At 49.4% G+C, this 253,143-nt stretch overlaps 8 protein-coding genes and 1 long non-coding RNA gene across 16 annotated transcripts; 4 read left to right on the top strand and 5 right to left on the bottom strand.

The window, feature by feature from the left end:
- Positions 1 to 14,889: 14,889 nt before the first annotated feature.
- Positions 14,890 to 21,629, top strand: LOC310692219 (thialysine N-epsilon-acetyltransferase-like). The gene is made up of 6 exons (XM_083472901.1): positions 14,890 to 15,193; positions 16,581 to 16,632; positions 17,355 to 17,438; positions 17,902 to 18,000; positions 19,976 to 20,016; positions 21,202 to 21,629. Exons 1-6 carry the CDS (start codon positions 15,131 to 15,133, stop codon positions 21,388 to 21,390), a joined length of 528 nt encoding a protein of 175 aa, XP_083329027.1. The 5' UTR covers positions 14,890 to 15,130; the 3' UTR covers positions 21,391 to 21,629.
- A 12,038-nt stretch (positions 21,630 to 33,667) lies between these two features.
- TRIP6 (thyroid hormone receptor interactor 6) lies at positions 33,668 to 53,073 on the bottom strand. 2 transcript variants are annotated; one of them, XM_083472677.1, is made up of 10 exons: positions 52,403 to 53,073; positions 47,940 to 48,146; positions 46,272 to 46,384; positions 41,325 to 41,441; positions 39,435 to 40,091; positions 37,516 to 37,606; positions 37,057 to 37,226; positions 35,825 to 36,003; positions 35,350 to 35,470; positions 33,668 to 34,818 (listed from the first exon to the last, which is right to left on the bottom strand). In XM_083472677.1, the coding sequence occupies exons 2-10, from the start codon at positions 48,133 to 48,135 to the stop codon at positions 34,687 to 34,689; spliced, it is 1,776 nt and encodes a 591-aa protein (XP_083328803.1). In that variant the 5' UTR covers positions 48,136 to 48,146; positions 52,403 to 53,073; the 3' UTR covers positions 33,668 to 34,686. The 2 variants fall into 2 exon arrangements, with proteins under 2 accessions (XP_083328803.1, XP_083328804.1); XM_083472678.1 differs by having other exon boundaries at positions 46,272 to 46,330; positions 52,403 to 52,616.
- Positions 53,074 to 59,996: 6,923 nt separating this feature from the next.
- Positions 59,997 to 78,989, top strand: BCL6B (BCL6B transcription repressor). 3 transcript variants are annotated; one of them, XM_083472712.1, is made up of 10 exons: positions 59,997 to 60,134; positions 63,923 to 64,094; positions 64,830 to 65,051; positions 66,715 to 67,134; positions 68,923 to 69,032; positions 70,325 to 70,516; positions 72,604 to 72,734; positions 73,816 to 73,953; positions 75,746 to 77,755; positions 78,128 to 78,989. In XM_083472712.1, exons 2-9 carry the CDS (start codon positions 63,928 to 63,930, stop codon positions 75,875 to 75,877), a joined length of 1,512 nt encoding a protein of 503 aa, XP_083328838.1. In that variant the 5' UTR covers positions 59,997 to 60,134; positions 63,923 to 63,927; the 3' UTR covers positions 75,878 to 77,755; positions 78,128 to 78,989. The 3 variants fall into 3 exon arrangements, with proteins under 3 accessions (XP_083328838.1, XP_083328839.1, XP_083328840.1); XM_083472713.1 differs by having other exon boundaries at positions 59,997 to 60,188; XM_083472714.1 differs by lacking the exons at positions 63,923 to 64,094; positions 78,128 to 78,989 and having other exon boundaries at positions 75,746 to 76,174.
- Positions 78,990 to 81,685: 2,696 nt separating this feature from the next.
- On the bottom strand, positions 81,686 to 152,807 carry LOC310692270. The gene is made up of 2 exons (XR_014518700.1): positions 152,656 to 152,807; positions 81,686 to 81,974 (listed from the first exon to the last, which is right to left on the bottom strand). It is a non-coding gene; the product is annotated as an uncharacterized lncRNA (long non-coding RNA).
- On the top strand, positions 97,407 to 109,247 carry LOC310692129 (monocarboxylate transporter 13-like). Of its 3 annotated transcripts, none has more exons than XM_083472725.1 (6): positions 97,407 to 97,529; positions 98,100 to 98,195; positions 99,727 to 99,942; positions 100,414 to 100,557; positions 105,693 to 106,466; positions 107,931 to 109,247. In XM_083472725.1, the coding sequence occupies exons 3-6, from the start codon at positions 99,732 to 99,734 to the stop codon at positions 108,197 to 108,199; spliced, it is 1,398 nt and encodes a 465-aa protein (XP_083328851.1). In that variant the 5' UTR covers positions 97,407 to 97,529; positions 98,100 to 98,195; positions 99,727 to 99,731; the 3' UTR covers positions 108,200 to 109,247. The 3 variants fall into 3 exon arrangements, with proteins under 3 accessions (XP_083328851.1, XP_083328853.1, XP_083328852.1); XM_083472727.1 differs by having other exon boundaries at positions 97,457 to 97,529; positions 98,070 to 98,195; XM_083472726.1 differs by lacking the exon at positions 97,407 to 97,529 and having other exon boundaries at positions 97,700 to 98,195.
- Positions 131,317 to 144,824, top strand: LOC310692134 (monocarboxylate transporter 13-like). 3 transcript variants are annotated; one of them, XM_083472735.1, is made up of 5 exons: positions 131,320 to 131,852; positions 136,084 to 136,213; positions 138,203 to 138,346; positions 139,389 to 140,162; positions 144,003 to 144,824. In XM_083472735.1, the coding sequence occupies exons 2-5, from the start codon at positions 136,138 to 136,140 to the stop codon at positions 144,203 to 144,205; spliced, it is 1,197 nt and encodes a 398-aa protein (XP_083328861.1). In that variant the 5' UTR covers positions 131,320 to 131,852; positions 136,084 to 136,137; the 3' UTR covers positions 144,206 to 144,824. The 3 variants fall into 3 exon arrangements, with proteins under 3 accessions (XP_083328860.1, XP_083328861.1, XP_083328859.1); XM_083472734.1 differs by lacking the exon at positions 136,084 to 136,213 and having other exon boundaries at positions 131,317 to 131,852; XM_083472733.1 differs by lacking the exon at positions 131,320 to 131,852 and having other exon boundaries at positions 135,388 to 136,213.
- On the bottom strand, positions 144,940 to 151,685 carry SLC16A11 (solute carrier family 16 member 11). Its single transcript, XM_083472742.1, has 4 exons — positions 151,469 to 151,685; positions 150,218 to 150,361; positions 148,437 to 149,171; positions 144,940 to 145,412 (listed from the first exon to the last, which is right to left on the bottom strand). The coding sequence occupies exons 1-4, from the start codon at positions 151,668 to 151,670 to the stop codon at positions 145,204 to 145,206; spliced, it is 1,290 nt and encodes a 429-aa protein (XP_083328868.1). The 5' UTR covers positions 151,671 to 151,685; the 3' UTR covers positions 144,940 to 145,203.
- A 9,276-nt stretch (positions 152,808 to 162,083) lies between the features above and the next one.
- Positions 162,084 to 208,193, bottom strand: ACAP1 (ArfGAP with coiled-coil, ankyrin repeat and PH domains 1). Its single transcript, XM_083472586.1, has 23 exons — positions 207,778 to 208,193; positions 200,242 to 200,299; positions 197,279 to 197,398; positions 193,319 to 193,372; positions 192,861 to 192,919; positions 191,185 to 191,368; positions 189,423 to 189,467; positions 188,496 to 188,591; positions 186,912 to 186,986; positions 186,357 to 186,466; positions 183,784 to 183,835; positions 181,324 to 181,424; positions 179,732 to 179,843; positions 177,780 to 177,988; positions 176,082 to 176,151; positions 175,145 to 175,239; positions 173,727 to 173,893; positions 172,719 to 172,751; positions 169,364 to 169,557; positions 168,334 to 168,443; positions 166,881 to 166,991; positions 166,209 to 166,258; positions 162,084 to 162,910 (listed from the first exon to the last, which is right to left on the bottom strand). Exons 1-23 carry the CDS (start codon positions 208,041 to 208,043, stop codon positions 162,804 to 162,806), a joined length of 2,478 nt encoding a protein of 825 aa, XP_083328712.1. The 5' UTR covers positions 208,044 to 208,193; the 3' UTR covers positions 162,084 to 162,803.
- Positions 208,194 to 213,149: 4,956 nt separating this feature from the next.
- CLDN7 (claudin 7) lies at positions 213,150 to 240,083 on the bottom strand. Its single transcript, XM_083472885.1, has 4 exons — positions 239,605 to 240,083; positions 220,091 to 220,255; positions 216,571 to 216,655; positions 213,150 to 214,719 (listed from the first exon to the last, which is right to left on the bottom strand). Exons 1-4 carry the CDS (start codon positions 239,825 to 239,827, stop codon positions 214,551 to 214,553), a joined length of 642 nt encoding a protein of 213 aa, XP_083329011.1. The 5' UTR covers positions 239,828 to 240,083; the 3' UTR covers positions 213,150 to 214,550.
- Between the last annotated feature and the right edge of the window lie 13,060 nt (positions 240,084 to 253,143).

Here is a 253,143-nt window from a genome sequence, read left to right as displayed (position 1 = left end):
TGGAGGAGGACTGGAAAAAATTTAAGAACTATTTGCAAAAATTTTACAAGTTATATGAACTATAAAATGACATATAATTTGAAATGCTAGCCCCAGTAATGAGAGTTTAACATTTATGAAATTGGATAATATTATTGAAAGAATCAAAGTTTAAATGCTAAAAATGATAATATGTTTTGTTTTCAGAGTAAATGGACAATAAGGGATTTAAACTTAAACTGCAATTGAAAGTACAAAAGAAACACATGAAACAAGGTTATAATTTGTTGATAAATTTATTGTTAAGAATGCATTGTGCGGGAGATGTGGGGAAGTTTGATAGAAAGTTGAAATAAGCTGTTGAAAGGTTATGATTCTTTTTATCTTCTTTTTGTCTTTTTTCTTTTTTTTCTTCTTTCTTCTGTCTATGTCTGAAAAAATGCAATAAAAATTACTTAAAAAAAAAAAAAGAAGACAGGAGGGCCTGGCGTGCTCTGGTCCAGGGGGCCATGAAGAGTCGGACACGACTAAACAACAACAACATCCCCACACTCAGCCCTCTAGATCAGGGGTCAGCAAACTTTTTCAGCAGGGGGCCGATCCACTGTCCCTCAGACCATGTCGGGGGGAGGACTATATTTTTGGGGGGGAATGAATTCCTATGCCCCACAAATAACCCAGAGATGCATTTTAAATAAAAGGACACATTCTACTCATGTAAAAACACGCTGATTCCCGGACCGTCTGTGGGCCAGATTTGGAAGGCGATTGGGCCGGATCCGGCCCCCGGGCCTTAGTTTGCCTACCCATGCCCTGGGGGTCCCTTGCAATTCAACATGTCTATGATCCTATCACCAAATTGGTCCAGGAGGGCTCATCTTACACGCTTAAGTATCCCAGCAATTAGGGACGCGGGTGGCGCTGTGGGTTAAACCACAGAGCCTAGGACTTGCTGATCAGAATGTCAGCGGTTCGAATCCCCGAGACGGGGTGAGCTCCCGTTGCTCGGTTCCTGCTCCTGGCAACCTACCAGTTTGAAAGCACCTCAAAGTGCAAATAGATCAATAGGTACCACTCTGGCGGGAGGGTAAACGGCGTTTCCGTGCGCTGCTCTGGTTCGCCAGGAGCGGCTTAGTCATGCTGGCCACATGACCCGGAAGCTGTACGCCCCCTCCCTCGGCCAGTAAAGCGAGATGAGCGCCGCAACCCCAGAGTCGGCCACGACTGGACCTAATGGTCAGGGGTCCCTTTACCTTTACCTATCCCAGCAATTGCAAATTTGCCCCTCGCTGAACTACAGTTCCCAGCACCCTTAGCAAACTAAAGATCCCAGGCTTATTTGCAGGAAGCTTTCAATGTATGATTCTACGTGGTGTGAATAGGGTTCGTAAAATCGCAGATCCGTCAAATCCTGCACTGATGCAGAGCTCAAGGTGGGAAGAGGCGAGAGAGAGCCGACGCCTGCCTGGATTTGCCAGAAAATGTAAACTTTGGGCAAGGAAGGGAGGCGTTTGGACCTGCTTCTGGAATTTGTGCCCAGCGGCCGTTGGGTGTCAAACCAGTTTTGCCCTCACACGCAGGGGTTGGCGTGGGTGGGGTGTGAGCGCCTGTACCAAAGGGTTTATTGTATGAACCAAAAGCCGTAACAATTTCATTGCAATTTGCCAAACCGCAAAACGTACCGTTGCTCACAGCGAGGGCACAAAGCAAGGCATCGATGATTTAAAGGAATGCCGCCGGAATCCATAAGTACCATCAGCTACCAGTTCATACCCAGCTTCACTTCTGTTAGGCCTCCAAATCTCCAGCCCCCCCCCAATCGTAGAGTTGCAAGGGACCTGAGGGTCATCTAGTCCAACCCCCTTGCAGTTCACTGATTTTTTTGCAACATTAGGGTTGCCATACGTCCAGGAAATCCTGGACACGTCTTCTTTTTCGGGGCTGACATGCCCATCTGGGGGGACGTTGACATTTGATAGCAAATGTCCATTTGGGTGTTTTTTGGGGGGGAGTCAGGTTTAGGCGACAACTTTTTCTGTCCCGATATTTACCTCTTGAAATATAGCAACCCTACCTCTCTGTTTCCTGTCTTCCTTGCAGCCAGAGCATCTATTTTATATATATATATATATATATATATATATATATATATATATATATATATGCTTTCGTAGATTTTCACGGGTACAGGAATATATATAAATCTACATCCTTGTTTCGCTCCATTTAACGTTTTAAAGGCTTCAGCCAAGTCTCCCTTTACACCAACTCTGACCCTCATCTCTGTATTGCTATGGAATCCTTGAATCAATTCCTCCCGCAAATCCTGATTGTTTTTCTTGTGAATGATTCAGTTAGTTTGCAAGTAGTCTAGTAAGGTAAAGGTAAAGGGACCCCTGACCATTAGGTCCAGTCGTGGCCGACTCTGGGGTTGCGGTGCTCATCTCGCTTTATTGGCCGAGGGAGCCGGCGTACAGCTTCCGGGTCATGTGGCCAGCAGGACTAAGCCACTTCTGGTGAACCAGAGCAGCTCACGGAAATGCCGTTTACCGCCGGAGCGGTACCTATTTATCTACTTGCACTTTGATGTGCTTTCGAACTGCTAGGTTGGCAGGAGCAGGGACCGAGCAACGGGAGCTCACCCCGTCGCGGGGATTCGAACCGCCGACCTTCTGATCGGCAAGTCCCAGGCTCTGTGGTTTAGCCCACAGTGCCACCCGCGTCCCTCTCAAGTAGTCTAAAAGTGGATCATTTATTTAGCAGGTGCAAAACATAAAACATGGGTAGGCAATCTAAGACCCCGGGGGCCGGATCCGGCCCAATCGCCTTCTGAATCCGGCCCGTGGATGGTCCGGGAATCAGCGTGTTTTTCCATGAGTAGAATGTGTCCTTTTCTTTAAAACGCATCTCTGGGTGATTTGTGGGGCATAGGAATTTGTTCATTATTTCCCCCCAAAATATAGTCCAGCCCCCCACAAGGTCTGTGGGACAGTGGACCAGCCCCCTGCTGAAAAAGTCTGCTGACCCCTGACATAAAGCAAGGTGGAAATAGCTCATTCAGTGGAGCACAATACTCTTAATCTCTGGGTTGTGTGTTCGAGCCCCATCTTGGGCGAAACATTTCTGCGTTGCAGGGAGTTGGTTTAGACGGCCCTGTGCTCCCTTTCCAACTTTACAAATTCTTTCAAGAAATATCTAGCAAGACAATTGGAGATAGTTAAGAGGATGGTACATTGCCCCTTCTTAAAAAATCTGGGGAAAGGATGCTCAGTTTCCAGCTCTGTGTGTTTTGTTGCTGCATGACTCATTTTTTTTTCTTCCAGGTACTTTCCCAGTTTAGAAGCATAACAAAAGCCCTTTGTGCTTGGTCAGGTGTCCCAGCATCCTGTCTCCAGCAGAGAGAAGCTCTCTGTCAGCTCCCAGCCTGGTGTCTGGAATTCAGAGTTAACCCTTTTCTTTAAAAAAAGTTGTGGATTTGTTTACAAACCAACAGAATAAAGGTTCTATATGGCCTTGGTTCAAAATTGGGAAAGGAGTACGACAAGGCTGTATATTGTCTCCCTGCTTATTTAACTTATATGCAGAATTCATCATGCGAAAGGCTTACAGCAACAATCCAAATTATTTAGATCGAAAGTCTTTCAGGATTTGGAGATGGTAAGATGGAGGTTTTGGTGTTCCCCAAATCACGGTGGGCTCTCCTTCCTTGCAGGTTTCTAAGCAGAAGTCGGATGGTCAGTGTAGAGACAATACTGAGCTTTTCCTTTGGGAATTAGAGGGACAGAACTACCTAAATTGTATAGGAATTTATTTATGTTTGCGACAACAGCAGCAAGAATGGAAAAGAGCAGAAATCCCAGCAAAGGAAGAACGGATGCAAAAACTTGTGGCATATGCAGAAACGGCAAAAATCACTGGAAGAATAAGAAATCAAGACAACAAACTTTTTAAATAAAAGAATGGAGACGGCTTATTGAATATTTACAGATAAATTGCAAACAGATAAACACATTGGCAGGATTATTGTAATAACCTGCAGTTTTATAAGAGTATATATTTATAGTAGATAATCAAATGAATTTGGATATGCAGAAGATATTAGAAAATAAATTTAAGGAACCTCAGAAAGGGGGAAGGGAGTCGGATTTTGAAATGTTGACTTGATTGTAAAACAAATGAAAATGTATAAATTTGAAAAGCATAAATAAAAAACTAAAAAAAGAGGGAGACAATACTGAGCTTAATGGACCAATGATCTGGCTCATTATAAGGCAGATTCCACTGTTTTCTCCCTGCCCTCCCTATTGTGATGAAGTGTTCTGTAGAACCTGGAAGCTTCCTAGTGACTCAGTAATATTTTGGTTGGCCCTAAGGTACTTTCCCAATTTTGATCCAACCAGTTGTTCCATATCCAGTTCTAACTGTAGCTTCTTGTCCCGCATAGAGATTTCTCAGGAGACAGATGAGGTGATCAGGCACTCCCATTTCTTTAAGAACTTGCCATAGTTTGCTGTGGTCGACACAGTCAAAGGCTTTTGCATAGTCAATGAAGCAGAAGTAGATGTTTTTCTGCAACTCTCTAGCTTTCTCCACAATCCAGCGCATGTTTGCAATTTGGTCTCTGGTTCCTCTGCTTCTTCTAAATCCAGCTTGCACTTATGGGATTTCTCGGTCCACATACTGCTTAAGCCTGCCTTGTAGAATTTTAAGCATAACCTTCCTAGCGTGTGAAATGAGCACAATTGTGCAGTAGTTGGAGCATTCTTTGGCACTGCCCTTTTTTGGGATTGGGATGTAGACCGATTTTCCCCAATCCTCCGGCCACTGCTGAGTTTTCCAAACTTGCTGGCATATTGAGTGAAGCACCTTAACAGCATCATCTTTTACTATTTTAGATAGTTCAGCTGGAATATCATCACTTCCACTGACCTTGTTATTAGCAGTGCTTTCTAAATATCTTTGCAGAAGCTTACGAAAAGCTTGGCCTATCACTCAACATCCAAAAAAACCAAAGTGCTGCACCAACAAGCACAAAATAACCCTCTGCAGCGCCACAAATCCAACTCAATGGTGCAATGTTGGAAAATATCAATCACTTCTCCTACCTGGGCAGTTATCTTTCCACAAGGGCCGACATTGATGCCGAAATCCAGCATCGCCTGAGCTCTGGAAGTGCGGCTTTTTCCCAACTGAAGTGCAGAGTGTTTGAGAACAGGGACCTTCGCAAGGAAACCAAAATGCTCGTTTACAAAGCTATTGTACTACCAACCTTACTGTATGCTTGTGAAACATGGACCCAGTTATAAACGCCATCTCCAACTCCTTGAAAGATTCCATCAATGGTGTCTCCAAAAAAATTTCACATCACTTGGGAAGACAGGCGAACTAATACCAGTGTACTGGAAGAAGCAAAGATCACCAGTGTTGAAGCAACGATTCTTCAACATCAACTTCGCTGAACTGGTCATGTTGTGCGGATGCCTGATGATCGTCTTTCAAAGCAACTACTCTATTCTGAATTTAAAAATGGAAAGCGTAATGCTGGTGGTCAACAAAAGAGGTTTAAAGACTGTCTCAAGGCAAATCTTAAAAAATGTAGTATGAACACTGAAAACTGGGAAACACTGGCCTGCGAGCGCTCCAGTTGGAGAACAGCCTTTACCAAAGGTGTCGTGGGCTTTGAAGACACTCGAACTCAGGACGCAAGGGAGAAACGTGCTAAGAGGAAGGCACGCTTGGCAAATCCATACCGTGATCAACTCCCGCCCGGGAACCAATGTCCCCGCTGTGGAAGGACATGTGGATCCAGAATTGGCCTCCACCGTCACTTACGAGTCATTGTTAAAACTGTGTTTATGGAAGATAATCTTACTCGGCTACGAGGGATCGCCGAAGAAGAAGCTTTCTAAGGCCCATTTGACTTCACTCTCCAGGATGTCTGACTCAAGGTCAGCAACCACACTGCCTGGGGTCTTTCTGGTATACCGCATTTTTCGCTCTATAAGACGCACCAGACCACAAGACACACCTAGTTTTTGGAGGTGGAAAACAAGAAAAAAAATATTCTGAATCTCAGAAGCCAGAACAGCAAGAGGGATCGCTACGCAGTGAAAGCAGCGATCTCTCTTGCTGTTCTGGCTTCTAGGATAGCTGCGCAGCCTGCATTCGCTCCATAAGACGCACACACATTTCCCCTTACTTTTTAGGAGGGGAAAAATGAGTCTTATAGAGCAAAAAATACAGTAATTCTTCTGTGTATTCTTGCCACCTATTCTTGACGTCTTCTGCTTCTGTTAGGTCCTTACCACTTTCGTCCTTTATTATGTTAATCGTTGCAAGAAGAGTTGAACACGACTAAACGACAAAAACATCAAAAGGTAGGGCAGATTTGAGGGTAAACCATATACAGCACGGGTCTGCCCTTGTGGCTCGTTGGAAGTTGAAACTGCTCTACACATACTATTACGTTGTCGTCTTTATGAGGCTATAAGTTTGACTTTTATTACACCTGTTTTGCAAAATTCCAGGAAAGAATCGGAACTCCATAGTTTAAAACTACTGCTAGAGGATAAGAATCCCAAGACTACATTAAATGTAGCCAAATTCTATGTGTCTGCAATCAATCGCAGGAAGCAAGTGGTATCCCATAATGACCAAACCCCCAAATGTTAACTACAGGGAGCACGCTAATAATTAATTTTAATTTTTATATTTAAATCCTTGTTATACTCATACTGTCCTTTGTATTTCTGATATTTTTATGATCTGTGATATTGTGTGTGTTGACGCTGGTCTGTGACCGTATTAATAAATTCATTCATTCAACATCAAAAGGTATTGCAGGACAGTTTGCAGATTTCTCTCTCTCCTGACAAACCAAACACAGCTTCCCTGTCCTTTTCCCCTCCTTGACCACAAGGTGCCACCAGACTCCAGACCATAAGGACGAAAAGTAGTTTTGTTCTGAAATACAAGTGGAAGCTGGAACTGTTTGCGGAATTGGTGGGAGGGGGACGGGAATGGGGGGAGGCAACGGCAGCAGCTTCCAAACTGGACTTGATAGATAGATAGATAGATAGATAGATAGATAGATAGATAGATAATACTTTATTCGGCTATAAGCCCACCAGGCAAAACCAATCAGTAAATAAAATAGCATTTTACATTCTAAAATATCAACTAAAATATTTCAACGCATACTCTCCTTCACATTACATACAATCTCTAGATGTACCATATTGTGGCCTTGAATATAAAGATGGTGGATAGAGTTTACTAGATTTTAATAGTCATGCAGCATTCCATAAAGTCTTTTATATGAAAGAACAGAATTCAGGAATCTTGCAACCTGTAATGTTCTATAAGAGTCAATGTCCTGGAGTAGATAGGCTAGATGTAATTCAGGTGGTTTAGCAACAGTTTCCAAAATGATTGAACTCGGAATCCTTGATCGGGGAACAATATATAAAGGACAATTAAACAAGATATGATGAAGGGATTCTATTGATTTGTTGTCACATGCGCATAAAACAGAGGTTTTACCGTTAGAAAATCTATTGTTCACCACATTTGAGGGGAACACATTAAATCTGGCTCTAACAAAAGCGAATCTATGCGACTCAACCGATAAGGTAGACAGATATCGAGGTATCTGGGACATAAATGTAATGCCCTGGTTTATCGGACTTGTTCTGCTGGACTTGTTCTGCTGCTCACAGGTTCCGCACCCGTGGCCTCGCCCGCCTTGCAAGGTTGTTGTGACGATCAGATGGGGAGAGGGGGGAAACCATGCATGCCAACTTCAGCTGGAAAAGCAGGATGGAAACGGAAGAACTACTAAATAAACTGCAGCCAGTCCTGTTTTCCTCTGCAAAAAAATCCCCTCCACAAACCGTTCTCTTTTATCTAAACCAGGGGTCCCCAAACTATGGCCCGCGGGCTGGGTAAGACTTGAGGGACTCGGTTATCCGGGCCACGGTGACCCCTGCCGCCTCCTGCTCTTACCGGCGCTGCGCTGCGCAGCTGCCCACTTCTGGGTCAGAGGAGCACCAGAAATAGCTTGTGCACATGCACAAGCGTTATTTGTGCATGTGCAAGCGTTATTTGCACATGCGCAAGCGTTACTTGTGCATGTGTTGGTACTGACCTTGAAAGCCCTAAACGGCCTCAGTCCAGTATACCTGTAGGAGCATCTCCACTCCCATCGTTCTGCCCGGACACTGAGGTCCAGCTCCGAGGGCCTTCTGGTAGTTCCCTCGCTGCGAGAAGCCAAGCTACAGGGAACCAGGCAGAGGGCCTTCTCAGTGGTGGCACCCGCCCTGTGGAACGCCCTCCCACCAGATGTCAAAGAGAACAACTACCAGACTTTTAGAAGACATCTGAAGGCAGCCCTGTTTAGGGAAGATTTAAATGTTAAATTGGTTATTGTATTTTAGTGTTTTGTTGGAAGCCGCCCAGAGTGGCTGGGGAAGCCGAGCCAGATGGGCGGGGTATAAATAATAAATTATTATTATTGTTGTTGTTGTTATTATTATTATTATTATTATTATTATTATTATTATTATTATTATTACTATTAGCAAGCATTATTTGTGTATGCGCAAATGTTATTTCCGATGCACATCCGGGTTGTAGGAGGCCCATGCACATGCGCACAAGCTATTTCCGGTGCTCCTCCGACCCGGAAGTGCGCCGGAAATAGTGTGCGCGCATGCGTATGGGCACGCGCCCTCCGGCCCGCCGTGTGATCAGCACTGGAGACACTGGCCTGTGGCGCGATAAGTTTGCTGACCCCTGATCTAAACCTTCCTTCCTAGTGAAGGCAGACTTCAACCCTCGCCCTCTGTTCCAAGGTGCACCCATCTGAAATTTCGCCTCTCGCTGCTCGGAAGGCAGGTACGGGCACCTGCGGACGCCTTGAACCTCCGCTGCTCAAAGGTCTCCGTTGTGCGACAGCCATCGCCCCCTCGCCTCCTCCTTTGTTCCTTTCTTTCTGCGCAAATGCTGCCTCAGTCAAGTGTTGAGAAACGCGGTTATCAAGACGGGCACCGTTCCCCAGAGATGAAAGCGCTGGGTGTGCAGAAAGGGGATCGGACCCCTATGCTGCCTTCTCTTTTTTCAAATTTTTCAAATTAATTTTCCATTTTTAACACAACACAAAACAACAAATAACAAACATATAAAAAAGAAAAACAAACAAACATACATTCAAAATTTCTTACAGTTAAAAATTCATTCCATTTTAGGTGACTTCCTCAAATCCTTCCTAACTGACTTTCATTACATTTCATTTTGGCAATTTTCCAATATCCACGTCTAATAAAATTAACTTGTTCAGATTACTAACTTCCTTTCTTTTCACAATATTCTCAATCGATCATCTTATACATTCAACATAATTTAGTGTTGAATGTATAATGTCCAGAGGGCAGGATCACACTTCAAAACGACCTTGACAGATTAGAGAACTGGGCCAAAACAAACAAGATGAATTTTAACAGGGAGAAATGTAAAGTATTGCACCTGGGCAAAAAAAAAATGAGAGGCACAAATACAAGCTGGGTGACACCTGGCTTGAGAGCAGTACATGTGAAAAGGATCTAGGAGTCTTGGTTGACCACAAACTTGACATGAGCCAACAGTGTGACGCGGCAGCTAAAAAAGCCAATGCAGTTCTGGGCTGCATCAATAGGAGTACAACATCTAGATCAAGGGAAGTAATAGTGCCACTGTATTCTGCTCTGGTCAGACCTCACCTGGAGTACTGTGTCCAGTTCTGGGCACCACAGTTCAAGAAGGACACTGACCAACTGGAACGTGTCCAGAGGAGGGCAACCAAAATGGTCAAAGGCCTGGAAACGATGCCTTATGAGGAACGGCTAAGGGAGCTGGGCATGTTTAGCCTGGAGAAGAGGAGGTTAAGGGGTGATATGATAGCCATGTTCAAATATATAAAAGGATGTCACATAGAGGAGGGAGAAAGGTTGTTTTCCGCTGCTCCAGAGAAGCGGACACGGAGCAATGGATCCACACTACAAGAAAGAAGATTCCACCTAAACATTAGGAAGAACTTCCTGACAGTAAGAGCTGTTTGACAGTGGAATTTGCTGCCAAGGAGTGTGGTGGAGTCTCCTACTTTGGAGGTCTTTAAGCAGAGGCTTGACAACCATATGTCAGGAGTGCTCTGATGGTGTTTCCTGCTTGGCAGGGGGTTGGACTCGATGGCCCTTGTGGTCTCTTCCAACTCTAGGATTCTATGATTCTAATCCTAAACTAAATTTAGTACTTGCAAGTATTTCCTCTTATGTGATATTATTGTATTTTACTAAATGTTCCTTAAATTTCATCCACTCTTCTTGATGTTCCTCCTCTCTCTGGTAAGGTCGGCCAGCTCTAAAAAGTCCAACTATGGTGCCTTCTCCAGCATCTTTGATCTGAAAGGAGGTGGGAGTGTTTTCATGCGGGTTGGTCTGGATGACCCTCGGGTCTATGCTTTATTTCACAAAATTCTATGCTTTATTTCACAAACTCTTATGCACTGCTTGATTGTAAAGTGGACACACACACCCCTCGAAGCAGCTTACGAAAAGAATAAGACAGTGATGTTCTCGGGACGATTGCATCGGTCTCCCATCTTTTTCTCCAAGTAGCTCAACGTTACACAGCTCTCTTCCGCTCCTGAATTCACCCCCCACAACAACCCAGCGAGGTAGGCTAGGCTGAGAGAGGCAGCAACCGGCCCCCAAGGTCACCCAGGGAGCTTCGTGGCAAGAGTGGGAATTTGAACCCAGGTCTCTCCCTGGTCCTAAAGGTAAAGGGACCCCTGACCATTAAGTCCAGTCGTGGCCGACTCTGGGGTTGCGGCGCTCATCTCGCTTTACTGGCCGAGGGAGCCGGCGTACAGCTTCCGGGTCCTGTGGCCAGCATGACTAAGCCGCTTCTGGCGAACCAGAGCAGTGCACGGAAACGCCGTTCACCTTCCCACTGGAGCGGTACCTATTTATCTACTTGCACTTTGACGTGCTTTCGAACTGCTAGGTTGGCAGGAGCTGGGACTGAGCAACGGGAGCTCACCCCGTCGCGGGGATTTGAACCGCCAACCTTCTGATCAGCAAGTCCTAGGCTCTGTGGTTTAACCCACAGCGCCACCCACGTCTCATACACTTTGTGTGTATAGTTCATAATATTTTGAGTTTATTGTAGTTACCATGCATATGCAGGTCATTGTTTTAGTATTCTTTTATAGTTTATGAAGCAATTCTGTATCCTTCTGCTGTGCTGAAGAAGAATTCCACCAAACAGTGGGTATATCCGGAATCACTGTTCACAACGTCTGTTTGCGAACCATTTTGGCAGCGTTGGACACCATAAACAAAGCTTTACAGCTTCTTTTCACCAGATAAGAATCTGATACATTGCTTCTTTCAGAGACCTATAAGACTTATGTTTATTTGGTTTTATATTTTCAAGAGAATCCATTAAGAGTGCATATTATGTGACTTTCAGAGATTCATATGTTTTCTGTTTAAATATATTTCATATTATATAAAGAGTGTATATTGATATCGTATCATTGAATTTGGTCACTGTGGTGCCTTGGATATTACTACAGAACCTTTTCCTTGAGAATGGGGAGGCGGCGGCCACTGACCCACAATTTCTCCTAACTCAGCAACTAGGTTCTCTGACGCATATAAAAGGGAAAACGCTGCCAAGGCAAAGTTGGTTTAGATACCCGTTTGCAGATAACATATCAGAAACAGAGGCACAATGTGCATGTAATCTGTAATTATGTAAGAATTCGTAAAGGGGAGATCACAGAGTTCACGCAGAGCAGAATCCCGTTGACCCAGAGACAAACAAACTCCAGGGGCATCTTAAAGACTGACATATTTTTGTGTGTGTCAGGAGAGTGTCATGGGCTTCGGCCGTATTAAATGTACTTGGCTATAAGATTGAGGGGGTTGGGTTTGCATGCATTAAAAACCCCTGATGGCAGTTGCAAGTAAGCTAGGCTAGCATGTGATTGATAACAACAACCACAACCACAACAACAATTTATTACTTATACCCCGTCCATCTGGCCGGGCCTCCCCAGCTACTCTGGGCAGCTCCCAACAGAATAGGAAAAACACGATAAAACATCAAACATTAAAAGCTCCCTAAACAGGGCTGCCTTCAGATGTCCTCTAAAAGTCAGGTAGTTGTTTATTTCCTTGACATCTGGTGGGAGGGAGTTCCACAGGGTGGGTGCCACCACTGAGAAGGCCCTCTGCCTGGTTCCCTGTAACCTCACTTTTCGCCAGGAGGCCCTCGGAGCTGGACCTCAGTGTCTGGGCTGAACAATGGGGGTGGAGACACTCCTTCAGGTCTACTGGGCCTTTGAAGCTGTTTAGGGTTTTCAAGGTCAGCACCAACACTTTGAATTGTGCTCGGAAATGTACTGGCAGCCAAATGTAGGTCTTTCAGGAACGGGTACAACTCTCATCCTCTCTAATTGTCAATCATGCTGGCTGTTAACAGCTGTAGCCTGTGAACATCTGGAGGAACATAGATGATGTTCTCTACCCAAGTCTCAACCCTGAATTCTGTGTCTCGTACCTTTCTGATAAAAAAAACCCAAAAACTATCCATTGGTCAGGACTCGAACCCACAGCCTCAGGTTACGATGCTGCTTCAGGTCTCCTGTGCCTTTGAGGCCATTTAGGGTTTTCAAGGTCAGCACCAACACTTTGAATTGTGCTCGGAAACATATTGGGAGCCAGTGCAGGTCTTTCAGGACCTGTGTTATATGGTCTCGGCGGCCACTCCCAGATTGATTGATTGATTGATAATACATTTCTATGTTGCTTTCCATTCAGATGAATCCTAAAGAATATATAACGGGGGCACAACCAAATGTCACAAGTACAGCATAAATTATATGTGATGTGATTAACAAATCATCGAAAGGAACATAAAGACATAAGAGTAGATTGCTGGACCAGACAAAGATCCCATCGAGACCAACATTCTCACAGTGGCCAAAAAAAGATGCCCATTATGGGAAACCTCCAAGCAGGATTCGAACACAAGAGCAACAACCACATCTCCCGTAGTTTCCCACAACTGGCATTCAGAAGCGTTGCTCCCCCTGACCACGGAGGAAAAGTATAGCCCCTGTGGCTGGTAGCCATCGATAGCCCCCTCCTCCTCCAGGAATTTGCCCACTCCTTTTTTAAAGCCATCCAGATTGGTGGCCATCACTGTCTCTTGTGGCGGGGAGTTCCACAGTTTAACTCTGCACCGCACAAATAAATCCTTTCTTTTCTCTGTCCTGAATTTCCTGACATTTGGCTCCCTCCATGTTCCAGGGTTATGGAAGGGAGAAAAACTTTTAGAAACTTTGATCGTGTCGCCTCTTCCTCGTCTAAAGCAATTACAACCTCCTTCTTGGCCATTTCCAGGGTGTGTCTGCTGTTGCATTTGACCTGGTCTGACTACGATGCTGCTTGTGAATGAACGAAACTTTCTTTGCGCCAGCCGTCGGCCATAGCAACAAAAGAACATTGCAACATACACAGAACAAAATAAAAAGTTGATTATATAAAACACAGTTTAGGGTCTTGAACCAGCAGTCAAATAGCGGACCTTATACAAGATTCTGCTTGTGTGTGAAGTGTGTGGCATTAAGGGGGGGGAGAGTAAAGGACCCCTGGATAGTAGTTGTTGTTTAGTTGTTTAGTCATGTCTGACTCTTTGTGGCCCCCTGGACCAGAGCACGCCAGGCCCTCCTGTCTTCCAGAAAGAGAGGAGGAATTAAAAAACCTTTTAATGAGGGTGAAAGAGGAGAGCGCAAAATATGGTCTGAAGCTCAACATCAAAAAAACGAAGATCATGGCCACTGGGCCCATCACCTCCTGGCAAATAGAAGGGGAAGAAATGGAGGCAGGGAGAGATTTTACTTTCTTGGGCTCCATGATGGTGACAGCAGCCACGAAATTAAAAGACGCCTGCTTCTTGGGAGAAAAGCAATGACAAACCTAGACAGCATCTTAAAAAGCAGAGACATCACCTTGCCGACAAAGGTCCGTATAGTTTTCCCAGTAGCGATGTATGGAAGTGAGAGCTGGACCACAAAGAAGGCTGATCGCTGAAGAATGGATGCTTTTGAATTCTGGTGCTGGAGGAGACTCTGGAGAATCCCATGGACTGCAAGAAGATCAAACCTCTCCATTCTGAAGGAAATCAGCCCTGAGTGCTCACTGGAAGGACAGATCCTGAAGCTGAGGCTCCAAGACTTTGGCCTCCTCATGAGAAGAGAAGACTCCCTGGAAAAGACCCTGATGTTGGGGAAGATGGAGGGCACAAGGAGAAGGGGACGACAGAGGACGAGATGGTGGGACAGTGTTCTCGAAGCGACCAGCATGAGTTTGACCAAACTGCGGGAGGCAGTGGAAGACAAGAGGGCCTGGCGTGCTCTGGTCCAGGGGGCCACGAAGAGGCGGACACGACTAAACGACTAAACAACAACAAGTTGCCAGGATGATGCCCGCCCCACCCGCAACGTGAAACTACTTTGCTGGTGCCCGGGAGCAGCCCGGATGCATGGAGGTAGCCAGGACGGGGGTTTTTTTGGGGGGGGGACTTTTTGGGGGGTGCAGAACCGACGTGATTGGTCAGTTAGAGAAGTATTTTTACTGTCTTGATCTGGCGGGGGGGGGCGCAGCTGCCCCCCCACGGCAAGTCCAATGCTCGGACGCACAGTTGGCGCATCCCCCCACAGGCTCGGATCTGGGGAGGGGGGTGGCAGAAGGGCGCAACAGACACCCCCCCCCCGCTCAGGTGGGGGCTGCCTGTCGTTCTCCCTTTATTCTCTACCGCTTGCCCCGCCCCTTTTGCGTGGGCGGGCGCCCCCTCCCGCCCTAGGCGACTTAGAGACGCGCTCCTCCGCTGGTGTTAAAAACTCCCACGCTTTGCGCCTCTACTGCGGAGTCGCACTTTTCCACCTCTCGCCTGCACGAATCTTCCCAGGTGGGAAAAGATCTCACTTTTTCACGAGGGATCGGGAAGGCTGCGCCTGCCACGGGTGGCGTGGGGCGTATAATAAAAAACGCAGGTTACTGGTAACGCAAAGGGAGGCTTTGGAGACGCGCGTCGCCGGCGGAGGAGGATGGAGTGTGTCATCCGAGAAGCCACCGTCGAGGATTGCGAGAATCTCATGAGCTTGATACACGTGAGTGCGGTCTTGAGTTCGAATCCCGCTGACAGGTTTCTCGCCACTGTGAGAACAGGGTGGTGGGCAGTGCCAGGTTGACGCATAAGCTAAACAAGCTATAGCTCAAGGCTCCACACTCTTGCCACCCCCATTAAAAAAAAAAATTATTAAAAGTTTTCAATCAAACCAAATTATATATTCCAAATTATACAAATTATGGGGGCCCCAAAATTTTTAAAAGGAAACAACAACTGGATGTACATTTCCAAAATATAAGATAAAAAACGAATAAAATAAACCTACATACAGCAACATTGTTTTGTGTTATGTAGGCTCCTATTTGTTATGTGCAAATGGCTTTAAAGGTAAAGGGACCCCTGACCGTTAGGTCCAGTCGTGACCAACTCTGGGGTTGCGGCGCTCATCTTGCTTTACTGGCCGAGGGAGCTGGCGTACAGCTTCCGGGTCATGTGGCCAGCAGGACTAAGCCGCTTCTGGCAAACCAGAGCAGCGCATGGAAACGCCATTCACCTTCCTGTCGGAGCGGTACCTATTTATCTACTTGCACTTTGACATGCTTTCGAACTGCTAGGTTGGCAGGAGCAGGGACTGAGCAACGGGAGCTCACCCCGTCATTGCGGGGATTTGAACTGCTGACCTTCTGATCGGCAAGCCCTAGGCTCTGTGGTTTAACCCACAGCGCCACCTGCGTCCCTTGCAAATGGCTTTAGATAGCTCTTTAAAAGGTAAAGGTAAAGGGACCCCTGACCGTTAAGTCCAGTCGCGGACGACTCTGGGGTTGCGGCGCTCATCTCGCTTTACAGGCCAAGGGAGCTGGCGTTTGTCCACAGCTTTTCCGGGTCATGCGGCCAGCCGTTTCTGGCGAACCAGAGCAGCGCACGGAAACGCCGTTTACCTTCCCGCTGGAGTGGTACCTATTTATCTACTTGCACTTTGACGTACTTTCAAACTGCTATACCTATTAGTTCCATAAATGACCATATAGCATATATTCAACACACAAAAAACAGCGACAATTTGTTGTTGACAAAGGACAGCTGGACATAGAAAGGGCCTCATTACCTTGCTTAGGGCCTCATCAAACCTAAAAACGGCCCTGGTGCTGGGCTCAAGTCGGTAGAGCACAAGACGCTTCATCTTAGGGTCACGGGTTCGAGTTCCGCATCAGGCTAAAGATTCCTGCATTGCGCGGGCCAGGGTTCAGCTAGATGTCCCTTGGGGGTCCCGTCCAACTCTACCGTTCTGTGATTCTACACCACTCATAGTAGATCACTACTCTGAAGAAGTCTGGCACACAGAGGACCCTGGGCGAGGCCTGGCCCAGCGCCAGGGAGCTTTTGAACGTTGACCTGAACGCCTGCTCTCTGTTTTTCATTCCGCCCAGGAGATTGCTGACTTTCACCACTTATTGGAGGACGTGACGATCAATTCTCAAGGTAAGGCTGGAGGTGTTGCACTAGGTGTGCCGGGTGCGAATCCATCATCTCTTTCCACGCCAAGAAAGAGTTCCAGGAAGTTTTGCTGCAAACTGCCTTTAAACTTGTTACCCCAAAAAGTTGCAAATACAAATTAGCCCATCGCTCTTAAGCAAGTGGCGATGCAGTCCAGAGTTTTTCTTTTAAGTTCTTACTTGTTAATATAGTTAATATAGCATACTGGGACTTTTCTGTTTCATATTTATTTATTTGATCAGTTTTGTACACCTCTTGATTGTAAAACAAAACACCCTCAAAACTGCTCCCCCCCAAAAGATGAAGGAATAAAATCATCAATCAGAAGGCTCTTCTTGAGTTCCCTCTAACCACTGCACCACACTACCACAATTTGTTGACTCTGCCTCTTTCGTTGGTTGCGGCTCCAGCCAAACCGACGGCAAAACGGGAGAGTCCAACTAAACATTAGCAAGAATTTTAGGGTGGTGAAAGCGGTTTGAAACTGGAACGGACTCCTTTGGGAAATGGTGGACTCTTTCAGAGGTTTTTAAACAGGTTTGATAGCCATCTGTTGGGGATTCTTGAATCCCGATTCCGGCATTGCAGGGGGTTGAATGTGATGACGCTCAGGGTCCCTTCCAACTCTGCAATTCTGTTTGGCCAGGTCCAGAGTGGACTCGGCCTAAAACACTTTTTCCTTCCTTGTTTTCCTTCCCGGCACACAGTTTTAAAAGTGGACGGCTTTGGCAAGGACCCCTTCTTCAAATGCCTCCTGGCCGAACAGCCTGTGGAAAATGGGTGCAAGCCAGGTAAGGGCACCCCCACCCTAGGCTCAGCTCCTTGGTGTCAATTACTCCAAGGTGTAAAGTGCTAGTAAGTTGAAGAGGCAGAGCAAGAGGAATAATTTCTCTCCTACTGCCGTTTACTCTATTGCATGAAGACCTATCCTTTGCTATTTCCCCCAATGCTCCCCCACCCTAAGCTCAGCTTCTCAGTGTAAATTACTCAAAGGTGTAAAGTGCTAGTTGAAGGGTCAGAGCAAGAGGAAGAATTTTTCTCTCTCCTACCGCCATTTACTCCGTTGCATGAAGATCTATTCTTTGCTATTTCCCCCAATGCACCCCTACCCTAAGCTCAGCTCCTCGGTGTAAATTACTCCAAGGTGTAAAGTGCGAGTAAGTTGAAAGGACAGAGCAAGAGGAATAATATTTTCTCCTACCACCGTTTACTCAATTGCACGAAGACCTATCTTTGCTATTTTCCCCACTGCAGCTCGTCCTGTTGGCCATGCCCTGTACTTCTTTGGGTACAATGTCAACCACGGGAGAATGGTGTACCTGGAAAACCTCTACGTGGTGGCAGAATTCAGAGGTACGTGAGGGCATCATCTGGGAGCATCCGGCCAAGTTACAGCAGCGTCAGGGGCTGTGACTCACCTGGGGGATTCTGTCGACCCATCGAGAGCCTCCTCTCTCCTTCCTCGGAGAAGATGCTGCAACTCAGCTTTTGAGCTGGGTATATAGAATCGTACAACTGGAAAGGGACCTCACTGGGTCATCTAGCCCAACCCTCGCAAATAATAATAATTTATTATTTATACCCCACCCATCTGGCTGAGTTTCCCCAGCCACTCTGGGCGGCTTCCAACAAAACATTAAAATACAACACAGTGGTACCTTGGTTTAAGAACAGCTTACTTTATGAACAACTTGGATTAAGAAAGCTGCAAACCCGGGGATAAAATCGGGATATGGAATTATGAAAATGTTGATGATGAGAGGCAGGACTGTGATTTGGAAAATGCTTCGGAATTCAGACCGTGGGAAGTCAACAAAAAAAATTAAGATTATAATTTGGAAGACAATTGGACTTTTTTATTTTAGTTTTTTATCTTTACTGGATTGGATAGGATATGTTAATTGGATGTTCTTATTGGAAAATTAATAAACGCTCTAACAAAAAAGAAAAGAAAAGAAAGAAAGCTGCAAACCCGGAAGTAGGTGTTTTGGTTTGTGAACTTTGCCTTGGAAGCTGAACATGTTTGACTTCCTGTTGAGTGTGTTCTGTTTGTAAATTGAGTCCTCCGCTGTGATGGGAAAGCACGCCTTGGTTTAAGAACGGACTTCCGGAACGGATTAGGTTCGTCAACCAAGGTACCACTGTAATTCACCAAACATTAAAAACTTCTCTAAAGAGGAGTAATGGCGCAAACAGACCCTTAACTTGGAAGTGAGTAAGGAGGCTTAAAAACTAGCCTTCCCCAACCCGGTGCCCTTCCAGATGTTTTTGGACTACCACTCCCACCGTCCAAAACATCTGGCGGGCACCTGGGTCAATTCATTCTAAAATCAATTCAAAATCAAATTAATGGCAACCACTAATTATTCTCCCAGTTAACTACTGAGTGGCACACCGCGGGTCAGGCTAGATGACCCCCAGGTCCCTTCCAACTTTCCAGTTCTGTGATTCTTAAAAAACTAGGCTGTGTGTGTTTGGGCAGAAAGATTATCCACAGCTACTCTAGGTCACCGGACTATGGACCTGGGAGAAAGTGTGTGGAGTTAGAACAAAATCACTTACAAAGGTGTTGGCAATTGGACGAGAATCTATAATATAGATAAAGGATTTCGAAAGAGGTTGTGGGCCGAACCGAAGGAGAAGGAGCCCTTTCAAAAGTGAAGTTGCTCCTGTTTTTAAAAGAAGTTACACCTCAGAGTAAGACTGGTGTAATTGTGCAACGCCCTCCTATTTAACTGCCTTTTATATAAGTGAAAACACGCATTATTATGGTCGTTTTCCTTACAACTCAGCACAAGGAAGAGCGACACAGCCTGCGAAAATTGTTCCCATCCTTTCTCCTCCTTTTGTAAATAAAGAGTAACTTCGGTGGTGTAAAATGGTTCGATTCTCGCTTATCTCTTATACTGCGGTTTAAAAAGCAACTTTGGACTCCGACGCCCGGACCTTTCTCTCACAGCCCAGTGAGAGAGTTGGGAATTGTAGAGTCAGAACCCGCTGCAATGAGGATCTGGCAAATGCCTGAAGAATCACACCAATAATAGTTCAAAAATTGGATTCTTCTGGTTCCCCCCTTGCTATGGTCTATGTATAATGTTTTACAGTCCAGTGTTTATTAATCTATGTGCTTTTTAAGGAATCCCCTAGTTTTTTGGGCGGAGTTCTTATTCGGAAGCTGGCGCCCTCCAGCTGTTTTGCGCTACAACTCCCATCGGCGCCGCGGCTGGTGGGAGTTGTAGTTCCAAATGGCCGGCGGGCGCCAAGTTGGGGAAGGCTGTTTTTGTTGCGGTTCATACCGACTCCTCTTTCTGTCCACCTTCTCCGCCAGGCAAAGGAATCGGGAAGCAGTTACTGAGCAAAGTAGCAGAGGTGAGTTGGAAGCCTGAAATCCTGGTCATATTTTGATCATTACCTGGGATCTGTAGTTTGCAGCCGCCTCCTGCTCCCCGAAAAGGCGTTCCAATTTCTGGGGCCCCCCACCTCCAGCCCAGAATACAGCCCCTACATCAGAAAGAGTAATAGGGTTGCCATCCTTATGGAATCGTTGAGTTGGAAGGGACCACCAAAGGTCATCTATCCCAACCCCTGCGCTTCCTGCAGCCCAAAACATCTGGAGGGTCCCAGATTGGGAAAACACAGTTTCCAAACAGTGCTCACTATCCTTAGTGGACTACAGTTCCCAGGATCCTTTTGGGCAGAGGGAGGGATTTATTTATTTATTTATTTATTTATTTATTTATTTATTTATTTATTTATTCATACCCCGCCCATTTGGCCAGGTTTTCCCAGCCACTCTGGGCAGCTCCCAACAGAATATTAAGCACATGATAAAACATCAAACTTCCCTAAACAAGGCTGCCTTCAGATGTCTTCTAAAAGTCAGATAGCTGTTTATTTCCTTGACATCTGCTGGGAGGGTGTTCCACAGGGCGGGTGCCACCACCAAGAAGGCCCTCTGCCTGGTTCCCTGTAACTTGGCTTCTCGCAGGGAGGGAACCGCCAGAAGGCCCTCGGAGCTGGACCTCAGTGTCCAGGCTGAACGATGGGGGTGGAGATGCTCCTTCAGCATCTGTATCATATTGTATATCTAGAAAGGAGCAAACCAGTGATATTTTAGGGAGCAGGCTAGCAGGCGGGGCCCATGACTTACATCTAGGAACCTACACAACACAAAACGCTGTTGCTGTAGGTAGGTTTTATTTCATTTGTTTTTTTATCTTATATTTTGGATTTTTTGGGCCCCCCCCAAGAGAGTGGTGCCCTAAGCTATACAGTCATACCTCGGGTTACAGACACTTCAGGTTGCGTTTTTTCAGGTTACAGACCGCCGAAACCCGGAAGTTCCACAATGGGTTACTTCCGGGTTTCGGCGGTCGAAGTGCTAAATCGCTCTTTGCACATGCACAGATGCGCCAAATTGCAGTGTGCACAGACGCGCCGCTGCAGGTTGCGAATGTGCATCCCGCACGGATCCACTGTAGCTTGTTTAGCTTATACGTAAATCCAGCGGATCTTTGTTCTATGTCCATTCTCTGTCGTCCTCCTCGGATGTAGATTGCCCTGGAGGCCGGCTGCGTGGAGATGAAATTTGTCGCCATGGAATGGAACCGGCCGGCCAAGGAGTTTTATGTCCGCCTGGGGGCTCACGACACCACCGACTCCGAAGATCTGCACTGCATGGTTCTGGATCTGGACGCCTTACAAAGGCTGCGGCAACACGGGAAAGAGAAAATCACTCGCTGAACTCCCTGTTAAATGGGAAGGCCAAGGAGCGCCCCCTGCTGCTATCCATAACAGAGTTTATACTGTACATAAAGAGTTTATTTCACTCGCCTAACCTGGCTGGGAAAAGGGAGAGGAAGGAAAAAAATTCGCAGGAGACTATACCTTACGCAGATTTCTTCCTGTGAAACTTTAGAGGATTCCATAGCGAAATATAGACTATACCTTTAAATAAAAGCCTGTAGGAGTTTTGTAAGCCTGTTTTTGTTTCGTTTTGTGTGTTTTTTAAATTAAATTTCAATTTTTACAAATATCATTTCCATTCAAATATAATCAACTTTAAACAATTATAGGATTCATTGAATCCTTGGACCTCTCTCCAATCCCTCGTGGTTTCCATTGCAACTCTTTCCTAGGTAAAGGGATCCCTGACCATTAGGTCCAGTCACGGACGACTCTGGGGTTGCGGCGCTCATCTCGCTTTATTGGCCAAGGGAGCCGGCGTACAGCTTCCGGGTCATGTGGCCAGCATAATTAGCCCCTTCTGGCGAACCAGAGCAGCGCACGGAAATGCCGTTTACCTTCCCGCCGGAGCGGTACCTATTTATCTACTTGCACTTTGATGTGCTTTCTAACTGCTAGGTTGGCAGGAGCAGGGACCGAGCAACGGGAGCTCACCCCGTCACGGGGATTCGAACCGCCGACCTTCTGATCGGCAAGCCCTAGGCTCTGTGGTTTAACCCACAGCACCACCCACGTCCCTTAAATCTTTTCCTACTGCATCTTAAAACTTAAAAGGTCAAGGACCCCTGGACGGTTAAGTCCAGTCAAAGGCGACTATGGGGCGCTCATCTCACTTTCAGGCCGAGGGAGCCGGCGCACAGCTTCCGGGTCATGTGGCTAGCATGACTAAACCGCTTCTGGCGCAACGGGACACCGTGACGGAAACCAGAGCATACGGAAATGCCGTTTACCTTCCCACGGCAGCGGTACCTATTTATCTACTTGCACTTTTGACATGCTTTCGAACTGCTAGGTGGGCAGGAGCTGGGACCGAACAACGGGAGCTCACCCCGTCATGGGGATTCGAACCGCCGACCTTCTGATCGGCAAGTCCTAGGCTCTGTGGTTTAACCCACAGCACCACCCGCCAGCTGTCCTTTTTGCCCAATGTCCTGTTCTCACAGTGATGCTTGTGCAAAGCCCAAATAGATATCTAAATAAATAGATCCAGTAAGCAAATAAATAGGTTTTTTTCAGGGTCTGCATTGGCATACCCACCCACGGCCCATGGCTTTCCTGACCCAGAGCTGCAGAACTGCGGGAAGTATAGCCATTTCGCTGCCCCCGCTGGGAACTGTCGAGAGCAATTGCAACCTTTAATGGGGATCCCTCTGGGATGCAGCCCCTTATCTCTGAGACGTTCTCCCCAGGGAAATCCGTAAAATGCTTCAGTTGGAGCCTTCAGAAGAAAAACACCCTGTGACCTTTTTAAAATTGCTGTCTGCTTTTTGGTACACGAGAACATCAGCGCCAGCTGCATCCGGCCAATGTCTGTGGCCAACCTGTCTGAAACCTGCTAGCAGGATTCGAATACAAGACCAGTACTCTCGCTGCCTGTGGTTTCCAGAAACTGGTACCCAGATGCATTAAAGGCCACCAAACGCTAATAATAATAATAATAATTAATAATAATTTATTATTTATACCCCGCCCATCTGGCTGGATTTCCCCAGCCACTCTGGGCGGCTTCCAACAAAACACTAAAATTCAATAACCAATTAATCATTAAACGCTTCCCTAAACAGGGCTGCCTTCAGATGTCTTCTAAAAGTTTGGTAGTTGTTTTTCTCTTTGACATCTGGTGGGAGGGAGTTCCACAGGGCGGGTGCCACCACCAAGAAGGCCCTCTGCCTGGTTCCCTGTAACTTGGCTTCTCGCAGCGAGGGAACCGCGAGAAGGCCCTCGGAGCTGGACCTCAGTGTCCGGGCAGAACGATGGGGGTGGAGACGCTCCTTCAGGTCTACTGGGCCTTTGAGGCCATTTAGGGCTTTCAAGGTCAGCACTAACGCTTTGAATTGTGCTCGGAAACGTACTGGGAGCCGATGGAGGTCTTTCAAGACCGGTGTTATGTGGTCTCGGTGGCCGCTCCCAGTCCCCAGTCTAGCTGCCGCATTCTGGATTAGTTGTAGTTTCCGGGTCACCTTCAAAGGTAGCCCCACGTAGAGCGTGTTGCAGTAGTCCAAGCGGGAGATAACCAGAGCATGCACCACTCTGGCCGGACAGTCTGCGGGCAGGGAGGGTCTCATCCTGCATACCAGATGGAGCTGGTAGACAGCTGCCCTGGACACAGAACTGACCTGCACCTCCATGGACAGCGGTGAGTCCTAAATGACTCCCAGGCTGTGCACCTGGTCCTTCGGGGGCAGAGTTGCCCCATTCATGACCAGGGAGTCCTCCACCCCCGCCTGCCTCCTGTCCCCCCAAAACAGCACTTCTGTCTTGTCAGGATTCAACCTCAGTCTGTTAGCCCCCATCCATCCTCCAACCGCCTCCAGGCACTCACATAGAAGGATTAGTGCAGGCATCCCCAACCTTTGGCCCTCCAGAGGTTTTGAGACTACAATTCCCATCATCCCTGACCACGGGTCCTCTTCGCTAGGGATCATGGGAGTTGTAGGCCAAAACATCTGGAGGGCCAAAGGTTGGGGGTGCCTGGATTAGAGTAGTTCATCACGGGAGCACAGTCCCGAGGCAGCAGTGCCTGCAGATACCAGTTCGAATCCTGCTGGTGGGTTTTCCTATTGTGGTTGGCCACTGCAAGAACAGGAGGCTGGGCTCAATGGGCCCTTCGTGGCCTGATCCTGCGGACTCTTACATCCACAGCAACCTTTCACTTCCTTGCCCCAGAGGAGACCCTCTCCGCTCATTATGGGATGGAAGGAGGAGGTGTAGTTTGTTTTTCCCCACCTCTAGCCCCAAAACACCTTGGACCTTAGCGTCCGTTAAGGACAGGATCCGACGGAATCGACAAACCCGGATGACTCTCTGGGGAGCTTTCCAGACCAGCAGTTCCCATTAGCAGAATATTAGGGTGACCGCTGGCCTGTCCGGCCACCCTGCGCAGTTGGCTCCCATCTCTGCCTCGTCTTCCCGCTTCTCTTGACGTGCCCATGCTCTCCTTCCTCCCAGGGGGTAATTAAAACCCTTTTTACATAAAAACCTCCATCAGGTTTAATCTCCATCAAAGGGAAAGGTTATTAGAAAAGCGTGGAGATAACCCAGGCGCGTCTCACGCTTCCTTCGCAGACCCAGAGGAGACCTGTGGGTTTCTGGAGGTGGAATGGGGTTCTGGAGGAGGGGTGGGGAACGTCAAGCCTGCAGAATCCTACAAGGGAACCCCAGAGGTCATCTATCCCAGCCCCCTTGCAATGCAGGAATCTCAGCTAAAATCTCCCTGGCAGATGGCCACTCGGCCTCTGCTTAAAATCCCCAAAGGAAGGAGACCGTTCCGCTGTCGAATGGCTCTTACTGCCGGTAAGTTCTTCCTGATGTTTAGCTGGAATCTCCTTCCTCGTAACCTGAAGCTGTGGGTTCGAGTCCTGCCCCCTGGAGAGTTTTTGTTTTTTTTTATCAGAAAGGTACAAGACACAGAATTCAGGGTTGAGACTTGGGTAGAGAACATCATCTATGTTCCTCCAGATGTTCACAGGCTACAGCTGTTAACAGCCAGCATGATTGACGATTAGAGAGGATGAGAGTTGTATCCGTTCCTGAAAGACCTACATTTGGCTGCCAGTACATTTCCGAGCACAAGTCAAAGTGTTGGTGCTGACCTTGAAAACCCTAAACAGCTTCAAAGGCCCAGGAGACCTGAAGGAGCGTCTCCACCCCCCATTGTTCTGCCCGGACACTGAGGTCCAGCTCCGAGGGCCTTTTGGCGGTTCCCTCCCTGCAGGAAATGAAGCTACAGGGGACCAGGCAGAGGGCCTTCTCGGTGGTGGCACCCACCCTGTGGAACTCCCTCCCACCAGATGTCAAGGAAATAAACAACTACCTGACTTTTAGAAGACATCTGAAGGCAGCCCTGTTCAGGGAAGTTTTGAATGTTTGATGTTTTATCGTGTTTTCCATATTCTGTTGTGAGCCACCCAGAGTGGCTGGGGAAACCCAGCCAGATGGACGGGGTATAAGTAATAAATTATTATTGTTGTTGTTGTTGTTGTTATCAATTACATGCTATCCAACTTACTTGCAGCTGCCATCAGGCATTTTTCCTGCATGCAAACCCAAACCTCCTCAATCTTATAGCCAAGTACATTTAATACGGCCGAAGCCATATAAACAACTATCTGACTTTTAGAAGACAACTGAAGGCAGCCCTGTTCATGGAAGTTTTAAATGTTTGATGTTTTATCGTGTTTTTAATATTCTGTTGGGAGCCACCCAATATATTATTATTATTTATCCCGGAAACCTCTAGATGCCGACCAGGTTTTTTGGGGAGGTGAGTAATGGCTCTTCCATATTGAAGGGAGCGGGTAGATTGAGAGATGGGATTCCTGGGCCCTTAAGGAAGTGAGCGAAGTATAGAATAATGGAATTGCAGAGCGGAAGAGTTGGAAGGGATCTGCAGGGGTCATCTAGTCAAACTCACCTTCAGTGCACCAACTGGAAACGAATAATCAGCGGCGTAGCGTGGGTTGTCAGCACCCGGGGCAAGGCAAGTAATTTGCGCCCCCTAACCCCTAACCTGCCGTCGCCGCCAGCTTCTTCTTGCTGCTGCCTGGGCTGGTCTGGTGTGGTTCTCTCCCGCGCTCAGCGCTGCGCTGGGCGGCCGCTGCACTGTCCCTCCCCCAGATAGTCCCTCGCTCTCTCTCCGCACCGCACGCCTGGCACCCCCCCCTCCACAGTGGGCGGCGACCCGGCGGCTCGGATCGGATTCGCACAGCCAGCACTGCAGTGAGAGAGAGAGAGTGAGCCAGGTAGGGGCAGAGAGCTGAGAGTGCGAGCGCGCGCCCCCCCCCAGATGTTGCGCCCGGTGCGGCTGGCCCCCCCTGCACCCCCCACGCTACGCCACTGTGAATAATTATGTCTGCCTCAAAACTTTCACAAACACAACTGAATGTGGAATCATGTCCAATTGTCTACATCATCAATGCACAATTCATGCAGCAGGATAGCTCAGTTGGTTAGAGTGCGGTGCGGATAACGCCAAGGTTGCAGGTTTGATCCCCGTAAAGGACAGCTGCGTATTCCTGCATCGCAGGGGGGCTGGACTGGATTATTTTCAGGGGGTCCCTTCCAAGCTCTACAATTCTATGATCCCTGTGTAGAAAGGGCCACGGCCGCCGAGGCAACTGGCCCTACCCACGATTAGCAAAAGGACGAAACAGCCATGAAACAGCCAGAAAACAGGTGCTTTATTGCAAAGCATCGACACGTTACAATATCAAAAAAAAGGGGGAGAGAGAGTTTATTTCACAAGCGGCAACAGAGAAAGAGGGAAGCTACAGGGGTCCTGATCCGGACTGAGGGTGGAGGGAGGCAAATAGGTCCTGCAAACCACTACACACCCATTAGCACAGACAGGCCCGTCGTACCCATAGAGGCGAGTGGCGCGGGACGCCAGGGCGCCACTTTCTGCCGGGCGCCAGGCGAGAGTCCGGGAAACACCGAACGAGCATGCTGAGCATAGCTGTCAACCGTCCTGTATTTGACGGGAAACTCCCTTATCCCAGCGCCGTGTCCCGCTGCTGTCCCTTATTGATGATGTCCCTTAAATTTCACAGGTTTCATGCTCGCCCGGCTCGGGGGGGAAGCAGCGGCTCAGGGTCCTCTGCTGCGTGTGCACGAGTTGCCGCGTCTCCGTCTCTCCCTTTCCCCCTCAGGGGCGCGTCGTGAGGAGACGGGTGGCAGTGGGCAGGCAGGCAGCCCCTCTCTTGCGAGACTTTCGCCATGCTGCCAGGGGAAGCCGGAGGCGGCAGTGGCAGCGGAGGTGGCCTGAGGGAGGAGGAAGAGGAGGGGATGGGGAGGGACGCAGAAGGGCGGCGCTTCAGCGGCCACGGTGGCACCGCAACCGCCTCATGCCGGGCTCGCGGGCAGCGTGGGCGAGAATCTCTCTCCCTGCCTCCCTCTCTCTCAGGCGGGGAAGGGCCGATGGAACTCCTTGCACCAGGACGATGGCAGCCCCGACGTGCTGCTTAGCATCCCCTCCAACCAGTGCAGCATCTTAATGTAGTGATTTCCCCCTCTGCATCCCTTACATAACTCTATTTTTATAAATCATTTGTCCATCCATAGTTCAAATTTTTACTACAAGTTTTCTGTCCATCCTACCAATGCATGTAACTCTTTACAATAGCTTTTCAACTAAATTATAAACTTCCCCCATTCTTTATTAAAGAGGTCCTCTTCCTGGTTTCTAATTCTGCCTGTAAGCTTTGCCATCGCAACGTCGTTCATCAGTTTTGTCTGCCACTCTTCTTTGGTGGGAGTTGTAGACCCTTAGGATCATCCAGTCCAACCCCCTGCAAAACACAGTCAGTCGCAGCCAAAGCAGCAGGGCTCCATCAGTGCCGGATTTCTGTATAAGTTAAGCAAAATCCCTTATTTTGGCTGCTGATCCCTTATTTTCAAGGCTGCAGGTCCCTTATTTTGGCTGCTGGTCCCTTATTTTCAAATCTGTAAGTTGACAGCTATGGTGCTGAGCGAGCGAGGGCGCGTACGCCGCTCCCGCTGAGCGCCAGCTCGGTTTTTTCCCTTCTAGCCTGCAGGCACCAAATTCTGCCGGGCACCAGAAGGCTAAAAGGGGAAAAACCGAGCCAACATTCGGCGGGAGCGGCACATGTGCACTCGCTCGCTCAGCGCAGGCCTGCTCACTTGGCGTGCTGCCTGCCATGGCCACCGTGGCACAAAGCGATCAGCTGAGGCAGGAGGCGCTGCGTCCAGACTTCACCCCTTCCCCGCCGGAGGAGCCACCCTCCAGCCGCTGCCCGCCACAATCTTTGCGCCACGGCACCAGATATGCTTAAGACAGCCCTGAGCACAGATTTGCTAGCACATCGCATTGAAAGCTAACTCGGAGGGGTTGGGTTAGGGGTCCCACATAGATCTGGGTAAAGTTGAAGGCTGAAGAAGAGGAAACAGAGGCAGGCAGATTTTCAAGCGCTGTTGCCAAACCTGGCACCCTCCAGACGTTACGGACTACAAATCCCATCGTCCTGAGCCAGCTTCGCCGATTGACTCACGGACGATGGGAGTCGCAGTCTGACGATGTCTGGGGAAGACCCCAAGGCTGAAGAACGCCGGCTTGGAGCGGCCTTCGTCAACCTCGCCCCTCCCAGGGAAAAAAAGGACTACAAATCCCATCATCCTGAGTCGGTTTAGCCAGTCACCATGGATGATGGGAATCGTAGTCCGAAACATCGGGTGCACACGACGAGGTCACAGTAACACACGCAGCCCTGGAGGCGATGCTCTAGCAGGAGGTGAGCGTTTTCCAGTAGAAAGTCTTGCAGCCGGCTTTCCGCTCCCGGGGAGGCTGCCAGGGGGCAGGCGGGCGGGCAGAGTGGTGGGGGCCGGGGTGGTGGGCTCGCCGGAGTCCGGAGATGGCTCGCAGGACGAGGTGGTCCGAGGAGTCCTGGTTGTGTGGGAAAGGAAGCAAATTGGGGGAGATTCCCCCCCCCTCAAAATAAAGAACACGCTATAAATATACACATATGCAGTCAAGAAATAAATATACACGTTATTATATAAAGAACACGTCATATATTACATACATACACCCCACTGCAATCCATGCAAGTCTGCAAATTACCCACGATGCCTGCCTGGCAGGGGGTTGGACTAGATGACCCCTGGGTCCCTTTCGACTCCACGGAGCTATGATCAGCCTGGGTAAAGAGGGGCATCTGCAACATTACTTGGAAGCTGAAAATGGAGGCCTCTGTGGGGAGGAAGTTCCTCAGTTTAGCAGCCGCCACAGAGGCGTTTGTTGGAGGGCAGTGTGGTGTAGTGGTTAGAGTTTTGGGGCTAAGACCTTGGAGACCCGGGTTCGAATCCCGGCTGGACCATAAAGCTTTGTGATGACTTCGAGCCGGTCACTCTCTCTCAGACTAACCTATCTAGCAAGATTATTGTGTGGGGATTAAATGAGAGAGCCAGGCACAAGCTACCTTAAGCTCCTTGTGGGGGGAAAGGGGGATACAAAGGAATAAATAAAAACGTGTTTTTTCTACTCGCGGTCCCAAGCCAGGCTACAAAATTAAATCTGTAGGTCTTCAGAGGTCTAATGTAATCTAGCCTACAAAGTTTGGAAGGGAACTGAAGATCACCCATCAATTCTCTCACCTCCAAAAGGAAAAAGTGTGTTGCTTAACTCCTCTGGAAGAATTTCCATCCCAGATTTAGGACTTCCTTTCCTCCAAGTCTGTCGAACTTCTCCCCGCCTCCCACCAGGCAAACTCACACTTGTCTCCCTGAATTTGGGAGCAAACCCAGAAATCGCCCACTCCCTAAACAATATTCTCTGCTTTGCATAATTTTCTTGTGTTTTTTTTTAAATGTTGTGGACCAGATAATGTCAAACAGGCAAGCTATTCCTTCACTTCTGTATCTCTCAAACATATATCCCGACTCTACAATTCTATGGAATAAAATAAAATAATTAAAATTTAGGGAGGGGTGTTCACTACCCCCTACTCCCTGCAATAATTCTTTCCAGGGATTGTGAACGAAACGGCCCAAATTGGCACAAATTATAAAATTGGTTGTTTGTTTGGATTACAATTTTAATTCAGCTGAAGCGCATGCCCTTTCTTAAATAAAAAAAAACAACATTTAAAAACACACATACCCTGATTTCCCTAGAAACTTACCATCCTGCCCCCTGATATTTGGGGAAAATAAAAAATAAAATCTGCACAATTGCTCTCCACTCCTATTTTTGAGAATCCCAAACGTAACAGCCTAGTTGTCTATTTTGGGGGTTTACAACTAGGAAGACCTCCCCCCTAGTTTCTCCCCAAACCTTACCTGGCTCTCAGGGGGTAGGAATTTCGGGGGGCTGGCATGGAGGGTTGCCCTGGGCATCATGCAAACAGCTAGCAGGAAGAGACACAGCTGGGGAGACGACCTCATGGTTGCAGCCGTGGGCAAGCTGGCACACCTGAGTGGGCAGCAGGTGCCAGGAACACCCCTTTTATAAATCTCTTCCCCCTCCCCTGCAAGGAGGCAGCCAATGGAATCGCAGGGGGAGGCTGGCAGCAGACAATGGGCAGGAGGGCAGGAGTCGAAAAACAGACACATTCCATTTCCAAGAGAAGTTCTTCCTGATGTTCAGCTGGTATCGAATCTCTCTTGCAGTTTGAATATCCATTGGTGGTTTGGGTCCACGCTCGGTCCATCTTCCACGGGGCAGCCCATGAGATATTTGAAGATGGCTAGGGATGTGGGTGGCGCTGTGGGTTAAACCACAGAGCCTAGGACTTGCCGGTCAGAAGGTCGGTGGTTCGAATCCCCGTGATGGGGTGAGCTCCCGTTGCTCGGTCCCTGCTCCTGCCAACCTAGCAGTTTGAAAGCACCACTCCGGCGGGAAGGTAAACGGCGTTTCCGTGCGCTGCTCTGGTTCGCCAGAAGCGGCTTAGTCCTGCTGACCACATGACCCGGAAGCTGTACGCCGGCTCCCTCGGCCAATAAAGCGAGATGAGCACTGCAACCCCAGAGTCGGCCACGACTAAACTTAATGGTCAGGGGTCCCTTTACCGTTATCCTATTATTATTATTATCAGTGCTTTTTTTCTTTAAAAAAAATGTTTAGGAGTACAGTGGTACCTCGGGTTACATACGCTTCAGGTTACAGACTCCGCTAACCCAGAAATAGTACCTTGGGTTAAGAACTTTGCTTCAGGATGAGAACAGAAATCGTACTCCGGTGGCGCGGCAGCAGTGGGAGGCCCCTTTAGCTAAAGTGGTGCTTCAGATTAAGAACAGTTTCAGGTTAAGAACACACCTACAGAACGAATTAAGTACTTAACCCGAGGTACCACTGTACTCTCATTTTGACTCAAGAAAATCACTGTTTTGTATTTCAAATTGGGAAAAATAAATGTGAAGATTCATAAAAAGTTTAGGGGTATGCGTACCTTGGCATCCACCCAGAAAAAAGCACATTATTATTATTATTATTATTATTATTATTATTATTAAACGTATACTGCCCTTTACCCATTGATCGTAGGACAGTTCACATCTCTTCCTCCAGCAAAACATACCTAACTCCCTCCACCATTCCCTCCTAAGGTTTGGTTTCCAGACCCTTGATCGTCCTCCTCTGCACACCTTCCACTTTGTCGACACCCTCCTGAAAGTGGGGTACCCAGAACAGGACACAGGGCTCCTTGCAGGGTTTGATCCGAGGCAGAAAAGAGCAGTACAGTGGTCCCTCGGGTAACATACACTTCAGGTTACAGACCCGCTAACCCAGAAATAGTGCTTCAGGTTAAGAACTTTGCTTCAGGATGAGAAATTGTGCTCCGGCGGCGCGGCGGCAGCAGGAGGCCCCATTAGCTAAAGTGGTGCTTCAGGTTAAGAACAGTTTCAGGTTAAGAACGGACCTCCGGAACGAATTAAGTACTTAACCTGAGGTACCACTGTACTGTGGCTTCTCTGGCTCTGGACACTAGATTTCTGTCGACGCAGACTGGAATCGACTTTCCTCGCACCGTTCTTTCGATACGGAAGCACATTGGGCTTTTTCTGTGTTCCTGAGCGCTTAGTTGTGATGCAAGCAGAAGACCTTCTCCTTGCTATACTTCTCCAGAGTGACCCCAGGAGCCTATTCTCAGTGGCCGGCATGTCTCCTCGAACGGCGATTGGCTCCAATCAGCCCGAAGGTGAGGAGAATTATATATAATTTATTATTTATACCCCGCCCATCTGGCTGGGTTTCCCCAGCCACTCTGGGCGGCTTCCAACAGAATATTAAAATACAATAGTCTATTAAACATTAAAAGCTTCCCTAGACAGGGCTGCCTTCAGATGTCTTTTAAAAGTCTGGCAGTTGTTTTTCTCTTTGACATCTGGTGGGAGGGCGGGTTCCACAGGGCGGGTGCCACTACCAAGAAGGCCCTCTGCCTGGTTCCCTGTAACTTGGCTTCTTGCAGCGAGGGAACTGCCAGAAGGCCCTCGGAGCTGGACCTCAGTGTCCGGGCTGAACGATGGAGGTGGAGATGCTCCTTCAGGTATACTGGGCCGAGGCTGTTTAGGGCTTTAAAGGTCAGCACCAACACTATGAATTGTGCTCGGAAACGTACTGGGAGCCAATGTAGGTCTTTCAAGACCGGTGTTATGTGGTCTCTGTGGCCGCTCCCAGTCCCCAGTCCGGCTGCCGCATTCTGGATTAGTTGCAGTTTCCGGGTCACCTTCAAAGGTAGCCCCACGTAGAGTGCATTGCAGTAGTCCAAGCGGGAGATAACCAGAGCATGCACCACTCTGGCGAGACAGTCTGCGGGCAGGAGGGGTCTCATCCTGTGTACCAGATGGAGCTGATAAACAGCTGCCCTGGACACAGAATTGACTTCCTTCTCAAGCGCTAAAAAAAGGTCAGCTTTCATGCCAATCGATTGGCTTTGGGGTGCTGGAGGTGGGAACCCTGCTGAAGATATATGGGTCTCTGACACCCCCATATCCGGACCTCAACACCTCTGCTTGCAGTATATCCCACCTCCACTGTCCAGGCCCAGCTGAATCACCACGTCTGTCCCCAACCTGATGGGAATAATTTACCTGCGAGATCACAGCGAGAGCTGCTACAGATCCGAAATTTGCAAAAGATCGGTCCTTTTCACTTTGGAACTCCCTGCTTATTGATATCAGGCAAGAAACTTTGCCGTGCTCTTTTCAGTGCTTCACAAACGATTCTCGTTTCGCCAAGGCTAGCCAGAGATGCGGAACGCTTACATGTGTTTTAATCCGGATTCCAGTTTGCTGCCGATTTCATCACTTGAATGTTTGAAAGAGTTGTTTCGACTGATCCGTTTCATTCCCTCGGTAAACCCAAAGTGGCTGAGGCCACCCAGGCAGATGGGCAGGGTACAAATAATAAAGCTATCAAAATTATTATTAGCTCATTGTTGTTTTCCAACACAATCAAGTGGAGTAAAATTTTTTATGAAATAAGTAAATAATCTGCCGGCTGCTGCAATCCGAGCCCAGGTAACAGCTCTCCCGGTCCCCTGGGTTGGGTTCGGGGGGCAGTTCAGCAAAAGTCCCCCCCCCCAAATTAGCAGACACAAGGTGAAGTTTGACACATCTTTAATTAAATTCTGACACATAACGCACATGAACGCAATGCCCCACACCCTGGGGGAAGACGCTTGTGGGGTGGGGAGTTTAATGTATTTTTAAAAAATACCCATCCTTTAAAAAAAACACTCACACACAGAGAAGGAACTTGAGGAATTATTAAAACAAATAAAACAAATAAAACCAAGAGCTAGGGATATAGACCCAGATGTTGATATCCCATTTCCCTCAGTTAGTGGCAATGGTGGAGGAGCGAGGAAGGGTATTTTAGTAAAATTCACCCTTTTTCTAAGCTGCTGCTGCTGCCCTCCAGTGTTCTGGATTCCAATCCAACCAACCCCCAGCCAGCACAGCTGACTGGAGGCTGATGGGAGTTGTAGGCCAAAGCATTTAGACGGCACCTGCTTGGTTAAGGCTGCTGTAACTGACGGGGGGGGGGAGAGGGGAGATGGCACATAGCTAAGACCAGCTTATAAGTTTGGGGGAGCCCTCAAGGCAGGGAAATGGTGGGGCTGGTGGTGGAGAGAAGACAGAGGCGTGCAAAGAGAAGACAGAGATATGCAGAGCGAAGACAGTTATATACAGAGCGAAGACAGACACAATCCGCTTCCGATTTGAGAAATGCAGGGTTGCTGTTCGAAGCCGCCAACCCGCAGAGGAGAATTGGGGTGGGGGTAGGGGGGGAAGGAGGGAGGGAGGCAGCCAGGGCAGGACAGGAAAGTGGGGCAGCAGGGAGAAAAAGTTAGGGAGAGTTAGGGGCTTGAGATGCACTGCTGCTGCCCCCGAGACACACACAGCAGGGTTTCTATGGCCAAAGGAAAAGAGGGCTGAAATGAACGTCAAGAAATTCCTAGAAGAGAAGGGTTGGAAAGGTCCCAACGTGTTGTCTATCGCAACCGCCTGCAACTCCGTGATAAAGGCAGCAGGAAGTGGGGTGCAAAATGTGGAGCGGTTGAGGAGGCGGAAACCCATAGAGAAAACCAACAAGGAGACGGGGGGAGGCAGAAGCCATCAGCAGTCCGTGGTGATCTTGGAGGAGAGCTCCTGGATCCGCCGAGCGCTGCAGCTCTTGCAAAGGATGTGGCCGTCCAGCGGGTAGCAGCCTCGGCCTTCGCCCTCGGAGGAGAGGAGCAGCCCACACTCCTGGCAGGGGAGAGAGAAGAGAATTGGTGGCTGGTATCCGTCCGTCTCGAGAGACAACGGAGTGCGCCTCCAGGGGGAAAGTCAAACCTCTGCATCAGCAGCACTGAAGTGACCCCCCCCTCCGCAGGCGCAAGTGTGTCTGGGGGTCCTGGGCTGCCCAGATGACCAGACCCCCCTCTCGGCCTCACAGGTGTGGCCCAAAGGAAAGCATGGGTTTGAGACCCATCAGCTCCTCTCACCTTGTTTAGCCGGCCAGTCAAAGCCGTTTCCCGGTATTGCGGCCGCCGTCGCACGCTGAAGCTTCTAGAAGCCCCAGGTGAGTGCGGAGTGCAGGTGGTGACCAAAAGGGAACAAACTACCCAAGAAGGAACACAGGTGTCCTCCAACCAGAGGTCCTCCTCCTCCTCTCCAACAGAGCATAATGTTAACCTGCGGAACACCCTCCCACAAGAGACAGGGATGGCCTCTAACCTGGATGGCCTCAGAAGAGGACTGGCAAAGAGACCGGGAGCCCGGCCAAAGTGGTCTCACCTCACATTTGTAGCAGCCTATGTGAAAACTGCGGTCCAGGGCGACGATTCGCACGGTCTCCTCCTTTCCAGGCTCTGGCATGATGGCATTACCACAAACTGAGCACCGGGGGGCAAACTTCCTGCCGGGGGAGGGGGGGGGAGAGACAAGGATTAAGGTGTTCAGAAGCGAATTTTCTCCTGCTTTTAGCTCAGATGTGCTAGAAGAGGGAGAATATCCACAGGTCGTCAAAACTGCAGAACTCCCTGCCACAGAAGACGGGAGATGCCTGCCAACGTGGACAGGGTTAAAAGAGGACGAGACAAACTCCGTGAAGATAGGGCAATTCGCAGGTTTTAACAGGTGAATTTCAAATGGATGTAAAACTTTGGACTTTAGGGAGAAGTGTGGGCGTGCTCATGAACCCCCCCCCTCCCCATCCAAGAAAGTTCCATTTAGCAGAAACTTGGGGGGGGGGGCGGAGAGAGAGATTTACCGGTGGAAGTCTTCGATGCAGTGAATTTGGCTGGTGGCATCGACCGTGAATGGGACGCCATCGAGGCAGCGATGGCAAACCACGCAGGTGAAGCACTGTGGGTGGTAGGCTTTCCCCATCGCTCGCAGGATCCGGTCCATGATGGGTTTGGAGCACATAGAACATTTTTCCAAGGTCACCTGGCGAGAGGAGGGAAAGAGGGAAAGGGGGCTTCAACCTACAGACCGTGCAGAATAATCAGAATTCTGAATAATCAGAATAATCAGAATAATAATTTATTATTTACAGTGGTACCTCAAGTTAAGTACTTAATTCATTCTGGAGGCCCATTCTTAACCTGAAACTGTTCTTAACCTGAAGCACCACTTTAGCTAATGGGGCCTCCTGCTGCTGCCGCGCCGCCGGAGCATGATTTCTGTTCTCATCCTGAAGAAAAGTTCTTAACCTGAAGCACTATTTCTGGGTTAGCGGAGTATGTAACCTGAAGCGTATGTAACCTGAGGTACCACTGTATACCCTGCCCATCTGCGGTATAGCCCCAGCCACTCTGGGCAGCTTCCAACAAAGTATTAAAATACAGTAGTCTGTTAAACATTAAAAGCTTCCCTAAACAGGGCTGCCTTCCGATGTCTTCTAAAAGTCTGGTAGTTGTTCTTCGCTTTGACATCTGGTGGGAGGGCGTTCCACAGAGCGGGCACCACCACCAAGAAGGCCTTCTGCCTGGTTCCCTGTAACTTGGCTTCTCGCAGGGAGGGAACCGCAGAAGGCCCTCGGTGCTGGACCTCAATGTTTGGGTAGAACGATGGGAGTGGAGACACTCCTTCAGGTCTACTGGGCCTTTGAGGCCCTTTAGGGCTTTCAAGGTCAGCACCAACACTTTGAATTGTTTTTCGGAAACATACTGGGAGCCAATGCAGATCTCTCAGGACCGGTGTTATATGGTCTCGGCAGCCGCAGTCTAGCTGCCACATTCTGGATTAGTTGTAGTTTCCGGGTCACCTTCAAAGGTAGCCCCACATAGAGCGCATGGCAGTAGTCCAAGAGAGAGATAACCAGAGCATGCGCCACTCTGGCCAGACAGTCTGCGGGCAGGGAGGGTCTCATCCTGCGTACCAGATGGAGCTGGTAGACAGCTGCCCTGGACACAGAATTCACTTCCTTCTCAAGGCCACTCTGGCGAGACTGCACCCCCCCACCTGCCAGGACCCCCTAACCCCCCCTGCCCCACTCACGACGTAGCAGGATTCACAGAAGGAGCGGCGGTCGATGGCGTAGAACGGCTGCCCGCGCAGGCGGCATCGGCAGGTGGCGCAGGTGAAGCACTCCACGTGGAAGACCTGGTCCATGGCCACGCAGCCCGTCCCGTCGCCAACCACGTTCTCCCCGCAGCGGGCGCAGCGGCCTGTCAGGGAGGAAGGAGCGCGTTCAGAGGCCTTTTCCGGGGTCCCCGCTCCCCCAAAATGCCCCTGCCAGCAACTTTCTACAACCCAGCCTGACTTCAGGCAAGGGAAGGGTTCCCCAGGTCCCATCTGCAGATAGACTGCTCCTTGCCGTGGAGGCTTCACCGACAGCCGAGATGGACATAGCTGCCGACCGGACCGCCCCCTCCCCTCTCGGCCTCTGCGGACCCCGGTTCTGAAGCCACGCCACCGAGCGGTTGTCATCTCTTGGGGTGCCCAAAAAAGCCTCACCGAAATACTCGCCCGACGGAGGGTTGTTCATGTCGTACACCAGCTTCTTCGTCAGCCGGTCCAGCTCCTCTTCAGGGCGGCTGGGGGGAACCTGGTGGGTCGAGATGGAGGGCAGAGAGAAAGAACCATGAGCCCCTCCCTTCTCAAGCCATCCATAGGCCTCTCCTCCTCCGTGAATCTGCCTAATCCTCTTTTCAAGCTATCCAGGTTGGTGCCCATTCCTGTGGCAGGGAGTTCCGCCGTCTAACTACGCCCAGCACAAAGGAGGAGCATCTTCTATCTGCTCCGAATCTCCCAACATCCAGCTTCGCTGCTTGCCCACCAGTCCTAGAGCTATGAGAGAGAAGGAGGGAACTTTCCCGCTTCCTCCAGGGTACGGTCACTTTTATAAAAACTCTTAATGTGTCTCTCCTTACATGACTTTGGTCCAAACTAAAAAAATATTGCAAACGCTGCAGTCCTTTCTTCCTAGGGGAGTCGCTCCCTCCGCTTGATCCTTCCGGCTCTGCCCTTTGCGGAACCTTTCCCAGCTCGACAATACTGCAGAATCGTTGAGTAAGGAAGGGTCCCCCAAAGGTCATCCAGCCCAACCCGCCTGCAACGCGGCAATCGCAGCTAAAGAATTAAAGAATCGCTAATGGGGGGAGGCCAGCCAGCCTCTGCTGGAGAACCTCCAATAAAGATAAGATACCGTATTTTGCGCCCCATAGGACGCTCCGGCCCATAGGACGCACCTAGTTTTTTGGGGGGGAAATAAAGGAAAAAAAATTTATTTCCCCCCCAGGTGCGGGGCTGGAAGAACCAGGTCGGGGAACAGTGGGAAGGCACGCTCTGCCTCCCCGTTGTCCCCGAGCTTGTGGGGCTGGCGATGGGGAGAAGTGCTCCCGGTGGCCGCGCAGAGCTGTGCTGAGCCGGGGACTGCAGGCAGCTCTGCGCAACCCTCGGAGCCGGTCTCCCGAGGGTTGCGCAGAGCTTCCTGAAGCCTGGAGAGCGAGAGGGGTCGGTGCGCACTGACCCCCCCCTCGCTCTCCAGGCTTCAGCGAAAGCCTGCATTCGCCCCATAGGACGCACACACATTTCCCCTTCATTTTTGGAGGGGGAAAAGTGCGTCCTATAGGGCGAAAAATATGGTAGATAGATAGATAGATAGATAGATAGATAGATAGATAGATAGAGATTATTATTGATTAAATCTGTATACTGCCCTTCACCCAAAGAACCCCAGGGCAGTTCAGACATGGACAGATAATAATAATAATAGTAATAAAAAATAATTATTAATTACATTTGTATGCTGCCCTTCATGCAAAGAACCCCAGGGTTGTTCAAATGCAGACTAATCATTTATTATTATTATTATTATAAATTAAATTTGTATACTGCCCTCCATCCAAAGATCCCCAAGGCAGTTCAGATATAGACAGATAATAATAATAATTATTGATTAAATCTGTATACTGCCATTCACCCAAAGAACCCCAGGGCAGTTCAGACATGGACAGATAATAATAATAATAACAGTAATAAAAAATAATTATTAATTAAATTTGTATGCTGCCTTCATCCAAAGAACCCTAGGGCAGTTCAGACATAGACAGATGATGATGATGATGATTCTATATTGTCCCTCATCCAAAAACCCCCAGGGCAGTTCAGATACAGACAGATAGATAATGATTGTTTATTAAATTTGCATTCCCCACCTTCCTCTGAAGTTCCCCAGGGCGGTTCAGAAACGGAAGCTTCTTGTTCCTCTAACCGTCGACCACAGAAACATTCCCGCCCTCTGCAATACCCCCTCTCTCCTCTTGACGGGAAAACAAAATAAAACCTGCCGGAATCTCTTGTAACTCGGACACAGGACCCCCCCCCCCGTACAAATGGCCCTCGCCCGCCTCCCTCCAGGGCCCTCCTCTTACCTGGTGCTGAAACCTCAGTCCTCCGCCCGCCGCCGGCGGCATCTGCGAAGCCACCGCCATCTCCTCCTTGCCCGGTTTCGCCAACCCGGGGTGGTACTGCCCCACCGGCGCCCCGGCCTGGCCAGGCCCCGGGTAGAACTCCCCTTCGGCCATCCGCCGGCCGTACGACGGTGGCTCCGGGTACCAGGGCTCGGCGTCATGGCCCCGGGGCCGGCCGCCCACCTCCGAGGCATACTGAGGGGGCGGTTTCGCCCGGTAGCCCAGCCGGGGGGACGGCGGGCCGTAGGCCTGCTCCGCCCGGCACTGGGGCTGGTTGTACCCGGCGACCGGCTGCGCCACCTTGACCTGGACGTTGAAGGGCGGGCCGGCGGACGAGGAAGCCGTGGCGTACGAGGCGGGCATGGGCTGAGGGTACGGTTTGGCGACCGCGCCCGGCCGGTGGTAGCCAGCGGTGTAGGGGTCTCCGGAGACGGCGGCACCGCCGTATGGGGCAGGGGCCGGATGCCCGCCGTAAGCTGTGCTCTTGGCGTAGGCGTCGAAACCCGGAGGCTTGGCGGGGGCGGAGAAGGTTCCGGAAGGGCCAGGTTTGTAGGCAGAGGCGGGCTTGGCGATGCCAGCCTGAGGGAGGCTGTGGGAGAAGGGAGCAGGCTCCAAATTCTGTGGGAGGGAAGAAGGGGCATGGATCAGGGACCAGGACAAAACTGGCGAATGATACGAGCAATGCCGGTAGCTGTGCTACAGGTAAACCCAGGGAGGAGGCTCTGAATCTCCAGGTTGCGAGTTCGAGACCCACACTGGGCAAAAGATTCCCGCCGCTGGGAGAGATCATCAGGGGGTTTGGGCTGGGAGTCCATCAGTATGCAGATACCCAGGTCTACCTCTCCTTTGAATCAGAACCAGTGAAGGCGGTGAAGGTCCTGTGTGAGTGTCTGGAAGCGGTTGGAGGATGGATGGCGGCTAATGTATTGAAGCTGAATCCTGACAAGACAGAAGTACTCTTCTTGGGGGACAGGGGAAGGGCAGGTGTGGAGGACTCCCTGGTCCTGAATGGGGCAACTGTGCCCCTGAAGGACCAGGTGCACAGTCTGGGAGTCATTTTGGACTCACAGCTGTCCATGGAGGCGCAGGTCAGTTCTGTGTCCAGGACAGCTGTCCACCAGCTCCATCTGGAACACAGGATGAGACCCTCCCTGCCCGCAGACTGTCTGGCCAGAGTGGCGCATGCTCTGGTTATCTCCCGCTTGGACTACTGCAATGTGCTCCATGTGGGGCTACCTTTGAAGGTGACCCGGAAACTGCAATTAATGCAGAATGCAGCAGCTAGACTGGGGACTGGGAGCAGCCTCCAAGACCACATAACACTTGAGAGATCTGCATTGGCTCCCACGACGTTTCCAAGCAGAATTCCAAGTGTTGGTGCTGACCTTGAAAACCCTAAACGGCCTCAAGGGCCCAGTAGACTTGAAGGAGCATCTCCACCCCCATCGTTCTTCCCGGACACTGAGGTCCAGCTCTGAGGGCCTTCTGGTTGTTCCCTCATTGCGAGAAATGAGGTTACAGGGAACCAGGCAGAGGGCCTTCTCGGTGGTGGCGCCCGCCCTGTGGAATGCCCTCCCTTCAGATATGAAAGAGATAAGCAGCTAACCTATCTGTAAAAGACATCTGAAGGCAGCCCTGTTTAGGGAAGTTTTTTTATATTTAATGCTGTATTGTTTGTAACACTTGATTGGAAGCCGCCCAGAGTGGCTGGGGAAACTCAGCCAGATGGGCGGAGTATAAATAATATATATTATTATTATTATTATTATTCTACGAGGGTGGGTAGGCACAGCGGGTAGGTATCGCCTCTGACCGCCCCGCCCCCCCGAATTCCCGGATGGTGTCTCTCACCTGCCTTTCGCCGCGGCGCTGCCGGGCACTCTCCAAATCAGCCAGCATGCTGGTGAGGGAGTCTATCTGGACGTCGATGCTGGAGGGGCGGGGAGGACCTTGCTCAAGAGGCGCCCCCTGTTGGCAGAAAGAGAAGGGTGAGCGAGGGGCAGGTGGGATGCCCCCTTCTGGAAAAATCCGGGGCTTCGGAGGTGGGGTGGTCTCTTGACGCCGATTGGCCGATGGGTGGCGAGAGAAACCGCTCTGAAGCCTGGGAGACCCCTCCTAAACCCCCCCAAATCTCCCCTACTGTTGGGTTAATAATAATAATAATAATAATATTTTATTTATATCCCACCCTCCCTGGCGGAAGCCAGGCTCAGAGCGGCTAACAACAGTAAAAGTAACACACTTTACATAAAATCACAATCAATTAATTAAAATACATTCTAAAATCAAATCATTCTAGAGTCAATTCAGAATCAAACTCATGACAACCATTGGGTTAGAGCTCTATAAGGATTACAGAAGGAGAGAGGGGGTCAGGCTGTGCCTTGGCCAAAGGCTTGGTGGAACAGCTCTGTCTTGCAGGCCCTGCAGAAAGATGTCAAGTCCCGCAGGGCCCTGGTCTCTTGTGACAGAGCGTTCCACCAGATCGGAGCCACAGCCGAAAAAGCCCTGGCTCTGGTTGAGGCCAGCCTAACCTCTCTGTGGCCAGGGACCTCCAAGATGTTTTTATTTGAAGACCGTAAGGTCCTCCGTGGGACATACCAGTAGAGGCGGTCCTGTAGGTACGAGGGTCCTAGGCCATATAGGGCTTTAAAGGTTAAAACCAGCGACTTAAACCTGATCCTGCACTCTATGGAAAAATGGAAAGATGGAAAAATGCCACCTTTGTTATAGCTGCGAGCGGTGCCTCCATGGAAAGGGAGGCATCGAAGATTACACCCAAACTCTTAATGGACGGCGCTGGCACTAATCGCTCTCCAGGCTTCCAATGTAGCCGCCTGAAGGCAACTGAACCATAGCTGTCAACTTACAGATTTGAAAATAAGGGACCAGCAGCCTCAAAAATAAGGGATCAGCAGCCAAAATAAGGGGTTTTCCAAGCACAGGTATGTTCAACTTCTGAGCCCCTCCGAGCCAAAGGCAGAAAGCCCAGCCAGCAGCCAAACGAAGCCTCAAGCGGTGGTTCCCACAGCGCAGCAACCCGGCAAAGGGGATGCAGCAGGGAAAACCACCGTCCCCTCTCCGCTGGGAAGCGCTGAGCAAAGGCGAGTCCCCAGGCAAGGCGGCCAATTTGATCGGCACAAGGCATGCAAGCTCCACCCCCCAGTCGTTCTCAGACTCCTTATTGGGTGAGCAACGCAGCCAAGCAACACAGCTGGAGCCTCCCTCCTCCCTGGCCGGCAGGGAGGGAGGGAGAGGAGCTGCTTCCTTTGAAAGCCGGGAAATTTAAGGGACATTATCCATAAGGGACAGCAGCGGGACACGGCGCTGGGATGAGGGACTGTCCCGCCAAATAAGGGACGGTTGCCCCCCCCCCCATCCCATATCGTCCTGACCCAGCCAAGAATCTTTTAAACCAAGGGGGGTGAACGTATGCTAGACTCTCACCTGAGCGTAGCCAGGGGTCAAACACCTTTCTCCCTTTCTGTGAGGCAGAAACGGCGGCCAAGTAAAAAAAAAAAATACTGTATTTTTCCGCTTATAAGACTATATTTTCCCGCAATTTTTTAAAGTTTAAAATTGCAGGGTCGTCATATACACGGAATGCTGCAATTCTTTATTTCTTAATTTGGGGATCAAAAAATAGGGGTCGTCTTATACGTGGGGGTGGAAAAATAGGGTAATTTTATAAGTCGTGTGTCCTTGTTTCTCAATTTCATCCTTTACCCGGTTTTGTATGTTTTGTGGTATTTTATGCACCGCGACTTATTTTTACTGATTGTAGCTTAGTAATTTTTATTGTAACGGATGAGTGTAAACTGTTTAACTATTATTTGCTGATATTTCACTTTAAGGTTTACTGTTATATTCTAGTGGATGGTTGAATATTTGATATCAGTTGTTTATTTTAAACAACTATCCGACTTTTAGAAGACTCCTGACGGCAGCCCTGTTTAGGGAAGTTTTGAATGTTTGATGTTTTATCGTGTTTTTTATATTCTGTCCGGAGCTGCCCAGAGTGGCTAGGGAAACCCAGCCAGATGGGCGGGGTATAAATTATAAATTATTATTAATACTAATATTATTAAAGTTATTGTGACTTTTTTGTATCGGGTCAGATTGTTATTAGGTGTGTGATCTTTGCTGTCTATTTTGCTGTTTCTACACCTTGCAAACCACCTTGTGGAGAGTAATATAGAAAGGCAATATACAAATTGAAATTAAAACACCCATCTATTTTGAAGCAGGCCTTGCCAGACTTGTAAGATTGATTGCACTGCTCTATTTTGCTATTTATTGATATTTAACTGAATGTTTCATTAGTAGTTTCTCTAGTTTCTTGCCAACGTGTTCCTTCGTCATTTTGGGTTCCTTTTCCCCCCAATTATCTTACTTGTGTTTTACGTAAACCGCTTGGGGGGTTTTTTTTGTATACGAAGCGATAGATATACAGCTATTATTCTTGCACAGTTTCTGTGCACACCGCAAGCAGATTCCACAGCGACGGCTGACACACCTTTACCTGCCGCTCACCTGACAGCAGGGCTGGGGCATATGGGTTAAACAGACTCCACTGTCGTGGGGCATTTATTTAACTATAAAACTGTTTATGTACTGCCACATCCTAAAGATATATACTTCAAAGTGGTTTGTGGCAATAAAAGAATAAAGCCATGCGATAAAACCATAAAATAAAAACCCTAGCTGCCCAGAGTGGCTGGGGAAACCCAGCCAGATGGGCGGGGTATGAATAAATTATTATTATTATTATTATTTTAAAAATGGGTTTTAAACATGGATCAGTTAAGCCTTGCAGGAGGAAGTGTTCCTAAACGCCTGCACAGGCCTGGAGAAATAGAAGCGTTTTCGGCCGGTGTTTAAAAGAAGGTGCCCACTGAATCTCCAGTGGCAGAGAGTCCCACAGGACCAGGCCAATGACACAAAGAGCTTGGGTTATCGTTGTTGTCAAACGAGCCTCGCCAACTCATCCCTGCAGATGATGCCAGGGACTGAGCTGGGATGTAAGGGAGCAGACAAAATATGGGCTTTAACTGAGTGGATTGCGGCTTTCCACAGCCAGAGCTGCACCATGTGGATTTCTGCCTGGCAAACAAAAATTGGTCAAGGGACTCAGGAATGCTGGCCCCTTTGCAGTACAGTGGTACCTTAGTTCTCAAACGCCTTGGTGGTTCTCAAACGCTGAAAACCCAGAAGTGTTCCAGTTTCCGAATGTTTTTCTGAAGCCGAACATCCGATGTGGCTGTCGGCTATTGTTTCTGGGGCCCCTGCACCAATCAGAAGCTGCGCCTTGGTTTTCAAACATTTCAGAAGTCAAACAGACTTCTAGAACGGATTAAGTTTGGCGCTTTAGTTTTTGCTATTTATTTTGTGTTTTTGTTTTTGAGGCTTTTTCGATGACCGTATTTTTTGCGCCATAGGACGCACCGAACAATAGGACGCACTTTGTTTTAGAGGGGGGAGAACAAGAAAAAAAAATTCTCCCCCTCTCTGCCCAGCGCCCCTTCAGTGAAGCGGCAGGAGGCGCTGCACAGAGAGGGGGAGAACTTTCCCCCTCTTGTTTACCCGCTCTAAAACAAGGTGCCGTTTAAGGTGCGTTCAGGCGGCTACCTTGGAAGCCTGGAGAGCGAGAGGGGTCGGTGTGCACTGACCCCTCTCGCTCTCCAGGCTTCAGGTTCCTTTCGACCTGCTCTTTGGGGCTGGCGGGGGGAAGCCCACCACCAGCCCCAAAGAGCAGGTCAGGGAGCAGCGGAAAGGCGCAGCGGAGAGGCTCCTCTCTCCAGCCGGGAGAGGATCGCGGGGCTATGACGTCTTCGCTCCATAGGACGCACACACATACCCCCTTCATTTTTGAAGGGGAAAAAGTGCATCCTATAGAGCGAAAAATACGGTAATTTGGGGGGGGGGGGTTGCGACTGTGTGGAACCCAGTTCAGCTAGTGACTGATTGACTGACACTTGCCCATGAGCAAATAACACTTGCGCATGCGCGCAAGCTATTTCCGGTGCTCCTCTGACCCGGAGGTGGGCAGACGCGCAGCGCAGCGCCAGTAAGAGCGGGCGGCGGCAGCGGGCCGGATAAACGAGTCCCTTGGGCCTTATCCGGCCCGCGGGCCTTAGTAATAATAATAATAATAATAATAATAATAATAATATCTTTATTGTCATTGCCCCCTTTGGGGGCAACGGAATTACTTGACTGCTCCATAAAAACACTAATTAAACAATACAATATAATACAGCAAGGTAGATTAGATGACTTTCAAAGTCCGGGCTTCCCATTCAGGGCCGAGATCGCTCTGGAGAAGAAGCTGTTCTTAAGACGGCTTGTTCTTGTCTTCATCGTCCTGTATCTCCGTCCCGACGGCAAGAGCTCGAAGAGACAGTGACCAGGATGCGATGGATCTTTTACTATGTCCAGTGCCTTCCTATGGCACCTTGTGGCATAAATCTGCTCTAAGGTGGAGAGTGGGCAGCCAACAATGCTCTCTGCTGCCTTAACAACCCTGCACAACCCCATCCTGTCCCGGGTAGTACAGCTTTCGTACCACACCCATAAGCCATAAGTGAGCACGCTCTCAATGGCACAGGGATAGAAGGCAAGCAGCAATTTCTGCGGAAGATGGTTTTTCCTTAGAATTCTCAAAAAGTACAGTCTCTGCTGCGCCTTCTTCACAAGCCCCCTTGTGTTGACACTCCAGGACAGATCCTCTTGTAATTCAATGCCCAGAAATCTGAAACCTGGTGTTACTGCGCAAACCCACCTGTAAGCCCAGCTTACCTGCAAGGGGTACCTAGGAGGAGATGCGCTGCCCCAGGAACCCCCAGATCCTCTCTCGCCTGCAGAAGAGTAATGATGGTCGCCGGTGGGGTCGTGAACATGGGGCAGAGGGCCTGGAGAAAAAGATTTTGGGAGAAGAAACCAAGAGGGAGGTTTATTATTTTTCATCTATTAAATAAAACTTACACACCCCTTAGGGACGCGGGTGGCGCTGTGGTCTAAACCACAGAGCCCAGGGCTTGCCGATCAGAAGGTCGGCGGTTCGAATCCCCACGACAGGGTGAGCTCCCGTTGCTCGGTCCCAGCTCCTGCCAACCTAGCAGTTTGAAAACATGAAGTGCAAGTAGATAAATAGGTACCACTCCGGCGGGAAGGTAAACAGTGTTTCCGTGCGCTGCTCTGGTTCGCCAGAAGCGGCTTAGTCATGCTGGCCACATGACCCGGAAGCTGTACTCCGGCTCCCTCAGCCAGTAAAGCAAGATGAGCACCGCAACCCCAGAGTCGGCCACAACTGGACCTTATGGTCAGGGGTCCCTTTGCCTTTACTTTACACACCCCTTAGGGACACAGGTGGCGCTGTGGTCTAAACCACAGAGCCTAGGACTTGTCGATCGGAAGGTCGGCGGTTCGAATCCCCGCGACGGGGTGAGCTCCCATTGCTCGGTCCCTGCTCCTGCCCACCTAGCAGTTCGAAAGCACGTCAAAGTGCAAGTAGATAAATAGGTACCGCTCTGGCAGGAAGGTAAACGGCGTTTCCGTGCGCTGCTCTGGTTTGCCAGAAGCGGCTTAGTCATGCTGGCCACTTGACCTGGAAAAACTGTCTGCAGACAAACGCCGGCTCCCTTGGCCTATAGAGCAAGATTAGTGCCGCAATCCCATAGTCGTCCGCAACTGGACCTAATGGTCAGGGGTACCTTTACCTTACACACACCTTGACTGCCTAAGAGAAGCAGCGCCTCAAAGAGGTTTCAGAAAATACACAATTTTATTATTATACAAATACACACATTATTATTTTTCGCCTATTAAGTAAAACGTTACACACCCCTTGCCTGCATAAGAGAAGGAACGCCTCAAATTGGTTTGGGAAAAGATTCGCAATTTGCAACGACGGTTTAAAAACACGCAAAAAAAGGCCCAGAAAGGTTAAGATTCACAAGTGTTTGGGGCGGCTTGCCCGAACATGAATGTTTTTTTTAGCAGGTACCAGAAGGAAGACTGTGGAGGAAACTGCTTGTTATCAAGAGTCAGGGAGTTCCAAAGGTTCAGTAGGAATAAGAATTTTTCCAGCCTCCGGCCAGTTAGGATCTGCTCAAAGCAGATTTTTTCTAAACATTGCTAGGTGGGCTTTCCCAAGTCCCCCCTATCTAATTTTCATTTTACCTCATCTTTAGCAGAATACATATATCATAATTTCTAACCATTTTTTAAAAAAAAATCCCGCTTACTTCAACCATAAAAATCTTCGCATTTTATCATTTACAAATAATACTATTTTAAAATGCACTATCTTCTACTCCTAACCCTACAGCCTATACCCACTCCCAAAGCTATTCTAAGATTTAAATATGGTAATCCTGGAATTGTTGTTAGGGACACCCCAAAGGTCATCCATCCCAACCCGCTGCCAAGCAAAGAATCCATTGGCGTTCTCCGCCGCCACCTTACCTGGCACGGGGGGTAGGTACTGCGTTGGCACACTCATCGTCCCGTTGGCCTCCTGAGACCCATAGGTGGGTTGGGGGGCACCGGGAGAAGAAGCAAAACTCTTCTGGGGCTTGAAGGCGGCCGGAGCAGAAACTGTGACCCCAGCCTGTCCCGGGACCCCCACCTGTTTCGGGGGGAGCCAGGTGGGGCCAGACATCACGTGGGGGGCTAGGAATGAACGAAGAGAGAGAATTTTGTATTTTATTTTTAAAGGAGCAAGAAATCCGGGTTTCGGAAGTTGCCGCGGAGAGATTTTCCTTTTCTCGTTTTTAAAATTTAGTTTTAAATACAGTGGTAAGGTAGACGTAAAGGTAAAGGGACCCCTGACTGTTAGGACCAGTCGTGGCTAACTCTGGAGTTGCAGCGCTCATCTCGCTTTACTGGCCGAGGGAGCCGGCGTCCAGCTTCCGGGTCATGTGGCCAGCAGGACTAAGCCGCTTCTGGTGAACCAGAGCAGCGCACTGAAACGCTGTGTACCTTCCCGCCAGAGTGGTACCTATTTATCTACTTGCACTTTGACGTGCTTTCGAACTGCTAGGTTGGCAGGAGCAGGGACCGAGCAACGGGAGCTCACCCCGTCACGGGGATTCGAACCGGCGACCTTCTGATCGGCAAGCCCAAGAGGCTCTGTGGTTTAGAGTCGGCCACGACTGGACCTAATGGTCAGGGGTGCCTCTCATTTTGACTCAAGAAAACCACCATTTTATAGTTCAAACCGGGGGGGGGAATCAAGCAAATGGACAAAAGTACAAAGATTCACAACATGTTTAGGGGGATGCGTACAGCCCAGGAAAGAAAGCACTGGGTGGAACGAATTGTTCTCCTCACTAATTCTCTACAACAACCCTGCGAGGCAGAATTTCAACACTCATTTCAGGATAGCGAGTGGGTCAAATATGCACCCCTCATCAGCATCATTCGCCAGTTTTTGGGATTTTAGTTTAATCACAGCAGAGATGCCCCTTGAAGCTAGGAAACTAACTACCGTATTTTCCGCTCTATAGGACTCATCTGTCCATAGGACGCACCTTGTTTATAGGGGGAGAACAACAAAAAAAAATCTCCCCCTCTCTGCCCAGCGCCCCCTCAGCGAAGCGGCAGGAGGCGCTGCGCAGAGAGGGGGAGATTTTTTCCCCTTTGTTCTCCCCCTCTAAAACAAGGTGCCGTTCAAGGTGCGTTCAGTCCATAGCTGTCAACCGTCCCTTATTTGGCGGGACAGTCCCTCATCCCAGCGCCGTGTCCCGCTGCTGTCCCTTATGGATGATGTCCCTTCAATTTCCCGGGTTTCAAAGGAAGCAGCTCCTCTCCCTCCCTCCCTGCCAGCCAGGGAGGAGGGAGGCTCCAACTGTGTTGCTTGGCTGCGTTGCTCACCCAATAAGGAGTCTGAGAACGACTGGGGGGTGGAGCTTGCATGCCTTGTGCCAATCAAATCGGCCGCCTTGCCTGGGGACTCGCCTTTGCTCAGCGCTTCCCAGCGGAGAGGGGACGGTGGTTTTCCTTGCTGCATCCCCTTTGCCGGGTTGCTACACTGTGGGAACCACCGCTTGAGGCTTCCTTTGGCTGCTGGTTGACTAAAATCCCTTATTTTGGCTGCTGATCCCTTATTTTCGAGGCTGCTGGTCCCTTATTTTCAAATCTGTAAGTTGACAGCTATGGTTCAGTCGCCTTCAGGCGGCTACCTTGGAAGCCTGGAGAGCGAGAGGGGTCGGTGCACACCAACCCCTCTCGCTCTCCAGGCTTCAGTGAAGGCAACCCGAACCCTCCGGAGCGCAGCGGGAACACCCGCCGCCCTCTGGAGGCTTCGGGTTCTTTCGACCTGCTCTTTGGGGCTGGTGGGGGCAAGCTTCTCGGGGCTGCCGGGGAAGCCCGGGTTCCCCCCCCCCCAGCCCCAAAGAGCAAACAAGCCTTCTGCCATAAGGTAAAAGGTAAAGGGACCCCTGACCGTTGGGTCCAGTCGTGGCTGACTCTGGGGTTGCGGTGCTCATCTCGCTTTATTGGCCGAGGGAGCCGGCGTACAGCTTCCGGGTCATGTGGCCAGCATGACTCAGCCGCTTCTGGCGAACCAGAGCAGTGCACGGAAACGCCGTTTACCTTCCCGCCAGAGTGGTACCCATTTATCTACTTGCGCTTTGACGTGCTTTCGAACTGCTAGGTGGGCAGGAGCAGGGACTGAGCAACGGGAGCTCACCCCGTCGCGGGGATTCGAACCGCCGACCTTCTGATCGGCAAGCCCTAGGCTCTGTGGTTTAACCCACAGCGCCACCTGCGTCCCTTGGATTCTGCCATAGCTGTGCGCAACCTCTCCAGCCGGGAGGGGCTGCGTGCGGCTATGGCAATACCCCCACCTCCCGCAAAAGCCCACAGGAGCCGCGCACCCTTTATGGAGTGTGTGGCTCCTGCGGGCTTTTCTACGAGGAGGGAGAAGGGACTGACTGGCCGCGTCAGTCCCTTCTCCCTCCTGGGGAAAAGCCCATAAGAGCCACACAGAGATTGTATGCAGCTTTTGGGGGCTTTTCCCACCTGCCTCCCCCCTGCATTCGCTCCATAAGACGCACACACATTTCCCCTTACTTTTTAGGAGGGGGAAAGTGCGTCTTATGGAGCAGAAAATACAGTACCCTTCCCCAAAATGGTACCCTCCCATCTCAGGCTACCTAGAGGGCACCTGGTTGGGGAAGGTGGTTTCAACCTCAGATGTTCAGAAAATCCACAGCTTCTTAAGAACACACACCAAAAAACCGAGGCCAACTGCGAAAAGCTGGTGGTGCCGTGGTTGGAGTGCCAGACCAATGAATCTCGCTCCCCCTCTTTCTTTTTTCCTTTCTCCTCCTGTTATGAGGCTGCATTTTAATGTTTTAAAGTTGCATTTTAATCTTGTTTTTTTTTAAGTTGTATTCGTTCAACTTGTTTTTATTATTGGTTGTTGGCCGCCCTGAGCCCGGCCTTGGCTGGGGAGGGCGAGGCATAAATAAAAATTATTATTATTATTATTATTATTATTATTATTATTATTATTATTATGTGTGTGGCCTCGGGGGCCGGTCCCAGCCTCTCAGCCTGGCCCCCGCCTCCCTCGCAAGGCTGTTGTGAGGATGGAAGGAGGAGAAGAAGGGGGGAAACACCTTCTCCTATGAAAAAAGATGGCCTGCGGATGCAATAAGGAGAATCATCAAAGGAGGTCCAAATCGGGAGGATGACTTCTAGGTTTCAGTAAAAAAATAAAATATAAATCCTATTTCGCTGGGGAAGTTTAGATGAGGAGTTTCTGGAGCAACCAAGGTGGAATATAAATAATAAAATTGTTATCATTATTCCTTCTGCAAATGCCGTCCAAAAAGGACTTCAGCAAGGAGATTTTTTTTGGGGGGGGTGTGTGGAAGGGAAACACTTGCTGTAATTGCACAAATGTGGGTTCCAGCAGCACCCTCACGCCACGCCACAGAGTGGGCTAGCAGATTTTTAAGGGGGGGGGGTCATAGGAACGAACCCCCTTTTCTTGGTCAAAGCCAGATCTGACATTCCCCCACCCCTTCCCCAAATCGCCCAGCTTCTCAGTCCCCCCCCCTTAAAATCATGTCAGGGTCTGCTCCAAAGCCACACCCAGACCCTCTTGGTGGCAGTTATGGGTCGGGCCCCATAGGCCAGATTTTTAAGGCACTTTGCACATGCCCTGCGCTCAAGGGGTTGTCCGGGCCGGCCCCCCCGGCTCAGGACGAGGCCTACTAGTGCACCCCCTCCTTGCAAGAACCCAGGCGTCCGGGCCCCCAAACCCTCCGACCCACTCAAGATCCCCAAGGCGGCTGCCGCCGCCCCACAACTCTGGGTTGCAGCAAGGAGGAACCCAGGCGTCCGAGCTCTCCCCCTCCATCTCCAAAGGGGCTCTCTGTCGCCCCCAAAGTGGGAGCGGGGAGCCCCCTATTAGCCCCCCATGTACAGGGGGTGGGGGTGGAGGGAGAGGGGGTCCTGGAGGGGCCAGCCAACTTTCACCCTAGAGAATATATGGGGACCCCCTCCTTGCAAGAACCCAGGCGTCCGGGCCTCCAAGCCCCCCGGACCCACCCAAGATCCCCAAGGCTGCTGCTGCCGCCCCACAACTCTGGGTTGCAGCAAGGAGGAACCCAGGCGTCCGAGCTCTCCCCCTCCATCTCTATCGCCCCCGAAGTGGGAGCGGGGAGCCCCCTATTAGTCCCCATGCACTGGGGTGGGGTGGGGGGAGAGGGGGTCCTGGGGGGCCAGCCAACTTTCACCCTAGAGAATATATGGGGAGGAAAAAGGAGGAAAGGGGAAGAGGGCAAGGGACGCGCCCAGCTTAGAAAGAGGGGGCCGATTTCCCCACCCTAAAAACTGCATCAGGCTTGAATGCAATGGGTGGGGTGGCGGGGGGGGGCGTCTCCTGCAGCCTCTCCCCCCCCCAGGGGGCTCACCTGATCCCAGGATCTGGCAGCTTGTGGGGTCGATCTTCCTTGCGCCCCAGCTCGATCCCCTCCCGGGCCGAGGCTTCCTTGCAAACTTTCTTCCGTCCCGCAGAAAACTTTCCTTCCCTTTCTCTCTCTCTCCCCCCCCCCGCGCCTCCCACGCAACACTTTTTTTTTCTTAATGGACCCCCCCGGGGGTGACGTCACCGCATTCCAGAGCGTCACGTGGAGCCTGGGAATTCCTGCCACTTCCGGTGGGAGGAGGGCGAGGGGTGGGGTGGGGGGTCTGGGAGGGGGCGGGGCGGAGGGTCCCCTCCCCTCCCCCCAATTGCCTCTCTCGGACTCCTGGGTTCCTCTTGGAAGAGGAGGTCTTCCTCTGTAGGGGTTTTTTTTAAAGTAAAGGGCTTGGGGGGGGCTCCCCTGGGGGGCAAGGGTGGGGGTGGGGGTGGGGAAGGCGCAGGACGCCTGGGTCCTCCAGGGAAGGATTGCGCCTCTAGGTGGGTCCTTTGGGAGGAAGTGTGTCAGGAATTTTTTTTTGGGGGGGGGGGGAGAAGGACTCCTGAGTCCTCTAAAAAAGGGGTCTGTCTCTAGTGGGGGGCGCCAGCTCAAGGGGCGGAGCAGGACTCCTGGGTCCTCTTTGTTTCATATGGTCAGAGTGGTTTGAATTTTGCCTTTAGTTTAAAAGTTAAAAGTTTCTTAAAATCGTAATAAAAGTGGTTTTTCCTGCGGGGGGGGGGGGGGGATACCAGCAGGGCAGGACTCCTGGGCCCTCTTGGGAAAGAAGGCCTGGTGGGAAGCCAGGATTCCTGACCTTGCTTGGGAGGGCAGTTGGGCCTAGTGGGCGGAGGCAGGCTTGGAAAAGGAGAGGGGCTGGCGCTCTTTCTCGTCCCGTCCCCCCCACCTCGCCTAGGGAGCTGTGATGCAGAGTTGCGCGTCTGAGACAGGGACTGGGTGTGCCAGGCTCCCAGTCGGCCGGCGGGGTCTACATGTCCTGGCACGCCTGGCAGGGGAGCGGATTGTATCCTGCCTCTGCCGCTGTCTGAGGAATCCGCACTCAGAGCTCTTGCGCCAGCCTTCCAGGCGCACTCGGACTACAAATCCCATCGGCGGAGGGGTGGGCTGGATGGCCTTTGGGTGCCACCTCCTTAAGAAGGCGTGGGATTTCGAGGCCGTCGCAAGGGGGGGGGTCCGAGCTCACCCTTCCCCAGATGAGGACCCTCCAGGTGGCCTGGACTACGAATCCCATCAGGGAAGGCTGGTGTGGTGTTAAAGTGCTGGACTAATAATAATAATAATAATAATAATAATATATAATAATACATTCTTATTTATACCCCGCCCTCCCCAGCCAGAGCCTGACTCAGGGCGGCTAACACCAAATAATAATAATAATAATAATAATAATAATAATAATAATAATTTATTATTTATACCCCGCCCATCTGGCTGGGCTTCCCCAGCCACTCTGGGCGGCTTCCAAAAAATATTAAAATACTGTGATACATCAAACAATAAGACGTAATTGGGGGGGTGGAACTAAATCAGTTAATTAAAATATGGCTTAAAACTCTCAGCTTAACCCACCTCGCAGGACTGTTGTGAGTATTAAATGAGAACCATGTGCGGCATTGTTTAGTTCCGTGGAGGAAAATGGTGGGGCTGCAATGCAATGCAATACCATTAAGTGCAATAAAATAAAATAAAATAAAATAAAATAAAATAAAATAACTAAATTAAATTAAATTAAATTAAATTAAATTAAATGGTTGTAACTAAACTAGAATCCCAAAACTGTTCGGTGATTCTAATGAGCTTTGCGTAAATATGACCTGCTACCCTGAATTGAGAGTCGACAGCTTCCCCTATTACATTTTTTCACCTTGGGGGGCGATGTGTGGGGTCCCCATTAACTTTAGAACAACAACCCTGTGCGGTAGGTCAGGCTGCCTGATATATTTCGCGGCAGAGTCGGGATCTGAACCCGGATCCTTGGTGGTTTTGTTTTCGTTTGCCGTGGATGAAATTGGTGGCGGCGTCTCATTCCTACAGCATAGGTGGCGCATTGGGTCAGTGCGCCAGAAGGATGGTGATTTGAGCCCACCCAGGGGCGACTGAGGGGGGGCAGGATTCCTGCATAGAAGCGGGTTGGACTAGATGACCCTTGGGGTCATTCCCGTGGGCTGATGGGAGTTGTAGTCCAAAACATCTGGACGTCACCAGGTTGGGAAAAGAGTGTCTTAGCTCGCCAAGGAAGGTCCCCAGAACCCATTTTCTGCTTCTAACGCCAGAACTAAGCATTTAGACGCCGGAACTAGGTATAAAGAAACCAGGGCATGCGCAGAGTGCAAAAGACCCTAAGAAATCCTGGTGGTAAGAGCCGTTTTATAGCAGAATGGACTCCCTTGTGGTGGACTCTCCTTCATTGGAGGTTTTTCAAGGCTGCCTGCCAGGGATTTTTTGAGCTCCGATTCCTGCCTTGCAGCGGGGCTGGACTGGATGACCGCTGGGTGCCCCTCCCAATTTGCAAGGCTACGATTCACGTTCATATATACGCCTGAAGGTGATCGGGAGAGGCTTCTGAGGAAGGAGGCGGGGATTTGACCTGCCGAGCGAGCTCACATATGCCCCCCCCCAAGGGAAACGGACGTGAATCACTGTCTCGTTCTCCCTGGCACATTCCCAACCTTATAGGGCCCTCTTTATCAATCTTGGCCGTGGCTCAAATGCTTTAATAGACACCAGAGAGCCGGAAAGAGCAAATATTGCCGCAGCTCTGTGTGTGGGATGAGTCGGGGAGGGAACGGTGGGATGGTGCAGTGGTTAGAGCGCAGGTCGGTCCTTTCCGTCAGGCCAAAGAAGCCTTGGAGGGGGGGTGAGGGGTGGAGAGAAGGCTATAGATCAGGAAAAACAAGCATCTGGCAAAGAAAGGGTGGTTCTTCAGCCGGCTGCCACATTGGCACTCTGGCGGTCTGGACTGAGGCCTGTCCACAATCATCTTCCGCCCAAGGCAAGCAAGCGTCTATTTTTAAGGCTGGACACGCCCCCCCTGCTGACCGCTGCAGCGTCCTGTGAAATCCGAAATCTAAATATAATACGAATCAGCAGGAGCATCTCAGAGTCCTTTTGCTATTTCGGACCTGGGAACTTCTTCCAACAGTCTCCCCAAACTACACAGCTGCCTCCAGGACCTCAATTCTGCCTTCTCAGGTTTTCCAGACACCCCACTCACAGGTGGGACGCGGGTGGCGCTGTGGGTTAAACCACAGAGCCTAGGGCTTGCCGATCAGAAAGTCAGTGGTTCGAATCCCCGCGACGGGGTGTGCTCCCGTTGCTCGGTCCCTGCTCCTGCCAACCTAGCAGTTCGGAAGCACCTCAAAGTGCAAGTAGATAAATAGGTACCGCTCCGGCGGGAAGGTAAACGGTGTTTCTGTGCGCTGCTCTGGTTCACCAGAAGCAGCTTAGTCGTGCTGGCCACATGATCCAGAAGCTGTACGCTGGCTCCCTCAGCCAATAAAGCGAGATGAGCGCCGCAACCCCAGAGTTGGCCATCACTGGACCTGATGGTCGGGGTATCTTTACCTTTACCTAGCCATGTAAGGGACGCAGGTGGCGCTGTGGGTTAAACCACAGAGCCTAGGGCTTGCTGATCAGAAGGTCAGTGGTTCGAATCCCCGCGACGGGGTGAGCTCCCATTGCTCGGTCCCTGCTCCTGCCAACCTAGCAGTTCGAAATCACGTCAAAGTGCAAGTAGATAAATAGGTACCACTCCGGCGAGAAGGTAAACAGCATTTCCGTGCGCTGCTCTGGTTCGCCAGAAGCGGCTTAGTCATGCTGGCCACATGACCCGGAAGCTGTACGCCGGCTCCCTTGGCCAATAAAGCGAGATGAGCGCTGCAACCCCAGAGTTGGCCACGACTGGACCCAATGGTCAGGGGTCCCTTTACCCTTTACCTTTACCTAGGTTTTCCAGACACACCACCCAAAAGCTTCCCATTTATTTCATCTCAACCCTGCGAAGTAGATGAGGCCGAGAGAAGCAGGGACTGGCCCTAACACTAATGAGTCTCATGGGTCCAGTGAGGGAATTCGAACCCGACTCCAGTGCTCTAACCACTGTGACAAACTGGCTCTCAATAGAGAGGGCCGTTTATTTGCTCATTTCGTTTTGAACCGACCAACGAGCAGAAGGGGTTGTGCATGGCTCTCTTCCTTCGTCCTGATATCCTCGTGTGGTAGGCCAGGCTGAGAGATGGTAGCCAAGGCAGAATTCGAACCCAGATCCCAGTCCAGCCCTCTACCATGGGTAGGCAAACTAAGGCCCGGGGGCCGGATCCGGTTCAGTTGCCTTCTCAACCCAGCCTGTGTACGGTCCGGGCATCAGTGTGTTTTTACATGAGTAGAATGTGTCGTTTTATTTAAAATGCATCTCTGGGTTATTTGTGGGGCATAGGAATTCATTCTTTCTCTTTTCCCCCCAAAATATAGTCCGGCCCCCCACAAGGTCTGAGGGACAGGGGACCAGCCCCCTGCTGAAAACGTTTGCTGACCCCTGCGCTAAGCTATGGCTTGTTTAAAAAGTAAAGGCAAAGTTCGGAAGAGAACTTTAAAGGGTGCCTCTGGAACCGTGCAGAATTCGCACTCGTCTCAAGCCAGCTCTGGGATCCAGCATGCCCGTTTCTGCACGGCTAAGTCTCTCCAGCGGCATGTTTTCCCGACACAATGTAGGAGGAAGACTCAAGTGTGAGGATAACTCAGTCCGTGGCAGATGGCAAGGCCTTATTGGTGTTGGCACCCCAGTTATGGCTGTTCACATTGCAATCACTGAATGCTCTTCTGCATGGAACTGGAACAATATCCTCTCACCTAGAAAGCTAGTCTGTCAGCAACGAGGGTGAAACCAAGTCCCCTCCCTGACACTGCGGTGGGTTGAGATAGAGGACCCTTTGGTGTCCCCATCAAACTGCGTGGCTCTGTGATTTTATAACAGGCCAGTTTTCAGCGCATGAGAACCACCCTCCTGCTATATAACAGTCCAGAAACGGGTCAGCAAACTTTTTCAGCAGGGGGCCGGTCCACTGTCCCTCAGACCTTGTGAGGGCCGGACTATATTTGGGGGGGGGAAATAAAAAATGAACTAATTCCTATGCCCCACAAATGACCCAGAGATGCATTTTAAATAAAAGGACACATTCTACTCACGCTGATTCCTGGACCGTCTGCAGGGTGATTGGGCCGGATCCGGCCCCTGGGCCTTAGTTTGCCTACCCATGGTCCAGAGAGACAGGTTTGCTATCACACCTGCTGTTTGGAAGAACTGGAACACAAGAAGAGCAGAGGTTACAAGGAAGGAAGGGTGTTTGGGCTGGGTGTCCATCAATATGCGGATGATACCCAGCTCTACCTCTCTTTCAAATCAGAACCAGTGAAGGCGGTGAAGGTCCTGTGTGAGTGCCTGGAGGCGGTTGGAGGATGGATGGCGGCTAACAGATTGAGGTTGAATCCTGACAAGACAGAAGTGCTGTTTTGGGGGGACAGGGGGCGGGCAGGTGTGGAGGACTCCCTGGTCCTGAATGGAGTAACTGTGCCCCTGAAGGACCAGGTGTGCAGCCTGGGAGTCATTCTGGACTCACCGCTGTCCATGGAGGCGCAGGTCAGTTCTGTGTCCAGGGCAGCTGTCTACCAGCTCCATCTGGTACGCAGGATGAGACCCTCCCTGCCCGCAGACTGTCTGGCCAGAGTGGTACAGGCTCTGGTTATCTCCTGCTTGGACTACTGCCATGCGCTCTATGTGGGGCTACCTTTGAAGGTGACCCGGAAACTACAACTAATCCAGAATGCGGCAGCCAGACTGATGACTGGGAGCGGCCACCGAGACCACATAACACCAGTCTTGAAAGACCTACACTGGCTCCCAGTATGTTTCTGAGCACAATTCAAAGTGTTGGTGCTGACCTTGAAAGCCCTAAATGGCCTCAAAGGCCCAGTAGACCTGAAGGAGCGTCTCCACCCCCATTGTTCTGCCCTGACACTGAGGTCCAGTTCCAAGGGCCTTCTGGCGGTTCCCTCACTGTGCGAAGGGAGCTTACATGGGAACCAGGCAGAGGGTCTTCTCGGTGGTGGCCCCCGCTCTGTGGAACGCCCTCCCACCAGATGTCAAAAAGAAAAACAACTACCAGACTTGTAGAAGACATCTGAAGGCAGCCCTGTTTAGGGAAGCTTTTAATTTTTGATACATTACTGTATTTTAATATTTTGTTGGAAGCTGCCCAGAATGGCTGGGGAAGCCCAGCCAGATGGGCGGGGTATAAATGGTAAATTATTATTATTATTATTATTATTATTATTATTATTATTATTCCCACATATACACAGAGTGCTCTCACCGCCTTCATTGAGCAAGTAGTGCAGACTGCTCCACATAATCACCCCCGTGAATCTGAGATTGATGGTTCAGGAATTCGAAGGCAAGAGATTAGGAGTCCACGCGAGGCAGACACCTGCTGTCCAATATATTGTAGTAAAGGAGAGACGCAGGATGAGGCCAGCTCCTCTGTTTGAGCCTGGCGTCAGAGGAAGCAAGTCTCTGGGTTTTGCAAAAACCACACAGGCAGGCGCCAGAAAAAAACTCTGCCCTCCTGTGGAGACCGCGCGTAGCCATGGCCTGGCTAGCAGCCGTCTAGATTGGTGGCCATCGCTGCTTCTTGTGGCGGGGAGTTCCGCAGATTAACCGTGCGCCGCGGGAAGAAGTCCTCCTTTCCCCGCTGTCCCAAATCTTCCAACACTCACTGGAGTTAGGAGAGAAGGGGAAATCGACTTTTTCTCCGTCCACAATCTCCATGCAGCGCCCCTTTCCATTCCCACCTGCGTGGAGTTGGGGGGGGGGAGAGAGAAATGCGCTCGGCACATGCTCAGAGGCACTGTGCCTCTGTTGCGGCTTCGGATATTCCACTGCTGGGGGAACTGGGGACTCCCCCCCCCCCCCGCCGCCGCCGCGCTCTTCCCTCCGTCCTTTGGCTCCGTTTGAACTCCGGACCAAAAACTCAGGAAAAGCTGGGGGGGGGGGGAGGAAGAGGGGAGGAAATTGTCTCATGCAAACAGGTGCTTCCTCTCTCCGGCCTTCGCCCACCCCCAAAATAAAAAAGAACAAAACCTTACTAACCCCTCCGACGCGCGCCTTCTGCTTGCGAGAAATCTCACAATGTAAGGAAGCCTGAAACAAAGTCTAGAAAAAGCCTTAGGGGTCGGGGAGGGGGCTTTGAAGCAGGGAACCCCCCCCCCCCGCCGCCATTCAGTGCGTTTGGCAAGATATCAAGATTTGGGGAACTGAAAGAAGACAGTCAGGGTTTTTTTTGGGGGGGTCATGCTTCCATCTTTGGGGTTGTGCGCTAAGACGCGGAGCTTCCCTGAGTTGTAAGCGCCCCCCTCTTTTTCCTGAAAGTGCTATAAATACACCCACTCCTGCCCCCCCCAAAAACACACAGAGACACACCTCTCTCTCCTTCGCAGTACAGCTGAGCCAAACTCTGAAAGGAAGGATGTGTGACTTAACGCCGTTTCCTCTGCGACGTTATAAAAAGGCCACACCGGCCCGTCGGTCCTCTGAGGCTGGTTCTCGGGGCGCCGCGGCTTCAGGGGGGGGGTGAAAGGGGGTTCAGCTGGCTTTCTGGCCCCCTCCCCACCTGAAGCGGGCAGGGACAGCACCTTGCAGGCGGCTCCAAGAAGGACCCTGCGGGACAGGGCGGTAAGCGCTCAAAGCCAGGCGTTCCCAAGGACGCGCAAAAGGGGTGAAGGGCGGGTGGGGTTTTTTCCACTTGGGGGGGGGGAACGGGGTTCAAGGGGTGAAGGAGAGGCTACCCGTGGCTACTACCACTAGCCAAGAGGGCTATGATCTGCGCCGTCCCCTGTCGGAGGCAGTAAATGCGTCTGGATGATAGCTGCGGGGAGAGTTCCTCGTGCGCGCGGGTCCCGGTTGCGGGTTTCTCCGTCGTGGGTACCAGCTTGGCCCACCGGGAAAAGAGGGTGGGGGGGCCTGGATGAGTCCAGGGTCTTCTTAGGTTCTTAGCAGCGGGCTGGGAGGAAAAGGGACCCCCGGGGGTGGTTTGGTGGGGGGAGAGGCGGCGGTCTCGGTTTCCATGGTCTCATGCGCTCGCCTTGCGCTTTTCTCCCCCAAAGGCGCAGAACAATAGAGGCATCTCCGCACATCGCGCAGGTAAAGGGCACTCCGTTAAAAATAAAAATGTATTTGGAACACAGTGGTACCTCGGGTTAAGTCCTCTTAGGTAAATCTGAGGTTGCCAGCGCTCGCTGCCTCCAGTGGCAGTGAGTTCCACAGCTGACCTCATCTCTCGGCTGCAAGAATGGGAAGGGATAGATAGATAAACTTTACAGTGGTACCTCTGGTTACGTACTTAATTCGTTCCGGAGGTCTGTTCTTAACCTGAAACTGTTCTTAACCTGAAGCACCACTTTAGCTAATGGGGCCTCCTGCTGCTGCCACGCCGCCGGGGCACGATTTCTGTTCTCATTCTGAAGTTCTTAACCCGAGGTACTATTTCTGGGTTAGCCGAGTCTGTAACCTGAAGCGTATGTAACCGGAAGCGTATGTAACCCGAGGCACCACTGTATCGATATAAATGTATATTTGTGACATCAAATGAAAATGATTTCAAAAAATCAAATCAAAATCCTGGGAATTGTAGTTTCCCCCTCGGGGTGCGATGATTCCAAGGAGCTTTGGAGAGCTACAGTTCCCAGGACTCTTAAGTGGCTTTGAACGCATAGTGCGTGGGCAAATCTGAGATCCCGTTGCGGTTTAAGAACCCTGGCGACTGAAGTTGAAGCCTTCGCGGAGCTACAATTCCCAGCACCCTTAATCAGCTACAGCGCCCGAGATTCTCTTGAGGAAAAGGAAATGCGCTTCGGATGTACGGCGCGTACGCACGGGACCGGGACGCGGGAAAGACCTGAGTTCGAATCCCCCCTCGGCCGTGAAGCTCCCTGTCACTGGCTCTCCGCTTCACCTGCCTCGCAGGGTTGTCGTGGGGATTAAATGAGGGGGGGGGTTAGAGAACCATGCGCGCCCCTTTGTGCAAACTGGAGAAAAAGGCGAGATTTAAATGCAATCGGTTGATCCATCAAAATACTTGCAGGTGCCTTGAATCCCGACTCGGGAAGAAGGCAGGATATAAATGCATTAAATAAATACAGAAAATTTGGTGCAGGGACCTTTGGATCGTGGGAACTAGGGACTGCAGATTTGGTGCAAGGGATCGTGGGAACTAGGGACTCCGGGGAGGGGTTTTCCGTGACTTCTTGGAGCTGCGTGCGGCCGCAAAAGGCAGGGCGCCAGGACTTCTGCGTTCTTCAGTAAATGAATGGGCGGGAGGATCAAAGAGGCGGCAGGCGGCCAGGACTCCTGGGTTCCCTCCTCCGGCTCTGAGTTAAGTCCCTGGCATGAGAAGGCTGTCCTGTGTGCGGTGGACTCCCCTTTGATGGATGTCTCTAAACAGAGCTCAGGTGGCCATCTGTCAGGGATTCTTCAGCTATGATCCTTGCATTGCAGGGGGTGGACTGGATGGCCGCTGGGTACCCCTTCCGACTCTCCAGTTCTCTATATGACTCCAGGACAGCCGAGCTCATGGCAGCTCAGTCCAGTGGCGTAGTGTGGGGGGTGCAGGGGGGGGGCGGCCGCATCCGGGCGCAACATCTGGGGGTTAGGGTTAGGGGGTGCAAATCCACGGGTTAGGGGGCGCAAATCCACGGGTTAGGGGGTGCAAATTACTTGCCTTGCCCCGGGTGCTGACAACCCACGCTACGCCACTGGCTCAGTCGGCAGAGTGTGAGGCGCTCGCGCGCGCTCTCTCTCTCTCTCTCTCTCATTTTCTAATTTACATTTCAAAATATTCATTTAAGCAACCTTAAATCAAAGATTTCCTTTCTTCTCTTTCCGTGGTTCATTTTGCATACCAAACATCCCTGCATGTTTTACATGAACGAAACTATCAGTAAGCCATTGTTACATCCATCAAAACTTATTTACACTGCTAGATTTATCTTAATGCTACCAGCATTTTTAGGGACGCGGGTGGCGCTGTGGGTTAAACCACAGAGCCTAGGACTTGCTGATCAGAAGGTCGGCGGTTCGAATCCCTGCGACGGGGTGAGCTCCCGTTGCTCGGTCCCTGCCAACCTAGCCGATCGAAAGCACACCAGTGCAAGTAGATAAATAGGTAAAGGCGGGAAGGTAAACGGCGTTTCCGTGCGCTGCTCTGGTTTGCCAGAAGTGGCTTAGTCATGCTGGCCACATGACCCAGAAGTTGTACGCCAGCTCCCTCAGCCAATAAAGCGAGATGAGCACCGCAACCCCAGAGTCATCTGCGACTGGACCTAACGGTCAGGGGTCCCTTTACCTTTACCTTTTTACCAGCATTTTTAAAGGAACACAATTTTCACCCATATATTCAGTAAACGTTTTCCAATCTTCTCTAAACGTATGTTCTTCTTGTTCTCTTATGCTATATGTTAAATCTGCAATTGCGTGTATTCCGTCAGTTTAAGTTTTCTTTGCTTGGGACCTCGCTCGTTTTCCATTTTGGGGCTAACAAAACACGGGCCGCAGTAGTGGCGTACATAAATAGTCTTTTTTGACACCCTCTGAATTATCCCCAGCAAAGAGGACTCTGTGGGGGTTTTTTTGGAAAGGTACTTTTAAACATTTTTTTCCCCCAATTCATTATATATCATTTCCCAATACTCTTTTACCCTTTTACAAGTCCACCACATGTGATAAAACGTAACCTCATTTCATCTCCAGCACTTACCCGATTATGACTTAAACATTTTAGCAAGTCTACTCAGAGTTAAATACCATCTATAAATCATTTTCAGGTAGATCTCCTTCAATGAATAACATGCTGTGAACTTCGAATCACTCTTCCAAAGTTTTTCCCAGAGATTCAAATCTATATGTTTTGTGTGTGTGTGGATATCTCTCTCTCTCTCTAATTTTCGTGATCTTTTAGGTTTTCCTGCTTTTGGTGTAACTGTATATGCTTTTAATTTCTTTTCTTTCTTTTCTTTTTATAGATCATCTTTATTGCATTAAGAAATTTACAAAAATGAGAACAAATTAATCCTTACACCCGCTTGTACCAAAAAGAATACGATACATAAAAGAAAATATAAAAAGTGTAAAGGGAAAAAGAATACTTGTCAAGTTCACAATGTTATTTAAGGAGTACAAACCATCGTTTAAATATTTGATACACAAACTTCATAGCAACACATTACCTTCATATTTTCTCTTTCTTTTCCCCCCTTTTACCATCGCATTCTTCCTATTCCTCTAAACTGGTTTGAGTCCCTTGGGTCTTAACTGACTTCCCTCTCTATATTATGTCCTGTATCTATTGCCCAGCAGACTGGCAGGCTCTTCGTCTCAGGGCTGCGGGTTCGAGTTCTGCAACGGCGGGTTGGGCTAGATGACCTTTGGTGGTCTCCGCGATTCTAAGGCTCTTCCCGCTCCTGTAGGTGTGATGGCCGGGCCACGCGACCAGAGCGACGTGCGCGAATTCACGCGCCACTCCGGCGATGTCCTGATGAACCTGAACGAGCTCCGGAAAAGGCACTTCCTCACGGACGTCACCTTGAGAGTGGGGGGCTGCCCCCTGCAGGCCCACAAAGCCGTCCTCACCGCCTGCAGGTGAGCGTCCCACCCTACCTGTGTGTGTCTGTGCCACGCGTGGCCAAGGGGGTCCGCAGGAGGGCAGCGGCGGCTTGTGAAAGTGCAAGAGGGAGCGACAAGAGCATGTGGCTGAGGAACGCTTGGTTGAGTACTGAATTTGAGACCTTGGGCTCGTCTGGAGAGATGGGACATTAGCCAGCTGTGTGGTTAACATTTATCCAATGAAAATAGGGGCACCCTATTCCATGGTAATTAGGGACGCGGGTGGTGCTGTGGGTTAAACCACAGAGCCTCTTGGGCTTGCCGATCAGAAGGTCAGTGGTTCGAATCCCCGCGACGGGGTGAGCTCCCGTTGCTCGGTCCCTGCTCCTGCCAACCTAGCAGTTCAAAAGCATGTCAAAGTGCAAGTAGATAAATAGGTACCACTCCGGCGGGAAGGTAAACAGCATTTCCGTGTGCTACTCTGGAATTCGTTCTTCTTCCTTTTTTTCGAAAATATAGTCTGGCCCCCCACAAGGTCTGAGGGACAGTGGACCTGCCCCCTGCTGAAAACCAGGGTGCTCCAGAACCATGGTCTTGCAAAGGAAACCATGGTTTGCCCTGTGTGAGTGTCCCACATTCCATCATAGAACGTGGCCGCAACTAGAGCATGCTGGGAACTGCGGTCCCTTCTCCTCTGCTTGCGGGAGCAATGCATGCTGGGACTTGCGGTCCTCTTGTCCTGACCCCTCTCCTTCTCTGTGCCCTTTGCAGCGGGTTTTTCTACTCCATCTTCCTGGGCCAGGGGGGCCACGAGGTCAGCGTACTCACTTTGCCCAGTTCCATCGAGCCCGCCGGCTTCCAGGCCCTCCTTGACTTCATGTACACGTCCCGCCTGGTCCTCACGCCGGGCACGGTGCCCGCGGTCCTGGCTGCCGCCTCTTACCTGCAGATGGAACACGTGGTGGAGAGTTGCCATCGCTTCATCCAGGCCAGGTACGCGGGTGGGGAGGGCAAGAGGGGTGCCCCCAGAGAACATAGCTGTCAACTGTCCCTTATTTGGCAGGACAGTCCCTTATCCCAGCGCTCTGTCCCGCTGCGGTCCCTTATTGATGATGTCCCTTAAATTTCCCGGGTTTCAAAGGAAGCAGCTCCTCTCCCTCCCTCCCTCCCTGCCGGCCAGGGAAGAAGGAGGCTCCAGCTGTGTTGCTTGGCTGCGTTGCTCACCCAATAAGGAGTCTGAGAACGACAGGGGGTGGAGCTTGCATGCCTTGTGCAAATCAAATCGGCCGCGTTGCCTGGGGACTCGCCTTTGCTCAGCGCTTCCCAGCGGAGAGGGGACGGTGGTTTTCCTTGCTGCATCCCCTTTGCTGGGTTGCTGCGCTGTGGGAACCACCGCTTGAGGCTTCGTTTGGCTGCTGGCTGGGCTTTCTGCCTTTGGCTCAGAGGGGCTCAGAAGTTGAACATACCTGTGTTTGGAAAATCCCTTATTTTGGCTGCTGATCCCTTATTTTCGAGGCTGCTGGTCCCTTATTTTCAAATCTGTAAGTTGACAGCTATGCCAGAGAACAAACCACAGAGAAACGGGTTGGAAGATTCGAGGCAGGCGCAACGAAGCGCTTTTTCAGGCAGAGGAACAGCGGAACTCCCTGCCACTTGAGGCAGCGACCGCAGCCAACTTGGATGGCTTTGAAAGAAGACTGGACCCATTCGAAAAGGCTATTTGGGGGAGGGCTATTAGCCAGAACAGCTATTCTCTGCCTCCATAATCAGAGGCAGCAAGTGCTTCTGTGTCCCAGTTGATGGAAAACGCAGAAAGGGAGTGGGGTCTTGTGTTCGAATCCTCCCTGGGGGTTTCTCATCGTGGGAATCTTTGAGAGCAGGACGCTGCCGAACCAGAGGGGGGCCAGTGAAATCAAATGTGGGAGGCAAGTCGATGTGACATTCGTCAAAATATCAGCACTCCACCGTTCTTAAAACATATCTGGTACTCTTGCCTAAGGAAATAAGCTCTGAACAGGTGCCAGGACCAGTCTGGATAGTAAGCCTTGGTGAAGACTTGACATTTTTATCCCCCCAAAAGTTTTTGATTGAGTTTCCACTGAAATGAGGCTGCATTTTAATGTTTCAATGTTGTATTTTAATCTTGTTTTTAAAGTTGTATTTCAATCAATTGTTTTTATATTTGGTGTCAGCTGCCCTGAGCCCGTTCTTGGCTGGGGAGGGCGGGGTATAAATGAAATTTTATTATTATTATTATTATTATTATTATTATTATTATTATTATTATTGAAGCAGACCGGAGAAGGGCCCTTCCTCGTCTTAATGGCAGCCGTGGAAATTTGGGAAGATGACAACAAAGGCTTCTTTAATTCAGAAGTCCAATCCCACTTCTCTGGTTCAGGGCAGACAAAGCATTTTTTCCACGCAGCCCAGTGGAACTCACTGCCACAGGACGGCTTAAAAAGAGGTTCAGGCAGATACACGGAGCAGCCAGCTATTGAAGGCAACTAGCCAGAACGGCTAAGCTCTGCCGTCGCAGTTGGGGGGCGGCAAATGCTTCTGAATAATCCAAGTTGCTGGAAATCAGAGGTCCTGGGTTCGAATTCTGACTGTGGGTTGGAATCTGACTTTCTTCTGTTCTGATGTTCTTACGCAGCTACGACCGGGTGACCTTCTTCCTGACCCCCCCAGCGCCCACCTTCCTCCGCCACAGACCCCTAGAAGACGCCGGGGGGTCCCTTGCCCCCAGTTTCCCAAGGCAGGGCCAAGAAGAACCCCCCACCGTCGCTGAGGCCTCCGGCTGCCCTCTGCCGGCGCCCTACTGCCCAAAGGACAAGGAATTGGGGTCTGCGATGTCGCCGGGGGCCGGGGACCAGTCCCCCCCGGGCCAGCCGGCCTCCCCCCGCGAGTCCAGCGGCTGTGCCCCCCCAGGCGCGGACCCCAAAACCTGCCACTGGAAGAAGTATCGCTTCATCGTCCTCAATTCCATGCTGTGCGAGGGGAGGCCGGACCCCCCCGAATTGCACGGCCAGGCCGGCCGGGATGGAGACCCCGGGGACGGAAGCCGCCTTCACAGGTCAGGGAGCAGGTGGGGACTTTACAGATGAACTGCGGCCTGCACGTTGGGAAAATGGTGTTTAGTTTCCTCTTGGGGGCGTAGGACAGCGGGCGGAGGTCAGCTGGGTGCAGTATAAGCTAAACAAGCTCCAGCTTAGCGCCCCACTCATTTGGGAGCTCCCCCAAAATTTAAAGGGATAAAAAACTGGATGTACATTTCCAAAATTTAAGATACGGTTCCGCCGCTGCGAGAAGCCAAGTTACAGGGAACCAGGCAGAGGGCCTTCTCGGTGGTGGCGCCCGCCCTGTGGAACTCCCTCCCACCAGATGTCAAAGAGATAAACAGCTATCTGACTTTTAGAAGACATCTGAAGGCAGCCCTGTCTAGGGAAGCTTTTAATGTTTAATAGGTTATTGTATTTTAGTGTTCTGTTGGAAGCTGCCCAGAGTGGCTGGGGAAACCCAGCCAGATGGGCGGGGTATAAATAAGAAATTATTACAGTGGTACCTCGGGTTAAGTACTTAATTTGTTCCAGAGGTCCATACTTAACCTGAAACTGTTCTTAACCTGAAGCACCACTTTAGCTAATGGGGCCTCCTGCCACCGCTGCGCCTGCTGTGAGACCTGTGATGAAAGACTGTGAAAATCCCAGAAACGAGAAGGAATTGACTAGAAATATTATCTTATAGAATTAAACTAAATAACAAAAAGTTTAAGGAAATAAATTAGAAAAACCTAGAACTGAACAAAGCCTTAACGGGATGCTGGCTACAAATCTTGTTTCACTGGACTATTCAGTTTCCTCAGAAGGAAATCGAGAAATCGTAAACCTTAAATGATTTTAAACAAATGCAATAACAGGGCTGAAACGCTCCCCTGCGTTTACAAAAAGGGTTTGAAAACCTAAATGGCAAGTTTTAGACATGTTGTTGTTTAGTCGTGTCCGCCTCTTCGTGACCCCCTGGACCAGAGCACGCCAGGCCCTCCTGTCTTCCACTGCCTCCCGCAGTTTGGTCAAACTCATGCTGGTAGCTTCGAGAACACTGTCCCACCATCTCGTCCTCCATCGTCCCCTTCTCCTTGTGCCCTCCATCTTTCCCAACATCAGGGTCTTTTCCAGGGAGTCTTCTCTTCTCAGGAGGTGGCCAAAGTCTTGGAGCCTCAGCTTCAGGATCTGTCCTTCCAGTGAGCACTCAGGGCTGATTCCCTTCAGAATGGAGAGGTTGGATCTTCTTGCAGTCCATGGGACTCTCCAGAGTCTCCTCCAGCACCAGAATTCAAAAGCATCCATTCTTCGGCGATCAGCCTTCTTGATGGTCCAGCTCTCACTTCCATACATCACTACTGGGAAAACCAGAGCTTGAACTATATGGACTTTTGTTGGCAAGGTGATAGCGCAAATTCAGAGAAAGGAATACAAGATAAGCTGTTTTAGATTTTAAAACAAACTCAATAACAGGGCTGATACGCTCCTTTGGTCTAGGTGTTACTGCTGATGTTTAAAGACTTATTTCTAGTTGATTACTTCTTGTTTCAGGGATTTTCACGCTATTTCACGCTATTGACACGCTATTGACAACCATATGTCAGGAGTGCTCTGATGGTGTTTCCTGCTTGGCAGGGGGTTGGACTCGATGGCCCTTGTGGTCTCTTCCAACTCTATGATTCTATGATTCTATGATTCCATGATTCATTTGTTTTGTGTAATTTCTCGGTTCCTTGACTGTATTTTTTCTACTGTGATGAAAGATAGGAAGGACGTTTTCTGCCTGGCTCTGACCCTTCCTTCCTTCCGCTCTTGCCCAGGCTGCCGTCCTCTCAGCCCCACTGCTCCGCCTGCAACCAGCCAGCCCCCCTGCTTTGCTCCCACCCTCCAGAAGACGCTTCCATGGGGCAGGGAGACCCCTGTGGTTCTGGTGAGTAGAAAGGGGTGGTTTCTGTTTCTCTCTTTTCCAATCTGCCCCCGTAGGAACTGAACCCGGACCCTGTGGTCGCCACTGAGTGCCTGTCTTCGTGTGCCCCCTCGTTGCGAGGGCCGGAGGGCCGCAACACGAGGACGGGGCCTTTTTGGTGGTGGCTCCCCACTTGTGGAACGCTGTCCTCAGGGAGGCTTGCCTGGCACCATCATTAGACATTTCTTTTCTGCCAGGTTTTGGGCTTTGAATTATCTGTAGCCTCCTTGAATGGGTGGGATGTTTCAACCCTGCTTTTTTCCAAAGCGAGATCGCAGAGGGCCTTCTCGGTGGTGGCGCCCACCCTGTGGAACGCCCTCCTGTCAGATGTCAAGGAAATAAATAGCTATCAGACTTTTAGAAGACATCTGAAGGCAGCCCTGTTTAGGGAAGTTTTGAATGTTTGATGTTTTATCATGTTTTTAATATCCTGTTGGAAGCTGTCCAGAGTGGCTGGGGAGGCCCGGCCAGATGGGCAGGGTATAAGTATTAAATTATTATTATTATTATTATTATTATTATTATTATTATTATTATTATTACTATTAAAAGTTATTAATAACATAACACCTAAAAACATAAAAATAGAAGTAAACACACCATCATATTTCACTTATCTCCTAAACATTTTCTAATGTTGATAATGTAAATGTTTGTTTAAATCCTGTTAAATCTATTGACTTTCTTTGTTTCTGAAAATATAATATAATATGAGTGGTTCCCAATCTTTTTCAAAGTCTCTGTTGCCTTTTTCTCTTCGTCTTTCTGTCATTTTTGCCAGTTCTGCATAGTTCAGCAACTTCTCTTGCCATTGTTCTTTAGTGACTGATAAATTTAATCAATGAATAAGTCTCCATCTCTCCGCATCAGTTCGCAATTCATTTATTTTTCTAAAAGGGTCTCGTGAAAATCCACCAGGATTCTAGTGCGAATTTCTCGTAACGTGCACAAGGTCAAACGCCGTTTTGCCTCGTTTTCACATTTTTGGCAGAGCGATGTTGCATATCGCAACACCTTTTTAACATTAATCATAATAATAGATGAGTCAGTTGGTTAGAGCATGGTGCTGATAACGCCAAGTTGCGGGTTCGAATCCCGTACGATATTCCTGAATTGCAGCGGGTTGGACTAGATGACACCCTAACCTCTTGCAACTCTACAATTCCATGAGTCTATGAAAAAGGGATTTCGGGGCAGAGAGTGTGTTTTTGCACGGACTGGGCAGGCCCAAACTCCTCGCACTTGTGACTCCCCAGGGGCTGGCCCTTACGACTGCAGTGCCTGCGACTTAGGATACCTGGAGGAAGATGAAGAAGAGGGGGGAGGAGGAGGAAGGAGCCCCCCAGACTCAGGAAGCGCCTTCGAGGAAAAGCCGTACAAATGCCATTTCTGCAACTCGGCCTTCCGCTACAAAGGGAACCTTGCAAGCCACAGATCTCTGCATACCGGTTGGTTTTCCTTTACTTTGAACAATGTCTAAACTGGGCTTTCATCCAGAACATGGGCTTATGCATATAAAACTCAAATGTCTATACAGTGGGTGACGGGTTGCGAATGTGATCCATGCGGGAGGCACGTCCGCAACCCGCAGTGTTCGCAACCCGCAGTGGCGCGTCTGTGCACGTGCGGGTTGCGATTCGGTGTTTCTGCACACGCGCAAAGTGCAATTTAGCGCTTCTGCGCATGTTCAACTGCTGAAACCCGGAAGTAACCCGTTCCAGTACTTCCGGGTTTTGGCGGTCCGGGTGGCGCTGTGGGTAAAACCTCAGCGCCTAGGATTTGCCGATCGTCAGGTCGGCGGTTCGAATCCCCGCGGCAGGGTGCGCTCCCGTCGTTCGGTCCAAGCGCCTGCCAACCTAGCAGTTCGAAAGCACCACCGGGTGCAAGTAGATAAATAGGGACCGCTTTATAGCGGGAAGGTAAACGGCGTTTCTGTGTGCTGCGCTGGCTCGCCAGATGTAGCTTGTCACGCTGGCCACGTGACCCGGAAGTGTCTTTGGACAGCGCTGGCCCCCGGCCTCTTAAGTGAGATGGGCGCACAACCCTAGAGTCGGACACGACTGGTCCGTATGGGCAGGGGTACCTTTACCGTAACCCGAAAAAACACAACCTGAAGCGTCTGTAACCCGAGGTATGACTGTATATCTATATATCGATATGGATAATCAAAACAATAAATTAAACTTCAACAGGGACAAATGTCAGGTTCTGTACTTAGGCAGAAAGAACCAGAATGACAAATATAAGATGGGGGACACCTGGCTTGCTAGCAGTACATGCGGCCTAGGACCCTCGTACCTACGGGACTGCCTTTCCTGGTATGCCCCGCGGAGGACCTACCGTATTTTTCGCCCTATAGGACGTACTTTTCCCCCTCCAAAAATGAAGGGGAAATGTGTGTGCGTCCTATGGGACGAATGCAGGCTTTCGCTGAAGCCTGGAGAGCATGAGGAGTCGGTGCGCACTGACCCCTTTCGCTCTCCAGGCTTCAGGAAGCTATCCACAAGCCTTGGGAGCCCGCGGGAGTTCCCACCGGGCTCCCAAGGCTTGCGGACAGCAGCCTGCAGCCGAAAACCCGGTGAGTGCAGCGGAGCACGCCTCAGGCTTCGGGCAGCTCTCCGCAACCCTTGGGAGCCTGGCGCGACTTACCGCCGGGCTCCCTAGGCTTGCGGATAGCAGCTTGTTCTGGGGGCTGGGGTCGGCTGGGGGGGAAATAATTTTTTTTTTATTTGGGCTGGTGCGCCCTATGGGGCGAAAAATACGGTAAATAACAACACTTTGGAAGTCCCGAGCCCCAGGGGCAGGGTCTTTTCAGCTCTGGCCCCGGCCTGGTGGAACACCCAGCAAAAGAAGCTAATGGTATTCTAATCTGCATCTGCAGAAGTCTAGTGCCCAGATCAAGGGAAGGAATAGTCCGGCTCTTCTCTTCCTTGGTTAGAGCCCACCTGGAGTCCACTTTCCAGTTTGGGACACCATCATTTAAGGATATTGACAAGCTGTAAGGTGTGCCGAGGAGGGTGAAGAAGATGGTCAAGGGTCTGGAAACCAAGCCATATGAGGAATGGTTGAAGTAACTGGGTATGTTTAGCCAGGAGAAGAGGAGCCATGAAAGCCATCTTCAAATATCTGAAGGGCTGTCCCATGGAGGAGGAAGCAAGCTTGTTTTCTCCTGCTCTGGAGGGTAAGACTCGAACCCGTGGCTTCAATTTTCAAGAAAGGAGATTCTGACTAAATATTAGGAAGAACGTTCTGACAGCAAGAGCTGTTCGACAGGGGAACGGACTCCCTTGGAAAGTGGTGGACTCTCCTTCCTTGGAGGTTTTTAAGCAGAGGTTGGACGGCCATCTGCCAGGGATGCTTTAGTTGAGATGCCTGCATCGCAGGGGGTTAGGCTGGATGACCTTTGGGGGTCCCTTCCAGGAGTCTATTCAGAATGGGGAGATGGAGTCCCTTATCGGTGGGTGAGGGGGGCATTCAGAATAGTGTGACCGGCCCCTGAAGCCTCACCTGTGCCACTGCTACCTGTCACGCTTAGGAGAGAAGCCGTACCACTGCGGGATTTGCGGCGCCCAGTTCAACCGCCCGGCGAATCTCAAGACTCACCTGCGTATTCACTCCGGGGAGAAGCCCTACAAGTGTGAGACCTGCGGATCTCGTTTTGTGCAGGTAAACAAAAAAGTGGGGGGAGATACCTGGCAGGTGTGGGGGACTCCCTGGTCCTGAATGGGGCAACTGTGCCCCTGAAGGACCAGGTGCGCAGCCTGGGAGTCATTCTGGACTCACAGCTGTCCATGGAGGGGCAGGTCAGTTCTGTGTCCAGGGCAGCTGTCTGCCAGCTCCATCTGGTACGCAGGATGAGACCCTCCCTGCCCGCAGACTGTCTGGCCAGAGTGGTGCATGCTCTGGTTATCTCCCGCTTGGACTGCTGCAATGCGCTCTACATGGGGCTACCTTTGAAGGTGACCCAGAAACTACAACTAATCCAGAGTGAGGCAGCTAGACTGGTGACTGGGAGCGGCCGCCGAGACCACATAACACCGGTCTTGAAAGACCTACACTGGCTCCCAGTACGTTTCTGAGCACAATTCAAAGTGTTGGTGCTGACCTTGAAAGCCCTAAATGGCCTCGGTCCAGTATACCTGAAGGAGCGTCTCCATCCCCATCGTTCTGCCCGGACACTGAGATCCAGCGCCAAGGGCCTTCTGGCGGTTCCCTCATTGCGAGAAGTGAGGTTACAGGGAACCAGGCAGAGGGCCTTCTCGGTGGTGGCCTTCTCGGGGGTTGGACTCGATGGCCCTTGTGGTCTATTCCAACTCTATGATTCTATGATTCTATGTGGCGCCCACCGTGTGGAACGCCCTCCCACCAGATGTCAAAGAGAAAAATAACTACCAAACTTTTAGAAGACATCTGAGGGCAGCCCTGTTTAGGGAAGCTTTTAATGTTTAATAGGTTATTGTATTTTAGTGTTTTGTTGGAAGCTGCCCAGAGTGGCTGGGGAAACCCAGCCAGATGGGCAGGGTATAAATAATAAATTATTATTATTATATTATTATTATATTATTATTATTATAAACATAGCCCTATTAAGAAATTGAGGTTTTAAGTTTCAGGCAGACTCAAAAACAGGGCTGAAGCGCTCCTGACTGCTGATGTTAAAGAATGCGCTATCCTGGAGGCTGAAGGTATGCAATCGCGGAACCGCAGAGGTGTCCACCCACCAGTCATTCCTCCTTCCTTCTCCCAGGTCGCTCACTTGAGAGCCCATGTCCTGATCCACACCGGGGAGAAGCCCTACCCCTGCGGGACGTGCGGGACTCGATTTCGGCATCTGCAGACCCTAAAGAGTCACCTCCGTATCCACACAGGAGAGAAGCCTTATCATGTGAGTGGAGAGGGAACTTTATATATATATAAAATATATATATACTGCTATGTTGTACAGTCATACCTCAGGTTACAGACGCTTCGGGTTGCGCACTGCGCCAAACCTGGAATGTCCCCCAGAGGAACTTATGGTCTTCAAACAAAAACATCTTGGAGGTTAGGCTGGCCTCAACCAGAGCCAGGGCCTTTTCGGCCGTGGCCCCGATCTGGTGGAACGCCCTGTCCCAAGAGACGAGGGCCCTGTGGGACTTGACATCTTTCCTGCAAGACTCAGCTGTTCCACCAGGCCTTTGGCCAGGGCACAGCCTGACTCCCTCTTTTGGCAATCTTCACAGAACTCTAGCCCAATGGTTGCTATTAACCTGATTTGAATTAATTTTATAATGAAATGATTTTAGAATGTTGTATTATTTTACTCTTGTTAGCCGCCCTGAGCCCGGCTTAGGCTGGGGAGTGCGGGATATAAATAAAATATTATTATTATTATTATTATTATTATTATTATTAATGGTGTGTTTGATGTGGCGGACAAGAAACGGGTCTTGGTGACCAGGGGCGTAGGAAGGGGGGGCAGAGGGCAGTGCGCCCCACGTTCCATCATGGGGGGGGGGACGACAAATTATCAAGGAACAGTTACTGCCCTACTAGGGCGGTTCATAATTTATTTATTTTTAAATGTCTGCTCCAAATTTCTTACTACACTAGGGATTATATAGCTATATATGAAATTTCATGCATATCAGTTAAAATCCTGACCCTCCTCCACGACAATACAGTGGATGCTTGGGTTGCGAACATGATCCGTGCGGGATGCACATTCGCAACTCGCAGCGTTCACAAGCTGCAGCACCGCGTCTGCGCACGTGCGGGTCGTGATTCGGCATTTCTGCGCATGTGAAAAGGTCGATATAGTGGTTCTGCGCATGTGCGAACGCCGAAACCCAGAAGTAACTCGTTCCGGGTTTGGTGCGGTGCGCAACCCGAAATCGCGCAACCCGAAGCGTCTGTAACCCGAGGTATGACTGTACAACATAGCCGCAGCATAAAAGACAGTATAAAATCATGAATGACAATAAAATTCAAAGCTCAGAAACCAATATGGGGAAAATCCATCTAATAAGTTCAGTGGTACCTTGGGTTACATATGCTTCAGGTTACAGACTCTACTAAGAAATAGTGCTTCAGGTTAAGAACTTTGCTTCAGGGTGAGAACAGAAATTTTGCTCCGGCAGCGCGGCAGCAGCAGGAGGCCCCATTAGCTAAAGTGGTGCTTCAGGTTAAGAACAGTTTCAGGTTAAGAACGGACCTCCGGAACGAATTAAGTACTTAACCCCCCGAGGTACCACTGTATTAGATAGTCACCAGGGCTAGCTGGCTGAATTGGTCCTACTTGGGCCAGCGATGAGACCAGGGGAGAATTAGCTGTGGGGTCTCAGAGCGGGTAATCTTCATAAAAGGGGAGGGGGAGGGAAAAGAAGGGAAATAAAAGATCAGGCTGAATTCAAATTAAAGGCCAGGAGGAATAGCTCTGTCTTACAGGCCCCGCGGAAGGAGGTTAAATCCTGCAGGGCCCTGGTCTCCCGGGACAGAACATTCCACCAGGTCGGAGCCACCACTGAGAAGGCCCTGGCCCTGGCGGAGGATAGTCTGCCTTCCTTAGGGCCCGGGACTCCTAAACTATGGTTATCCATGGACCTTAAGGTCCTCTGCGGGGCACCGGTTTGGGGAAAGCCGCCCTGCAGCACTCTGAGACGTAGGCGCCCGCCTTGACACCTGTCTGCTCTCCGCAGTGCGAGAAATGCGACGTCCGCTTCCGCCACAAGAGCCAGTTGCGGCTGCACCTGCGACAGAAACACGGCGCCATCACCAACACAAAGATCCGCTACAAAGTCCTTGAAGGGCCTTACGCTGGTCTCTGCTGAGCAGGGAGCGTATTGCGCAGTTTCGGCCGGATCCACAAATCCGCCGACTGGCGGATTCTGCGCTCAGGTATCTGAGTGGAATCTTCCGTATCCTGCACCTGAGAGCTGGACCTCTTCGGTGTCTGAAACGCAGAATATCCGACGCCCTAAATGGCGCGCGTCACATTCTTGCATAGCTGTCAACTTTTCTCGCGAGGAATCCTATTCGGAATAAGGGAATTTAAAAAAAGGAAAACATTGGCAGCTATGCATTCTGGGCGACTGCATTTTTTCATTATTTAAAGAGGTTCCTGCAAAGAATGATATATAAAAAAAGAACCATTCAGACGTCTGCCAGATCCAAACCCCGAATTTAGATAATTCGGTGAGTTTCGAATGTTTAAATTGAGAGCTAATTATTATTCAGAATCAGGGCGGGGGAAATATTGAGCAACCATTCTTGCTTCATGCCCCCACTCCCAAGATATAAACCCACTAGGCGCTACTCCCTTCTTGGGGGTTAGAGAAGAAACCCCAAAAACTGATGTACGGCTCTGCAGGCAGAGCTGTGATAGTAAAAGCAGAATTTCCAAGCCACGGCTAGTCTCTTGCCTTCTTTGTTTATATGTTCCTTTTTGTGTCGCCTGGGAAGCGGCGCAAAAATTCGGGAGAGGTGTAAGGCAGGCGAGAAAGTCTGCGAATTAGGAGCAGAAAAAGCTGTTACGCCTGCTATACACCTCTTGGGCTGCATAAATGCACTGTCCCTTTAAGGCACACCCTTTCCCCCAAAGGATTCTGGGAACTGTAGTTTGCTGAGGCCGCGAGGAGTTAAAAACTACAGCGCCCAGAATTATTTGGGGAAAAGAATTTGCTTCCGATGTGCTTTATGGGGTGGTCTTAATACCAAAGGGTGTAATTTGTTAGGGGCTGCTGGGAGTTGTAGCGTGGCTCATTAGCAATGATCAAACCCTGGAAAACTAGAGTTCCCTCCCATAATTCACTGGAGGGAGGCCACGGCTATGGATCTCCAAGATGCTTTGGGGAGTGGAAGTTGTGACTGTGGATTCCCAGAATCCTCTGGGGCACATTCATCCCAGAACTTGACTCCTTTAACCAGCAGAGTCTCTCAGGCAGACTTTTCCCTGCTCCTGGCAGCCGGAGATTCGAACCCAGAACCTTCTGCGTGCAAAGCAGGGGTCCCTGCTACTGACCCCCGCCCCACCCTAGCTATGGACTCTGCTTTTCTCCTCCACAGGACATAAGCTAGACGTTAAGAGGAGTTTATTAGAATCATTGTTTGACTTCATTTTGTTTTTTTAACGTTCTGTGTAGTGTACTTTGCTCTTTCTAAATGTGTTATTTTGCTGGCCAAATCTGTCTTGTCTGTTCTTAGTGCTCCATTGTTATTCTTGATTATTATTATTATTATTATTGCTGCTGCTGTTTCCTTCTTCCGACTGCGATGCTGCGTTGTTTGCCGATCTTCCTCTTAACATCGAAGAGACGTTGCGGGTCACGTGGGCCGATTCCACCTCATACCATTAAAGCGCTGTGCAATACCACTTTAAACAGCCACGGCTTCCCCCAGAGAATCATGGGAACTGTAGTTTGTTCATGGTGCCGAGAGGGGAGCCTTCTATTCTCCCCACAGAGCAACAGTTCCCAGAATTCCCTGGGAGGTGGGATTGACTCTCATGGGAGTCCTGGGAGCTATAGTTTGCTAAGAGTGTTGAGGGGAGACCCCCCCATCTGCCCCTCCTAGTACTATAGTTCCCAGAGTGCTTTAACCATCGATGCCTCTTCCCGGGGGATTCTGGGAATTGTGCCTCTGCAGGGGGGGCGGGGCGGCGGGTAAGGCAGGGTCCCATATTTCAAGAAGTAAAAATCTGGACACAAAAAGCTTTTTTATTTTTTATTTTTTTATAATATTTTATTAGGTTTTATCAATAGAGAAGTTTAGAAAAATACAAAAACAAAAAAAGATACAAAATTACAAAATACAAAAACACAGACATTAAACACAAAGAAAGAAAAAGAAAAAACACATATAAAAGAAAACAAAAATTCCCTCTTTCTTAATTTCTCATCTTTAGTTAACTTATTTTCCTGACTTCCTCACGTCTCCCATTTTTGTATCCCTTTTAAAAATTGGTTCAGCAAATTCATGTCCTGTTAGTTTATCTATTATTAATCCCATCTTACATTTTACCTTGTTGCTAGAACCCCTTCAATTCATTTCAATGTCATCAGCATTCAAAAATTTACAAAAAGCTTTTTTAAAGGAAAGTCGCTGAGCCCAGATTTGCCCGGACACTTAATTTCGTCATTGGAATCCCGGGAAAGTCCGGGTGCACGGCCTTCTCAGCACCCTTGGGTGTCAGTTCCCATAATTCCTTGGGGGAAGCGCCAGCTGTTTAAAGTGGAATCAAAGCGCTTTGAAAGGATGGTGTGGCCGAAGCCACATTCAGAGAACCTTATCCGGAATTGGGCCTGGCAGGAGCAGAAAGTGGGGAAGGGGGACACAGTGAGGTCTGGAACCGCAGCCTAAGAACTTTCCAGAAGTTTCTAGAAGAGGTCTGGAACCTCAGAAAGAGAGGAAAAAGCTAATGAACAATAGGAAACGCCTTGAGAAAGCACCAGCCTGCCTCCTCCAGATTTTTCTTTTTTCTTTTTCTTTGCATGCATGCATCAGTTTTCAGGAAATGAGACGATTTCCATTTTTAAAGGGAGTTATTAGGAAAAGGCCTCCCCTCCGGTGAGAGAGGAAGGAAGGTTCTGCGTTGACATGGGGCTGAAGACGACACCCCCCCAAGTGGAAAATGAATGTCGGTGCCTGATCCCCGAAGACCTGGGTTCGAAAGGTGCGCTTTTTGAAGGCGCCCCTGGTGTCTGGGCAAAGGGGCATGTTGTGGAATTGTGGCTTTCAATGCCAGGAATTGGATCAATCGGGCTGGTTCCCTTTTGGTCTGGGTAAAGTTTGGAGGGGGGCGCAGAAAGATACCAAGGGTCTGTCTGGGTTTTGAAATATATCTATATGTATTTATTCACGCACGCCTGCAACAAAACAATCTCTTTGTAAGGTCGCCAAACTTTATATCCTTGCGTTGTTTCAATAAAGCTAAAGTTGTCCGGCGATCGTTTGTCGTTTCTCGAACATCTTGAATGGGGACTTTAAAATAAAAAACCTGTCTTGTTTGGGTAGGCCATATATATATGACCTTAAATTACCGTATTTTTTGCACCATAACACTCACTTTTTTCCTCCTAGAAAGTAAGGGGAAATGTCTGTGCGTGTTATGGAGCGAATGCCTGCGGGTGGCGGGGGGGATCTGCTGCAGTCGTGAGCAGAGGATCCATGGTTCCCCTTCCTTCCCTCCTCCGTGGCTCGCTTTGAAACAGCAAAGCGGGAGAAGAGCCGCTGAGTGGGGAGGAGAGAGAGAGACAGAGAGCCTGCTTGCTTTAAAGGAGCAAAGTGGGAGAGGAGAGGAGAGGAGAGGAGAGGAGAGGAGAGGAGAGGAGAGGAGAGGAGCCGCTTACACGAGTGTAAGCGGCTCCTGTCCGGTTGGCTCCTTTAAAGCAAGCAGGCTCTCTGTCCCTCTCTCCTCCCCACTTGCTAAATAGCAGCAAAGTTTTTCCGCAAGCAGGCTCTCTGTCTCTCTCTCCTCCCCACTCCTCTTATAAGAGCCTTCTCCTCTTATACCCCTCTTCTGCATTATTAACAGCATCCTTCTCCACCCACCCCACACGTGTTCCTTGTCCCTTGAGTGCTTTTCCTTCCCTCCCCACTTAAAACATGGTTACAAAGCACGGATCCACATGGATCCTCAGGATTTTTGCACTGGGTCACCCCAAATTCACCATCAGATCACATAGCATGTCCATGGCTACATCTTGCACCAAAATAATAACACACCCACTTTTGCCTGGGGCCGCAGTGGTGCAAAAACGTGGTTACAAAGCACGGATCCACATGGATCCTCAGGATTTTTGCATTGGGCTACCCCAAACTCACCGTCAGATCACATGTCTGTGGCCACAGCATGAACCACAAAAATCATACACCCACTGTTTCGTTTAGAATATTTTTTTTCTTGTTTTCCTCCTCTAAAAACTAGGTGCGTGTTATGGTTGGGAGCGTGTTATAGAGCGAAAAATACGGTATTATTTCAACAATGAGGGTACCTGAGCGGCCAGCTAAGGCCATTTTCTTGCGAAGAAACTTTTCGGACTGGTTCAGCAACCACCTCTCTTTGATGCTGGCTTAGAACGTATGTCAGAGTGCACTGGATGAGGCCCACGGCCTCAATGAGAGACCCGCAAGCAGAATCCGATCACAAGAACCTTCTCTCCTTCCTGCGATTCCCAGCGCCTGGCACGGAGAAGCGATCCTTCCCCCCCCCCTCAACCTGCGGAGACTGAGCCGTCGATAGCCCTCTCTCCTCCGTTAATTTGTCCAGTCCTCTTATGTAAATCTAAGGTTGCCAGCGCTCGCTGCCTCCAGTGGCAGTGAGTTCCACAGCTGACCTCAGCTCTCGGCTGCAAGAATGGGAAGGGATAGATAGATGAACTTTACAGTGGTACCTCTGGTTACGTACTGAATTCGTTCCAGAGGTCCGTTCTTAACCTGAAGCACCGCTTTAGCTAATGGGGCCTCCTGCTGCTGCCGGGGCACGATTTCTGTTCTCATCCTGAAGCAAAGTTCTTAACCCAAGGTAATATTTCTGGGCTAGCGAAGTCTGTAACCTGAAGCATCTGTAACCTGAAGCGTATGTAACCCGAGGTACCACTGTATTTGCATTAGGCAATGGCCATGGCAACATAAAACAAGCAATATATACAGATAAAAAGACAGCAATGGGTAAAAAGGGCACTCAAATGACCAAGATTATTGTTCAGATAGTGGTCCTTAATCTCATTGCACCCTCAATAAACCACAGCTGACCTCACCTCTTGGGCTGCAAGAATGGGAAGGGAACCCAGGGCATCATCCAGACTGACCCGCTCCCCACTAAACCCACCGCAGTATAACACAGATAGGGCCTGCTTTTGGCGGCAGCTGGCGCCCCGAGTAGGGCGTTCCCGCATGCACCAATAGCCAAACACACACACACACAAACGAACTCAGAAGTGCCCAAGCCAGCTGCAAGCCCAACTTTCTGCCCATCCGAAAGACTTCTGCTTTCTCCGAAAAAAGAATGGTTAAGGGAACCCACCCTGCTCTGTTTCCTGGCCTAACAAAGCCTCTCAGGGCAGCTGCATCCTGGTGATGAATCTGTACCACCGTGTCTCATGCGCCAAACCATCCAATTTTTCCTCCCTTGGGGGGAGCTGAACATGGATGGGGTGGGAGTTGAATTTGCAAGGCCCGAGTCTCAGATCCGGAACTTGCCTCTACACTTTCCCTTTGCAGAGGGTAGGCAAGGGGTTTCGAAGTCACAATTTGCTCATCTTTCACAGGAAAGCGACTCCCCACCCCACCCCTTGCCGTTTTTTTCATATCAAAGGTGCCGGGATTAAGCAAACTTTTACTACGGATACCGGGAGTCTATCCTGTTTTGGTAGAGGTTTTCCTGGCGCTGGGTTCTCCCTCAACCAGGGACGGATGTGTGCATTACGCGATTTCTCCCGGAAACTCTCCGCTCAGGGACAAATAAGGATTAAAAAACTGTACTCCGGAACGGCTGCGAAGTTCCGGGCGGGTTTGCTAGGTTACCTTTCGGAGAGGAAGGTCTGGGCAGAAAGTTTCTGCAGACAGAAAACTGTGGGTCATGGCACAGTTGGGCCCAGCAGGCTGGGGGTCAATAATAATAATAATAATAATAATAATAATAATAATAATAATAATAATTTATTTATACCCCGCCCATCTGGCTGGGCTTCCCCAGCCACTCTGGGTGGCTTCCAACAAAATATTAAAATACTGTAATGCATCAAACATTAAAAGCTTCCCTAAACAGGGCTGCCTTCAGATGTCTTCTAAAAGTCTGGTAGTTGTTGTTCTCTTTGACATCTGGTGGGAGGGCGCCACCACCGAGAAGGCCCTCTGCCTGGTTCCCTGTAACTTGGCTTCTCGCAGGGAGGGAACCGCCAGAAGGCCCTCGGAGCTGGACCTCAGTGTCTGGGCAGAACGATGGGGGTGGAGACGCTCCTTCAGGTCTACTGGGCCTTTGAGGCCATTTAGGGCTTTCAAGGTCAGCACCAACACTTTGAATTGTGCTCAGAAACGTACTGGGAGCCAATGTAGGTCTTTCAAGACTGGTGTTATGTGGTCTCCCAGTCCCCAGTCTGGCTGCTACATTCTGGATTAGTTGTAGTTTCCGGGTCACCTTCAAAGGTAGTCCCATGTAGAGCGCATTGCAGTAGTCCAAGCGGGAGATAACCAGAGCATGCACCACTCTGGTGAGACAGTCTGCGGGCAGGGAGGGTCTCATCCTGTGTACCAGATGGAGCTGGCAGAGAGCTGCCCTGGACACAGATTTGACCTGCGCCTCCATGGACAGCTGTGAGTCTAGAATGACTCCCAGGCTGCGCACCTGGTCCTTCAGGGGCACATTCAGGACCAGGGAGTCCCCCACACCTGCCCGCCCCCTGTCCCCCCAAAACAGCACTTCTGTCTTGTCAGGATTCAACCTCAATCTGCGCAAGTCTCATGGAAGCAGGCAGGAGGTGAGTTTGGCCCAGCAGGAACCGGCAGCCGCTGCTGGTCTCTGAGCACAGCTGCCGTACGCCGACAAGGCCTCCCTGCTGTCAGCAATCGTGCTGCAGCATTCTGCTCTAACCGCAGCTTCAGGATCAAGTGCGAGGGAAGCCCCACGTAGAGCGCATGGCAGTAGTCCAGCCTCGAAGCACCTCATGAAGCTGGGTGGGGTGGGTCACCCCCCCAGAAAAAAGCCCCGTGGAGCCCCAATCCGCCCCCCAGCACCCCACACCAGATACTATTCAACTCTAGCTTCAGTCCTCTCTCCTGTGCCCCACGCATTCTGCTCCCGAAAGCCCTCTTATTGTTCTCGAACCCACCACACCTGGCTTGGCAGGAAAGTCGGGTGAGTCACTTGCTCAGAAGTGGCCCTTCTGGAAGAGGCTCCAGCCAGCTTGAATTTTGCTCGTGTGAGGGATTCACACTCTAAGCACTGTGACACCCCTTTAAACAGCCGCAGCTCTTCTCCTCCCAGAGAATTCTGGGATATGTAGTTTGTTGAAGGTGCTGAGAGTTGATGTAAAGGTAAAGGGACCCCTGACCGTTAGGTCCAGTCGTGGACAACTCTGGGGTTGCGGCGCTCATCTCGCTTTACTGGCCAAGGGAGCCGGCGTACAGCTTCCGGGTCATGTGGCCAGCAGGACTAAGCCGCTTCTGGCGAACCAGAGCAGCGCATGGAAACGCCGTTTACCTTCCCGCCAGAGCGGTACCTATTTATCTACTTGCACTTTGACGTGCTTTCGAACTGCTAGGTTGGCAGGAGCAGAGACCGAGCAACGGGAGCTCACCCCTTCGCGGGGATTCGAACCGCCAACCTTCTGATCGGCAAGTCCTAGGCTCTGTGGTTTAGGAATGTGCTCTGGTCCAGGGGGTCACGAAGAGTCGGACATGACTAAACGACTAAACAACAACAATTTATGGATCTAATAGGTATCTAAAGCCATTTGCGCATAGCAAAATATGTATTTTATCAAAGTAATTGTTGAACTGAAATACAATTCAGAAGAAGTATATTTGTTGTTGTTTAGTCGTTTAGTCGTGTCCGACTCTTATTTAAAGAAACAACAAAAACGAATTGGACTCCTTGGCAGGTTTTGAAGAAACATACACACATTTATTTGTTAACACAATAGATGGATTGAATTGAATTGATATTTATTACGGCCATTGGCCCGTCACACGACAGTTTCCCATACCAACATAATGTACTTAAACCTCCAAATTTAAAACCGCCAAAACTTACAAAAACAAACAAGAACCAAAGCAAAACAAAAAGAAAAGACCACATCATACATTACAATAAATTTGCAACCTAAACATCGCCCTCTGCTCATAAATTAATAAAAGACATCAATGGTGATATCACCTAATTACATCCTAAAACATAGATCATGGTTTAAAAGGGGTTATCCGAGCCGCACAGGAGTCCGTTTTTCTTCTTTAGGGATAGGACGCTGATCAAGAATCTGGCAACCGTGAGTGATCTTAGGGGGGTCTTCATCATTTAATAGATATCTCAGTTTGGCTTCATTCGTATCATCGGCGATTCCCTTTAGATATTGAGCAAGAAACTTGCTCCTGGCCGATGAGTGAAAAGCACAATCAAGAATTATGTGATGCAACGATTCCGGTGCCCCACAATTACAATCACATAAGAGCATATCTGTCCATTGGGAAATCTATTTCTCAGCACGTTCGATGGGAAGGTGTTGAATCTTGCCTTTATAAAGTCATATCTATGAGCCGAAGAAGTTAAGGAATTCAAATAATTTGGGAGCCTTAAGAGGGGTAATAAACCAAGGTTTAGAGGAGAGCAGGTACCATTGCCCAAGACCATTTTCTGCTGCAAGTCCATCTCCTCTAGTTTACAGGTTACTGTTCTTTTAGCTGGAACTATATCCTGCTCTAGTAATTTGGATGGGGAGATTCCCATTGCCGTAATTTTCAACAATAGATGGATAGTTTAGAGGTTTTTACATTTTTGTAATATGCAGAGAACAATATATGTTAACAAATCAGAAAGTGGAACAGAGGGAAGTCGTAGGGGGGGGGGAATACAATTGTTGGAATAATTTGTTATGTGAAAATAGTTAATAATAATAATAATAAAAAGTTTTGGTGTGGATGTGGCCACAGGCTGCCACAGGCTGCCTTGGGCTGCTGGGAGTTCGAGGGCACCCGGATGGCGAAGACCGGATTAAGGCCTCGGATGGGGCCTCCTGGCCTTTTTGCACTACAGCCCCGCTGTCTCTCGCTTCCACCCACGCGGCGCAGGAGGTCTGAGGCAAGGGAAGCAGCCTCTGGCCCTTTTGTTCAGATTCCTGCCGGACGCCTGCAGTCATTTTTCCTCCTGGGATATTTTTAGCGCCGCGCCGCAGCAACCCACTTCCTGCGGAGAAAGGATTTGGAAGGGGAGGGAAAGGATGAGGTCCCAATCCATTATCTTCCTAGCCCCTGACACACCATGACAGCGCAGGCACCACAATCACAACATTGGCATACCATTTTTTCATACATATATAATTTTTGTTAAATTTTTCTGCTTCACAATTTAAAATATTCATTTAGACAACCTTAAAATATCCACACCTTCCCTTCTTCTCTTTCCGTGGTTCGTTTTGCATATCATAAATCCCTGCATAAAAAACGAAGATCATGGCCACTGGGTCCATCACCTCCTGGCAAATAGAAGGGGAAGAAATGGAGGCAGTGAGAGATTTTACTTTCTTGGGCTCCATGATCACTGCAGATGGTGACAGCAGCCACGAAATTAAAAGACGCCTGCTTCTTGGGAGAAAAGCAATGACAAACCTAGACAGCATCTTAAAAAGAAGAGACATCACCTTGCCAACAAAGGTCCGTATAGTAAAAGCTCTGGTTTTCCCAGTAGTGATGTATGGAAGTGAGAGCTGGACCATAAAGAAGGCTGATCGCCGAAGAATGGATGCTTTTGCATTATGGTGCTGGAGGAGACTCTTGAGAGTCCCATGGACTGCAAGAAGATCCAACCTCTCCATTCTGAAGGAAATCAGCCCTGAGTGCTCACTGGAAGGACAGATCCTGAAGCTGAGGCTCCAAGACTTGGGCCACTTCATGAGAAGAGAAGACTCCCTGGAAAAGACCCTGATGTTGGGAAAAATGGAGGGCACAAGGAGAAGGGGACGACGGAGGACGAGATGGTGGGACAGTGTTCTTGAAGCTACCAACATGAGTTTGACCAAACTGCGGGAGGCAGTGGAAGACAGGAGGCCTGGCGTGCTCTGGTCCAGGGGGTCATGAAGAGTCGGACACGACTTAAACGACTAAACAACAACAACGAACCATTCAGCATTCCCTTATTGCATCCATCAAAGCTTCTTTAGCTTATACGTAAATCCGGCACTGGAGTCACCCTATTTGTGGATTTCCACTGCTTTGAAACGATTCGTGCCTTGATATGACTTCCATGTCTGGAAACCATTTCTGCAAAAGGTGATTTTTTGGTGTGTCCGCCCCGATGAAACCGCGACGGTGCTTACACAGAACAAGCGAGATGAACAGGAAGGAAAAGGGCCTTGTGCCAGGGTGACGATGGGCGCTGGCGGCCCATTCTGCCCTGGGATGACTCACCAGCGGAGAAGGCGGTTCTGCTGGCTTGGAGAGAGGCCTGGGCACCTGTTTCCTGCGGCCGCGGGACTCAAGGAAGGAGCTTGAGGAGTGTGTGTGTGTGTTTGTGTGTGTTTGAGCAAGGTCTCGTTTCCCACCCACCCACCCCGACTTGCCTCTGTTGCAGGAATTTATGTATAGGTTGGCCCCTCTGGCAGATATCATGCACATGCAGCCCACTACCAAAACCAGCACAATCACTTTTGTGGCTTTTGTGATTTGTCCCCACAAAACACTTTCATCACAGTTTCTTCCGATCTATTCAAAGGGCCTTTGCTGCACGATACCAAATGTAACAATTCACTGATAACTGTATCTATGTACTGGGACGTGGTGGCGCTGTGGGTTAAACCACAGAGCCTAGGACTTGCCGATCAGAAGGTCAGCGGTTCGAATCCCCACGACGGGGTGAGCTCCCGTTGCTCGGTCCCTGCTCCTGCGAACCTAGCGGTTCGAAAGCACGTAAAGTGCAAGTAGATAGATAGGTACCGCTCCGGCGGGAAGGTAAACGGCGTTTCCGTGCGCTGCTCTGGTTCGCCAGAAGCGGCTTAATCATGCTGGCCACATGACCTGGAAGCTGTACGCCAGCTGGCCATGTGACACGGAAGCTGTACGCCGGCTCCCTCAAAAGTCCAGAGGAACTGGGCTCCAGCCAGGCTGATCTAGCAATATAGATAGATAGACAATACTTTATTCGGCTATAAGCCCACCAGGTAAAACCAATCGGTAAATAAAATAGCATTTTACATTCTAAAATATCAACTAAAATATTTCAGCGCATAGTCTCGTTCACATTACATACAGTCTCTAGATGTACCATATTGTGGCCTTGAATATAAAGATGGTGGGTAGAGTTTACTAGATTTTAATAGTCATGCAGCATTCCATGAAGTCTTTTATATGAAAGAACAGAATTCAGGAATCTTGCAAACTGTAATGTTCTATAAGAGTCAATGTCCTGAAGTAGATAGGCTAGATTCAGGTGGTTTAGCAACAGTTTCCAAAATGATTGAACTCAGAATCCTTGATCGGGGAACAATATATAAAGGACAATTAAACAAGATATGATGAAGGGATTCTATTGATTTGTTGTCACATGCGCATAAAACAGAGGTTTTACCGTTAGAAAATCTATTGTTCAGCACATTGGAGGGGAACACATTAAATCTGGCTCTAACAAAAGCGAATCTATGCGACGCAGCCGATAAGGTAGACAGATATCAAGTCTGATCTAGCAAGCAGGCCAACTGACCTCCTGGTACAGCAGCTGCTAAAAATGTACCGGTGTGCTAGGCGCTGCACAGAACGTGACGCATGGATAGGGTGGCCAGGTCTCGAGCATCCCAGACCCTGTGGTTTCAGGGTCCAGGGCCGAGACCTAGGGGCCGCCAGGATGCTCTCAGCGGCTCCCAGCTGGTTGCCCAGGAAAGTATAAAGACAAGGGAAGGTTTCTGACGGTCCTTTTTTATTCAATACAGTGGTACCTCGGGTTACATACGCTTCAGGTTACATACGCTTCAGGTTACAGACTCCGCTAACCCAGAAATAGTACCTCGAGTTAAGAACTTTGCTTCAGGATGAGAACAGAAATCGTGCTCCAGCGGCAGCAGGAGGCCCCATTAGCTAAAGTGGTGCTTCAGGTTAAGAACAGTTTCAGGTTAAGAATGGACCTCCGGAACAACCATATTTTTCGCTCTATAAGACGCACCAGACCACAAGATGCACCTAGTTTTTGAAGGAGGAAAACAAGAAAAAAAATATTCTGAATCTCAGAAGCCAGAACAGCAAGAGAGATCGCTGCGCAGTGAAAGCAGCAATCCCTCTTGCTGTTCTGGCTTCTGGGATAGCTGCGCAGCCTGCATTCGCTCCATAAGACGCACACACATTTCCCCTTACTTTTTAGGAGGGAAAAAGTGAGTCTTATAGAGCAAAAAATACGGTAATTAAGTTCTTAACCCGAGGTACCACTGTTTTACAGAGAGAGGCTATAGGACCCAGCCTCTTGGATAATGGTCTTGTCCCGAGTGAATGTCTGACGCTGTGTTGTTTTTAATATTCGGTTGGAAGCCCCCCAGAGTGGCTGGGGAAACCCAGCCAGATGGGCGGGGTATAAATAATAATAATAATAATAATAATAATAATAATAATAATAATAATAATAAATCTTCATCACACCACCCCGTCTCTCCCACTTCCTCATTCGTCACTTCTATGGGTGCTGCTATGTGCCCTCTGTCTTTGAGCTCTTTGCTCTCCCACCCTCATTTTTTTAAAAAAATGTTTTTTTTCAGATTAAAGTTTTACAGTCACATATCCAACGCACAACATAAACACAAGATCCCAAGGAATCTCTTGGGCTCCCCTGCTCCCCTTTGTGCTCTCCTGCTTTCAAGGCTCGCGTTCCGGTCCCGCTTCATCCGTTCCCATTGTTTCCTAACTTTCCCTCTCAGTTAAAAATATTTATTAAATCTCGATCACTAAAATATAACCTAAAACTGTCATTTAAAACCTTAATCATTTTGGTAGTACAGCTTGATCCTTAAGTTTTATGGACTTGGAAGGATCCAGTATCGCCTGAGCTCTGTGAGTGCGGCTTTTTACTGATTGAAGTAATATAATAATAATAATTTATTATTTGTACCCCGCCCATCTGGCTGGGTTTCCCCAGCCACTCTGGGCGGCTTCCATAGAAACCAAAAATACAGTAAAATATCACAGATTAAAAACTTCCCTGAACAGGGCTGCCTTAAGATGTCTTCTAAATGTCAGGTAGTTATTTATCGCTTTGACATCTGATGGGAGGGCGTTCCACAGGGCGGGCGCCACTACCGAAAAGGCCCTCTGCCTGGTTCCCTGTAGCTTTGCTTCTCGCAATGAGGGAACCGCCAGAAGGCCCTCGGCGCTGGACCTCAGCGTCCGGGTAGAATGATGGGGGTGGAGACGCTCCTTCAGGTATCCAGGACCGAGGCCGTTTAGGGCTTTAAAGGTCAACACCAGCACTTTGAATTGTGCTCGGAAACGTACTGGGAGCCAATGTAGGTCTTTCAAGACCGGTGTTATGTGGTCTCGGCGGCCGCCCCCAGTCACCAGTCTAGCTGCCGCATTCTAGATTAGTTATAGTTTCCGAGTCACCTTCAAAGGTAGCCCCACGTAGAGCGCATTGCAGTAGTCCAAGCGGGAGATAACCAGAGCATGCGCCACTCTGGCGAGACAGTCCGCGGGCAGGTAGGGTCTCATCCTGCGTACCAGATGGAGCTGGTAGACAGGTGCCCTGGACACAGAATTGACCTGCGCCTCCATGGACAGCGGTGAGTCCAGAATGACTCCCAGGCTGCACACCTGGTCCTTCGGGGGCATACTTACCCTATTCAGGACCAGGGAGTCTTCCACACCTGCCCGCCCCCTGTCCCCCAAAAACAGTACTTCTGTCTTGTCAGGATGTGACAAGTACAGAGTGTTTGAGGACCAGGACATTTGCAGGGAAACCAAAATGTTTGTTTACAAAACTATTGTACTGCCAACCTTACTGTCTGCTTGTGAAACATGGACCACTTATAAACGCCATGTCCACTTCCTTAAAAGATTCCATCAACGGAGTCTCCAAAATTTTTTACACATCACTTGGGAAGACAGGCGAACTAATACCAGGGTGCTGGAAGAAGCAAAGATCACCCGTGTCAAAGCGATGAAGAAGAAGGAGGAGGAGGAGGAGGCCAAAGGTGGACAGATTATCCAATAATAATAACAATAATAATTTTTTAAAAAATATTTATACCATTAAAATACAGCCTCATTTCAGTGGAACTCAATCAAAAACTTTTTGGGGGATAAAAACATCAAGTCTTCACCAAGGCTAACTATCCAGACTGGTCCTACATGGGCCAGAAAAAAGCCAGGGAAGTCCCCAAATACGAGTTCCAACACAGAAGGAGAAAGGGAAAAAGAAGAGGGGGAGGGGATTGAGTTGATTCCAAGCCAAAGGCCAGGCGGAACAACTCTGTCTTACAGGCCCTGCAGAAAGAAATCAGATCCTGCAAAAGAAGCATAATATGCCCCCCACTCACCCTTTCTTAACAAATGAATAAATGAATGAAAAGGGAAGTGCTAGCAATTAATAAAAATAAGCATGTCTCCACCAGCTGCCCCAGGAAGATTCACACACAGCGCATACACAGCACCAACATTTGTGCCGTCTTATATCAAGCGCCTTTGGATAAAGGTTTCGTGGCAAGGAAAAGTCGGCCTGGGGGAAACCGCACCTGTTGAATTTCTGGCTGACCTACAACGAGGCCGTCCTAAACATACGTGACCTCAACCCAAGTTGCAACCTTCGAAATAAACCCTCCATCCATCCTGTTAAATGGACACAAGTTTCCTTCCAGTATCTTGTAGTGTTATGCCTCCCCCTGTGGGTCAGAACTGATGTTGCCTATTTGGAAATAGGAGCTATGAGACAGGACCCACACGCCCCACTGGCAGCTGCACTTTGGGTTGTTAATGGAGAAATCTGAGGGCTCCCTTGGACAAAAAACAAGGGCACCAGCCAGGAATACCAGAGCAAAACAGCAGCCAGTAGGCTTGGTCTTTATTGAAGACTGTCGTGACAGGACTCCCACCTGCCACAAGGTGGAACAAGATGGAAGCCCCGAACAAGAGAGGACCCAAACTTTTATTAGCTGCTAATCCCCATGTTAGGTAAAGGTAAAGGGACCCCTGACCATTAGGTTCAGTCGCAGATGACTCTGGGGTTGCGGCGCTCATCTCGCTTTATTGGCAAAGGGAGCCGGCGTCCAGCTTCCGGGTCATGTGGCCAGCAGGACTAAGCCGCTTCTGGCAGACCAGAGCAGCGCATGGAAACGCTGTTTACCTTCCCGCCGGAGCCGTACCTATTTATCTACTTGCACTTTGAGATGCTTTCAAACTGCTAGGTTGGCAGGAGCAGGGACCGAGCAACGGGAGCTCGCCCCGTCGTGGGGATTTGAATCATTGACCTGATCAGCAAGTCCTAGGCTCTGTGGTTTAGACCACAGTGGTACCCGCATCCCTAATCCCCATGTTACACCCCCCCCCAAACTACATCACAGTTACATCATGAAAGGGGAGGTCTGGTGGCAGGAATCTGAGCATCCTGGACCCTGCCCCATGGTTCCCCTTGCCCTCCACCAAACACCCATCAAGTGTAACAAAAAAGATATTTACATTTCCCTTTTTCCCAGCCAAGTTCATCACACCCTCTTGTCTTCATCTGGGTTTGGTATTTCTGGAATGGCTACCTGTCTGGCACTCAGGTATCAGGATGCCAGGGATGATCACTCAGGCAGAGGGGCTGCTGAGGAGCTGAGCTCACATGTCTATATAAATTTCTGAAGTTTTCCCAGTGAGCCAGTGCATAGATACATTTATCAGTGAATTCTTACATTTGGTATCGTGCAGCAGAGGCCCTTTGAATAGATAGGAAGAAACTGTGATGGGGTGTTTTGTGGGGACAAATCACAAAAGCCACAAAAGTGATTGTGCTGGTTTTGGTAGTGGGCTGCATGTGCATGATATCTGCTGGAGGGGCAACACACACACCCCACAACCTATACATAAATTCCTGCAACAGGGTCAAGGGTTGTGGGGGGGGGGGGAGACTGCCTGCCATTCCTCTAAGTCTGTGTCGAGTTTCTGCCTGCTTTTCCTCTGGCTTCCTCTACCTGCGTAGGGTTCTGGTCGCCTCTTCCCAAAAAGGATATTTTAGAGTTGCAAAAAAATTTTGGGAAGCCAAAATGACTTGAAGGGATGGATAGCTCTTGTTTTCTGCGTTCTTCTCCTTCTGCTATTGCAAATTAGATAAAGAATGCCTTGTTCTGCACATGATAAGGCGTTAGGAGTTTTTCTCAACTTTGCAACATCAGGTTGCTGCCTCTGCCCAGGACTAATATTGTTCCCACATTATTCTGGCTGCAAACTGCAAACTTTGTTGTTGTTGTTTAGCCGTTTAGTCGTGTCCGCCTCTTTGTGACCCCCTGGACCAGAGCACGCCAGGCACTCCTGTCTTCCACTGCCTCCCGCAGTTTGGTCAAACTCATGCTGGTAGCTTCGAGAACACTGTCCCACCATCTCGCCCTCTGTCGTCCCCTTCTCCTTCTGCCCTCCATCTTGCCCAACATCAGGGTCTTTTCCAGGGAGTCTTCTCTTCTCATGAGGTGGCCAAAGTATTGGAGCCTCAGCTTCAGGATCTGTCCGTCCAGTGAGCACTCAGGGCTGATTTCCCGAAGAATGGAGAGGTTTGATCTTCTTGCAGTCCATGGGACTCTCAAGAGTCTCCTCCAGCACCAGAATTCAAAAGCATCCATTCTTCAGCGATCTGCCTTCTTTATGGTCCAGCTCTCACTTCCATACATCACTACTGGGAAAACCATAGATTTAACTATATGGACCTTTGTCGGCAAGGTGATGTCTCTGTTTTTTAAGATGCTGTCTAGGTTTGTCATTGCTTTTCTCCCAAGAAGCAGGCGTCTTTTAATTTTGTGACTGCTGTCACCATCTGCAGTGATCATGGAGCCCAAGAAAGTAAAACCTCTCACTGCCTCCATTTCTTCCCCTTCTATTTGCCAGGAGGTGATGGGCCCGGTGGCCATGATCTTCGTTTTTTTGATGTTGAGCTTCAGACCATATTTTGCGCTCTCCTCTTTCACCCTCAATAAAAGGTTCTTTAATTCCTCCTCACTTTCTGCCATCAAGGTTATGTCATCTGCATATCTGAGGTTGTTGATATTTCTTCCAGCAATCTTAATTCCGGCTAGGGATTCATCCAGCCTGGCATAGGGATTGCCTGGCATAGGCCTAGTCAAGTTTTCAGCAGGCATTTAAAAGTTGAAACAGTGCTGCTGAATCTAGTGGCAGAGAGTTCCACAGGACCCAAAGTCTCCATTCAGTTCTCAAAGGAGCGTGCACCAAATAGGACACCAGGCTTCCCTGTGGCTTAAACAGTCGCTGACCAGGAGAGATCATTCATCGTTCCGGCTGAGTCTCTTAACTCCGAAGCCAAAGAGCTGAAAGACACCGCAGAATTTAAGAATGTCCGACTTGCTGCTGGTTTGGGGCATATTATTATCATTCTTAAAACTTCAGGAGGGCAACGGCACCAGGAGATCGTAATGCAATACAAGAAAACACAGAAGAAAAAAGATAAACAAGTCAAGTTGCTGGAATGGCTTCGTAGAAAACAAAGATAACCTCTGCAGAGGTTATATTTTCTGAGAATCCTCCGGAAAAACCATCTCTCAAAGGACCTGTTGACGGCATTTTACCATTGTACTGTGGAGAGTGTATTAGCTTATGGTCTGTGTGTGTGGTTTGGGAGCTGCACGGTCAGGGGAAAAACAATGCTGTCCAGGGTTGTAAAGACTGCGGAGAGAATAATTGGGCGCACTCTTCCCACCTTGGATCAAATCTATGCTTCCAGGTGCCATAAGAAAGCTGTAGAGATAGCGCAGGATAGTGCGCAGCCCAGAAATGATCTCTTTCAGCTTCTGCCTTCTGGAAGGAGGTACAGGGTTATATAGACTAGGACTAGCTGCCTGAGAAACAGTTTCTATCCAAATGTGATTGGTTTTAAACGCAGTGTACGGCAGTCTCTGTGGGAGTATATTGTATTTAAAAATTGGGTATAAGAGTTTTTAGGGGGCTAACCAGGCTGGGATAGCTGGGATAGTAGGCTTGTTGGGTTTTGAATATTTTATGTAGATTTTTCAATTTTGTTGTTCTGTATGGGACAGAGGACGAGATGGTGGGACAGTGTTCTCGAGGCGACCAGCATGAGTTTGACCAAACTGTGGGAGGCAGTGGAAGACAGGAGGGCCTGGCATGCTCTGGTCCAGGGGGTCACGAAGAGGCGGACACTACTAAACAACAACAACATGCCAGGCAATGAAGAATACTTTCCACAAGGGTTAACTGGTGCCTGTTTTTTACTTTATGCATATGTGTGTGTTTAGTTTATGGTTTTCCTAGAATTTTAGCGTTGGGAGGGGACCCAACGGTCATCTAGCTCAACCCCCTGCGATGCAGGAAGGTTTACAGAGCCAGTGCCACCGGCACAGAGCGTCAAGTCAGGGATGAGCCATAAATAACACTGATGACTTCTTGCACGCCTGAAAAAACAAGACAGTGCAGAGTATCAAAACATCAAATTTAGAAGAATGCTAAATTGCTGTAGTCAGGCGGAGGGGAAGAACAACATCAGCAGCAATCTGCCTGCAGGCTTACAAGCTAAATAAACTGGCCCTGGATGGAAAGAGGGAGAATTGGGGACACCAGAGAGGAGACAAACTGAATCAAAACACAGTGGTACCTTGGTTCTGAAACGCCTTGGTACTCAAACAACTTGGAACCCAAACACTGCAAACCCGGAAGTAAGTGTTCCGGTTTGTGGATTTTTTTCGGAAGCCGAACGTGCTCCGTTTTGAGTGCAACGCTTCCGTTTTGAGAGTCTGTCTGTTTTCGCTATTTATTTTGTGTTTGTTTTTGTGGCTCTTTTTGTGTGTGTGTGTGACTGTGTGGAACCCAGTTCAGCTACTGATTGATTGATTGATTGATTGATTGAATGATTGATTGTGTGACCGCAGTACATTGTTCATTGCTTTCAGTTTATGCATCAAGGGTCTCATCAGATAGTAAAATTCATGTCAAATTGCTGTTTTTTTAAGGGGTTGTTTTTAAAAGTCTGGAACGGATTAATCCGTTTATTGGAAAGCGTGCCTTGGTTTTGGAACACGCTTTGGTTTTGGAACGGACTTCGGGAGCGGATGAAGTCTGAGAACCAAGGTACTGCTGTATCGCCATTAGCAGAAACATAAGAAGCTGTCTTATGTAGGAAGATTCAGGGCAAAAGTTCTTTTTCACACAATGCAGAATGTACTCTATGGAACTCCCTGCCACAGGAGGGCACCAGTCTAGTTGGCTTTAAAAGAGGATTAGACCTCCAGTACATGGGTGGCGCTGTTAAACCACAGAGCCTAGAGCTTGCCGATCAGAAGGTCGGCGGTTTGAATCCCCGCAACGGGGTGAGCTCCCATTGCTCGGTCCCTGCTCCTGCCAACCTGGCAGTTTGAGAGCACGTCAAAGTGCAAGTAGATAAATAGGTACCACTCCGGCGGGAAGGTAAACGGCGTTTCCGTGCGCTGCGCTGGTTCGCCAGAAGCGGCTTAGTCCTGCTGGCCACATGACCCAGAAGCTGTACGCCGGCTCCCTCGGCCAATAAAGCGAGATGAGCGCCGCAACCCCAGAGTCGGTCACGACTGGACCTAATGGTCAGGGGTCCCTTTACCTTTACCTTACTGAAGGAAGGTGAGGACAGGTGACCTCACCTAGGCCCAAAGTCACACACCCCCCCAGCAGGCTCAAAGCTTCTCAAAGCTTTTCAAAATCATTTTCTCAGCAGCTAAGCATCAGAAACATTCCGCTTGCTGTAACTAAAAAGATTGCAAGAAGGTAGAGAACAGAGCCCATTGTCTTCTCAGGCCTTTCTCAGAACCACATTGCAACTTGCTTTCTGTCCGGGAACCATGCCAAAGCGCAAGAATGAAACAACGGGAACACTCTGAAAACCCCCTCACCCCCTTTCCTGCCAAGAGTCCACAATAGTCCCTAGACAGCTTTCTGTACATGCTCAGGAACCTCAACATGGGGCAGGACTCCTGAGGGAGGAGAAAGGAGGAGGGAACTGGAAAGGGGTATATATGTTTGTGCACATCACTGTGAACTCGTGCACGCTTTTTTGTGACTTATCACACTTGCTCCTTCTACCAGTTCATGGATGGTAGAAATAAGACCTTTTTCTCCGAAACTATTCCTTGAGTGTCTGTTGACTCCCACTTCCCTTTCCCGGGCGCAATATTTTTCCCACCCGGGGGCAAAGCCTCATAAGGCTACATTACCACTGTAATTAAAAAAAATGTAGAATTGTAGAAGTTGGAAGGGACCACGAGGGTCATCTAGTCCAACCCCCTGCAATGCAGAATTCTACCCAAGAGGCCTGACCCAGGCAGGGCACCTTTCCATGTTCCTAGATTCATAGAGTTGGAAGAGACCACAAGGGCCATCGAGTCCAACCCCCTGCCAAGCAGGAAACACCATCAGAGCACTCCTGACATATGGTTGTCAAGCCTCTGCTTAAAGACCTCCAAAGTAGGAGACTCCATCACACTCCTTGGCAGCAAATTCCACTGTCAAACAGCTCTTACTGTCAGGAAGTTCTTCCTAATGTTTAGGTGGAATCTTCTTTCTTGTAGTTTGGATCCATTGCTCCGTGTCCGCTTCTCTGGAGCAGCAGAAAACAACCTTTCTCCCTCCTCTATGTGACATCCTTTTATATATTTGAACATGGCTATCATATCACCCCTTCACCTCCTCTTCTCCAGGCTAAACATGCCCAGCTCCCTTAGCCGTTCCTCATAAGGCATCGTTTCCAGGCCTTTGACCATTTTGCTTGCCCTCCTCTGGACACGTTCCAGTTTGTCCGTGTCCTTCTTGAACTGTGGTGCCCAGAACTGGACACAGTACTCCAGGTGAGGTCTGACCAGAGCAGAATACAGTGGCACTATTACTTCCCTTGATCTAGATGCTATACTCCTATTGATGCAGCCCAGAATTGCATTGGCTTTTTTAGCTGCCGCGTCACACAGTTGGCTCATGTCAAGTTTGTGGTCAACCAAGACTCCTAGATCCTTTTCACATGTACTGCTCTCAGCCAGGTGTCCCCCATCTTGTATTTGTGCCTCTCATTTTTTTTGCCCAAGTGCAATACTTTACATTTCTCCCTGTTACATTTCCAAGTGCAATACTTTACATTTCTTCCTAGCGCAGCAGCATCCCCTTTCCGAAGTGGGCATCCGCAATGGGCCTTCCCGGTGTCTAGCTGTCAACTTTCCCCTTTTCTTGCGAGGAATCCTATTCGGAATAAGGGAATTTCCCTTTTTTTAAAAAAGGGAAAAGTTGACAGCTATGTGGACCCGGGGGTAGACTGCGCCCAGCCTTGGAGGCTCGCCCTTCCGGCCACCGCAGGTCCAGATCCCGCCCCAAGCCGAGGATCGCTCTGCGCCTTGCTTTCCCTCCGCGCGGGATTTGCACCCGATCCCCACAAGATGCTCAGCCGGATCAACCTGCTCTCGGCCGTCGCCACTGCGCCTGCGCGCCCTCGCCACCCACCGACACCTCCATAGCGAAGCCCTTTCGGGAGCAGGAGAGAGGCGGGGGGCGTGGCTTCCCGACCCGGGCCCCGCCCCCTTCGAATCCTGCAACATTGTAGCCGCTCACGCGGAGGCTCCCGGCTTCCCCCCTCCCCCGGTAGGAACGAAACGGCGGTGGGGGGGGGAGGAAAGGGGGGGTGTTCTCTGGGAGGGGGAGCCCCCAAAAGAAGATCACCCCATGTTTCATTTATTTATTTTAAATTGGGCGGCGGGGGAGGTGTCCCTATAGGACTCTGGATTGGGCGGGGATTCCAGCAGGTTTTTTTTTGGGGGGGGGTGATCAGGAATTCTTATGGGGGGAAGTACCAGGAGGCCTGTAAGCCCCCCCTAAAAAAAAACCTGGGTCGTCTTCTTATCATGCGATTTCACGTAATTTTGTTTCCAAATGCGCCCCCCCCCATGGAAAACGTTTATTTAGAGGTCGCGCTTTTCTGCAAGGCGCCTGGCTCTCCAAAATGCCCCCCCCCCGTTAGTGGAGACACTATTGGGAATTAAGACCCCTATTATTATAATCATCATTATTATTAACCTTGCACCGATTTATCAGCTCTGTGTGTGTCTCTTTGCAAATCCCTTTCTGTGGTTTCCCCATCTCTCTTCCCCCATCGCTTCCTCTCCTCTCTCTCCACCTTGAAAGCTCTTTCTAAAAGCACCCCCCCTTCCCCAGATCGCTGACACCTCCCTCTAGGATCCAGGGAACCCCCCCATGGCCCACCTGTTTGAAGAAGGCCGGGAAAAAGGTTTTCTGGGAGCAGACTGAGGGGTGAGTAGCTCCCAGGTGGAATACAGGTAGCAAAGGCATCCAGGAATTTCCACTTTCTCAGGTGGATCTGCAGACCCCCAAGGGGTTTGCAGGGGAAGAGAAAACCCAGCAGCGTTAGGGTCTGGAATTCTGCTGGTGGGTGGCGGCAGACTCTGCACGTGCTCAGAGGTACCCTGGTTTTTGCATATTTATTTATTTGGCGGCAGGCACGGTTTTCGCTGCTCTCCGTTCTATCCTCACGACAACCCTGTGAAGTAAGTGGGGCTGAGAGGCTGGCCCAAGGTCATTTTTGGAGGGATTTGAATTCTCGTCTTCCTGGTCCTATTCTGACACGCTAAACCCAGATGGGATTACCTACTGGGTGCTAAGAGGCATGGCGGGCTAGTCTCAGTGGATCAAGTTCATCAGCTTTGTTCAGTTGAACTAAATGGCTCCAACAGGACTGGAATAAATATGCAATTAATTGTGTACTGTTTTGGATTTTATTGTTATCTGCCTTAGTGGGTCAAGCAAGCCACTGTTCTGAACAATGCTTTTTTGTAGGGTAGGGGGGCCACTGGGGGTGACCGGAAAAGTCCGCGACCAGAAGGAGGTGGAGTATCAGGAAGAATAGATGGAATTTAAAAACTATTTAGCTAAATATGTTAAGATACAGTGGTGCCTCGCAAGACGAAAGAATCCGTTCTGTGATTCTCTTCGTCTAGCGGTTTTTTCGTCTTGCGAAGCAAGCCCATTGAAGGATTAGCGGATTAGCGCTTTTAGTGGCTTATCTGCTGATCGGATCAGCTGATAAGCGGCTTAGCAAAGGGGAGGGGAGGAAAAAAACCCAGCAGGAACTCGCAAGACATTTTCGTCTTGCGAAGCAAGCCCATAGGAAATTCGTTTTGCAAAGCACCTCCAAAACAGAAAACTCTTTCGTCTAGCGAGTTTTCCGTCTTGCGAGGCATTCGTCTTGCGGGGCACCACTGTAACTCAATTGGAAAATCTTCCAAATAATAGATAGGCTTAGTATTTAAATATGTAAGGATAAGACTTAAGATGTTTAAAGCTAAATTAGAAAGAATGAAAGATGTTAAGTCATCAAGTTAATGTTTTGAGAAAATCGATTTGGAAAACTGTTAAAATGATATAGAATGAAATTCAACCAAGGGGATTTGAGGAAGTCACTTAATAATGCTACCAAGATTTAAACAGGATGTATGTATGTTTGTTTGTATGTTTGTTTGTTTGTTTTGAATTTTTGAAAATTAATTAAAAAAATTGGAAAAAAACAAAACAAAAGTTTGGTAACTACTGCTCTAACCACTGCACCACATTGCCTCTCTTGCATGTGGGAATCTAGAGATCAGATGCTTCCCAGTCCTTCTAATGATGCCTGGGGGGGAGCAGAAAATAATTTAATCTCGTGCCAGGAAAAAGTTGGGTGGGTGTTACTGGAAGAAGCGGCTTGAGCAATAATTAGGAAATCTAAGCTTCAGTCATAATTAGGGTTTTCTTTTCCCCCGGACCGTCTCCCTCGCTCCCCAAACAGGATCCATGTTGGGCCCGGTCGTGGTTCACCCTGAAGCCCCGGACGGAGGCTGGGGGTGGATTATCGTCCTCTCGGCCTTCCTCCAATCCGCGTTGGTCTTTGGCGTGATCCGTTCCTTCGGCGTCTTCTTTGTGGAGTTTGTGACGTACTTTGATGAGCTGTCCGGGCGGATCTCCTGGATCACCTCGATTGGGATCGCGGTGCAGCAGTTTGCGAGTGAGTGGAGTGGCGGCGGGGGTGTGTGTGTGTGGGACACATGCTATGGGCTGCCTGCCTGCGCTCAGCGCGAAATCCTTGCCCCACATGCGCTGGGAAACCGCCTTCCGCGTCCTTCCTCGCCATTGGCCGGGGTGCTGTGACGTCACAGAAGCACTCGCGAACATTCTGCAGCTCAGGCAGAAGGACTGAAAAATCAGAAACTGGTCCTAATATATCTATTAAAAATAAATATTATAATAATTAATACATGGTGCTATGGGGGGGGTCTGCTCCATATTTCTGAATTGCAATGGGGTTGGGACAGATGACCCTTTGGGTCCCACTCCTTCCAACCCTGCCAACCAATTCTGTGGTTCTAATAGCCCATAGCAGCGCCGGGTGCGAATTCCTGTTCAGAACTGGGGAAGGAAGATTCTGCTCCTTGCATCAGCAATGCAGTGACCGGCATCCCTTTCTCTTCCTTGGCAGGTCCGGTGGGCAGCGCTTTGAGCTCTCGCTATGGGGCCCGCCCTGTCGTCATGGCCGGCGGGTTTTTCTCGGGCCTGGGCTTCCTGCTGGCCTCCTTTGCCACCTGCCTGGCTCACCTGTACCTCTGCATCGGACTCCTCTCAGGTGCGTCGAAACTGCGCGACCTGCGTTGCTATCGTTTGCAAGAAACCAATCTTTCAGTGTGGACTTTGGAACTCCTTGCCTCTTGACACCAGGCAAGGTCCCTTCAAAGTGCTCTTTTCGGCACCTGCTAAAAACACCTCCAGCGGTGCAATGGGTCTCTGGCTGTTAACCTTGAGCCCACCCAAGGGGCAGGATTCTTGCATTGCAGGGGGTTGGACTAGATGACCCTCAGGGGTCCCTTCCAACTCTACATTTCTCATTGCTTAAGCAAGGCCTGTCCCCGATGCTTACAAAGCCGATGCAATTTTAAATCTTTTTTTAAAGCATTTTTTTCAACTTTTCAAAAGTCCTTCATTTTTCCTATTGATCAATTTATTGTTTGATCATTTTTGCAAACCACCTTGGGGTCTTTAAACGATCAAACAGCATCTACATGTCATGAAATAACAAATAATCAACGTACAAATCCGCTTGCCCCCCAAACTATCCACTCTTGTCGGAGTTTTACCCTGCAAGATGTTAGTTTTCCATCTTTTTGCTTGACGGGCATAATTATTATTTTTTTGCTCAATATAGATCTCAATATATTTATTTGGCGGTCCTTTTTTTTTTAGCAAAGGCTGAGGTAACAGAGAGATGAGGGGAGGAGAGCGTTGGTGGGCGAGAGCCAGTCTTTGAAGAAAATGGCCGTCATTTTTAAAGGCAGCCTCCTCCGAGCCAATGCCCTCCAGATGTTTCGAACCACAGCAGATACCCTCCAGATGTTTCGGTCCAAAATGTTTCGGTCCGAAACATCTGGAGGGCACCAGGCCAGAGAAGGAGAAGCCATATATCCAAGGGGATACTTGGATATCTAAGGAAGAAGCAAAGTTACGCTCTGGTTCAAGATGGCTGCCGTTCCCCTGAGGAAATAGCCATGATACACAATGGGTTATTTGTTCATTTTAGATTTATGTTTTGGTTTTGCAAACTCCTTTTTTCTCTTCCAATTTTTTTCATTAATTTTCCAAATTTATAACAAACAGATAAGAAAAAGAAAATCCAAACAAACAAACATTTATCCTGATTATAATAATTCCACTTTTGTTAACATTGTTAGGTGACTTCCTCAAATCCCCCTGGCTGAGTTTCCATATAAATCATTGCAACAGTTTTCCAAAACTATTTTCCCATAAAATTTACTTGGTCAATAAACATCTTACTTTCTTTTCATTTTTAACTTTAACATAATATTTTGCACATCACATTTTCAAATCCTAGGCCTGTTTTGGTACTCGAAAGTAATTCTAATTATATTATCTTAAGATATTTAGCTAAATAGTCTTTGAATTTCTTCCACTCCTCTTGGTGCTCATCCTCCCTCCGGTCACAGATTTTTCTGGCTAGCTCCGAAAAGTCCATCATCTTCATCTGCCATTCCTCCACTGTTGGGACTTCTTGTAATTTCCAATTTTTGGCCAGCAAAATTCTAGCAGCTGTTGTGGCATACAAAAACATATTTTCTGAGTAATTCCAAACCTATTATTCCAAGTAGAAAGGCTTCTGGTTTCTTAATAAATGTATATTTCAACATTTTATCCCCAATTCATTGTATATCTTTTCCCAGAAGTCTTGCACCTTGGGGCAGCTCCACCACATATGATAAAAAGTACCTTCTTTTTCTTTCCATTTCCAACATAGGTTATCGGTCTTATGGTAAATCTTTGCTAATTTTACAGGGGTTAAGTACCATCGATACATCATTTTCATGTTTTCTTTTAATGCAGTACATGCAGTGAACTTAACCCCTTTCCTCCACAACCTTTCCCAGTCTTCAGACATTATATTATGTCCGACATCTCTTGCCCAATCTATCACCACAGATTTAATTTGTTCTTCCTTTGTATGCCGCTCCAACATGGTTTTGCAAACTTTAGCAAACATGGACATAGTTTGAGTTAAAATTCCTGAGGGCGGCTAGCTGAGGGAAGGGTTAGGCCTCATTTTAGCTTAATGGTTGCCATCAATTTGATTTTAATTAATTTTTATAATGAAATGTTTTTTAGAATGTTGCACTATTTTATTGTTCCAGTTACAGATAGGTAGCCGTGTTGGTCTGCCATAGTCAAAATAAAAAAATTCCTTCCAGTAGCACCTTAAAGACCAACTAAAGTTAGTTCTTGGTATGAGCTTTCGTGTGCAAGCACACTTCAATCTCCCAGGACATTCTATACAAGATCTCAAAGTAGCTGTTTTACTACAAAGGAATTTCAGAAATAGACTGGAAAGAGAAGCTGCTGAATTGCAACTCATTACCAAACTTAAAACCATGGAGAGACCTGGTCTGAACAGAGACATTGGATTCTTATCTCATTATACATGACTAAGCCATTTTTCACCTTCTCACCCCTTTTCCTGTAAGACCTATTGCAGTCGTTAAGAGTCGTCAACAGGCTCATCTCAGCTACCTGCCAATCTCCCATTCCCACCACCCTTCTGAGTTATACCCCTCCCCACCTTCTCACTATATAGAAGGATCTGGCAACTTCTGTTTCAGTGTATCTGAAGAAGTGTGCATGCACACGAAAGCTCATACCAAGAACTAACTTAGTTGGTCTTTAAGGTGCTACTGGAAGGTATTTTATTGTTGTTAGCCGCCCTGAGCCCGGCTTCGGCTGGGGAGGGCGGGATAGAAATAAAATTATTTACTACTACTATTATTATTATTATTATTATTATTATTATTATTATTATTATTATTCCCCTCATGGAAGGCCGCCATCTTGAAAAAGCCACCTATGGCATCTCATTTTTGCCTATGGCAATGGTTGGGCGCAAGGATGGAGAAGGAGCTGCCAGCTTATGGCCAGTGGCGTAGCGTGGGGGGTGCAGGGGGGGCCGGCCGCACCAGGCGCAACATCTGGGGGTTAGGGTTAGGGGGCGCAAATCCACGGGTTAGGGGGCGCAAATTACTTGCCTTGCCCCGGGTGCTGACAACCCACCCTACGCCACTGCTTATGGCTGCCTCACTGGGGAATCATGACAACAGGATGCTGAGCTAGCATAGCTGTCAACTTACAGATTTGAAAATAAGGGACCTGCAGCCTCACCTGTTCCAGGCACTCCTTTCTTCCTGTCCTCCTGCAGTCTGACTACTCATGCTGGTAGCTTCGAGAACACTGTCCAACCAACTTTGTAACCAGAGGTTCAACTGAATAGAATCTGAATCACATGCACCACAAGGCCTATGCAGCCTCAACTTAAGATGGCTCCCCGGCCTGGCTTTGCACTGCAAAGTTTGCAGCAGCACGTGCAACAAAATGGTGTCCAGCATTCAAAAACCCCCTCAGCTTGCATTAACTAGCCACACACAAGGCATGCAAGCTCCACCCCCCAGTCGTTCTTAGACTTCTTATTGGGGAAGCAACACAGCCAAGCAACACAGTTGGAGCGTCCCTCCTCCCTGGCCGGCAGGGAGGGAGGGAGAGGAGCTGCTTCCTTTGAAATTTAAGGGACATCATTTAAGGGACATCCATCAGTAAGGGACAGCAGCGGGACATGGCGCTGGAATAAGGGACTGTCCCTTCAAATAAGGGACACTTGACAGCTATGTGAGCTAGACAGGCGCCATTTTGGCTTGATCCCGGCAGCCATTTTTGGCCTGATCCTTCTGTTCTTTGGGGGATCTCCGTGCCTCCCTTTCTGCGTTTCGTTCTGGTCGCCTCGCCTCAGAAAGGGTATCGAGTCGAGTTGGGGGAAAGGAAGGGTCCAGAAATGTTTATAGAAAAGATGGAGATTGCAGCTAGAGAAAAGCTTTTTTCCAGCAGGCTCTTTATTGATTGATTTGATTTGTATATTGCCCTTCCTCTGTTGATCTCAGGGCAGTTCAATAAAAAAAGAAAAACACAAAATGCACGATAAAAACAAGAACAGGAAACGCAAGCCAATAAACCTCCCACAAACATGTTTAAAAAAGGGTATAAGATGTTAACCAGCCCAAGGCCTCGTTGAAGAGGGAATGTTTTTGCCTGGTGCCCAAAGGTGTATAATGAAGGCACCAGGCGAGCCTCGCTGAGAGGAACATCCCACAAATGGGGAGCCACCACCAAAAAGGCCTGTTCTCGTGTTGCCACCCTCCTGTGAAAGAGACACACAAAGATGGGTCGTGGGTGCCGATCTCAGGGTCCGGGTCGATTCATAGGTCCTTGAGTTATTGGGGTAGTTCCCTTGGGGAGGGCATGAGGCTCTTCATCTCACGGCTGCGGGTTTGAGTCCCACGCTGGGCGAAACGATTCCGGGGTTGCGCTAGATGACCCTCGGGGGTCCCGTCCAACTCTGCGATTCCATTTTAAAGCTCCACAGGCACAAAACCAGCACTTTGGGACTTTCTTGTTTCTACAACTAATCCAGAGTGCGGCAGCCAGACTGGTGACTGGGAGCGGCCACCGAGACCATTTAACACTGGTTCTGAAAGACCTACACTGGCTCCCAGTACGTTTCCGAGCACAATTCAAAGTGTTGGTGCTGAGCTTGAAAGCCCTAAATGGCCTCAAAAGCCCAGTAGACCTGAAGGAGCATCTCCACCCCCATTGTTCTGCCCGGACACTGAGGTCCAGCGCCGAGGGCCTTCTGGCGGTTCCCTCGCTGCAAGAAGCCAAGTTACAGGGAACCAGGCAGAGGGCCTTCTCGGTGGTGGCACCCGCCCTGTGGAACGCCCTCCCACCAGATGTCAAAGAGAAAAACAACTATCTGACTTCTAGAAGACATCTGAAGGCAGCCCTGTTTAGGGAAGCTTTTAATGTTTAATAGGTTATTGTATTTTAGTGTTTTGTTGGAAGCCGCTGGTGTTAAGTTGTGGGTGAACATATCAGACGACACAGCTATTCTTCAAACAGCTCTTATTTATTCACAGGCCAGAACGGAACTGAACTGAAGGGTTCAGTCAGCCTGCTTATATAGAGCTCCAGTACAACATAACTGTAACAATTTTCTAAAAGTATCCAATCAGTGAACGTCACTTTCAATCCCTTATTTGCATAACTATCTACAGTATCCCCCTGCTGGCCCAGGGTGAGAACTTCAGAACATAACAGCTGGGGAAACCCAGCCAGATGGGCGGGGTATGAATATTATTATTATTATTCTTATCTCGACAGGTTTCGGCTGGGCCCTGGTCTTCACGCCCTCCCTGGCGTCGGTTGCCCGGTACTTCAAGCGCCGCCGGACGCTGGCCACCAGCCTGGCCTTGACGGGCGTGGGCCTCTCGTCCTTCGCCTTCTCGCCGCTCTTCCAGCTCCTGGTGGACACCTACGCCTGGCGAGGGGCCCTCCTCATCGTGGCGGGCATGTCCTTCAACCTGGTGGTCTGCGGGGCCCTCATCCGCCCCATCACCCTCAAAGAAGACCTGCCCGGTCCGGCGGGCCACGGCACGAGAGGGACGTGCTGGTCGCGATTCTCCTCCCTCTTCGGCCTCCACCTCCTGGGCCACTTCGCCTTCATGAGGTTCGTCCTGGCCGTCACCCTGGTCAACACGGGCTACTTCGTCCCCTACGTCCACCTGGTGGCCCGCGCCAGGGAGCTGGGCTTCGATGAGTACCAGGCGGCCTTCCTCATGTCGCTGGCGGCCGTGGCCGACCTGTGCGGTCGCCTCTTCTCCGGCTGGCTGGCCAACTGCCGCGGCTGCCGCCTGGCCCGCATCCTGGTGGCCTGGACCTTCCTGACCGGCGTGGCCTTGGTGGCCGTCCCATGGGGCCGCGACTACCCGCTGTTGGTGGCCATTAGCCTCTGCTACGGCTTCTGCTCGGGGGCCCTGACGCCCGTCGTCTTCTCCATCATCCCAGAGATCGTGGGCATCGCCAATATCTTCAGCTCCATGGGGCTGCTGCAGATGATCGAGAGCATTGGGGGGCTGCTGGGGGCGCCCCTTTCTGGTAGGTGGTGCCATTTATCACATTTATTTGCCCGCCGCGTAGGCGGTTTGAATCCCCACAATGGACTGAGCTCCCGTTGCTCAGTCCCTGCTCCTGCCCACCTAGCAGTTCGAAAGCACACCAGCGCAAGTAGATAAATAGGTACCGCTCCGGCGGGAAGGTAAACGGCGTTTCCGTGCGCTGCTCTGGTTCGCCCGAAGCGGCTTGGTCATGCTGGCCACATGACCCGGAAGCTGTACGCCGGCTCCTTCAGCCAATAAAGCGAGATGAGTGCCGCAACCCCAGAGTCGGCCTCAAACTCTCGAACCGCCGATCTTCTGATCGGCAAGCCCTAGGCTCTGTGGTTTAACCCACAGCGCCACCCGCGTCCCTTAAACGAGCCTTTTAGCTCCTCACAAATAATTGGTTCCATGCCGGGCCTTTATATAAAGCAGGTTTGCAGCTTCCGGAATTGGAACTGGGTTAAGAGGTGTGTGTGGCTGAACATGTTCCAAATAAATTTTTGTCTCTGCAGGGAGGCGAAGCGGGTTTCCTACGCAGTTTGGTTCCCAGCTCAAGGAGCGAGATAGGAACACAGGAATGGCCCTCTGTCAGGGGGCCCGCTTACCTCAGTGGGGCCTGCGCCAGCGGGTAGCCAACACGGTTCCATCCAGGTGCCGTCGTACTACAACTCCCATCATCCACGAGAAATCAGCTCAGCTGACTCAGGATGATGGGAGCTGTAGTCCAACAACGTCCAGGTGGGGGGCACCGGGGCTGAAGAACTTTGCAATAGAGCAGCCTTTCCCAAACTTGAGTCCCCAGATGTCATTGGACTACAGCTCCCATCATCCTTGACCACTGACCTTTCTGGCAGGGGCTGATGGGAGTTGTAGTGCATGACTAGCAGCGGTTCACCAAAAGTCTCTCCAAGGCCTACCTTGATATGAACCTGGGAGTATCTGCCTCTAAACCAGCGGTTCTCAACCTGTGGGTCCCCAGATGTTGTTGGACTACAACTCCCATCATCCCTGACCACTGGTCATGCTGGCTAGGTGTGATGGGAGTTGTAGTCCAACAACATCTGGGGACCCACAGGTTGAGGAACACTGCTCTAAACAGCCCTTTCTGGGCAAAGTGATGGCACTGCCAGTTATTATGTTCTAGGTGTGTCTTGAGGCTTATGTTCTAGGTGTGTCTTGAGGCTTATGTTCTAGGTGTGTCTTGAGGGTTATGTTCTAGGTGTGTCTTGAGGGCTATGTTCTAGGTGTGTCTTGAGGGTTATGTTCTAGGTGTGTCTTGAGGGTTATGTTCTAGACTGCCCTTCCCCAATCTCATACCCTTCAGGCGTTTGGGACCTCACCTCTTCCCGTCTGTGACCACTGGCTGGGGCTGACAGGAACTGCAGTGCAAAACATCTGGAGGGCACTAGGTTGAGACAGACTGTTCTAGGTTGTTCTAGGTCACTCTTCCTTTCTCTTCCAGGTTGGCTGAGGGACGCAACGGGGGACTACGTTGCTTCTTTCTTAGCGGCCGGGTCGTTCATGTTCGCCGGAAGCCTCGTCCTGATGACTCTGCCCAACTTCTCCAGCTGCCTTGCCCCGGCGTCTGTGCCAGAACCCAGTGCCAAGATGGAAGCTGGCGAGGGTACTCTCTTGGCATCAGCAACTGCTCCCGTGGGGGTCCTCTCTCCCCACGACTGCCACCCTTACAAGGTCATGCCTGAGACAGAGGAGCCGCTGACCAAGAGCTGATCACCCAAGGCCAGCCTTTCCCAGCCAGGTGTTGCTAGACTACAATGCCCATCATCCTTGACTGTTGGCTAAGCTGGCTGTGGATGGTGGGAGTTGTAGTCCAACATCTGTGCGGTGGGCAAAGGTTAAAGAACAAGAATGGGGAACCTGAGGCCCTCCATACCTTGCTATACTACAGCTCCCATCATCCCTGGCTGTTAACTGTGGGTGATGGGCGTTGTAGTCCAACAATACCCAGAGGAGCACATTGGCTACTCCAGGACTAGAGAGAATAACCTTGTTGGGACCGGCGTGGGGTGAGAAGGTTTGGGTGGCATCTTCAAACCATGCATTTAAAGCGAAAAGTAATAATCCTGGGAGTTGTAGTTTGTTAAGGGTGCTGGGAACTGTAGTTCTGTGTGGTGTGCCGATGAAGAGGAGCTGGTTTTCTTGTTGTGGAAGCTGGTATTTGCCTTGCCTGTGCCTTAACTAACTCACCACCGTTCCTCTGAGCCGCCCGCAGAGGTAGGACCAGGTGCGTGAAAACAGACTCGCTCCAGCAACCGAACGTGGAGGCGAACTTTGGACCGCCGGTTTCCCCAGAGCAATGCCTTCTGTAAACTTTTACGAGGCTCCTCTCTCGATGCCCATGCAAGTGACTCAGTACCCCCCGGAAAAGCCCCTCGTAGCATTTGAACATTCCAGGACGCTCGTAGGGGAGGGACTTCAGTATCCCATAACCCGGTCAGTCCGCAGACCTCTGAAATAGTAAACGCCGACCCCTTAACACCCTCCGTTTGGCTAGCAGAGCCGCCGTCTCTCGTAGCATCATCCCCTCTCCCTTCACGCAATCGTGGGGTCAATTTTGCAACTTTCCGCAAGGGAGGACGGATCAGAGCGTCCATTGTAAACTCTGAAATGTGACTCCTTCCCCACCCCGTTCAACTGAGGATTAAAAACGTGACGTTTTGACGGAACTGTTTTCTGCAGTCTGCGGCCGTATTTGTTCTCAATTTATTAATTTGGTCATTCCGGCAGTTTGTGAAAATAAAATCCGCAGCGAAAATGGCATGAGCTGTTCATCTGATCACCTCTTGCGAGGAGGGGGTGGCTAATCTTGGGGGGGCTTTCCAGATGTTCTCAAACTCTCACCTGTGGCCACATGTTGGGGGAGTCAGGGTCCAACATCTGGAGGGTCTGCAAGTTAGCCACCCACTGTTATAAGTGTTTGCGGGGAGTGGGGTTAGTGAGTGACCCTTGAGCCCTTTCATTTTGTTTGGGAAACATACCGTATTTTTCACTCTATAAGAAATCTCCTGGCAGAATTAGACTGATCCTTGAAATTCATAAAAGGTAACTGAGGTATAATGAAAAATCACAAGAAACAGGTAACTGCGGTATAATGTATATACCGTATTTTTCGCTCTATAAGACGCACCAGACCACAAGATGCACCTAGTTTTTGGAGGACGAAAACAAGAAATAAAATATTCTGAATCTCAGAAGCCAGAACAGCAAGAGGGATCACTGCGCAGTGAAAGCAGCAGTCCCTCTTGCTGTTCTGGCTTCTGGGATAGCCGCGCAGCCTGCATTCGCTTCATAAGACGCACACACATTTCCCCTTACTTTTTAGGAGGGAAAAAGTGAGTCATATAGAGCAAAAAATACGGTAGTTTGGGAATTTGGTTCTGAATCTGGTGCCTTCTGATGGTTGCAAACCACAAATCCCATTAGCCCTTGCCCATTGCAGCTATCTAAAACATCAGGTTGGCAAAGACTGCCCTAAGGGAATACATTATTTTATTGTATTTATTTATTTAAAAAATAGGCTACTATTTCATTTAAAAACAACAAAGTGGTTTAAAACACAAATGCATTGCAGCATAGCTAGCAACTTTTCCCTTTCCTTGCAAGGAATCCTATTCGGTATAAGGGAATTTCCCTTAAAAAAAGGGGGAAGTTGGCAGCTATGAATTGCAGGGGGTTGGGCTAGATGACCGTTGGGCCCCCTCCCGACGCTACAATTCTAGGAAAACCGTACAGCAAAGACACATATATGTATAAAGTAAAAAAACAGGCACCAGTTAACCCTTGTGGAAGCCGTATTCTTCATTGCCTGCGTAGGCCTGGTCAAATTTTCAGCAGGCATTTAAAAGTTGGAACAGTGCTGTTGAATCTAGTGGCAGAGAGTTCCACAGGACCCAAAGTCTCCGTTCAGTTCTCGAAGGAGCGTCGCCAACTCTGTTTCTGAATAGGTAGAGTTTGGAGAGTCTCAAAAGGGTCCCCCAGCCCAATCCCAGCAATGTAAACAAGATCTTTTGCTGTTTTTTGGCTGCAAATACATATGTCGAAAACAGCTGGAGGGCACCGGGTTCCCTACCTCTGCTCTAGAGAGCTGGAAGAGGGAAGGCAAGGATGATCTCAGGCAAATTCGGCAAGCAGCTGACCTCGAAGCCACCTGGTGGACTTTGAGGCCTTTGGGTGCGCTGGGCCCCTCGCCACGGGCCAGAATCTCACCCTTTGGAACTTGTTTTTCCCCTCTGCAATAAAATCATTATCCTTTAAGCCAGAAAGCTTGCAGCCGGCGAGGGGAGAGGAATTGGGCTGGCTCAACACTTTCACCCATAAGTTTCCCAGTCCTAAATTTGCATGGAAAACAAACGAGAGGAAAAAGGGACAGGAAGCAAAAAAAAAAAAAATATTAAGGCAGTTATTTACTTATTGCATTTATATCCCACCTTTTGTGGGAGCTCAAGGTGGCAGGTACGTGGTTCTCCCCCAGCCCCTTCATTTATTCCGCACAACAACCCTGTAAGGCAGACCAGGCTGAGAGCCTAAGGGCCCCCAGGGAGCTTCATGGGGAATTTAAACCCTGGTCTCCCAAGTTCCACTCTAACCACTGCACCGCACTGCCTAGGCAGTGAATGAGCCCAATGGGACTCTCAGAATGGTACAGTTGGAAGGGACCCCCCCCAAAGGCCTTCCAGCCCACCCCCGCCCCGGCAAGGCAGGAACCACTGGTAAGTGGGTAAAGGTAAAGGGACCCCGGACCATTAGGTCCAGTCGTGACCGACTCTGGGGTTGCGGCGCTCATCTCGCTTTATTGGCCGAGGGAGCTGGCATACAGCTTCCGGGTCATGTGGTCAGCAGGACTAAGCCGCTTCTTGCGAACCAGAGCAGCACATGGAAATGCCATTTACCTTCCCGCCGGAGTGGTACCTATTTATCTACTTGCACTTTGATGTGCTTTCGAACTGCTAGGTTGGCAGGAGCAGGGACCGAGCAACGGGAGCTCGCCCCGTCGTGGGGATTCGAACCGCCGACCTTCTTCCACACGACCTTCCGCCGTGTTCCATTCTGAGCAACCTGTGGAGGGCCGGGTGCCAGCGGTGGGCATGGCCAGAGGTGAAAGTGGGTGGAGCAACTGGTGCAAATTTACCTTTGTGATGGAAGCTGGTTTTATGCATAGACAAATTCTAGTCTCCGTCCTCCGTATAGGCAGAAGGCAAGATCATAAGACACAACCCAGCCAGATGAAAACATTTGAGGTTTGTGTGAAGCAACGGGTGTTGCCTGGGGGGAGGATTTTGAGGGCCAGAAAGAGCTGGAGGGCCACACTTGGCCGCCTCCCCGGACCTTAGGTTCATTCACTCTCTTGCAAACTCTCTCTAAGTTTATTCGCTCTCTTGCAAGACTCAACTGATCTGTGGCTCTTTTTGCAAATTTTCCATGGGTGGTGCTGTGGGTTAAACCATAGAGCCTAGGACTTGCCGATCAGAAGGTCGGCGGTTCAAATCCCCGCAATGGGGTGACCTCCCTTTGCTCGGTCCCTGCTCCTGCCAACCTACCAGTTCGAAAGCACATCAAAGTGCAAGTAGATAAATAGGTACCGCTCCGGTGGGAAGGTAAACAGCGTTTCCGTGCGCTGCTCTGGTTCGCCAGAAGCAGCTTAGTCATGCTGGCCACGTGACCCGGAAGCCGTACGCCGGCTGCCTTGGCCAGTAAAGCGAGATGAGCGCCGCAACCCCAGAGTCGGCCATGACTGGACCTAATGGTCAGGGGTCCCTTTACCTTTACCTTCAACTTTCAAGTCGGCTGTCAACTTCATAGCTGCCTTGCTGATGACATCACTAATGGGGAAATTAACAGACTTTCTGGCTCCTTGGCAAAATCTGCAGGCCAGGCCTGGGGAACACGACCCTAAGATTTGGGGGTGAGGGCGAACAGCATCCCAAAATGGGAGAGAGGGTGTTAAAGTCCGGATTCTGGGAAGCTAATGACCGCCTTGCCACAAAACGGCTTAGGTCACTGTGCTTTTTAGACCCTAAAAGGCTGACGCACACACTTTGGACAAAAGATATCTTTAGTCCATTCTCCAGCGGCAGAGTATAATAACCCGTGTCCTCGACTGACTCACTCTCCTCTGAACGGAAAGATAGCAACACCTCTCTCTGGCGAAGGACGGTACTGGAAATTTCAACCCCATGGCTCACAATTTGCTGCCTCTAGCTAACTGTGTTTAGATAAGATAATTTATTACGGTTGGAGACCAGCTTATAAAACACACTTGGGGGTATAGTGACAGAAGTAAAACAGACAATTAAAACAAAGTACAATAAATTTAGAAACAATTACAGATAGGTAGCCGTCTTGGTCTGCCATAGTCAAAATAAAGAAATTCCTTCCAGTAGCACCTTAAAGACCAACTAAGTTAGTTCTTGGTATGAGCTTTCGTGTGCATGCACACTTCTTCAGATACACTGAAACAGAAGTTGCCAGATCCTTCTATATAGTGAAAAGGTGGGGAGGGGTATTACTCAGAAGGGTGGTGGGAAGAAGGGTGGTGGGTATTACTCAGAAGGGTGGTTACCAAACTTAAAACCATGGAGAGACCTGGTCTGAACAAAGACATTGGATTCTTATCTCATTATACATGACTAAGCCATTTTTCACCTTCTCACCCCTTGCCTTTTCCTGTAAGACCTATTGCAGTCGTTAAGAGTCGTCAACAGGCTCATCTCAGCTATCTGCCAATCTCCCATTCCCACCACCCTTCTGAGTAATACCCCTCCCCACCTTCTCACTATATAGAAGGATCTGGCAACTTCTGTTTCAGTGTATCTGAAGAAGTGTGCATGCACACGAAAGCTCATACCAAGAACTAACTTAGTTGGTCTTTAAGGTGCTACTGGAAGGAATTTCTTTATTTAGAAACAATGTACAACAATAAACTATCCCAGGGAGTTGACTCAGAGTCACCCATGGAACCAAATTTGGGGATTTTCACGCCGAACTATTTTGAGTTGGGCAATGGTCTGCGCCTACAGATGTGTACACAGAAACTGGCGACCATCCAGGTCATCTTCTGATCTTTGCCTAACAGGAAAAGGTCACATTTTTGCTTTTGCGGGAGGTCGGTGAGCGTCACCAGTGGGGATCCATGATCTTACTACATGCCTCTTCATAAAAGGGACATCTAAGAACAAGTGTTTTGGGCTTCCTATCTCTCCCAATGGACAGGTGCAAAGTCTCTGAGCATACGGGACTTTTCTACAGGTAACAGTGTTTTTCTTTAATTTGTATACCGCCTTTAATCCGTAGAGCTCCGGGTGGTGAAAAGACAAAATAAAAAGGCAACGAACAAGCGAACAAACCCATACCCCCCCCCCCGCCAGTGGCGTAGCGTGGGTTGTCAGCACCTGGGGCAAGGCAAGTAATTTGCGCCCCCTAACCCATGGATTTGCGCCCCCTAATCTGTGGATTTGCGCCCCCTAACCCTAACCCCCAGATGTTGCGCCCGGTGCGGCCAGCCCCCCGGAACCCCCCACGCTACGCCACTGCCCCCCGCACTCGAAACCACATTTAAAAGGACATTCCCACATTGCAGGATGACTCCCAGGGTCCCTTCTTAAATTCTATGATTCTATGATAGATTCTATGATAGGCCTGGTTGAAGAGGAATGTGTATCATGTGTTCTGTAAAGCATTCAGATAAAACAGCTGTTGGTGGTGAAATTTGGTGCCCTGCTGTCAACTTTTCAAGTTTCTTTTTTCCCCCTCTTCACAATAATATTTATTGTTTTCAACACATAAACATAACAAAAAAGAAAGAATTAACGATAACAAAGGGAAAAGAATGAAACGGGGGGAAAGAAAGAGAAAAAAGAATATAAAACATACAATACAACAGAGCATCACTTGACTAACACTTAATTAATTAAGATCCATCTTCCTAAACTTATTATTTGGCTTCCTCAAATCTCTTCCATCTGAATTTCTTAGTAATTATATATAGCAGTTTCCAATATCATTATTTCATAAACCATACCAGTCATAATCATATTTCCTAACTTTTCATTTCGTACATTTTCTTATTTATATACCGTATTTTGCGCCCCATAAGACGCACCTAGTTTTTTGGGGGGGAAATAAAGGGAAAAAAATTTATTCCCCCCCCCCCAGGTGCGGGGCTGGAAGAACCAGGTCGGGGAACAGTGGGAAGGCACGCTCTGCCTCCCCGCTGTCCCCCGAGCTTGTGGGGCTGGCGATGGGGAGAAGTGCACCAGTCCTGGGAGGGCAGGCAGCTCTGTGCCGCCATCCCGAGCGGGGCGGGACTTAGCGCCCCACTCGGGATGGCGGCGCAGAGCTGCGCTGGTCCGAGGACCGCAGGCAGCTCTGCAGGGCCACCGGGAGCGGGGCGGAGCTTCTCCCCCGGCTCCCGGTGGCCGGGCAGAGCTGCGCTGGTCCCAGGACCGCAGGCAGCTCTGCACGGCCACCGGGAGTGGGGCGGAGCTTCGCCCCCGGCTCCCAGTGGCCGGGCAGAGCTGCGCTGGTCCCAGGACCGCAGGCAGCTCTGCGCAGCCCCCGGGAGCGGGGTCAGAGCTTCTCCCCCGGCTCCCGGTGGCCGCGCAGAGCTGCGCTGGTCCCGGGATTGCAGGCAGCTCTGCGCAACCCTCGAGCTGGTCTCCCGAGGGTTGCGCAGAGCTTCCTGAAGCCTGGAGAGCGAGACGGTCTCCATGCTTCAGCGAAAGCCTGCATTCGCCCCATAAGACGCAGGCACATTTCCCCTTCATTTTTGGAGGGGAAAAAGTGCGTCTTATGGGGTGAAAAATACGGTATTTAATCCCAATTTAATCCTAGGCCTAATTGATTCTTTCAAGTGATTACACATCTGTCAGGGGTTCAGAGACAGAGGCACAGGTGAGGGGGGAGACGGAGAGCGATGAGGAAGAATCCCAGGACAGTGAGGAAGAGGATGACAATGACTTGAGGTCTTCCATGAGTCTCTCAAGTGAATCGGAGGATTCCCAGGAGGGGGCGCCCCTAGTCAGGACAAGGGGGGTCACAGGGGGGACCTGCCAGGAGCAGGGAAGCAGCAGGGAAACCCCGAGCGGGAGTGGGAGATCGGGGCCGGCTTCCCAGCAGGAACGAAGTGAAGAGAGGGGAGTTCCCAGTGTGACACACGGAGCGGAGCAGGAAAGAGACAGGGGAAGGAGATCGGGGCAGGACGTCCTGCCGGAAGAGGCGGAGAGTAGTACAGGGAGTAGTGTAAGTGTCAAGAGGAAGGTCAGGGGTAGCGAACGCGCGCCAAGTTCAAATGTGGAGGCGCGCGGAAATGGAGAAAGCCCGGAGGAGGAGCCTGGCCCCAAAGCACGAAGGAGGGGGGAACAGGCATCTGAGGAATCCGCTTCAGGAGAGAGCAGGAGGGAAGGAACCCAGGGGGGCAGAAAGACCCTGCGGAAAAGGAAAGACAGGAAGAGGTGGTCTAGCACAAGCCTCTTAAGCTGGTGTAGAGGCGGGACCGACTCAGAGGGGACTTCAAATGTCTAAGGTTAAGAGACGCGGGGCTGCACGCCTCGGTTGTGGAACCATTAATGAACTGCAATAAACATCCTTGTATATAAGAAGAGCTTGGCGTTGGTCTTTTGTGAGCTGAGACCTGAGGCAGCCTCTGACAACATCTTTACTATTACAATATTTATTCAAATAGTCTTTGAATTTCTTCCAATCTTCTTGGTGTTCCTCTTCTTTCTGGTCGGGGATTCTCTCTTTTTTTTTTTAATGATATTTATTAAAGTTTCAAAAAAGGTTACAAAAATAAGAAAAAGAAAAAAAATACAAAGGCCTCTGGTTTCTTCAGGAAGGTATATTTAAATACCTTTTTCATTTCATTATAGATCATCTCCCAGAAAGCCTTAATCCTTGGGCACGTCCACCAAAGGTGAAAGAATGTACCTTCAGTTTTTTTGCATTTCCAACATTTATTATCGGGCAAATGATAAATTTTTGCAAGCTTGACTGGGGTCATGTACCACCTGTATATCATTTTCATAATATTCTCTCTTAAGGCATTGCATGCCGTAAACGTCATACCTGTGGTCCATAACTGTTCCCAGTCAGCCATCATTATGTTATGTCCAACATCTTGTGCCCATTTAATCCTAGCAGATTTCACCGTTTCATCCTGTGTATTCCATTTCAACAGCAAGTTATACATCTTTGACAAAATCTTAGTTTTGGGTTCTAACAGTTCTGTGTCTAATTTTGATTTTTCCACCTGGAAGCCAACTGGTCGGGGATTCTCCCGGTGAGATCAGCCAGCTCCATAAACTCCATCATCTTCACAACTTTCCAAGTTTCTAGACCTCAAGGGGGCAGGACCTGAGGAGTCCTGAGGCTGACACGCCTGATTCATGAAGCTGACACGCCTGATTCAGACGATTCAGACTATGGCCTCCTAAGTAAACATTTGCTCGATGCTGCTTCCTGGGATATTTGAAAATCAAAGATGACGCAGGAATACCGTGATTGGTGTTTTCATTCTCAAACAGCAGCTGCAGAGATTCAGTTAATTTACACACACAACTGCGCAGAGGAAAACATGGACACTTTGGACTGCAATTCCCATCATTTGCCCCCCGCCTCATGCACAATAATACCCAGATTCTCAACATTTTTTTAATAAAAGAGCAAGTTTTTAGTTTCTGTAGAACCTGAGAAATAAGGCAAAATCTGCAGGTACTATTTTCAGGGTTTTTTTCTGCTGAGAAATGGGGCTGCTCCATCTTTTCAGTGTTTTATTCACTTCCCCCTCTCCTGGAAACAACAACAACAACAATTTATTATTTAGTTGTTTTTCTCTTTGACATCTTGTGGGAGGGCGTTCCACAGGGCGGATGCCACCACCGAGAAGGCCCTCTGCCTGGTTCCCTGTAACCTCACTTCTCGCAGGGAGGGAACCGCCAGAAGGCCCTCGGCGCTGGATCTCAGTGTCCGGGCTGAACGATGGGGGTGGAGACGCTCCTTCGGGTCTAGTGGGCCTTTGAGGCCATTTAGGGCTTTCAAGGTCAGCACCAACACTTTGAATTGTGCTCGGAAACGTACTGGGAGCCAATGTAGGTCCTTATGTGGTCTCGGCGGCCACTCCCAGTCACCAGTCTGGCTGCCGCATTCTGGATTAGTTGTAGTTTCTGGGTCACCTTCAAAGGTAGCCCCACGGAGAGCGCATTGCAGTAGTCCAAGCAAGAGATAACTAGAGCATGCACCACTCTGGCAGGAAAAATTCCTGCAGCTGCCATCCATTCGTGAAGGCAGCCATCTAAAAAAAATACCCAAAGGGCTGTCGCGAGGAAGATGGAGCTAGCTTGTTTTCCCCTGCTATGGGAGGCAGGATCCAAACCAACGGACTCAAATTGTAAGAAAGGCCAATCCGACTTAACATTAGGAAGATGGTAGGAGCTGTTTGACTTCTTCTTCTTCTTCTTCTTCTTCTTCTTCTTCTTCTTCTTCTTATTATTATTATTATTATTATTATTATTATATTTATACCCCGCCCATCTGGCTGGGCTTCCCCAGCCACTCTGGGCGGCTTCCCAAAAAATATTAAAATACTGTAATACATCAAACATTAAAAGCTTCCCTAAACAGGGCTGCCTTCAGATGTCTTCTAAAAGTCTGGTAGTTGTTGTTCTCTTTGACATCTGACGGGAGGGCGTTCCACAGGGAGGGCGCCACCACCGAGAAGGCCCTCTGCCTGGTTCCCTGTAACTTGGCTTCTCGCAGGGAGGGAACTGCCAGAAGGCCCTCGGAGCTGGACCTCAGTGTCCGGGCAGAACGATGGGGGTGGAGACGCTCCTTCAGATATACTGGACCGAGGCCATTCCCTTCAAACTACAATTTCTAGGATTCTATGACCCCGGAAGGTGGTGGGCTCTCCTTTTCTGGATTTTAAACAGAGGTTAGATGACAATACGATAATCTTTATTGTCATTGTCCCAAACAGAACAACGAAATTGAAAAAATCTGCATCAGGCATTCAAAAACTAACAAGCCTGCTATCCCAGCCTGGTTAACCCCCTAAAAGCTCTGATACTCCATAATTAAATGCAATATACTCCCACAGAGACTACCTCATGCTGCATTTAAAACCCCAATCACATTTGGATAAAAACTGTTTCTCAGGTGGCTAGTCCTAGTCTTTATAACGCTATGAACATCTGTCAGGGACTCTTTAAGCCTCTGCGTCTAATGTGTACATAATATTACAGTATTTAAAGTGTGTGGGGGTTATTAAAAAAAAACCTTTCTTTTTCACCAAAGAGCACACGAGAATTACACAAGACCAATAAAACCAAGATATTCCCTGCTTGCAGGCTCCATTCTTTGGTTATTAAAGGCTAATAAACCTGTCACCATTACAGGGGCCCTGCTATCAACAAACGGTTTCGACATTATCTATTATGCACCCTCTGTTGGCATTTGACGATGAATTTAACTAACTCGCCCTGCCAGGGAGGAGAAAATGGTTTTGATTTATCCTTATAAATGCAACCGAAGTTAATTTAGAGTTAGGAATGAACTCGTGATTTCGATTTAGCTGCTTTCGAACCAGACAGTGGCTTGTAATTTTGACCTGAGCAGGCTATGGTTTGTTAAAGCCCCGAGGGATAGTTTTCTCGTTGCAAAATAGACAGCCTTTGCCAACCTGGTGCCCGCTGGATGTTTCGGACTACAATTCCCACCATCCCCAGCCAGCACATCCGTCATGGATGATGGGAGTTATAGTCTGGCGAGCACCAGGTTGACAAAGGCTGCTCTACGTCAGTGCTCTTCATTCTTGAGTCCCCAGACGTCCTTGAACGAACTACAACTCCCATCATCTGTGACAATTATTATTATATTTATATCCTACTTTTTCTCCTGACTCAAGGTGGCTTACAGCTAAAACAGAAACGGGGAGGGAAGCGATAATTAAAAATCAATTATTAAACATTAATAGAAAATATCATAGAATTGTAGATTTTGAAGGAACCCATAGGCCATCTAGTCCAACCCCCTGAAAAGCAGCAAATTGTGCGATCTATTGAAAAACAGAGATCATTAAAATAAAAACAGTGCCAGCCCTTTCCTTAAAAGCAATTGTCTTAGCTAACTCAGAATGGTCGGGAGTTGTAGTCCATAATTTCTGGAGGGCAATGATTTCTCGAAGCCAGTGTTTTTCTTCCTGGGGTTTCTGGATGTTGTCAGACTACAACTCCCATCATCCACGACAATTGGCAAAGCTGACTCTGGACGATGGGTGCTGTAGTCCAACATATCTGGCGGGCTGCTCTAAGCCGAAAGCTGATTGCGGATGTCGCTCCCTTGTTGCCGGGCAACTTACGGCCCGTACGTGTTGCCCACCCAAAATCCTCAGGTAAAGATGACAGGAAGAGTTAGAGGTCTGACAAAACAGAGAGTCTATAAGGAACGGAGAATATATAAAGAATATTTTAAAAACTATGGTGTAAACAGAAATCTCCTGGCAGAATTAGACTGATCCTTGAAATTCATAAAAGGTAACTGAGGTATAATGAAAAATCACAAGAAACAGGTAACTGCGGTATAATGTATATACCGTATTTTTCGCTCTATAAGACGCACCAGACCACAAGACGCACCTAGTTTTTGGAGGAGGAAAACAAGAAATAAAATATTCTGAATCTCAGAAGCCAGAACAGCAACAGGGATCGCTGCGCAGTGAAAGCAGCAACCCCTCTTGCTGTTCTGGCTTCTGGGATAGCTGCACAGCCTGCATTCACTCCATAAGACGCACACACATTTCCCCTTACTTTTGAGGAGGGGAAAAGTGAGTCTTATAGAGCAAAAAATACGGTAACAGATAAAGTACAATGAGAATAATTGGAGGTCGTTTTAAATGTTTGCAGCACTTTTTATTTCTAATTGTGTGAATAATCATTGCATTAACAAAATGCTTAATGTTGAGGAATTCCATAATCACGTATGTTTTTTTCCACTTCTCTTTTCCTTGATTTTTATACACTTGTCCTTATCTTGCATTTTCCTTTTCTTTCTTTCTTATGTTGTAAGCTTGCAATGCCAAATACTGCATGGATGTGTTCATTTTAACTCAATAAAGATTGACTAAAAAACCCCCACAAATTCCTCGGGCTCCCAGGAATTTTCAAAGGAAAACGCTTCCAAGGAGGTCCGAGTCCTGGATTTGGACGCAGCCCAAGTCCGTACACCCAAATCACTCAGATCTCAGCGCACAGACGTTGGCAACCTCATCGATTCTGGTGTCTGGAAAAACAGAGTTGCACAAATGAAGAAGTCTATTGGGTGAGGAGTGAAGATGATTTAAGGACACAGGCAGAGGAGACTTTGTCCTGGCCGAGACGGTGCCTCTGGGGTGAAGCCCAGATTCTCCGCCAGATTCTTGAAAGCCCCAGATTTCTTGGAAGGGTGAGGACAGAAAAACTCCAGTCCACAATTTCATCCCCTGCGGCTGTGCTGGCCGGGACAACGCCTCCCGGTGGAAGGGTGAGTAAAGGTAAAGGGACCCCTGACCATTAGGTCCAGTCGTGGCCGACTCTGGGGTTGTGGCGCTCATCTCGCTTTACTTGCCGAGGGAGCTGGCGTACAGCTTCCAGGTCATGTGGCCAGCAGGACTAAGCCGTTTCTGGCGAACCAGAGCAGCGCACGGAAACGCCGTTTACCTTCCCGCCGGAGCAGTACCTATTTATCTACTTGCACTTTGAGGTGCTTTGGAACTGCTAGGTTGGCAGGAGCAGGGACCGAGCAACGGGAGCTCACCCCGTCGCGGGGATTCAAACCGCCGACCTTCTGATTGGCAAGTCCTAGGCTCTGTGGTTTAACCCACAGCACCACCCATGTCCCTTGCAAATGGCTTTAGATACCTCTTTAAAAGGTAAAGGTAAAGGGACCCCTGACCGTTAAGTCCAGTTGCGGATGACTCATCTGGCTTTACTGGCCGAGGGAGCCGGCGTTTGTCCGCAGTTTTTCCGGGTCATATGGCCAGCATGACTAAGCCGCTTCTGGCGAACCAGAGCAGCGCACGGAAACGCCGTTTACCTTCCCGCCGGAGCGGTACCTATATATCAACTTGCACTTTGAGGTGCTTTTGAACTGCTAGGTGGGCAGGAGCAGGGACCGAGCAACGGGAGCTCACCCCGTCGCGGGGATTCGAACTGCCGGCCTTCTGATTGGCAAGTCCTAGGAGCAGGAGAAGAAGTACAGCTGGAGCCCTGGAGAGATCAGCTGCGTGGTTAATTTTATCAGGCGTATAGTTTGATTTCTGTGCTTTTCCGGTGGTGGGGAGTGTGCATTTGTGGTTCTTTTCTGCAAGGGTACTACAGCAACAGAAGTGCATTATCAACAGATCTATGTTGGACACGTCATTCTACTTTATTAGCTGTTTTGCAATGAGAGGCAGTGTGGCGCAGTGGTTAGAGCATCAGATGGGGTCGGCAAGGTTTACCTCGCCTGGGCCGGTTCACTCCAGCGGAGATCCCTCTGTGGGCCGGATCACAGCCGCGATTTCCAACGTCTGCGTCTGCACAGGCGCAATTTCCAGCGCTGCGGAAGTGAGTCCCTGTGCTGCGCTGCACCACTTTAGCACAGCGCGCGGGGACTCACTGAGCAGGCGGCTTGGTTCAGGGCCGGTTAAATGACTCCCGTGGGCCACTTGTGGCCCATGGGCCTTAGGTTGCCTGCCCCTGGACTAGGGCCTGGGAGACCTGGGTTCGAATCCCCACTATACCCATGAAACTGACTGAGTGACATTTCAGGTCGAGCGCTGCTTCTCTGCCTAGTCAAACTCACAGGGATTAAGTGAGGAAGGGAAAGCCAGGCATTTGAGCCCTCCTTGGAGTAAAAAAAAAGGGGTGGAATATAAATGCAAAGAATAATTGCAATAAATTAAAATGATTTCCCCTAGAGAAAAGGTGAGTAAGAAGTGATGGAAGGTTATAAAACAATACATGGCATTATGAAAGTGGATAGAAGGGGAGGGGGGAATTATCCCTCTCTCCTAATGCTGGGAATCATGGATGTCCCACGAAGCTCCCTGTTGGCAGATTCAGGAAAGGCAAAATAAAGCCCTTCTTCACGCAGTGCTTAGTTAATCTGTGGAACTCCCTGCCACCGCTCTAGAAGGCTTTAAAAGAGGATTGGACAAATTCATGTAGGAGAATCATAGTAAAGGTAAAGGTAAAGGGACCGCTGACCATCAGGTCTAGTCGTGGCCGACTCTGGGGTTGCGACGCTCATCTCGTTTTATTGGCCGAGGGAGCCGGCATACAGCTTCCAGGTCATGTGGCCAGCAGGACTAAGCCGCTTCTGGCACACCAGAGCAGCGCACGGAAATGCCGTTTACCTTCCCGCCGGAGCGGTACCTACTTATCTACTTGCACTTTGAGGTGCTTTCGAACTGCTAGGTTGGCAGGAGCTGGGACCGAGCAATGGGAGCTCACCCCGCCGCAGGGATTTGAACCGCTGACCATCTAATCGGCAAGTCCTAGGCTCTGTGGTTTAACCCACAGCGCCACCCGCGTCCCACAGGGGAATCGTAGAACTGTAGAATTAGAAGAGGGCGCATCCAGTCTAACCCCCTGCAATACAGGAATATGAAGTCTGGATCGAACCCGCAACCTCGGCATCATCAGCCCCACGCTCTAATCAACTGAGCTATCCAGGGGGCCATTTGATGGCTACTACCCAGAATGGCTACGCTCTGCCTCCATGGTTGGAGGAAGCCAAGCTTTTGAATCCCAGTTGCTGGAAGCTGCAGGAGGCAAGAGAATTGGTCCTGTGTTCGAATCCTGATGGTGGGCTTCCCACAAAAAGCATCTGGGTGGACAGTATGCCGGATCCAGCAGCCAAGTTCTGCTATTCTTAGACAGAGCTGGATTTAGGTTTGATGAGGCTCTAAGCTACTGAAGGTAACGGGACCCTTTATATGTCAACAAAAAATTGTCGCTTTTTTGTGTTGAATTGTGAATTGTGCACAGGTGGCACTGTGGTCTAAACCACAGAGCCTAGGGCTTTCCGATCGGAAAGTCGGTGGTTTGAATCCCTGCGACGGGCTGAGCTCCCGTTGCTCGGTCCCTGCTCCTGCCAACCTAGCAGTTCGAAAGCACGTCAAAGTGCAAGTAGATCAATAGGTACCGCTCTGGCGGGAAGGTAAACGGTGTTTCCATGCGCTGCTCTGGTTCGCCAAAAGCGGCTTAGTCCTGCTGGCCACATGACATGGAAGCTGTACGCCGGGTCCCTCGGCCAGTAAAGCGAGATGAGCGCTGCAACCCCAGAGTCATCCACGACTGGACCGAACGGTCTGGGGACCCTTTACCTTTACCTATATGCTATATGGTAATTTATGGACCTAATAGGTATCTAAAGCCATTTGCACATAACAAAATGGGAGCCTACACAACACAAAACACTCTTGCTGTATGTAGGTTTTATTTTATTTGTTTTTAATCTTATATTTTGGAAATGTACATCCAGTTTTTCCCCCCTTTAATTTTTTTGCCCCCCCCCCAAGATACTGGGGCCATAAGCTAGAGCTCGTTTACCTTACACATAAATCGGGCACTGTTCTTATGCACAGTAACTCGCCACCAATTTAATTCTCTCTCTCTTTCCATTCTCTCATTTCTTTTCAAAGACCCCTCACCTCTGCAAAGGAAGAGGACTCCATGGCCCCTCGCACGCATCCTGACAGCAGCTGGGGATGGATGGTAGTGCTGGCAGGTTTTGTGCAAACGGCCCTGGTCTTTGGGGTGATCCGCTCCTTCGGGGTCTTCTTCGTCGAGTTTGTGGCTCACTTCAAGGAATCCACCAGCACCGTCTCCTGGGCCCTGTCTCTTGGCGTCGCCATCCTGCAGTTTGCGAGTAAGGGGCGTTCCAGGTTTCGGGGGTCTTCTCCAGCGTGGAGATTTGAGTGCCGGCTCTGGGACGGCCGAATCCTCTCCGCTCTTATAACCCCAGTCCCAGAGTCAGAGAGGAATCAGAAAGCGGCTGGGTTATTTCCAACGTTGCTATCGATGCACAGCCAGCGACATAAAAGTTAAACAGTAATTTGGATACATCTGCCTATGCCGTGTGGCAAGGAAACAACTCTTTATGTACCAGGGATGGGGAACCTGTTAAAGGTGTTTATCGGCGCCAGGGGCGTAGCGTGGGGGGTGCCAGGGGTGCCGGCCGCACCGGGCGCAACATCTGGGGGGGCGCGAGTCCAGAGGGAAGGGACAAGTTCCTTCCTCCGCCGGGCTCCCCGCCGCCACCGCCAGCCTTGCGCCCTAGCGCGCGCCCGCCCCCCGCCGTCGCTGTGGCTGCGCTCCGCTCACTGCTCGCAGGAGGAGCAGCCGCTGCAGCAGCGCCGACGCCTGGCCGGGCACGGGCAGCCTCTGCACCCTGCCGCCGCCGCCATCCCCTCGGCCCAGCCACAGGCGGCGGCTGCTTCTGCCTCCATCCTCCTCCGGGCAAGCAGCGTTGTTTGCGCGGCAGCGCCAGCGGCAACTCGCAGGTTAGGGGTTGGGGGGGCGCAAATTACTTGCCTTGCCCCGGGTTAGGGGGCGCAAATTACTTGCGTTGCCCCGGGTGCTGACAACTCATGCTACGCCGCTGATCGGCGCCCATTGGGAAGGGGTCGTGGCTCAGTGCCAGAGCACCAGAGTGCTCGCAAATTTTTTTTGAGGGGTCTCAGCAGACCACAATCTGAACATGAGTCCGCAGCGTGATGCAGCAGCAAAAAAAGCTAGCGCTATTCTAGGCTATGCTTACCAGATTTGTTTCAATGAATCCATGGACACTTATTTTATTTTTTCTTTTGAAGCTGAGTAGCAACAAGGAGTCAGTAGTGGGAATGGGGAGGCAAAAGGCCCTGGGCCCAAGCACACGTACATATTGTATAAAGGTGCAAAGCCCTTCTTTCACACCCTGTGAAACATAAATGCGCAGAGTTTTTAAAAAACTGGGCAATGGCCAGCCACCCTCAACTCCCTAGGTAAAGGTAAAGGGACCCCTTACCATTAGGTCCAGTCGCAAACGACTCTGGGGTTGCGGTGCTCATCTCACTTTACGGGCCAAGGGAGCCGGCGTACAGCTTCCGGGCCATGTGGCCAGCATGACTAAGCCGCTTCTGGCACACCAGAACAGCGCACGGAAAGGCTGTTTACCTTCCCACCGGAGCGGTACCTCTTTATCTACTTGCACTTTGACATGCTTTCGAACTGCTAGGTGGGCAGGAGCTGGGACTGAGCTCACCCCGTCGTGGGGATTCGAACCGCCAACCTTCTGATCGGCAAGCCCTAGGCTCAGTGGTTTAACCCACAGCGCCATACATTAATCACGTGGGATTGTGTAACCTGCGACAGAGGGAGCTGAACGTTTGCATTGATCCAGCAGCTCAGCTCCTTTGCATTGATCAAGCAAGCTCAACTCCTGCCGACTGTCAGAGAACCTTGCCGCTTATGCGTGTGCTGCCCCCTACAGGCCCGATGGGGAGCGCCCTCAGCGCCCGGTACGGGGCACGCCCAGTGGTGATGGCTGGAGGCCTCCTCGCTAGCCTAGGTTTGCTGCTGGCTTCATTCTCCGTCAAGATCTCTCACCTTTACCTGAGCATCGGCCTCATCTCAGGTGCGCCTTCTTCTAAGCCGGGTGGGGGGCGAGATACGGGAAGCTTTTCCAGATTGAGGGCCGCATTCTCAAATGGGCAGCCTTTCGAGGGCCACATGGGCAGGGCCAGGGTGAAAGGTGGTTAGGACAATGGATGCAAATGCTCACCTTTGTACAGTAGTATACCTGGCCCCAGTAGACCTGAAGGAGAGTCTCCTGTCAGTATTCTCAGCACGCAGTCAGAGGTAACTGGCCTCATGAATTTACTGGTTTCTGATCTATAACTGGATATAATCTTGTAATCTCTGTTTGTGTTTGTAATCTCCCACTACCGAAATTTATATTGGCCTGAGTTCTTGGTGTGCTTTTTGCTTGGTATATTTACGTAATAACAAGAGCTCCAACATATTTAATGTTAGCTGTCAAGAGTCCAACAACGACCCCTGGAGACTGGTTGCGGGTTCCCCATCTCTGTCTCTATCTAACCCAGCCATTTATCTGGATCCATGAGGACTACAAGCTTGCTTTCTTTCCAGGGGGTTTGGCTGTAGCTCAGAGATAGAGCAGAAGGCACCTGATTCAATCCCCGCCAATGTCTGGCAGCCCGGAGAGCAGTTAGTTGCTGCCGGTCACCGCACCGGCAGTGCCGAGCCGGGGTCAGACTAGATGACCTGCAGGAGTCCCCTTTCCAAGCCTGCAATTCTGCGATCCACTGCCTGATCTCACCGCCTGCTTTTCTCCCCCTTTCAACCACAGGGTTCGGCTGGGCCTTGGTGTTCACCCCTTCCACGGCCGCCGTCTCCGATTATTTCCAGAAGCGCCGGGCTCTGGCCATGGGGCTGGCGGTCTCGGGCGCCGGCGTCTCCTCGCTGGTCTTCTCCCCGCTCTTCCAGCTCCTGGCGGACTCGTACGGCTGGCGAGGGGCGCTGCTGGTGGTCTCGGCCATGTCCCTCAACCTGGTGGTGTCCGCCGCGCTTCTGAGGCCCTTGACCGGGGAGGGAGACAGACAGCCGGACGTCCAGGCCCAGGATTCAAAATGGCGGCAGACATTGGCTTCCCTCTTCGCCCTGGAGCTACTCCACCACGGAGGCTTCCTGCGCTACGTCTTGGCCTTCGTCCTGGTCGACGCCGGCTACTTCGTCCCCTATGCCCACCTGGTGGCCCACGCCAGGGAAGAGGGCTGCGACGAATACCAAGCCGCCTTTATCATGGCCGCCGCCGCTGTGGCAGACATGTTTGGCAGGATTTGGGCCGGCTGGCTGGCAGATACCGCCGTCTTCTGCCGCCTCGTCCACCACCTGACCCTCTGGACTGTCCTCACGGGGGTCTCGCTTGCTCTGGTGCCCTTGGGGCACGGCTTCGCTGCCCTGGTGTCCCTCGGCCTCTGCTACGGGTTCTTCGCTGGCGCCCTCGTCCCACTCCAGTTCGCCAGCCTGGCGGAAATCGTGGGTGCCGACTCGGTGTTGGGGGGTATCGGCCTCATGCACATGTTGGAGAGTGTGGGGGCTCTGGTGGGGACCCCTCTGTCAGGTAAAGGGCTCCGGTTAATTCCCCCCTTGTTCCCAGGGTTCCGAGGGCTCTTTTGTGGAGGGTTCTGGTCACCTCGCCTCAAAATGGGTACTGAAAAGAGCTGGCAAAGGGCAATTGAAACAATTCAGAGGATGGAGCGGGTCACCCATGTTATAAGAAAACCTGCTCCTTTCCCCTTATGGGGTCTCCAAGAGTCCTTAAGTGGGTTCCCTGTCGGTAGGAGAAAATAACAGAGGCCAAGCAGAGAATATTGAGAAGCAAAGCGGCTAGTAAGCCTGATCTTTATTAAACTTTTGCAACAGGGTCCCCCACTCACCACGTGCAGGAGGGACGAGAGGACCCAGAACAAGCCCTTATTTAGACTCTTGAAAATGCCCACCCTGTAGCCCAAGACCACCCCCCAAAGCATCATACATACATCACAGAAGGAGGCATCTGCAGCAGAAATCCTGTCTGCTGGGATACCTGATAATGGTCACTGATTACTTTACCTGGGCAGCCTGGCCATTATTTTGTGATGGTTAATACTTTTGTTCCTGAATCCAGGTCAGAGGCTCACCCTGTTGTTGTTGTTTAGTCGTGTCCGACTCTTCGTGACCCCCTGGACCAGAGCACGCCAGGCACTCCTGTCTTCCACTGCCTCCCCCAGTTTGGTCAAACTCATGCTGGTAGCTTCGAGAACACTGTCCAACCATCTCATCCTCTGTCATCCCCTTCTCCTTGCGCCCTCCATCTTTCCCAACATCAGGGTCTTTTCCAGGGAGTCTTCTCTTCTCATGAGGTGGGCAAAGTCTTGGAGCCTCAGCTTCAGGATCTGTCCTTCCAGTGAGCACTCAGGGCTGATTTCCTTCAGAATGGAGAGGTTTGATCTTCTTGCAGTCCATGGGACTCTCCAGAGTCTCCTCCAGCACCAGAATTCAAAAGCATCCATTCTTTGGCCATCAGCCTTCTTTCTGGTCCAGCTCTCACTTCCATACATCACTAGTGGGAAAACCAGAGCTTTAACTATACAGACCTTTGTTGGCAAGGTGATGTCTCTGCTTTTTAAGATGCTGTCTAGGTTTGTCATTGCTTTTCTCCCAAGCCACGTGCAAAAAACCCCATGAGGGGAGAGTGGCTCTCGTGTTCGAATTCTGCTTGCTGGGTTTCCCACTGTGAGAACAGCTACATGGGCCATTGGCTTAACCAGTTACAGCAGGGCTCTTCCTACAATCTTTTACCGGAGGGCGATGCCAATAAGCTCTGAAGCTAAGACCACCTTTTACGTTCCAGGCTGGCTGAGAGACATCACGGGGAATTACACCGCCTCCTTCCTCACGGCCGGAGCATTCCTCCTGGCGGGCAGCGCGACCCTTCTCACCTTGCCGGACTACTTCTCCTGTACCCGGCCATCGCAGGCCAAGGCAGAGACCCTCACGGGACCCCCAGACCACCAGGCCTTCGAATTAAGGGGTCTGCCCCAACAAGACAGAGCGTGAGGCGCAGACAGGTTAGCCGGTTGCGCTTGCAAAGAGAAGATGGGGGTGCCTTTGGACCTCTTGGCGCTCCCTGGGCGAGGAGAAAGACCCTCTCCCCCCAAAGAGCCCTTTCCAGCTCCTCAAGACAAGCAAAGCCTCCATTTTGGGTGCCAAACCGCCGCTTTGGTTTGGGGAAAGGCAGGATGTGAGAAATTTGCTCAAAATCTGGCACAGCTTTCCGTCCTTTGCGGATAAGTGGTTGCAAAGATCCCCACAGGTATATGCTGTAAATGGAAATGTGGGGAAAGGGGGCTTGGTGAGATCTATGGGGTGGGGAAAGGAGGCAGAGAGGGACCCTGAAGAGCGCATGCCAAACTGCTGCCATTGCCTCTGTTAATGGAGAAATCTGAGGGCTCCCTTGGACAAAAAACAAGGACCCCAGCCAGGAATACCAGAGCAAAACAGCAGCCAGCAGCCTTGGTCTTGATTGAAGACTGTCGCGACAGGACTCCCACCTGCCACCAGGTGGAACAAGATGGAAGCCCCAAACAAGAGAGAACCCAAACTTTTATTAGCAGCTAACCCCCATGTTACCCCCCCTCCCCAAACTACATCACTCATACATCATGAAAGGGGAGGTCTGGTGGCCGTAATCTGAGCATCCTGGACCCTGCCCCATGGTTCCCCTTGCCCTCCACCAAACACCCATCAAGTGGAACAAAAGAGATCTTTACATTTCCCTGTTTCCCAGCCAAGTTAATCCCACCCTTTTGTCTTCATCTGGGTTTGTTCTTTCTGGAATGGCCACCTGTCTGGCACTCAGGTATCAGGATGCCAGGGATTATCCCTCAGGCAGAGGGGCTGCCGAGGAGCTGAGCTCACATATCTATATGAATTTCTGAAGTTTTCCCAGTGAGCCAGTACATAGATACATTGATCAGTGAATTCTTACATTTCGTATCGTGCAGCAAAGGCCCTTTGAATAGATAGGAAGAAACTGTGATGAAGTGTTTTGTGGGGACAAATCACACTAAAATATTGATTTCTGATAAATGCAGAAGGCGTATTATTTCTTTATTACCCTAAGGTCCCAGGCTGGGCTACAACATCAAAACGTAATGTTAGAAACAGTTTAAAACAATTTACAGGAATAGAGAGGAGATGATTCCTAAGAACATACCCCTCTCAAATGTTAAAAGTCGCGAGAAAGAGTTGTCTCTATGGCATCCTCGTTGGCAGTGACGCTTCTGAACACCAGCTGCAGCAAACGGCAGGCAGGCGGTGCGCTCCTGTGTTCGAATCATGCTTGCCTCTGCCCAGCCGCTGTGAGAACAGGACGTTGGGCTAGATAGACAATCCTGCAGGGCTTTTCTTGGGTCCTGGCATTGCCGGGGTTGGACTAGATGGCCCTTAGGGGGCTCCCATCTCTGCAATCGTATGATTAATAATAATAATAATAATAATAATAATAATAATAATAATAATAATTTTTATTTATATCCCACCCTCCCCAGCCGAAGCCGGGCTCAGGGCGCCTAACAACAATAAAATAATACAACATTCTAAAATCATTTCATTATAAAATTAATTCAAATCAAATTGATGGCAACCACTGGGCTAGAGTTCTGTGAAGATTGCCAAAGGAGGGAGTCAGGCTGTGCCTTGGCCAAAGGCCTGGTGGAACAGCTCTGTCTTGCAGTCCCTGCGGAAAGATGTCAAGTCCCGCAGGGCCCTAATCTCTTGTGGCAGAGCGTTCCACCAGATTGGGGCCACAGCCGAAAAGGCCCTGGCTCTGGTAGAGGCCAGCCTAACCTCTCTGTGGCCTGGGACTTCCAAGATGTTTTTGTTTGAAGATCGTAAGTTCCTCCGTGGGGCATACCAGGAGAGGCGGTCCCGTAGGTACGAGGGTCCTAGGCTGTATAGGGCTTTAAAGGTCAAAACCAGCACCTTAAACCTGATCCTGTACCCCACCAGGAGCCAGTGCAGCTGGTATAGCACCGGGTGAATGTGATCCTGCGGCGAGGACCCCGTAAGGAGTCTCGCTGCGGCATTCTGCACCCGCTGGAGTTTCTGGGTCAGTCTCAAGGGCAGCCCCACGTAGAGCGAGTTACAATAATCCAGTCTGGAGGTGACCGCCGCGTGGATCACAGTGGCAAGGTCAGGGCGAGAGAGGTTCTGTTCTGTGTTGCCTTCCTGCCATTTCTGGTGTTCACAGGGACACACCTCCGCTCAGACTTTGGCCCCGGATTTTACGACAGGCCATCAAAGGCGGGCAATCTTTGGGTGGTCGCCCCGTGACAAAGAGGGAACTTCTGCAACGTTGACATGCCTTGAAAGAGGCGGCACAGAGGGGTCAGGTTGTTTGATTGCGTTTTATAATATTTGCGCTAACCCCATAGGAAATTAGCCACTTTTGCGGGAAAAGTCTGACACTTGTGTATATATCGTCTGTTGCTCAGAATGCAGCCGCTTCTGGGGAAGAACCCACAAGGGGCAAAACAGCCGCATAGGGAAGCTGCTCTGTGCTGGCGGTGACTTCACAGGGCTCCTCTACTGAAACGACATGAGCCCCCAGGTATATTCTGAGCCCCCAGATGGGGGCTGGGGCTGGGTGATCGCGCTGGCGTGTTTCATGCAGTCCGTCCTGGTCTTTGGGGTCACACGCCTTTTAGGCATCTTCTTTGTGGAGTTCATGGCCTATTTCAACGAGCCGTCAAGCGCCACGTCCTGGATTTCGTCCGTCGCCTTGGCCACGATGATGGTCACCAGTGAGTACCCGACTCCGATCCGTTTCCAGGGGGGTTAAGATAAGATAAAACTTCATTCACATTAGCCAATGGCCATAGCGACAGTAAAATATTACAGTACAGTGGTACCTCGGGTTACATACGCTTCAGGTTACAGACTCCGCTAACTCAGAAATATTACCTTGGGCTAAGAACTTTGCTTCAGGATGAGAACAGAAATTGTGCTCCGGTGGTGCAGTGGCAGCAGGAGGCCCCATTAGCTAAAGTGGTGCTTCAGGTTAAGAACTGCTGTTGCTGTTTAGTCGTTTAGTCGTGTCCAACTCTTTGTGGCCCCCTGGACCAGAGCACGCCAGGCACTCCTGTCTTCCACTGCCTCCCGCAGTTTGGTCAAACTCATGCTGGTAGCTTCGAGAACACTGTCCAGCCATCTCGTCCTCTGTCGTCCCCTTCTCCTTGGGCCCTCCATCTTTCCCAACATCAGGGTCTTTTCCAGGGAGTCTTCTCTGCTCATGAGGTGGCCAAAGTCTTGGAGCCTCAGCTTCAGGATCTGTCCTTCCAGTGAGCACTCAGGGCTGATTTCCTTCAGAATGGAGAGGTTGGATCTTCTTGCAGTCCATGGGACTCTCAAGAGTCTCCTCCAGCACCAGAATTCAAAAGCATCCATTCTTCGGCGATCAGCCTTCTTTATGGTCCAGCTCTCACTTCCATACATCACTACTGGGAAAACCAGAGCTTTAACCATAGGTTAAGAACAGTTTCAGGTTAATAACGGACCTCCGGAACGAATTAAGTACTTAACCCAAGGTACCACGCAGAAAAGGAAATTTGATATAAGAGAACAATTTAAAGTCCTGAATCAGCAGCCCTTATTCTGATTGCCCCTGCTATGAACCTAGCAACCTTTGCCGTTATCTGCTCATTTTGATCTGATAGAAGAAAGAACATTGTGGCAGCGGTTGAGCGCCCTGGGATGGTTAGTACGAGTGGGGTGGTGATCTCGTTACTCAGGTTTTTTTTAAAGGGAGTGCAAGACAGGAGGACATGTGCCGCTGTTTCGGTGCTACTGTCTCCACAGGGGCAAAGGCGTTTCTCAGGCAGGATCTTTTTGTCAGCATCACCCTTGAGCCAGTGCCACCAACTGGACTCACACACTTCAGCCCTGACTGGGCTAGGCGAGCTGGGTAGCACTTCCAGAGACCACCTTCTGCACAGGAACAGGTCAAAGTGCTGTGGACTCACAGCTTAGAGTTGTGAGCACCAGATTCACTCCCACTAGAAGACAGTCGTCGCACAGCAGAGTCTAGCAGAGCATATAAACAACTCGGAGAGCAGCTCTGTAGAATATCTTCTTTAATTCTATCTACAACTATAATACAACTATATACAGAGCTAAATAGGTCTAAGCATAAATGAACGCTGCAGTGCACTGAGTGTCTGCAGCTGCTCTTTGTTGTTGTTTAGTCGTTTAGTCGTGTCCGACTCTTCGTGACCCCCTGGACCAGAGCACGCCAGGCACTTCTGTCCTCCACTGCCTCCCGCAGTTTGGTCAAACTCATGCTGGTAGCTTCGAGAACACTGTCCCACCATCTCGTCCTCCGTCGTCCCCTTCTCCTTGCGCCCTCCATCTTTCCCAGCATCAGGGTCTTTTCCAGGGAGTCTTCTCTTCTCATGAGGTGGCCAAAGTCTTGGAGCCTCAGCTTCAGGATCTGTTCTTCCAATGAGCACTCAGGGCTGATTTCCTTCAGAATGGAGAGGTTTGATCTTCTTGCAGTCCATGGGACTCTCAAGAGTCTCCTCCAGCACCAGAATTCAAAAGCATCCATCCTTCGGCGATCAGCCTTCTTTATGGTCCAGCTCTCACTTCCATACATCACTACTGGGAAAACCATGGCTTTTACTATACGGACCTTTGTTGGCAAGGCGATGTCTCTGCTTTTTAAGAGCAGCAACCTTATCTCTACACACGATCTCTAACACTCAGTCTCTCTCTCTCTCCAACACTGACTGACTGACTCTTTGATGTGGTGCTGGAGCAGAATAAGTAGAGAGCAGAACACGCCTCCTCCTCTCTGGAGAATCAACAGACTCCTCAGGAGATTCTTGGATATGGGAGGGGTGAAATCTCCTCACTTTTGGAATCGACCCTCAAGTACCACAGATGGCAAAACATCCGGTCTTGCAAGTGTAAAAGCACGTCTGTATTTTGGGATAATAAGTTTGTGCAGATATGGGGCCAGAGCAGGGGTCTGCAACCCGCGGCTCCGGAGCCGCATGTGGCTCTTTTACACCTTTGCCGTGGCTCCGGGGCGGATACTAGCGAGGGGAGGAGGCACATTGTGCGCCCCGACACTCCCCACTGTGGCGGGCGCTGTACTGGCTGTGACGTCGCATGTGGGCAGTGTGTGCGTTAGTCACGCACCGTCCCGACGTCACCTTCCCGCCTGCCCGCTACATTGTAAGGGGCATGTACGCTGGTCACTGTTTTGAAGGGGAGTGAAGAACACACACACACACACAGGTAACTTGTTAATTTAACATTTATTTCTATGAGGAGGAGTAATTCTGAGGGGTCAAAGAAATAATTTAAAAAAGGGACAAAAAAGTTATTTTTATAATGACGAGTTTTGCGGCTCCCAGTTTTTTTTTTCTTTGGAAACGGGTCCAAGTGGCTCTTTTTGTCTTAAAGGTTGCAGACCCCTGGGCCGGAGAATTGAAATGGAGAGGTGGAAAATGAACATACCGAGGACAGAATTTATAGTGGGCAGGTTGTTCTGATGCTCAATATCTTTTAGACGTTGACCATTTAGACTGTTTGCTTTAGTAGGGCCCATAGTGAGTAGGTGTTGTGGGGATAGGCCACAAGAGTAAGGTTTTTGATAGACGGTTTTAAGCCAGGCACTTTTATGGGAGTCTTGAAGTACTAGGGATAGTAAACCAGGGATGTTTCCAGGATCCAAGAGCCAATAGCCTGATTTCCAAATGCAGTTGTAAACCTAGCCTTGCTCACTCATTTAAGCGGGTCAAATCCTGATACGATAGCCTGTTTAATTTCCCACCTGTCTTTTAGCAGCTGCTAGGTCCTAGACTTCGTCAAACTCTGTAAAAAGTCTGAGAGCAAGCTAGTTACTGCTCAGGGACAAATTCAGCATCCTTTTCTGGAAGCAAAGAAATCAGTGCAAAAAAGAAATCAGTGCAAAAAGAAAAAGGCGCTATTTGTTTTTAAAACAACAGTGGACAAGCAAAGCCGTTTTACGCAATTCACTCTTATTCTTCAAATTACTCCTTCACTGCTGTAGTTTCATTTCTTCCTCCAAGAATTTTTCGAAAACAAAACACACGATTTTAATAAAATGGGTCGAAGCAGAGAACTCTGAATAAATGCTCATTTGCTTCGTGTGCAACTGGACTCGGTTTCTGCAAAAGCAAAAACTTCGTCTAGGCAACTGCCAGTAAAACTGCCCTCGCTCTCCAGGCTTCAGCGAAAGCCTGCATTCGCCCCATAGGACGCACACACATTTCCCCTTCATTTTTCGTCCTATAGGGCGAAAAATACGGTAAGTACTTAACCTGAGGTACCGCTGTACCAGTTTGCTGGAAACTGCAGGTCGGGTAGAGCAGGACTCTTGCGTTCTTCATGGGACGTGATCCAACAGGCTGCTCTTGTGGCGCATTGCAGATTCTTCGCACGGCTGCGGGTTGGGATAGATGCCCCTTAGGGGTATCTTCCAACTCTCCCATTCCCTGATTTGTTCTCCTGTGCTTTCCAGCAGCTGGTACTCAGACCGCAGGTGCGCAGTGACACACCTCCGCGCAGACTTTGGCCCCGGGGTTTACGACGGGCAACCTTTTGAACGCGGGTCACATCAAGCGCAAGCGATGTTCAGGGGGTCAGCAGTGGCAGAGAGAGCACTTTCTCGACGCTGACGTGGTTTGGAAGAGGAGGAGAGGGGACCTGGTGGTTTAGCTGTCTTTTAAAAAAGAAAAGGAAAAGAAAGCTTTCTGCTGAACCTATAGGAAAGTCGCCACTTCGGGGGGTGGAGGGAGAAGTCGCCTATATATGCTCCATTACTCAGAATGCAGCCACTTCTGGGGCAGAGTCCACAAAGTGCAAAACAGCCGCATAGGGAAGCTGCTCTGTGCTGGCAGTGAATTCATGGGGCTCCTCTACTGAAACGACATGAGCCCACGGGTATATTCTGAGCCCCCAGATGGGGGCTGGGGCTGGGCGATCACGCTGGCATGTTTCATGCAGTCCGCCCTGGTCTTTGGGGTCACGCGGCCTTTCGGCATCTTCTTTGTGGAGTTCATGGCCTATTTCGACGAGCCGTCGAGCGCCACGTCCTGGATTTCGTCCATCACCGTGGCCACGTCGAAATTCACCAGTGAGTACCCGATTCTGATGACCGAGCGACTGGTTTCTAAACGCAATTGTGAGCTTAGTCGGTTTCTGCACGTGCTATAGAGGGACGTGGGATGCGGGTGGTGCTGTGGGTTAAACCACAGAGCCTAGGGCTTGCTGATCAGAAGGTCGGCGGTTCGAATCCCCGTGACGGGGTGAGCTCCCAGTGCTCGGTCCCTGCTCCTGCCAACCTAGCAGTTCAAAAGCACATCAAAGTGCAAGTAGATAAATAGGTACCGCTCCGGCGGGAAGGTAGATGGCGTTTCCATGCGCTGCTCTGGTTCAGAACACCGGCTCCCTCGGCCAATAAAGCGAGATGAGTGCCGCAACCCCAGAGTCGGCCACGACTGGACCTAATGGTCAGGGGTCCCTTTACCTTTTCAGAGGGAAGTGGTAGTAACGATGATTGTTATTTATTAAATTTGTATACCCGCAGGTCTCAGGGTGGTTCGCAACATAAAATCATAATATAAAAATTGAGGGGCAGGTGGGGGTGGTCCACCTGGGAAGGGAGCCCACCTTGGAGAAGGAAAACTCTGGTCCTCAACCTCCGCTGCCTTGTCAGATATCTTCAGGAGCAGAAAAGGCAAAGGAATAAACCTTACACAAATCTGGAGCGGAGTCCCTAAGGCGGTTGGATGGTGCCTTGTACGCCTCCTTCTCACAACTCTTGCAGCCAAACTGGTGCCAAACATCTTGCTCTGCTTTCCTTTGCCCCACATCAGCCAGGCCCAGAGGGGGGTCTTATCGTCTGGGCAGCCCAGGACCCCCACTTCTAGAATCCATGATCCCTTCGCCCCCCGATAAAATACAGTGGTACCTCGGTTTTCAACATCTCCGTTGACAAACGTTTCGGAACTCGACTGCCGTAAAACCAGAAGGCTTCAATTTCTGAACGTGCCTTGGAAGTCGAACGGCTTCCGCTGAGTGTTTACCGTATTTTTTGCTCTACAAGACTCATTTTTTCCCTCCTAAAAAGTAAGGGGAAATGTGTGTGCGTCTTATGGAGCGAATGCAGGCTGCTCAGCTATCCCAGAAGCCAGAACAGCAAGAGGGATTGCTGCTTTCTTTCACTGCGCAGCGATCCCTCTTGCTATTCTGGCTTCTGAGATTCAGAATATTTTTTTTCCTTGTTTTCCTCCTCCAAAAACTAGGTGCATCTTGTGGTCTGGTGCGTCTTATAGAGTGAAAAATACGGTATGTTATTTTTCTCAATTTTCTCCATTGAACTGGCAGACCGCCCCTTGCGCCTCAGTTTTCGAACGTTTCGGAACTCGAACGTTCTTCCGGAACAGAATACGTTTGAAAACCGAGGGACCACTGTATTTGAGGGGGTCTGCCCCACCCCCAGTTGATGGACACAGCCTTTCAAATGGTGTTCATGAGTCTTGTCATTGATTGTGCGAGGCAGGCCTTACCTGGGCCCCCCAATAATATTTTATCCAAGTGGGCACCCTTGAATAGGGAACTAGCATTAATTCTTATTTTCATTTCTATCCGCACCTTTTACCCAGACTGGGACTTGAGGCAGCTTACTCCGATTAAAGCAAAAGAGATAAAATGCAGAAGACTCAAAGTCATTAGCAGAGCCCAAGCAATATAAAGACAGGTGAATACAGATAGCAAAGAAAAAGAAAAAAGAATGGCATTATTTAAAAGCCCTTACTTTAAGGAAACAGTCCGTCCCCAAAGGCCGGTAGCTATAAAAGCATCTTCATCTGTTTGGCAGAAGGATAAGAAGTGGGGAGCGGGTCTGGCTTCTCTAAGCAGGGTGCCTGGGAGGAGCCACCACCAAAAAGGCCCTGTCCCATGTCCCCACCGTGCAGGCCTGGGAGGGTGGCAGGACTGAGAGAAGCACCTCCCCCAGAGATCTCAGATCCTGGGCAGATCCATAGGGGAGAATGAGATCCTTCGGGTAGCCTCAGCCGTGAGGGTCCAGATCAGCCCCTCTGTTTATCTTCTATATTTTCAGGTCCGTTGGCAGGGGCTCTGGCCACTCAGTATGGAGAGCGTCCCGTCGCCATGGCAGGGGGGCTCCTTTCGGGCCTCGGCTACTTCCTCGCCTCCTTCGCCACCAACCTGGCACATCTCTATATATTTATTGGCGTGTTCACAGGTAAGGAATGTCTGGAGTCAAGCCAGAGTCTCCTTCTTACTGGGAGGGAGCTCTTACGCCTTCCTCCGAAGTAAAGACCCCCAGCCACAGGCCAGAAATGTTCATTATTTGAATATGCTTGCCACATTATACACACACACACACAGAGAACTACATGCCCTAGGTTCTCCCTTGCTCCCTCTAAATCCCTATAAATCAATATTGTCATTGATATAAAATGTCTTTTACAAATAGATAACACGCATGCAGGTTATCCCAGAGTTGGGAGGGACCTCCGAAGCTCATCTAGTCCAACTCTCTGCAATGCAGGAATCGTTTGCCAGTGTGGGACTCGAACCCAGAACCCTGAGATTCAGAGTCTCGTGCTCCGCCAACAGAGCTATCCCAGCTTACAGAGCTATTTATACATAATTTCATATCTGTAATTGTTATGATATACTGTCGTACCTTGGTTCTTGAACTTTATTATTATTATTATTACTATTATTAATTATTATTTATACCCCGCCCATCTGGCTGGGCTTCCCCAGCCACTCTGGGCGGCTTCCAACCAAATATTAAAATGCAGTAGTACATCAAACATTAAAAGCTTCCCTAAACAGGGCTGCCTTCAGATATCTTCTAAAAATCTGGTACTGTAGTTGTTGTTCTCTTTGACATCTCCTGGGAGGGTGTTCCACAGGGCGGGCGCCACCACCGAGAAGGCCCTCTGCCTGGTTCCCTGTAATTTGGCTTCTCGCAGGGAGGAAATGGCCAGAAGGCCCTCGGAGCTGGACCTCAGTGTCCGGGCAGAACGATGGGGGTGGAGACGCTCCTTCAGGTCTACTGGGCCTTCGAGGCCGTTTAGGGCTTTCAAGGTCAGCTCCAACACTTCGAATTGTGCTCGGAAACGTACACCGGACGTTCGGCTTCCGAAAAACATTCAGAAACCGGGACGACCGCTTCCGGTTTCTGGTTGTCCGGGAAGCGAAACGTTTGCGTTGAAAGGCGCTTGGCTGCTTTCACTGCGCTGACGCCCTGTTTCCCTGTCTTCCCCACTCAGGAATTGGAGGCACCTTTGCCCTCTGGCCCTCATTGGCCTTGCTGTCGCGCTACTTCGAGCGCCGGCGCCCCCTGGCCACCTCCCTGGCCCTCTCGGGCGCCGGCGTGGCCTCCCTGGCCCTCTCGCCCCTCTTCCAGTTCCTGGTGGACCTCTACGGCTGGCGCGGGGCTCTCCTGCTGGTATCCGGGATGGTCTTCCACCTGCTGCCATGCGGAGCCCTGCTTCGCCCCCTCGTCTTGCCTGAGGACGATGCCCTGGCAGCGCCCCCGGAGCAGGCGGTCAGCTGGCGCCACCGCCTCTCGTCTCTCTTCGGACTCTCTCTGCTCCGCCACCGAGGCTTCATGACCTACACCTGCTGCGGGGTGCTGAACGCGGCCGGGTTCTTCGTCCCCCTGGTCCACCTCGTGCCCCATGCCCGGGAACTGGACTTCGACGAGTACCAGGCGGCATTCCTCGCCTCCGCCGTGGGTGTGGCCGACATCGGGGGCCGCGTCGCCTGCACCTGGCTGGTCACCTGCGGCCCTCTCCGCCTCTGCCACCACCTCACCCTGTGGAGCTTCCTGACAGGGGTGTCCGTCCTGGCTGTGCCCCTGGGGCGCAGCTATGGGGCCGTGCTCGCCATCAGCGCCTGCTACGGGTTCCTGGCCGGCGCCGTTCTCCCGCTCAGGGTCTCCACCCTGGTGGAAATCGTGGGTCCTGCACGGATCATGGGGGCCATCGGACTCATCAACCTGATGGAGAGCGTTGGGGCGCTGTCTGGGCCCCCTCTCTCAGGTAAGGAGGGCACGGTGCAGGTCGGAGCCTGGCGGTCAGCCGGTCAGTCTCCAAGCATCCTGATTTTCCAGGGACAGTCCCAGATTGACAGAAACTGTCCCGGTTTCATCATCATTATCATTTTTAATTTGTATCCCGCCTTTCTATCTTACAATACTCAAGGTGGTTTATAAGCTGAAGAAACAAAAAATGTACTTCTTATAACAATCTAATGCAATACAAAAATGTGATAATAAAACAGAACTTTAAAATAGGCAGCCTACATCAAAATGGGGACCCGGGTGGCGCTGTGGGTTAAACCACAGAGCTTAGGACTTGCTGATCAGAAGGTCGGCGGTTCGAATCCCCGCGACGGGGTGAGCTCCCATTGCTCAGTCCCTGCTCCTGCCAACCTAGCAGTTCAAAAGCACATCAAAGTGCAAGTAGATAAATAGGTACCACTCCGGTGGGAAGGTAAACAGTGTTTCCGTGCGCTGCTCTGGTTCGCCAGAAGCGGCTTGGTCATGCTGGCCACATGACCCAGAAGCTGTACGCCGGCTCCCTCGGCCAATAAAGCGAGATGAGCGCCGCAACCCCAGAGTCGGCCATGACTGGAGCTTACGGTCAGGGGGCCCTTTACCTTTACCTACATCAAAATAGCAACATTCAACCATCAGTTAGAATAGTATAACACAATAATAATATATTATTATGTTATACTATTAATAAAAGTTAAACAGAAATCCACTCCACAGTTACAATAATATCTAAACTATAATCAATAAAACAATGGCAAGCCACAGTACATAAAACAATATAATACACATTGAGAAGCAGAGGGAAGAGCAAGGCAGGTGGAAGGAGGCCTGATGGAGTTACAGATAGGTAGCCGTGTTGGTCTGCCATAGTCTAAATAAAAAAATTTCTTCCAGTAGCACCTTAAAGGCCAACTAAGTTAGTTCTTGGTATGAGCTTTCGTGTGCATTCCGTGTATCTGAAGAAGTGTGCTTGCACACGAAAGCTCATACCAAGAACTAACTTAGTTGGTCTTTAAGGTGCTACTGGAAGGAATTTTTTTATTTTGCCTGATGGAGTCTCTCCCCTCACAGTTCTTCCTTCAGGAACAGCTTCCTTATGAGGAGACCCAGGGCCAGGGGGTGGGGCAAGGCAGGTGGAAGGAGTTTCTGATTTGATCCTGGAATGCCTCGCTTTCCCTTAGTTGCGTCGCGCCCCTGTTTTCATTGGAGAAATGTTGGAGGGCAGTGCTTTTTTTCTTTAAAGAAATGTTTAGGGGTACTCTCATTTTCCTACATACCGTATTTTTCGGTGTATAACACACACACCCCCGTGTTTAAGATGCCCCCTATTTTGAGGGACTGCAAATTAAGTAAATGGGAAATTGCCCCCATATATAAGACTACCCTCCTTTTTTAACATTACTAAAGGGTAAAGGGACCCCTGACCATGTTTTATTGATTATAGTTTAGATATTATTGTAACTGTGGAGTGGATTTCTGTTTAACTTTTATTAATAGTATAACATAATAATATATTATTATTATGTTATACTATTCTAATTGATGGTTGAATGTTGCTATTTTGATGTAGGTAAAGGTAAAGGGACCCCTGACCATTAGGTCCAGTCGTGGCCGACTCTGGGGTTGCGGCGTTCATCTCGCTTTATTGGCCGAGGGAGCCGGCATACAGCTTCCGGGTCATGTGGCCAGCAGGACTAAGCCGCTTCTGGCGAACCAGAGCAGCACACAGAAAAGCCATTTACCCTCCCGCTGGAGTGGTACCTATTTATCTACTTGCACTTTGACGTGCTTTTGAACTGCTAGGTTGGCAGGAGCAGGGACCGAGCAATGGGAGCTCACCCCGTCATTGCGGGGATTTGAACCGCCGACCTTCTGATCAGCAAGTCCTAGGATCTGTGGTTTAACCCACAGCACCACCCGCATCCCCTTTTAACATTATTTTTTAGTAAAAAACAACAACACCCTAGTCTTGTACATGGAAAAGTACCGAATATTGAAATACTGTCCCTTAATGAGGCCAAACTTAGATTCACAAAATGTTTAGGGGTATGCGTATCCCTGCCCCCCCCCACCTAGAAAAAAGCACTGTTTGAGGGTATGGTAGATGTCCCTGTTTTCATAGGAGTGTATGGAATTATGCAATCCCACAGCCAAGAAGGTAAGTAACTATACAACCTTCAGAAGACATCTGAAGGCAGCCCCCGATAGGGAAGTTTTTTTAATGTTTATTTTTTTAAAAAAAAAATATGATATTTATTAATTTTTCAAAGGAAAAAAGTTACATATATAAAAAGATTAGAAGAAAAGACAAAAAGAAGAAAAAAAGAAAAATACAAAATACAGTACAGAAAAAAGATAAAAAACATTTAAAAAGAAAACACATCAATCTTTCCATGTCATATATTCATATCCTTGGTTCCCTGACCTCCTCACACCTCCCTTTTTTGTATTCCAATTCAGTTATTTCTTTCCCTCTTTGTTTTTATCTTAATCCTTTAACTTAATATACTATAACTTTGAGTTCTCACCTGTTAATCATTTTTCATACACCTTTAGAACGTTGCTGCTTAAACCACTTAACTTCATTCTGACATCATTCTAACATTCATTAATGGGAAGTTTTTTTTAATGTTCAAAGTTTTATTATGTTTTTATACATGTTGGAAGACACCTAGAGTGGCTGGCATGTTGTTGTTTTTGTTGTTGTTAAGGACATCCCTATTTTCACCAGAAAAAATGTCAGTGGGTACAACCTGCAGCCATCTCTCCTACCCAAGGCTGGATTAAGACCTTTAGAGGTGCTAAGCACTTAAAAGATTTCAATGCCCCCCATATATCTAATTCAAAATATAAACCACAAAAAACTGTAAAATAAAATGTTACTTTTCAAAACGAAACGAAACCTGCAGTAAGATGGAAAATAATGTTTATTTTTGTATAGTTCCACTTCATTCATATTTGAAACATTTCTTCCAACTTTTTATCATTGCGAAGCCTTTGATCGGATCCGCAGAACTAATCTTAGTGTTCCCCCTGAGGCCACACCTACCTGTCCGTCGGGTGCTGTCACCCCAATAGGCAAGTGACGTAAGCAAATTGAGACGAGGGGTGTCATAGAGATTTATAAAGCCGTGCTGGGAGTGGGAGGCAGAGAAAAAACTGCTTTATTGCCCTTTAGCATACTGTCAACTCAGCTGTAGTCATTTAAATGAACAACTTAGATTTCTCTCCCTCTCTCTCAAAATACATCGCCTCCATTTTTGCCCGAGACTGGCAGGCTTATCCCATAGCTGTCAACGTTTCCCTTTTTTTTTTAAGGGAAATCCCCTTATTCCGAATAGGATTCCTCGCAAGTAAAGCGAAAAGTTGACAGCTATGGCTTATCCCCCAGCTTATCTTCTCCATTGAACGCACTAGCCACAAAATTCAGGACAGATGAAATAAAGGACTTATTTGTGCCGCGCAGTTAAACTGCGGAACTCCCTGCCACAAGAGGCAGTGACGTCTACCAAACTAGATGGCTTTAAAAGAGGATTGGGTGAATTCATGGAGGAGGAGGAGGAGGAGCAGGCTATCGATGGCTTCCGACCCCTCCCTTCACAATTGGAGGCCATCGATAATAATAATAATAATTTATTATTTATACCCCGCCCACCTGGCTGAGTCTCCCCAGCCACTCTGGGCGGCTCCCAATCAAGTGTTAAAAACAGTACAGCGTTAAATATTAAAAAACGATCCAGCGGACTTTTACTATGCTCTTATTATGTACACCCCCAAGATGAATCTTATTCCACTCACGACTTGGACCTTTCCTCTGTTCCAGGTTGGATCCGGGACGTGAGCGGAAGTTACAAGGCCTCCTTCCTGGCAGGGGGCTCCTTCCTCGTCGCTGGAAGCCTCGGACTTTTGCTCCTGCCCGGCTATTTCTCCCTCCATACCCCCAGCCCTCCCAACCAGAACCAGGAAGGGAGCAAGCCGGAAGATCCCTGGAACCCAAGCCAGCAAAACGGAGTTTGTCTAGCCTGACGGTGATAAACCCCAGACTGTTTCGTTTTGGGGAAAGGACCAGTCTCTCCATCGGCCTGGGACATGTCATATTCCTGATATTTGGGGGCAGGAAGGCAGTAGGGTGGAGGGGGAGCAGGCTGTTTTTTTACCCTCTGTCTTGCAAGCCCCACACACCCCCAGCTTGGAAGGGACAGGAGCAAAATATACGTCCAAATTAGGTACCAGAGTCAACTCTCAATACGTCACTTCTGGCAAATGAGACATCCTAGCTGCTTAATGGGCCATGAAAATTTGTGTCCCGGGCTTTTGAAACCCCTGTGCTATCTGAAACCAAAGCAGCACATTAGTTGTCAGATGTGAAATATATTAGCCTTGCTTTCAGTTCTCCTACTCTGATATATTGGACTACAAAACCCATCAGCCTCTGCCAGCACGACTGTGCATGATTTATGGCTGAACACCTGAAGCGCGCCAATTTGGGTAGAAAACTGCTGTTCTCAGGCAGCTATCAAATTCTTTTTTGCGCCTCCCTCGACAATTGCTCGGCGACTTAGAAGAGCATTTAATAAGCTTTATCGTGTGTGTTTTTAAATCACGGCGCATACTTAACTCATATTTAATAAAAAAGATATATATATATATATTCTTCTGCAGTGCAGGCATGGTCGATAAAAGCAACCTCTTCGTATGCAAGTTATTAATCCCTTGAACTGAAATTTTAAGGGAGGAATTATTCGGCAGACACAGTCTTGTGAAAATGGCAGGCTTATCCAGCCTTCGAACTCCAGCCTTGATAAAATAATAATAATAATAATCACCTGCATGGGCAAAAGAGATATTCTCAAATCCTCTGAAACCTTTCCAGTTTGTGGATTAGTGTCTGAGAAACAGCCTCTGTCCCAGATTTAAGATATGCGACAACATTTTGGCCTCTGCGGTGAAAAACAGGCGCTCACGGCTGAAGTTCGGTTGTTATGTCAATGCTTGAGAAGGGAAGACGTGTTTCTTTTCTTTCTTCATACCTGCGAACATTTGCTTGTGAGGGGAGAAGGCAGCAGAGAGGGGAGCGAGCCATGGATTCCCCGGATCCTGGGGTCGCCATCGTCCTTGCAGCAGCCGGGGCAGAAAGAGGGGAGGGCAGCGAAGACCCCGCTGGCGCAGAGGACGAAGGACCCTCCGACCAGGAACGAGGCGGTGAAGTCTCCCGTCAGGTCTCTCAGGAAACCTGGAGAAGAAGAGGAAGACAGTAGGAGGCTGCTAGATCTTGCTTTCGCCAGAACTCAGAGAACTTTGGGCAGGAGGCCTGGACTCGTGGCTAATGGCAAAACAGAACCGCCATGTTCAAGAGCAGTGTACCTTGACGCCTGGCAGGACCGGATCTAGGTGTGGTGGGGCCCTATGCTACTGAAGGTAATGGGGCCCTCTATACATCCAGCTGTCCTTTGTCAACAACAAATTGTCCCTGTTTTTGGTGTTGAATATATGCTATATGATCATTTATGGACCTAATAGGTACCGTATTTTTCGCCCTATAGGACGCACTTTTCCCCCTCCAAAAATGAAGGGGAAATCTGGGTGCGTCCTATGGGGCAAATGCAGGCTTTTGCTGAAGCTTGGAGAGCGAGAGGGGTCGGTGCGCACCCACCCCTCTCACTCTCTAGGCTTCGGGAACACATCCGCAGCCTAGGCAGCCCTACGGGAGGTCCCGCAGGGATGTCTAGGCTGTGGATAGCAGCCTGCTGCCCGGCGCGAGGGGCGCACTGAAGCAGAGCGCCCCCCGCGCTAGGCAGACATCCGCAGCGTGGGGAGCCTTGCAGGAGTTCCCCGCAAGGCTCCCCACGCTGCGGATAGCAGCCTGCCGCCCCGCAGGGGGGGCGCCCTGATGCAGAGCGCCCCTCGCGCGGGGCAAACATCGGCCAGCCCCACAAGCTCGGGGGACAGCAGGGAGGCGCAGCGCTGCCATCCCGCTGTTCCTCGACCTGGTTCTGTTTCCCCGACCTGCTTTTGGGGGGGAAATAAAGGGGGGGAATTTCCTTTATTTCCCCCCAAAAAAACTAGGTGCGTCCTATGGGACGAGCGTCCTATGGGACGAAAAATACGGTATCTAATGCTGTTTGCACATAAGAAAAGTTTATTCTTCCTTTACATTTTTTGGGGGGCCCCAAGAGAGTGGGGCCCTAAGCTATACCTTGTTTAGCTTATAGTGGCACCTGGCACATTCAAGTAAGGAGGAAACATGAGGCACAAAATTTGCATGGTGTTTGCATAACAGCCTCGGTCCAGTATACCTGAAGGGGCGGCTCCACCCCCATCGCTCTGCCCGGACACTGAGGTCCAGTTCTGAGGGTCTTCTGGCGGTTCCCTCATTGTGAGAAGTGAGGGAACCAGGCAGAGGGCCTTCTCAGCGGTGGCGCCCGCCCTATGGAACGCCCTCCCATCCGATGTCAAGGAAATAAACAACTATCTGACTTTTAGAAGACATCTAAAGTTTTTAATGTTTGGTGTTTTATTGTGTTTTTAATATTCTGTTGGAAGACACCCAGAGTGGCTGGGGAAACCCAGCCAGAATGGCAGAGTACAGTGGTGCCTCGCAAGACAAAAAGAATCCGTTCTGTGATTCTCTTCGTCTAGCGGTTTCTTCGTCTTGCGAAGCAAGCCCATTGACGGATTAGCGGATTAGCGCTATTAGCGGCTTTTAGCGGCTTATCTGCTGATCGGATCAGCTGATAAGCGGCTTAGCGGCTTAGAAAAGGGGGGGGGAGGAAAAAAAACCCGCAGGAACTCGCAAGGCATTGTCGTCTTGCGAAGCAAGCCCATAGGAGATTCGTTTTGCGAAGCACCTCCAAAACAGAAAACCCTTTCGTCTAGCGGGTTTTCCGTTTTGCGAGGCATTCGTCTTGTGGGGCACCAGTGTATAAAAATTATTATTATTATTATTATTATTATTATTATTATTATTATTATTATTAAAATGCATGGCTGGAAATTTAGCAACAATGGCAATAATTTAAACAGGGGTAATGCATCTCAGCCACCCAGAACTCTCTCCTTGTCTGGATGGAGGGCAGAGTGGTTGGGTGGGAACGTGTGTGAGGTCACTGGCTGAAGATGGGCCAGTCATGGCCTCCTGGTCCTAGCCTACCTCCCAGGGTTGCTGTGGTGATCCAACGAGGAAGGGGAGAACCAATCCCATTCCACCTTGAGCACCTTACAGGAAAAGGAGGGATAGGAATGCAGTGCTCCCGCCTTCGCACATTTGAAAAGCTAAGCAGGTGCCAGTGGGGTTTCAGATTGGATGGGGGATGTGTGTGTTGAGATCCCTGCATTGCAGGGGGTTGGACTGGATGTCCCCCGGGGTCCCTTCAAACTCTATGATTCTGTGACTATTTATACGCAGCCCATCTGGCTGGGCCGCCTCTGGGCAGCTTCCAGCCAAATATCAAAACACAACGAAACATCGAGCATTAAAAACTTCCCTACAGATACAGATAGGTAGCCGTGTTGGTCTGCCATAGTCAAAATAAAAAAAAATCCTTCCAGTAGCACACAAAAGCTCATACCAAGAACTAACTTAGTTGGTCTTTAAGGTGCTACTGGAAGGAATTTTTTTTATTTCCCTACAGAGTTCTAGATTCAGGTAGGTAGCCATGCTGGTCTGACACAGTAGAAATATATATATATATAATTTAAAAAACTGTCCAGTAGCACCTTAGGTAAAGGGTAAAGGGACCCCTGACCATTAGGTCCAGTCGTGACTGACTCTGGGGTTGCAGCGCTCATCTCGCTTTACTGGCCGAGGGAGCCGGCGTACAGCTTCTGGATCATGTGGCCAGCAGGACTAAGCCGCTTCTGGCGAACCAGAGCAGCGCATGGAAACACCGTTTACCTTCCCGCTGGAGTGGTACCTATTTATCTACTTGCACTTTTGACGTGCTTTCAAACTGCTAGGTTGGCAGGAGCAGGGACCGAGCAACGGGAGCTCACCCCGTCATTGCGGGGATTCGAACCGCCGACCTTCTGATCAGCAAGTGCTAGGCTCTGTGGTTTAACCCACAGCGCCACCCGCGTCCCTCTAAGTAGCACCTTAGAGACCAACTAATTTTGTTCTTGGTATGAGCTTTCATATATAATTCTGATTATAGATGTTGTGATCTTTTCTATGAACCCCCCCGAGACCTCCTGTTGTAATAATAATAATAATAATAATAATAATAATAATAATAATAATAATAATTGAGGTGTCCCTTACCAGAGAGAGGTGGGCCCAGCAGCCCCCCGACGCTCATGGCCATCAGACACAGCCCCGTGGCGTTGACCACGCGTGCCACGCCGACGATCTCAGGCAAGACCCCGAAGGCCACCGTGGCAAAACTGCCTGCGCTTGTGCCGTAGAGCAGGGCCAGTCCGAGGGCATCTGCGAAGGACGAGGCGAGCGGGAAGAGGAGGAGGCTGCAGGCGGTCAGTGCACTGCAGAGGACGAGGAGACGGGCCGGGGACAGGAGGCGCCGGTCAGCCAGGCCGCCGGCCAGCAGCCGGGCCAGAGCATCCGAGAGGGAGGCCGCGGACACGACGGCGGCGGCTTCGTAGGGTCCGAGGCCCATGGCTCGGCCGTAGGGCTCCAGGTGGACGTAAGGCGTGAAGTAGCCAGCGGCCAGTAGGGCGGCGCCGAGGGAGAAGACTGCAAAGCCCCTCTCGGCGAACAGGCCCAGGTCGAAGCCCGGTCCCGAGTGCGAGAGGTCGCCCCGCAGGCTCAGCGGGCGCAGGAGGGCCCCGCAGACCAAGAGGTGGAGGCCGAGGGCGGAGGTGGCGAGCAGAGCCCCTCGCCATGCCAGGGAGTCAGCCAGGAGCCTCAGCAGCGGGGAGAAGGCGAAGGAGGACAGTCCGTTGCCCGTCAGTGCCAGGCCCATCGCCAGGGATCGCCGAGACGAGAAGTAGCGTGAGAGGGTGCCCATGACGGGGGCGAAGGCCAGCGCCCAGCCGAAACCTGCGAGGGGAGAGAGGCTTTGGGTGGGCGAAGGAAACAGCAGGCAGCCGTGTTCTTGCCAGCAATAAATCCCTCTTTATTCAAAGATCTGCTCAGGACTGCCAGGCCTAATGAGCACAGCAGCTGTGGTCCTGCCCCTATGAGGCAGTTGTGGGGCTGAAGGTCCCTGTCTCCCCACAGCCATCTCAGTCCCCTCCTCTCCAGGTTTTCCCCAAGCATTCGGAGACTGCACCTGCCTGCAGCCAACCTATCCTCCGCCCTTTTCATGCCTCTTCTGGTTCCTGGGGAGACCAAGGGAGAGAGGAGCAGGTGGCAGCAGGAGAGGGAGACATTATTATCATAATTACTAAAGTCACAGATGACTCTGGGGTTGCGGTGCTCATCTCGCTTTATTGGCCGAGGGAGCCGGCGTACAGCTTCCAGGTCATGTGGCCAGCAGGACTGAGCCGCTTCTGGCGAACCAGAGCAGCGCACAGAAACGCCGTTTACCTTCCCGCCGGAGTGGTACCTATTTATCTACTTGCACTTTGAGGTGCTTTCGAACTGCTAGGTTGGCAGGAGCAGGGAACGTACAACGGGAGCTCACCCCGTCGCGGGGATTCGAACCGCTGACCTTCTGATCGGCAAGTCCTAGGCTCTGTGGTTTAACCCACAGCGCCACCCGTGTCCCACATCATAACTACTACTACTACTACTTTAATAATACTTATTTTATTATTTATACCCCATCCAGCTGGCTCTCCCCAGCCACCCTGGGCGACTCCCAACAGAGGACTAAAAACAGAATAAAACTTCAAAGGTTAAAAACTTCCCTAAACACTACGCTTATGTTTTGCCTCCTCCTTCATGCAGTGCGTAGTTAGACTGCGGAACTCCCTGCCACAGGAGGCGGAGGTGGCTGCCAGCTCGGGTGGCATCAGCAGAGGATCGGACAAGTTCGTGGGAGATAAGGCTCTGCTCTGCCTCCGCGGTCGGAAGCAGCGATCCTTCTGAACTCCACTTCCGGGGGGCAGCAGGAGGGGAAGGTGGACTCCATGCTCACTCACCTGTCAGAAAGCCCAGGGTGAGATACAGCTGGAGTAAGCTGGTGCTGAAGGAAGCCCAGAAGATGCCCAGAGAGGAGAGGAGGCCGCCCACCATGACCACCGGACGAGCTCCGAACCGCATGCTAGCAGCCGTACCAACGGGACCTGGGTGGAAAACGGGTGGAAGATGGTTGCAAAGGGTTAGGGCAGCCTCTTGGGTGTTTATTTTTGGACTACAAGTCCCATCATCCTGAGTCAGCATAATAGATTTTCGTGGATGATGGGAGTTGTAGTCCGACAACTTTTGGGGAGCCAAGGTTGACGAACATTGCCTTTTGGCAATCTGGTGTCCTCCAGATTTTTTGGGACTACAACTCCCATCATCCTCAGTCAGTGTAACCGATTTTCGTGGATGATGGGAGTTGTAGTCCGACAACTTTTGGGGAGCCAAGGTTGAAGAACGTTGCCTTTTGGCAATCTGGTGCCCTCCAGATTTTTTTGGACTACAACTCCCATCATCCTGAGTCAGCGTAACCGATTTTCGTGGATGATGGGAGTTGTAGTCCGACAACTTCTGGGGAGCCAAGGATGAAGAACACCGGCTTTTGGCAATCTGATTAGTTCCCTGACATCTTCTAGAGATTCCCCCCCCCAACCTCACGGTTACGGGTTAGTTTGTTTGGTTTTATATTAAACTGAAGGATTGAACCAAGGCAAGGATTGAATCTGTGGCGTTCTGCATGCAAATCAAACCCTGCCAAACCCTTCCCAGATTTGCTCTCAACCTCCGCCCCCTTTAATTTCATTATATTTAGAATATAATTAAAACATGACAGTGTGGGGATGTGAGATTAACAAGAAATGAGGAGCGCTGGGAGATTTTGTCCATTAGAAATAAGCTCTCATAGCATCCTAGAGTTGGGACCCCACGAGTCATCTAGCCCACCCCTTGCAAAGCAGGAATCTCAGATAAATGTGTTGCCTTCGCTCCGGAGACAGACCAGCTGATTCACTCAAAAATGAAGAGAAACGGGTGCCCTTTTTGTCTGGACAGACTTTTTACGGCTTAATTATTTGCCATTTCGCCTATTTGAACCCTGCACAGTTTTTCAGTATTTTGAGTTGTGTTCCAATATGGTTAAAAGGTTTGTTGCTTGAAAAGTATATTATTCTGCAAGCGGCCGCAACATCGCCGATACAAAAACTGGGATCCGGAGCAAAGGCGTCAACAGGCGTGGCCTTCTGGGTGGTGGCCCCATCTGGAAAACTTACTAGCCAGCTGCTGGGTTGCCAAGGCGATGGCCGTCACCCAGGAGACCTGGGCAGCGCTGGCGTCGAAAGCTTCCACCAGTTCTTCAAAGAGGATCCCCAGAGATCTCAAAACCCCGTAAGTGAGTGAGTTGGCCAGAAATCCCGAGAGGACGATCAGCCAACCCCAGCCCCCATCCGGAGGGTTTTCCAAAGGCAGCGACATCTCTCAGGGTCAGATTCCTAGAAGAGTCGAAGGAGAGGAGAGAGTGTTTTTGCAAAACACAGCCATAACCCACTGCTCTTTATAACTTCCACAAGACAAGGCTGCACATGTTCAGTGGGAATGTTGTGGCAGGGAGCAGCCGCCATTTCCGGTGCGCCTCTGACCCGGAAGTGCGCCGGAAATAGCTTGCGTTATTTGTGCATGTGCAAGCGTTATTCGTGCATGCGCAAGCATTATTTGCACACACACACGAGCGTTATTTGTGCATGCGCAAGTGTTATTTGCACATGCGCAAGCGTTATTTGTGTATGCACAAGTGTTATTTCTGGTGCACATCCGGGTCGGAGGAGGCCCGTGCGCATGTGCACAAGCTATGTCCGGTGCTCCTCCATCCCAGAAGTGCACCGGAAATGTGTGCGCACACGTATGGGCACGCGCTCCCCCGCCCTCCGGCCCACCGAGTGATAGGCGCTGGAGACACTGGCCCAAGGCGCGGTAAATTTGCTGACCCCTGATTTATAGCAATCGGGGCCGTCTTAACCATAGGTGCCAGGGGTGCGGGGCACCCGGGCACCGGGCTCTCAGGGGCGCCAGGCTGAGAGTCCAGGGCCCGAGAGTTGGAGTCCAGGGAAGAGCCCACCCATCGGTTTGAGCGCCACAGCGAGCTATTTTACTGCGAGCGGCTCTGTGCCATGAGTTTGGGGTGACTGAGCCAGCGAGGCACTGAGGCGGACAACTGGATCTGCCCTCCTGCGCGCTTGGGATTGGTGTAGGGCCCAGCACACGCTGCTTACACCACGAGGCGCCCGGCTTTGCTTAGTTGCTGGCGCCGATGCCTCAGGCTGGTTTGCTGCGCTGGGCTCCTTATGTTTCCTGTTTTCTTTTCCTGAGCAGAGATGAGCGTGGTGTCAGCTCCCTAAAAATGTTAACAACTTTGGGGTTCCTCGGACACTGAGGCCCTCGGAGCTGGACCTCAGTGTCTGACCTGAACGATGGGGGTGGAGACATTCCTTCAGGTCTACTGGGCCTTTGAGGCCGTTTAGGGCTTTCAAGGTCAGCACCAACACTTTGAATTGTCCCCTGAAACGTCCTGGGAGCCAATGTAGGTCTTTCAAGACTGGTGTTATGTTGTCTCGGCGGCCGCTGCCAGTCACCAGTCTAGCTGCCACATTCTGGATTAGTTCTGGGTCACCTTCAAAGGTCACCCCACATAGAGCGCATGGCAGTAGTCCAAGCAGGAGATGACCAGCGTATGCACCACCCTGGTGATACAGTCAACGGGCAGGGAGGGTCTCATCCTGCATACCAAATGGAGCTGGTAGACAGCTGCCCTGGACACAGAACTGACCTGCGCCTCCATGGACAGCGGTGAGTCCAGAATGACTCCCAGGCTGCGCACCTGGTCCTTCAGGGGCACAGTTGCCCCATTCAGGACCACAGAGTCCCACCCACCCGCCCACCTCCTGTCCCCCCAAAACAGTACTTCTGTCTTGTCAGGATTCAACCTCAATCCATTAGCCACCATCCATCCTCCAACCGCCTCCAGACACTCACACAGGACCTTCACCACCTTCACTGGTTCTGATTTGAAAGAGAGGTAGAGCTGGGTATCATCCGCATATTGATGGACACCCAGCCCAAACCCTCTGATGATCTCTCCCAGCGGTTGCATGTACCGTATTTTTCGTCCCATAGGACACTCCGTCCCATAGGACGCACCTGGTTTTTGGGGGGGGGAATAAAGGGGGGGGAAATTCCTTTATTTCTCCCCCAAAAGCAGGTCGGGGAAACAGAACCAGGTTGAGGAACAGCAGGATGGCAGCGCTGCGCCTCCCTGCTGTCCCCCGAGTGTCTGCCCGGCGCTCGGGGCGCTCTGCATCAGGGCGCCCCGCCCGCCGGGCGGCAGGCTGCTATCCGCAGCCTAGACATCCCTGCGGGACCTCCCGCAGGGCTGCCTAGGCTGCTGATGTCTTCCTGAAGCCTGGAGAGCGAGAAGGGTCGGTGCGCACTGACCCCTCTCGCTCTCCAAGCTTCAGCAAAAGCCTGCATTCGCCCCATAGGACGCACCCAGATTTCCCCTTCATTTTTGGAGGGGGAAAAGTGCGTCCTATAGGGCGAAAAATACTGTAGATGTTGAAAAGCTTGGGGGAGAGGACGGAACCCTGAGTCTCATCTTGGCCAGCAGCAACGCATCAGGAGCTGAGTGCGCCCCCTGCTGGAAGGAGCTGGCGAGGCAGGGAGTCTGCCCCCCCCCAAAAAAACGCCCACCTGGTTAAATTCTCCAAACCAGCGTTTCCCACGGCGCAGGTGGGTCGCGCAGGCTTCGCACGGGAGCCCCATAAAATCCCCTGTGATCAGGCGGCGTGCGTGCATTCGCGTGAGCAAAATCTCGGAGAGGGGGCTTTGAAAGTACTATAAATATTTCACCAAATGGCACATTAAATAGGGACGCTTCGCTCGGCTGCTCCGAGTAATGGGCACAAAACAAGCCAACTTGCAGTTCGGAGGCACGAAATCGGTGGCTGCCAAGAAAACGGAGAGGTCCAGAATTCATGGGGCAATAAATTGATGGGTCAGCATATCAAAGGATATCTATAGAGCAAAAAACCTGGGAAACATAGTTCTGTGTGCACCCAGCGTGGCCACAATTCTCCTATATAGCAGGTGTTCTCAAAGTAAGGGGGGTGGGCTCAGGAGAGGCAAATGACTATCAGGCTTTGAAAAGTTGGCATCATTTGGACCACGTTCATCCCTTTTGTGGAATTAATGGAAATAAATAGTTTTAACGGGAATAAATGCGCAATTCGTTGTTTAGGTTTGGGATTTTGCTGTGCCGTTCTCTTCCTTGAGAGGGTCGTGCAAACTGATAGTCCGAATAGCGCTTTTTATGGCACCAAGTTGCGGGGGGGCGCGCGCAAAAAGTGTGGGACCCTCTGCGGTATAGTATCATGGCGACCCCCCAATCAAAACCTGCATTTGTCAAAATCAACACACACACACCCCATGGTCTAAAGCCAAATACTCCCCCCCCCAAAAGCTGCTCACTGATTATACAAGGCAGTGCTTAAATCTTTAATCCGGAGACTCAAGGGGCAGTTTGGAACTGGTTAGTTCAGGTGTATTGTAACCCAACTCTCCTGGGAAACCTCCTTTTTTTTGGTGGGGGGGGGGGAGATGATTTGTGGCGGCTGAGAAGAGAGAAGCCTTCTGGGCTGCATAAACTGGGGTGGGGGCAAATCTCAGGACAGGGAAATGAGCAAGGGAGAGAATATAAAGTTTGGTAGGGGTCGCCAGGACGCAGAAGAGGGGGAACCCACGAGGGGGTTTGCAACCAAGAAGGGAGTGGGTGGGATGCAAGACCCCCCCCCCCATTTTAACAGGGACCGAAGGGGGGGTCTCAATAATATAAGATGGAAACTTTTGAAGACCCCCCCTCCCCCAAACTGGTGGGATTTTTGTGGGGCGTATTCTGCAGTGCGTCATATCGGTTCAATAACAGCGCATTAGAGATGGATTCATACTGGTCGGTCCACACATAATTATTGGGCTTGGGGGGGGGTCCCTCTTATCCTATAAGCGCAGCAAAAGTGGGACACCGCCCCCACCCCCTTCCCGGAACATTTGCGGTGTGAAAAGTTGCAGGATACCCGCAGGAAGACCAGCACCGATTGGAAACGAAGTTGTTTCCGCGCTGAAAGTTTCGGAAACAGTGTCGAAAGGGGATTTACGTATAACCACCCCGATAGCATCATGAACTCAGATATTTTTTTTTAAGAACGTCTGGAGGGGCCCTGAAATTATGGGATGGGGCTGGAGGGGGGTGTCATGAGCCAGGCACTAACGGGAGCTCCCCTCTCCATCACATCTGAGATCTTTGCTGGTTTCCTGATCCTACCCCACCCCACCCCGTCCTCCGTATTTTACCTGCGACAGGTGAGAGAGGATGCTGTGGGAAGGAGCCTCGTCCTCTGCGGCAACGGCCAGCCCAGAGGTATCCTGAGCCGTGAGAAGGCTTCCCCTTTTCCCCATGGAGGAGCTGGGACGGCCGCCTTTTAAAAGGTCCCAGCCGGATGGGCATGACTCTGGCTGGAAGCGAAGGCGGATCCTGTTCCCGCCCCGCAAGGGAGTTGGTTGCTGCCTTGCAGTTGCCAAACAAAGAGACTCCTAAGCATTTCTCAGCTGCCCAAGAGGCAGGCTTCTCTGTCTCCTTGCAATCCCGTGTCCTGCGGGGAGGCTGCACCTGTTGGGTACCTGCCTGTTGCTTCGTCGGGAAAGGCACAAGGCTACTGCCCGGTTCTGTTCTAATAACAATAACAATAATGAGTGTCTGGAGGTGGTTGGAGGATGGATGGCAGCTAACAGATTGAGGTTGAACCACAAGACAGAAGTACTATTTTGGGGGGACAGGAGGCGGTCAGGTGTGGGGGACTCCCTGGTCCTGAATGGGGCAACTGTGCCCCTGAAGGACCAGGTTTGCAGCCTGGGAGTCATTTTGGACTCACAGCTGTCCATGGAGGCACAGGCCAATTCTGTGTCCGTGGCAGCTGTCTACCAGCTCCATCTGGTACGCAGTATGAGACCCTCCCTGCCCACAGACTGTCTGGCCAGAGTGGCGCATGCTCTGGTTATCTCCCGCTTGGACTACTGCAATGCGCTCTACGTGGGGCTACCTTTGAAGGTGACCCGGAAACTGCAACTAATCCAGAATGCGGCAGCTAGACTGGTGACTGGGAGCGGCCGCCAAGACCATATAACACCAGTCTTGAAAGACCATATTGGCTCCCAGGATGTTTCTGAGCACAATTAAAAGTGTTGGTGCTGACCTTTAAAGCCCTAAACGGCCTTGGTCCAGTATACCTGAAGGAGCGTCTCCACCCCCATCATTCAGCCCGGACACTGAGGTCCAGCTCCGAGGGCCTTCTGGCTGTTCCCTCCTTGTGAGAAGTGAGGTGACAGGGAACCAGGCAGAGGGCCTTCTTGGTGGTGTCGCCCGCCCTGTGGAATGCCCTCCCATTAGATGTCAAGGAAATAAACTACTATCTGACTTTTAGAAGACATCTGAAGGCAGCCCTGTATCCGGAGGTTTTTAACATTTGATGTTTTGAATGTTCTGTTGGAAGCCGCCCAGAGTGGCTGGGGAAACCCAGCCAGATGGGCGGGGTAGAATTAAAATTATCATCATCATCATTCATTTCATTAATTTTGCAATCATTTTAACCTTTCAAAACTTGACTTCCATCCCCCTCTTTCCACGCTTCCTTAAATTTATTTTTAATATCTTCCGCATTTCCAAATTCAATTAATTTGCTCGTTTATTTTATTTATATACTCTTATTAAACTGCAGGTTATTACAATAATCCTGCCAGTGTTCTTATCTGTTTACAATTTATCTGTAAATATTCAATTAAGCATTTGCATGCTGTTATATATGAAAAAGTTTATCTTGATTTCTTATTCTTCTGGTACATTTTGCCATTTCTGCATATTCCATAAGTTTTTGTAGCCAGTCTTCCTTTGCTGGGACTTCTGCTTCTTTCCATTTTGGGGCAAGTAACATTCTTGGGCGCCTGCCTGCTGCCTGTTCTGAAATGCAGTGATGCCAAAGTGAGACTAGGAATTAAAGTCAGTTAAGACATCTCCCCCAGCGTAGCGCAGGGTCTCAGTTAAGCCATAATAGCACGGAGGCAGAACCTCAGAAATCTGTTGCAGGGCTGCGACTTGATCCTGGCATGATGCACAGGGATGCAAAACGAGAGCTCCACTGAGCACGTGCAGAGAGCTGCTGCTTCTTTCTTCTTTGGCGACCCCTCATAGCCGAGTAAGATTGACTTCCATAAACACAGTTTTAACAGTGAGTCCGTAGGTGACTGTGGAGGTCAATTCTGGACCCACACGTCCTTCCACAGTAGGGACATTGGTTTCCAGGCAGGAGTTGATCACAGTGTGGATTTGCCAAACGTGCCTTCCTCCTAGCACGTTTCTTCCTTGTGTGCTGAGTTCGAGTGTCTTCAAAGCCCACAACACCTTTGGTAAAGGCTGTTCTCTAACTGGAGCACTCGCAGGCCAGTGCAGTGGCGTAGCGTGGGTTGTCAGCACCTGGGACAAGGCAAGTAATTTGCGCCCCCTAACCCGTGGATTTGTGCCCCCTAACCCCCAGGTGTTGCGCCCGGTGCGGCCGGCCCCCCCTGCACCCCCCACGCTACGCCACTGGGCCAGTGTTTCCCAGTTGTCAGTGTGTATACTCCATTTTTAAAGATTTGCCTTGAGAGAGTCTTTAAACCTCTTGTTGACCACCAGCATTACGCTTAGGGACACGGATGGCGCTGTGGGTTAAACCACTGAGTCTAGGACTTGCTGATCAGAAGGTTGGCGGTTCGAATCCCCGCGACGGGGTGAGCTCCCGTTGCTCGGTCCCTGCTCCTGCCTACCTAGCAGTTCAAAAGCACGTCAAAGTGCAAGTAGATAAATAGGTACCGCTCAGGCAGGAAGGTAAACGGCGTTTCCGTGCGCTGCTCTGGTTCGCCAGAAGCGGCTTAGTCCTGCTGGCCACATGACCCAGAAGCTGTATGCCGGCTCCCTCGGCCAGTAAAGCGAGATGAGCATCGCAACCCGAGATTCGGCCACGACTGGACCTAATGGTCAGGGGTCCCTTTACCTTTACCTTTAGCATACGTTTGGAATAGAGTAGTTGCTTTGGAAGACGATCATCAGGCATCCGAGTCCTAGCACAATTGCCTTGGCCCTGGGCTCAGCTATGAAACCCTCGCTGGTTTAGCCCTGGGCCAATTGCTCAGCAGGAATATAGCAGCAGCTAGGGAGCTCAGTCGGTAGAGTGTGAGACGCATCTCAGGGTTGTGGGTTCGAGACCCACGTCGCATTGCAGGGGGTTGCACTACTTGATCCTTGTGGCCCCTTGCAACTCAATGCCAATCACCCATCCCCACCTTCCCACTATATATAATGGTCTGGTAACTTCTTTTTCAATGTTATCTGAAGAAGTGTGCATGCACACAAAAGCTTATACCCAGAACATACTTAGTTGGTCTCTAAGGTCGGTGCTACTGGACATTTTTTTATTATTTCGACTACATCAGAGCAACGCGGCTACCTACCTGAGCCCTTAGTCTACAGAGTCAGACCACCGGTTGGTTTGCAGAATAACAGAGTATTAAATGTTTAATAATAATAATAATAATAATAATAATAATAATAATAATAATAATTTTAGAGAGGACGTTCCTCTCCTGAATGCTGTCCTCTACTGCACATGCCCGGGTTTTATCCAAATACAGTGGTACCTTGGTTCTCAAACTTAGTCCATTCCGAAACCAAAGCGTTCCAAAACCGAGGTGTGCTTTCCCATAGAAAGTAATGCAAAACGGATTAATCTGTTCCAGACTTTTAAAAACAATCCCTAGAACAGAAATTACACATGAATTTTACTATCTGACGAGACCATGGATCCATAAAATGAAAGCAATAAGCAATGTACTGCAGTCACCCAACCAATCCATCAGTAGCTGGACTGGGTTCCACACAGTCACAAGAAGAAAATGAAGAAGAGCTGCAAAAACAAAAATGGAAAATAAATAGCAAAAACAGACAAACCTCAGCAGAACACTCAAATCGGAAGCATAACACTCAAAAAAGAGCACGTTCGGCTTCTGAAAAATGTTTGCAAACCAGAACACTTACTTCCGGGTTTGCCGGGTTTGGGTTCCAAGTTGTTTGAGTACCAAGGCGTTTGAGAACCAAGGGATCACTGTATTAGCTGGACTCAGAGCAGACCCTTTGCAGTGAATGGGCATGTCTAAGTTAGGTCTATCGATTTCAATGGGTCTACTCTGAGTAGAATTACCCCCTCCCCCTTTAACAGCACCTGGCCAGCAGTTTGAACGGGCACACAGGTCACTTGGTGTCTTTCTGCTCTATATCATAGAATTGTAGAGTTGGGACCCCCAGAGGTCATCCAGACCAACCCCCTTCAATGCAGGAATCTCAGCTAAAGCTTCCCTGACAGACGGCCATCCAACCTCTGCTTTAAAAACCACCAAGGAAGGAGAGCTTACCACCTTCTGATATTATTATTATTATTATTATTATTATTATTATTATTATTTACAGAAGGACATAATAATTTATTACTTATACCCCACCCATCTGACCGGGCTGCCTCAGTCACTCTGGCCAGCTTCCAACAGAATATAAAAGAAAACAGTGAAACATCAGACATTAAAAACTTCCTGATACAGGGCTGCCTTCAGAAAGACGTAGAAACTGGCTTTCAATTATATGTCTGTATCAATTACATGATGCAATTTTACATCCGGGTGTGTATGTGTGTCTTTTTTTGTGTTATCAAGCACCGTCCCACAAAGCAGGGAGTCTCTCCAAAGCCCTACCTCATGGGTAGGCAAACTAAGACCTGGGGGCCAGATCCGGCCCAATCGCCTTCTCAATCCGGCCCGTGGATGGTCAGGGAATCAGCATGTTTTTACCTGAGTAGAATGTGTGCTTTTATTTAAAATGCATCTCTGGGTTATTTGTGGGGCATCATAATAATAGTAGTAGTAGTAATAATAATAATAATAATAATAATAATAATAATAATAATAATATACCCCGCCCATCTGGCCAAGTCTCCCCAGCCACACTGGGCATTAAATATTAAAAATTTCCCTGAACAGGGCTGCCTTCAGATGTCTTTTAAAAAGAAGATAGCTGCTTATTTCCTTCACATCTGGTGGGAGGGCATTCCACAGGGCGGGTGCCACCACCGAGAAGGCCCATTGTCTGGTTCCCTGCAACCTCACTTCTCGCAGGGAGGGAACCGCCAGAAGGCCCTCGGAGCTGGACCTCAGTGTCCGGGCAGAACGATGGGGGGTGGAGACGCTCCTTCAGGTCTACTGGGCCTTTGAGGCCATTTAGGGCTTTCAAGGTCAGCACCAACACTTTGAATTGTGCTCAGAAACATACTGGGAGCCAGTGTAGGTCTTTCAAGACCAGTGTTATGTGGTCTCCCAGTCACCAGTCTAGCTGCCGCATTCTGGATTAGTTGCAGTTTCTGGGTCACTTTCAAAGGTAGCCCCACATAGAGCGCATTGCAGTAGTCCATAGGAATTTGTTCATATTTTTTTTCCAAAATATAGTCCGGCCCCCACAAGGTCTGAGGGACAGTGGACCGGCCCCCTGCTGAAAAAGTTTGCTGACCCCTGCACCTGGCTATGCCATCAGGGATTGTCCTGCATGCAAAACACTCGGCTACCACCTTTCCCCTCACTTCCCGGGGGACACGCCCCACTCTGCAGGGCTCTTGTGAGGATAACAAAATAGGGTTCTGCCCTGTGTGCGCCACCCCAAATTCTTGGAGAAAAGGATGGGATACAAAGTGAATGAACGCCAGCGTCAGCGTACAGCTCCCTCCTTTACACACCTGGGATCAGGACAATTTATTTCGGGCAATGTAAACTTTGGAAAAAAAGACGCCTGCTTTTTGGCAGAAAAGCAATGACAAACCTAGACAGCATCTTAAAAAGCAGAGACATCACCTTGCCAACAAAGGTCCCTATAGTTAAAGCTCTGGTTTTCCCAGTAGTGATGTATGGAAGTGAGAGCTGGACCATAAAGAAGGCTGATCACCGAAGAATGGATGCTTTTGAATTCTGGTGCTGGAGGAGACTCTTGAGAGTCCCATGGACTGCAAGAAGATCAAACGTATCCATTCTGAAGGAAATCAGCCCTGAGTGCTCACTGGAAGGACAGATCCTGAAGCTGAGACTCTTAAGACTTTGGCCACCTCATGGGAAGAGAAGACTCCCTGGAAAAGACCCTGATGTTGGGAAAGATGGAGGGCACAAGGAGAAGGGGACGACAGAGGACGAGATGGTGGGACAGTGTTCTTGAAGCTACCAGCATGAGTTTGACCAAACTGCGGGAGGCAGTGGAAGACAGGAGGGCCTGGCGTGCTCTGGTCCAGGGGGTCACGAAGAGGCGGACACGACTAAACGACTCAACAACCAGAACAACACAAACTTTGGAACTCCCTGTCTATCTATATCAGGCAAGTGCCTTCACGGTTCTCTTTTCAGCGCCTGCTAAAAACATTCTTGCTTAAGCATGCCTGCCTGTGATGTTTAGAAAGTTGGTGTGAGTTGCAATCTATTTTTAATTTGTCGTTATTTTAACTTTTCACAAGTTTGACGTTTTTGCTGTTCACAAAACCATCAGTAAGGAAAATGTCTTAATTTGTTTTGCAAATCACTTTGGGGCTCCCCCCCGCCCCCAACACTCAAGCGGTGTACAGATTTTATGAAATAAATAAACCCCAGTCCTTTGAAAAACAAACAAGAACACACTCACACACAGAGGCAGAAAATTAAAACACGGAAAAGACCACACTGGTTGCCTTTAGCTTGGTCATTTGGGGTGGTTTGGCCAGAGATGCGAGTTTATTTAAAATGTCCACACCGCAATTTAAATTAAAAGAAAAGGAAAGTTCCGTTTACGCTCAGCTAATTACGAACAAAATAAACGTGGGCAAACCTTGAGGCAGGTTCGCTCTACCTGCAAAATTAGATTTCAACCTCAGGAAAAAACCGCCAAGAATTTCAACACACACAGAGATGAAACACGCCATTTCCCAAATTGTAGGGAGCTGTGCTTAATCTGTGCCTCTTCCTACACAACCTTTTCTCGACCCCAAATCCCTTGCCTCCCTCAAGGAGTATCTCCCTTTTCAAGGCCCAGGGAAGAAAATAAAACAACTGTGATCTGGTTTTGAAGAGGTGGGAGGAGAAATAATCCGCAATTTTATCTCTGTGTCCATCAAGGGCCAAGAAGGTGGTCCAGCTTTTTACGTCCTCGTCCGTCAGCAATAAATAAAAGACAGGAGTTGTGGAGGGCAGAGTAATCTGGAGAGATCGGTTCTTCGTTTCCCGCAATCTTCCACGAAAACCCTTTGCTTCTGCCAGACACCACAAAGTCACCGAAAGCACTTTGGGGGCTGAAGGGAGAGACAAGCTTCTACTGGACGGTCCTTTGTTTCCGACTCAAGTGTCACACCGGGAATTTGCACATGACTTAAGGCCTCCTCCTCCTGTCTCCCTCCTCCTTTCGGCGGATGGGGGCCAACTTCACATCGTCGTCAGCTTCAGATCGTAACTCCGCCGGGTCAACTTGTCCGGATCGTTGGACGCCATGAGGGAGAAATCCTGGAAGATGTCGAGGTATGTTTCATCTCCTGGAAGAGCGGGAAGAATCAGGGAATAATAATAATAATAATAATAATAATAATAATAATAATAATAATACATTTTATTTATACCCCGCCCTCCCCAGCCAAGACCAGGCTCGGGGTGGCTAACACCAGATATAAAACAATTGATTAAGATACAACTTAAAAACAGGATTAAAATACAACATTAAAATGCAGCCTCATTTCAATAGAAACTCAAATAATAATTTATTACTTATACCCCACCCATCTGGCTGGGTTTTCCCAGCCACTCTGTGTGGCTTCCAGCTAAAGATTAAAAATACATTAAAACATCAGTCATTAAAAACTTCCCTATACAGGGCTGCCTTCAGATGTCTTCTAAATGTCAGATAGTTGTTTATTTCTTTGACATCTGGTGGGAGGGCGTTCCACAGGGCGGGAGCCACCACCGAGAAGGCCCTGCCTGGTTCCCTGTAACCTCACTTCTCGCAAGGAGGGAACCGCCAGAAGGCCCTCGGAGCTGGACCTCAGTGTCCGGGCTGAACGATGGGGGTGGAGACGCTCCTTCAGGTCTCCTGGGCCTTTGAGGCCGTTTAGGGCTTTCAAGGTCAGCACCAACACTTGGAATTGTGCTTAGAAAAAGGGATACAGTGGTAACCTCGGGTTACATACGCTTCAGGTTACAGACGCTTCAGGTTACAGACTCCACTAACCCAGAAATAGTACCTCGGGTAAAGAACTTTGCTTCAGAATGAGAACAGAAATCGTGCCGCGATTTCGTGTCCGGGCAGAACGATGGGGGTGGAGACACTCCTTCAGTTATACTTGACTGAGGCCGTTTAGGGCTTTCAAGGTCAGCACCAACACTTTGAATTGTGCTCGGAAACGTACTGGGAGCCAATGTAAGTCTTTCAGGACTGCTGTTATGTGGTCTCGGCGGCCGCTCCCAGTCACCAGTCTAGCTGCCACATTCTGGATTAATTGCAGTTTCCGAGTCACCTTCAAAGGCAGCCCCACGTAGAGCGCATGGCAGTAGTCCAAGCGGGAGATAACCAGAGCATGCGCCACTCTGGCGAGACAGTCTGGGGGCAGGGAGGGTCTCATTCTGCGTACCAGATGGAGCTGGTAGACAGCTGCCCTGGACACAGAACTGACCTGTTCCTCCATGGACAGCGGTGAGTCCAGAATGACTCCCAGGCTGCACACCTGGTCCTTTGGGGGCACAGTTGCCCCATTCAGGACCCGGGAGGGAAACCCCAAAGCTCATCTAGTCCAACCTGCTCCAATGCAAGGAGCGCAGCTAGGAGTCTGCAAGGGCCCCGGCCAGGGAGCATTGGAAATCTGTTTGCGTCCTGGAAGGAAGACCCCAGATCGCCGCCTCAGCCTGCCCTGAATCGCACCAGCCACTCTCTGGCATTGAAGCAGGATTCGCACCCACAGCCCCAGCATCTACTGGTCATGTTGGGGGAATGTCTGCCAAGGAACTAATGGGATACCAAAAGAAGGCGAATGGTGGCAGATCCAGGACAGATAAAAGGCAGCGCTTCTTCACGCAGCGCTTAGTTAACCTGCGGAACTCCCTCCCACAGGAATTTGCTGGACAAAATGTCCAGAGCTGGGTCTCTTCAATCTTTTCACAAGAGACAATATTAACTCACAGCTTAAACCTTCAATTAAGTTCTCTCCTACTTAGCAGCCAGGCTCATAATAATAGCGAGATCTTGGAAGCAATGAGAGGTGTGTGTGAGAGAGTGTGTGTGTGTGGTCTCTGACAAATCGGTACAGCAAAATCTGGCCAAACTGTCCTTGTCGAAAAACAGAATAAAAAAAGAAAAGTGGCTCAAGTCTTGAGGGACAAAGGCTCCATGGCGCAGGTTGGCTTAAAAAACTTAAAACAGGGGACTCTCCTCACATTATAAAACCTTTGGGTTAACTTGAGCTGTTTATTGCCTTCTATAAAAATAGCTGCCTGGGATAAAAACTTATTATAGAATCATAGAATCCTAGAGTTGGAAGAGACCACAAGGGCCATCGAGTCCAACCCCCTGCCAAGCAGGAAACGCCATCAGAGCACTCCTGACATATGGTTGTCAAGCCTCGGCTTAAAGACCTCCAAAGGAGGAGACTCCACCACACTCCTTGGCAGCAAATTCCACTGTCAAACAGCTCTTACTGTCAGGAAGTTCTTCCTAATGTTTAGGTGGAATCTTCTTTCTTGTAGTTTGGCTCCATTGCTCCGTGTCCACTTCTCTGGAGCAGCAGAAAACAACCTTTCTCCCTCCTCTATGTGACATCCTTTTATATCTTTGAACATGGCTATCATATCACCCCTTAACCTCCTCTTCTCCAGGCTAAACATGCCCAGCTCCCTTAGCCGTTCCTCATAAGGCATCGTTTCCAGGCCTTTGACCATTTTGGTTGCCCTCCTCTGGACACGTTCCACTTTGTCAGTGTCCTTCTTGAACTGTGGTGCCCAGAACTGGACACAGTACTCCAGGTGAGGTCTGACCAGAGCAGAATACAGTGGCACTATTACTTCCCTTGATCTAGATGCTATACTCCTATTGATGCAGCCCAGAATTGCATTGGCTTTTTTAGCTGCCGCGTCACACTGTTGGCTCATGTCAAGTTTGTGGTCAACCAAGACTCCTAGATCCTTTTCACATGTACTGCTCTCAAGCCAGGTGTCCCCCATCTTGTATTTGTGCCTCTCATTATTTTTGCCCAAGTGCAATACTTTACATTTCTCCCTTGTTTGTTTTGGCCCAGTTCTCTAATCTGTCAAGGTCATTTTGAAGTGTGATCCTGTCCTCTGGTGTGTTAGCCACCCCTCCCAGTTTGGTGTCATCTGCAAATTTGATATCATATAGAATTGTATAGAATTATCGTGTAGAATTGTCAAGTTAGAAGGGACCGTGAGGGGCATCTAGCCTGACCCCCTCCAACGCAGGAATATTTTTGCCCTACGTGGTCTTCGAACCCACAACCCTGAAATTCAGAGCCTCGTGCTCAGCCGACTGAGCCATCTCAGTTATTTGGTTGTTAATTTTGCACCTGTTGCCTAAACACCAGCTTCTGGGTTTTGCTACTTATCTGTAACATTAATTAATTTTTAGCCGTTGCTATGTCCGGGTGTGTAAACAGCAAACACTCATTGCTTATTTGTCCACCTGTTAGCCATCATTGCCAGATTGTTCCCATTTTACAGATGGAGCAACTGAGGACCGAGAGCGTATGGGAAACTGATTCTGGAAGATTTTCAAGGAGATAGAGCGAATTCTGATGTGGAATTGTGTTCCCACCCCCCACAGCTGAGACTCACCTGATTGGCCGAGGGCAAGCTCAGATTCACGCATCTTGGCCAATCGCAATCTTTGAAAGAGGGAAGGTGGGTGGGAGAGAAAAAGAGTCACGTGACACAACAGAAAAAAATGAATTTCAGCCCCTTCTCCCCCCCATCTTACCCCAATCCCCTACCAGCCACAGACCCAATCGTTCAATTTATTTTGTTGATTATATATTTTGTAAAATTTATGCATACCACTTGGTTGTAAAAAAACCAAAAAAAACTCAAAGCAGTTTAGAAAAAGAATAAAATTACCAGTAAAAGCAATTTAAGAACAGCTATTAAAAACGCTGGAAGAACAACTGACAAGAAGCTGAAACCAGATATGGGCTGGATCTACACAGCTGTAAAAAAACGCTATGGAAAAAACGTAAAAGCTGACAATGGAAATGATAATCGACTTCCAGTTTCAGCCTGACAGCGCCATCTAGTGCCACAGTGTTATAACACATTTATAGACCCAAAGGCCTGAGCCCAAGATTCAAGATGGCCGACGTCCCGCCAACTTCCTCCCAGAATCCCTCTCTTCCCCTTCAACCTCTGAAGAGCTGCAGAATTCACACCCAAGACCTCACGATGGGGTGGGGTGGGGATTATTTGGCACCCAAGGGAGATGGCGGCAGGTGGGGGGTGGAAAATTTCCCTTACAAGGTGACAATATCCGCATTGGCTGAATCTATGGCGATGCTGAGGGGGTCCTTCCCTTCCCCATCGACGGCGTTCATGTTGGCCCCACGCTTGAGGAAAAGGCAGGCCAGCCTAGGAAACGGAACAGGGAAGACACATATTCAATATTTCCACATGACAAGGATCTCTCACAGCCTCATGCATAAATAGATCATTACGCGCTATCAGCAAAATCCCTTTACAATACAGTGGTACCTCGCGAGACGAAAAACTCGCAAAACGAAAGGTTTTTTCGTTTTCGAGTTGCCTCGCAAGACGAATTTCCCTATGGGCTTGCTTCGCAAAACGAAGCTTGCCCCGGGGACAGCGGGTCTTCTCTTTTGAAGCAAGGGGCTGCAGGGAGATAGCGATCTCCCCGCAGCCCCTTGCTGCAAAAGACGTCCGGGGGCAGCGGGAAGCGAAGCGCTTCTTCCCCGCTTCCCCCGGACGTCTTTTGCAGCAAGGGGCTGCGGGGAGATCGCTTCTCCCGGTGCTCCGAAGCCGGGCGGGGGGCAGGGGACACCTCCCGCCGCCGCGGGGACACCTTTTGAAGGCAGGCGGGGGGGAGCAAAGACTTTCGCCACCCGCCCACCTTCAGAAGAGGTCCAGGACCTCTTCTGAAGGCTGGCGGGGGGCAAAAGTCTTTGCCCCCCCTGCCTGCCTTCCCAGGGGCTTTTAAATCGCCCCGGACAGCGGAGAAGTCCTCCGCTGTCGGGGCGATTTTAAAATGCCGCCCGCCAGCATTTTAAGATCGCCCGGACAGCAGAGAAGTCCTCCGCTGTCCCGGGGTTTTTTAAAATGCTGGGGGTGGGAAGAAAAGCCCTTGTCCCCCCCCCCCCAGCCTTCAGAAGAGGTCCGGGGACAGACTGTCCCCGGACCTGGTCTGAAGGCGGTTTCCCTAGGAACGCATTAATTGATTTTCAATGCATTCCTATGGGAAACCGTGCATCGCAAGACGAAAAAACCGCAAGACGAAGAGACTTGCGGAACGAATTAATTTCGTCTTGCGAGGCACCACTGTATAAAGGTTATTTGTTCCCAGTGCCTGGAACGAATTAATTCACACCAACCAGTTCACTGAACCAATTGTCAATAAGCTCAGTCGGTAGAGCACAAGGGTTGAGGGTTCGAATCCCACTTTGGGTGAAAGATTGGAAGTTGGACTCCAATCTGGGCGGCTTCCAGCAGAATATTAAAACACAATGATTCAACCATCGATAGCCTGGTTCTCCCCCTGAAGTCTCCCTTCTCTCCCTTCCCGCGGCCGCTTGCCTGTCTTAGGGAAATTTCGGGCTTCTTCCACACCTGCCTGCCCGCCATTATGTTGCCACGCTGGAGTTGGCGCTGGCTGCAGCAAACTACAACGTGATGACAGCCTTCCATTTCTATGCATATAGGAAGATATATGTATAGAGATATATAGATAGGTATCTACCCAGTGTGTCCCAAGATGGTAGCATGATGAAGGGGGCCTCGGCCTCTGCTGTCTGGCTGGTTGACGCTGGCTCCGTTTTGAAGAAGGAATTCGCAGGCTAAGAGAGAATTCTGGGTAGAGAGAGAGAGAGAAAGAAGGGGAAATGAGGGAAGTGGGTTGGTGTTTGAGAGCGTCAAGAGTTCTGAGCCCCACAGAAAAAATAAAGAACAAACCAAAACAGGAATTCATCTCAAAATAGGAAGTCTTTCAAGTTTGTTTGAAAAACAATTCCAGTAGTTTAAACTCTGTCGCAGCATTTGAATAACTTTAGTAGTAGATTTAAGATCTGAAAGCTTAGATAAATCAATAATTAGTTAATTTAAGACAAACACGTTGGCAGATGAAGCTGATGGATTTTTTGGAGCTAGCTGACCTGACGGGAAGAGTCCGCGACCAGAAGGAGGAGGAGTACCAGGAAGAATGGATAAAATTTAAAGACTATTTAGCTAAATATGTTAAGATAACTTAATTGGAAAAGCTTGCAAATATTTGGTAGGCTTAGGATTTAAAAATGTAAGAATAGGAATTAAGATGTTTAAAACTAAGACTAGAAAGAATGAAAGATGCTCAGTGATCAAGTTAATTTTTTTAAAAGATTGATTTTGGAAAACTGTTAAAATGATATACAATGAAATTCAACCAGGGGCATTTGAGGCAGTCACTTAACAACGTTATTAAGACTGGTTTAACTACAATTAGGATGTATGTTTGTCTGTTTGTTTGTCTTACAATTGTTCTGCAAAATTAATTTTTAAAAAATGGGGGGGGGAATTAAGACAAAAACATGTATTGGTGACAAATAATAGATAACTGAAATACGGAATAGACGGGAGGTTGGGTCTATAGTCCAAGGACCACTTTTCATTTTATTGATTTGTAATTAATATTGTCCTTATCATGGTTTGGTTTGTATTTCTTGTCTTGGTTCCCCCCCCCCTTTTTTTGGTGTATCAATTTAAAAAAAAGAGTTCTGAGCCCCACAGAGACTCACCGCAGTGACAGCCTGCAGCAAAGGGGTCCGGCTTTCGTGGTTGGCGTTCACCCAGTTGACGTCAGCGCCGTGAGCCAGGGCGTCCGCCATGGTGGGCAGGCTTGGGGGTGCAGCGGCAGCGCGATAGAGCAAGGCCCCTGGGTGCAAACTCTGCAGGTTGTCTGTGGGGCCAGGGGAGGCCCCTTCCCTTGCCCCTAAAAAGAGGGGGGCGGCAGAGAGAATCAGACCAGCAACAGCCACCAGCATGGATTACCGTATTTTTCACTCTATAACACGCACCCGACCATAACACGCACGTAGTTTTTAGAGGAGGAAAATCCGTAGGCATGCCACCCGTAGGCATTCCCTCCATAACACGCACAGACATTTCCCCTTACTTTTTAGGAGGAAAAAAGTGAGTGTTATGGTGCAAAAAATACGGTACTTAAGAAGCTGTCTTGTACTGAGTTAGACCACTGGCCCATCTAATTCAGGAATGCCAACACTGGCTGGCAGCTGCAGCAGCAGCACCTCTCCAGGATTTTATTCATTCCATAAAATATATACATGGCAAGAAACCCAAATGCAGTTTACGAAAAGAGCTACAGCAATGACAGACTGAGGTTGAACCCTGACAAGACAGAAGTGCTGTTTTGGGGGGACAGGGTGTGGGTGGGTGTGGGGGACTCCCTGGTCCTGAATGAGGTAACTGTGCTCCCGAAGGACCAGGTGCGCAGCCTGGGAGTCATTTTGGACTCACCACTGTCCATGGAGGCGCAGGTCAGTTCTGTGTCCAGGGCAGCTGTTTATTAGTTTCATCTAGTACGCAGGATGAGACCCTCCCTGCCCGCAGACTGTCTCTCCAGAGTGGCGCATGCTCTGGGTATCTCCCGCATGGACTACTGCAATGCGCTCTATGTGGGGCTACCTTTGAAGGTGACCCGGAAGCTACAACTAATCCAGAATGCAGCAGCTAGACTGGGGACTGGGAGTGGCAGCCGAGACCACATAACACCGGTCCTGAAAGGCCTACATTGGCTCCCAGTACGTTTCCGAGCACAATTCAAAGTGTTGGTGCTGACCTTGAAAGCCCTAAATGGCCTCAAAGGCCCAGTAGACCTGAAGGAGCGTCTCCACCCCCATCGTCCAGCCCGGACACTGAGGTCCAGCTCTGAGGGCCTTCTGGCAGTTCCCTCCCTGCAAGAAGTGAGGGTACAGAGAACCAGACAGAGGGCCTTCTCAGTGGTGGCACCTGCCCTGTGGAACTCCCTCCCACCAGATGTCAAAGAGAATAACAACTACCAGACTTGTAGAAGACACCTGAAGGCAGCCCTGTTTAGGGAAGCTTTTAATGTTTGATGTATCACAGTATTTTAATATTTTGTTGGAAGCCGCCCAGAGTGGTGGCTGGGGAAGCCCAACCAGATGGGCGGGGTATAAATTATGATGATGATGATGATGAAACCAAGAGAAATTTACAACAGCACTTTGAAGCATACAAATTAAAATTGCCTCCACTTCCCTATGCTTCTGGGTAGGCCTGTCGAAACGAGGATGTTTTTAGCAGGCCCTGAAAGGAGTCCATCGAAGGCAGCTGCTTGCTCTCAAGAGGCAGGGAGTTCCACCGTGTTGGTGGCGCCAGTTCTGCCGTTCAAAGCAGCCAAGTGGACCAAAAGAGATCTAATAGGTAAACTGGTCCCCAAGTTGTTAAGGGCTTTGTATACGGATAATAACGCCTTGGACTCGGCCCAGATTGGCAAGCAGTGCCGACACCCGACTGCCGACAGGAGCAAGGCCTTGTCAGGATACTAGCCCCTCTGCTCAGAGATCTAACATTTTTGTTTAGGCAAGCCTACCCAGTCATTCAGGAAGCCGCTTCGAGTTCGAATCTGCTCTTATTCCGTTGTCGTTTTAACATTTCAAAATCTAACTGATCGTTTTATTGCTTTGTCCTTTTTTTGTAATCTGCTTTGAGGTTTGTTTGTTTTTACAACAAAGCTGCGATTCCTGCAATGCCAAGGCTTGGACAATACGACCCCTTTCGATTCTGCAATTCTGTGATTCTATAAGCGGCGTGTGAATTTTAGGAGATAAATAAATGCGTCCTGGCATTCTGGGGCTAGGACTGAACGGCACCTGGAAAGATGGGGACTCTCACCCAGCCCAGCTCTCTTCCATGTGGGTCCCCATCCATAGCTGTCAACTTTCAGATTTGAAAATAAGGGATCAACAGCCTCACCTGTCCCGGGGACAGTCTAGGGGGATATCTAACAATCCGGGATAGCAGCAGAAAACTGCGCTGGAATAAGGACATTTCCCGCAAAATAAGGGAAGGTTGACATGGTTGGAAATGAAATAAATAGAAAGGATAATAAACTACAGTGGTGCCTCGCAAGACGAAAATAATCCGTTCCGCGAGTCTCTTCGTCTTGCGGTTTTTTCGTCTTGCGAAGCAAGCCCATTAGCGGCTTAGCGCTATTAGCAGCTTAGTGGGCTTAGCGGATCAGCTGATAAGCGGTTTAGTGGCTTAGCGGATCAGCTGATAAGCGGCTTAGCGGATCAGCTGTTAAGCGGCTTAGCGGATCGGCTGTTAAACGGCTTAGCGGCTTAGGATCAGCTGATAAGCGGCTTAGCGGCTTGGGGAAAGGGGGGGGAGGAAAAAAACCCCGCAGGAACTCGCAAGACATTTTCGTCTTGCAAAGCAAGCTCATAGGAAATTCGTTTTGTGAAGCACCTCCAAAATGGAAAACCCTTTTGTCTAGCGGGTTTTCCGTCTTGCGAGGCATTCGTCTTGCGGGGCACCACTGTATTTTTATATGCAGTAACAGCAGCAAGAATATTACTGGCCCAAAAATGGAAGCAGGAAGAATTACCATCGATAAAAGAATGGAGAATGAAATTAATGGACTACACAGAAATGGATAAATTAACAGGAAGAGTCTGAAACCAACGAGATCACAAGTTTACCAAGGACTGAAGTAAATTTGTGGATTATATGAAAAGCAGATGTGATGAGCAAACAACATTTGTGGGTTTACAGGAAGCTTTGTGAAGAAATAATATTAGAAATACTGTAAAAAAAGGGAACAAGGGAGTAAGTTTATTTAAAACAAAAGGCAATGTTAAATTTAGAATTGCGGGTAGAAGATTTGATAATGGAAGATTTGCGGGTGAGTCGAAGGAAGTCAAAATTGGTATTTGTGATAATATTGAAAATGTATGTTTAAATTTTATATTGGAAATTGAATAAAAATAATTTTTAAAAATAAATAAATAAGGGAAGGTTGACAGCTATGGACCCCATCCCTCCTAAACTGAGCTCAAAAACGAACCTCCACCACCTTTCAAAGTATACCTGGCTTTGAGAGACACATACCTGGGTTTGGGCTCGCTTGGTTTGGACTACTTCCTGTAGGAGTAAAAAAAAGGGGACCAGTAAGAAACGGTATATTCTTTCAGCGTTCGGGTAAAACCTATTGGTATCCTTATCTGCACTGCATTATGCAACGATGACTTTACACCTCAGCAAGGAGGCTGAGAAGGTGAGCGCTGGTGGTGCAGCTGTTACCTTAGCAGGTAAAGGTAAAAGGTAAAGGACCCCTAGACAGTTACCGTATTTTTTGCACCATAACACTCACTTTTTTCCTCCTAGAAAGTAAGGGGAAATGTCTGTGTGTGTTATGGAGCGAATGCCTGCGGGTGGCGGGGGGGATCTGCTGCAGTCGTGAGCAGAGGATCCATGGTTCCCCTTCCTTCCCTCCTCCGTGGCTCGCTTTGAAACAGCAAAGTGGGAGAGGAGCCACTGAGTGGGGAGGAGAGAGGGACAGAGAGCCTGCTTCTTTAAAGGAGCAAAGCGGGAGAGGAGAGGAGCCTTCTCCCCTTATACTCCTCTTCTTCATTATTAGCAGCATCCTTCTCCACCCACCCCACGCATGCTCCTTGTCCCTTGAGTGCTTTTCCTTCCCTCCCCACTTAAAACGTGGTTACAAAGCACGGATCCACATGGATCCTCAGGATTTTTGCATTGGGCTACTCCAAACTCACTGTCAGATCACATGTCTGTGGCCACAGCATGAACCACAAAAATCATACATCCACTGTTTCGTTTAGAATATTTTTTTTCTTGTTTTCCTCCTCTAAAAACTACATGCGTGTTATGGTCGGGTGCGTGTTATAGAGCGAAAAATACGGTAAGTCCAGTCAAAGAAGACTCTGGGGTTGCGGCGCTCATCTCGCTTTATTGGCCGAGAGAGCCGGCGTTTGCCCACAGACAGCTTTCCGGGTCATGTGGCCAGCAGGACTAAACCGCTTCTGGCGCAACGGGACACCGCGACGGAAACTCGCTAAGGGCGGGGGGGGGGAGGAAGAGAGCCTCTCTCCCTACCTGCGCCCCCTCGTTTCTGCCCCGGAGGTTTGGGTTTGGGGAACGGTTTGGGCTTATCGATCCCTCGGACATCTCCACCTCGATGCAGCCGTGCCCCGGCCTTCGGGAACTGGGTGATGAACTTCTTTTCCACGTATTTGGCCCTGACCCAGGCCTCCTTCTCCAACCTTGGGGCAGAGAAACAGAAGAAGAAATTTATTTTATTTTATTTTATTTTTAATTTTTAATTTAATTTAATTTAATTTTTAATTTAATTTAATTTAATTTTTATAACAATGACAGGTACCAAAGGTGAATTTTGCACATGTTCAGAGACTTGACAACGTTCCTGCACAGAATTGACAAGCGAAGGGGGAGGAGCCAAAGTTTCCTGGTGCATGATGGGAGTGGCCCTTCCATCTCTCTCTCTCTCTCCCCCCCCCCCCCCATTTAGAGAGTGAGGGATGGTGCAGATCAGTCCTATGCAACAGCACCACCTACTGGGCAACCGACGGTAGGTGCTTTCTGGCCACCATGGTATCAATGTAGATAACCTTTTTTTAGGGTGTTTATAGCAGATGGAGGCTGGGGAGGGGAGGAGAAGGAGATGTGGGGTGCTTCTACCTTCTGGAAGAAGGTAAAGGTAAACGGACCCCTGACCATTTGGTCCAGTCGTGGCCGACTCTGGGGTTGCGGGGCTCATCTCACTTTATTGGCTGAGGGAGCCGGCGTACAGCTTCCAGGTCTTGTGGCCAGCAGGACTAAGCCGCTTCTGGCGAACCAGAGCAGCGCACGGAAACGCCGTTTACCTTCCCACTGGAGCAGTGCCTCTTTATCTACTTGCACTTTGACGTGCTTTTGAACTGCTAGGTGGGCAGGTGCAGGGACCGAGCAACGGGAGCTCACCCCGTCGTGGGGATTCGAACCGCCGACCTTCCGATCGGCAAGTCCTAGGCTCTGTGAAGGTACAGGGTTATAAAGATGAGGACTAGCTGCCTGAAAAACAGTTTCTATCCAAATCCGGTTTTGGTTTTAAATACAGTGTAAGGAGTCTCTATGGGAGTACAGTGGTACCTCGGGTTAAGTACTTAATTCGTTCTGGAGGTCCGTTCTTAACCTGAAACTGTTCTTAACCTGAAGCACCACTTTAGCTAATGGGGCCTCCCGCTGCTGCCGGAGCTTTCTGTTCTCATCCTGAAGCAAAGTTCTTAACCCGAGGTACTATTTCTGGGTTAGCGGAATCTGTAAGCTGAAGCGTATGTAACCCGAGGTACCACTGTATATTGTATTTAAAAATGGGGTATCAGAGTTTTTAGGGGGCTAACCAGGCTTGTTGGTTTTTGAATGTCTTTATGTAGATTTTTTTCCAATTTCGTTGTTCTGTATGGGACAATGACAATAAAGATTATCGCATCGTTCAATGAAGGGGACGTCCTCACCGCGAACAGCCCGGCTGGGGACGCTTCATGTTCATCTCTTCCACTCGCGCCTCGTAAATCTGGTTGATGACTCGGTTTCCCAGTTCGCACATCAGCTGCAGGAGGAGGAGGGAGAAGAAAGGCTCTCAAAAAGGGCATTTTAGCCAACCCCCCCCGACCCATCTCCACTAGGCACTGAGAGGAAACCTTTAGCCTTCCAGCCTTTGCTAGGCTACAGCTCCCATCACTGACTGGCAGAGGATGAGGGGGTGACAAAACGCAACTCGCCGCTGTCTGTTGGGTGGCATCGCAGGGTTGGGTGGCATCGCAGCGCGTCCTGCCCGTCCCATCCATGCCCCGCCCTTGGGGGGGTACACCCTGCCTTGCCACAGCTTCGAGGGCGGCCACACACACACACGCACACACCGAGGGGAGTGACATTCGGCGCGCATCACGCCCGCAACTCCCAAGCCTACCCTGACGAATAGCTGTCAACTTTCCCCTTTTCTTGCGAGGAATCCTATTCGGAATAAGGGAATTTCCCTTAAAAATAAAAGGGAAACGTTGACAGCTAGGACCCTGAGCCGTCGGGGGAAGGCGGGGAGATGCGCAGCTTTGCCAGCGGCTTTCCCCCCCTTCCCCCAGCTCGGAGGAGGCTTGGGGGTCACGGGCGGGCGGCGCGCTGTTGCCCCCCATGCTCCTGGAGAAGGGCAGGGCTTAGCTTTCTTTGATGGGGGCAGTGGAGGGAGGGAGGGAAAATTTCAATGGGGAGGTTGATAAAAAAATTTCCGCACCGGGTACCACCTGACCTTGCTACGCCACTGCCATCATTCCCAACCACTGGTGACTGATGGGGACCGGGTAACACCTGACCTTGCTACGCCACTGCCATCATTCCCAACCACTGGGGACCGATGGGGAGTTCGGAGCCCACCCACCATTAGGCCCCTGAATTTACCTTGACTAGCTCAGGTTCCCAGGAGTCGAGCGTCAGCGACCGCACCTTGGAGAAATGGACACCGAGACTCCTAATTTGGAGACAGGGAGGGAGAGATCAGGCAAGGGGCACTCCTGCTCCATGCAGGGCACAGTTAAACTGCGGAACTCCCTGCCACAGGAGGCAGCAGTGGCCAACAACCTGGAGGGTTTGAAAAGAAGATTAGGCAAATCCGTGGAGGGGATATCGAATGCCATTCGCCACGGTGGCCGGGCTCAGAAATATTTTCTGAATCTCAGCTTCTGGAAACCACAGAGGTGGGACAGGGCTCTTGGGCTCAGATCCTGTTTGTGGCTTTCCCATAATAGTCATCTGGTCGGCCACTGTGAGAGCAGGATTCCTGTGGGCCTGATCCACCAGGCTCTGTTTATGTTCCTAACAGAGGGGCCAACCTTCAAGGTGGGGTGGCAGAAATGGCAATCCCTCTTTTTCGATTGTACCCAAGCCCCACCCTCTCTTCCCTGGCTCCTCCCATCTATGGCAAGCACCTCCCCATTTTGTCACAAGCCCCACCCCCTTTCCCAGTTCCTGGTGTGCAAGCCCCGCCCCTTTCCTCCACAGACTCCTCCCACAATCTCAGCCCCAACACTTCAGCCACTAACTTACTAAGATATACCGTATTGGCCTGAATATAAGCCGCACTTCTCCCCCCAAATTCCGACTTATACTCGCGACTTTATGGGATGCAGCCACGAGTGCGGCAAAGTGCCCCATCTTCTCCCCCAAGGCCAAGAAGGGAGGAAGCGAGGAAGGGGAAGGCCGCTGGCAACGCAGCGCAATCCACCCCCTTCTACCCAGTATACAGCCAGAAGCAGCAAGGAATGAATCGGCTTGAAGAAATGGAGGCAGTGAGAGATTTTACTTTCTTGGGCTCCATGATCACTGCAGACGGTGACAGCAGTCATGAAATTGAAAGATGCCTGCTTCTTGGGAGAAAAGCAGTGACAAACCTAGACAGCATCTTAAAAAGCAGAGACATCACCTTGCCAACAAAGGTCCGTATAGTTAAAGCTATGGTTTTCCCAGTAGGGATGTATGGAAGTGAGAGCTGGACCATAAAGAAGGCTGATCGCCAAAGGAATTGATGCTTTTCAATTCTGGTGCTGGAGGACTCTTGAGAGTCCCATGGACTGCAAGAAAAGAAAACCGATCCATTCTGAAGGAAATCAGCCCTGAGTGCTCACTGGAAGGACAGATCCTGAAGCTGAGGCTCCAAGACTTTGGCCACCTCAGGAGAAGAGAAGACTCCCTGGAAAAGACCCTGAAGTTGGGAAAGATGGAGGGCGCAAGGAGAAGGGGATGACAGAGGACGAGATGGTGGGACAGTGTTCTCGAAGCTACCAGCATGAGTTTGACCAAACTGCGGGAGGCAGTGGAAGACAGGAGGGCCTGGCGTGCTCTGGTCCAGGGGGTCACGAAGAGTCGGACAGGACTAAACAACTAAAACCACAATATTTGGATATTTTTTCTTTTTTTCCTTCCAATTTTAAAGGTGCAGCTTATATTCATGCCAATATGGTATTTCAAAGCCCCGCCCCTTTCTCCAAGGCTCCTCCCACCTCCCTCAAGCCCCGCCTCTTAGAGCAGGAAAGGGAGCAGCAGAGAAAACCAGGAAGTGGAATCCGCTCCATCTGCCACGCCCTAAGTTTGCCAGCTCACCTGTGGATACCGGAACACTCTATGCAAAGCGTGATGCCCAGGTTGATGCTTGCCCACTCGGGCGCCGGCTCCCGGCAGTCGCAACACTGGGCGTTGCCCTCCAGTCTCTGCACCTGGTCTATGACTTGCTTGTCCACCCCGGCCCGCAGCTTCCGGCTGGAGGGGGACTGCAGTTTGGCGGCAGAAAGAGACGCCGTCCGCTCCAGGGGCTGAAGGAGTGAAAAGAAAAAGGCTTGCATGTATTTAACCCCTTTTCCAAGTTCAGAAATTGGCATTCGGGCGCGAGAATCTCAATCCTTGTTTTGAAATGGCAGCCACAAGAAAACCAAGTTGCTAGCCCTCAATACAGGATGGGAAGGCAATGACTGTGTAAGCCTTGGGAACTGCAGGGCACAAGAAAATTTCGAAGGGGTGGAGTGCCAGTACGGTAAGAAGAGTTGTGCAATGTAAACAGGATTTATATACCACCTGCAACAGTGTTTGAATATTTTAAAGGCACAGCACTGGAGGCAGGTCAGGAAATTGTGGCCTTAGTGAAAAACAGTGACAAAAATAGAAATCTGCAAAAATGAGAGAAGTTTAAAAAAGGTAAAGGACCCCTGGGAGGTTATCGCGCTTTTTAGGCTGAGGGAGCCAGCGTTTGTCCGCAGACAGCTTTCCGGGTCATGTGGCCAGCAGGACTAAACCGCTTCTGGCACATAGAACGCCGTGACGAGCAGTGGCGTAGCGTGGGTTGTCAGCACCCGGGGCAAGGCAAGTAATTTGCGCCCCCTAACCCGTGGATTTGCGCCCCCTAACCCTAACCCCCAGGTGTTGCGCCCGGTGCGGCCGGCCCCCCCCTGCACCCCCACGCTACGCCACTGGTGACGAGTGCCAGAGCGCATGGAAAAAACATCTCTCATCATCCATAAATTCCCAGCTCACCAAAGTCTGGGAAATGGCATCTATCAATAAACCCTCAAATCTAATAAGGGTAAGAGAAGGTCAGTCTGGCAAATGGGAAAATGGAACTTGATTATCTTCCACTGGAACAGCAAACATATAAAACTGGAACTTGGTTATTGGAAGACATATAGAGATATTTTTAAAAATCCTTTCCAATGTATGGCAGACTCTGCACAAAAGTTCTGTACTGTGGCATATTTTTTAAGCACACTTCTATATGCTGCCTTCATCACATTTATATTCAACACACCAATATTCCTAGTCTCTAGTCTCTTGGGACAGAGCGTTCCACCAAGTCGGGGCCAGTACTGAAAAGGCCCTGGCCCTAGCTGAAACCAATCTAACCACCTTGCGACCTGCAACCTCCAAGGTGTTGTCATTTGTGGACCTTAACGTCCTCCGTGGGGCATACCAGGAGAGGCAGTCCTGTAGGTACGAGGGTCTTAGGCCGAATAGGGCTTTAAAGGTTAAAACCAGCACCTTAAACCTGATCCTGTACTCCACCAGGAGCCAGTGCAGCTGGTATAGCACCGGGTGAATGTGATCTCGCAGTGAGGACCCCGTAAGGAGTCTCGCTGCGGCATTCTGCACCCGCTGGAGTTTCTGGGTCAGACTCAATGGCAGCCCCACGCAGAGCAGCGCACGGAAACGCCGTTTACCTTCCCGCTGGAGTGGTACCTATTTATCTACTTGCACTTTGACGTGCTTTTGAACTGCTAGGTGGGCAGGAGCAGGGACCGAGCAACGGGAGCTCACCCCGTCGCGGGGGTTTGAACAACTGACCTTCCGATCAGCAAGTCCTAGGCTCTGTGAAGGTACAGCGTTATAAAGAAGAGGACTAGCTGCCTGAAAAAGAGTTTCTATCCAAATCCGATTTTGGTTTTAATGGCAGCCCCACGCAGAGCAAAAATAAGCAAAAAGTGGTGAGTGTCTTCTGCTTAGGGTGACGGTTTCGGACCGGAATACTGTGAATTTGCTAACTCTCCTGGTGTTCGGCAACCCCTTACCTGCCCCCGGGGTTCCAGGTGTTCCTCGTTGTAAGCAGACGCGATGCTGTTTTGAACGGCACACACCCACGCTTGCTGGTGCCTCTCCGAATCCGCCTGGAGGAAACAGCTCCTGCCAGGGAAAGCGGAAGGACAGCACAGGGTCAAAGAGGGAGAACACGGAATGGCAGAACTGCAGAGCTGGAAGGGACCTCCAAAGGTCCTCCAGCCCAACCCCCCGAGATGCAGTCGGTGGTCGTCCGAACCTCCGTTGAAAAACCTCCAAGGAAGGAGAGTCCATTCTGAGGGAGTTCGTTCCACTGCCCAACGGCTCTTACCGTCAGAAAATTCGTCCTAATCTTTAGTCACATCTCCTTCATTGTCATTTGAATCCACGGGTTCGGATCCTGCCTTCTGGAGCAGTGGAAAACAGGCCTTCTCCGTTTTTGTTTTTTTATTTGAAAATGGCTGCCTCTCAGTTCCCTCTTCTCCTGGCTAAACTCTTCCAACGCTTGGATTCCAGACTCACTTTATAGTCTGGGTTCCCCTCCTCTGCACACCTTCCAGCTTGCCAATACAGTGGTACCTCGGGTTAAGAACTTAATTCGTTCCGGAGGTCCGTTCTTAACCCGAAACTGTTCTTAACCTGAGGTACCACTTTAGCTAATACGGTCTCCCACTGCCATGGAGCAATTTCTGTTCTCATCCTCACAAAGTTCTTAACCCGAGGTACTATTTCTGGGTTAGCGGAGTCTGTAACCTAAAGCAAATGTAACACGAGGTACCACTGTATCCCTCTTCCCAATTCAAAGTGTTGGTGCTGACCTTGAAAGCCCTAAACGGCTTCGAAGGCCCAGTAGAACTGAAGGAGCGTCTCCACCCCCATCGTTCAGCCCGGACACTGAGGTCCAGCTCCAAGGGCCTCCTGGCAGTTCCCTCCCTGTGAGGAGCCAAGTTACAGGGAACCAGGCAGAGGGCCTTCTCGGTGGTGGCGCCGCCCTGTGGAACTCCGTCCCAGCAGATGTCAAGGAAATAAACAACTACCTGACTTTTAGACGACATCTGAAGGCAGCCCTGTTTAGGGAAGTTTTTAGTGTTTGGTGTTTTATCGTGTTTTAATATTCTGTTGGAAGCCGCCCGGAGTGGCTGGGTTTCCCCAGCCAAATGGGCAGGGCATAAATAAATAATTATTATTATAGTGGTACCTCGGGTTAAGTACTTAATTCGTTCTGGAGGTCCGTTCTTAACCTGAAACTGTTCTTAACCTGAAGCACCACTTTAGCTAATGGGGCCTCCTGCTGCCGCCGCGCCGCCATAGCACGATTTCTGTTCTCATCCTGAAGCAAAGTTCTTAACCTGAAGCACTATTTCTGAGATGCTCCTTCAGATCTACTGGACCTTTGAGACCATTTAGGGCTTTCAAGGTCAGCACCAACACTTTGAATTGTGCTCGGAAACATCCTGGGAGCCAATGTAGGTCTTTCAGGACCTGTGTTATGTGGTCTCGGTGGCTGCTCCCAGTTCCCAGTCTAGCTGCTGTGTGTGTCTGTCTGTGTGTGTGTGTGTGTAAAAACACACATATTTGAGGGCCTAACAGGGAAGAGAAAACTCACTTAGTGGGAGAAACCACCTCGAAGCAGAATCGGCGTTCGTGTTCCGGGCAAGGCTTGACGGTGCACAGGCGCAGGTCCTCCACAACCACCGTCAGGACATCCTGGGCTCGGGAAGGAAAAGGGCAGGATTTGGCCCTGGCACAAACAGCCCTCTGCCTCTTCAGATGCCACCATCATTCTTCCCATCCATGCCCTGCTCTCATCCCCGATATTAACCCATCTGAACTCTCCTCCACCCGACGGATAGAATTCATCTTACACCCACACCCTAGTGGATTAGCAGATAAGTCTGCCAAACCTGTTTAGGCTCCTAATCCTTTTCTTTCTTTCTTTCTTTCTTTCTTTCTTTCTTTCTTTCTCTCTCTCTCTCTCTCTCTCTCTCTCTCTCTCTCTCTCTCTCATCAGGCTCCTAATTCTTCATTCAACAAAGCAAGGTGAAGGGGTGGGGGACGGGCCAATTCTTTCGGTAGTTTGGGTGCAATTGAGATTTGCAGAAAGCAGGGTTGGAAAGCCTGAAAGAACTGATTTTTCATCTCAGGACTGCGCTGCCAATTCCAAGAAGCCTTTAATCTTAATGATTTGGATCGCCAGCGTTCCAGGGCTTGTCAAACGACCCTTCTTGAAAAGGAATCTCATAAACTGAAAGTACCCAGCAACGCTGAAAGTATTCAAAGGGCAGAGCTCAAATGACCGTTTTTTCCTTATGTACGGCATACATTTTATTTCTTATACAAACGTCGAGGCACGGGGCCAGTAAACGGCCACATTTAAGACTACACAGAACCCCTATTCTCAACAATAACGGAACTCACAGATGGATAATGCTTTTATTTCTAGAAATATTTGCAAAGGGAATCTTTGTATGAGTTACCATATTTTTTGCTCTATAAGACTCACCTTTTCCCTCCTAAAAAGTAAGGGGGAACGTGTGTGCGTCTTATGGAGCGAATGCAGGCTGCGCAGCTATCCCAGAAGCCAGAACAGCAAGAGAGATCGCTGCTTTCACTGCGCAGCGATCCCTCTTGCTGTTCTGGCTTCTGAGATTCAGAATTTTTTTTTCTTGTTTTCCTCCTCCAAAAACTAGGTGCGTCTTGTGGTCTGGTGCGTCTTATAGAGCGAAGAATGTGATAATAATGTACGATCCCTTTGGAACTGTGCTGTTGCCTTTGTACATTTGTCCTTCCAGGCTGTGGCGCTTTATATTTTAAATTCTTTTCTTTTCTTACTTTTTGTTTCGAACAAATCAATAAAATTAAAAGAAAAAGAAAAAGAAGAGGGGTTTGCATGGGGACAGAGGGAGGAAAATCCATATTCCCAGACTATCCCTGGGGCTTTGACTTCTCTATCTCTTTCATGTTTAGACTGATACTCTAGTGTCTAATAAACTTTTTAAGCCATCCAAGTGGCAGGGAGTTCCGTAGCTTAACTACTCACTGTGCAAATATTTTATTTTATTTGTCCTAAATGTTCCAACATCCAGCTTTATGGAGTGTCCCTGAATTCTTGTGTTTGACAGAGGAAGAAAGGCTTTTCTCTGTTCAGGGAAGTTTTTAATGTATGATATTTTAGTGTTTTTTGGTTTCTATGGAAGCTGCCCAGAGTAGCTGGGGAAACCCAGCCAGATGGGTGGGGTACAAATAATAAATTATTATTATTATTATTATTATTATTATATTCACCTCTTGCCAACTTCAATTCTGCTGCCTCTTAATCTGCCTTTTCTCTAAACTAAAAAGTCCAAAATGCTGCAAGCTTTTCTTCCTAGGGGAGTTGCGCTCTCCAGTGGCGTAGCGTGGGCTGTCAGCACCCGGGGCAAGGCAAGTAATTTGCGCCCCCTAACCCGTGGATTTGCGCCCCCTAACCCTAACCCCCAGATGTTGCGCCCGGTGCGGCCAGCCCCCCCTGCACCCCCCACGCTACGCCACTGGCGCTCTCCCCCTCACCCGTGATCTTTTCGGCGGCCCTTTACTGAATCTCTTCCCCCGTCTACGATATCTTTTTGGAGCCAAGGCAACCACTTTGCATACCAAAGAGCTCCAACAGCTCATCGGCCTTAATTTCAACAAATTAGCAATAATAATAATATTTTTTAATTTATACCCTGCCCTTCCCGGTTCAAAAACCAGGCTCAGGGCGGCTAACAACAAATTTTAAACACTTAATTATAGAAGCAGAATAAAATACAGTATAAAAACGTGAATAACAATAAAATTCAAAAATCACTTTAGGGGAAATAACCATTAGATAATCCCCAGGGCTAGCTGGCTGAATTGGTGCTACTTGGGCCAGCGAGGAGACCAGGGGAAAATTAGGAAAATAGGAAAAAAAGAGGCGGGTGGAATCTTGCAAACCTTACGCCCTTTGCTTACACCAAAGTTTTTGCCCCTTCCTCCCACCGCCCCCCCCAAAATTCACACGCATCTCAACGGCTCACAAATAAATCCATTTTCTATTCCTCACCTTGGCCTTCTTCTGATACACCAGCTGGTTGCTCTGGATGGAAAACCAGCGCCTGCAATTAAAAAAATATACATAATGAAATGCATGGAAGGGAAAGCGTGAACAGAAGGCAGATCTATAGATGTTCTGGACTAGGGCTTCAAGAAAGGGTTTCCCTCCCTCTTTGACAGAACTTAAACCAGGGGTCAGCAAACTTACCGCGACTCAGGCCGGTGTCTCCAGCGCCGATTGCGCAGCGGGCTGGAGGGCGGGGGAGCACATGCCCATGCCCATGCGCACATGCTATTTCCGGCACATTTCCAGGTCGGAGGAGCACCGGAAATACAGTGGTACCTCGGGTTAAGTACTTAATTCGTTCCGGAGGTCCGTTCTTAATTTGAAACTGTTCTTAACCTGAAGCACCACTTTAGCTAATGGGGCCTCCTGCCGCCGCCGCGCGGTTTCTGTTCTCATCCTGAAGCAAAGTTCTTAACCCGAGGTACTATTTCTGGGTTAGCAGAGTCTGTAACCATATGTAATCTGCAGCGTATGTAACACAAGGTACCACTGTAGCTTGCGCGCATGTGCACGGGCCTCATCTGACCCGGATGTGCACCGAAAATAATGCTTACGCATGTGCAAATAATGCTTGCATGTGCCGCAAGCTATTTTCGGTGCTCCTCTGAGTGGGCAGCGGCACAGCGCTGGTAAGAGCGGGTGGCGAGGGTTTCCGCGGGCCGGATAAACGAGTCCCTTATCCGGCCCGCGGGCCTTAGTTTGCAGACCCCTGAAAACACACCAACAACTGGGAAACACTGGCCTGCAGTCGCCTCTGACTCTACAATTCTATGATCTAGAGCAGAAAGACACCAGGTGACCTGTGTGGCCGTTCAACCTGCTGACCAGGTGCTGTTAAAGGGGGAGGGGTGTAATCCAACTTTGTCCTACTCAGAGTAGACCCACTGAAATCGATAGACCTAACTTGCCCATTCACCGCAAAGGGCCTGCTCTTGAGTGCAACTAGTATTTGCAAGTGCAACAAAGAACAGCTTTCGGGAGAGGAATGTGCTCTTCAAAGCATTTAATACCCTGCTATTCTGCAAACCAACCAGTGGCCTGACTCTGCACAAGGCCTCTTCCTGTATTCATAGAATCAAGAGAGTTGCAAGGGGCCACAAGGCTCGACTAGTCCAAGGTTACCAGATTTTTTTCAATGAATCCGGGGACACTTTTCAACTTCAATGGATTTTGTATGGGGACTGATTTGTAAATCTGGGGTCTGTCCCCAGGAAACGGGGATATCTGGTAACCTTAGTCTAGTCCAACCCCCTGCAATGCGACGTGGGTCTCGAACCCATAACCCTGAGATGAAGTGTCTCACACTCTACTGACTGAGCTGCCTAGCTGATGCTATATTCCTCCTGAGCAATTGGCAACCTGTGCTTTTCTTTCCAGAGCCTAAAAGCACAGGTAAGTCCTGACCCTTACAAATACTTTCGGAATAATGAGAGGCTGCAAAAACTGCTCTGGGTATCAGAAGGAGGGGGGAGATTATACGCCCCGGGCACTAGCCAATAGGTGCTGATCCTGCACTCAGATAACGTGTATCGATTGCACCACACACAGTCACGTTGCTGGGGGGGCCAGTTATGGCTTGGAGGGCTGTGAAGATCTGCAAATCCAGTTTGGCCACAGGCCACTGGGTTAGCGGGGGATGAGAGGGATGGCGGCGGAACGTGTGTAACAGGAGCAGTTGGCAACTCAGGTTGCCTCCCGCTCATGAAATTTGGTATTGCAATGTTGTTTTTCTTTGATGCATCTTCTCTTTTTATGTCTTTCTTTTTGTTTGTTGTTTCGTTATGTGACATTCGTTATAACTGTGGAAAATCTAATAAAAAAAATTTAAATAAAAAAAAGTGAAATTGCAGTTAGGATTTTTGTAACTGGCTTTGGGTGTTTTAAACGGCGGTCGTTTTTTAACCTGTTTTAGAATGCTTTCGACTGTAATAATAATAATAATAATAAGAATAAGAATAAGAATAATAATAATAATAATAATAATAATAATAATAATAATAATAATAATTTATTATTTATACCCCGCCCATCTGGCTGGGTTTCCCCAGCCACTCTGGGCGGCTTCCAACAAAACACTAAAATACAATAACCTATTGAACATTAAAATCTTCCCTAAACAGGGCTACCTTCAGATGTCTTCTAAAATTTGGTAGTTGTTCTTCTCTTTGACATCTGGTGGGAGGGCGCTCCACAGGGCGGGTGCCACCACCAAGAAGGCCCTCACTTCCCGCAGGGAGGGAACCGCCAGAAGGCCCTCGGAGCTGGACCTCAGTGTCCGGGCAGAACGATGGGGGTGGAGACGCTCCTTCAGGTCTCCTGGGCCTTTGAGGCCGTTTAGGGCTTTCAAGGTCAGCACCAACACTTTGAATTGTGCTCATAAACGTACTGTAAACTGTGTTACCTCTGTGCCGCCCCAAACTCTTGTGCAGTAGGAGTTGGAGATAACCTCAATAAGCAGTGCCCTCAAACCTCATCCGTCCTGCTAAGAGACAGTGGCAAACAGGAGCCTTGCTCACCTGCTCCAGGTCTTGAAGGCGTTGCTGGCCCTTTTGTAGAGGTAGCCTTCCATCACCACCCCTCCGGGCTCCGTACGGACCTCGGGAACGACGTCTTCCTGGGACAGGTCCTGGGAAAGAACGGGAGGGGGGCAGACCCACCTAATTAAAGAAAAGATGCCCAAAGGCAAAGCCCAGCCACATGCTCCGAAAGTCAACGCGAGTGTCAACCTATTGCTACGATTCTATTCTTCTGATTTTGCCTAAGCCCCGCCCCTCACTCCTAGACTCCTCCCACCCAATCAGCAAGCCCCGCCCCATGCTGTTCCGCCCAGTGCATAAGCTCCACCCCTTCACCCGCAAGCTCCGCCCACACCCCAAGTCTGAGGCGCTCCCCTGCCAAGCCCAGCCGAGTGCGTTTCAGAATCCCGCCCCATGCTCCAAGACTCCTCCCACCTGTCCCAAGCCCCGCCCCTTAGAACTCCAAGTGCAAGCTCCGCCTCCCAAAGGCTCCTCCCCTAACTGGGCGGCTTCCGTAAGGCAAAACTGAGGCACACACACACAGAGTGCTCAAACCTTTTGCTTGATCACGGTGTGCCTCTGCTCCATGTCTCGCTTCTCTCGGGCCGACTCCAGAACCAACTGATCGAGCTGGAGGAAGAGAGGGAGGGGAGATGAGGCCGGACGCCTGGGTCCCTTTCTCACACAAAAGTTTGCCTGGCATTCCCACCCCCCTTCCAGCACACCGGACTGGGGAGGAAGGCCCATTCCAGCCAAAACAACAGATATGGGGTCACTCTGCATGTCGCTTCCGCCAGGAAGATGGTGGAGCGAGATTTGAACTCGGAATAACCATAACTGGGGGGGGAACAGATTTGAAAGGAGTTTAAGGGAGGAGCGTGGAAGGGTGAAAGGATGATGGGAGTCAATAATAATAATAATAATAATAATAATAATAATAATAATAAATTTTATTTATATCCCGCCCTCCCCAGCCAAAGCCGGGCTCAGAGCGGCTAACAACAGTAAAATGATAAAACATTCTAAAATCATTTCATTATAAATGATTATAAATGACCGCCGGTTCGCTGATCTCCACATGTACTACAACTCCCATCAGCCTGAGTCAGCTCAGCCGATTGCCCTGGATGATGGGAGTTGCAGTCCAACGGCAACCCAAGGTCGAAGAACGCTGGCTCAGAGCAAACTTCGCCCTCCATATGTTTGGACTGCGCTGGAGCATGGGACTTGTAGTCCAACATCGGGAGGCTACCAAATCGGCCAAGGCTGTAACAGCCTTCCAGAGGGCTTCCCGCCCTAGGGGAGCAACACCGAAAATAATCCACACGGCGCCTGCAGGAGTCACTTGCCACGAACCCTTACAGCTGCACCGCCGGCCATGTCAGGGTCTTAGTCCTCATTATGGGCTTGGAGAACCCAGAATCAGAAACCCCCAATTCCAGCATTTTCCTCCCAACATCCAAATCGTTTCCACCCGCCTCCAAGCTTTCCCTCTCGCCGGTCTTGCGATCACAGGCACTCTGCAAAGAATCTCCTATCAGCCGAGGTGCCTACCTCGAAAAGTCAGAAGCGGAGCTCAGAGGTTGCCGCATTTCGGCAGCCGGCATGGAATCTGAATTCCTGCATCCTGTTTTGATCCGATTCTTCTTTGCTGACAGGGCTGGTTCTCCAGCCTCCCACCGCCCAAGCCAGCTTCCTCCCTCTCCCTCTCTAGCAGTTGCCAGGAGGCAAGCAGGAGAAAATCATAGCGAGAAGCCAGCTGAATCCATCTAGCCCAGCAAGCAGGATTCGAACTCAAGCGCGATTCCCCTGTCCTGCCGTTTCCAGCAAACCCCACCCATAAGCTTTTCCTGCTTCTGACAGTGGCGACAGAGCATAGGAACTGCGGCTGGTAAACATCAATAGCTCTCGCTCCTCTGTGAGTTTATCCAGTCCTCTTTTACAGCCACCCAGTGGCAGGGAGTTCCACAGTCTAACTGGGTATCTGTCCTACATCTTCCAACGCTCAGCTTTGTCGGTTTGTCTTTGAGTTCCAGTGTTATGACAGAGGAAGGAGAACGTTATCTCTTTCCTGCCTGCCCATCTCCTCGCCGCTTCCTTCGAACCCAGCACCCTCCCTGGACTCCTCCGGGTGCTCACCTGAGCTGCCAAGTCCTTCCGATACTGCTCCAGCCGCTTTGCCGTCTGGAACCCCTGCTCCAGGTAGAACGACTGAGCCTCCATGAACGTCAACATCTGGAAAAACAGGAAGCAGCTGCTGAAGTTACGAGTGTTCGCACCCGGCTCTTGGGCTGAAAAGAGCAACGTACTATACGGTCGGTTAAAATGAGACATCCCCGACGGCAGGCTTATAATCTTGAACAAAGAAAAGCACAGCACGCAAGGAAAGGGGAATAGGGAGGGAAGAGGAGGAGAGCAAACTCGGGCACAGATTCCTAAACAGTTTTTTGGCATAATCAGCAGGCGTAGAAAACGGTTCGCGGTAGGAGCTGGTCTGCTGGCAAAGTACCAAACTTTCAGAAGACATCTGAAGGCAGTCCTGTTTAGGGAAGCTTTTAATGTTTAATAGGTTATTGTATTTTAGTGTTTTGTTGGAAGCCGCCCAGAGTGGCTGGGGAAACCCAGCCAGATGGGCAGGGTATAAATAAATTATTATTATTATTATTATTATTATTATTATTATTATTAGCAGCTATGATTTTAAAAGAAAAAGGTTCGGGGGTCTGGGGTTGCCTAGAAGCTACCGGTTTTTTTTACTAGGAAAGCCTAGGCAAGTGGGAGATGGCTATAGGTGGTTATCGCAGGGCAGGGGGAACTCTGCGTGTGCTCAGAGGTACCCTCATTTCTGCATGTGCTTCAGACCTAAGCCTGAAAACAGGCTGAGGTTGAATTGAGGGTGGGCGACCCAGTTTTTCCAATACACATTCCAGCGCGCCACACAGTACAGGTACACAGCCAGAGAACCAGGATTTAACCCCCTGGTCCATAGCTGGCCGGGGCTGATGGGATTTGTAGTCCAAAATTTCTGGCTGGCCAACACCGAACCACAAACTGTCGGCTACTCACAAACTTCAGGATCTCAAACTTCTTCTTCGACTGGATCACGTTGATCTGAAAGACAGAGAAGAATTCTTCCAATTTTTCTTCTTTTTGCAATTTTTCTTCTTATTTTTTCTTTTCCTTTTCCCCTTTTCTCTTTTTTGTTCTTTTTTTATATATGTGTGTGCTTATCTGAAAAAATATGTATGTATTTTGCTTGTATTTTGTAATAATTATGTTAAATAAAATTTTGTTTTTTATTTTTATTTGTAAAAAAGAAAGACAGAGAAGCCCGTTCCGTCGCTTGGGTCCTTCGTACTTTGCTCCCAGCGCCAAGCATGGCGTTCGCCCAGAGACCCTCCCCCAACTTTCATTTTATCCTTTTAAAAAATTTCTCACGCACGAAGAAATAAAGAAAATATTAAGAATATCATATAGTAAAAGGCCAGAGGCATTCCTTTTAGGAATTTTAAATGACGATATTCCCAAAGACAAAACTAAATTTTTCTTATATGCAACGTCTGCAGCAAGAATCCTGGTGGAAAGGGAATCGGTTACCCACTAGGGCAGAGTGGCTATGTAAGCTCTCTGAATACTTAGAATTAGCCAAATTGACAGACGTAACAGGACAAAAACCAAAAAGTGAAGTAAAAAAAGAATGGGAGTGCCTAAATGAATACCTCAAAAGTCAAGGTTTGAGGGCAGAAATCTGGCTGAGTCTGGAATAACCTTGTGAAGTGAAAGGATATGAAAGAAGGATTTATATCTAGATGTTAGGACAGAGATGATAAGGAAAACAGGAAGACACAATGAGAGATAAAGGAGGTGCTGTGGGGTTGGTGGAAGTCAACGTCTTGTTGTTGTTTTAGTGTTTATAATATATATAATGTCTATAATATAATATAATATAATATAATATAATATAATATAATAATAACATAATGTCTGTGGTTATTCCTGTGTGCAATTTGGTATTTGTGTTTTCTCTTTCTTCTTTTCTTGCTGTATCAATAAAATAATAAATAAATAAATACCAAAAGGAGGGCCACGCCCCTTTGCCACGCCCACTTTGCCCTGGCCCCGCCCCAAAACACCACCCCCAACGAGGTTGACCCCAAGGGAACGCCCTCCTTGCATTGGGAAAGGCCCTCCAAGACCCAGGCGAAATCAGACAGGAGGGGGAATCCGCTGGGTCCTGCTGCTCTCCCCCAGAGCCGAGGAAAGCACCGTAGCTGTCAATTTACAGATTTGAAAATAAGGGACCAGAAGCCTCGAAAATAAGGGATCAGCAGCCAAAATAAGGAATTTTCTGGGCACAGGTATGTTCAGCTTCTGAGCCCCTCTGAGCCAAAGGCAGAAAGCCCAGCCAGAAGCCAAACGAAGCCTCAAGCTGTGGTTCCCACAGCGCAGCAACCCGGCAAAGGGGATGCAGCAAGGAAAACCACCGTCACCTCTCCGCTGGGAAGCGCTGAGCAAAGGCGAGTCCCCAGGCAACGCGGCCGATTTGATTGGCACAAGGCATGCAAGCTCCACCCCCCAGTCGTTCTCAGACTCCTTATTGGGTGAGCAACGCAGCCAAGCAACACAGTTGGAGCCTCCCTCCTCCCTGGCCGGCAAGGAGGGAGGGAGAGGAGCTGCTTCCTTTGAAACCCGGGAAATTTAAGGGACATCATCAATAAGGGACAGCAGCGGGACACGGCGCTGGGATCAGGGACTGTCCCGCCAAATAAGGGACGGTTGACAGCTATGGAAAGGACCCAGGAGTCCGAGCTGCCCGCCCGCGGCCCACCTGCAGCACGTAGTCGAGGGCTCGGGCGCGGAAGGTGGTTCGGGCGGCTTTCAGGGCGACCACGGCCTCCTCGGCCTCGTGGTGGCGTCGCCGCGGTACTTCGGCGTTGTGGTGCAGGGCACTGGCCAGGCTTTCGCTGCCGCGTTCGAATTCCTTCCGGGTCTCCTTGAACTGCTTCATGTCCCTGAAACACACGTTTCTGTCATATCGCAAAACGGCAAGGAGACATATTGGATCAGAAAAAACCTCCGCCCTCTCTGGAGACGTGAGGGGGTTGGGATGGATGAGCTTTGGAGGGCCCACCCTCCCAGCTCTTCAATTCCACAAGGTCGGATTACATCGGCGGTTAGACCCCTCTACTTTTGTAGCTACCCAGAGCGGCTGTGGTAACCCAGTTGGATGGGTGGGGTACAAATAAAATCAAATAAAATAAAATAAAATAAAATAAAATAAAATAAAATAAAATAAAATAAAATAAAATACATTATTATTATTATTATTATTATTATTATTATTATTATTATTATTATTATTAATATAAGCAACGTAGCAGAGCCCCACACTCCTCTTTCGCACCGTACATAATAAATGTATGCCAATCTACCAAAAATGTTTACTAAAATCTATGGGACGATTAGCTGAAAGGTTTCAGCTCTCAGGAACTCCTGGAATAATAATAATAATAATAATAATAATAATAATAATAATAATAATAATAATAATAAATTTTATTTATACCCCACCCTCTCCGGCCAGAGCTGGGCTCAGGGTGGTTAACACCAGTATAATTTCGCGCTGGCAGCTGCCCAAACCACAACTGCCCACAAAATCTAAAGCTTTACATCAGGGGTCAGCAAATATTTTCAGCAGAGGGCCAGTCCACTGTCCCTCAGACCTTGTGGGGGGCCGGACTGTATTTTGAAAAAATAAATAAAAATGAACGAATTCCTATGCCCCACAAATAACCCAGAGATGCATTTTAAATAAAAGGACACATTCTACTCATGGAAAAACACACTGATTCCCGGACCGGCTGTGGGCCGGATTGAGAAGGTGATTGGGCCGGATCCGGCCCGTGGGCCTTAGTTTGCCTACCCATGCTTTACAGGGAATCAGACAGAGGGCCTTCTCGGTGGTGGCACCTGCCCTGTGGAACTCCCTCCCACCAGATGCCAAAGAGAACAACAACTATCAGATTTTTATTAGACACCTGAAGGCAGCCCTGTTTAGGGAAGCTTTTAATGTTTGATGCATTGCAGTATTTTAATATTTCGTTGGAAGCCGCCCCGGGTGGCTGGGGTATAAATAAATTATTATTATTATTATTATTATTATTATTATTATTATGGCTTGCAATTTTCTCTTTCATAGTGAAGGGCTCCGGAAAGTGTTAGCTGGGTATTTGCAGCAACAGCAGCTGCGAAAAGGGAACCTTACAGGCTCGAGGTATACAAGTGATCTGTGGAACTCACCGCCACAGGAAATGGGAGCAGCTATTGGATCCACCCTCGAGGACCAAACACAGCACGGGACATACAAGAAAGGTTCGACACCCTCCCCCTTTGAAACACAAAACTGCCCCCCACCTGGTCGACCTGTAGCTGCCTTCCTTCTGGTACCCCCCCCCACACAAAAAACCGACCCTTCGGAGCGGGCGCCCCAATCACAATACATACTCTTTCACCAGACTCTGCAGCTGATGTTTGAGGGACTGTTGTGTCGTATCTAGAAGCTCCTATGACAAAGAAAGGCAGGAAGATAAAAGGGCCGCAGTTCACCTCCAAGTAGAGCTGCTGCCAGTCCGTGTAGGGACTATTGAGCTATCAGATCAGCATAAGGCAGCTTCCTCTGCTGGGTTAGGACCAGAGCTTACGGATCTCTGCCTCCTTTGCGCACGGAAAAGTCCCGGGTCCAAGCCCTGCTATGGCCAGCTAGGTTGGGAATCTCCCTTGACCGAGAGCTGCTGCCAGCCAGTGCACGCAATATAGGGCTAGATGGACCGATGGTCTCGACTCCTTCCTAGGTTCTCAACCTCTCCCCACCCATATTTGGAGGGTGACAGAGCGGCTGAGCACCTTTGGGAAAGAGGAAGGCGCAGGGGGAGGGCGACGGAAAGACGGGTGACGCCGCTCACCTCGTGGCCGTCAATCATCTTCTTCAAGCTCTCGGAAAACTTCTCAAGGCACTCCTGGAAAACAAGGGGAACCGCAGGGTTGGAAGGGAGGGCCCTCCAGAGGTCATCCAGCCCTACCCCGTCTGCGACAAGGGAGCAAATCAAGCAAGGAAGAGAGGCGTTTGGGAGAGGGCAAAGGGTTTGGGATCTCCCGGTATCCCTGCTTACGATCTGGGGATCAGAGCAGAGACAGAAGGCACGTTGCAGGCTGGAATCTGCAACGCCTTCTCTGCTAGCCCCATTTTTTTTAAAAAAAAACAAGTTTCTAGATCTCATTGTTTCCCCCGTAATTTTTTTTCAGAGCTCGTTGTGGGCTGCAGAAATATCCAGGCAGGCTCCAAATTTAGAGACTGACCTGAACGCCGCCCCCCCCCCCTCGGCACCCCCAGGCTTAAGCATTCCCCGTTTCGCCCGCCACAAACAGCCCTTGGTTTGCTCAGAGGGAAGTGGTGGGCGCTGCTGTTTGACTTGAAACCACCACATCGAATGCAAAAGCCCTTTTGGTCTGGCTACTCATGACAAAGTGGCGGGAAAGCGATGTGCGGTCACCTAAACACCCCCCCAACACACATGCGGCAAAAACATGCAGCGGCGGTGCGCGTCAGTATAGCTTCCTGCCCATGCCATACATTCAACGCTCACAAGTGGTGTTGGGGGATGAGTGTTCAGACCCCTGGGCTCTCACTTGTGGGGTGCCTCAGGGTTCTGTCCTCTCCCCCATGCTTTTTTAACATCTGAATGCATCCGCTGGGAGAGATCATCAGGGGTTTGGGCTGGGTGTCCATCAATATGCGGATGATACCCAGCTCTACCTCTCTTTCAAATCAGAACCAGTGAAGGCGGTGAAGGTCCTGTGTGTCTGGAGGCGGCTGGAGGATGGATGGCGGCTAACAAATTGAGGTTGAATCCTGACAAGACTGAAGTACTGTTTTGGGGGAACAGGGAGCGGGCGGGTGTGGAGGATTCCCTGGTCCTGAATGGGGTAACTGTGCCCCTGAAGGACGAGGTGCGCAGCCTGGGAGTCATTTTGGACTCACAGCTGTCCATGGAGGCGCAGGTCAGTTCTGTATCCAGGGCGGCTGTCTACCAGCTACATCTGGTACGCAGGATGAGACCCTACCTGCCTGCAGACTGTCTCACCAGAGTGGTGCAAACTCTGGTTATCTCCCACTTGGACTACTGTAATGCGCTCTACGTGGGGCTACCTTTGAAGGTGACGCGGAAACTGCAATTAATCCAGAATGCGGCAGCTAGACTGGGGACTGGGAGCGGCCGCCAAGACCACATAACACCGGTCTGCATTGGCTCCCAGTACGTTTCCGAGCACAATTCAAAGTGTTGGTGCTGACCTTTAAAGCCCGAAACGGCCTCGGTCCTGTATACCTGAAGGAGCGTCTCTACCCCCATCGTTCTGCCCGGACACTGAGGTCCAGCTCCGAGGGCCTTTTGGCGGTTCCCTCACTGCGAGAAGCCAAGTTACAGGGAACCAGGCAGAGGGCCTTCTTGGTGGTGGCGCCCTCCCTGTGGAACGCCCTCCCATCACATGTCAAGGAAATAAGCAGCTATCTTCTCCTTAAAAGACATCTGAAGGCAGCCCTGTGTAGGGAAGTTTTTAATATTTAATGCTGTATTGTTTGTAACACTTGACTGGAAGCCACCCCGAGTGGCTGGGGAAACTCAGCCAGATGGGCGGGGTATAAATAATCTATTATTATTATTATTATTATTATTATTATTATTATTATTATTATTATTACAACTTTACCCCTCTGAAAAAGGAACCCCAGGAACTGTAGTCTGCTGCGGGTGCTGGGAGTTATAGTTTGGCGAAGGGGAGAACTACAGTTCCCGGTTGCTCTCGGGGGGGGGGAGTCATGCGCTTTAAGTATTTTTCGCTCTATAGGACGCACTTTTCCCCTCCAAAAATTAAGGGGAAATGTGTGTGCGTCCTATGGAGCGAATGCAGGCTCCTTGGCTTCAGCGATAGCAAGGCGAAGCCTCCGTAGCGCAGAGGGAGCGCTCCCTCCGTGCTCCTTGGCTTCGTGTTGCTTTCGCTGAAGCCTGGAGAGCGAGAGGGGTCAGTGCGCACCGACCCCTCTCGCTCTCCAGGCTTCAGCGAAAGCAACGCGAAGCCTTCGGAGCGCAGCGCGAGTTCCCACTGCGTTCCGCAGGCTTCAGGTTCCTTTTGCTGAAGACTCTCCTGGCTCCAAAGCCTGCGGAGCGCAGCGGGAACTCGCGCTGCGCTCCGAAGGCTTCAGGGATCTTTGAGGCTGGCGGTGGGGCAAAGCAGCGCTTCCCCCCACCGCCAGCCCCAAAGAGCAGGTCGAAAAGAACCCGAAGGTCGAAAGGAACGCCCGCCGCGCTCCGGAGGCTTCGGGTTGCCTTCACTGAAGCCTGGAGAGCGAGAGGGGTCAGTGTGCACCTTGAACGCAGAGAACGCATCTGGTTTGGGGGGGGGGACAAGAAAAAAAAATCTCCCCCTCTCTGCACAGCGCCCCTTCAGCGAAGTGGCAGGAGAAATGGAAGGGGCTCCACAAAAAATCATACATCCACTGTTTCATTCAGAATATTTTTTTTCTTGTTCTCCCCCTCTAAAACAAGGTGCCTCCTACGGTCAGGTGCGTCCTATAAAGCGAAAAATACGGTAGATGGCAACAAAACAGTTTCCATCTCTTTTTACTTCAGCGCCGATTTTAAAGTTTTAGGCGGACATTTTTAAAAAATTGTTTTGAAAGACTTTTACTGATAGTTCTAATTTCAGGTAGGTAACCGTGCTGGTTCTGACGCAGTTAAAATAAAAATAATAAAAAATAAAAAATTGTCCAGTAGCGCCGCAGAGACCAACTAAGTTTGTTCTGGTATAAGCTTTCGTATCTGAAGTGTGCATGTACACGGAACAAACTTAATTTGGTCTCTGAGGTGCTACTGGACAATATATATATATATATATATATATATATATATATATATATATATATATATATATACACACACACACACACACACACACACACATATACAGTATATAATAAATAACATATATTATTTATATTATTTTATTTATATATATAATAAATAATATATATTATATTATTTTATACACACACACACACACACACACACATATCTATATCTATCTATCTATATAACTTTATTATTATAGATTGTTTGTGATTTTATGTAAACTGTTGTTAGCCGCTCTGAGCCCAGCTTTGGCTGGGTAGGGTGGGATAGTAAATAAATTAGTAGTAGTGTTATTAGTATTATTATTATTGATAGTTCTCGTTTCATTCTCACATAAATCCTTTGGCGGTTGTTGCTTTTTTATAAAAACAACAACATTCAAGCGGCGTGTAAATTTTACAGAGTAAAACTAATAAGTAAGAAACGCCGCGTCAGGTGGAACCTGAGAGAAGGGGCTCCCCTAGCCCCCAGGCACTCGCCAGCGAAGGGCACTCTGCACATGTTCAGAGGCACTGCCTAGGCACAGCTAAGCCCCCGGCTGTGAAAACAGGTTCTATGGGGTGGAGAACTGGCTCCAGGTCACCCAGTCGCCCTGCCCCACTCCCAGACCTCAAATAAAATGGCGCAATTAGGTGATTAACGATGTTTACCTGCACCCGGTCACCTCGCTGCTAAGCCAACGCTCCCACCCCCCCCAAAAAAGGTGTGCCCAAAAATCACAGCTCCTTTCGTGACCCCCCCAGGCCTCGGCAAAACCCGTCTTTCAAGCCCAGTGGCTCGGCACATGCCGGGCAGGCTAGCTCAGGCAAGAAAGCGACCTTTCCCCTTCCACACCCCACATTCGAACGAGATGCCCCTCCATCCTGGTATCTGGGCTCGCACACCTTTCCTCTTCCCTCCTCCTCCTCCTTTCCTCCAGGCACGACCGCCCGTCCCCATTCCCCTGAGCAAACTTACGCTCATCATGGTGTCCCCCGGGGAATTCTGAGACAGCTCCTGGACCCCGGAGACGAAATTCTTGCTGTGGGTGCAGTACTGCCGCCCCGAATCTAGCATCGTGGTGCAGAGTTTGAGGAGCTGGGGGTGGGCAGGAGAGAGGGGGCAATGAACAGGGAGGTCAGGCAACGCGAGAGATGGGCAGGGGTGCCGGCCAACGCCAGCCCACTGCCTGGGAAGGCAGAACAACGCTCCTCCCCATGTGGAAATCTCAGCTTTCCCTCCCTCCCAGCTCATTTTTACTGCAAATAATAATAATAATAATAATAATAATAATAATAATAATAAATTATTATTATTATTATTATTATTAATACCCCGCCCTCCCCAGCCAGAGCAGGGCTCAGGGCAGCTAACACCAATAAAATCACAGCAAAAACCTAATAGGGGGGGGGAAATAAAAATAAAAAACCAATTTAAAATACAGGTTAAAATGCAATTTAAAATGCAGCCTCGTTTTAAAAGTAGCCGATAAATCAAGACCATAAGGGGAGGGAAACATAGGGGTCAGACTGAGTCCAAACCAAAGGCCAGGCGGAACAGACCCCATTGCTCACGGTCCGTACGAATCGGCAGCCCCCAGCAGCTTCAGACATCCCATAATAGCACATCTCTTTGCCCAAGCATTCCCTATCCAATAAGACTGGACCCTGTCGCTACCGAATTCCTGTTCTTACGATGCGGTTCATAAATAAGCCCCAAGCTTTTCACAGCCGTGAATAAGCAACCGTGATATTTTGTTTATTCGTTGAATTTGCAAACCCCACCAAAGAGCTCAAAATGGCAGCTACCTGGTCCCACCCATCTCCCAATTTATTCCGCACAACAACTTTGCGAGGTAGGCCGGGAGAGGCAGTTAAGGGTCATGGCTGCGTGGAGATTTGAACCCAGGTCTCCCAAAGTCCGGGTCCAACACTCTAACCGCTACATTGCAAACCGCCCTCTGGTCCTGGGATGAAAGGCAGTGCAAAATTCAATAAATAATAAATAATACACCACACTTGAGTAGGCAAGGAAATGAGTTCAATGGGAGCTTGTGAATAAATAAGAATGCGGCAAAGCCATCCTCTTTCGGCACTGGAAGATCGACCAGATCCAGCTCTCAAATTCTAGGGTCCCTCGTGTTTAAACACAGCATGCTTGCATTTAAGAGGTTGGGATCCCATCAGTCTGCAAAGCCAGAGGCCGACTGAGTTGCAGGCTGGAGTCCGCCTGTGCCTGAACAACCACAGATTCTCCCCACAGATTCTCACAGCCTATGCCCACCTCACAAGGTTGTTGTGAAGAAGACGAGGATCAGGGGAGAGAGAACCACAAGTTCCGCCGAGGAAAAACAGGATCTTTAAAAATGGAAATTCGGGTGGGGGAAAATTGTATGTATGTATATGTGTGTGTGTGTGTGTGTGTGTGTGTGTGTGTGTGTGTGTGTGTATATATATATATATATATATATATATATATATATATATATATATATATAGTGGTGCCTCGCAAGACGAAAAGAATCCGTTCTGTGATTCTCTTCGTCTAGCGGTTTTTTCGTCTTGCGAAGCAAGCCCATTGAAGGATTAGCGGATTAGCGCTATTAGCGGCTTTTAGCGGCTTATCTGCTGATCGGATGAGCTGATAAGCGGCTTAGCGGCTTAGAAAAAGGGGGGGAGGGGAAAAAACCCAGCAGGAACTCGCAAGACATTGTCGTCTTGCGAAGCAAGCCCATAGGAAATTTGTTTTGCGAAGCACCTCCAAAACGGAAAACTCTTTCGTCTAGCAAGTTTTCCGTCTTGCGAGGCATTCGTCTTGCGGGGCACCACTGTACAGTCATACCTTGGGTTACAGACGCTTCAGGTTGTGTTTTTTCGGGTTAAGGACCCGCTGAAACCCGGAAGCACCGGAACGGGTTACTTCCGGGTTTCGGCGGTCGCGCATGCGAAGAAGCACTAAATTGCGCTTTGCGCATAAGCGACGAGTCGCAACCTGCGCATGCGCAGATGCGCCACTGTGGGTTGCAAATGTGCATCCTGCACAGATCACGTTCGCTACCCGAGCGTCCCCTGTACAGTGGTACCTCGGAAGCCAAACAGAATCCGTTCCGGAAGTCCGTCCAACTTCCAAAACGTTCGGAAACCAAGGCGCGGCTTCCGATTGGCTGCAGGAAGCACCTCCTGCAGCCAATCGGAACCCACGGAGGACATTCGGGTTCCAAAGATCGTTCGCAAACCGGAACACTCACTTCCGGGTTTGCGGCGTACGGGAGCCAAAAATTCGACTCGCAAGGCGTTCAGGATCCGAGGTATGGTTGTATTTTTAAAATCAGGGAAAATAACAAATGCAGAGTATTCCCTGTTCACCGCCCCCACTTCCATTTCTCTTCCCCTATGCGGTCTCCCCTCTGTTGCATTTCATTACTACAGTGGACGCTCGGGTTGTGAACGTGATACGTGCGGGAGGCACGTTCGCCACCCGCAGCGTTGCGTCTGCGCATGTGCGGGTTGCAATTCAAGGCTTCTGCGCACGTGCAAAGCGTGATTTAGCGCTTCTGCACATGCACGACTGCCGAAACCCAGAAGTAACCCGTTCCGGTACTTCCGGGTTTCGGCGGGTCCGCAACCCAAAAAAACACAACCTGAAGCGTCTGTAACCCGAGGTATGACTGTATTTCAAACGACAGTTGTTTTTGCCTTGCAAGGCCTGCACGGTGTGGGCCCCGGATAGGTCTAAGGATGCTTCATCCCATGTGACCCCAAAGCCCCTCTGCCCTTTCTGGGTTTTTACAGCCGTGTCAACAAGCTTTTCTGCTCGAGCTTGTGGGGAAGAATTTGCCGTTTCCCAGGAGCGAGTCCTTCTATCGACAAGAGAAGGAGCCCTTTGCAAAGTCTCCCACCGCACAGCTCAGCACCCTTGCAAGCCGATCGCCGCTTCCTCACCTTTTCCAGCTGAGACTCCAAAGCAGAGACCTCCGTTTCCACCGTCTCAATGGCAGCCCTGAGGTTGGGGGGCGAGGGAAATAAGAGGGAGGAGAGAAATATCAGCACAGGTGCATAACCGGGATTTAACATGGGTTCAAGGCCTGCATCAGCCACAGACCTAATAATAATAATAATAATAATAATAATAATAATAATAATAATAATAATATTTATACCCCGCCCATCTGGCTGAGTTTCCCCAGCCACTCTGGGCAGCTCCCAATCGAGTGTTAAAAACAAAACAGGATTAGATATTAAAAACTTCCCTAAACAGGGCTGCCTTCAGATAAGATAGCTGCTTATTTCCTTGACATCTGTAGGGAGGGTGTTCCACAGGGTGGGTGCCACTACCGAAAAGGCCCTCTGCCTGGTTCCCTGTAACTTCACTTCTCGCAATGAGGGAACTGCCAGAACGCCCTCGGCGCTGGACCTCAGTGTCCGGGCTGAACGATGGGGGTGGAGACGCTCCTTCAGGTCTACTGGGCCTTTGAGGCCGTTTAGGGCTTTCAAGGTCAGCACCAACACTTTGAATTGTGCTCGGAAACGTACTGGGAGCCAATGCAGATCTCTCAGAACCGGTGTTATATGGTCTTGGTGGCCGCTCCCAGTCACCAGTCTAGCTACCGCATTCCGGATTAGTTGTAGTTTCCGGGTCACCTTCAAAGGTAGCCCCATGTAGAACGTGTTGCAGTAGTTCAAGCAGGAGATAACCAGAGCATGCGCCACTCTGGCAAGACAGTCTGCGGCCAGGAAGGGTCTCATCCTGCGCACCAGATGGAGCTGGCAGTCAGGTGCCCTGGACACAGAACTGACCTGCGCCTCCATGGACAGCGGTGAGTCCAGAATGACTCCCAGGGTGCACACTGGGTCCTTCAGGGGCACAGTTGCCCCATTCAGGACCAGGGAGTCCCCCACACCTGCCCGCCTCCTGTCCCCCCAAAACAATACTTCTGTCTTGTACGTGGCCTGGGGGAAACCATTCACTCTGCCTCTATTTCCCACTTTACGTATGAAGATTATACCAGTTGCTGGAAACTGCAGAAGGCAGAGAGGGCTCTCGCACTCAGCTCCCGCTTCCCTCTACGAGGCAAGTGTTTAGCCACCAGAACATCACCTCCCATTTTACCCATTCCGCTGGCAAACGGGTCTTGCCATCAAAAAGCTCTTCCTAATGTTTCCTCAGAATCGCCCTTCTTGAAACTCGAATCCATTGGATTGGGTTCTACCCTCCAAAACAGGCGAAAAACAAGCTTGCTCCTTCTTCCATGGGGCAGGCCTCCAGATATTTGAAGATGGCTCTCATATCTCCTCTTTTTCAGGCTAAACGTACCCAGCTCCTTCAACCACTCCTCATATGGCTCGGTTTCCAGACCCTCAATCATCTTGGTCACCCTCCTCGGCACACCTTCCTTTTAAAAATTATGTATTTTATCAGATCCCGCAGGGCCCTGGTCTCATGAGACAGAGCATTCCACCAGGCTGGAGCTAGTGTTGAAAAAGCCCTGGCCTCTGGTTGAGGCTAATCTGACTTCCTTACGGGCTGGTTATTTCTAAAGACAAAGGTAAAGGGACCCCTGACCGTTAGGTCCAGTCCTGACCGACTCTGGGGTTGTGGCGCTCATCTCGCTTTACTGGCCGAGGGAGCCGGCGTACAGCTTCCGGGTCATGTGGCCAGCATGACTAAGCCGCTTCCAGCAAACCAGAGCAGCACACGGAAACGCCGTTTACCTTCCTGCCACAGCGGTACCTATTTATCTACTTGCACTGGTGTGCTTTTGAACTGCTAAGTGGGCAGGAGCAGGGACTGAGCAACGGGAACTCACCCTGTCACGGGGATTCGAACCGTCGACCTTCTGATCGGCAAGCACTAGGCTCTGTGGTTTAACCCACAGGGCCACCCGCGTCCCTGACCTGGGACCTCTAGGGTGCTGCTATTTATGGACCTTAAGGTCCTCTGTGGGGCATACCAGTTAGCAGGACAGGAACTTGCAAGAAAAGACCATCTGTACAGGAGCTAGGAAGGGGAGCCCAGGAGCTGAGCTTAGGGGCCGAGTAGCGTTTTAGAAGCACCTCCGTTCTTCTCTGCCAACCCTGAAAGCTGCCTTGCGGTCGCTTCGCAAGCTTCCTGCCTCGGCCGGCGTTGCGACCACTTCCTGCCAGTTGCCTGGAAACCTTTCCTATCCACAGCGAACTGGTTTTGCCGCGCACGAAGAGATGTTCTCAGTGTGACAAGCAACTACTATTATTTATTAAATTTGAATGCCGCCCTGTACCCGTAGGTCTCAGGGCAGCTTGCAACACAAAACCGCAACATTAAAAAAAACAAAAACACACAATATAAAAGGCCCTGTCTGCACCATGGCTTCCCCCTCCTCCTGCCCAAGGAATCCTGGGAATTGTAGTTTGCTAAGGGTGCCGAGACCCTTAAAAAGCAGACATCACCTTGCTGACAAAGGTCCGTATAGTTAAAGCTCTGGTTTTCCCAGTAGTGATGGATGGAAGTGAGAGCTGGACCATAAAGAAGGCTGATCACCGAAGAATGGATGCTTTTGAATTCTGGTGCTGGAGGAGACTCTTGAGAGTCCCATGGACTGCAAGAAGGTCAAACCTCTCCATTCTGAAGGAAATCAGCCCTGAGTGCTCACTGGAAGGACAGATCCTGAAGCTGAGGCTCCAAGACTTTGGCCACCTCATGAGAAGAGAAGACTCCCTGGAAAAGACCCTGATGCTGGGAAAGATGGAGGGCACAAGGAGAAGGGGACGACGGAGGACGAGATGGTGGGACAGTGTTCTCGAAGCTGCCAGCATGAGTTTGACCAAAGTGCAGGAGGCAGTGGAAGACAGGAGTGCCTGGCGTGCTCTGGTCCAGGGGGTCACGAAGAGGCGGACACGACTAAACAACTAAACAACAACAACAAAGGGTGCCAAGAGTTGCCCTGGTTTTCAGGACCCGTCTGAGTCTTGCGATTGTTGTTCTGTTTTTAATGCTGCGTTTTCACGTGATATGTGGAAAATTTGGGGTTGGCTTTCGCAGCCCAACTCTCCATCTGGGCGTTTGGTGTCTCCTAAGTCCACGGTTGGCAATGAGTGGAGGTCAGCCCCTAATTTTTCCATATAACAAATGTTATGACCAACCCTGGGACCTTGGGGTGAAAGAAAGGTAATAAGTAAATAAGTAAATGAGAGACGACCCCCGTGCATAGCAGGGGGTTGGGCTAGATGACCGTACGGGTCCCTTCGAACTCTATAATTCTATTATTCAAATCCTAGAGTGGTTCAACAATCAATAATAATAATAATAATAATAATAATAATAATAATAATAATTTATTTGTACCCCGCCCATCTGGCTGGGTTTCCCCAGCCACTCTGGGCGGCTTCCAGCAAAGATTAAAAACACATTAAAATGTCACACATTTTAAAAACTTCCCTGAACAGGGCTTCCTTCCAGAGAACTGTAGATCTGTGAAGGGGAATAGGCAGGACTCCCAACTGCTCTCAGCGCCCAGAACAAACTAGAGTTCCCAAGATTCTTGGGGGGGGGGGAGAAAAACCTGACTGCTGCTTTCAATCTTCAGTGTATATGGGTCCAACTACAATTTCTATGTTACATGGACCTCTGGAAAGAGTCGGGAATAAACTCTTCCAGGCAACGGCTTAGAATTGCAAACGGGCCACTGAGATATCACAAATAATGGCTTTTTAAAAAATTGCCAAGTCTTCCTTGGAACGGGCATTTTGGTGACAGAGGCATTGTAAGGAGGCTGCAAAATTGGGTGAGGAGGAGCACCCATCCCATAATAAGACACCCACCCTAAGCAGCACACTCATGCATGTGGTCTGGTAGGCTGGAATATTATTATTATTATTATTATTATTATTATTATTATTATTATTATTACCCCACCCATCTGGCTGGGCTTCCCCAGCCACTCTGGGTGGCTTCCAACAAAATATTAAAATACAGTAATGCATCAAACATTAAAAGCTTCCCTAAAGAGGGCTGCCTTCAGATGTCTTCTAAAAGTCTGGTAGTTGTTGTTCTCTTTGAACATCTGGTGGGAGGGCGTTCCACAGAGCGGGTGCCACCACCGAGAAGGCCCTCTGCAGGGAGACCAACAGGAGGCCTGATTCCCAAATTTTGCCTGGTTTCTGGCTTTTACTTGAGTTACCTAGATTGGAGGTGCTCTGTAAGCACCTCCAAACTGGGTTCCCACTCCATCTGCTCAACACAGGCCATTTCAAGATGGCCGCCGCGCACACGTCCCCCACAATGCACCGGGGCTATGGCTCAAACCGGAGCGGAAGAAACTCAGAAGCAACTCCGACGAGGAGGGAAGTGTGGCAAAACCACAGGAAGCGAGGAGGAACGAGGCAAGGCGGACGGGCATCAAACACAAAGCACAAGTTTGACGATGCTGTGACACACCCAAAAAAAAGTGTGTGTGTGTGTTTTGTGGAAAGAGAGAAAGACGACGCAGCCTTTCTCAGCTGGGGAAAGAGAAGCATTTTTAAAACCACCCACTGGGCGTCCCACCAGAGGAAAATTGTGGCAGAACATCCTACAAGTGGAAATCCATGACGCCTGGAAACAATCTCTCATGTCCCAGCCACACACAGCTGGAGAATGGAAACCGTGAGGACACCGTCTGTGAGTCTCAGGGCCATGTTCACGTTCAGAGCCATTTCACTCTGAGAAGGCGTTGCTTCCCCCAAAGAGTCCTGGGAACTGTAGTTTGGTTAAGGGTGCAGAGAGCCATTGGGAGAGACCCCATTCCCCCCCCCCGAGTTTCCTGGGAGGTGGGATTGATGTGTCAAACTAGCATGGCTTCCCCCAAGGAATCCTGGGAGCTGTAGTTTGGTGAAGGGCGCTGAGGGTGTTGCCAAGAGACCCCATATTTCCCCTCCGAGAGCTACAATTCCCAGAGCTCCCTGAGAAGAGAGGCCGACTGCTAAACGGTTCTGGGAATCGTAGCTCCGTGAGGAGAAATAAAGGGCTCTCCGAACAACTCTCAGCAGCCTTAAACTCCCAGAAGTCTCTGGGGGAAGCCATGGCGGTTTGAAGTGTTGTCATACCACTTTACACAGTCATGGCTTCCCCCCAAAGAATTCTGGGAGCTGAGAGTCAGGAGCTGGTTCCTATTTCCTTCTCAGAGAGCGAATGTTCCCAGAATTCCCTGGTTGAACTATCATGGCTTCACCCAAGGAATTCTGGGAGCTGTAGTTTGGTTAAGAGTGCTGAGCATTGTCAGGTGAGCCCCACCCACAGAGCTACAATTCCCAGAGCGGTTTAACAGCCAGTCACTCTTTCCCAGGGAATTCTGGGAGTTGCAGTTCTGTAAGGGTGTGCCTAACAGCTACGAGCACCCTTATCAAACTACAGTTCCCAGGATTCCCTGGGTGGGTGAGGGAAACCATGGTGATTTAAAGCAACATGCTACTGCTGGTGGGGCCTGGCCAAAAGGCTTTTGAGTCCCTCAGCTCTGAAAAATATACAGCCAACGCCATCCTCTTTTGTACCACCAGAGAGGACCCTGGGGAGTTGGGGTTCCCCAACAGATTCACCCCTCAAAACATCACTGCCCCACACGGGCGTTTGGGGCCAGCCTGAACCACAATGCTTCAGGGCCGGATCATCGTCATCATTTTTAATTTGTATCCCGCCTTTCTAGCTTACAATACTCAAGGTGGTTTACAAGCTGAAGAAACAAAAAATTATTATTCTTATAATAATCTAATGCAATACAAAAATGTGATAATGAAACATAACTTTAAAATAGGCAGCCTACATAAAAAAGTCACATTCAACAATCAATAAGAATCGTATAAAATAATGATGTCATATAAAAGTTAAACAGAAATCCACTCAACGGATGTGCTTCTCTGAAGAGCGGCCCCAAATTTCACACGAATATAGTGGTACCTCAGGTTAAGTACTTAATTCATTCCGGAGGTCCGTACTTAACCTGAAACTGTTCTTAACCTGAAGCACCACTTTAGCTAATGGGGCCTCCTGCTGCTGCCGTGCCGCTGGAGCACAATTTCTGTTCTCATCCTGAAGCAAAGTTCTTAACCTGAAGCTCTATTTCTGGGTTAGCGGAGTCTGTAACCTGAAGCATATGTAACCTGAAGCGTATGTAACCCGAGGTACCACTGTACACCCCAGGCACAGAATATGGGGCAATGGTGACTGCCTCACACTGAAACGTGCCAGCTTAGGGGTTTTTTTGGGCCCAAGCGACCCCAGGAACGCTTTCTAGCCTTGCCCCAGTTATCACTTCCTGCCTCCTGGCTCCAGCGTGAGGTCTGCGCTCCCATGTGTACAGGCCGGAAACTCCTGCTAGTGGGGTTTTTTTTAGGGGGGGGAGAAGGGGGCACTACCAAACCCACACCGCTAGAAATAGCCCGCAGTCTTACACCTGCTCTGCCGGATTCTCAAGCGCTGAGTGTGGCGCTAGCTCCTCCATTACAGTTTACGCGCCCTGAGCCTCAGCACAGCAGCCCTGACAAACTGGGGTTGCCAACTTACCGCCCCTCACCCAAAAATCACCCCCCCTCCCCAAGCCTAGCCTGCTCCTTCGCCATTAGGGACAGGTGGGCAAACAGCAAGGAACAGGGCGATTGCTGCAGCGCTGATTGCTGGTAAAGACACAGGAGCAGAGAGCTGGTTGAAAAGTTGGCAACCCCACCAGCAGCTCGATTTGCTTCACAGTATCATCTCCACACTGCCTCCCCCCAGCCCCCAATTTAGTAGTATTTTACACACACACCTTCTCCTGCCACTTCCTGCACTGTCAAACTCCTTTTGTATCCTGGTGCAAAGGAGAGAAGTGGGGAGGAGAAGTGGGGAGCAAAGGGCCCCAAAAAGGGAGGCAAAGATAAGCCCCCCCAAAAATGGCAGCTCTCCCCTTATCAAGAGATTCCTGCATGGCAGGGGGTTGGACTAGATGACCCTAAGGGTCCCTATATGATTGGAGAAATCCCCCCCACCTTCGGAAAAGGAGAAAGAGCGATTGATTCCCTTCCATTCCTCAATATTTCTCCCATCATTTAGGGTTCGCCACCGAAGCCCCAACACTTCTCCCTCTTCCGGACCCCGCCAATTGGGTCTTTAGCCGCCGCCTCTGCTCTCACCACTAGGCGACACTTCCTTCCCTTCTCCAACAACGCAGCCCAGCCCTCCCTCCCCAAGCGAAAACTCTCCTTCTGAGTTTGTTTGGAAAAAAGGCAGGCCCGGGACGTCCTCTTTCCAAGGCCGAAGGAACTGCCGGCTCGTCTCCAACCAGTGGAGGAGGGAGGCGGGCGAAGGCAGGCAAGGGAGCCGTGCGCGGGAGCGAGCGGGGGCGCCGTCTCCGCAAGGCGCGCCGTCGGGGCAGCTGCGTGGCGGCGGGACAGCCCGCCTGCCTCCGCCTGGCACCGGCCGGAGCGCGATGCGTAAAAGCGCACCAGCTGCCTGGCCAAGGGCGCACGGCGCGGCGCGCCAAGCGGACCCACCTGAAGCGCGGCGAGTCTTTCAGGCACTCCTCGAAGTCCAGCTTGACCGTCATCGCGGCGCCGTTTCTCCGGGACGCTCCGGGTAGCCCTGGCCGGAGGTGGAGGCGGCGGCGGCGCTGATACCTGGACCAGACCTGCGAGCAGCCGCGCAGAGGCAAGACCAGCCAGGGGCGCGCGGAGGAGCAAGGAGGCGCCGCCGGCAGCGGCTCCTGCTCCGCCCCGGGGCGGGGTGCGCGGCTGCGGGCGGCGCCCGGCGGAGGAGCCATCCTCGCGGCGCCCGGGAGAGGGCAGCAGGGCGCCCCCCCTCGGTCTGCGGGACGACCCCGAGCCACGCACGGGCGGCCGGTCTGCGAAGCCGAGCGCGCAGCGCCGCCTGGAGCAAGTCTCCGGCAGCTCCGCCCGGTGGGACGACGCCAGCGCGCAGGGAGGTGGAGGAGGAGGAGGAGGCGGGTTGGCTGGGAAGTGGGAAGATTCCCGGGCCGAGCCGGCCTTCATCGGGAGGAGGAGGAGGAGTGGAGGGAGGAGCCGGCTGGATACTTGTAAACCGCTTTGAGCGTCTCTGCGGAGTAAGCGGCATATCCGTTTGGTCCGATGCAATGTCTGGATTTATGTGTTACATAAACTTTATATACCGCTTGATTGTTTAAAAAAAATCTTGGAAAGGTTTGCAAAAAAGCAAAAAGTAGATAAAAACAGTGGTATAAAAGTAGATAAAAAAGTAGACAGCATCTTAAAAAGCAGAGACATCACCTTGCCAACAAAGGTCCGTATAGTGAAAGCTCCGGTTTTCCCAGTAGTGATGTATGGAAGTGAGAGCTGGACCATCAAGAAGGCTGATCGCCGAAGAATGGATGCTTTTGAATTCTGGTGCTGGAGGAGACTCTTGAGAGTCCCATGGACTGCAAGAAGATCCAACCGATCCATTCTGAAGGAAATCAGCCCTGAGTGCTCACTGGAAGGACAGATCCTGAAGCTGAGACTCTAAGACTTTGGCCACCTCATGAGAAGAGAAGACTCCCTGGACAAAGACCCTGATGTTGGGAAAGATGGAGGACACAAGGAGAAGGGGACGACGGAGGACGAGATGGTGGGACAGTGTTCTTGAAGCGACCAGCATGAGTTTGACCAAACTGCGGGAGGCAGTGGAAGACAGGAGGGCTTGGCGTGCTCTGGTCCAGGGGGTCACGAAGAGGCAGACACGACTAAATGACTCAACAACAACAAGATAAAAACAACCATATAGAAAAGTAGTCGCCAAACTTTCTCAAAAGGGGGCCACCACCCCTTGGTTCCATAAACTCATCCCCAGTACCCCCTACTCTCTGAAAAGTTATGTTTGCACTAAGGAAGATCATAACATGGATAATTTCCAAACAGTAACAGTAATTGCACATTTATTCAAAATCCACTTTAAACTATTTATTTTAATGAATTGAACAGTGGTGATGTTGTTGGTGGTGTCTGTCTTTGCAGACAACGGAGGAGAGCATCTTTGGGGGTGAGGTTAAGCAGTTGGAAGGTTGCAGTGCCAGCTGTGGCTGTAGTAAGAACGATAGGGGAGAGACATGTTTTGTTGCAGCTGGGGCAGAGGAAGGAGTCCGGTTGGGCTGCTGCACCATGATATCTGGTGATGCGGTCAAACCCCGGTTGTCAAACGTAAACCGTTCCGGAAGACCGTTCGACTTCCGAAATGTTCGACGACCAAAAACTAAAAGCAAAAGCCTCAGTACAGTAGGGAAACTCAAAATGGAAGCCACGTAGCACGTTCGGCTTTCAGAAATCATTCGAAAACTGGAGCAGTTACTTCCAGGTTTTTGGCATTCGGGAGCCGAAATGTTCCAAAGTGTTCAGGAACCGAGGTTTGACTGTGCCAGCTTTTTAATGCCCGATGGTCGTTGACACCTCCCACATCTCTCTGCTGCCCCCTTGCCTCTTACCACCACCCCCCACAAACACCCCAGATAATCCCAGCAGCACACTCCCAGGGGGTGGTAGTGCCCCCTTTGGGAACAACTGGCTTACAGCTTCTCTATGGAGTAAGCAGTATATAGGTACAGGTAAAGGGTCCAATCACGGACGACTCTGGGGTTGCGGCGCTCATCTCGCTTTACTGGCCGAGGGAGCCGGTGTACAGCTTCCGGGTCATGTGACCAGCAGGACTAAGCCACTTCTGGCGAACCAGAGCAGCGCACGGAAACGCCGTTTACCTTCCCGCCGGAGCGGTACCTATTTATCTACTTGCACTTTGAGGTGCTTTCGAACTGCTAGGTTGGCAGGAGCAGGGACTGAGCAACGGGAGCTCACCCCGTTGCGGGGATTTGAACTGCTGACCTTCTGATCGGCAAGTCCTAGGCTCTGTGGTTTAACCCAGAGCGCCACCCTTAAGCAGTATATACATTTTGTTAAATGCAAAGAAAGAAGTATCTCTGGGGTCTGCCCAAATTTTTTGAAAAAATAAAAAGCTCACAGAAAAAAAAATCTCAAGACAAATAAAACAACAATTTAAAACCTTTAAAATTTAAAATGCTACCTCTGCTGCTGCTGCTGTTATGTAACGCACACAATTATTTCCAATCTTTATGGATACAGCCTCGTGAATCCATGATACCTTCTTTTTGGGCGACCCCTCACAGACGAGTAAGATTGTATTCCATAAATACGGTTTTAACAATGAGTCCGTAAGTGACACTGGAGGCGAATTCTTCCACAGTGGGGACATTGTATATGTACAGCGGTGCTACCCCAAATGGCCATCAGGAGGCGCTGCAGCACTTTCATTTCTTGCAATGGTTCCCTGGGAGAATTCAGGCTTGCAAGTTAAGAGTCTGCAGGTGTCTAGCCTTCCCTAGGAAAGTAGCCAGCTTCTGGATAACTCCATAGTCCTGGGTCATAATTATTTTAATTTGTTTACTTCCAGCATTGTTCCACACTTGCTGGGGTTTTTTTTTAACCACAGCATGCAATGTGGTCCGTTCAGTTTAAACAACATTTAAAACAGAGGTTCTCACAAGGTGTGGCAGGAGACGAGAGGATCGCAACTGTGGCGGATCAACTCAAGGACAATCGAAGAATCATTTGAACATTTCAGTCGAGTATAGTATCAAAACGCGGGTGGCGCTGTGGGTTAAACCACAGATCATAGGACTTGCCGATCAGAAGGTCGGTGGTTCGAATCCCCGCGACGGGGTGAGCTTCCGTTGCTCAGTCCCTGCTCCTGCCAACCTAGCAGTTCGAAAGCACGTCAAAGTGTAAGTAAATAAATAGGTACCACTCCGGCGGGAAGGTAAACGGCGTTTCCGTGTGCTGCTCTGGTTCGCCAGAAGTGGCTTAGCCATGCTGGCCACATGACCGAGAAGCTGTACGCCAGCTCCCTCGGCCAGTAAAGCGAGATGAGCACCACAACCCCAGAGTCGGCCACGACTGGACCTAATGGTCAGGGGTCCTTTACCTAGATTGCAGACGTCCCTGATCTAGAACATCACAGCAGCCACCAAGCAGATGCCCTCACAAACTTCACAAGTTCATAATCTTCCCCTTCGTTTGTGGTGCCTGGCGCTTTCAGGTATACTGGCCCTGCAAGGGAGGCTCTCTTTAGGTATTGGGGCAGCCAGTAGGTTTGCCCACCCCCTCCAGGTCTTCGCCTCATCCCCATGTGAGGCCACAAGACTGCTGGGATTTGTGCTTTGACCCATCTCAGAGAGAGATTGGGAACCTTTTCCAGCCCAAGGGCCACATTTGCTTGACAAATTAGAGAACTGGGCCAAAACAAACAAGATGAATTTTAACAGGGAGAAATGTAAAGTATTGCACTTGGGCAAAAAAAATGAGAGGCACAAATACAAGATGGGGGACACCTGGCTTGAGAGCAGTACATGTGAAAAGGATCTAGGAGTCTTGGTTGACCACAAACTTGACATGAGCCAACAGTGTGACGCGGCAGCTAAAAAAGCCAATGCAATTCTGGGCTGCATCAATAGGAGTATAGCATCTAGATCAAGGGAAGTAATAGTGCCACTGTATTCTGCTCTGGTCAGACCTCACCTGGAGTACTGTGTCCAGTTCTGGGCACCACAGTTCAAGAAGGACACTGACAAACTGGAACGTGTCCAGAGGAGGGCAACCAAAATGGTCAAAAGCCTGGAAACGATGCCTTATGAGGAACGGCTAAGGGAGCTGGGCATGTTTAGCCTGGAGAAGAGGAGGTTAAGGGGTGATATGATAGCCATGTTCAAATATATAAAAGGATGTCACATAGAGGAGGGAGAAAGGTTGTTTTCTGCTGCTCCAGAGAAGTGGACACGGAGCAATGGATCCAAACTACAAGAAAGAAGATTCCACCTAAACATTAGGAAGAACTTCCTGACAGTAAGAGCTGTTTGACAGTGAAATTTGCTGCCAAGGAGTGTGGTGGAGTCTCCTACTTTGGAGGTCTTTAAGCAGAGGCTTGACAACCATCTGTCAGGAGTGCTCTGATGGTGTTTCCTGCTTGGCAGGGGGTTGGACTCGATGGCCCTTGTGGTCTCTTCCAACTCTATGATTCTATGATTCTATGCTTTGGGGCAACCTTTCGAGGGCCACGTGGCAGAGGGAAACTGGGCCAGAGGCAAAAAGTGAGCAGATTCTTGCCTGTGTCTTCCAGGATACATTCCAGCCATGAAGAAGCCCAAGTTAAATACCCCTTTGCCCTTTCCCAACACCTGACCAACCTGGCAGATCCACAAATTTAAGACTACTGAAATTTCAGTAAAATTCAGTTGGAAAATAACTATGGGGAAACATCTATAGATTTTTGTTGTTTGTGTAACTTTCTGCAAATGACACAAAACTTTATGGTAGAACTCGTGCCAAAAAATAAATTTGCTGCATGCAATAGAATTAAAGATACTTGTGGGTTCAGTTTTGAATGTTTCACAAAAAATTAAAACTGCAGCCATATGTATTTTCACTTAAAGTAAATATTGTTGAGTTCTGTGAGATTTGCTTATAAGTGAACATGTTTAGGGCCAGACTGTTTGGATACGTCTGTTTTCTACAAATTAAAAACAATATTCAGCTCAGTGTTGCTGAACAAGCAAGTTGCTTAGGTTCTTTCTCTGGGACTAGACGCAAGTTCTTGGACAGTATTAAGGAACTTACAAGAAGGCTAGACCACACTTCCAGTTTAAGAGCAATGAGCTGTTTTGTATTTTGCAACATTTATTTTGTAACTTGTTTCAGGCTGTTTATATACGAGAATGGTTGTGCAATATCATGTCTCTTTGGCAATATTGAATACAAAAAATGTGTGTATTAGGAAAAATTCATGCTAAAATTCATGCCGATGAATTGTCATGAGGACTGGCACCCAAAACATGAGTCAAACTGAAGCCCGCTTTGTCCAAAACATTCTTGTTTATTATGTACAAAAAAATATCAATTCCCAGCAACACGAAGACAATTAATAATAAAAAATATGCGCGCACACACAACCTTAAGGAGTCTTAGTGCTTTAAATAAGGCCACATTTAAAAATCTAGGAATACCTCCTTTCTTGAAGACGGGCAATATTTTCCCTCCCCCTTTTCCCATGCAATTAAAAGCAAGTATTTAAAATCTATTAAAGCAAGCAGATATCTCCAAGTATAGAAAAGTTCCCGACACACGATTTAGGGGGCATTTACTGGGAAGATTTTAAAGGCGGGGTAAAGTGAAGGGTTGAAATTAACAGGCCCAAAATTAGAATGCCCATTAATATTGGTAATAGGAAATAGGCAAACAGGTTGTTTTTCCTAAGGGCTCTGCCTGGAACGAGAGTATCGTATCTTTGTAGGCTGGGGTCAAATGTTTTCACCAGAACCCTAGCAATTTTATGGGGTGGTGGTGGTGTATATTTGTGTATTTTTGTGTGTGTGTGTGTGTAATCGGGGGTATTTGCGCACACGAAGAACCACCAATGATTTCTGCAGCAAAGCAAACCTTCACACTTGCCTCTAGCGCCACACGAAGCAATTAGGGTCAAATCCTGCCACCCTCAACACTTTCCACCATACAGAACAGCCTTCCTAATATAAACCGTTTCTACTCGCCCCAAAGTGAATGTTCTATATACCTTCACACAGTTACAGATATCACTGCGGATTTTCCAGTGGGGCTCCATTCATTCTCCCCACCCCCCAAAATATAAATGCTTATACGACAGATAGATGTAAACAGCCCAAAGAGAAACGAGCTGTTGTTTTAAAGCTCAATTTGCTGGTGTTCAACGACCCAATACAGACGCACAGTTAAGTGGTGAATTCTCCAGTCTTCCCAGTTCAGGAGCTGCTTTCAAACAAACGTAAGGGAACTGGGTAGTGTGTTTTAGTTCTGTCGCAACTACATATATGTCCCTGAGTAATCTTTTTAAAAAATTATATTAATTTGGGAGTCTGCAGGGGTGGTAGGTGGAGAAGAGAGTTCAATTAACAAATTATCTGTGTGTTGTGTCCCTCGTTCCAATAAGTCGGCGTGGAAGTGTTGTGTTTACATCATCATACATTAATCACTTACGATCATTCCTATCCATTAGCAAAAGAATTACACCGGGAAATCGCAAGCTAACAAATAGCATTATTTAGTAAAAAAAGAAAAATAAAGCTGGTGTGAAATGAGGAAGCATTTAAAAACGCCTCTCTCGGGTGGGGGAAGGAGTCGCGGAGGTCGTTCCAAAAAGTTCAGGGTGGTCTTTCCACGCCTCTGGTCCAGGGGTATTCTAGGCGTGGGGGAAAGGGTGAAGGAACTGTCAATCAAAAGCACTAGACATATTCTTTGGAGCTGGGAGGTTTGGAGATGGGCTTCCCCTGGGGGTACTGGCGCCCACTGTAGGTGGTCTTCCCAGGGCAGGAGCAGGAGAGGAGCCCGCCCCCTAAGAGCAGCAGGGCAGCGCCCGCCCAGCCGATGAAAATGGCGTATCCGAATTCGTACCTGCAAGGAGGAGAAAAGTGAATCGTAATCATGCTCCATCGGGCCAGTTTATGCACACATTTTCCTTTCTTTTTGAACTTATTTATTTCATTTATTGTTTCCCACAAAAGGGACACGAGTGGCGCTGTGGGTTAAACCACAGAGCCTAGGACTTGCAAATCAGAAGGTCGGTGGTTTGAATCCCTGTGACGGGGTGAGCTCCCGTTGCTCGGTCCCTATTCCTGCCAAGCTAGCAGTTTGAAAGCATGAAGTGCAAGTAGATAAATAGGTACCGCTCCGGCGGGAAGGTAAACGGCGTTTCCGTGCGCTGCTCTGGTGCACCAGAAGCGGCTTAGTCCTGCTGGCCACATGACCTGGAAGCTGTACACCGGCTCCCTCAGCCAGTAAAGCGAGATGAGCACCGCAACCCCAGAGTCGGCCACGACTGGACCTAATGGTCACGGGTCCCTTTACCTTTATTGTTTCCCACAGAGCAATCCAAAGGGATTTTAAACAATAAAAACAGTTTCAAATCCAGTACACATACAAACTGGGATAAAAATCGCCACTTAAAAGGCTTGATGGTAAAGGGAAGACCTTAAATAGGTGTTGGAAAGACAGGTATTGCACCTGCCTGGCATTTAGCAGGTGGGGTTTTCAAAAATGCACATACATCTAGCATAAATCACTGGGAGTTGCAATCCTGGCTTGATACAAATATATTAAAGCCATTGCACAATACAGTGGTCCCTTGGTTCTCAAACAACTCGGAACCCAAAACACCGCAAACCCGGAAATAAGTGTTCTGGTTTGCAAACTTTTCTTGGAAGCCAAACGTGCTCCGTTTTAAGTGCCACACTCCCATTTTGAGTGTTACGCTGAGATCTGTCTGTTTTTGCTATTATTTTGCATTTTTGTTTTTGCGGCCTTTTCCTTTTGTTTTTGTCTTACTGACTAGTGATGATGATGATGATGATGATGATAATAATAATAATAATAATATATTTACCATATTTTTCGCCCTATAAGATGCACTTTTCCCCCTCCAAAAATGAAGGGGAAATGTGTGTGCGTCCTATGGGGCGAATGCAGGCTTTCGCTGAAGCCTGGAGAGCGAGAGGGGTCGGTGCGCACCGACCCCTCTCGCTCTCCAGGCTTCAGGAAGCTATCTGCAAGTCTTGCAAGCCCGGAGGGATGTCCCGCGGGCTCGCAAGGCTTGTGGGCAGCAGCCTGCAGCCCCACAAGCTCGGGGGATAGGGGGGTGGCGGAGCGCCGCTATTCCCCGACCTGATCTGGAGGCTGGCGGGGGGGGGGAGAAATAAAAAATTTTCCCTTGATTTCCCCCCCAAAAAACTAGGTGCGTCCTATGGGCCGGGGCGTCCTATAGGGCAAAAAATACGGTATACCCCGCCCATCTGGCTGGGCTTCCCCAGCCACTCTGTGTGGCTTCCAACCAAATATTAAAATACAGTAATACATCAAACATTAAAAGCTTCCCTAAACAGGGCTGCCTTCAGATGTCTTCTAAAAGTCAGGTAGTTGCTTATTTCCTTGACATCTGGTGGGAGGGCGCCACTACCGAGAAGGCCCTCTGCCTGGTTCCCTGTCGCTTTGCTTCTCGCAGTGAGGGAACCGCCAGAAGGCCCTCGGAGCTGGACCTCAGTGTCCGGGCAGAACGATGGGGGTGGAGACGCTCCTTCAATTTGATTTAAATAAAATCCACCCTGTGCTGGACTATTTAGCACAGGGGGCGGGTGGGCAAGGTTTTGATGAGGTGAAGAAATCAGAGAAGCCCAGAGCTTGTGGGGTTAGGGGGCCATTCATTCCTCTCCCCCCCCCCCACCCGCCCGCCACCTCATCCGGAAAACTCACTTTGCATTTGTCGGCACCATGGTGTTGTAGAAATCCGTCACAGTCTGGTGCCCGATCCACGAGCAAGCGACGAGTGCGCACAGCCCTGGGGAGAAAGAGGGAGAGGGAAGGTGGGGGGGGGGAGAAAATAAATTTATATAACAGCTTCTTTCCCCTCCATGGTGTTCAAGCAACAGCCTGGAAAACTCAACAGTTCCATGCTCAACTGCGACATGCTTAAAAAGGAAGCCGTTCGTATTTTGTTAGCTAAAAAGTGGAGAACCCAAGAATTACAAACGATAGAAGAATGGCAGATGAAGATGATGGATTTTTCGGAGCTAGCCGACCTGACCGGAAGAGTCCAGGAAGAGTGGATTAAATTTAATGATTACTTAGTTAAATATGTTAAGTTAAATTAACTGAAAACAGCTTGCGGATACTTAATTGGCTTCGGATTTTATTTATGTTAAGTGATGAATTAATATGTTTAATTTCATAATGTGAAGATATAAGGATGTTAATGTTTAAGTTAAATTTTGTAAGAACTGTGATCTGGGAAACCGTTAAAAGGATATGCAATGAAATTCAACCAAGGAGGAGTGAGGAAGTCACTTAACAATGTTAGTAAGTGTAATTTTCAACAAGGTTATGATTTATGTTTGTTTGTCTTATGTGTTTGTTTATAATGTTGTGAAAACCAATAAAAACAAATTGGAGGGGGGGGGAGGAAGCCGTTTCAGTTCGAAACCCATAATCTGTTCTGGATGCTTTAAATCAAGATTCACGGGTGGGGGTTGGACTAGATGACCCTCAGGTCCCTTCCGACGCCACAATTCTACGACTAGTTCAGTTCATAAAGAACATGGGAAGAGACCTGCTAGATCAGGCCAGTTCCCCATCAACTCCAGCATCCTGTTCTCACAGGGGCCAGCCAGATGACTATTATGGGAAACCCACAATCAGGATTCGAACTCAAGAGCCCTCTCCCCTCCTGCAGTTTCCAGAAACCAGCATCACTTCCTCCGACTGCGCAGGTGGAGCGCAGCCAACCTGGCTTGTCGCCATCCATAGCCCTCGCCTCCTCCATGAATTTGCCCGGTCCTCTTTTAAACCCATCCAAGTTGGCCTCCTGTGGCAGGGAGTTCCACATGCTGCACATGCAAGTTCGTCCAAATGACGCTCGGAAGTTTTATCCCCCCAGCATTCAGGATGTTACAAGCTGCTGCCCAGAAGTTTTTAAAAAAGAAAAAGATATTTACGACTTTATAGACTCTTTGAGCCCTTTATGCTCAAAGATCCTAATTGTTTGCGGAGATAAATGTTACTCAAGTGTGTGCATGTCTTCTTATGTATTTTTAATCTTTGTTGGAAGCCACCCAGAGTAGCTGAGGAAACCGAGCCACATGGGCAGGGTACAAATATTATTATTATTATTAATTATTATTATTATTATTCCCCATTCATCTCACACAGCACAAGCCACTTTAAACAGTCATGGCTTCCCCCAAAAGAATCCAGGGATGTGTAGTTTGTTAAGGGTGCTGAGATCTGCAGTGTCTGGGAATTCTGCGAACTACAGTTCCCAGAGTTTGGGAACTGTTCTATTCAGCCTTGGAAGGACACCATGTGGAGTCCTGTGTCCAGTTCTGGGCTCCCCAGTTTAAGAAGGATGTTGACAAGCTGGAACATGTGCAGAGGAGGGAAACCGAGATGATAAAAGGCTCTGGAAACCATGCCTTATAAGGAACGGTGGAGGGAGTTGGGCAAGAGATGCGATAGCCATCTCAAACATCTGAAGGGCCGCCACCTGGAAGATGGCGCAAGCTTGTTTCCTGTTGCTCCAGGGGGTAAGGAAGGGGTGGCGCCGTGGTCTAAACCATGGACCCTCTTGGGCTTGCCGATCGGAAGGTCGGCGGTTCGAATCCCCACGATGGGGGGAGCTCCCGCTGCTCTGTCCCAGCTCCTGCCCACCTAGCAGTTCAAAAGCAAGCAAGCACAAGTAGATAAATAGGAAGGTAAACGGCGTTTCCGTGCGCTCTGGTTTCTATCACAGTGTCCCGTTGCGTAAGAAGCGGTTTAGTCCTGCCGGCCGCATGACTGGGAAAGCTGTCTGTGGACAAACACCAGCTCCCTTGGCCTGAAAGCGAGATGAGTGCCACAACCCCATGGTCACCTTTGACTGGACCGAACGGTCAGGGGTCCCTTTACCTTTTAAACCACCTTGAGATACTTTAAAATATAAAGTGGTGTAAGAATGAAATTAATAGTAATACAGTCCCTGGAAAAGACCCTGATGTTGGGAAAGATGGAGGGCCCAAGGAGAAGGGGACGGCGGAGGACGAGATGGTTGGACAGTGTTCTCGAAGCTACCAGCATGAGTTTGACCAAACTGCGGGAGGCAGTGGAAGACAGGAGTGCCTGGCATGCTCTGGTCCAGGGGGTTATGAAGAGTTGGACACGATTAAATGACTAAACAACAACAATGGTAAATTTCATTTTGGGGGGGCTGCCTAGACATTCCATTGTGGCGCCCCTGGCCCAGGTTGAAGGTGCTGTTGAGAGATTAGCTTATATATCTGAGTTTCTAACACTGATTCCTCTTGCCGCTTGCTGCTGCCCTCCCTTGAGATGGGCACGGTATTCCCTCCTGTATGACAACATCGCTGCTTCTGCACCGCCAAAACAAACAGCCTCTCCCCATTCCACAGATCCAATTTGCAGCCTCCCTTCAATAGATGCTTTCCCTGCAAGAGCGCTGGCAGAGCTCAACCCTCCTTTTCACCCGGCTAACTGGAAGGTGACCCAGAAACTGCAACTAATCCAGAATGTGGTAGCTAGACTGGTGACTGGGAGCGGCCGCCGAGACCACATAACACCAGTCTTGAAGGACCTACACTGGCTCCCAGTACGTTTCTGAGCACAATTCAAAGTGTAGGTGTTGACTTTTAAAGCCCTAAATGGCCTCAAAGGCCCACTAGACCTGAAGGAGCGTCTCCACCCCCATACACTGAGGTCCAGCTCCAAGGGCCTTCTGGTGGTTCCCTCCCTGCAAGAAGCCAAGTTACAGGGAACCACGCAGAGGGCCTTCTCAGTGGTGGCGCCCGCCCTGTGGAACACCCTCCCACCAGATGTCAGAGAACAACAACTACCAGATTTTTAGAAGACATCTGAAGGCAGCCCTGTTTAGGGAAGCTTTTAATGTTTGATGTATTACAGTATTTGAATATTTTTTTGGAAGCCGCCCAGAGTGGCTAGGGAAGCCCAGCCAGATGGGCGGGGTATAAAAAATTAATTATTAATTATTATTATTATTAAGGCTGTGTTATTGCCTCCAGAGTCAGAGGCATTGCGATGCTTCTAAATCCCGGTAGCTGTAAACGGCAGGAAGGGAGAGGGGTCTTGCGTTCGAATCCCGCTCGTGGGGTTTTCCCATTTGGGGCTGGCTGAGAATGCCCTCCCCCCCCCCTTTGCACTGATCCAGCGGCCATTGTTCTTCTTAGGCCCACATAGCAGGAAACGGGCCTTTCCTTGGCCGACTTACCTGCAACCACGAAGATTATGCCTCCTGTCATGGCAATCCGAGCCTTCGTCACCTTGTCCTCGCTCCCGCAATTGGTGCATTTCATGCCCATTGTGGCGACGCCCATGCCAATCACCCCCAGGACCAGGGAGACCACCATCAGTGCCCGGGTGGCTTGGCGAGACGCTGCAAAGATAAAGGGAAGAAATTCAGAAAATGCGAATGCAATGCTTCTCTGCAATAAGGCTACAATTTACTGTTTCCCCGAAGTCTGGCAAAGGATTTCAAGTTCATTTTTTTTATGTGCCCAGGGACTGTTCACTTGCTTTTTAAAGGTACCGATTTAATTCACAGCAAACACTTTCATTTATCTCTGCTTCAAGCACCAGCGCACAGATATTTCACGGTTTAAAGAAAAAGAAAAACAGCTGGGTTGTATCGCAAACGTTTGCCGTTTTCAAAATAGAGACATTTAGGGATGCGTCACTCACTGGGCGCCGTCGATTTCTGGAGTGAAAACTTAGCTGGAGACAGTAGGTTAAAAACCACAAATTTATTCTGATTATTAATACTGGCAGTCTTCACTGGCAGACCTATAAATTATTAGATTTGTTAACACATATAGAAGTTAAGGATATTGCAGCTGTTATATAAGGAATCGCTATTACAATAGGAATGTAATGGGATTAAATAAGGGTTTGGGAGCAGACTTAAAGTAAATTATCAAACCTTCAATTCTACCACTTAAATTATGTAATTGGGTATTTGACTGATTGATACTGGAATTGATATTATAACTTGGTATTGATACAATGAGGCGTATATTGGAGGATTGTTACTAATAAAACTAATAAAAATTATTTTAAAAAAATACGCACCCACAAATTTAGAAGGTGTGGCTCTTTTTTTTTCAGGGCTGAAATGGCACCAGTAGTGAAGGTAAGTGGAATCAAGATGCGTTGATATATCACCACACACATCAAAACCACATGTCTTTTTATGAGGACGGAAGCAAAGCCTTGAAGCATGGAGACTGCCTCAGTGGCGTAGCGTGGGGGGTGCAGGGGGGGCCAGCCGCACCGGGCGCAACATCTGGGGGTTAGGGTTAGGGGGCGCAAATACACGGGTTAGGGGGCGCAAATTACTTGCCTTGCCCCGGGTGCTGACAACCCACGCTACGCCACTGGACTGCCTCACCCCAAATATTCCCACCCAACTGCTTTAATCTGCGGAGCTGGAACTGTCACAGGCGCAAGATCATCCACACTTGCAAGAAATCAATCTTTAAGTGTGGCAGCACCTGCCCTCAAACTCGGGTCCCATTTTCGGGCTTCCCACAGCCATCTGGTTGGCCGCTGTGGGAAACGGATACCCGGCTAGATGGGCCTTTGGCAGAGTTCTTCAGATGGTCTTAAACAGGGGTCAGCAAACTTGCTCAGGTACACCGTCCCTCAGACTTTGTGGGGGGGCAGGACTATATTTTTGGGGGGGTGAGAACAAATACCTATGCCCCACAAATAACCCAGAGATGCATTTTAAATAAAAGCACACATTCTACTCATGTAAAAACATGCTGATTCCCGGACCGTCGGCAGGCCGGATTGAGAAGGCGATTGGGCCGGATCCGGCCCCCGGGCCTTAATTTGCCTACCCAGGTTCTTAAGCCCCACTGATCCTCTGTCGGAGAGGATAAATTGCAGTCCTGCCCTTTTCCTGCTACCGTTTGAATGTTTGAAACCGGAGAGTTTACTCACGGCCCGTCCCTTCCCCAGGTAAATACCAGGCGTGCAAGTTTCAAGAAGTTAAACAAAGCAACGAAAGGTCTTTGCAGCAATTTAAAAACATGACTCCGGTCTGTGAGTCAGCGTGGGGCACCTTCCTGCTTCCTCCCCCAGAGCCAGGAAGCTGTCCGTATACCTCCCAGGGTCAGCAAGGTCTAATCTTGCCCCTTTCTGAAATTTATTCGTCGGTGCGCGCTTTTCTTTTTGCAAATCTACCAAAGAATAAAATAAAACTGCCTAACTGTGACAATATATGTTGGAAATGTAAAGAAAAGGAAGGAACCTTTTATCATATGTGGTGGACCTGTCCCAAGGTGAAAGACTTCTGGGAAAGGATTTATATGAATTGAAAAAAATGTTGAAATATACATTGATAAAGAAACCAGAGGCCTTTCTTCTTGGAATAACAGGGTTGGAATTGCCCAAGAAAGATGTTAAATTATTTTGTATGCCACAACTGCTGCCCGTATTTTGTTAGCTCAAAAGTGGAAAACCCAAGAATTACCAACGATAGAAGAATGGCAGATGAAGATGGTGGATTTTTCGGAGCTAGCCGACCTAACCGGAAGAGTCTGCGACCAGAAGGAGGAGGAGTATCAGGAAGAGTGGATTAAATTGAATGATTATCTAGCTAAATTTGTTAAGTCAAATTAACTGAAAACAGCTTGCAGATACTTAATTGGCTTAGGATTTTATTTATGTTCAGTGATGAATTAATATGTTTAATTCCATAAGGTGAAGATTTAAGGATGTTAATGTTTAAGTTAAATTTTATAAGAATTGGGATTTGGAAAACCGTTAAAAGGACATGCAATAAAATTCAACCAAGGGGAAGCGAGGAAGTCACTTAACAAAGTTAATAAGTGTAATTTATGTTTGCTTGTCTTATGTGTTTGTTCGTTTGTTTATAATATTGTGAAAACTAATAAAAAATGTTGACAAAAAAAATAGAATAAAATTGCGATGAAGGGGTTTTTCTCGGCATGGCAGAGGCCGTGCCCCATTGATGAAGCGGCGGCAGCACTCACCCTTCTCCTGTTAGGAAACGCTCGGGGGCAGTGGCGTAACATGGGCTGCTGGTGCCCGGGGCAAGGCAGAATGCGGGAAACAGACGGAGCACATACACACATTCGACCCAGGAGATCGCAGTCGCAGAGATAAGAAAATAAGAGTCATTTCACTGTCTGCAGAGAAGTTACTTCCTGGAGAAGCCATTTCCGACAGAGCCCAGTGATGAAAGCAATCAAACGTATCGAGGCGGCACTGGGTGTCAAAATTTTGCACCGCTAAGAATTTGCCGCCCCTGTGCCCCCCATGCTACGCCGCTGCTCAGGGGGCAGGAGACAAAAAATGGGGGTCAAGAAGGGTCAGTTGGGTGAGAAACGCCCCTATTTTTCATCGGAGGAATGTTGGAAGCTGTTAACGGAGAAATCTGAGGGCTCCCTTGGACAAAAAAAACAAGGACACCAGCCAGGAAGACCAGAGCAAAACAGCAGCCAGTAGGCTTGGTCTTTATCGAAGACTGTCGCGACAGGACTCCCCCCTGCCTTAAGGTGGAACAAGATGGAAGCCCCGAACAGAAGAAGACCCCAACTTTTATTAGCTACTAATCCCCCATGCAAGGGACGTGGGTGGTGCTGTGGGTTAAACCACAGAGCCTAGGACTTGCCGATCAGAAGGTCGGCAGTTCGAATCCCCGCGACAGGGTGAGCTCCCGTTGCTCGGTCCCTGCTCCTGCCAACCTAGCAGTTTGACAACACGTCAAGGTGCAAGTAGATAAATAGGTACCGCTCCGGCGGGAAGGTAAACGGCGTTTCCATGCGCTGCTCTGGTCCGCCAGAAGTGGCTTAGTCATGCTGGCCACATGACCCAGAAGCTGTATGCCAGCTCCCTCAGCCAGTAACGCGAGATGACTACATCATGACTACATCATTGACACATCACAAAGATGTGTCAGAGAGGAGTTGTGGTGGCAACCTGAGTGTCTTGTCACCTGTCCAGTTCCTCCTTTCCCCTTCCCCATGATTACATTCCTGAGGACAAAGAGGAGTTCACTGTTTTCTGCCCCCAGAGGGGAAGGCTGGTCACTGTGCTTTGTTTCAGTCCGTACTGAATCCACTTTTGTACGCAGGTCCTTTGTGAGTGTAATGATCTTCTGTCTAGGACCATCAAGGTTGGCATGCCAACTGGGTAGGGCTCATGCTTGGGGGATTATGGCTGCCTTGTGTCAAGGCTCACCCCTTTGAGAGTCCTTCCTTCATGGTGTAAAATAAAAGTGGAACGGCACAGATCCGATGCACGGCTGATTTTCTATGAATTTATAACAGAAGCGTCACGTATGGTGTGTGTGTGTGTGTGTGTGTGTGTGTGTGTGTGTGTGTGGTGTTTGTACAAACTGAATGATTGGGGGGGGGGGTTTCCTGCAAGAAAGCTATGCAGACACAACCCTGCCCTTCCTGCTTTCAGCCTTTAATGACTTTTGTTGTTGTTTAGTCATTTAGTCGTGTCCGACTCTTCGTGACCCCCTGGACCAGAGCACGCCTGGCCCTCCTGTCTTCCACTGCCTCCCGCAGTTTGGCCAAACTCATGCTGGTAGCTTCCACAACACTGTCCCACCATCTCGTCCTCCGTCGTCCCCTTCTCCTTGTGCCCTCCATCTTTCCCAACATCAGGGTCTTTTCCAGGGAGTCTTCTCTTCTCCTGAGGTGGCCAAAGTCTTGGAGCCTCGGCTTCAGGATCTGCCCTTCCAGTGAACACTCAGGGCTGATTTCCTTCAGAATGGAGAGGTTTGATCTTCTTGCAGTCCATGGGACTCTCAAGAGTCTCCTCCAGCACCAGAATTCAAAAGCATCCATTCTTCGGCGATCAGCCTTCTTTATGGTCCAGCGCTCACTTCCATACATCACTACTGGGAAAACCATAGCTTGAACTATAAGGACCTTTGTTGGCAAGGTGATGTCTCCGCTTTTTAAGATGCTGTCTAGGTTTGTCATTGCTTTTCTCCCAAGATGAATGACTTTACTGTTTGCTAAACCCATTGACTCGCGCTTGATTGGGGGCGTGGATGATTCTGAAGTTGGCAGTGCAAGGTTCCTAGGGGTCACAAACCCTCTACTGGGGTTAAACTCTACAGTACTGGAAGGAGTGGGGCAGACTGACCCGGACCACCCTTCCACAAACCTGGTGCCCCCCAGCTGCTTCGGATTGCAACTCCCAGCAGCCGCTGGGGGGCACCAGGATCTAAAGCCAGGCCCCGATTTCCGTTGGCTTTTTGCCAAGGAACAACCTGGTAGGTTAAAAAGGGATTCAAAGTCTAAGCCATTTGCTAGCAGGACCTATAAAGCCACACCTTGCTTAACGCTTCACGGATTCAGCAAACGAGCTGTCGTAAAGGTAGGCGTCGCCGCCGGACTCCTGGGTTCACGGAGAGAGCCGAGAGGAGCAATCGAGGGCCTCCACCTTGCCTGCCTGCCACCACACAACGCTCAGCCGCGCAGCCAAAAAAGTCCTGCCCCATTTTGTGACTCAGCGGGGTGCTGGCATCTAAAGGGAAGGGGAGAGTCTCAACAGATTCCTCTCCCCGCCCTGCCAAAAATATATATATATAAATCAGGTGATTTGAGGCAGATCGCACAATCACTGTAAGGTCACTACCGGCAGTGCTAAAGGTGCCATTTTGCTCTTGTCTTTTAGTGTGGCAGTAAACTTTGGAACTCCCCGCCAATTGATTTCAGAAAGGCGCCCGCGAAAAACAGGCATATTCAGATGTTTAGAAAGTTGCTGCGAGTTTTAATCTGTTTTTAGCCTGTTGTTGTTTTATAAGCCTTCAATTAGTGCTCTTCATTCTTCTGAGCATTGTTGGTTTTTTTACAGTCGGTGTATAAATCTTGTGAAATGAGATAAAAATAAAACTTGTGGAAAGCTAAGCATTCTGTCTCATTCTCACTGCTAATTAGAAGCAATTTTACAAAATGGACCCCCTTTTTTCTAAAAATAAAAAAGCTACCTGAAAAGCAGGGTTGTACATCTTTCCATCCAGAAGTAGATCACAGGCATTAACGCAATTAAATCCCTTCTAATATTTGAATCTGTTTGTGTTTGACTAGATTAGCAAGGCTTCCCCAACGCGACACGTTCCAGCTCTTTTAGACTACAACTCCCATCAGCCCCAGCTGTCTGGTGCTGATGGGAGTTGTAGTCCAAAAGAGCTGGAGAGCGCTAGGTTGTGGCAGGTGAGGGGATGCCGCTACCACGAATTTGGAGACACTTGCATCTGCTTAAATTCTCTACAGGGACGCGGGTGGTGCTGTGGGTTAAACCACAGAGCGTAGGACTTGCCAATCAGAAGGTTGGCGGTTCGAATCCCCGCGACGGAGTGAGCTCCTGTTGCTCAGTCCCTGCTCCTGCCAACCTAGCAGTACAAAAGCACGGCAAAGTGCAAGTAGATAAATAGGTACCACTCCGGCGGGAAGGTAAACGGCGTTTCTGTGCGCTGCTCTGGTTCGCCAGAAGCGGCTTAGTCATGCTGGCCACATGACCTGGAAGCTGTACGCTGGCTCCCTTGGCCAATAAAGTGAGATGAGCGCCGCAACCCCAGAGTCGGCCACGACTGGACCTAATGGTCAGGGGTCCCTTTACCTTTACCTTTAAATTCTCTACAGAAATTATATTTACCAACGATGAGCTGTCTGGGACTGACTCCTCAAGCTTTGCAGATAATAACAGCAGAGGAGTTCTTTTTAACACTATTTATATACAGCTTGAGTATTATTATTTTCAAAAACCACAACAACCACCTCTAAGCGGTTTACAAAAATTCTAAATGCAAACATGAAACTTCTCAATGAGAAACAGGTTGCTGAAAAGCATTCCAAAGGTGGTTTAAACAAACACTAGCCGAAAAGGAAAAGAAAGAAACCTAACAGGTGCAACTTCTGCACGTTTGGACTGGCTTGACTCAAGCAAAGCATATTTTAAGGAGACACTAAAAAAGAGGAGAGCGAAGGTTGTCCGCCTGATGGCAACCTCTCCATTAAACTGCTGAGTGGGGTCATGCGGAGGGTGTTGCCAGAAATACCGTATTTTGCGCCCCATAGGACGCTCCGGCCCATAGGACGCACCTAGTTTTTTTTGGGGGGGGGGAAATAAAGGGGGAAAAAATTATTTCCCCCCCAGGTGCAGGGCTGGAAGAACCAGGTCGGGGAACAGTGGGAAGGCACGCTCTGCCTCCCTGCTGTCCCCCGAGCTTGTGGGGCTGGCGATGGGGAGAAGTGCGCTGATCCCGGGACGGCAGGCAGCTCTGCGCAACCCTCGGAGCCGGTCTCCCGAGGGTTGCACAGAGCTTCCTGAAGCCTGGAGAGCGAGAGGGGTCGGTGCGCACCGACCCCTCTCGCTCTCCAGGCTTCAGCGAAAGCCTGCATTCGCCCCATAGGACGCACACACATTTCCCCTTCATTTTTGGAGGGGGAAAAGTGCGTCCTATAGGGCGAAAAATACAGTATTCTGCAGACACACAGCTCTGCTTCTCCTTTACATCTGCAGGGGTGGGGGTGGATGTGCTGGACTGATGTCTTGCCTCAGTAATGGACTGGAGGAGAGCCAATAAACTGAAGCTCAATCCAGACCCAGACACTATAAGGCTGTTTCTGAGCAGTAGACATTAATGGAGAAATGAGAAAGGCCCTCTCATTTGCTGCTACATTATAAATACCTCCCAACCCCAGCAAAATCCTGTGCTGAGGATTTTACCTAGTGGTACAGCTTATTATGTTCCTATATATCTTTCTAGCAGAAAAGCACCCGGCCAATTCGCTTGGCAATAAATATTGCCGCAAACATTCCTGAGATCATAGTCTTTCCAACAAGTGGCTCCTGTCCAGGTTTGTTAATTGCCTTACTTTAAATGTTGTGAGGATCCTATGCCCTTTTAAAATGTGGTTTTTTGGCGGGGGATTATTGGGTTGTTGTTTTTATTTTGTTTGTGTATTTTGTGGTTTTATATTTTGATTTTATTCTGTGAACTGCCCTGAGACCTCCGGGTATAGAGCAGTATATAAATTCAATAAATAAATAATAATAATAACAATAATAACTTCTGCTGTCTATGCTCTGGTCACCTTTAGATTAGATTACTGTACAGTGGTACCTCGGGTTACATACGCTTCAGGTTACAGACTCCGCTAACCCAGAAATATTACCTCAGGTTAAGAACTTTGCTTCAGGATGAGAACAGAAATCGTGCTCCGGCGGCGCGGCAGCAGTAGGAGGCCCCATTAGCTAAAGTGGTGCTTCAGCTTAAGAACAGTTTCATGTTAAGAACGGACCTCCGGAACGAATTAAGTACTTAACCTGAGGTACCAACAGGCAGCCCTGTTCAGGGAAGTTTTTAATGTATGATATTTTAGTGTTTTTTGGTTTCTATGGAAGCCGCCCAGAGTGGCTGGGGAAACCCAGCCAGATGGGCGGGGTACAAATAATAAATTATTATTATTATTATTATTATTACCATTGTAATGGGCTACACAGAGGGTTGCCTCTGAAGACAGCCTGGGAACTTCAGCTGGCGCAGAATTCAGCACATGTCAAACGAAAGATGTGGTTTGCCTTATTCGATGTCCATGTAATTTATTGCACATAGGTTCCACCACATGAGCAGCCGGGGTTCGCACCGGGGAACATCGTTCCCACATACAAAATGCCATTATGGAGGCATCTTTGGTCGAACATTTTATTTCCCATAAACATTTGGACGCAGATTTATCATTTACAGTATTAAGGGTAAATCAAAAGAAATTCTGGATGAGGCAAGATTTTGAACGGCGGCTACGCCCACAAGAAAGTCGTTTCCTTTTTCTGTTCAAATCAATTCATCCGGGGGGGCAGCTAAATTCTGAAGTTGACTTTGTTTCATGTAAAAATTGCTGCATGCATCATTTGTTGTACACTGGACGCTTGGGTTGCGAACGTGATCCGTGCGGGAGGCACGTTCGCAACCCGGAGCGCCGCATCTGCGCACACACGGGTTGCAATTCGGTGCTTCTGCGCAAAGCATGATTTAGTGTTTCTGCACATGCGCGAGCGCCAAAACCCGGAAGTAACCCGTTCCAGTACTTCCGGGTTCGGCGCAGTGTGCAACCGGAAAACATGCAAGCTGAAGCGTCTGTAACCCGAAGTATGACTGTATGTTTAAATCACTTGATACTATTCCTCCGTATACCATATTTTTCGCTCTATAGGACGCACTTTTCCCCCTTCAAAAATGAAGTGGAAATGTGTGTGCGTCCTATGGAGCGAAGATGCCATAGCCCCGCGACCCTCTCCCGGCTGGAGAGGTGATGCGCGGCTATGGCAGGAGCCTCTCCGCTGCGCCTTTCCGCTGCTCCCTGGCCTGCTCTTTGGGGCTGGTGGTGGGCTTCCCCCCGCCAGCCCCAAAGAACAGGTCGAAAGGAACCTGAAGCCTGGAGAGCGAGAGGGGTCAGTGCACACCGACCCCTCTCGCTCTCCAGGCTTCCAAGGTAGCCGCCTGAACGCACCTTAAACCGCACCTTGTTTTAGAGCGGGAAAACAAGAGGGGGAAAGTTCTCCCCCTCTCTGCGCAGCGCCTCCTGCCGCTTCACTGAAGGGGCACTGGGCAGAGAGGGGGAGAATTTTTTTCCCTTGTTCTCCCCCCTCTAAAACAAAGTGCGTCCGATTGTCCGGTGCGTCCTAGGGTGCGAAAAATACGGTATTTGTTTTTCATGTGTGTGTTTTTGTATGCTGTACATGCCATACTGTTCCTTTAAGTATATCATTACTGGAAACACCTGTGGCTTACTTTATATGTCCTGTGCAATTGTGTTGCAAGTATCAGCAGCTACACAATCCAGTGTCGAAAAATATCAAGTATGTGCCTTTTTATGTATATTTTGTATATTCTGCTTTATTATACAATGTGTGGGCAGGCAGCTCACTTTGGTTATCATTCATCAGTTGTCTGCCTTGTATCTTATTTCCAGCTGATGAAGACTATTACGAAACAGTAGTATCATTCCAGAGACACTCTCCTTTTTTGAGGCTTTTGAGAAGTCTTCCGTTGAAACTTTTGAAAGACTATCGAGAGACTTTACTTTTGAAACTTTTGAGACGTCTTCTGCTGTAACTTTTGAACAGACTATTGTGAGACTGTCCTTAGACATCTGTTTTGAACACACGGTCTTCGCTACCACTGTTATTTTGTACATATGAACTTTGATTGGCTTAGTCCTACAATTTGAATGATACCATTGTTCTATTATTATTTGAATGATACAATTATTCTATTAGTAGTGGTGTATGGAAGTGAGAGCTGGACCATAAAGAAGGCTGATCGCCGAAAAATGGATGCTTTTGAATTCTGGTGCTGGAGGAGACTCTTGAGAGTCCCATGGACTGCAAGAAGATCAAACCTCTCCATTCTGAAGGAAATCAGCCCTGAGTGCTCACTGGAAGGACGGATCCTGAAACCGAGGCTCCAAGACTTTGGCCACCTCATGAGCAGAGAAGACTCCCTGGAAAAGACCCTGATGTTGGGAAAGATGGAGGGCACAAGGGGAAGGGGACGACGGAGGACGAGATGGTGGGACGGTGTTCTCGAAGAGACCAGCATGAGTTTGACCAAACTGCGGGAGGCAGTGGAAGACAGGAGGGCCTGGTGTGCTCTAGTCCAGGGGGTCACAAAGAGGCGGACACGATGAAACGACTAAACAACAACAACTATTAGCCTATGTGTTGTGTTTGTGTTGTTGTGATTGGTGCAGGATTCAGAGCAAGATGGTTTGAGGCTATAACGCCAATCCTGGCCTGACCGCAATGGCTGCCAATTAGTTTCTGGACCCAATGCAAAGTGCTGGTTTTGATGTATAAAGCCTTAAACAGCTCAGGACCACCTCTCCCCATACGAATCAACCCAGATTTCCCTCTGAAGCCCTCCGTCATGCACCCACCCCCTCCATAATAATATTTTTAAATATATATATATATATTTAGACCCCACCCATCTGGCTGGGTTTCCCCAGCCGCTCTGGGCGGCTTCCAACAGTATATTAAAAACATGATAAAACATCAAACATTCAAAACCTCCCTAAACAGAGCTGCTTTCAGGTGTCTTTTAGAAAAGTCAGATACAGTGGTACCTCGGGTTAAGAACTTAATTCGTTCCGGAGGTCCATTCTTAACATGAAACTGTTCTTAACCTGAAGCACCACTTTAGCTAATGGGGCCTCCTGCTGCTGCCGTGCCGCCAGAGCACGATTTCTATTCTCATCCTGAAGCAAAGTTCTTAACCTGAGGTAATATTTCTGGGTTAGCGGAGTCTGTAACCTGAAGTACCACTGTAGTTGTTTATTTCCTTGACATCTGGTGGGAGGGAGTTCCACAGCGTGGGTGCCACCACCGAGAAGGCCCTCTGCCTGGTTCCCTGTAACCTCACTTCTCGCAATGAGGGAACCGCCAAAAGGCCCTCGGAGCTGGACCTCAGTGTCCAGGCTGAACAATGGGGGTGGAGACGCTCCTTCATGGGAGATCTGGAGCAGCGGTTCTCAACCTGTGGGTCCCCAGATGTTGTTGGACTACAACTCCCATCATCCCTGAGCTCTGGCCTTGCTAGCTAGGGATGATGGGAGTTGTAGTCCAACAACATCTGGGGACCCGCAGGTTGAGAAAGTCTGATGGAGGGTGGCAACACAAGAATCGGCCTTTTCGCTGGTGGCTCCCTGCTTAAGGAACACCCTCCCTTTTCAAGCTTTTTGCTTAAAATATTCTAAGTCGCTCTAAGTTGCCGCATCAAAAAATGAAAACGGCCAATCGATTTAATTTAGAAACAGGCAGAGGGTTCCAAAGTTTAGGTGCTGCTGCACGAAAAGACCCGATTCCTTCTGACGGAGAGACAAATGTTACATTGCACCCGTAACAGTGCCACTTTTTAACTGCAGAACCTTTTCGGTCCTTCTCTAGGGGAAATGGAGGCAGTGGAAGAGAGAGAGAGAGAGAGAACAGGAAGACTTGGGAGAAACTGAGTGTTTTGGAAAGGGACTTGCTCACTTTCACGGCAAAGTTGATACAGGGATTGATCGGAATCCAACTCGGCTTTGCCGCACCCTTTCCCTTTCTTCTCTCTTGCCTCCCTCCCTGCCGGACCGGGGGGGGAGGGGAGGTGACATCACCCCTCCCTCAGGACAGGTGCGCACGCAGACCTGCCCAGGTGCCACGGACGACGACACACACCAGCCAACCAGCAGGCGAAACAAAGGGTTTCATTGAAACCAGCGCAGGTGGACAGAGTTCAGGGAACGGGGTGGCGTAGGCAGAGATATCACCTTGCCAACAAAGGTCCGTATAGTTAAAGCTATAGTTTTCCCAGTACAGTGCTACCTCGGGTTACATATGCTCCAGGTTACATACGCTTCAGGTTACAGACTCTGCTAACCCAGAAATAGTGCTTCAGGTTAAGAACTTTGCTTAACAGAAATCGTGTTCTGGCAGTGCGGCAGCAGCAGGAGGCCCCATAGGCTAAAGTGGTGCTTCAGGTTAAGAACAGTTTCAGGTTAAGTATGGACCTCCGGAATGAATTAAGTCTTTAACCCAAGGTACCACTATAGTGATGTATGGAGGTGAGAGCTGGACCATAAAAAAGGCTGATCGCCGAAGAATTGATGCTTTTGAATTCTGATGCTGGAGGAGACTCTTGAGAGTCCCATGGACTGTAAGAAGATCAAACCTCTCCATTCTGAAGGAAATCAGCCCTGAGTGCTCACTGGAAGGACAGATCCTGAAGCTGAGGCTCCAAGACTTTGGCCACCTCATGAGAAGAGAAGACTCCCTGGAAAGACCCTGATGTTGGGAAAGATGGAGGACACAAGGAGAAGGGGACGACGGAGGACGAGATGGTGGGACAGTGTTCTCGAAGCTACCAACATGAGTTTGACCAAACTGCGGGAGGCAGTGGAAGACAGGAGTGCCTGGCGTGCTCTGGTCCAGGGGGTCACGAAGAGGCAGACACGACTAGATGACTCAACAACAGCAAGACAGGAGCTAGCGGCTAAAGCAAGCCTTCTACGGGGAGGGGGAAAGGTCAGGCCTGGAGCCAGGAATTCTGGCTGTTGTTGCTTCATTGGGGTCCCCCTTCTGTCTCCCCAAAAAAGCCGAGCAAAGTTTCTTGCTCTCGGCCCCCTTCCTCTGAATCCCAGCTGCTGGGAACCACAGGAGGGGAGAACGCTCTTGAGGTCGCATCCTGCTTGTAGGTTTCCCAATGGGGAAAATGCTTGGCCACTGGGAGAACAGGATGGGCCCCCTTGGGCCTGATCCAGCTATAGGGGACCCCTAAAGTATATCCCACCCTGCAGCCAGGAACCTCTAATCCCCTTTCCTCAACGTTTTTTTTCTGCCTAGCTGCACACCCAAGCTGCGTTAGACCCCATAATACTCTTCCCCTTTCCCCGCCGGTCCACTGGGAAAACTTATCTTCCCGGATCTAGTTCTCAAGGCTTCCTTTCTGGAAAATCTGGGAGTTCCAAGTCCTCTACCTTACGCAAAGGGGTCTGTGAAATGGGCACAAAAAAAAGCCGTCTCCCCCAGGATGGAGACGCAGCCAGTTACCAAAACAGATTTCCAGATTCCTGCTGCTGCTGCTGCCGCCACTTCTTCCCGTGACCCCTGCGGTTGTGTGAGCAAAGCAAGTTTGTTTTCTCAAACAATGAAGGGCGATAAGATTATCAGGCACCCTTGGCGCTGAGGTCTGGTTTTATAAACAGAGGCCGGCCCGACTCAGGTATACAGAGAAGGAAGCCAAGGCGGATCGCCCTGGTTGTGGAACCCACTGGATCCCAATTCCCAGAGAGGATGTCATAAGCCACACCCAAAACCTGGCACCCTCCGGGAGCTTGGGGCTACAACTCCCAAACACCGCCTTTTTGGAGAGGGCGCAGATGTGAACTGTAGTCCAAAAGTTCCTAGGTCAAAGGGGCTTCAAGCCTAGAATCCTGGTTTCTAAAGCCTTCCTCTAAACTAACCAGGCCAGATTCCTTCTTATACATAAGAAGAAGTCCGGTCTGGAAGGTGGCAACACGAGAACGGGGCCTTTTCTGTGGTGGCTCCCCATTTATGGAATGCTCTCCCCAGGGATGCTTGCCTGACGCCTTCATTATACACCTTTAGCCGCCAGGCCTTGGGCTGATTGGCAAGTCCATTTTAAATGGGGTTTATTGGGTTGTCTTCATTCTGGTTTCTATTACATAGTTCGTGTTTTCTTTATATTGTAATGTTGCGTTGTGAACCGCCTTGAGCTCTACAAGCACAAGGTGGCATAAAAATGTAATAAATAATAATTAAAAGAAGAAGAAGAGCCATGCTAGATTTTTGGCCCATGATGGGAAACCCTCAGGCGCAAGAGCCTTCTCCTCATTGGCTACTGGGAGCTGGAATCCTGAAATATCTGAAGGGTCACAGGTCCCCTCAGCCTTTCCCTAAAAGATCCCGGGTACCTCCAACACCTGCTTCCTCACCATAATGGAAGGTATGTTAGGCCTTCGCTGGTCCTACCTACTGCGGTGCATGTAATCGGCGTTCAAAATTAGCCAGGCGCTAGGCACATTTTAGGGACGCGGGTGGCACTGTAAGTTAAACCACAGAGCCTAGGACTTGCCGATCAGAAGGTCGGCGGTTCGAATCCCCACGACGGGGCGAGCTCCCGTTGCTCGGTCCCTGCTTCTGCCAACCTAGCAGTTCGAAAGCACACCAGTGCAAGTAAATCAATAGGTACCGCTCCAGCGGGAAGGTAAATGGCGTTTCCGTGCACTGCTCTGGTTCGCCAGAAGTGGCTTAGTCCTGCTGGCCACATGACCCGGAAGCTGTACGCCGGCTCCCTCGGCCAGTAAAGCGAGATAAGCGCCGCAACCCCAGAGACGGCCACGACTGGACCTAATGGTCAGGGGTCCCTTTACCTTTTTAGGCACATTTTGCACCTGGCTATCGGCCACTTGCGACCAAGTGAAGATGCCCCGGTTGCCATCCTGACATCTCCACCACCTGTGAATCCTTAGATCTGAACTGTTTCTACACACTAGCAATACCTCATCTGTCATATTTTACAATCAGAACAGATTTCAGGCACCAAAAAGCCATATTGATTAAATACGACTTTTGAGCCTTCCGACCCCAAAATGGCAAATGGACGTTCTGTTTTGGTGTCTGCCACCCTGGTTTAAGGAGCCATTTGGGGCACACCTAAGTTTCTAACACTTCATATAACGAGATGTTTCAGGTGCCCAGCTTCAGATATCTGCCAAGCTACCCGCTGGCTCCTTCGAAAGCGAAGAAGGCCACACCCTGCTCCTCTCAGTCGACTGGTAGAACATGAGAACCTCGGGGTTGTGGGTTCAAGCCCCACGTCGGGCAAAAGATTCCTGCGCGTCACGGGGGTGGACTGGATGACCCCGCTGGTCCCTTCTGAGTCTACAAGTCTGTAATTCCATGGCAATCTTCGAACAAGAAACAATGGTTTCACAGAAGAGAACCAGGTGCCAATAACCATTAATTCTGGATGCGAGCGCTCCTAAAAGCAGTGGCACCCCCAGCTGTTCTGGACCACGAATCCCTTGAGCCTCAGCTAGCATGTAATAGTAGTAGTAATAATAATAATAATAATAATAATAATAATAATAATAATAATAATAATTTATTATTTATACTCCGCCCATATGGCTCAGTCTCCCCAGCCACTCTGGGCGGCTCCCAATCAAGTGTTAAAAACAGCCTTAAATATTAAAAACTTCCCTAAACAGGGCTGCCTTCAGATGTCTTTTAAAGATAGGATAGCTGCTTATTTCCTTGACATCTGGTGGGAGTTCCACAGGGCGGGTGCCACTACCGAGAAGGCCCTCTGTCTGGTTCCCTGCAACCTCACTTCTCGCAATGAGGGAACCGCCAGAAGGCCCTCGGCGCCGGACCTCAATGTCCGCGCAGAATGATGGGGATGGAGACGCTCCTTCAGGTCTACTGGGCCTTTGAGGCCATTTAGGGCTTTCAAGGTCAGCACCAACACTTTGAATTGCGCTCGGAAACGTCCTGGGAGCCAATGCAGGTCTCTCAGGACCGGTGTTATGTGGTCCCGGCGGCCGCTCCCAGTCACCAGTCTAGCTGCCACATTCTGGGGACTGATGGGAGTTGTGGTCCCCAGGGCAAACCGGTATAAAAAGCCCCCCCCCCCCCAAGAACAGACGGGAATGAGATGCACATTTGGGGTGGGGTGCGATGTGGGGGGAGGGCAAACTCCGGCAGGCAGGAGGGAAGTGGGGCCAGAGTGCAATCTCGACTCTGATACGGAAGCCATTTTGAGCCAGGAAACACACAGCCCTGAATCACTATTGATTTCCAGGGACATTCAAAGCGTCTCTCACCAGAATCATTTCCCAACCAGATCCCTTAGGATGACGACGACGATGACCATGAAAGCCAGCAGGCGGGAGCCATTCTTCCTCCCAAATCTCTCTTTAAAGGGGGGGGGACCCACCCTGTAACCACATGCTATAGCTTTCTAGTACATTCTTTCCCTCAAAGAATTCGGGGAACTGTAGTTTGCCCCTGACAAGTTTATAATTCTCAGCAGCCCCTGAAACCACAGAGGGGCAGAAAGGAGATTCAAATGTGCTTTAAAGGTATCGTGGTTCAGATCTGCCCCTTGTTTATAGAATATTTCATCGCTGCCTTCAACACTTCCTCCTTCTAAACTCCCTGCTCTGCTTCTCAGCTATAGACACAGTTTATGCCGAATTCAGAATCTCTGCGTATATTATATAATAAAATCGTAGAGTTGGAAAAGACCCGACAGTCATCTAGAGTCAACCCTCTGCAATGCTGGAATCTCTGCTAAAGCATCCATGACAGATGGCCATTCGTGAATGTAATATATTGTATGTCCTCAGAAATCTGGGCTTAAAAACTCTTGCTCTGTCTTCTGTAGGGCGTTCAGCACAGAAGGAAAGCCTCTCCCACCCTTAAACTGTAAGCGCCTTGAGGGCAGAGACCTCTCTGGTTTCGCCTATCAAACTCCGAAAGGCAGCCATGGATACGGACCATAAAATAAATTCCCCCTTTCCTGCTCCACCTATCTCTTTTTTTAAACAAAAACAAGGTCAAAGAGATCTGGGAGGGCCACGAAGCGGCAGGTGGTGACAAGAGAACTGGCCTTTTGTCATTCTTCACCCGAAAGGTGTGGCTTGAGAGAGGGAAAAAAACCCAGAAAAGTGACCCAACCAGTCCAGGTGGTTTCAAGAAGAGAATTTCGGCAGAAAAGGGGGAAATAAGCGAAGGGGAGAGTTTTGAAGTGGGTGGGTGGGTATTTTAAAAGAAGAAGTGAAAGCGACGGGTTTGCAAAAAGAGGACACACAGAAGGAGAAAGGGAATAAAAATATTTAGTGTTGGTGTTTCTAACACACAATTTTTAGAAAAAAAACCAAGATGTGGAGATCTCCACCCTCTTTCTGTTTGGAGAAGGAGGGGTGGTGCGATCATTGTGGCCCAGTTGTCTAAACAGAGATTTAACAACTTCTTCCCCCTCGATAGCTTCCTTTTTCCCTGCCCGCCCATAATTCAGTTTGCACTGCATTTAATCCCGGTTTAAGACGATTCATAGTCCCACGGGGCTTAACAGGGCTGTAAAATCAGGTAAGGCTGAAAATCCGTCCCTTCCACTATACAGCTGGGAAAGACACACCGGTTACTAATTTAGGGATTCCAAGGTATAAACCGGAGGATTTGGCTGGAAGCGGGGATAACAGAAATGTGTCTCCCGTAAACACAATGTTATAAATACAAAACTGGCCTTCTGGGTGTTCCTTGCTTTTCTAATCTTTACTATACGTTGCAAAAAAAAGGAAAAAATGAAGTTTTGGGGTCTTAAAGGACCACTGTTTATTGGCCATATAAAAGGCTTGATTTGAACCCGGATCTTGGGCCCAAGAACCATTTTGAATGTGAAAGGAGAAATCTGTTCCTGCTTGTCAAACACAGCTAATCGACAGGATTAGAGAAAGGGCTTTTCGGAAGATGAGCAAATACATTTCCTTTTGTCTCCTGAAAGCCTGTAAAACCCAGTCCACCTCGCCACCCAAATATCCGAATTGAAGGGAGGGATTTAAGGAAGGGGCTTTTCTCGCTGGCTGTCTGTCTGTCTGTCTCCTTGGAGATTGGGGACTGTTTCTTTTGCCCACTCCTCGCCCCAAATCTTCCTTTTGCAACAACTAAACAGAAAGACAAACAGAAAGGTCTGGGGGAGAGAAAATTGAGGCTGCGGTCCGAAGGAACAGAGAACATTTGCAAAGGAAGATGTGGGCAGGAACCCCAATGGACAAAGGAGATGCTTGGGGGTTTTGTGGCTGGGAGGGGGCCACAACCCACACTCCAAATATCTAAAGAAAGGGAGCGAGGGCAGTTTCCAGACAAGGCCAAAATGATTTCTGTGTGTTCCTCGAGGGGAGCGTTCCTGGCCTGGGTTGGGGCTCCCTGTTCCCTGAAGTGTGGGATGGGGAAGACGACAGTTTGAGTTAATCAGTAGCCAAGGGGGCGAAAGGGCAACGAAGAATCGAGCAGGTAAATGGCCTTTTTTTTTTTTTTTTGCAGGAAGAAAATGGACGCCTGCTGCTCCCGATCTCTCCCCTCCAAGCACCAAAATTCAACTTCTCAAACTGCAAACCGCCCTGAGAGCTTGCGACGATGGGCAGGATATAAAAATATATGAAAATAAAACACCTTCAAGGCTTGGGGAGTGGCCACAAAATGTAATTTTGTGGAGAGCTAAGTCTGTTGCCCCAAAGACTTTCTTCCTCAACCTGGGTCACCCCAACTTGACCCCCCTGCCCCACCCTCCTTCCTGGCCTTCAAACCCCACTGCAAACTGCCCCTCCTTTTCTGCCAAAGGCCAAACACGCCCCACACCTGACCCACAACGGCGCCCTTCCCGCTCATCTCACAACCTTGCGCTTTCCTTGTGGTTAAGAAAGCCCCACATTCCCTAAAAACGTATCTCTTCCCATCAACTGCTCCTTGCCCCCCCCAAGCTATCCCCCTCCCAAAGAAACCCCCCCATCTCCCCACAGCTGGAATTTACAAACTCCGCTTTTCATGGTGTGACCCACATCCCCCAAAAAACCACTCCTTTCCTGCCACACACCCCAAGAAAAAACACCACCTGGGTCTCTCCCCTCCCCAGTCTCGGCCCCCCAATTTCCTTTTGCCAACCCTCCTACTCGTAAGCAAGCCGTTTTTCATCACGGTTTTCCATTTGAACGCCGCAAGACCCTCCCCGGGACCTCAGGGCGAAGGGCGGGTAATACAGAAATAACCAAACCAGCGTTGCGCAAGGATTACTGCGCCGGATCTGGGTTCGAATTCCGATCACTAGGCATGAAGTGGGGGCGATGACCTGGTGCGGGGGGGGGGGGAACGATGACCGGGGGGGCACCGCCCTCTCTCAGCCTCACCTCCTTCACAGGGGGGCTGTGGCGAGGATGAAATGGGGAGCAGAACCGCGCGCACCGCTTGGCGCGCCTTGGATAGAAAAGCGCATCAGGAAAGAAGGGGGGATATTATGTCCTCCTTTACTATGGAATAAATAGATTTATCCCCCCCCCCCCTGAACAAGGTCCTGCTCTGAAGTGGAAGGCAGGACCCTCCAGCGTCTCCCTTTCCAAAAAACCCCGCTCCCCCCCCCAAAAAAAACGCAATGTAGTCCGCCTGGCTACTCACAGTCGAGACTGAGGATGGAGTCGTAGCTCTTGCATTGCATCTGCCCCGTGCTCTGATAAACGCACTCCATCCAGAGGCCCCTGTAGAAGGCTTGCGCGGTGATGATGTTCGCCCCGGAGAAGGAGGACATTTGCCACTGGGGCATACAGGTGGCCGCCAGCGCGGCGATCCAGCCCAGCAGCGACAACGCAAAGCCCAGCATCTGCAAGCCCGAGTTGGCCATGGCGCAGGGGGGAGAGAGAGATGGAGACGCGCGAGTAGAAGCCCGAGGAATCCGGCGGGAGCGAGCGGCTAAAAGCGTACCTGCGCGCCAGGTGAGCGCACCTGTATTTATGCCCTAGCCGTCACCTCCTCCCCCTCCCCCCCCTCCTCCGGGTGGGGGAGGGGCGCGTGACATCAGGGGAGGGGGAGGGGTGTCCGCAGAAACCGACACCCGAGGACACCCTCGCCCATTTCCTGGAGAGAGAGAGAGACAGAGAGAAACTTTTTCCTTCCTGAAAAAAAAATTAGTTTTTGTTGTCTTGTGCAACAAAACACGACAAGCAAACAAAAGTACACATCGCGTCACCACTTTCAATTCATAAGTCATTTTCGAGGTTGGTTTGCATCCAGTCTCTTTCTCTCTCACCTGCCTGAGTTGGGGCGCAGGCAGGAATCCGTCAGGTAAAGTCACTACGTCCGTCCCCAATGCAGTTTCTCCCACACACACACCTCCTCAAATGGACATTCGGATGTGCACCCCTGAGGAAGATCAGCACTGAGAGCAACGTGCAAAGTGCTCGCTATTTTGACTTTCTGAGTTGCAGCGCAGGTAGAAATCCAACAGGTGAAGCAGCAGCCTTGCCAGCAGCAGGATCACTCGCAGATGCAGTTGTCATCCATCTCTGCGGTTTTATTTATTCTTAAATGCTTACAGTAAGAAAGGTCTGTAAGTGAGAACTTCTTTGGCCTGGAAAAACAGAAGACACAACCTCTCGCTGTGTGGTAGAAGAAAGGCAGTGTGGTGTAGTGGTTAGTGGGTCAGACTTGGCCCTGGGAGACTCCATGGAAGTTCCACGCAGACCCCTCCTCAGAACTGTTTTTCCGCAATGCCAGTTTCCAGGGTAACAGGAAGTTGATGGAAAATAATAATTTTCAGGGGGTTTGTGGACCCCCAGAAGCCCATCCCTTAGACCAGGGGTCAGCAAACTTTTTCAGCAGGGGGCCGGTCCACTGTCCCTCAGACCATGTGGTGGGCCGGACTATATTTTTGAGGGGGAAATGAACGAATTCCTATGTCCCACAAATAACCCAGAGATGCATTTTAAATAAAAGGGCTCATTCTACTCATGTAAAAACACGCTGATTCCCAGACCGTCCGCAGGCCGGATTGAGAAGGCAATTGGGCCGGATCCAGCCCACAGGCCTTAGGTTGCCTACCCCTGCCTTAGACCCACGTAGGGGTCCACAGACCCAAACATCAAGGATGGATGAACAGGAAATCATTAGTATTGTAGAACAGGATGATAATTACGGAGTGTTAAAATGTGAAGAAGGCTGATCACCGAAGAATGGATGCTTTTGAATTCTGGTGCTGGAGGAGACTCTTGAGAGTCCCATGGACTGCAAGAAGTTCAAACCTCTCCATTCTGAAGGAAATCAGCCCTGAGTGCTCACTGGAAGGACAGATCCTGAAGCTGAGGCTCCAAGACTTTGGCCACCTCAGGAGAAGAGAAGACTCCCTGGAAAAGACCCTGATGTTGGGAAAGATGGAGGGCACAAGGAGAAGGGGACGAAAGAGGACGAGATGGTGGGACAGTGTTCTGGAAGCTACCAGCATGAGTTTGACCAAACTGCGGGAGGCAGTGGAAGACAGGAGTGTCTGGCGTGCTCTGGTCCACGGGGTCACGAAGAGGCGGACACCACTAAACGACTCAACAACAACAACAAAAATGTGGTTTTGAATCTTGAAACCGAATAAAGCATTCATATATGTATAAGATAAGCTTTGCCCTCAATCGCCCTTCGACACCCGGTCTTAACAAGGGAACTTGCAGCGCACGGTAATAATAGTAATTTATTATTTGTACCCTGCCCATCTGACTGGGTGTATAATGAGAACAGAGGGTGCATCTGAGCATGCACAGAGTGTGTTTCTCTGCAGGTGCTGCTGGCTTGCTTAACACAAAACAGTCTGTTGTGTTTGTGCTTTCACGAGAACTGTATGGGGAAGCACTTTGGACAACTAGCAGTGAGTTAGTGAGTCACGTTTATAAGGACACTCTTGTCAGCTCATGACGACGAGACCGGATTTGAAACCAGCCTTTCGACTGGTCACACGGACTCACTTTAAAAGAAGAACCATGCATTCCGGGGCTGAGTCAGCTGTCGCCAAAAGCAGGTTCTCTAACGTTACTGGATATTTCTGATGATACCCAGGAAACTGAATTATCAAAAGAACTGGTCTTGTATATGATGCCGGCACCTCAAATAATAATATTTGCAACTCAGTGGGAAACCAGCCAAAATATTACACCGGACGTTGGGTACCGCTCGCTCTGGAACAGAGCTGCAAGGGAGAATATGAGGCATAATTTGAGAATTCAGCTAGAGCCTTCAGACACTTTTTGCATGATTTGTCATTCTTTTATTACATAGACAATGGAACCGTCGTTTTCGAGACAAGCCTGGGGAAATCTGGAACGAGACCTGACAATCAGATAACGCTGACATTCTTTATGTGGACTTCAACTGTATTTTAGTTTTAATAATAATAATAATTTCTTATTTATACCCTGCCCATCTGGCTGGGTTTCCCCAGCCACTCTGGGCGGCTTCCAACAGAACACTAAAATACAACAACCTATTAAACATTAAAAGCTTCGGTCTTCTAAAAGTTTGGTAGTTATTTTTCTCTTTGACATCTGGTGGTTTTGCTTTTCACCTTTTAATTTTCACCTGTGGCCGTAACAGTTCCCTCTTTTCACAGAATCGTAGAATTGGAAGGGACCCCCCCCCAAAAAAAAACAAACGATCCCAAAAGCAGGTTCTGTGTGTTAACAGGTGGCAACAGGCCCTCTTCGTATGCTCAGAGTTCCTCTCACTTAGCGGTGCCTCCTTGTAGAGCTGCCTTTGCTGGCCACAGGAACGCTCTCCCATAAAAAAGCGATTTTCAGGCACACAGGTCCTCCAGAATCACACCCAAGTTTCCATTTGCTTTCTGCCATGTCATCCTGTGTGCCGTTGTCATCGGCCATAAATCTTTGCCTCTCAGCGATGCATACAGAGAGCACCTGCTGGTTCCTTGCCCAGTCTTGCCCGTATATGGGCAAACCTTCCTGCCGCTCCCTGCGTCGCAGGCCAGGAGCAGAAGAGGCGCTGCAAAACATCATCATCATCTCTGCTCAGAGGCACGCCCTCTCTGACTCCCTAGTAAGCTTCTAGATAACCAAAGTCACTTTATGGCTGAATTTATGCCCCAGGCGAAACTGGCAGCAGGTCACGCCAAGCCGATGTTTCAACTGAGAAGCAGGCGGCGAAATGGTGTAAACCAGGGTGGGGTATAACCAGTGCCAGATTTACATAGAAGCTAAACAAGCTATAGCTTAGGGCCCCACTCTCTTGGGGACCCCAAAAAAATTAAAAGGGGAAAATACTGGATGTACATTTCCAAAATATAAGCTAAAAAATGAATAGAAGAAAACCTACATACAGCAGCAGTGTTTGTGTTGTGTAGGCTCCTAGGATGTAAGTCATGGGTAGGCAAACTAAGGCCTGGGGGCCGGATCCAGCCCAATCGCCTTCTAAAGCCGACTTGCAGACAGTCTGGGAATCAGCGTGTTTTTACATGAATAGAATGTGTCCTTTTATTTAAAATGCATCTCTGGGTTATTTGTGGGGCCTGCCTGGCGTTTTTACATGGGTAGAATGTGTGCTTTTATTTAAAATGCATCTCTGGGTTATTTGTGGGGCATAGGAATTCGTTCGTGTGCTTTTTAAAAAATATCGTCCAGCCCCCCCACAAGGTCTGAGGGACAGTGGACTGGCCCCCTGCTGAAAAAGGTTGCTGACCCCTGCTAAGTCCAACACACTGACCACCAGGCCATGCCTTACCTGACCATAATATCTTTGCTGCTTTATTTTCTTAACTGTGTGAAATCATTTTGTAAAACCATAACAAGCCTGTCTGTACTCCAAGGGTTAAATGGGAAGAGGGGGTTTTAATAGGTCTTTTGACCCCCCACCTTCCTCCAGCAAGTTTTCCAGTCCCCATTCAGAAACATTTAAAAGGGATGAGCTGCATGTTAAATGTGATGTGCGGTGATGATTGTTAACCTGCGGAACTCCCTGCCACAGGAGGAATGGCGACCAATTTGGATGGCTTTTAAAAGAGGATTGGAGAAATTCAGGACTTCAAGGAGAGGGTGATCGATGTTTGCCAGCCATTACTGTCTGAAGGTTCTTCCTGGTGTTTAGTGCAGAGATATTAAGGGAAGATAAAAGGCTGTTTATGTGTGCGACAACTGTGGCAAGAATTCTTTTAGTCCAAAAATGGAAACAAGGAGAAGTACCAAAGAAAGAAGAGTGGCAGATGAAGATGGTGGACTTTGCAGAACTGGCGAAGCTGGCAGGAAAAATCCGAAACCAGCATGATAAAGTATTCCCAAACGACTGGAGTAAATTTATAAGATATTTGAAAGCTTATTGTAAGCAATTAACATCACTAGCAAGGTTGGCTGAAAACTTGTAATGAGAAATTTTCTACCTTCCTATGTTTATTTAAATTTTGAGTCATTTTGTAATGAGTGCAATTAGAATCGGAAAACACACAAAATGCAATGATATAAAAGTTAATTTGGAAAGCCGTGAGGCGGGAGGGAAGGAAGGCAGTTGATAGGCTCTACATCTGGTTTCCTCAACCTTGGCCCTCCAGATGTTTTTGGCCTACAGCTCCCACAATCCCAAGATAGCAGGACCAGTGGTCAGGGATGATGGGAATTGTAGTCTCAAAACATGTGGAGGGCCGAGGTTGAGGAAGCCTGAGCTGGAGAGCCAGGGAGGTAAAGTGGATAATGATGATGTGAATGTATATAATTAAATGGAAAACAAATAAAAATTTGTTGTTGTTGTTTAGTCGTTTAGTCGTGTCCGGCTCTTCATGACCCCCTGGGCCAGAGGACGCCAGGCCCTCCTGTCTTCCACTGCCTCCCGCAGTTTGGTCAGACTCATGCTGGTAGCTTCGAGAACACTGTCCCACCATCTCGTCCTCCGTCGTCCCCTTCTCCTTGTGCCCTCCATCTTTCCCAACATCAGGGTCTTTCCCAGGGAGTCTTCTCTTCTCATGATGTGGCCAAAGTCTTGGAGCCTCAGCTTCAGGATCTGTCCTTCCAGGGAGCACTCAGGGCTGATTTCCTTCAGAATGGAGAGGTTGGATCTTCTTGCAGTCCATGGGACTCTCAAGAGTCTCCTCCAGCACCAGAATTCAAAAGCATCCATCCTTCGGCTATCAGCCTTCTTTATGGTCCAGCTCTCACTTCCATCCATCACTACTGGGAAAACCAGAGCTTTAACTATACGGACCTTTGTTGGCAAGGTGATGTCTCTGCTTTTTAAAATGCTGTCTAGCTTTGTCATTGCTTTTCTCCCAAGAAGCAGGCGCCTTTTAATTTCGTGACTGCTGTCACCATCTGCAGTGATCATGGAGCCCAAGAAAGTAAAATAAAAATTATATATAAATAAATAGAAAATAAGAAAGTTCTTCCTGGTGTTTAGATGGCCTCTCCTTTCTTGTAACTTAACATTCTTAGTTGCAAACTCCATTTCATTCCTGCGATGCTACTGTAGACTTAATGGAATTTAACATGCAAAACTGAACATGCTCAATGTATTGTTTTTCTTAATCTGGGTTGGCAAACTTATTTGACTTCCTATTTAACTTGCTCTCTCTAGCATAACAGGAATTTAGGGACATTGCAATTCATGGAATGGTGACGTCCGGGCGAGGAGAGGAAATGTTAAGTTTATTTACCTAAAATGCACCTATTCCGCCAAGGCTGGAATACTGCCTTTTCTTAGCACTCAAAACCACATTTTGCACGTGGAGGAAAAATACCATTCCGCCGCCAGGTCGCTCAGGCACTCGCTAGTATGAGTTTGGGGAAGGAATCCAGTCCGGGATTTCCGGGCGACCCACTCACCTGCGACCAAGGCGCCGCTTTCACCAGGGCGGGGCAGCGTCTAAGAAAACCCGGCCTGGATCTCGGCCAGAATCGGGGCGCCAGATTCGGCCAGTAAAAGGTGCACTTCTCCAACAAGGCCAGTAGATGGCGCCCTTGCTGCAGCCCTGTCGGAGGATTCTCAATATTTTTGGCAATATTTGCAACCATTCACAGAGGGGGCGCTGCTGTATTTGTGGATGGCGAACCTGATAGGATCCGGCGCATGTCAACAAGCTGAGAGTGAAAGCGTTTTAATGATCCAGTGCCGGGTTTACGTATATGCTAAACAAGCTATAGCTTAGGGCCCCACTCTCTTGGGGGCCCCAAAAAATTTAAAGGAAAAAAACCGGATGTACATTTCCAAAATATGAGATAAAAAACAAATAAAATAAAACCTACCTACAGCAACAGGGTTTTGTGTTGTCTAGGCTCCTAGGATGTAAATCATGGGCCCCGCCTGCTCCCTAAAATATCACGGGTTTCCTCCTTTCTATATGTTGTTATAATAATAATAATAATAATAATAATAATAATAATAATAATAATAATAATTTATTATTTATACCCCGCCCATCTGGCTGGGCTTCCCTAGCCACTCTGGGCGGCTTCCAAAAGAATATTAAAATACTATAATACATCAAACATTAAAAGCTTCCTGAAACTTTGTTGTTGTTGTTTAGCCGTTTAGTCGTGTCCGCCTCTTCGTGACCCCCTGGACCAGAGCAGGCCAGGCACTCCTGTCTTCCACTGCCTCCCGCAGTTTGGTCAAACTCATGCTGGTAGCTTTGAGAACACTGTCCCACCATCTTGTCCTCTGTCGTCCCCTTCTCCTTGTGCCCCCCATCTTTCCCAACACCAGGGTCTTTTCCAGGGAGTCTTCTCTTCTCCTGAGGTGGCCAAAGTCTTGGAGCCTCAGCTTCAGGATCTGTCCTTCCAGTGAGCACTCAGGGCTGATTTCCTTCAGAATGGAGAGGCCTAGGATTAGAGTAAGAATGAATTATAAAATACTTTTGACTTAGGTAATAATGAAAAGCAAAGAAGATAGTAAATTGAAGGAGTTAATTTGATTAGAAATAGGATATTGGAGAGCTGTTACAAGGTGATTCAATGAAATTCAGTAAGGGGGGGATTAGAGGAAGTCAGTTAACAATGAAAATTAAATTAGGTCTTAAAGAAGCAGGTGTTTATATGTTTGTTTTTTCTTTTTAGTATTGTAATGTTTCTCTTTTCTCTTTGTGTCTTATATTTGATATAAATTTGGAAAATCAATAAAAAAAAATAAAAAAAGAAACAGCAGAAATTGCATGCAGACGTCTGGGGCATGTGTATATTTTGAGATCTTTTCCCGTAAGACAAGGGATCTGGAATTGAGGCACGTGAGACAGAGACTCTCTTGCACATGGGAGGCACGTGTGTTGTTGTGGTCTAGCCCTTTGCGATGGTGCCACACCCACACACCCACCCACACCCGTTCCTCTGAAACTAGAGGATGGCAGCGGCACCTGTTCCTGCTACATCCAAGTATGAGATCTGGTGGATTACAACTTCAGGGTCATTTGAGGACTTCAGGGACCTACAGGGCATATATCATTGTTGCTGCTGCTGTTATTATTTAAATGTCTAGCCTGCCTTCCTCCCAAAGCAGTAAAACAGAGCAATCGGAAATAAAATTAAGAATGTCTTCAAAATGTTACGGCCAGGCAATTTCCTTCTTCTCTTTTGACAACGTCCGGAGTCCGCAGCTCAGCTGCAGAGTGTCTGCTTGGCGTGTAGAAGGCGGCAAATTCAATCCCCAAATAGGGCTGGGAGAAATTCCTGCTCTGAAACCCTGGGGTGCTGCTGCCAGTCTGTGCAGACAGAACAGAGTTGGAAGAAGAACCCCGATGTTCTGGCTTTGCAGAAGGCAGCTGCCTACCGTATTTTTTGCTCTATAAGACTCACTTTTCCCTCCCAAAAAGCAAGGGGAAATGTGTGTGCGTCTTATGGAGCGAATGCAGGCTGCGCGGCTATCCCAGAAGCCAGAACGGCAAGAGGGATTGCTGCTTTCACTGCGCAGCGATCCCTCTTGCTGTTCTGGCTTCTGAGATTCAGAAATATTTTTTTTCTTGTTTTTCTCCTCCAAAAACTAGTTGCGTCTTGTGGTCTGGTGCGTCTTATAGAGCGAAAAATACGGTGCATCATTGTGATTGTCGTTCAAAGGTAAATTAACTCAAATTAAAATGACATTTGAAAAGCCGAATCTACTAAAATACAGACAAGAGAAACAGCACATACCATATTTTTTGCTCCATAAGATGCACCTGACCATAAAGGTAAAGGGACCTCTGACCATGAGGTCCAGTCGTGGCCGACTCTGGGGTTGCAGTGCTCATCTCGCTTTACTGGCCGAGGGAGCCGGCATACAGCTTCCGGGTCATGTGGCCAGCATGACTAAACTGCTTCTGGCGAACCAGAGCAGCGCACGGAAACGCCGTTTACCTTCCCACTGGAGTGGTACCTATTTATCTACTTGCAATGGTGTGCTTTCGAACTGCTAGGTAGGCAGGAGCAGGGACCGAGCAATGGGAGTTCACCCCGTCGCGGGGATTCGAACCGCCGACCTTCTGATCGGCAAGTCCTAGGCTCTGTGTTTTAACCCACAGCACCACCCGCATCCCAATACGACGCACCTAGTTTTTAGAGGAGGAAAACAAGAAAAAAAAATCTGAACGAAACAGTGGATGTATGATTTTTGTGGTGCAGGCTGTAGCCATGGACATGCTATGTGATCTGATGGTGAATTTGCGGTGACCCAATGCAAAAATCCTGAGGATCCATGGCCTTTTACCTCCCCCCTCCCAGGCAGCCTCCTTTATCTCTAGCGTCCCTTATCTCCCTCTCCGATCGCTTGCCGATCAGCTGCTTCCTTTCAACACCCCCTTCCCTCTTTCAAAAAAAAGAGCATGATCTGCTTTTCGCCCCTGGGCAATTCGGCTCCAGGGACCACACATTCGCTCCATAAGACGCACAGACATTTCCCCTTACTTTTTAGGAGGAAAAAAGTGCGTCTTATGGAGCGAAAAATACGGTAACAAAACCTCTTCCTTTTCGCCTTCTGCAAAACTTACCCTATCCCACAAGAGCAGACCAACTGAATGGCTGCAACTGATCGCATCTTTCCAGTCAGGTTGTGTTGTTGTTGTTGTTGAGTCATTTAGTCGTGTCCGCCTCTTTGTGACCCCCTGGACCAGAGCACGCCAGGCACTCCTGTCTTCCACTGCCTCCTGCAGTTTGGTCAAACTCATGCTGGTCGCTTTGAGAACACTGTCCCACCGTCTCGTCCTCCGTCGTCCCCTTCTCCTTGTGCCCTCCATCTTTCCCAGCATCAGGGTCTTTTCCAGGGAGTCTTCTCTTCTCATGAGGTGGCCAAAGTATTGGAGCCTCAGCTTCAGGATCTGTCCTTCCAGTGAGCACTCAGGGCTGATTTCCTTAAGGATGGAGAGGTTTGATCTTCTTGCAGTCCATGGGACTCTCCAGAGTCTCCTCCAGCACCAGAATTCAAAAGCATCAATTCTTCAGCAATCAGCCTTCTTGATGGTCCAGCTCTCACTTCCATACATCACTACTGGGAAAACCACAGCTTGAACTATACAGACCTTTGTTGGCAAGGTGATGTCTCTGCTTTTTAAGATGCTGTCTAGGTTTGTCATTGCATATAAATAGTAGATTATTTTTATTATCATTACATATAATAAAACCTCTTCCTTTTCACCTTCTGCAAACTTTACCCTATCCCACAAGAGCAGACCAACTGAATTACTGCAATTGATTGCATCTTTCCAGTCAGGTTGTACTGTTTTCCAAAGGTTGCAGGATGAAGCCTGCCATCTTGGCAGTTCAGAATGCCTGCCTGCCCACGCCACCCTGCGGGAAAGACTTCCTAAAGGGGTTGTGCCAATCACGAGGGCCTCCGTGTTCCCAGAGAAAGGTAAGCGGCTGGCTGACCCTTCAGACACAGAGGCCACGAGATCCCACATGCCTCCCGCTGAGTTCTTGACATTTGACGGCTCTGATGGATGATCACACTCTAAAAATACAGACCCTGGGCACCGTCGCAACCTCGTGCAGCCAGTATCACTCCCCTCCCTCTGGCACAAGAGGCCCTTTTCACTGCCTACTCCTCCTCTCAACCAGCCTGCAGCCATTCATTCCCTCTCGAAAATCGTATATTATTTGGGAGTGACACCTGGGGGTCATCTATCCCAACCCCCTTGCAATGCAGGAATCTTTTGCCCAACGTTGGGCTTGAACCCACAACTCTGAGATTCCATGTTCTACCAACTGAGCTTTGTGATGAACTCATCGTTTCATCATCCATTTGTTAAATCCGTCCCTCGCTTTACCTCTCCCAAGGAAACCAAAGTGACTTACAGCACTCAAACAATTGCTTAATGGTTCTTATTACCCTGAGTAAAGGTAAAGGTAAAGGGACCCCTGACCATTAGGTCCAGTCGTGACCGACTCTGGGGTTGCGGCGCTCATCTCGCTTTATTGGCCGAGGGAGCCGGCGTACAGCTTCTGGGTCATGTGGCCAGCAGGACTAAGCCGCTTCTGGCGAACCAGAGCAGCGCACGGAAACGCCGTTTCCCTTCCCGCCGGAGCGGTACCTATTTATCTACTTGCACTTTTGAGGTGCTTTTGAACTGGTAGGTTGGCAGGAGCAGGGACCGAGCAACGGGAACTCACTCCGTCGCGGGGATTCAAACCGCCAAACTTCTTATCGGCAAACCCTAGGCTCTGTGGTTTAACCCACAGCGCCACCCGCGTCCCATTACCCTGAGTAGTACTGAGTTAAAAACAAAAGAGGAATGCAAATGGGTAAAATTGATGGTAATTGCAGCCAGACAGGTTATAGCGAGTAATTGGAAAAATGCAGAAGAGCTGGGGTGCACCAGTGGAGGAAAAAACTGAATAATATTATAATTTTAGAATACTTAATTGTGAAGATACATAGAATGCAAGGGTTTAAGGTCAATGAGAAAGAGGAGGATTGGTTTGAGAGGATATTGAATTATTTGAGTAGGTTTGAACAGTTTGGGCAATTAAAATGTTAAAAGTTAAATAAACCTTGTGGAAGGAGGAGTGTTAAGGTATATAGAAGTGTACATATAGTTGATTTGAATATGTTATGAATATTATTGAATATGTATATTATTGAATATTTTATACCCAATGTATCAGCCGCCTGGGGGGTTTCACTGTTTGCGCTTTGGTGGTTGATAAAAAATAAAATATTTTTTTAAAAAATGCTTGATTTTTTGCTGCTAGTTTTCCTTCCCACCTTGCAAAAATAAACCCGTTTGCATAAAAACTTGCTGGATCGAGGCCATCTGGCCCAGTGTCCTTCTCTCACACTGGCCAGCCAAGGGAAACCTGCAAGCAGGATTCGAACACACGATCCTTCTCCCCTCATCTGCCTGCAGCTGGGAAGGCAGAGCATAGCAGACATCCCATAGTCCTCTTCTCCACAAATTTGTCCAACCCAATTTTAAAGCCATTGGGATTAATGTCCCCCCACTGGCTCCTGTAGCAGGGAGTTCCGCAGGTTAACTTGCGAAGAAGGTCCCTGCCCTGGATCTTCCAGCAACCAGGAAGATTCGAAACCGGAGCCTTGGGGGGGGGAATCTCAAGGAGAGGTGCCTCTGAGCACGTGCAGAGATCCAGCAGCCTCTGGATTCGAGGCCTGGGGCAGGGGCAGCCATCACAGCGTCCTTCTGCAGCCGCTATCCGCCTCAGCCAGCCTAGCCAATAGTCAGGGATAATGGGAATTGTAGTTCTTGACGCCTGTGGGACCTTGTTGGCTAAGCCTGACCCGGAGCTAAACTTTTTATTTTCTGGTTTTACCTGCTTCCTGCCAGCAGAGGGAGCTCACATCCCAAGGGACCCTGTGACCTTGGGAGCCAGATCTTTTCAGAACCATAAAATTGGAATCAGTTACAGATAGGTAGCCGTGTTGGTCTGCCATAGTCAAAATAAAAAAGATCTCAAAGTAGCTGTTTTACTACAAAGGAATTTCAGAAATAGACTGGAAAGAGAAGCTGCTGAATTGCAACTCATTACCAAACTTAAAACCGTGGAGAGACCTGGTCTGAACAAAGACATTGGATTCTTATCCCATTATACATGACTAAGCCATTTCTCACCTTCTCACCCCTTGCCTTTTCCTGTAAGACCTATTGCAGTCGTTAAGAGTCGTCAACAGGCTCATCTCAGCTACCTGCCAATCTCCCATTCCCACCACCCTTCTGAGTAATACCCCTCCCCACCTTCTCACTATATAGAAGGATCTGGCAACTTCTGTTTCAGTGTATCTGAAGAAGTGTGCATGCACATGAAAGCTCATACCAAGAACTAACTAGTTGGTCTTTAAGGTGCCACTGGAAGGAATTTTTTTATCATAAAATTGGAAATGACCTAAAAGGTCATCCAGCCCAACCCCGTCTTACTGACCAAGGGAGAAAAGCTGTCACTGTCTGGAGGTTAGCTGGATATCGTCTCCTGGAATCCTGGCTTGGCCTTGCACACCTCACACATTTGAACCCATCCCTTGACTAGGACTGGGCGCAATGGGAACTGTAGCCCAAGGCAGCGAGAGGGCACCTCGTTGGGGAAGGTTGGCGTGCACGTTTTTAATTGGGGAAGGTTGTCCTTTCCCAGTTCTACCAGGAGATGCCGAGGGACTAGAACTGGACTCTTCTATTCTTTTTTTTGTATTTATGCTCTCCCCAGGGACGTTTGCTTGGCACCTTCATTATACACCTTTATTATGCATTTTGTGGTTTTATAGCTTCATTTTATTCTGTGAACCACCCTGGTGGTATAGGGTAGTATACAAATTCAATAATAATAATAATAATAATAATAATAATAATAATAATAATAATATATGCTGCAGGAAACCTCAATGGAGTTTACAAAAAGACTAAAACGGTTATAATTATTAATTAAAAAAAGCTGAGTATTCAATAAATTAAAACCAGCAATAAACTGAAAACGTGTCAGCGTTCCACGTACCTAGGCAGGCTTGTCTAAACAAAACATGCTTTTTATTATTATGTGTTATTGATTCCAGCATCTTAAAAAGCAGAGACATCGCCTTGCCAACAAAGGTCCGTATAGTTAAAGCCATGGTTTTCCCAGTAGTGATGTATGGAAGTGAGAGCTGGACCATCAAGAAGGCTGATTGCCAAAGAATGCATGCTTTTGAACTATGCTGCTGGAGGAGACTCTTGAGAGTCCCATGGACTGCAAGAAGATCAAACCTCTCCATTCTGAAGGAAATCAGCCCTGAGTGCTCACTGGA

The sequence above is a fragment of the Podarcis liolepis genome (assembly GCF_965112155.1).
Source record: "Podarcis liolepis genome assembly, chromosome: 13".
Taxonomy (NCBI): Eukaryota; Metazoa; Chordata; class Lepidosauria; order Squamata; family Lacertidae; genus Podarcis; species Podarcis liolepis.
This window is presented reverse-complemented; position numbering and strand designations above follow the sequence as displayed.

Coding starts and splice junctions, on each gene's coding strand:
- LOC310692219 (XM_083472901.1), top strand. CDS start 15,131: ATGGAGTGTGTCATCCGAGAAGCCACCGTCGAGGATTGCGAGAATCTC. Junction 17,439..17,901: donor GGAAAATGGGTGCAAGCCAG/GTAAGGGCACCC, acceptor TCCCCACTGCAG/CTCGTCCTGTTGGCCATGCC. Junction 18,001..19,975: donor CGTGGTGGCAGAATTCAGAG/GTACGTGAGGGC, acceptor CTTCTCCGCCAG/GCAAAGGAATCGGGAAGCAG.
- TRIP6 (XM_083472677.1), bottom strand. CDS start 48,135: ATGTCTGGCCCCACCTGGCTCCCCCCGAAACAGGTGGGGGTCCCGGGA. Junction 40,092..41,324: donor AGCGCCGCGGCGAAAGGCAG/GTGAGAGACACC, acceptor TCCCTCCCACAG/AATTTGGAGCCTGCTCCCTT. Junction 34,819..35,349: donor TAGGCTGCTACAAATGTGAG/GTGAGACCACTT, acceptor CTCCCCTGCCAG/GAGTGTGGGCTGCTCCTCTC.
- BCL6B (XM_083472712.1), top strand. CDS start 63,928: ATGGCCGGGCCACGCGACCAGAGCGACGTGCGCGAATTCACGCGCCAC. Junction 65,052..66,714: donor CATCGCTTCATCCAGGCCAG/GTACGCGGGTGG, acceptor GTTCTTACGCAG/CTACGACCGGGTGACCTTCT. Junction 69,033..70,324: donor GGGAGACCCCTGTGGTTCTG/GTGAGTAGAAAG, acceptor GTGACTCCCCAG/GGGCTGGCCCTTACGACTGC.
- LOC310692129 (XM_083472725.1), top strand. CDS start 99,732: ATGTTGGGCCCGGTCGTGGTTCACCCTGAAGCCCCGGACGGAGGCTGG. Junction 99,943..100,413: donor CGCGGTGCAGCAGTTTGCGA/GTGAGTGGAGTG, acceptor CTTCCTTGGCAG/GTCCGGTGGGCAGCGCTTTG. Junction 106,467..107,930: donor GCTGGGGGCGCCCCTTTCTG/GTAGGTGGTGCC, acceptor TTTCTCTTCCAG/GTTGGCTGAGGGACGCAACG.
- LOC310692134 (XM_083472734.1), top strand. CDS start 131,648: ATGAGCCCCCAGGTATATTCTGAGCCCCCAGATGGGGGCTGGGGCTGG. Junction 131,853..138,202: donor GGCCACGATGATGGTCACCA/GTGAGTACCCGA, acceptor CTATATTTTCAG/GTCCGTTGGCAGGGGCTCTG. Junction 140,163..144,002: donor GTCTGGGCCCCCTCTCTCAG/GTAAGGAGGGCA, acceptor CCTCTGTTCCAG/GTTGGATCCGGGACGTGAGC.
- SLC16A11 (XM_083472742.1), bottom strand. CDS start 151,670: ATGTCGCTGCCTTTGGAAAACCCTCCGGATGGGGGCTGGGGTTGGCTG. Junction 150,362..151,468: donor GGCAACCCAGCAGCTGGCTA/GTAAGTTTTCCA, acceptor TTTTCCACCCAG/GTCCCGTTGGTACGGCTGCT. Junction 149,172..150,217: donor CACCCTGGGCTTTCTGACAG/GTGAGTGAGCAT, acceptor CTCCCCTCGCAG/GTTTCGGCTGGGCGCTGGCC.
- ACAP1 (XM_083472586.1), bottom strand. CDS start 208,043: ATGGCTCCTCCGCCGGGCGCCGCCCGCAGCCGCGCACCCCGCCCCGGG. Junction 197,399..200,241: donor TGGAGTCTCAGCTGGAAAAG/GTGAGGAAGCGG, acceptor GCCCACCCCCAG/CTCCTCAAACTCTGCACCAC. Junction 176,152..177,779: donor GAGTGTTCCGGTATCCACAG/GTGAGCTGGCAA, acceptor TCTCCAAATTAG/GAGTCTCGGTGTCCATTTCT.
- CLDN7 (XM_083472885.1), bottom strand. CDS start 239,827: ATGGCCAACTCGGGCTTGCAGATGCTGGGCTTTGCGTTGTCGCTGCTG. Junction 220,256..239,604: donor CTCCATCCTCAGTCTCGACT/GTGAGTAGCCAG, acceptor TTATCTTTGCAG/CGTCTCGCCAAGCCACCCGG. Junction 216,656..220,090: donor CATAATCTTCGTGGTTGCAG/GTAAGTCGGCCA, acceptor CTTTCTCCCCAG/GGCTGTGCGCACTCGTCGCT.